The sequence below is a fragment of the Ranitomeya imitator genome, chromosome 3 (assembly GCF_032444005.1).
Source record: "Ranitomeya imitator isolate aRanImi1 chromosome 3, aRanImi1.pri, whole genome shotgun sequence".
NCBI classification, from domain to species: Eukaryota; Metazoa; Chordata; class Amphibia; order Anura; family Dendrobatidae; genus Ranitomeya; species Ranitomeya imitator.
The window spans coordinates 812171254-812459611 of NC_091284.1; the positions used below are offsets into that span (position 1 = coordinate 812171254).

The following is a 288358-nucleotide window of genomic DNA, read 5'->3' on the forward strand; positions in this document are numbered from 1 at the left end:
TGGAGCAAAGTCATGGAAAAAGTTTCCAACACAAATGTGAGGCATAAAATATCTTGTGAGGTTACAGCAGTGGAGGTTGGTTACCGCCTACAAATATATCAAGCTGGAGGTGTAACTTAACCCTTCTTGGCCCCAATGTAAAACTGTAAGAATCTGTAACTCTCCTACTGTAAGCAGGTTACTTGGATGCACCAGTGCAGACAATGAGACAGTGGAACTTAACCAACACTATTTATTCAACTAACACAAAAAGTAAAATATATTTCAAAAGTGTATGTATGTACAAGTAAGCACTATATTGCCGGTAACAGGGTCAATATAGTATATTATAACACAGCAATACAATATCTATGTAGCGTTCTACTACATTCATCGTTGTAGTTATCTAACAGTTAAGCGACTGTTAATGCCTTTATATCTCAACTTCATGGGCGACACTCTCAGCATTGGCCCGTCCCCATCATAGTCTCTATAAACATCTATGATTGTTACACTGGCTTTAGCAATGGTCACCATTATTTCACGCTAAGCTGCAAGTCCTAGATATGTGAGTCACTGGGTATACAGTGTGCTTGCTGAGCGCCTGCATTCCCTGAGGCACGGCCCGGGCCCACACCCTCTACCATGGGTCTATGCGGGAAGTAAAGTCCCATCGGAATGGTCCTCTGCTACAGCCGGATCGTTTCCCGAGCCTGGTTTGGATCGCATCATGGTTTCTACTAGTGCTGCTTACGGATCTTCTATTGGTGTGGATAACAAATCTTCCTCACAGCTCAGGCCTTCTCTGGTTTGTGACCGCTCTAGGACCCTTCTGTGGCGATGGTGGCTGTAAGCCCACCTAGCAGCCACATGAGCTATCCGGCCAGGACTTTTATAATTAGTAACTGCGACACAGATGTCACCTGACCTGGTGTCATCTTCATAACTCTTCCTATCTGAAAATAGGTTCCCACTATTAGGTTCCTACTACTGTAATTCTTCCATTACTTTTACCTTTGACCAGCAGATGGCGGTGTTCACTTGCAGTTACTCAGCTAGGCACCAATTGTATTCATCTTCTCTCTTGTCCACTTCTTTACACCATCTTGTGCCATTTATAGTATGGATGTTTTTTTGAACAGAGGGTCCTTTGGGTCCCTGTTGTGAATTCCGCTCTTGGGCTCCCTCCGGTGGTTGTAAGTGGCACTTTTGTGAGTTCTGCTCTTGGGCTCCCTCTTGTGGTTTCTAGTGGTATGGCTGCTCCTTGGAGTTAGCTGTCATCAGCTGCCTCCACTTATCGTCTCTTCTGCTCGGCTATTTAAGTCTGGCTCTTTCTTCAGCCTGTGCCACTTGTCAATGTTTCCTGGCTGGATTCACATCTCTGCTTGGATTCTCCTGGTTTCCTGACCAGTTCTGCAAAGATAAGTTCTGGCTTTGCTCATTTCAGTCCACATGTTGTGGACTTATTGTTCTGTGCATTCTATATTTGTCCAGCTTGTCAGTATGGATTATTTCTGTTAGCTGGAAGCTCTGGGAAGCAGATTCACCCTCCACACCTTTAGTCAGGTGTGGAGATTTTTGTAAACTCTGTGTGGATTGTTTTGTAGTTTTTATACTGACCGCACAGTATCCTTTCCTGTCCTATCTATCAAGCTAGACTGGCCTCCTATGCTAAAATCTGATTTCATTTCTGCGTATGCTATTTTCCCCTCCTCTCACCGTCAATATTTGTGGGGGGCTATCTTTCCTTTGGATATTTTCTCTGAGGCAAGATAGGTTTCCTGTTTCCATCTTTAGGGGAAGTTAGATCTTAGGCTGTGCCGGGTACCCCCCACGGCTATTTTTAGTTGCGCTGCTAGGTTCAGGGTTTGCGGTCAGTACAGATACCACCTCCTTCAGAGCTTGTCTCATGTTGTTCCTAAACCACCAGATCATACTGGTGAACTCCCTGCTGCCTCTATTTATGACCCTTGCCGGGGGGAGGATAACAGCATAGTGTTGCTGTCTAACATCCTTAGTAAGGGTATATGCACGCAATGCTTTTTTTTAGGAGAGTTTGTCCCAAAATCTGGCTGAAAAAACGATGCCTACAGTATATGTTTTAAACAATGAACATACACATATCTACGACTCGCTATTGTAGGGATTCACGCTTTCGGGTAGGCATTAGGCAGCATTCACACAGGCAATGCGGTTTGGTCCAAACAGATGTATTTTTATTGCTTTCATAAAACTCCAAGGGATTCAAAACCAAAACAGCCTCTTCTGGGCACAAAGGTATCACAGCAAATAAACAGTTCATTTAGCAGGCACAAATATGTCCAAGTAGTCCATTCTCCTGGAGCAAACTTCATAAACAGAAGAGTCCTGATTAGTGTTGAGCATTCCGATACCGCAAGTATCGGGTATCGGCCGATACTTGCGGTATCGGAATTCCGATACCGAGATCCGATATTTTTGTGATATCGGGTATCGGTATCGGAAGTGTAAAATAAAGAATTAAAATAAAAAATATTGTTATATTCACCTCTCCGGCGGCCCCTGGACATCAGCGGGAGGATCCGGCGTCCGGCACGGCTTCTTTCTTCAAAATGCGCGCCTTCAGGACCTGTGGAATGACGTCCCGGCTTCTGATTGGTCGCGTGCCGCCCATGTGACCGCCACGCGACCAATCAGAAGCCGCGACGTCATTCCTCAGCTAAAGTCCTAGAATGAGCGCCTTCTAGGACCTGAGGAATGACGTCGCGGCTTCTGATTGGTCGCGTGGCGGTCACATGGGCGGCACGCGACCAATCAGAAGCCGGGACGTCATTCCACAGGTCCTGAAGGCGCGCATTTTGAAGAAAGAAGCCGTGCCGGACGCCGGATCCTCCCGCTGATGTCCAGGGGCCGCCGGAGAGGTGAATATAACAATATTTTTTATTTTAATTCTTTATTTTACACTTTAATATGGATCCCAGGGCCTGAAGGAGAGTTTCCTCTCCTTCAGACCCTGGGATCCATGAGGATACATTCCGATACTTGATGTCCCATTGACTTGTATTGGTATCGGATATCGGTATCGGCGATATCCGATATTTTTCGGGTATCGGCCGATACTATCCGATACCGATACTTTCAAGTATCGGACGGTATCGCTCAACACTAGTCCTGATCCCACCAGTCTCAGTATCCTCTTCTGCCTGAGCTCCAGTAGGTTCCAGCGCCAAACCGAAGTGTTCAACTCCGTGCTCAGTTCGCACTGAATAGTCTGCAGCTTCCACACATTTCCCTGTAGCGCCAACTCACAGGCTGCTCAACTTTCCAATCTGATCCATGTAGTCTCTATTCAAAGAGAGACTTTAGCATGTCTCTCTCTCAGCTGCAGCTCACATTTTGGCTGGTCACTCTCCAGCTTCAGCATAATTGACTTTGCTTCATTCAGCAAACTGACACAACAAAGTGAACCCATTTCCTAGTTCTTAGTCAAAACTAGTCAGATGCATCTAATCAAGACCTGCAGTGTAAAGAGTTAACTCTAGCCTACCTGGCTTTGCTACACTGCTCATATGTTCAGTCTTTGGAGCATCTTTTAACCATTTCAATTTTCCAAAGATACCAAGTGAGTGAAAAGAGTGAGAGGAACATTCTTCAGGTGTTTTCAGCTCTGAAGATGCTCTATATTTTATAATAGAAGTCAATGGGAAGGATCGAAAAATATCAGGTTGTCTTTGTGTTTTCTCAGTGTTTTTGCTTGAAAAATTGATTGACGTTTCTTTACTGTTGAATAGCATTTAAAAAAAAAAAGTTTGGAAAACCCCAGTAAAAAGTGGCCACTAAAATGCTGAAAAAAAAAATTCTCAAGAAATGCTCATGGTCAAAAATGTAGAATGAGTGCCCATTAAATGACACCCCAAAAAACGTTAAAAAAGACACTTAATGTTTAAAAAATGCCAGAAAAAATATAGTTTCAAACAGTACAGGATAAGGCTAGGGTCACATTGCATTAGTGCAATCCGTTTAGCGCTAGCGCTAGCAGATTGCGCTAACGCAATGTTTTTACCAGGGCCGCGTTCTGGGGTCGCGGTAACGTCCCCGCTCTCACAGATCCCCGATCTGTGAGAGCGGGGAACGGACCGCGGGTGCGCCTCGGACGCTGCAAGCAGCGTCCACGGCGCGCCACAAAACACTGGCGCGTCGCTAGCGCGTGCCGAACATGGCACGCGCTAGTGCTGCGCGTTCCCATTGCCGTGAATGGACGCGCTAACGGACGCGTTGCACGGCGTTAATTTCGCCGTGCAACGCTGTCCGTTAGCGCGTTCCCATTAACGCAATGGGAACCTAGCCTTAGTAATGTAATGTACAGTCATGGCTGAAAGTGCTGGCACCCTTGAAATTGTATTTCTCGCAGAAAATGATTGCAATTATACATGTCTATTTCCTTTGTGTGTACTTGAACAACACAAAAAAAAAAAAAAAGAGGAAAAAAGCAAATTGGACATAATTTCACACAAAACCCCCAAAAACGGGGTAAAGGGGATAAAATAGTTGGCATCCTCAAATTAATATTTGGTTGCACACCCTTTGGAATAAATAACTGCAATCAATCACTTCCTATAACCATCAACAAGCTTCTTCCACCTCTCAACTGGAATTCTGGAGCACTTTTCTTTCACAAACTGCTCCAGGTCTCTCATATGTGAAGGCGTCTTCTCCCAACAGCAATTTAAAGATCTTTCCACAGGTGATCAATGAGATTTAGATCCGGACTCATTGCTGGCCACTTCAGAACTCTCCAGGGCTTTGTTTCCATCCATTTCTGGGGGCTTTTTGAAGTATGTTTTGAATCATTGTCCTGCTCGAATACACATGACCGAGGACTCAATCCCAGCTTTCTGACTCTGGGCACTATATTGCGAACAATATCCTTTGGTAATTTTCAGATTTAATGATGCCTTGCACACAGTCAAGGCACCCAGTGCCACAGGCAGCAAAACAAGCCAAAACATCTTTGAACCTCTATCATATTTGACTGTACGTACTGTGTTTTTTTCTTTGTAATCCTCATTCTGTTTTCGTTAAACAGTAGAATGATTTGCTTTACCAAAAAGCTCTATTGTGGTCTCATCTGTCCACAAGACACTTTCCCAGAAGGATTTTGGCTTACTCACATACATTTTGGCAAATTGCAGTCTAGCTTTTTATGTCTCTGTGTCAGCAATGGGGTCCTCCTGGGTCTCCTGCCATAGCGTTTTATTTGATTGAAATGTCAACAAATATTTCTCGCAAACAATGATGCACCCTGAGCCTGAAGAACAGCTTGAATTTCTTTGGAACTTGATTGGGGCTGCTTATCCGCCATCTGTACTAACCTGCGTTTCAACCTATTATCAATTTTTTTCTGTCATCCACGTCCAGGGAGATTATCTACAGTGCCATGGGTTATAAACTTCTTGATTATATTGCACAGTGTGGACAAAGATCTCAGGTGTGATGCAGCGGTAGGACCATATACAGTGAAACGGCAGTGACCCAGGCAAGTTCAAACAAAACGTTCTTTTATTGTGTTACTTCACACAGTCAATATAGTATACAGCTTCTTCATACAGTCCATTAATAATGCATGGCTATATGACGCAGTCAATACACAGGCCAAACTTCCTTCTGTCCAGTTTCCCTGGGTGACCGCACGCTGGTAACAAGTCTCTGTACTCACTCAGCGCACTGCACTCTTTATCCTCTGGAGTGCAGCCGGGTACACATAAGACAGCCCAAGACGCAGGGTGTCAGTCTCTCTGGTTCCTTTAGCCTCTGTGCTGCTCCACACAGAGAGAGCTCTGCAGACAACTGCCCTGTCTGCTTCCAAGAACACACTGACACACCTCCCCCAGTACTACAGGGCTTTTTAATCAGTCACTGCTTCACTATTCTAATTACAGCCACGCCTGTGTCTATAGTATGCCCTTGTGATGCCCAGGAGACCGGGGTACCCAACACCGGACCAATGGGGTCTGTCTCTTTTGGGGAATGTCACGGGTGGCTTGACCCGGTGCTGTGGTCTCAGGCAATGCACAGTGTAAGGGGTATCGTGAGGGAACAGGCACTTACTTGATCAGCAGCAGGTTCTCCCAGCGGTGATGATCCTGATCCTGGATAGATGGCTATTGTCCAAATGAAAGACTGAGGCACTGAAACGTTTAACCAGTTTACTTCAACATAAAGGGATTTACAACCAGTCCTGTCACTGAAGTCTGTATGGGAACTCTGAGTTACTTTGACCCTGCCGGGGTCTTCGCCTCTTATTGTACGCAGTTTCTATGTGGCCCTGCTGCTGTATGTGAACTGGCTACCGGCCCAATCTGTCCCCTCCGGGTCCTGGTTCGACGGGCAACCCGAGTCCTTTTATCGGCTTACCCCCTCCGGGAGTACCACTGAACTCTGTATCTGTTGCTGCGTCCGGCCCTAGTGGAGCTGATATCACCTCACGTTTTCCGGTTGCTGTATTATATATAATGAATACAGCCACGGATCCGATATCCGTCTTTGCGCCTGTTCTGGGTAGTGGTTAATGCTACCCGGTTCTCACAATGTCCTTTTTCTCTGTCCCTCTTCTCCTCAGGCCGGTGATTTGGGCCTGGAAATCGTCATAGGGCTGTTAGAAATTCAGCTGTATGACCTCTCACTTTCAGCTCCTTAGCCCAACTGCCAGTTTTTCTCTCAGACCAGAATGGATCAAGGGGAGTCTCTGGAGCTCCCCCTTCTGGCCGGAGGTGGTAGTGCAGTTTTGCTATCTTAGTACTTGTATTTAGTGTCAGTAACTATTTTTGTGGCAAATACCCCTAGGGGTGCCACACCCTCATGGCCTCACTATGCTTCCTTGCACATTCTGGAGAGCACATACAGCGCCCCCTAGCTGTAACAGGGGTCACTGCCTCACACAGGTGACTGACTTGTAACCTTGATGTTGATATTTTTCAACAAGTTTGGTTCTGAAGTCTTCAAACAATTATCTTCTCTCTCTCTCTCTCTGTTCTCCATGCTTAGTGTGGCACACACAGACACACAATGTAAAAATTGAATCACCTTCTCCCCTTTTTATCTGGCTTCAGATGTGATTTTCATATTGCCCACACCTGTTACTTGCCACATATGTGTTTGAATGAGAATCACATGCTCAAAACAAAGTTATTTACCCAGGTAAAGGTAGCAATAATTTTGTCCAGCCATTTTTGGGGGTTTTGAGTGAAATTATGTCCAATTTGTCTTTTTTTCTCTTTTCTTTTTGTATTGTTCCAACGGACACAAAGGAAGTAAACAAGTCTATAACAAAATGTGTAATTGCAATAATTGTTTGTGCCAGCAGAATAGTGAGTGCAGCTCTGGTGTTTAATACAGGGTGTAACTCAGGATCAGTACAGGATCTCATGAAATGCTCACTCTGAAATAATAGTTATATCTATATAATAAGAAAACAGCTCACTGAGTGATCACATTATAGCTGTCTATACAAGTCTATGGAGAGTGGAGAAGAAAGTAACTGCAGAGAGAGAAAGAGGCATAAAGACACACTGCTGCTGACTACTGATTTCTACTGTTTATTTCATCCCCAGTGCTGGATTCCCAGCTACACTGCTCAGTAATGCTGTATAATGTCCTCAATGCTGCTTTTTACTAAGCATTTTGTATCTTACACCAGTGTTGTATTCTGATACACACAGCTAGTACTGAAGTATAATGCCCTCCATATTTCAGCTACTTCTGATCATAAGCTACATAGATACAGGGGTGTAGGAATCCCTCATGTCTCTTTGTGCTAGGTATGGGAGACATCTTAGTATTACCCACCTGTTCTGGCTCCAGTGCTGGGCTCTGGGATCTGTTCATCTATGCAAGTTGGATTTCCATGGTCACCCTTCTAGGACACTTTTATTATTCTCAGGTGGTGGCTGACTGCCTAAGTATCTATACTGCTACTTCACTGCTGAGCTCTGCTACTTGATTCCAGTATTCCTCTTGTCATCCCTGTCTCTGCTGTTTTTCTGGACATTGCTATTTTGCTCCAAGGTGCTTTCCAGCAAATGTTGCTGTGCCATTCCATGTTGCTCCAATGTGCCATCCTTTATATTCAGTTTTGTTGTTCCATGTTGCTCCAATGTGCCATCCTTCATATTCGGCCTTGTTGTTCCAGGATGCTCCAAGGAGGTGCCGTCCAGTATACCCAATTCAGCTATTCCTCGATGTTGAAAGGTACCACTTGACTTTTTGACTTTGCCATTTCACTCCACTCTGCTACTTTGTGGAGCTTTCTGATTTAGCTTTGCTGCATGACTGAGTCTCTTTTTTCTATCCTATGAGCTAGTACTGCTCCACTTCCTTGCTGCGCCAATGCCTCCAGTCTGTGCTGCACATGTGTAAGGAGAAGGACCGGACCTCGGGTACCTGCATGCCGGGTCCAAAAATAGAAAGGCTGCATCCTCTGTTCCTGGGGGGGAAGCCTGAGTGGGGCGGACCTTCCCCTGCTGTCTGGAGGAGGCCTGAACAAAGAGGACCTTCCTGCCGGGAAGGAGAAGGGCGGAGAGAGCCAGAAAAGGGCGCGCAGCTGCAGAGGCATAAAAGGAATAAGCGCGCGAAGTGGAGCAGGTTGGTGCCAGGGCAGAGCAGCGCGCAGAGCGGTGAGTGGTGCACTTCTGCCTCCCCTTCCCTCAGAGTACCAGCACTGTGGCAGGCTGCATAGACAGGGCCCCGTCGCCTGCAGAGTCAAGCGTGCCCAGCAGTAATCTGGAGAGAGGAACCACTGCAGAGCAGAGGAGAACTGCGCAGAGCCAAGACGAATATACAGAGCTGTGCAGTGCACACCGAGTAGAGCTGAGCCAGCCGTGCAACAGCCAGGGAGAGAAGTGCCATGCCCTGAGAGCACCCGCAGTGTGCAAGCTAGTGCCTGTTGTCGCCCGCCGCCAACAGCGGGAACCAAAGAGAGAAAGAGATGTGCAGCGTGAGTCCAGTTACTGCCAGAAAGCCAGGCACAGAACGCTCTGTGTCCGTGAGTACTACACACGTGCCCCATAAGAGTGACCGCGGACAGTACAGACCTTCGCACCCTGACTGGGCCATTAAACACCTACCGAGCCACGCTGGGCTCGCACAAGACTGTGACCCATATCACCATCAACCACTTTGGGCCCGTATGACCGAGACTATCAGGAGAGTAGTACAGGAGACTCGTCGGGCTTAGACAGTACCGTCTAACCTGTTAACCCTTGCTCTGCCTCCCGTTCGTTACTGCATCCTACGCACCTGCTTAGTATCTTACACATGCAGACCTACAGCGTAGATAATCCACCTTGCCAGGTGGACACATAACAGCAGCTAGTTTCCCCTCACTTGCTCAACTGAAAATTAGAGATAGAGCCTGCAGAGGGGAAAACCGTTGCAGAATGCAGGATAGGAGTCATATAACGGCCAGAAATAGTGTTATTCCTCCTCATGACCAGAAATAGTGTTATTCCTCATGTACATGTGAGCAGGGTCGGGATGCAGTGACAGATAGGAGGCAGAGCAAGGGTTAACAATTTTTTACCATTTTTATTGAACAGGGGGTTAACTCCTCGTAGGGAGATGAAGGGTTAAACAAGGGAATAAACAGTCAAATTGCAAAGGATATGCAGAGTTAATGAACAAGGTAACGGAAGTTCTTTTTGTACACTTATTGTGTCAGAAGTTCCTCAGACTGCAGATACTACTTGGGGGTTAGTAGCACAGTTGGCACGGTGCATGTCCAAACACTTTCTGTTGGTAACGGCTGTCCATCTTCTGGCGGCAGCGGTCGGTCTCCGGCACCTTCCGCTGAGCCCCTAGTCCATACGTATAGGCGGCTGGAACAAACAAGGCCGCAGCACTATCAGGGTCCAACATGAGCTGGCAGGTACATACTGGCAAGGTGGGCCGCAAACGTCTGTCCAGTACCCGGTTTTCTCTATGCGGCATGTGCACTGTACTCACGGTCACGAAGCGTACGGCACCTCGCTCTCTGCCAGCTACCGAGCACACTGTACTTCTCTCTCTGGAATCCCCGCTGGTGACGGCTGGAGTACATGGACACGGGCCGGCACAGTTCCCGCTGCTCTAGGGACCGAGCACTTCTCTCTCTGTTCCTGCCAAGACTGATTGCAGCCGCGTGCGCTGTGGTTTCAGCCGCTTAGACACACACCCAGCTTCCAACTGCAAAGATCTGTCCGGTCTCCTACTCTTTCCCCTGGACAACAGAAGAGACAGACAGGCCTGACAGTTCTGGACCCGACACAGTACAGGTAAGCACGGCCCGGTTCTCCTCCTTACACTCCCCCTCTCGGTTAGCTTGCCATTCCATGGGCGAGAGTTCTTGTAGTAAACGTTGACACTCCTCCATCTCTTGGATGATTAGCTGCCAAATAAATTGGTCTTGTTCATAACAGTTGGGTGGTATTCCTGCTGTTGTTTGTTCTGTGCGGCATAAATCAGGTTGAGTAGCCGAGTCAAGTTGAGTAGTGTAGTCAGGTTGAGTGGGCGAGGGCGGGGACACTCCCATATTCAATAGAGCAGCCATCTCGAGAGTTTCAGGCTCCTGTGCCTCTTCTGGGTCGATAAGAGGCGGGCCGGAAAATTCTTCTTCACAGTCGAAAGCTGTAGAAGGGAGTGTTTCAGGGATTTGTGCTCTCTCCAAGTGGTCTGGGTCTCGTGACAAACAAGGACGTAGCATGTTTCGATGGACTACTTGAGTGGGGGCGTCTTCTTTCCCTTCAGGTTGAATCTCATAGGACCTTCGGATCCAATCCAGCGTTTCACCCGGTACTGGGTTTTTTCCCACCGATACTCCAAGTTTCCCCAAGGTCACTTGTCTCGAACCAGTACTCAGTCTCCGGCCTTGGGAGCTGTTCCTTGCAGGGGCATCATCTCATGATGTTCTAGCTCCCGAAACTTGGTCTGTACCAATCGATGCAGAGTCTGTAAATGATGTCGATGTTCACGAACCCAGGTGGACACCCCAGTCCGCAGGTACTCCTACTCTGGGTCCAATTCCAGCTCAGAGATCTCTCACCCTTTTCGAACGAACAGTACGGTGTATGGCATGTATCCAGTTGTGGTGTGCACCTGATTGTTGTACACCCAAACTAATTCAGCCACCTACTCTGGCCAACGGACTTTCTTGTCCTCTTCCAGCGTTCTCAGCATCTGAATTGGCGTACGATTGAAACACTCACAGGCTCCATTTCTTTGTGAATGGTAGGGCGTCGTTCTGGACTTCTCAATCTGATACAGGCCATGCAGTTCTTCCATCACTCGTCCTTGGAAACAGGCGCCTTGGTCAGAGTGGATTCTCTTCGGACAACCGTATACCCGGATGAAGTCTCTGCAAATGGCCTGTGCCTCTGATTCGTGTTATGGACCTGGTGGTTAGGAGCACCAGGAATGACCTGATGGTTAAACTCACACAAGACAAGCTCTGGGAAGTGGGAACTCTGCTGACCGCAACCCCTAATCCTATCACAGAACTAGAAATAGCCGTGGAGCGTACCTAACACGGCCTAGACGCCTCTTCACAGCCTAAGAGCTAACTAGCCTCAGAAATAGAAAATAAAGCCTACCTTGCCTCAGAGAAATTCCCCAAAGGAAAAGGCAGCCCCCCACATATATTGACTGTGAGTAAAGATGAAAGTCACAAACACAGAAATGAAACAGGTTTCAGCAAAGAGAGGCCCGACTTACTAAACAGACTGAGGATAGGAAAGGTATCTTTGCAATCAGCACAAAAAACTACAAAAAGACCACGCAGAGTGTGCAAAAAGACCTCCGCACCGACTAACGGTGCGGAGATGCCACTCTGCATCCCAGAGCCTCCAGCTAGCAAAACAAAATCATGATAGCAAGCTGGATCAGAAAACAATGAACAAATAATAACTAGCAGGGACTTAGCTTCTGTTGGAGTAGACAGGTCACCAGAAAGATCCAAGAGCGAACTGAACCAGTACAAGAACATTGACAGCTGGCATGGCGTAACGATCTGAGTGGAGTTAAATAGAGAAGCCAGCCAACGAATAAACTCCGTCACCTGTGGAAGGAACCTCAGAAGCAGCAGCACCACTCACAGCCACCAGAGGGAATCCATGGACAGAACTCGCCGAAGTACCATTCATGACCACAGGAGGGAGTTCGATAACAGAATTCACAACAGTACCCCCCATCCTTGAGGAGGGGTCACCAAACCCTCACCAGAGCCCCCAGGCCGATCAGGACGAGCCAAATGAAAGGCACGAACTAGATCGGCAGCATGAACATCAGAGGCAAAAACCCAGGAATTATCTTCCTGACCATAACCCTTCCACTTGACCAGGTACTGGAGCTTCCGTCTCGAAATACGAGAATCCAAAATCTTCTCCACCACATACTTCAACTCCCCCTCGACCATCACCGGGGCAGGAGGATCAACGGAGAGAACCATAGGCGCCACGTATCTCCGCAATAACGACCTATGGAACACATTATGGATGGCAAAAGAAGCTGGAAGGGCCAAACGAAATGACACAGGATTGAGAACTTCAGAAATCTTATATGGACCAATGAAACGAGGCTTAAACTTAGGAGAGGAAACCTTCATAGGAACATGACGAGACGACAACCAAACCAAATCCCCAACACGAAGTCGGGGACCAACACAGCGCCGGCGGTTAGCGAAACGTTGAGCCTTCTCCTGGGACAATGTCAAATTGTCCACCACATGAGTCCAAATCTGCTGCAACCTGTCCACCACAGTATCCACACCAGGACAGTCCGAAGACTCAACCTGCCCTGAAGGGAAACAAGGATGGAAACCAGAATTACAGAAAAAGGGCGAAACCAAAGTAGCCGAGCTGGCCCGATTATTAAGGGCTAACTCAGCCAAAGGCAAGAAGGACACCCAATCATCCTGATCAGCAGAAACAAAGAATCTCAGATATGTTTCCAAAGTCTGATTAGTTCATTCGGTTTGGCCATTTGTCTGAGGATGGAAAGCCGAAGAAAAAGACAAATCAATGCCCATCTTAGCACAAAAGGACCGCCAAAACCTCCCATCCCAGAGCTTCCAGCTAGCAAAACAAAATCATGATAGCAAGCCGGACCAGAAAACAATGAACAAATAATAACTAGCAGGGACTTAGCTTCTGCTGGAGTAGACAGGTCACCAGAAAGATCCAAGAGCGAACTGAACCAGTACAAGAACATTGACAGCTGGCATGGAGTAACGATCTGAGTGGAGTTAAATAGAGCAGCCAGCCAACGAATAAACTCCGTCACCTGTGGAAGGAACCTCAGAAGCAGCAGCACCACTCACAGCCACCAGAGGGAGTCCATGGACAGAACTCGCCGAAGTACCATTCATGACCACAGGAGGGAGTTCGATAACAGAATTCACAACAGATTCGGCAGTCTGATCCTGGGTCGGAGTTACCACAGCAAATATGGTAAAATGATCAGTCATCACCTGACAGTGTTCATATCCAAGATGAGCTGGACCCACAGTCAAGTAGTCGATCATCAATACCTCTAGGGGAGCAGAAGTCACGATGGTCTGCATAGGGGACCTCTTTTCCGGAGGCTTGGCTATTTCGCAGTTACTGCATCTGTGACAAGCTTCATCTACTGCAGTCTTTAGCCGAGGATGGTAGACCAATTTCTGAAACCACTGGAACGTCTTCTCCAGGCCAAAGTGGGCCCCTCTCTTATGAGCTTCAGTGGCCACCTCACTGATCAGCTTTTCAGGGAGCGTCACTTGCCAGGTGACTCCCAGCTCTCGTGGTAACAGCACATTCCGATACAACAAGCCATCTTTCAATTGGAGCCTCTCCCACTGCCAGAGGATCTGCAGTGTTCCCAGGGACAGTGCCTCTCTCTCCCTTCGGCTGAGAAGTTGCTTCAAAGCCACCAATTGCCTCCACTGAGCGAGTTCCCTATCCTCCTGCTGAAGCTGTACCCAGTCATCACAGGGTCGTCCCAAGGTGTTTTCTCCGTATGCCTCCCCGATCTGTCCCTGCGTGGCCGACAACATCCTGGCGGGGTTCTGACACCCAGGGATCTCTTTGGCCTCCAGCTCTTTTTCCCGGTTATGTCCAGGTCATTCATGAATCACTCTGGATAGAGCATCGGCATGTGTATTCTCAGCTCTTCTCCGATATGCGATCTTATATCGGTACTTTGCCATACGTGCCATCCATCTCTGCTCTAGGGCCCCCAGTTTTGCATTTTCTAGGTTGGCCTGTTGTGAATTCTGTGGCAGAGCTCCCTCCTGTGGTCACAAGTGGTACTGCGGCTTCTAAGTTTCCTTCCTCAGGTGATGTGGTGAAGTCGTTAGGTGCTGCTCTATTTAACTCCACCTAGTGCTTTGCTCCTGGCCTCCAGTCAATGTTCTAGTGTTGGTCTTGCTTCCTCCTGGATCGTTCCTGTGGCCTGTCTTCCTGCATAAGCTAAGTTTTGCTTGTGTTATTTTTGTTTGCTATTTTTTCTGTCCAGCTTGCTTAATTGGTTTTTCTTGCTTGCTGGAAGCACTGGGACGCAGAGGGAGCACCTCCATACCGTTAGTCGGTGCGGAGGGTCTTTTTGCCCCTCTGCGTGGTTGTTTGTAGGGTTTTGTGTTGACCGCAAAGCAATCTTTTCTATCCTCGGTCTGTTCAGTAAGTTGGGCCTCACTTTGCTAAATCTATTTAGTAACATAGTAACATAGTTAGTAAGGCCGAAAAAAGACATTAGTCCATCCAGTTCAGCCTATATTCCATCATAATAAATACCCAGATCTACGTCCTTCTACAGAACCTAATAATTGTATGATACAATATTGTTCTGCTCCAGGAAGACATCCAGGCCTCTCTTGAACCCCTCGACTGAGTTCGCCATCACCACCTCCTCAGGCAAGCAATTCCAGATTCTCACTGCCCTAACAGTAAAGAATCCTCTTCTATGTTGGTGGAAAAACCTTCTCTCCTCCAGACGCAAAGAATGCCCCCTTGTGCCCGTCACCTTCCTTGGTATAAACAGATCCCCAGCGAGATATTTGTATTGTCCCCTTATATACTTATACATGGTTATTAGATCGCCCCTCAGTCGTCTTTTTTCTAGACTAAATAATCCTAATTTCGCTAATCTATCTGGGTATTGTAGTTCTCCCATCCCCTTTATTAATTTTGTTGCCCTCCTTTGTACTCTCTCTAGTTCCATTATATCCTTCCTGAGCACCGGTGCCCAAAACTGGACACAGTACTCCATGTGCGGTCTAACTAGGGATTTGTACAGAGGCAGTATAATGCTCTCATCATGTGTATCCAGACCTCTTTTAATGCACCCCATGATCCTGTTTGCCTTGGCAGCTGCTGCCTGGCACTGGCTGCTCCAGGTAAGTTTATCATTAACTAGGATCCCCAAGTCCTTCTCCCTGTCAGATTTACCCAGTGGTTTCCCGTTCAGTGTGTAATGGTGATATTGATTCCCTCTTCCCATGTGTATAACCTTACATTTATCATTGTTAAACCTCATCTGCCACCTTTCAGCCCAAGTTTCCAACTTATCCAGATCCATCTGTAGCAGAATACTATCTTCTCTTGTATTAACTGCTTTACATAGTTTTGTATCATCTGCAAATATCGATATTTTACTGTGTAAACCTTCTACCAGATCATTAATGAATATGTTGAAGAGAACAGGTCCCAATACTGACCCCTGCGGTACCCCACTGGTCACAGCGACCCAGTTAGAGACTATACCATTTATAACCACCCTCTGCTTTCTATCACTAAGCCAGTTACTAACCCATTTACACACATTTTCCCCCAGACCAAGCATTCTCATTTTGTGTACCAACCTCTTGTGCGGCACGGTATCAAACGCTTTGGAAAAATCGAGATATACCACGTCCAATGACTCACCGTGGTCCAGCCTATAGCTTACCTCTTCATAAAAACTGATTAGATTGGTTTGACAGGAGCGATTTCTCATAAACCCATGCTGATATGGAGTTAAACAGTTATTCTCATTGAGATAATCCAGAATAACATCCCTCAGAAACCCTTCAAATATTTTACCAACAATAGAGGTTAGACTTACTGGCCTATAATTTCCAGGTTCACTTTTAGAGCCCTTTTTGAATATTGGCACCACATTTGCTATGCGCCAGTCCTGCGGAACAGACCCTGTCGCTATAGAGTCACTAAAAATAAGAAATAATGGTTTATCTATTACATTACTTAGTTCTCTTAGTACTCGTGGGTGTATGCCATCCGGACCCGGAGATTTATCTATTTTAATCTTATTTAGCCGGTTTCGCACCTCTTCTTGGGTTAGATTGGTGACCCTTAATATAGGGTTTTCATTGTTTCTTGGGGTTTCACCTAGCATTTCATTTTCCACCGTGAATACCGTGGAGAAGAAGGTGTTTAATATGTTAGCTTTTTCCTCGTCATCTACAACCATTCTTTCCTCACTATTTTTTAAGGGGCCTACATTTTCAGTTTTTATTCTTTTACTATTGATATAGTTGAAGAACAGTTTGGGATTAGTTTTACTCTCCTTAGCAATGTGCTTCTCTGTTTCCTTTTTGGCAGCTTTAATTAGTTTTTTAGATAAAGTATTTTTCTCCCTATAGTTTTTTAGAGCTTCAATGGTGCCATCCTGCTTTAGTAGTGCAAATGCTTTCTTTTTACTGTTAATTGCCTGTCTTACTTCCTTGTTTAGCCACATTGGGTTTTTCCTATTTCTAGTCCTTTTATTCCCACAAGGTATAAACCGCTTACACTGCCTATTTAGGATGTTCTTAAACATTTCCCATTTATTATCTGTATTCTTATTTCTGAGGATATTGTCCCAGTCTACCAGATTAAGGGCATCTCTAAGCTGTTCAAACTTTGCCTTCCTAAAGTTCAGTGTTTTTGTGACTCCCTGACAAGTCCCCCTAGTGAAAGACAGGTGAAACTGCACAATATTGTGGTCGCTATTTCCTAAATGCCCGACCACCTGCAGATTTGTTATTCTGTCAGGTCTATTAGATAGTATTAGGTCTAAAAGTGCTGCTCCTCTGGTTGGATTCTGCACCAATTGTGAAAGATAATTTTTCTTGGTTATTAGCAGAAACCTGTTGCCTTTATGGGTTTCACAGGTTTCTGTTTCCCAGTTAATATCCGGGTAGTTAAAGTCCCCCATAACCAGGACCTCATTATGGGTTGCAGCTTCATCTATCTGCTTTAGAAGTAGACTTTCCATGCTTTCTGTTATATTTGGGGGTTTGTAACAGACCCCAATGAGAATTTTGTTACCATTTTTCCCTCCATGAATTTCAACCCATATGGACTCGACATCCTCATTCCCTTCGCTAATATCCTCCCTTAAAGTGGACTTTAGACAAGACTTTACATAGAGACAAACCCCTCCTCCTCTCCGATTTTTACGATCCTTTCTAAACAGACTGTAACCCTGTAAGTTAACTGCCCAGTCATAGCTTTCATCTAACCATGTCTCGGTTATTCCCACTATGTCAAAGTTACCTGTAGATATTTCTGCTTCTAGTTCTTCCATCTTGTTTGTCAGGCTTCTGGCGTTTGCGAGCATGCAGTTTAGAGGATTTTGTTTTGTTCCAATCTCCTCACTGTGGATTGTTTTAGAAATGTTCTTACCTCCCTTCAGAGTATGTTTTCCTGGGTCGTCTTTGTTCGAGTCTAATGTTTTTCTTCCCGTCCCCTCTTCTTCTAGTTTAACGCCCTCCTGATGAGTGTAGCGAGTCTTCTGGCGAATGTGTGTTTCCCAGGTTTGTTGAGGTGTAGTCCGTCTCTGGCGAGGAGTCCATCATACCAGTAATTCACACCGTGGTCCAGGAATCCAAATCCTTGTTGTCTGCACCATCGTCTTAGCCAGTTGTTTGCATCAAGGATCCTGTTCCATCTCCTGGTGCCATGCCCGTCTACTGGAAGGATAGAAGAAAAAACTACCTGTGCATCCAGTTCCTTTACTTTCTTCCCCAACTCTTCAAAGTCCTTGCAGATTGTTGGTAGGTCCTTCCTTGCCGTGTCATTGGTGCCAACATGTATCAGAAGAAATGGGTGGACGTCCTTGGAGCTGAAGAGCTTTGGTATCCTATCGGTCACATCCTTGATCATCGCACCTGGAAGGCAGCATACTTCTCTTGCAGTTATGTCCGGTCTGCAGATGGCTGCTTCTGTGCCTCTCAGTAGTGAGTCTCCCACCACCACCACTCTTCGTTGCTTCTTGGCTGTACTTTTTGCTGTCATCTCTGCGTTTGTATTTTCATCTCAACTCACAGTCATTATATGTGGGGGGCTGCCTTTTCCTTTGGGGTATTTCTCTGAGGCAAGGTAGGCTTATTTTTCCTTCTTAGGCCTAGCTAGTTTCTCAGGCTGTGCCGAGTTGCATAGGGAGCGTTAGGCGCAATCCACGGCTGCCTCTAGTGTGGTTGGATAGGATTAGGAATTGCGGTCAGCAGAGTTCCCACGTCTCAGAGCTCGTCCTATGTCTTTTGGTTATTGTCAGGTCACTTTGTGTGCTCTGAACTTCAAGGTCCATTGTGGTTCTGAATTACCTATTCATAACATTGGCCAGAGGATTGTTATCGGTATGTACCAAGACTTCACACCCGGACCGGTACTCAGGGAATTTCTCGGTCATTGACCACACTAATGCCAGCAGTTCGAGCTTGAAAGAGCTGTAATTATCGGGATTTCGTTCAGAGTCGTGGAGAGACTGGCTCACATAAGCAATCACTCTCTCTTTTCCGTCCTGCATCTGTGACAATACAGCTCCTAGTCCTTGTAGCTTTCCATCGGTATGGAGAAGGATAGGTTGAGAAAAGTCTACATAGGCCAGTACGGGTGCTTCAGTCAAGGACATTTTCTGGGCTTGGATAGCTTCTTCCTGGCTTATCTCCCCACTGGATGGCCCAATTCTTTGCACCGGACGGGACTCCCTTCAACAATTCCAGCAGCTTATTAGCAATACTTGTGAATTTTTTTACAAATTGTCGGTAGTATCCGGTAAGTCCCAGAAAGGCCCAGACATCCTTCACGGTCTTCGAAGTGGGCCTGTCCTGCACTGCTGCTACCTTCTCATGGGCTGGTCTCACCCCTTCAGTGGATACGACATGTCCTAGATATTCAAACTGCTCGCAGAAGAGATGACACTTCCGAGGTTTCACTTTCAGGCAGGTACAGTTAGGTCCATATATATTTGGACAGAGAAAACATTTTTCTAATTTTGGTTCTAGACATTACCACAATGAATTTTAAACAACACAATTCAGATGCAGTTGAAGTTCAGACTTTCAGCTTTCATTTGAGGGTATCCACATTAAAATTGGATGAAGGGTTTAGGAGTTTCAGCTCCTTAACACGTGCCGCCCTGTTTTTAAAGGGACCGAAAGTAATTGGACAATTGACTCCAAGGCTATTTCATGGAAAGGTGTGGGCAATCCCTTCGTTTTGTCATTCTTAATTAAGCAGATAAAAGGCCTGGAGTTGATTTGAGGTGTGGTGCTTGCATTTGGAAGGTTTTGCTGTGAAGTAAACATGCAGTCAGAGGAGCTCTCCATGCAGGTGAAATAAGCCATCCTTAAGCTGCGAAAACAGAGAAAACCCATCCGAGAAATTGCTACAATATTAGGAGTGGCAAAATCTACAGTTTGGTACATCCTGAGAAAGAAAGAAAGCACTGGTGAACTCATCAATGCAAAAAGACCTGGGCGCCCACGGAAGATAACAGTGGTGGATGATCGCAGAATAATCTCCATGGTGAAGAGAAATCCCTTCACAACAGCCAACCAAGTGAACAACACTCTCCAGGAGGTCGGCGTATCAATATCCAAATCTACCATAAAGAGAAGACTGCATGAAAGTAAATACAGAGGGTTCACTGCACGGTGCAAGCCACTCATAAGCATCAAGAAGAAAAAGGCTAGACTGGGCTTTAATAAAAAACATCTAAAAAAGCCGCACAGTTCTGGAAGAACATTCTTTGGACAGATGAAACTAAGATCAACCTCTACCAGAATGATGGAAAGAGAAAAGTATGGTGAAGGCGAGGTACAGCTCATGATGCAAAGCATACCACATCATCTGTAACACACGGCGGAGGCAGTGTGATGGCTTGGGCATGCATGGCTGCCAGTGGCACTGGGTCACTAGTGTTTATTGATGATGTGACACAGGACAGAAGCAGCCGAATGAATTCTGAGGTATTCAGAGATATACTGTGTGCTCAGATCCAGCCAAATGCAGCCAAACTGATTGTCCATTTGTAGTATGAAACGACGACCAATGACCCAAAACAGAAAGCCAAAGCAACCCAGGAGTTTATTAAAGCAAAGAAGTGGAATATTCTGGAATGGCCAAGTCAGTCACCTGATCTCAACCCAATTGAGCAGCATTTCACTTGTTAAAGACTAAACTTCAGACAGAAAGGCCCACAAACAAACAGCAACTGAAAACCACCGCAGTGAAGGCCTGGCAGAGCATCAAAACGGAGGAAACACAGCGTCTGGTGATGTCCATGAGTTCAATACTTCAGGCAGTCATTGCCAACAAAGGGTTTTCAACCAAGTACTAAAAATGAACATTTTATTTAAAATTATTGAATCTGTCCAATTACTTTTGGCCCCTTTAAAAACAGGGTGGCACATGTTAAGGAGCTGAAACTTCTAAACCCTTCATCCAATTTTACTGTGAATACCCTCAAATGAAAGCTGAAAGTCTAAACTTCAAATGCATCTGAATTGTTTTGCTTAAAATTTATTGTGGTAAGGACTATAACCAAAATTAGAAAAATTATGTCTCTGTCCAAATATATATGGACCTAACTGTATATACTGGCAAGGTGGGCCGCAAGCGTCTGTCCAGTATCTGGTTTTCTCTATGTGGCACGTGCGCTGTACTCATGGTCACAAAGCGCACGGCACCTCGCTCTCTGCCAAGTACCAGGTGCGCTGCACTTCTCTCTCTGGAATCCACGCTGGTGATGGCAGGAGTACACGGACACAGGCCGGCGCAGTCCCGCTGCTCCAGGGACCGAGCACTTCTCTCTTTGTGCTGTGCGCTGCCTGTTCCTGCCAAGACTGACTGCATCCGTAGGCGCTGTGGCTTCAGCCGCTTAACCACACCTCCAGCTTCCGAGTGCAAACATCTGTCCGGTCTCCTACTCTTTCCCCCGGACAACAGAGGAGACAGCCCCGATAGATCCGGACCCGGCACAGGACAGGTACCTACAGCCTGGTTCTCCTCCTTACATACACAAAATGGCTTATTCTGAGAAGTCATCTGAAATGGCCGGAACAATTTTTACCTGCGTGGCTTATCCTCACCTGTGCAACAATGCTTCCCTAAGGCTGCCTTCACACTAGCGTACGGGGGCTTTGCGGACAGCTCTGCCCATTTCCACACTTCTGCCGTTTAGATCCGCCTACTTCTGCATGTGTCCTGCGTACCTATCTTTAACATTGGGTAGGCAGAACATGTGGATGTATGCGCATGTGTCCGCATGCGGCGAGTTGAGGTGTGCGGTGACTGCACGGGAACGCAAAAGCCCCCATACGCAAGTGTGAGCCCGGCCTTACCGAGGAGCTTTTCCCTGGTGTTATTTTCTTAAATATTGCCTAATTAAGATGTTTCCAACTGTCAATTCAAGAAACACATTTTCCATTCTATCGTCTTCCTGACAGAGGGAATGATGGAATCGGTTGCCAACATTTCGCATTAATGCTTCATTGTCAGTCTCCTAACTAATAAGGATTAATTACAAGGGTCCCGCAGCAGAGTGAGGGCAAAGGATTGTACCAGATGCCGCTTGTCCCACAGGGATTAGCGGAATCTACTCTCTATTAACCTTGTAACGAACCTTTATAAAACCTCTTGTCACCTCCTTCTTATTATCCCAATACCATCAACCAGTGGAGTCCTCTAAGTAATTGTATAGGAATGGGATGTCACTGGATATTTATGCAATGTGCACGTTGCAGATTTCCTGCGGATCCGCAGCGTTTTTTACCGTGCAGAAACGCTGCAGATCCGCAAGTGATTTACAGTACAATGTAAATCAATGGAAAAAAAAATGCTGTGCTAATGGTGCGGAAAACTCCGCACTGAAAACGCTGTGGGATAAAAGAAGGAGCATGTCATTTATTTGTGCGGATCTGCAGCGTTTCTGCACCCATTGACTTGCATTACATAGTAACATACATACATACATAGTTAGTAAGGCCGAAAAAAGACATTTGTCCATCCAGTTCAGCCTATATTCCATCATAATAAATCCCCAGATCTACGTCCTTCTACAGAACCTAATAATTGTATGATACAATATTGTTCTGCTCCAGGAAGACATCCAGGCCTCTCTTGAACCCCTCGACTGAGTTCGCCATCACCACCTCCTCAGGCAAGCAATTCCAGATTCTCACTGCCCTAACAGTAAAGAATCCTCTTCTATGTTGGTGGAAAAACCTTCTCTCCTCCAGACGCAAAGAATGCCCCCTTGTGCCCGTCACCTTCCTTGGTATAAACAGATCCTCAGCGAGATATTTGTATTGCCCCCTTATATACTTATACATGGTTATTAGATCGCCCCTCAGTCGTCTTTTTTCTAGACTAAATAATCCTAATTTCGCTAATCTATCTGGGTATTGTAGTTCTCCCATCCCCTTTATGAATTTTGTTGCCCTCCTTTGTACTCTCTCTAGTTCCATTATATCCTTCCTGAGCACCGGTGCCCAAAACTGGACACAGTACTCCATGTGCGGTCTAACTAGGGATTTGCACAGAGGCAGTATAATGCTCTCATCATGTGTATCCAGACCTCTTTTAATGCACCCCATGATCCTGTTTGCCTTGGCAGCTGCTGCCTGGCACTGGCTGCTCCAGGTAAGTTTATCATTAACTAGGATCCCCAAGTCCTTCTCCCTGTCAGATTTACCCAGTGGTTTCCCATTCAGTGTGTAATGGTGATATTGATTCCTTCTTCCCATGTGTATAACCTTACATTTATCATTGTTAAACCTCATCTGCCACCTTTCAGCCCAAGTTTCCAACTTATCCAGATCCATCTGTAGCAGAATACTATCTTCTCTTGTATTAACTGCTTTACATAGTTTTGTATCATCTGCAAATATCGATATTTTACTGTGTAAACCTTCTACCAGATCATTAATGAATATGTTGAAGAGAACAGGTCCCAATACTGACCCCTGCAGTACCCCACTGGTCACAGCGACCCAGTTAGAGACTATACCATTTATAACCACCCTCTGCTTTCTATCACTAAGCCAGTTACTAACCCATTTACACACATTTTCCCCCAGACCAAGCATTCTCATTTTGTGTACCAACCTCTTGTGCGGCACGGTATCAAACGCTTTGGAAAAATCGAGATATACCACGTCCAATGACTCACCGTGGTCCAGTCTATAGCTTACCTCTTCATAAAAACTGATTAGATTGGTTTGACAGGAGCGATTTCTCATAAACCCATGCTGATATGGAGTTAAACAGTTATTCTCATTGAGATAATCCAGAATAACATCCCTCAGAAACCCTTCAAATATTTTACCAACAATAGACGTTAGACTTACTGGCCTATAATTTCCAGGTTCACTTTTAGAGCCCTTTTTGAATATTGGCACCACATTTGCTATGCGCCAGTCCTGCGGAACAGATCCTGTCGCTATAGAGTCACTAAAAATAAGAAATAATGGTTTATCTATTACATTACTTAGTTCTCTTAGTACTCGTGGGTGTATGCCATCCGGACCCGGAGATTTATCTATTTTAATCTTATTTAGCCGGTTTCGCACCTCTTCTTGGGTTAGATTGGTGACCCTTAATATAGGGTTTTCATTGTTTCTTGGGATTTCACCTAGCATTTCATTTTCCACCGTGAATACCGTGGAGAAGAAGGTGTTTAATATGTTAGCTTTTTCCTCGTCATCTACAACCATTCTTTCCTCACTATTTTTTAAGGGGCCTACATTTTCAGTTTTTATTCTTTTACTATTGATATAGTTGAAGAACAGTTTGGGATTAGTTTTACTCTCCTTAGCAATGTGCTTCTCTGTTTCCTTTTTGGCAGCTTTAATTAGTTTTTTAGATAAAGTATTTTTCTCCCTATAGTTTTTTAGAGCTTCAATGGTGCCATCCTGCTTTAGTAGTGCAAATGCTTTCTTTTTACTGTTAATTGCCTGTCTTACTTCTTTGTTTAGCCACATTGGGTTTTTCTTATTTCTAGTCCTTTTATTCCCACAAGGTATAAACCGCTTACACTGCCTATTTAGGATGTTCTTAAACATTTCCCATTTATTATCTGTATTCTCATTTCTGAGGATATTGTCCCAGTCTACCAGATTAAGGGCATCTCTAAGCTGGTCAAACTTTGCCTTCCTAAAGTTCAGTGTTTTTTGTGACTCCCTGACAAGTCCCCCTAGTGAAAGACAGGTGAAACTGCACAATATTGTGGTCGCTATTTCCTAAATGCCCAACCACCTGCAGATTTGTTATTCTGTCAGGTCTATTAGATAGTATTAGGTCTAAAAGTGCTGCTCCTCTGGTTGGATTCTGCACCAATTGTGAAAGATAATTTTTCTTGGTTATTAGCAGAAACCTGTTGCCTTTATGGGTTTCACAGGTTTCTGTTTCCCAGTTAATATCCGGGTAGTTAAAGTCCCCCATAACCAGGACCTCATTATGGGTTGCAGCTTCATCTATCTGCTTTAGAAGTAGACTTTCCATGCTTTCTGTTATATTTGGGGGTTTGCAACAGACCCCAAAGAGAATTTTGTTACCATTTTTCCCTCCATGAATTTCGACCCATATGGACTCGACATCCTCATTTCCTTCGCTAATATCCTCCCTTAAAGTGGACTTTAGACAAGACTTTACATTGAGTCTGGCACATCCGCAGCAAAACCGCAGATCTAAAAAAGATCTGCGATTTTGCTGTGAGAAACGCTGCAGATCGGGAGGGGGGGAAGAGTGTGTGGGCGGAGACTGTGTCTGTGGGCGGAGACTGTGTGTGTGCGGGGAAGATGTGCGTGTCTGTGTGTGGGTGTTTGTGTGTGTCTGCGACGATTGCGAAGGTCTGCGGGGATCGCGGGACTGTTGGGCATCTGTGCGGGGCTGCTGGGGGTCTGCAGCAGGCTGTCAGGGGTCTGCGGCGGGCTGTCGGAGGTCTGTGCGGGGCTGCTGGGGGTCTGCGGCGGGCTGTCGAGAGTCTGCGGAGGGTGGTTGGGGGCCTGTGCGGGGCTGCTGGGGGTCTGCGGAGGGCTGTCGGGGGTCTGTGGTGGGCTGTCGGGGGTCTGCGCCGGGCTGTCGGGGGTCTCCGTTGGGCTGCCGGGGGTCTGCGGTGGGCTGTCGGGGGTCTGCGGCGAGCTGTTGGGGTTCTGCGGCGGGATGTGGGGGGTCTGTGCCGGGCTGTTGGGGGTCTGTGCCAGGCTGTGGGGGGTATGCAGTGGGCTGTCGGGGGTCTGCGCCTGGCTGTGGGGGATCTGTGCCGGGCTGTGGGGGGTCTGTGCCAGGCTGTGGGGGGTCTGGGGCGGGCTGTCGGGGGTCTGCGGCGGGCTGTCGGGGGTCTGCGGTGGGCTGTTGGGGGTCTGTGCCAGGCTGTCGGGGGTCTGTGCCAGGGTGTCAGGGGTCTGCGCCGGGCTGGGGGGGTCTGTGCCGGGCTGTGGGGGGTCCTTGGGGGTGTGTGCGCATGGAGGCATCGTCCGATGGGACTACAAGTCCCATCGGGCTATGCCTGCCACAGTGACCGTGATTGACACATTAGCCAATGATGGGACAGTAGTAGTCCCATCATCCGGCTAATGTGTTGAATGTAAAAAAAAAAAAAAAAAAACACGAACATACATACTACATACATACAGCATACAACAGTACATACAACATATAACATATGACAGAACATACAACATTCGACAGAACATACAACATATGACAGAACATACAACATATGACAGAACATACAACATATGACAGAACATACAACATATAACATACATACATAGAGACATACAATAATACATACAGTACATTCATACATACTCCATACAGTACATACATGACATACAGTACATTAAACATAGAGTCCATACTCACCATCACTTGTCACTTTGATCCCCAAAGCTAGTGTCACCTGTAAAAAATATTAAAATAACAAACAAACAATATACTCCCTGATCCGCAGAAATCCACGAGTGTCCCATGCTCCTGTGGAGAGCAGCATCATCAGCTGATGTGACCGCTCTCTAGGGGCTCCAGGAATACAATGACGGTAGGGAGGTATCCTTCCGCACTGTATTCCTCCTCCGCTGTAAAAAAAATAGTCCCTAGTCTCACTTTTGGGACTGCTGTATGAGAAAGTTCCCATTCAGCAATGGCATAAAGTGAGACCAGTGAACTACAGTAACCTCTCAGTGATGCACTGCAGGAGCCATTGTCTCCTGTCAGTGTGTCACTGAGGGTCCTATAGAGCCCGATGTCACTGTTCTATAGGGGAGATCATCGTGGGACACTTGATATTAATTGGACTACGGCGGACAGGTAGTATATGGTTTATTATTTTACGTTTTTTGCAGGCGCTGAAGTATGGTAAGTATGGTTAAATTAAGAATAATAAAATACTTTTTTTCTGGCTGTGTCTTTATTTTGTTTTTAACTCTTTCACTACTCTAGGATTAATAATAGATAGGGGTCTTATTGACACCTCTCCATTATCAATCGGGCTTAATGTCACCTTACATTAGCAAGGTGACATTAACCCCTTATTACCCCTTATTACCCCATATCCCACCGCTACACGGAAGTGGGAAAAGAGGTGCTAAGTGCCGGAATTGGCGCATCTTATAGATGCGCCATTTATGGGGCAGCTGCGGACTGGTATTTGTAGCCGGGGGGGAGGGAGGGGGGGCAGCCGGGCAGCCCCTCTCTAGGCTATGAATATCAGCCCGCAGCTGTCTGTGTAGCCTTTCTGGCTATAAAATATAGGGGGACCCCACATCATTTTTTGGGGGGTCCGGCGAAAAACGTATGAAACTGAGATGTGAAATGATGAATACGGCCTCCAAATCCATTTTTTTTCATGCATGTTTCCATTCAAATCATGCACATTTTCCGTTCGCTCTCTTTTTTTAAAAAAAAAAAACGGATCAGTTGCATCAGTTTTTCACTATTTGCAACGGATCCGTTTTTTCAAAAATTTGCCGGATCCTGCCTGACGGAAACAAACTGATGTGTGAAAGTAGCCTAACTATCCATATATCTATCTACATCTATCCATCTCATTCCTTCTAGCTATCTATTTATCTATCTAAGGCCGGCCTCACACTTGGTGTAGGAAAATACGGTCCATTTTTTACAGGCGCAATACGCAGAAATGTTCCCAAAACAGTGTTCTGTATATAATTTTTTGCGCAATACGCTGACAAACGCAGCATGCTGCGATTTTCTACGGCCATAAAATGCGGCTGTGAAATATACGGCAGATAAGAGCTGCCCCATAGAGAATCATTAGTCCGTGTGCAGTGCGTTGTTTTTGCGCCTCTCATACATCCATAAAGCTCTCTAGTGTGACGTTGCCCTCATTCCTTCTATCTATCTATCTATCTATCTATCTATCTATCTATCTATCTATCTATCTATCTATCTATCTATTATCTATCTATCTATTATCTATCATCTATCTATCTATCTATCTATCTATCTATCTATCTATCTATCTATCTATCTATCTATCCATCTCATTCTTTCAATCTATCTGTCTGTCTATCTGTGTGTAATGGAGTGTGGGTTGACAAATGTAAAAGAGGAGGTTTTGTCAATAATAGATCTTTATTTAGCTTTCAAAAACGCATACAAATCCGCATGGAAAAAACGCAGCAAAAACTCAACAAAACCACACCTGCGTTTTCTGGCAAGAGAGGGAAGAATCTGCAGCAGAAATTCCTAAGGCTAATCCGTAACATGTGCACATACCCTAAAAGAGGTCGGGTTGTTTCAATCTTTCCAGGGCCAAGGTAGTAAATTAGCTAATATTTACTTCTCATGGGGGTTAGGATAGTAAATGGGGTTAATGATAACACCCCTGGCAAGTTAGGGTATTAAATTAGTTAATTCTAGCATCCCTGGTGGGCTAGAGTAGGGAATGGGCTAGTAGCATCTGTCGTGGGCTACTGTAGTAAAAAAAAATATATAGCTTCGCTGGTGGCCTAGGGTAGTAAATAAGGGATTTATAACATACCTAGAGGGCTAGAGTAGGAAAGGGTAGGGTAGAAAATGGACTAATAACAACTCTTGTCAGTTAGAGTAGTTAATGAAGGGGGGTTAACTACCTGAACTGGAAGATGCAAGACCACTCCTTCTTGATGCAAGACCCCTCCTTCTTGATTCAAGACTACTCCTTCTTGATTCAAGACCCCTCCTTCTTTTTTCAAGATCCCTCCTTCTTAATGCAATACCCCTCCTTCTTGATTCAAGACCCCTCCTTCTTGATTCAAGACCCCTCCTTGATTCAAGACCTCTCCTTCTTGATTCAAGACCCCTCCTTCTTGATTCAAGACCCCTCCTTCTTGATGCAAGACCCCTCCTTCTTGATTCAAGACCCCTCCTTGATGCAAGACCCCTCCTTCTTGATTCAAGACCCCTCCTTCTTGATTCAAGACCCCTCCTTCTTGATGCAAGACCCCTCCTTCTAGATTCAAGACCCCTCCTTCTTGATGCAAGACCCCTCCTTCTTGATGCAAGACCACTCCTTCTTGATGCAAGACCCCTCCTTCTTGATTCAAGACCACTCCTTCTTGATGCAAGACCCCTCCTTCTTGATGCAAGACCCCTCCTTCTTGATTCAAGACCCCTCCTTCTTGATGCAAGACCCCTCCTTCTTGATTCAAGACCCCTCCTTCTTGATTCAAGACCCCTCCTTCTTGATGCAAGACCCCTCCTTCTAGATTCAAGACCCCTCCTTCTTGATTCAAGACCCCTCCTTCTTGATGCAAGACCCCTCCTTCTTGATTCAAGACCACTCCTTCTTGATTCAAGACCCCTCCTTGATTCAAGACCCCCCCTTCTTTATTCAAGATCCCTCCTTCTTAATGCAATACAATCCTTCTTGATTCAAGACCCCTCCTTCTTGATTCAAGACCCCTCCTTGATTCAAGACCCCTCCTTCTTGATTCAAGACCCCTCCTTCTTGATTCAAGACCCCTCCTTCTTGATGCAACACCCCTCCTTCTTGATACAAGACCCCTCCTTCTTGATTCAAGACCCCCCCTTCTTTATTCAAGATCCCTCCTTCTTAATGCAATACAATCCTTCTTGATTCAAGACCCCTCCTTCTTGATTCAAGACCCCTCCTTGATTCAAGACCCCTCCTTCTTGATTCAAGACCCCTCCTTCTTGATTCAAGACCCCTCCTTCTTGATGCAATACCCCTCCTTCTTGATTCAAGACCCCTCCTTCTTGATTCAAGACCCCTCCTTCTTGATGCAAGACCCCTCCTTCTTGATTCAAGACCACTCCTTCTTGATGCAAGACCCCTCCTTCGTGATGCAAGACCCCTCCTTCTTGATTCAAGACCCCTCCTTCTTGATGCAAGACCCCTCCTTCTTGATTCAAGATCCCTCCTTCTTGATTCAAGACCCCTCTTTCTTGATTCAAGACCCCTCCTTCTTGATTCAAGACCCCTCCTTCTTGATTCAAGACCCCTCCTTCTTGATGCAAGACCCTTCCTTCTTGATGCAAGACCCCTCCTTCTTGATGCAAGACCCCTCCTTCTTGCTGTTGCTTCTATCAGCCAATTAGAGAGCAGCTCAGACAATCAGAGTCTCTGTGATTGGTTGACTGGTATGACGTCTGTGTGAGAAGTGGTGGTGCCAGGTCGTCCCTACAGTCCGTTCACATGTTCACGATTTGACAATGGGTTTTGGATCCTGTGCTGAAATCTGATGCAATTCACAGCCGAAAATTGAAAAAAAGCATTGTAAAATTCAAAAGCTGCATCTGATATTTGGTCCTGCAATTTTTCCCAAGAAAACCTGGAAAAACAGCCTTGGAAAACCTATGCTGATTTCCTGTAAGGTTGCCTTTAGTTATTTTCGTTTGGCTTGTATGAGAAGGCTTTTCTTTTTTTTTTTCACCCCAAAATTTTTTGTTAAAAAATAAAATAAAAAATACAGTGGAAAAAACACAGCTCTCATCTGGGAGAGTCGGGCCATTTACAGTAAGCCCAGTCTGATCAGAGTGTTTTCACAGTGTGATCCAATTCTTTCGGATGTGGAGAAAATGGAAAAAAAATGTCTCCATCTTCTCCATTGTGTCAGTCAGACTGCACTTAGACGTCATCCGAGTGCAGTCCGATGTTTTCCACGGACTCATTGACTTGCATGGTCGACTGCGATCCGAATATCAGATGCAAATCGCGCATGCTGCAATATTTTTCCTTGATCCGGCTCTGTCCAAGGAAGAATCAAACATGGGCACAACCCCATAGACTAACAAGCACCATTTTTTCATCATGCTTTTGTGCCTGTTTTTTTACATTTTTAGCACTGCAGTTTTTGTCTCTTTTTGGTTTATGTTATGTTTTAACTAAAGCTGCTTCTGATACTTTCTAGTTTTTGGCTTTGACAAACTTTTATTGATGCAACCCTGTGTGGATTACCTGCGGATTTTACCTGCAGATTTTCTGCGCTCATTAAGTAAAATAAATTACTTGCTTTTAAAAAAATAAATAAATAAAAAAATCACAGCATAAAATTCCCCAAAAGCTCATTGTGGGAATGAGACCTAAGTTGTTTGTTTTTTTCACAGCAAATATACGCTGCATAAAAAAGTCACCAAAAACTCACTGTGGGAACGTAACCGAACGGCGCAGTCAGACCGCCATATAACACGACGACGATCGCTTCCCAATGCCCAGACTGGCTGGCGGCTCTCCTGACTGCATGTATCTCTATGCAGCTGTAACGCTCGGGTCAGGAGAGCCGCTAGCCAGTCCGGACGTTGCAATGCTTTTGTCGCCAGTGTTATATGGCTAGACTGGCCGGCAGATCTCCTGACTACATGTATCTCTATGCAGCTGTAACACTGGGATCAGGAGAGCCACCGGCCAGTCCGGGCGTTGCAATGCTTTCGTCACCAGTGTTATATACCCAGACTGGTCGGCGGCTCTCCTGACTGCATGCATCTCTATGCAGCTGTAACACTGGGGTCAGGAGAGCCACCGGCCAGTCCGGGCGTTGCGATGTTTTCGTCGCCAGTGTTATATGGCTGGACTGGCCGGCGGCTCTCCTGACTGCATGTATTTTTATGCAGCTGTCACGCTCGGGTCAGTAGAACCACCGGCCAGTCCGGGCGTTGCGATGCTTTCGTCGTTGTGTTATATGCCCGGACTGGCCGGCGGCTCTCCTGACTGCATGTATTTCAATGCAGCTGTCACGCTTGGGTCAGTAGAACCGCCGGCCAGTCTGGGCATTGCGATGCTTTCGTCGTTGTGTTATATGCCCGGACTGGTCGGCGGCTCTCCTGACTGCATGTATTTTTATGCAGCTGTCACGCTCGGGTCAGTAGAACCACCGGCCAGTCTGGGCGTTGCGATGCTTTTGTCGTTGTGTTATATGCCCGGACTGGCCGGCGGCTCTCCTGACTGCATGTATTTTTATGCAGCTGTCACGCTCGGGTCAGTAGAACCACCGGCCAGTCCGGGCGTTGCGATGCATTCGTCGTTGTGTTATATGCCCGGACTGGCCGGCGGCTCTCCTGACTGCATGTATTTCAATGCAGCTGTCACGCTCGGGTCAGTAGAACCGCCGGCCAGTCTGGGCATTGCGATGCATTTGTCGTTGTGTTATATGCCCGGACTGGTCGGCGGCTCTCCTGACTGCATGTATTTCTATGCAGCTGTCACGCTCGGGTCAGTAGAACCGCCAGCCAGTCTGGGCATTGCGATGCTTTCGTCGTCCGTGTTATATGGTCAGAGGCTCTCCTGACTGCATGTATTTCTATGCAGCTGTCACGTTCGGGTCAGTAGAACCGCCAGCCAGTCCGGGTATTGCGATGCTTTCGTCGTCCATGTTATGTGGTCGGAGGCTCTCCTGACTGCATGTATTTCTACGCAGCTGTCACGTTTGGGTCAGGAGAACAGCCGGCCAGTCCGGGTATTGCGATGCTTTCGTCGTCCATGTTATGTGGTCGGAGGCTCTCCTGACTGCATGTATTTCTACGCAGCTGTCACGTTTGGGTCAGGAGAACAGCCGGCCAGTCCGGGTATTGCGATGCTTTCGTCGTCCATGTTATGTGGTCGGAGGCTCTCCTGACTGCATGTATTTCTACGCAGCTGTCACGTTCGGGTCAGGAGAACAGCCGGCCAGTCCGGGCATTGCGATGCTTTCGTCGTCGTGTTATATGGCTGTCTGACTAGGGGAAAAATCTGTAGGATCTGGAGAGCGTACAATCCATAGCCAATGTCATCGAAAACCACAGAGGCTGGGCTTTGTAGTTCTACAATAGCCATCCAGCATGCCATAGTGTCAGCAAGTCTAACCAGTAGAGCAGCCCCATCATCCTGCCATGTGTATGCCCTGCATTCCTGGCTGCAGTTTTCCGCAAGGTGCAGGGCAGCGGTGGCCAGGTATGTGACCGCCTGGGGGTAAGGGGCAGGGACAGGAGCAGGGTGGGTATGTGCAGAGGTGCTGCTGCAGGGATTATCCTCTTGTTATTAGTCATTGCTGGCCCTGGGGCAGGCAGCGCTTCTTATTGGTACATAGTTTTATATGCCTTGCCTCCCCTCCCATTCTCTCTGCTGAGCAGCTTTCAGGACACCAGACAGGAATTGTCTGCACTGCAAGACTCCTGGAGGGATCACAGCCCAATTATAGAAAATTAACTAATTGACCAACATCTGAAGAGGCTTAACTCCAAGTGGAGGCCAAGCTGGAGGCTGGGAGTGAGGAGTCCAGGAGCTGCAGTGAGTATGAGCCATGCTGTGCACTGCTGGCCTCTGGGGGGAGAGGCAGACATTGGGTGTGTTGTTAGGGGTCTCCTCTAATCGTCAGCTCTTGGGGCTACATGTATTGTGATGTGGGGGGCGCAGGGTTTCTGAGTTTGATACTGTTTCTAGATGCCAAATATATTAGGTTGGAAATGAAGTTTGCAACATTGTATCTAATTGTTGCAAAACTAATCCAAATATTTGGATTTCTGGCTCCAAATACCGATGGGTGTGAAAGCGACCGGCGTGCAACCTGTTTTTATTTATTTAGTCAAACTTCTGCTCTGAACTAGTCGCGCCGTACACGGTGTGATATAATTTTATTGACGTTTTGATCACCTATAAATTGCAGGAAAAAAAAGTTGCAAAGTTCCTGCAGCCTCAGTATCTTCCTATGGGGGAGGAGGCACAATTTGCAGAATTCTGGCAACTCTCTGGCAACTTTTTTTTCCACTGGGAGTATCTGCTTTATATTTGGTTGCTAGAACCCCAGTGATTGACTATTGGGGGTTTCTCGGACCCCACCGCCTCCCCCTTTGTTTGATAAATTAATCAGGTCTGGATCTCTTCTACTGAAGTGAATGTTGCAGGCGGCTTTTCCAATGTTACCGATCACCCTTATTAAAGCCCTATAACCGTTCTTATCTCTCCCTTTTACCGCGGTAAACCATTTATTTCTGTGGCGACTCCTCTGATATAATTTCCCCTGTCTGGGGCCTTCAGACCCTGCACACTTCGCCCCCTGAGCTTTTTGAGTCCGTTGTGAGAAGAGTGCAATACAAATGTTTGTTTCTGCTGCCGTTTTCATATTGCGCGATATTATGTTTTTGCATGGGACTGCAGATGACTTCTCATCACTCTTTTGGCTCTGCTATTTATGTATCTGCTGGTCTCTTCCTGTTGGTTGATCAGATGTGAGATTGTGGACTGATACTTTCTCGAGTCTTTGTTGCCTCGTATTCTGCTACTTTGTTCCTCCCCGCAGTGTCGTGCTAACTTCGGCGTATCGATACCTGGCTGACGATGGAGTATATATTATCTGCAGGGCTGTGTTTGCACTAGGTAATGTGAGTGAATACACCCTTAGCAAGTAACTGTCCCTCCCCAGATCGCTCTTCTTCACTACTCGCTGAATATACGCTCATCTGACTTGGATTTTCTATCCTTTTCAATACATTTCTCTGTTGATCCCAAATGCGAGAAGGTGCCGTGCAATAAGATTTACCTATAAAACATCTAATCGCATAAAAAACCCCATACAAGGAAGTATTTTCTGGAAACAGCGCCACTCGAGTCCATAGGCTGCGTCTGGTATTGCAGCTCAGCCCCATTCCAGGGAATGCAATACCAGATATGCCAAGCTAGACGTTGCCCTTTGTAGAAGAGTGGCACTTGTTTTTTTATTTAAAAAAAAAAAAAAAACGAAGGAAACCCATTATGTAAACTTCTTAAAGGAATTGTCCACTTTAGACAGCCCTATTTGGAAAAATGGAAATAAGTGGGAGTCCATAAAGTTGAGTTCAAATCCTATGCACTACCAGTGGGGTAATGGGCTACAATGTGGCCCCCAAATATTGCAAGTCTTTAATGATCATGGTATTTTCATATAGGCCAAAGGGACTTTGTGGGCCCCTCACGCTCCAGGGCTCGGGTGCGATTGCAGACCCTGTGTGCTATGAATTTTGCCTAGAAATTTTCAAAGATTTGAGGGTGGATTTCACTTTGCAAAACCTGTGACGGTGATACAGCGTGCCATAAATTCTACATGTATTTCATCTGCAAAATTTTCTAGACAGGAGAAAAAAAAATTGAAGCTTTTTCAGACTAATCTTAACTTCTTAACGACCGTAACTGGTGCGATCCCCCCCTATGATGTTGCAGTGACCCAAAATAAAAAGTAGTCTAGAATTTGGGGTGTTTCCTTGTATCCCCGGCCTTGTTGGGTATGGTACAGAACTATGATACCACCATGAACTTACTCTGGTCATCTTCTGCTCTTACGTATGAGGTTTGTAAACTTCATATAATTTGTCGTTTTTAGTATTCCCCCTTCCCCCCCCCCAATAACACTATGTTGATAAACTTTTTGGAAGAGGTTTTTATCGATCATCCAATGGTTTTATTCTAGAAGTCCTATGCTTCCAAGACCAGTGGCCTGACTTTCAATGTGAAAAACGTTTGGGGATGGTTGAAAAACCCTAACACTACTTCAACTTTTTTTTCGGAGTTATGTCCCCCCCCTATACATACCCTCATCTTTAGTTAATGCTTTAACTACTTGCCCAATACATACAGTTCCTGGAGAGAAAGAGCCCAAGTCAGATGGACTCTTACACCATCGATGGTTTCCACCAATGTTGAACATCTGTCCTACCTAGACACCATGGTTCTGGCATTCAGAAAGCTGCCATCTTTTTCTCAGACATGGTAGGTTTGGGAACAAGTATGAGGCTGCTTGACTTCCAAGTGTTGGTAGGAGCAGTAGCCAGGGTGTCATACTGTCCTCCACAAGATGGTTGGTTGTAACTACTTTTCCAGGAATCCATGTGTCAGAGGATGAAAATTTTACATAACCAGCTGTGGGATCTACGTAAGGACTTGGCCCCCCACAGCTGGGACTTGCGTAAGTAGCTGGCCCTTTCTTCAGGTCATCTGCTTCCCGCGGGGTTTATGGAGAGGGTGGAGTGAATTCTTCAGAGGTTTACGTGCGCCTCGGGCTAGGACAGTTCTGGAATCCTTAGAACAATGCTCACAATGCCAGTTATGTCAAAAACAATATTTTCATAGTTTATTTTTTTTTTTTTATGTCAAGGTTTCGGTATGGATTGACATAAGAAGTTTTTGTAAAATCTGTTTTTCTAGAGCAGGTTGAACGGCATTTTCCTGCATCTTCACTGGTGTCATCTCATGAGACTGTGGTGGAGTTTTGTGGAGCTTCTTCGCGTCCTACCAAAACTTTGGTCTTCTCACGTTGTCACAGCCAGACATTTTCATAGGGTCAAAGAAGGTCACGTAAAACTCATGGGCACAGGCTATAATGGGTCCCCTCATCTACCATGCGCCATTTTTACTATTGATGATTGCCTATGTGGTTTGGGGGCCCCCTAAATTCACCGGACCAACTGCTACATCAACACCCATGCACTGGGATAAATTTTAGTTTGGCAGTATGTAAATGAAGAATAAAGGTGTTTGCTCATCGTCCACCGCTACCTCTCTAAAATGGGAATTTGCATTCAGCCACTCAGTGGTGTAACTACATTCCTATGGGCTCCAATGCAAAATTTTATTTCTTTAAAATTGCACCTTTTTTTGCTAATGTGAATATGGTTTGTGTTTTGTAGGTTTTTTTAATTTTAAAAGGTTTTTTTGCACAAATGTAAGTTGTTTGAACCATTATCTTGTGACTTTTTTGTTGTTGTTGCTCTAAAAAGTGTATATATATATATATATATATATATATATATATATATATATATATATATATATATATATATATATATATATATATACATTTATTATACATACATATATATTAGGGCACAAATAATGTTGTGCCATTTTTAATAAAATTTGGCTTAAAATAAATCACAAATGATGAACCTGGGCCAAAGTGTATAATAAAAAAAATAAAAATATAATAAAAAAAAAAAAAAAAAAAAAAGTATCATTAAAAGGGGTTGTTGCAGTGATTGCACGGTCCTCCAGTGTCCGTAGGACGAAGTTGTAGTACAACATTCTCGATCTGGAGATGGAGAAGTCATACATATTTCATACATTCTGATCACCCATTGAGAAGGATTTCAAGATTTTCTGGTCAGATCTAGATTTTTTTTATTTTTTTTTCCCCCTTTAATCTGTACAAAGGTAAAGAATTTAAATGACCTTTTTATGATAATTGGAACAGGGCTAGGAAATGGGTTCCCTGCCTCCTCCCATCATCGCCAGCTCGGCACACATATAGGTTGTCTTGGCTTTTCTAGCCACTGCCTAGTTGTGCAAATACATTTTGCTGCCCCTATGTTTCTAAGCAGATTTAGCAAGACAAGTCAATAAAGTCTCAACCACCTTTCAAAGAGATGGATCAAGCCAGTGGAATTTTTATTTTTTTGCACGTGGCACCACCTTGGTCTTTTTGCCTCTTGGCACCACATTCAATTGTACTTATGTTTCCCCCCTCTGCTAAAATATTCTAAGATACCCCTGGAAATGAAAATGTAAAATTGTAAGATTGGTTTGGGAACTACCGATGTCTCTTGTTCTCTCTTGGCCACAAGACCGCAGCCAGAAGCTGGTGGATACCAAAAAATCCTCATGCCACTTTACAATTAGGGACCTAATCTAAAAATTTGGGCAAACTTGATATGAATTGTAGAGGAAATGCATGGATTCGAGCTATGGTCTCAGGCCGGGGTCACACTTGTGAGTGCAATGCGAGAAACTCGCAGGAGTCCCGTGCATCAATACCCGGCACTGCCGCCGGCACTCAGGACCGGAGCGTGTGGCTGCAGGTGTTTCTATGTAGGTGGACGCTCCGGTCCCGAATGCTGGTGGTAGTGCCGGGTATTGATGCACGGGACTCCTGCGAGTTTCTCGCATTGTACTCACAAGTGTGACCCCGGCCTCGTTGTATAAAATGGAGAGCAATTCCTCTGGGGTGCATGCATGGGCCTTCCAAAAAGGAAGCTTGTTCGGAGCAGCAGGTTGACTTGTGAAATGTTTGTCTTTGTTAAGTCAAACTGAAATCTATTGAGCTTAATGCCCAACAATTGTAAATTGCATAATTATGTAGACTAATATTTGCAAAAATTTGTCTAAACTTTTTTTTTTTTTGTCATTTTAAAAATACAAAAAAAAAAATAAACCTTTATTGGAAAAACAATGACCCCAATTCATCAAGCAGTTTACGTAAATTTTTGTGGTGTAAAATTGTTTGAAAAGTTGCAAGTGACTTTCGGCATTATCATGTCAGTTTTGGATAGCTTTTAGAAAACTGGGCAGGATTTAGAGGGAGAGAGTGGGGCCGAGCGTACCCAACAAATTCCTAATCTATACCAGAAAAGTGGCATAAATTATGACAGAAATGTACGCCAGTCACCACCTGCGGAACATTTCTTGTGGTGGCGTTCATTGGCTGAACGATGAACCAAATCCATTGAGGGTCACACTGTTACTGATTTTTGGAGCGTCTTAGTCCTGTGTTTCCTTCGTTAGGTCGTCGTTAGTAATGAGCGAGTATACTCGTTGCTTGGGTTTTCCCGAGCACGCTCGGGTGATCTCCGAGTATTTGTGATTGCTCAGAGATTTAGTTTTTTTGGCCGCAGCTGGATGATTTGCGACTGTTAAGACAGCCTGAGTACATGTGGGGATTCCCTAGCAACCAGGCAACCCCCACATGTGCTCAGGCTGGCTAGTAGCCATAAATCATTCAGCTGCGTCAACAAAAACTAAATCTCCGAGCACTAACAAATACTCGGAGACCACCCGAGCGTGCTCGGGGAAAACCCAAGCAACGAGTACACTCGCTCATCACTAGTCGTCGTACAATACATGAGCCTTGATGAATTGGAGCCAATAAATGTTGGTGCTAATGAAATGGAACCTCTATGATACACCCTATAATAAAGTAATCCCGCGATGGTCGTGTAGCTGTACTGCACGTGCTCAGAGGCCTATAAAAATTCCAGTTCACAGTCAGCTGTAGATTTTTGAAGAGGGAGCAATGGTTCCAAAGTCCAGGGGCGGAAACTTTATTAGTGCAAAACCAACAGCAGTGTGTCACATACTCGCAGTTATAAGAGAAGTGAGAGACTTATTACCTGTCACGTCAAGAATCTCACACTTGCTGCTTTAATAGTTCTTAAGAATAAATACTGGTAGAACCTGTTGGACATGGAAGAATCTTATGTCCAGAGGGATGAGATATAAGGAAGGACAAGATGATCCAGTAAATAGTTGAGTGCTTTGACCCAGGAACATGGCAATCTTGGGTGGGTTGTGCTGAATATAGGTCAGAGTGAGATTCTTCTACGACTTGTGGACATCAGATAATTGGTGAAAGGTACATGGACAGCCAATCCTACAAGTGATAACCAGAATGTTTCATAGTATTATAGTAGTTATATTCTTGTACATAGGGGCAGTATTATAGTAGTTATATTATTGTACATAGGGGCAGTATTATAGTAGTTATATTCTTGTACATAGGAGCAGTATTATAGTACTTATATTCTTGTACATAGGAGCAGTATTATAGTAGTTATATTCTTGTACATAGGAGCAGTATTATAGTAGTTATATTCTTGTACATAGGAGCAGTATTAGGATGCGTGTCCACGGTCCATAATGACGGCGCTTTTGACGGAGCAGAATACCCGCTCTGCCCAAAGTGCCGCCCCCTTCTGTATGCGCGATGATTCCGGATGTGTTCAGTGAACATGCAGCGCCCCAGAGTCATGGTCGTTGCAGTAATGTCGCTCTGCCACTAAGGGGAGTGATGTTATGTCTGATTGCACTAAAGGAGTTCATCTGACCAAGTATCACAAGCACACATTACACTTCACACTCCGGCCACTAGGGGGAGCAAAAGGCACTATGTATTAGGCCACTCCTCACACTGGTAAAACTGGGGGTCGGATAGGAAGTTAGGACAGAACGCAGCCTGGGAGATCTCCAGGGAGGACCTGTCAGGGGTGGGTTCCTGACAGGGGCCTAGCAGAAAGAGTAGAAAGTGACAGAACCGTGCCTGCACTACCTTGCGGCGGTATCCCAAGAAAGGACAAGAAGAGAAGGATTTTGTGGAAAAGTGAGAAACAAGATCAAAGCACAAAGGAGAGCCAGCAGGAGTCGTGCCCCGAGAACGGCAACATCCTACTAAGGCGCGTAGCCGGTGACCGGAACACCGAGGGAGTAGCTGACTTCAAGCATTACTTCGAATACCGCAGGACAGTTGATTATAGGTCGGCTGTCTACCATACCTCACCTACGAAGACATAGGGGGCAAGCGTGGAGAGGGGCGTCTCTAGGGTCCCAGAATAGCTCCGAGTCTTCCCGTCATACGGGTGCGTCCTATCCAGATAAACTTGGGAGACGGAGAGAGAGAGAAAGAACTGATACGAGAGTTGTGAGGACTATCCCGAATGCTCAGCAGGGAAGGACTACAACACACAGGCGCTAGTGGTAGGCACTGATTTCCACCTGCAAAGGGAACTCTGGATGTGCCTTCGGACCGGCCGGTCTCAGACAGCCCTGTTGGCAGTGCTTTGGATTGAGGATCCCGAAGTCTCCAGTAAAAGGTAAAGAGACTGCAACCCTGTGTCCTCGTTATTAACCGCGCCTCACATCACCACCTACACTACTGGGAAGCCCTGGGGAAGCACTTCACCTGTGGGAAGGTATACCATCTAGCTACCATAACAACACCCAGTGGGCCCCAAGCAGCGTCGGTCATCCTGACCGAATACCACAGGTGGCGTCACGAACCCTTAGCCGACTTTCATCACCCCTTTTATTGGACGCCCCTTAGCAGGCTCACGGACCGGGTCCAGCCACCGTGACAACCCTAGAACTGAGCCAGAGAGGACCGGTACCGAGTAACCTGTGGCTCTGTGTCTGGGGGCGCTCCAAACACATCCGTAATGGCTGCACCCCATACATGGGGCCCTGTGAATTACCTTGTGGCGATGGAGCGTCGCCGCAAGGTAAATAGACATGCTGCGTTCTAAAAAGACGCGCCACATGTCCGTTAACATCGGGCCGATGGATGCGTGTTCGCATGCATAGTGGAGACAGGATTTCATAAAATCCCCTCCACTATGCTGTAACATCTGGACACTGCGGGTTGAACGCTGTGGCTGTACGCAGCATTCAATCCGCTGCTAATCCGGATGTAATACTGAACGTGGACACATACCCTTATAGTAGTTATATTCTTGTACATAGGAACAGTATTATAGTAGTTATATTCTTGTATGTAGGGGGCAGTATTATAGTAGTTATATTCTTGTACTTATGAGCAGTATTATAGTAGTTATATTCTTGTACATAGGGGCAGTATTATAGTAGTTATATTCTTGTACATAGGAGCAGTATTATAGTAGTTATATTCTTGTACATAGGAGCAGTATTATAGTAGTTATATTCTTGTATATAGGAGCAGTATTATAGTAGTTATATTCTTGTACATAGGAGCAGTATTATAGTGGTTATATTCTTGTACATAGGAGCAGTATTATAGTAATTATATTCTTGTATGTAGGGGGCAGTATTATAGTAGTTATATTCTTGTATGTAGGGGGCAGTATTATAGTAATTATATTCTTGTATGTAGGGGGCAGTATTATAATTGTGCGTAAATGTCAATACCAGGGCATATTTAAGTGCCATTCACACTATGGGGAATTATGTCTGTGTAGGTACATTCCTGTTTTGACTGCAGCTGCTGTTTTAGGGATAACTTCTAAAACACTAATCAGCAGTGTGTCACAATGTTTTCCAGTTCAGGGCTGACAATTCAGTGACTCAGTATAACTCAGCAGCAAATTACCAGCTGGTATGAATCTGCCAGGTAAGCGTTGCATGCCAAAACTTGTAAGAACAACACCCTGCCTTATTAGAAAGTGTTAAAGTACGGTACTTTAGAAAAGTGAAAACAATTGCAGATTTACAGCAGTGCTCTGTTATGACCTGTATGTTAAGACTAGTACTGCTCATATGAATGGCATTTATAGAGAACAGAACTCCCTCAGTTATTATATATACATCTCAAGTTATTTACTGCTAGCACAATTAAAATTCTCCAATCTGATGCTTATTCTTTTATGTGGGAGCAGTATCATAGTGGTTATATTCTTGTACATAGGGGCAGTATTTATAGTAGTTATTAGTGATGAGTAGTGTTGAGCATTCCGATACCGCAAGTATCGGAATTCCGATACCGAGATCCGATACTTTTGTGATATCGGGTATCGGTATCGGATCAATAGGGATGTGTAAAATAAAGAATTAAAATAAAAAATATTGATATGCTCACCTCTCCGGCGGCCCCTGGACATCACGCTGCTAACCGGGAGGCTTCTTTGTTTAAAATTCGCGCCTTTGGGACCTGCGAATGACATCCCGGCTTCTGATTGGTCGCGTGCCGCCCATGTGACCGGCACGCGACCAATCAGAAGCCGCGACGTCCTTCGCAGGTCCTCAATTCCTAGAATTAGGAGTTTTGTGAATGAGAATGACGTCGCGGCTTCTGATTGGTCGCGTGCCGGTCACATGGGCGGCACGCGACCAATCAGAAGCCGCGACGTCATTCGCAGGTCCTAAAGGCGCGCATTTTAAACAAAGAAGCCTCCCGGTTAGCAGCGTGATGTCCAGGGGCCGCCGGAGAGGTGAGCATATCAATATTTTTTATTTTAATTCTTTATTTTACACATCCCTATGGATCCCAGGGCCTAAAGGAGAGTTTCCTCTCCTTCAGACCCTGGGAACCATGAGAATACCTTCCGATACTTGATGTCCCATTGAATTGTATTGGTATCGGATATCGGTATCGGCGATATCCGATATTTTTCGGGTATCGGCCGATACTATCCGATACCGATACTTTCAAGTATCGGACGGTATCGCTCAACACTAGTGATGAGCGAATATACTCGGTACTTGAGATTTCCCGAGCATGCTCGGGTGTCCTCTGAGTATTTGTAAGTACTCGGAGAATTAGTTTTGAGTGCCGGAGCTGAATGATTTACATCTACTAGCCACCATAAATATATGCGGGGGTTGCCTTGTTGCTAGGGAATCCCCACATGTACTTATGTTGGCTAACAGATGTAAATCATTCAGCTGCGGCACTGAAAACTAATTCTCTGAGTACTTACAAATACTCGGAGGACCAACGAGCGTGCTCGGGAAATCTCAAGTACCGAGTATATTCGCTCATCACTAGTAGTTATATTCTTGTACATAGGAGCAGTATTATAGTCGTTATATTCTTGTACATAGGGGCAGTATTATAGTAGTTATATTCTTGTACATAGGGGCAGTATTATAGTAGTTATATTCTTGTACATAGGAGCAGTATTATAGTAGTTATATTCTTGTACATAGGAGCAGTATTATAGTAGTTATATTCTTGTACATAGGGGCAGTATTATAGTAGTTATATTCTTGTACATAGGAGCAGTATTATAGTCGTTATATTCTTGTACATAGGGGCAGTATTATAGTAGTTATATTCTTGTACATAGGAGCAGTATTATAGTAGTTATATTCTTGTACATAGGGGCAGTATTATAGTAGTTATATTCTTGTACATAGGGGCAGTATTATAGTAGTTATATTCTTGTACATAGGAGCAGTATTATAGTAGTTATATTCTTGTACATAGGGGCAGTATTATAGTAGTTATATTCTTGTACATAGGGGCAGTATTATAGTAGTTATATTCTTGTACATAGGGGCAGTATTATAGTAGTTATATTCTTGTACATAGGAGCAGTATTATAGTAGTTATATTCTTGTACATAGGAGCAGTATTATAGTAGTTATATTCTTGTACATAGGGGCAGTATTATAGTAGTTATATTCTTGTACATAGGGGCAGTATTATAGTAGTTATATTCTTGTACATAGGGGCAGTATTATAGTAGTTATATTCTTGTACATAGGGGCAGTATTATAGTAGTTATATTCTTGTACATAGGGGCAGTATTATAGTAGTTATATTCTTGTACATAGGGGCAGTAGTATAGTAGTTATATTCTTGTACATAGGGGCAGTAGTATAGTAGTTATATTCTTGTACATAGGGGCAGTAGTATAGTAGTTATATTCTTGTACATAGGGGCAGTAGTATAGTAGTTATATTCTTGTACATAGGGGCAGTAGTATAGTAGTTATATTCTTGTACACAGGGGCAGTAGTATAGTAGTTATATTCTTGTACATAGGGGCAGTAGTATAGTAGTTATATTCTTGTACATAGGGGGCAGTAGTTTACTTGTTATATTCTTGTACATAGGGGGCAGTAGTTTACTTGTTATATTTTTGTACATGGGAGAGTGACAGTAGAAAGGTTACTGGCAATATACTGTAGCCTGTTGCACAAGTACTAAAAACAATGGTAATAACGGCTTTTATTTTTCCTCCATTGCTATTTATGCTATGAACTTAATATAACGGTATGCCAGTTGCATAATTTCATATGTGACTGTTGCCTTGTGCTCTAGCAGGCAGAGCAATATGCTGACCCTGTGCACAATGCACACTGTCAGGATGCAGCAAACTGTAATCAGTGATTGCGGAAATTTAGCAGAAGCCCCCAAAAACTCAAATGAAAGTCTGCTTGCAGCCGATACTGTGCACACAGATTTTACCATTCAGTTCCATAAGTCCCCCCCCCCCCCCTTCAAAAAAATTAACACTAACAAATTAACAAGTATTAATGCATGAATTGCATTAATTTAGTATAACCATCATAACATAGTACAATACTGGCATGCACTTTGTGCAACGTGGTCAACAACAAAAAAGTGTGTATATACAGTATGTATAAATGTGTGTAAGAGAGAGAAATAAATATATATATATATATATATATATATATATATATATATATATATATATATATATATATATATATTTTATTACTAGTGTCCCTCACAATAAAATTAATAATTTAGATGCTAAATTGATCCCAATAATAAACGTATAGAAACATTACATAAAAGACAGTATATTGCAGTATTGATTCATAAATAAGTTAGTAATTCCAGAATGTCAAGAAAAAAAAGAAATCCGAGACTTTTTTTTTTTTTTTATATCCCGAATGCTAAAATTGTCTTAAGGGGATAGGGCCCTGCCCAATGGTTAAATATTCATCATTTTAGATATTGATCAATAATGTAAACAAAAGTAGAGGCGCCGCCGCCCACAAGAGCTTACAATCTAAAGATGAGGCAGGAGTTTGGGTTTTGGGTATGGTTTGTGAAAACCTCATGAGCTTTGGAGGCAAAATGACTGGGAAGCCGCTTCTTAGCCTGGGAGCTTAGTGGTCAGTGATAATCCCGCTCCACCCTCACACGTAACAGCTTAGGTGCCCACTCATGGCAGCTGGCAGTGGAGGGTTCCCTAGTTCCAGCTGCCCCTTGACGAGCTGCATTCAGCAGACATCTAGGTGGCATCACTAGTTCAGGTACAGTACAGTAGTAATCTCTGAGGCCCCGGCTGCTCCTGAATTCACCTACTATTGCATTGCTGCAAATCTATGGAATGGCTTCACTTTCCTAGGTCCCCTCATCTCTGAGAAGTGATAGAGCGTATTCTTCTCCAGTCCTACAGCTCCTGTTGGTTCAGTGGACACGTCTGGGCGAACTATTTACAGAAGGGTTAACTCCCTATTTAATCATGTATGACTCACTATCATTACCTGATTGTGGTAACACAACTTTGAATGTTGGGAATAATCCTTTTAAGTAATCATCTACATAGGACAAGTGATTACGAAGCGATGGACAGGAGTGGCGGAGTCCATCCTGTGGCGTAACTAGATTCCCATGTGCATCGGTGCAAAATTTGGACCTGAGCCCCCAACCAACTAAATGTTGGTCAGATGTATGGGACTTTGTATTTTTCTACATCCTATAGAACATATGTGTTTGTCCAACATACCTGTATGTTCCCCCCCCCCTCCCCCCGTCCTGGTAGAACGTAGTTGCCCCCCGTCCTGGTAGAACGTAGTTGTCCCCCCCCTTCCCTGTCCTGGTATAACGTCCTTCCCATGCTCTATTCCAAAAACAAAAAGCACAAAAGGAGGAAAAAACCTCCACTATTCTAGAGAAAACATGCCAGTGTCATCTGCAGGCTATAGAAGAGGACGCTGCACATCATGGAAGCGGAAGTAGGCAAGTAAAATCCTATTTTGTGTGTTTGGAGTAAAGAAAACACCGGAAAAAAACATAGTAACATAGTTAGTAAGGCCGAAAAAAGACATTTGTCCATCCAGTTCAGCCTATATTCCATCATAATAAATCCCCAGATCTACGTCCTTCTACAGAACCTAATAATTGTATATAGTAACATAGTTAGTAAGGCCGAAAAAAGACATTTGAAACAAACAAACCAAAAAAAAAAAACAGGCAAAGATGCTTACATGTCAAGGCCTCAAATCAAATGCACTATCATGGTGCAGAGGGCCCAAGTAAAGATGGCGACTGCTCAGGTGCGGTAATACCAAATGAGACAGCCAGCCTACAATCAGGGATTAGCCGCTTGGCACACCAGAAATAATCTGCATGTGGCAGTGTTCACACAGAGAATGCAAAGCATCTGGATCGTAGCCTATTAGTAACACCCTGTGGCTGCCCAGTGCTAACTGTACTGCGTCCTGTGCAAACAGAGGCCACAACTTACAAAGTCATCTGGGTCCAACTGCACCTCAAAAAATAAAGTGTACAAGAATATATCAAAATATGTAAGGTATTGGTTAATATTATGGCCACAACACGTGGTGTGCAAAACGGCCAATCCCTGATTGTAGGCTGACTGTCTCATTTGGTATTACCGCACCAGAGCAGTCGCCATCTTTACTTGGGCCCTCTGCACCATCATAATGAATTTGATTTGAGGCCTAGACATGCAAGCATCTTTGCCTGTTTTTTTTTGGTGTTTTCTCTATTCCAAACACACAAAATAGGATTTCACTTGCCTACCTCCGCTTCCATGACGTGCAGCGTCCTCTTCTATATCCTGCAGCTGACTTTGGCATGCCATAGGTGGCGCATAATGTCACAGCCATGCGTCGTTTGTGACTGGCACACAGTCAGCTAGGTTGGCAGCATAAATTGCAGTGCAGGGGGCCCTCAGTCTCTGCGCCGCAATCCGTGACGCACTGGGGTGCCGAGGGTTAACCAGTAACCAACTCCAGGGCCCCACTTATCAGCTACATACAAATGTGACATTATCCCCAATCACAGATTTATATAACAATTACCTGGGTAGATTGTTACATGAATAAGATGCCGGCTTTGTCTGTACACAGTGATCCAAGTATATTGTGCCAAGTACTACTCATATAAGCGGGTGATGGCCCACTCTAGCACAGAGGCCCACCGGAGGATTCTCCTGTTCTCCTGTGAGCCAGTCCAAGCCTGGGCGCAAGCCTAGCTGCAATACACTTCAGCTGAATGTACATCCTCAGACGCAGATCCAGCTGAAATAGCTCCTGGCAACGGCAGGTTCACCTCCAGCAGTGGTCTAGTTGCTGTCGCACCCTCTGTGACCACAATGGTTACGCCACTGGGTCTGACCACTGAGAATGTGGCTATAACATTCCCCAACAAAATGGAGAGGTGGCAGCACATGTGCACCATCGCTATATTCATTCACATGAGACTGTCGGTGATGGATGAGTATAGAGCTCAGCTTTTCTGGATGTACCATAGTCGGTGAATGCATTGACAGACGTGCTGTTTTCAAGGTCCCAATGTAAGGAGCTACAGAAACTAGTCCACGCTCTACCCTCCCCCCTCCCCTCCCCCTTAAAGTAGAGCATAACGTATTTACTGTTGAGATATAAATACATCCATCCATCCATCCATCCATCCATCCTTGCGAAAGTATTCGGCACCCTTGAACTTTTCAACCTTTTCCCGCTTATTATTATTTATTGTTATAGCGCCATTTATTCCATGGCGCTTTACATGTGAGAAGGGGCATACATACTAAAAACAAGTACAATAATCTTAAACAATACAAGTCATAACTGGTACAGGAGGAGAGCGGACCCTGCCCGCGAAGGCTCACAATCTACAAGGGATGGGTGAGGATACAGTAGGTAGGGTAGAGCTGGTCATGCAGTGGTTTGGTCGATAGGTGGTTGCTGCAGGTTATAGGCTTTTCGGAAGAGGTGGGTCTTCAGGCTCTTTTTGAAGGTTTCGATGGTAGGTGAGAGTCTGATATGTTGTGGTAGAGAGTTCCAGAGTATTATTATTATTATTATTATTATTATTATTATTATTATTATACATTTTTATAGCGCCATTTATTCCATGGCGCTTTACATGTGAATACGGGGCAAATATAGACAAATACATTAAACATGAGCAGATAACAAGGCACACGAGTACATAAGGAGGGAGGACCCTGCCCGCGAGGGCTCACAGTCTGCAGGGGGTGGGTGAGGATACACTAGGAGAGGGTAGGGCAGGTTGCGCGGCTGTTCAGTAGGTTGAGGATCACTGCAGGCTGTAGGCTTGTCGGAAGAGGTGGGTCTTCAGGTTCTTTTTGAAGGTTTCTATGTTAGGCGAGAGTCTGATGTGTTGGGGTAGAGAGTTCCAGAGTATGGGGGAAGCACGGGAGAAGTCTTGGATGCGGTTATGGGAAGAAGAGATGAGAGGGGAGTAGAGAAGGAGGTCTTGGGAGGATCGGAGGTCGCGTGTAGGTAGGTACCGGGAGACCATGTCACAGATGTATGGAGGAGACAGGTTGTGGATGGCTTTGTATGTCAGTGTGAGGGTTTTGAACTGGAGTCTCTGGGCGATAGGAAGCCAGTGAAGGGCTTGACACAGGGGAGAGGCTGGGGAATAGCGGGGGGACAGGTGGATTAGTCGGGCAGCAGAGTGTAGGATGGATTGGAGGGGTGCCAGAGTGCTAGAGGGGAGTCCAGAGAGTAGGAGGTTGCAGTAGTCGAGGCGGGAGATGATAAGGGCATGCACTAGCGTTTTTGCAGTGTTGCGGTCAAGGAAAGCACGGATCCGGGAAATATTTTTGAGTTTGAGACGACAGGAGGAGGCAAGGGCTTGGATATGTGGCTTGAAAGAGAGGGCAGAGTCGAGGATCACCCCGAGGCACCGGGCGTGTGGGACTGGGGATAGTGAGCAGCCATTGACATTGATGGATAGGTCTGGTGGAGGGGTAGAGTGAGATGGGGGAAAGATGATGAATTCTGTTTTGTCCATGTTCAGTTGTAGAAAGCGAGCAGAAAAGAAGGCTGAAATGGCAGACAGACAGTGCGGGATAGAGTTGATACTCGAGAGAAATCTTGTATGCGATTGTGGGAAGAGGAGATAAGAGGAGAGTAAAGAAGGAGATCTTGTGAGGATCGGAGGTTGCGTGCAGGAAAGTACCGGGAGACGAGGTCACAGATGTATGGAGGAGACAGGTTGTGGATGGCTTTGTATGTCATGGTTAGGGTTTGTACTGGAGTTTCTGGGCAATGGGGAGCCAGTGAAGGGATTGACAGAGGGGAGAAGCTGGGGAATAGCGGGGGGACTGGTGGATTAGTCGGGCAGCAGAGTTTAGAATAGATTGGAGGGGTGCGAGAGTGTTCGAGGGGAGGCCACCGAGCAGGAGGTTGCAGTAGTCAAGGCGAGAGATGATGAGGGCATGGACTAGGGTTTTTGCAGATTCTTGGTTTAGGAATGAACGGATTCGTGAAATATTTTTGAGTTGAAGTCGTCAGGAAGTGGAAAGGACTTGAATATGTGGTTTGAAGGAGAGATCAGCATCAAGGATTACCCCGAGGCAGCGAGCTTGTGGGACTGGGGAGACTGGGCAGCCATTTACTGTAATGGATAGGTTCATTGGGGGGGTCACGTGAGATGGGGGAAAGATGATGAATTCTGTTTTGTCCATGTTAAGTTTGAGGGATTCTAGTTAGTAGGGAGGTGATATCTGGTCCAGAGATGTAGATCTGTGTCATCAGCATAGAGGTGATACTGAAAGCCATGAGATTCTATGAGCTGTCCCAGGCCAAAGGTATAAATGGAGAAGAGCAGGGGCCCTAGGACTGAACCTTGTGGGACTCCGAAAGATAGGGGGCGAGGTGAGGAGGTGGTGTGGGAGATGCTGAATGTCCGGTCTGTTAGGTATGATGAGATCCAGGATATGGCCAAGTCTGTGATGCCAAGGAATGAGAGGGTCTGTAATAGGGAATGGTCCACTGTGTCAAAGGCAGCCGACAGGTCCAGGAGGAGGAGGACAGAGTAGTGTCGCTTGCTCTTGGCAGTTAATAGGTCATTGGTGACCTTAGTAAGGGCAGTTTCAGTGGAGTGGGGTGACCGGAAGCCCGATTGTAAGTGGTCAAAGAGGGAGCAATAAGAGAGATGGGAGGACAGTTCAAGGTAGACGTGTTGTTCCAGTAGCTTGGAGGCATAGGGGAGAAGTGATATAGGGCGATAGCTAGATACAGAGGATGGGTCAAGAGAGGGATTTTTGAGGATAGGTGTGATGGAGGCATGTTTAAAGCTTGAGGGGAAAACACCAGTTGTTAGTGATAGGTTGAAGAGATGGGTTAGGGTTGGGATGAAGACTGTGGCGAGGTTTGGGATGAAGTGGGAAAGGATCGGGTCAAGTGCACAGGTGGTGAGATGTGATCTTGAGAGTAGAGTGGAGAGTTGATCTTCTGTAATGGTGAAGAAGTTGGTTTTGGAGGTGGAGGGCTGGGAAGTCGGGAGCAAGGGCTCTGGGGGTTGTTGACCAAAACTGTCTCTGATGTTCTCAATCTTCTGCTTGAAAAATGAGGCAAAGTCTTCAGCTGAGATGAGTGGGGAGGGAGGAGGTGCTGGGAGAGAATTGAAGGTGTTGAATAACTGTTTAGGGTTGTGAGACAGGGAGGATATGAGAGATGAGAAGTAGGTTTGTTTAGCTGTGGCGAGTGTGGTCTTGAAAGTAGTAAGGGACTGTTTGAATGCGATGAAGTGCTCGTTGGAGTGGGATCTTTTCCATCTGCGCTCAGCAGCCCTGGAAGCTTGCCTCAGTTCTTTGGTCAGGCTGGTGTGCCAGGGCTGTCTGTTGATTTTGCGAGCTTTGGTATGTGTAAGTTGGGCAGCAGATTCCAAAGCTGCAGCTATTGTGGTGTTATATAGAGCGGCAGTGTCATCCGCATTGTGTAAGGAACTTATATCTGTGAGAGGGAGGAGGGATTCAGAGAGTGAGTGTAGGTCAAGGTGTTTAAGATTTCTGCGAGGGTGTGAAAGTTTGTGGGGTGGGGATTGTAGACCTGGAGTGGAGAGGGAAGTGTTGTGAATTCTGTGGCTGAATTCACTCCTGTGGTCACAAGTGGTACTGCAGCTTCTGAGCTTCTTCCCTCAGGTGTTCTGGTGAGCTCGTTAACTGCTTCGTTACTTAACTCCGCCTGATGCTGCTATCCCTGCTCCTTGTCAATGTTCCAGTGTTGGATCTGAGCTTCTACTGCTTGTTCCTGTGACCTGCTGCTCTGTATAGCTAAGTGCTTTTTTGCTATTTTGTTGCTTTTTTTCTGTCCAGCTTGTCTTTTGTTTTGCTGGTAGCTCTGAGAAGCAAAGGGTGTACCGCCGTGCCGTTAGTTCGGCACGGTGGGTCTTTTTTGCCCCTTTGCGTGGTTTTTGCTTTAGGGTTTTTTGTAGACTGCAAAGTTCGCTTTACTATCCTCGCTCTGTCTAAGATTATCGGGCCCCACTTTGCTGAATCTATTTCATCCCTACGTTTTGTCTTTTCATCTTACTCACAGTCATTATATGTGGGGGGCTGCCTTTTCCTTTGGGGCATTTCTCTGGGGGCAAGTCAGGCCTATTTTTCTATCTTCAGGCTAGCTAGTTTCTTAGGCTGTGCCGAGTTGCATGGGTAGTTGCTAGGCGCAATCCACAGCCGCTTTTAGTTGTGTTTAGGATAGGTAGGTGTGCAGTCTACAGAGTTTCCACGTCTCAGAGCTCGTTCTTTGTTTTTGGGTATTTGTCAGATCACTGTGTGCGCTCTGATTGCTAGGCACACTGTGTCTCTGGATTGCCTTCATAACACCTGTCATTAGCAGACATAACAGTACAAGGAGCCTACTAATGATTCTCAATAGAGGGAAAGAAAAAGTTCTGACATCATTTTTTTTTTTTTTTTTTTCCTCTGCTCTGTGTTCATTTTTTTTTTTTTTTCCCCTAGACATTTGGGTGATTCTGGACACAGGTGTGGACATGGATATTCAGGGTCTGTGCTCTTCAATGGATAATCTCGTTTTAAATGTACAGAAGATTCAAGATGCTATTGATCGGAAATCTATGTTAGAACCAAGAATTCCTATTCCTGATTTGTTTTTTGGAGATAGAACTAAGTTTCTAAGTTTCAAAAATAATTGTAAGCTATTTCTGGCCTTGAAACCTCATTCTTCTGGTAATCCTATTCAACAGGTTTTGATTATTATTTCTTTTTTGCGCGGCGACCCTCAAGACTGGGCATTTTCTCTTGCGCCAGGAGACCCTGCATTGAGTAATGTCGATGCGTTTTTCCTGGCGCTCGGATTGCTGTACGATGAGCCTAATTCAGTGGATCAGGCTGAGAGAAATTTGCTGGATTTGTGCCAGGGTCAGGATGATATAGAAGTATATTGTCAGAAATTTAGGAAATGGTCAGTACTCACTCAGTGGAATGAATCTGCGCTGGCAGCTTTGTTCAGAAAGGGTCTCTCTGAGGCTCTTAAGGATGTCATGGTGGGTTTTCCTATGCCTGCTGGTTTGAGTGAGTCTTTGTCTTTGGCCATTCAAATCGGTCGACGCTTGCGCGAGCGTAAATCTGTGCACCATTTGGCGGTATTGCCTGAGGTTAAACCTGAGCCTATGCAGTGCGATAGGACTATGACCAGAGTTGAACGGCAGGAATACAGACGTCTGAATGGGCTGTGTTTCTACTGTGGTGATTCCACTCATGCTATTTCTGATTGTCCTAAGCGCACTAAGCGGTCCGCTAGGTCTGCCGTCATTGGTTCTGTACAGTCCAAATTCCTTCTGTCCATTACCTTGATATGCTCTTTGTCGTCGTTTTCTGTCATGGCGTTTGTGGATTCAGGCGCTGCCCTGAATCTGATGGATTTGGATTATGCTAAACGTTGTGGGTTTTTCTTGGAGCCTTTGCGGTGTCCCATTCCATTGAGAGGAATTGATGCTACACCTTTGGCCAAGAATAAACCTCAGTACTGGGCCCAGCTGACCATGTGCATGGCTCCTGCACATCAGGAAGTTATTCGCTTTCTGGTGCTACATAATCTGCATGATGTGGTCGTGTTGGGGTTGCCATGGCTACAAACCCATAATCCAGTATTGGATTGGAATTCCATGTCGGTATCCAGCTGGGGTTGTCAGGGGGTACATGGTGATGTTCCATTTCTGTCAATTTCGTCATCCACCCCTTCTGAGGTCCCAGAGTTCTTGTCTGATTATCAGGATGTATTTGAAGAGCCCAAGTCCGATGCCCTACCTCCGCATAGGGATTGTGATTGTGCTATCAATTTGATTCCTGGTAGTAAATTCCCTAAAGGTCGATTATTTAATTTATCCGTGCCCGAACACGCCGCTATGCGCAGTTATGTGAAGGAATCACTGGAGAAGGGACATATTCGCCCATCATCATCACCACTGGGAGCAGGGTTCTTCTTTGTAGCCAAGAAGGATGGTTCGCTGAGACCGTGTATTGATTACCGCCTTCTTAATAAGATCACTGTTAAATTTCAGTATCCCTTGCCATTGTTATCTGACTTGTTTGCTCGGATTAAGGGGGCTAGTTGGTTCACTAAGATAGATCTTCGTGGTGCGTATAATCTGGTGAGAATCAGGCAAGGAGATGAATGGAAAACTGCATTCAATACGCCCGAGGGTCATTTTGAGTATCTAGTGATGCCGTTCGGACTTGCCAATGCTCCATCTGTGTTTCAGTCTTTTATGCATGACATCTTCCGTGAGTATCTGGATAAATTCCTGATTGTTTACTTGGATGACATTTTGATCTTCTCAGATGATTGGGAGTCTCATGTGAAGCAGGTCAGAATGGTTTTTCAGGTCCTGCGTGCTAATTCTTTGTTTGTGAAGGGATCTAAGTGTCTCTTCGGTGTGCAGAAAGTTTCATTTTTGGGGTTCATCTTTACCCCTTCTACTATCGAGATGGATCCTGTTAAGGTCCAAGCCATCCAGGATTGGATTCAGCCGACATCTCTGAAAAGTCTGCAAAAGTTCCTGGGCTTTGCTAATTTTTATCGTCGCTTCATCTGTAATTTTTCTAGCATTGCCAAACCATTGACCGATTTGACCAAGAAGGGTGCTGATTTGGTTAATTGGTCTTCTGCTGCTGTGGAAGCTTTTCAGGAATTGAAGCGTCGTTTTTGTTCTGCCCCTGTGTTGTGTCAGCCAGATGTTTCTCTTCCGTTCCAGGTCGAGGTTGATGCTTCTGAGATTGGAGCAGGGGCGGTTTTGTCACAGAGAGGTTCTGATTGCTCAGTGATGAAACCATGTGCTTTCTTTTCCAGGAAGTTTTCGCCCGCTGAGCGTAATTATGATGTGGGCAACCGAGAGTTGCTGGCCATGAAGTGGGCATTCGAGGAATGGCGCCATTGGCTTGAAGGAGCTAAGCATCGCGTGGTGGTATTGACTGATCATAAGAACTTGACTTATCTCGAGTCTGCCAAGCGCTTGAATCCTAGACAGGCCCGTTGGTCGTTATTTTTTGCCCGCTTCGACTTTGTGATTTCGTACCTTCCGGGCTCTAAAAATGTGAAGGCGGATGCTCTGTCTAGGAGTTTTGTGCCCGACTCTCCGGGTTTATCTGAGCCAGCGGGTATCCTCAAGGAAGGAGTCATTGTGTCTGCCATCTCCCCTGATTTGCGGCGGGTGCTGCAAAAATTTCAGGCGAATAAACCTGATCGTTGTCCAGCAGAGAAACTGTTCGTCCCTGATAGGTGGACTAATAAACTTATCTCTGAACTTCATTGTTCGGTGTTGGCTGGTCATCCTGGAATCTTTGGTACCAGAGAGTTAGTGGCTAGATCCTTCTGGTGGCCATCTCTGTCACGGGATGTACGTACTTTTGTGCAGTCCTGTGGGATTTGTGCTAGGGCTAAGCCCTGCTGTTCTCGTGCCAGTGGGTTGCTTTTGCCCTTGCCGGTCCCAAAGAGGCCTTGGACACATATTTCGATGGATTTCATTTCTGACCTTCCCGTTTCTCAAAAGATGTCAGTCATTTGGGTGGTCTGTGATCGCTTTTCTAAAATGGTCCATCTGGTGCCCTTGGCTAAATTGCCTTCCTCCTCTGATTTGGTACCTTTGTTCTTTCAGCATCTGGTTCGGTTGCATGGCATTCCTGAGAATATTGTTTCTGACAGAGGTTCCCAGTTTGTTTCAAGGTTTTGGCGAGCCTTTTGTGGTAGGATGGGCATTGACCTATCCTTTTCCTCGGCTTTCCATCCTCAAACTAATGGCCAGACCGAACGAACCAATCAGACCTTGGAAACATATCTGAGATGTTTTGTTTCTGCTGACCAGGATGATTGGGTGTCCTTTTTGCCGTTGGCTGAGTTCGCCCTTAATAATCGGGCCAGCTCGGCTACCTTGGTTTCTCCATTTTTTTGCAATTCTGGGTTCCATCCTCGTTTCTCTTCAGGACAGGTTGAGTCTTCGGACTGTCCTGGTGTGGATTCTGTGGTGGACAGGTTGCAGCAGATCTGGACTCAGGTAGTGGACAATTTGACCTTGTCCCAGGAGAAGGCTCAACTTTTCGCTAATCGCAGACGCCGTGTGGGTCCCCGACTTCGTGTTGGGGATCTGGTTTGGTTATCTTCTCGTCATATTCCTATGAAGGTTTCCTCTCCTAAATTTAAACCTCGTTTTATTGGTCCGTATAGGATTTCTGAGGTTCTCAATCCTGTGTCTTTTCGTTTGACCCTCCCAGACTCCTTTTCCATACATAATGTATTCCATAGGTCGTTGTTGCGGAGATACGTGGCACCTATGGTTCCATCTGTTGAGCCTCCTGCCCCGGTTTTGGTGGAGGGGGAATTGGAGTATATTGTGGAGAAGATTTTGGATTCTCGTGTTTCTAGACGGAAACTCCAGTATCTGGTTAAATGGAAGGGTTATGCTCAGGAAGATAATTCCTGGGTTTTTGCCTCTGATGTTCATGCTCCCGATCTTGTTCGTGCCTTTCATGCGGCTCATCCTGGTCGGCCTGGGGGCTCTGGTGAGGGTTCGGTGACCCCTCCTCAAGGGGGGGGTACTGTTGTGAATTCTGTGGCTGAATTCACTCCTGTGGTCACAAGTGGTACTGCAGCTTCTGAGCTTCTTCCCTCAGGTGTTCTGGTGAGCTCGTTAACTGCTTCGTTACTTAACTCCGCCTGATGCTGCTATCCCTGCTCCTTGTCAATGTTCCAGTGTTGGATCTGAGCTTCTACTGCTTGTTCCTGTGACCTGCTGCTCTGTATAGCTAAGTGCTTTTTTGCTATTTTGTTGCTTTTTTTCTGTCCAGCTTGTCTTTTGTTTTGCTGGTAGCTCTGAGAAGCAAAGGGTGTACCGCCGTGCCGTTAGTTCGGCACGGTGGGTCTTTTTTGCCCCTTTGCGTGGTTTTTGCTTTAGGGTTTTTTGTAGACTGCAAAGTTCGCTTTACTATCCTCGCTCTGTCTAAGATTATCGGGCCCCACTTTGCTGAATCTATTTCATCCCTACGTTTTGTCTTTTCATCTTACTCACAGTCATTATATGTGGGGGGCTGCCTTTTCCTTTGGGGTATTTCTCTGGGGGCAAGTCAGGCCTATTTTTCTATCTTCAGGCTAGCTAGTTTCTTAGGCTGTGCCGAGTTGCATGGGTAGTTGCTAGGCGCAATCCACAGCCGCTTTTAGTTGTGTTTAGGATAGGTAGGTGTGCAGTCTACAGAGTTTCCACGTCTCAGAGCTCGTTCTTTGTTTTTGGGTATTTGTCAGGTCACTGTGTGCGCTCTGATTGCTAGGCACACTGTGTCTCTGGATTGCCTTCATAACACCTGTCATTAGCAGACATAACAGGGAAGAGAATGTGAGAAGGTTGTTGTCAGAGAGAGGAAGAGGTGAGTTAGAGAGGTTAGATAGGGAGCAGAGGCGGGTGAAGATGAGGTCCAGTGTGGCCATCTTTGTGGGTGGCTGTAGAAGACCATTGAGTGAGGCCGAAGGAGGAAGTGAGAGATAGAAGTTTAGTGGCAGCTGAGAGGGAAGTGTAAATGGGGATGTTGAAGTCGCCCATGATAGTAGGGGTGTCCACAGAAAGGAAATGAAGTAGCCAGGTGGTGAAGTGGTCAAAGAAGGTGGTGGCTGGCCCTGGGGGTGGTAAATGACAGCCAGTTGGAGGGGGAATAGATGCGCACAGAGTGCACCTCAAAGGAAGGGAGGGTGGCAGTGGGATTGGGGTGAAGGAGCAGGTATCTGACAAGAGAAAACGAACTCCTCCACCATGTTTGCTGCTGGGGTGGGGGGTGTGAGAAAGGTGGAAGCCACCATAGGAAGTACAGCAGGAGAGGCTGTGGCAGAAGGGGTGAGCCAGGTTTCGGTGATGGCGAGGAAGGAAAGTTTGGTAGTAACAAAAAGATCATGGATGTAGGAAGGCTTGTTGCAGACAGAGCGAGCGTTCCACAGATCTCCTGTTATTGGGACTGGGGAAGCATATCATGCTTCAAACATAAAAATACCAAATGTAAATTTTTGGTGAAGAATCAACAACAAGTGGAACACAATTGTGAAGTTGAACGAAATTTATTGGTTATTTTGAATGTTTGTGGAAATTCAAAAACTGAAAAGTGGGGCGTGCAGTATTATTCGGCCCCTTTAACTTAATACTTTGTTGCGCCACCTTTTCCTGTGATTACAGCTGCAAGTCACTCGGGGTATGTCTATATCAGTTTTGTACATCGAGAGACTGAAATTTTTGCTCATTCTTCCTTGCAAACAGCTCGAGCTCAGTGAGGTTTGATGGAGATCGTTTGTGAACAGCAGATTTCAGCTCTTTCCACAGATTCTCGATTGGATTGAGGTCTGGACTGTGACTTGGCCATTCTAACACCTGGATACGTTTATTTGTGAAGCATTCCATTGTAGATTTTACTTTGTTTGGGATCATTGTTGGAAGACAAATCTACGTCCCAGTCTCAAGTCATTTGCAGACTCCAACAGGTTTTCTTCCAGAATGGTCCTGTATTTTGCTCCATCCATCTTCCCATCAATTTTAACAATCTTCCCTGTCCCTGCTGAAGAAAAGCAGGCCCAAAGCATGATGCTGCCACCACTATGTTTGACAGTGGGGATGGTGTGGTCAGGGTGATGAGCTGTGTTGCCTTTACGCCAAACATACCGTTTGGCATTGTTGCCAAAAAGTTTGATTTTGGTTTCATCTGACCAGAGCACCTTCTTCCACATGTTTTTGTGTCTCCCAGGTGCCTTGTTGCAAACTATAAACAACGCTTTTTATGGATATCTTTGAGAAATTTCATTAGGCATTTAGGACAACATTGGATCATTCAGAGATACACAATGAACTTCTGGAGTGAGTTTGCTGCACTGAAAGTAAAGAGGAGAATAATATTGCATGCCCCTCTTCTCAGTTTTTGAATTTCCACAAAAATTTTAAATAACCAATAAATTTCATTCAACTTCACAATTGTGTTCCACTTGTTGTTGATTCTTCACCAAAAATTTACATTTGGTATCTTTGCTTGAAGCATGATATGTGGGAAAAGGTTGAAAAGTTCAAGGGGGGCCGAATACTTTCGCAAGACTGTATGTATGTATTTATATAATATTAGTTGGGAGTGTAGTTAACTTACAGGCCCACTAGAGGGAGCAGCTTTATAGTTGGCAGCCAGTACCCTGTACATGGGTAATATAGGAGGGGCCACTGTGGGATAAGAGAGAAAGCATTTCCTGTTTTTGGGGCGAGGAGCTTGGGAGCTGAACAGCTCAGCGGGGCCTTAGTGCCCAGACAGTCCCGGCTGGCTAAATGCCCGGGACCGCATAGTGACCACAAAACATTCCAATGAAAGTTCCCAACTATCCAGGGTCAGCAGGCCAGATCAGCAACAGCAGTGAAAGCATTAGTAAGAATTGGAGCTGCAGGAGAAGGCACCGCAGCAACGAAGGGCAGGTCGCTCACCATGTGGCAGATCATCGCATGGGCTGAGGGAACCCCCAAGCGCAGTCTCTGAACAGGGAGGATGCTGAGGAACTGTATGATACGGTCTGTCCCGGGCACGTGCTGTGTGATGAGGAGAGTACAGGGAAAGAAGAAGAATTGCGTAATGTGGAATCTGTTGTTGATACTGTAATAAAAATGGATGTGCTGCGAAAACATGAAAGTAAAGTTTTTCCCTTGCAGTTTAAAACTGACTTTTACATTCTGAAGCTGAAGGCCCATTTAGTTGCAATTGTGTGAGCGTGAAAAGTCCTTTTTGTAAGGCCTAGTTCGAACACAAAGTTTTGGGTTTATACGGGTCTTCAGCCCCTGGATATAAATCGGAACATTTTTATTCACCAAGAGCAAGAAGAGTTGTTGATTTAATAGCAGAATACTAAAACACACAGTGTAGAAAAGGGCTGTCCAAGATAAAAGCTGCAGACACTATTGTAATGGTCACATACTTAAGCTGCTTGTAAGTGTACTGTAAGGACATAGACAAGTTAGGCATTAACTGTGTGCATCTTCTAACAGAGTGAACACTGCCATCTGTTAGTCAAATACGATATTGAGAGCAGAGAGAATTGCATTAGTAGGAACTCGAGAGTGAATTGCATGTTCCCTTAGGGGGAAGAGACTGGAGAAGACACCAGGTCAGGTTAGAGATGTGGCACAGTTTGTATTCATGAAAATACTGATGGCAGTGAAGGGGAGGAGTTGGCACCCAAGTCTGTAGCAGGATGGATGTGTGAAACAGCGAGCTGGCTTATAGCCACCATTACGAGAGACCAAGCTCTCGAGAGCCTGGTCTGTCATAGCTGAGGAACGTTCATGTGAGCCATCGTTTCCAGTGTAGGCGTGCAGTACAAAGTGGCGAACAGGGCCATGCTTCATGGAACAAAGGTGTCAATTAACTCGTCAACCTGGTACTTGCGGCCTAGCAGGTAGTATCATCGACTCCCTTTAGGACCTTTGTGTTGTCTAGAGAATGACTGTGACGGGCCCAGTGATGCCAGTTTTCTAATGGTAATAGAACGATAGTGTGTAAATGTTGATATCCTGTTCATCTGAATTACTTTATTCTTCTTGTAACAGAACTTGTTTCACCTCCACCTTTTGCGCTATCCCCTGATATTGTGCCGATGGCACCCCTTGAACTGTTAATTGAATAAATAGTTGTTGGTTTACGTACCACTGTCTCCTCATTGTTTGTAGTGTTGCATCCGTGTACCTGTTAACATAAGACTAGAGGCGCCTCCACAAACAGTGACGGGATTCGTCCGTAACCAAAGATCTCCCAAAACCTGCTGAGCGACTCGGCGAAGAGGACGAGCGACTCTTCTGTTATACCACATTAGCCATTATGTAAAGGCCGAGGCAAACGAGGAAGACACTATTTTTTGCAATCTGCTCATTAGTGATTACGGTCAATGAGGGAAATCTTGAAAGTTTTATTAAATATTGACATTTTTGTCCCCCCATAGATGCATCCACTCTTGTCTTTATAAAATATAGGCTGTATATACATTGACACAATAATAACTCTGGTGGCTGCAGGCAAATTAGATTTTATAATTCTACTAAGTTGTCCACATAAAGGATTAGGAGCTTGGTATCCGCGAACAAAAACCTCAATGTGACTATGCAAAGTATGAATAGTTCCTTCTTCTTTTTCCGATGACAGAGGAAGTATTGAATGAGGTGGGTGCCATTGTATTCTCAGCCGCATCATGCAAAGTTCCACATACTGTGAATATACGATACGTGGTCTGATGAGATATTCCTTATCAATCAACCTATACCTTAATCATTGGATGGGGAATAAACAGTTGATCGTTGGAGACCTGACGGCTGGGAATTTTTAACTCTACTCTTAACAGCCATTAAGTAATACAGGATAGGCTTGTTTTGCCGATATGGGTGCCCTCAAGGAATGTTTATAAAAAGAAAATGAAGCAGTTGGAACATTAATAAAAACAAAATCAATATTTCTATCCTATAGACTGACCTCAAATTAAAGAGCCTATAATTACATAATGAGTCACTTTAAATCAGCTTGACCATCACCGAGACCAAGTCTCCAGTTCTTCTATGCAACCGTCAAAACCTCTTGATAAAGTCCTAGATGCAATGTGAAGAGTTTCCAGATTTGACCTGATTGTATAGTCCATAAATGTCCTATATCCAGCGCTGGGACCAGCCCATATCTCGACAACAGGAGCTCTGAGCTGCCAGGTATGGATAGGTTGTTACTAGTGATGAGTAGTGATGAGCGAGTATACTCGTTGCTCGGGTGGTCTCCGAGTATTTGTGACTGCTCGGAGATTTAGTTTTCCTTGCCGCAGCTACATGATTTGCGGCTACTAGACAGCTTGATTACATGTGGGGATTCCCAGGCAACCCCCACATGTACTCAGGCTGGCTAGCAGCTGTAAATCATGCAGCTGAGTCAACAAAACCTAAATCTCTGAGCAGTCATAAATACTCGGGAGACCACCCGAGCAACGAGTATACTCGCTCATCACTAGCGATGAGCGAACGTGCTCCGATATCATGTTATCCGCCATGCTCGAGTGCTAGCCAAGTGTCTTCAGCGTGCTCAAATGTTTGCGTTACTGCAGCTGTTAGACCGCCTGAACACATGCAGGGATTGCCTAACTGAGATGCACGCAGGAACTCAAACTTATTATTCGAGCACGCCCAAGACCCTCAGATAACACCATATCCAAGCACGTGCGCTCGTCACCACTTGTTACACATGCACAACTCTCTCCACTCAATTATTTAAGCATCCATTTTGAGAATTTAACTTTTGAGCTTTCAAATTCTTTTTTCTTAACCTTCCCTTGTTCCAAGAGCCATAACGTTTAATTTTTTTTTTCTTTTTTTTTTGCTGACAACCGTATGTTGCTTATTTTTGTGTTACAAGCTCTAGTTTTGAATAACACTATTAACCCCTTAGTAACCAGGCCAAATTTTTTTTTTTTTTTTTTTAATCCTGCCAGATGTCACGTTATGTATTAATAACTCTGGAATGCTTCAACAAATCCCAGTGAATATTTTTTTTTTTCGTGGCACATTATAATTTATGATAATGGTAAATTTAGGTTGATTTGTTTTTTGTGTTTATTGAAAAAAAAAAAACACACAGAAATTTTACAATGTAAAAACAAATTTGCAATTTTCAAACTTTGATTATTTCTTTAACCCCTTCCCGACCCATGACGCCACGTAGGCGTCATGAAAGTCGGTGCCAATCCGATGGAAAGATCACGTCCCTGCAGATCGGGTGAAAGGGTTAACTCCCATTTCACCCGATCTGCAGGGACAGGGGGAGTTGTACTTTTGCCCAGGGGGGGGTGGCTTCACCCCCCCGAGGCTACGATCGCTCTGATTGGCTGTTGAAAGTGAAACTGCCAATCAGAGCGATTTGTAATATTTCACCTATTAAAACTGGTGAAATATTACAATCCAGCCATGGCCGATGCTGCAATATCATCGGCCATGGCTGGAAATACTAATGCAACGTGACGCCCGCAGACCATTCCATCAAAGTCTACATTTCAAAACGTCACTACTTCACTTCCGAGCCCCGGCATGTGCCCAAACAGTGGTTTACCCCCACATATGGGGTATCCGCGTACTCAGGAGAAACTGGACAACAACTTTTGGGGTCAAATTTCTCCTTTTACCCTTGGGAAAATAAAAAAATGCAGGTTAAAAGATCATTTTTGAGAATTTTTTTTTTTTTTTTTTTTCATGGCTCTGCGTTATAAACTTCTGTGAAGCACTTGGGGGTTCAAAGTCCTCACCACACATCTAGATTAGTTCCTTTGGGGGTCTAGTTTCCAAAATGTGGTCACTTGTGGGGGATCTCCAATGTTTAAGCACACAGGGTCTCTCCAAACGCGACATGGTGTCCGCTAACAATTGGAGCTAATTTTCCATTCAAAAAGTCAAATGGCGCGCCTTCCCTTCCGAGCCCTGCCGTGTGCCCAAACAGTGGTTTACCCCCACATGTGAGGTATCAGTGTACTCGGGAGAAATTGCCCAACAAATTTTATGATCCATTTTATCCTATTGCCCATGTGAAAATAAAAAATTGAGGCGAAAATAATTTTTTTGTGAAAAAAAAAAAAAAGTACTTTTTCATTTTTACAGATCAATTTGTGATGCACCTGAGGGTTTAAAGTGCTCACTATGCATCTAGATAAGTTCCTTGGGACGTCTAGTTTCCAAAATGGGGTCACTTGTGGGGGAGCTCCAATTTTTAGGCACACGGGGGCTCTCCAAACGTGACATGGTGTCCGCTAAAGAGTGGAGCCAATTTTTCATTCAAAAAGTCAAATGGCGCTCCTTCCCTTCCAAGCCCTGCCGTGCGCTTAAACAGTGGTTTACCCCCACATATGAGGTATCAGCGTACTCAGGACAAATTGGACAACAACTTTTGTGGTTCAGTTTCTCCTTTTCCCATTGGGAAAATAAAGAAATTGTTGCTAAAAGATAATTTTTGTGACTAAAAAGTTAAATGTTCATTTTTTCCTTCCATGTTGCTTTTGCTGTTGTGAAGCACCTGAAGGGTTAATAGACTTCTTGAATGTGGTTTTGAGTACCTTGAGGGGTGCAGTTTTTAGAATGGTGTCACTTTTGGGTATTTTCAGCCATATAGACCCCTCAAACTGACTTCAAATGTGAGGTGGTCCCTAAAAAAAAATGGTTTTGTAAATTTCGTTGTAAAAATGAGAAATCGCTGGTCAAATTTTAACCCTTATAACTTCCTAGCAAAAAAAAAATTTTGTTTCCAAAATTGTGCTGATGTAAAGTATATATGTGGGAAATGTTATTTATTAACTATATTGTGTCACATAACTCTCTGGTTTAACAGAATAAAAATTCAAAATGTGAAAATTGCGTTTTTATCACAAATAAACGCAGAATTTATTGACCTAAATTTACCACTAACATGAAGCCCAATATGTCACGAAAAAACAATCTCAGAACCGCTAGGATCCGTTGAAGCGTTCCTGAGTTATTACCTCATAAAGGGACATTGGTCAGAATTGCAAAAAACGGCCAGGTCTTTAAGGTCAAAATAGGCTGGGTCATGAAGGGGTTAATCCAGATCCTACCACAGAAAAGCATTGATAAGTAACATTTCCCTCATGTTGGCTTTACATCAGCACCACTTGTAAAATGTTAATTTATTTTGTTAGCCTTTTTAGAAGGTTTAAAAATGTAGCATTATTTTTTTTTTTTCAAGGAAATTTACAAAATGTATTTTTTTGAGGGACCTATCCAGGTTTGAAGTGACTTTGAGGGGCCTATGTATTGCAACCCTCCCCCCCCCCAAAAAAAAAAAGTGATAACATTTAGGAAACCGGACACTATGACATTGAAAACTGTGGTCAGGTAGTATTTTTTTTTTTTTTTTTTTTTTTTTTACAAATTTCCCCCAAAAATTTTTCTGGGGAAAAAAATTTAATTTTTTTAACCACTAATTTTTGTTTAATCTTTTTACATGGCCAACTAAAGGGCGAGGTCTCACTCCATACAAGTATATATAACTCGGACATACTCTCTGGTCTCTGCTCATAAATCGATGAATGCCTGCAGCCCACAGTGCGTACAGTGGGGGGATTCTTAAGTCCCGTGTCACAGACCGACTGTAGACTTATCAGTTTGGACCGGGCAACCCCTTTTAAGAGTTAAAGGCATTGTCCAGCATTAGGAGACAGGGGGATTTATAAACCAGCAGCCATAACTACTAGGGATTATTTAAAGCATAGAAAACCTGTCGGACTTCTTCAGAACATGATCTGCAAGGGTTTTTGGCCAGAGAGAACCTGATGGAGAATTTTTTTTTTTTTATAATCTTTTAAAAATATAACAATGTGATATAATGCCCCGGCTTGTCTAAAGAACATTTGAGCTTTCCACATCTTGGTGCTGACTTTCCCTTTATACAAATACTTGTTAAATAAATACAAAAGTTCTTTCCGTCTTAATTGGCCATTTCTAACATAGACCTCCTTTGAATTTCTTACCTCTGCCAAGACTAAGGACTGTTTGACTACTCCCTTACTGGTGGTGGATTTGGCCATGGATCTTAGAGGTGTAGCTAGAAAACGCCCAAATGGGGTAGATTGTATAAAAGTCAAAACAAAAGGTCAAGAGTAAGTACATCTGAGATGTCAATCAAAATAAATGCCCCCCGCTCTAGTCAGTCACGAAGCTCAAGGGCTGTGCCGATATTGATGGCAATGTTTTCGTAAAGAATCCCAACGAAAGGATCAATTATCGTTTCAATTGCCTGAAAATGTCCGTCAAAGCCTAAACTTTTAAAATGATCGGGAGCGATCAACTGATCCTTACCCCCTGCAGGGGCACGGCACTGTAGAATTACATGGCCACTCTTCAGGTGAATACACAATCATGGATGGCTTCAGTCAACCTGAAAGAGATGCTGCTCATGGAGTGTATGGATAACGATTGTTATGGGACAATCCCTTTTAATTTGTCTGTATTCAAGTTTAAAGCCCAGTCCAGATATCTTCTAAAATATTCTGATTCAACCCAAACTTAGAGTTGGCCCCCTACTGGAACTCCTACCAATCCATGGATCGAGGGTCCGATATCTTCTATTTGAATAAGGTGGTGGTACACAACCAGTTCATCTTTTTATTTTTTAGTGTCTGGGATTGATGGCGACAGCCAAGTACAGTGCAATGAATGGCATGATAATGCACACTTGTGACCGACTCTCTTCAAATGAGGCAAAAGGACCCCCCATTGCTTTGACCGGTGACGTCCCATTGACCGTACATTTCTTACCTCTTCTATGAATCCAGAAATTTTTTCAGAATACTTTTGACTCTTGTAAGACGGGTGCAAAAGCTAAAGCCTTTTTGTTCCAGAGTGTTAAAGGTTTTCAATTTGCAGTGAAGTCTAACCTCTGTCCTCTGCATACATAAAATAACTTTTCTGGGCCATGTCAAGCCTGTTTCTCGGGTTTCTCATGGCTAACCTGTATTGGCACAAAAGAGCGGTCTGTGTCACGGCATTCAGACCAAACAGATCACCGCAAAATAGTCAAACAATTTTCCCATTTGCGTGACTTTAAGACAACCACCAATGTCTAAGTACACAGATGGCTGCGTACAGTGATTCCTTTATCGGGACTGTCATAACAGAAATGCAGAGCTGTAACTCTCCTAGAATAACTTAATGTAGCACTTGCTTTGTCTCTGTACTGTGGCACAATTAAAGGTTTCCTCTACTACTTTTATACCGATGACCTCTAACTAGGATACGACACTAGACGCCTCCACAGATCAACTGTTTTTGGTGCAGGCACAAAACCAGCTTCTTCATCTAGTTAGTGACCACTGGTTGGAACTGCAGACCTGCCCCTATACAAATAAGTAGCAGTGGATCTGCAGCACCCGGCAGTGGCCACTACAGTTGATGGTGTTGTGCCGAAGCCGGCATGGAGAACAGCTGGTCGGTGGAGGTGTTGGGTGTTTATCGCCCACCGATCTAACGTTGATGACCCATAATAAGGATTGGTTGTCAATATAAAAGTAGTGGAACAACTCTTTAAATACTTTTCACAGCATTAAATTATATATTAATCTAAAGCAATTACCATGACTTCTTCCTATAATTTACACCGATGCCTTATACATTCATCAGACTGTATAATGCCACTAGATACACTGCAGGAAAAAAAAAAGTGGAACATGTAAGTCGCACAACAGAAACCTAAACAATCACCCAGAGAATATAATTGCAGCAACTGCCGATGTGATTTGGTATGTGTATGGTGCCCACATACCGCAAATGTCTGGGCTCTTGATGAGATGGTGAATGGTGTCTTGGGGGATCTCCTTTCAGACCTGGATTAGGGCATCAGTGTCTTCTGGACAGATTGTGGTGCATAATGGCTGTGCCAGCTATACCAATAAAGGTTTCGATCTGGGGATGATCGATTGGCATCAATGCCTTCATCATCCAGGAGATACATACAAACTCTGGCCACAGGAGAATGAGTTTTGTCCTGCACCAGAAGGAACCCAGGGACCACTGCACCAGGTCGGCTCGTTGTCTATATCGCTGCAGCGTTGCTGAGTGTGACGGTACCTTAAGGATATGTCTCTCCAGACCATCATAGACAACAGCCACCTAAATCGTCATGCTCGATTGTTACAGGCTGCATAATGTTAACCACAACATACAGTATCCAGATTCTTTCATGTCTGTAAGATGTTTTTGGTGTGAACTTGTTCTCATCTGACAAGGGGCCAGTGGTGGACTTGACAATGCTGATGTTCTGTGATGAGTTCCAAAGACCTGCACAATGCTGGACTGAGATCAAAAGTCCCATTACAGGACGTTGGGCTCTCATGCCACAATTGTGGTGTTTTTCTGACCGCTTGGTGACCACTGGAGGTCATGTAGGGTTTTGGCAGTGCTCCTCTTGCATGTTCTCTTGCAACCTTCTTGCTGCAGTACATATAGATGTGCAAACTTGGACGAGCGGGACTGCCAGCGCTATCTGAGTCTGCTGCAGGTACCACCTCATACTACCAGTAGTGACTACCAGTAGAGACAAGAACACTCGGAAAGCTGGAGAAGGATCACCCAGGATAAGAGAATTGGCCATCAGCTGCACTCGGGGTTGGACTGGCTCAAGAGAACAGGAGAATCCTCCGGTGGGCCCTGGCTACTCCTTCTGGAGAGTTCATAGTGCAAACCTTGCAGTTGCTATGGGGTTCTTGAGTGGGAGTGAAAGGTGGGCCCTAAACATCAAATCCTCCCGTGGGCCCAATGTTCTTCAGTCTGACCCTGCCTGCACTGTTCCCTTTTTTGAGGTTGTCTTGTTCTTTGTTTCCTTTTCGGTTGCACCAAATATCTAAAACTGATTTCTAATTGCTTCTGCTTCCTAGCTGCGGTGCTTTGCAATTCTGCCTTCTATGTGATGGGATAATGTTCCCTTATTTCTTTAAATTGCACTAATTATGTGATCTATTAGGTGGAGGGTAGAGACCATCTGAGCGCGTCTATATCCAATTCCTTATTTGGAAACATTTTTTCATTGATTGCTCATTCTTAACTATTTTAAGATGCTGCTTCCAGTATTCTGAGTCTCCCTACATTGTTACAGTTTAGTTAAAGGAGCAGTTGTAGATGATGATCGGGTGTTTCCTGCTGCACTGATGTGATGTTTAACTGTTTCCCATGTTCATTCTACTAGAGGCAAGGAAACTGATGGTTTGCATCTGACCTCCAGATGTTTCTCTTCTGTTTTCCCACCAATATAACCAATCCTCCTGGGTCTCTTTAGTTTAATTGCTGTTGTGTAAGGGCCAAGAACCTGATGTGCCCAGTATGGACACAGACTAATATTTACAAAATATAACTACAATAATACTGCCCCCTATGTACCAGAATATAACTACTATAATACTGCCCTTGTGTACAAGAATATAACTACTATAATGCTGAATCTATTATTTGTTATAGCGCCATTTATTCCATGGCGCTTTTACATGTGAGGAAGGGTATACATAATAAAAACAAGTATAATAATCTTAAACAATACAAGTCATAACTGGTACAGGAGGAGAGAGGACCCTGCCCGCGAGGGCTCACAATCTACAATATGTACAAGAATATAACTACTATAATACTGCCTCCTATGTACAAGAATATAACTACTATAATACTGCTCCTATGTACAAGAATATATCTACTATAATACTGCCCCCTATGTACAAGAATATATCTACTATAATACTGCCACTATGTACAAGAATATAACTACTATAATACTGCCCCTATGTACAAGAATATAACTACTATAATACTGCTCCTATGTACAAGAATATAACTACTATAATACTGCTCCTATGTACAAGAATATAACTACTATAATACTGCTCCTATGTACAAGAATATAACTACTATAATACTGCCCCCTATGTACAAGAATATAACTACTATAATACTGCCCCTATGTACAAGAATATAACTACTATAATACTGACCCCTATGTACAAGAATATATCTACTATAATACTGCCCATATGTACAGGAATATAACTACTATAATACTGCCCCCTATGTACAAGAATATAACTACTATAATACTGCCCCTATGTACAAGGATATAACTACTATAATACTGCCCCTATGTACAAGAATATAACTACTATAATACTGCTCCTATGTACAAGAATATAACTACTATAATACTGCTCCTATGTACAAGAATATAGCTACTATAATACTGCTCCTATGTACAAGAATATAACTACTCTAATACTGCCCGCTATGTACAAGAATATAACTACTAGATGGTGGCCCGATTCTAATGCATCGGGTATTCTAGAATATGCATGTCCACGTAGTATATTGCCCAGTCACGTATGTCACAGGTTAAAAAATAAACATATACTCCCCTTCCGAGGGCCCCTTGTAGTTCGGTCACATGACCATGACGTCATGGCAGGTCCTTCTCCCATACCATCCTTGGCACGGAACCTGCCGCTGGCATGGAGCGGTCACCGGAGCGTCGCAAAAGGTGAGTATATAATGATTTTTATTTTTTTTAATCATTTTTAACATTAGATGTTTTTACTATTGACGCTGCATAGGCAGCATCAATAGTAAAAACTTGGTCACACAGGGTTAATAGCGGCGGTAACGGAGTGAGTTACCTGCGGCATAACATGGTCTGTTACTGCTGGCATTAACCCTGTGTGAGCAGTGACTGCGGGGAGTATGGACCGGGCGCTGACTGCAGGGGAGGGACTAATTGGACTGGGGCCGTCGCTGATTGGTCGCGTCAGCCATGACAGGCAGCTGGCGAGACCAATCAGCAACTTGGATTCCATGACAGACAGCGGCCGCGACCAATGAATATCCGTGACAAAGACAGACAGAAGGACAGAAAGACAGAACTGACCCTTAGACAATTATATAGTAGATAATACTGCTTCTATGTACAAGAATATAGCTACTATAATACTGCCCCTATGTACAAGAATATAACTACTATAATACTGCCTCCTATGTACAAGAATATAACTACTATAATACTGCCCCCTATGTACAAGAATATAACTACCGGTACTATAATACTGCCCCTATGTACAAGAATATAACTACTATAATACTGCCCCCTATGTACAAGAATATAACTACTATAATACTGCCTCCTATGTACAAGAATATAACTACTATAATACTGCCCCCTATGTACAAGAATATAACTACTGGTACTATAATACTGCCTCCTATGTACAAGAATATAACTACTATAATACTGCCCCTATGTACAAGAATATAACTACTATAGTACTGCCCCTATGTACAAGAATATAACTACTATAATACTGCTCCTATGTACAAGAATATAACTGCTATAATACTGCCCCTATGTACAAGAATATAACTGCTATAATACTGCTCCTATGTACAAGAATATAACTGCTATAATACTGCCCCTATGTACAAGAATATAACTGCTATAATACTGCCCCTATGTACAAGAATATAACTACTATAATACTGCCCCTATGTACAAGAATATAACTGCTATAATACTGCTCCTATGTACAAGAATATAACTACTATAATACTGCCCCTATGTACAGGAATATAACTACTATAATACTGCTCCTATGTACAAGAATATAACTACTATAATACTGCCCCTATGTACAAGAATATAACTACTATAATACTGCCCCTATGTACAAGAATATAACTGCTATAATACTTTCCTCCTTCCTTATCACAATATAAACATCTCTTCAGCCTATAATAAGCCAGTAATATTCCGATGGGAGCATGGTGTCTGCTCGGCAGCAGTGGGAATCCTCCAGTGAGTTGGCACATTGGTGGATGCAGTAATCCTCTTGTAAAGTGATATACATGGAATGCCTGTGTGTTTTCTACTCACATTCCAGATCAATAAAGCAAGACCAAGAAGCCGCTCTCCTCCTAAGGACTTCACTTGCCTCACCGAGATGCATTTTTCTTCTCTCAGAGCGAGTGTTTGTCCTTCGTTATTTTCAGTTGTTAAAATTTTATTCTCAAATTATGTTGTAGCTTAGAATGAACAAACCTGTAATATGGCACTATGTCCTCCATCCATGTCTAAGGAATTGAGGTCGCACAGTGCTACCTGCCTTAGGCTAGGTTCACATTGCGTTAGCGCAATCCGTTAGTGCAATCCGTTTAGCGGATACGCTAACGCAATGTCCAAGAAGGAATTGCGATTGGCAATCCCGCTAGCGCAGATGCGTGATCTGCGCTAGCGAAGAACGGACCCTGAACGCTGCAAGCAGCTTTCGAGGTCCGTCCGAAACTAACGGCACATCGCTGACGCATGCCGAAAAAGGCATACGTTTAGCGATGCGTTACGATCCGTTAGCACATTGCAGTCAATGGGTGCGCTAACGGATCCGTTACATAGCGTTAATTGCGCCAATTTCGCCATGTAATGGATTCCGTTAGCGGACACCCACTAACGCAATGTGAACCTAGCCTTAGTGTAATAAGTCTTATAATATATGTCTGTTATTTCTGTTTTACCTTCCTGGTGAGCAGCAGACTGTGCAGTAACAATGTTTAAATATGTTGACTGGTTCTGTCTGTGGTTGCCAATCTTGCACAGTTGGCAGATAACATGGACACTGCCCAATTACGGAATTTGGAGATAATTTACAATGGAGTGAAATCTTCCTGTTATTGGCTGCTATACAATAATGTTTTATTCATCCATGGGGAAGCTAAGGTTCTTTGTCCATCAGTGTCTGTTGGTTTGGGCAGTGTCAAAGACATGTTCGGAGGGACACAATATTGCTCTGCATCACTGGCGCCTGCCAGGAGGGTAGCCATTTTTGTTGTGCCTGGCGGGAGAATGGCCTATTATGTTTTACTAGATGGTGGCCCGATTCTAACGCATCGGGTATTCTAGAATACAGTATGTATGTAGTTTAGTTTATTTATGAAGTTTTCAGAATAATGCAATTTATACACAGGATTCGGCGGGCCGCGACAAATTAGAGAAGCGTGGTTCAAATTCCGCGCCAATTCGCGGGTGGATTGCGCCTGTCGCTGATTGTTCGTGGCCGGCCGCGAACAATCAGTGAAGCCAGGGCCGGCTCCAGGTTTTTGAGGGCCCAGGTGAAAGTCTGTGGGCCCCCCTCTTAAAAAAATAAAAAATACCATGATTCATGATGCAGATACAGCAGAGAAATATACCACAGCCAAGTAGTGTATAACACAGCCCATGTAGTATATAACACAGCCCATGTAGTATATAACACAGCCCACGTAGTATATAACACAGCCCAAGTAGTGTATAACACAGCCAAGTAGTATATAACACAGCCCATGTAGTATATAACACAGCCCACGTAGTATATAACACAGCCCACGTAGTGTATTGCCCAGCCAGGTAGGGTATAGCTCAGCCACGTAGTATATAGCCCAGCCCACGTAGTATATAGCAATGTGGGCACTATATCCCTGTTAAAAAAAGAATTAAAATAAAAAAGTTTTATACTCGCCCTCCATTGGCCCCCCCCGGATCCAGGCGAGGCGTTTACCGATGCTCCTCGCGACGCTCCCAAGAGTGCATTGCGGTCTCGCGAGATGATGTGGCTGTCTCGCGAGACCGCAATGCATGGACCGGTCACCGGAGCGTCGCAGGAGCGGGAAAGGCCTGGGTTGGATCCAGGGGGCCGACGGAAGGTAAGTATATAATGATTTTTTAATTTTTTTAAAATTATTTTTAACATTAAATCTTTTTACTATTGATGATGCATAGGCAGCATCAATAGTAAACAGTTTGTTACACAGGGTTAATAGCAGCGTTATCGGAGTGCATTACACCGCGACATAACGCAGTCCGTTAACGCTGCCATTAACTGTGTGAGCGCTGACTGGAGGGGAGTATGAAGCGGGCACTGACGGCAGGGGAGTAGGGAGCTGCCATTTTGCCGCCGGACTGTGCCCGTTGCTGATTGGTTACGGCAAAAATCAGCGACTTGGGATTTCCATGACAGACAGACAGACAGACGTAAGTGACCCTTAGATGATTATATAGTAGATCTTTGAGCCCTATATTTTTTTAATGGCTGGTTTAAAAGGGAGCAATAGGTTTTTACCTAAAATAAGAAAAATTACAAGAATGTGGCCATGGCTTTCAGCAATTCATCATTTGCCACTTGTCAAAATGTTTATGTATAACTACACTGCTCCTAAAAATAAAGGGAACACTTAAACAGAATATAACTCCAAGTGAATCAAACTTCTGTGAAATCAAACTGTCCACTTAGGAAGCAACATTGTTTGACAATCGATTGCACAACAGCATGTGAAAATGGAATAGACAACAGATGGAAATTATTGGCAATTATCAAGACACCCTCAATAAAGGAGTGGTTCTGCAGGTGGGGACCACAGACCACATCTCAGTACCAATACTTTCTGGCTGATGTTTTGGTCTCTTTTGAATGCTGGTTGTGCTTTCATACTCGTGGTAGCATGAGACGGACTCTACAACCCACACAAGTGGCTCAGGTAGTGCAGCTCATCCAGGATGGCACATCAATGCGAGCTGTGGCAAGACGGTTTGCTGTGTCTGTCAGCGTAGTGTACAGAGGCTGGAGGCGCTACCAGGAGACAGGCCAGTACACAGGAGATGTAGAGTGGGCCGTAGGAGGGCAACAACCCAGCAGCAGGACCCCTACCTCCGCCTTTGTGCAAGGAGGAACAGGAGGAGCACTGCCAGAGCCCTGCAAAATGACCTCCAGCAGGCCACAAATGTGCATGTGTCTGCACAAATGGTTAGAAACCGACTCCATGAGGATGGTCTGAGTTCCCGACGTCCACAGATGGGGGTTGTGCTCACAGCTCAACACCGTGCAGGACGCTTGGCATTTGCCACAGAACACCAAGATTGGCAAATTCGCTACTAGCGCCCTGTGCTCTTCACAGATGAAAACGGGTTCACACGGAGCACATGTGACAGACGTGACAGAGTCTGGAGACGGCGTGGAGCGCGATCTGTGCCTGCTACATCCTTCAGCATGACCGGTTTGGCAGTGGGTCAGTAATGGTGTGGGGAGGCATTTCTTTGGAGGGCCGCACAGCCCTCCATGTGCTCACCAGAGGTAGCCTGATTGCCACTAGGTACCGAGATGAGATCCTCAGACCCCTTGTGAGACCATATGCTGGTGCAGTTGACCCTGGGTTCCTCCTAATACATGACAATGCCAGACCTCATGTGGCTGGAGTGTCAGCAGTTCCTGAACGATGAAGGCATTGAAGCTATGGACCTGGCACGCCCGTTCCTCAGACCTGAATCCGATTGAACACATCGGAGACATCATGTCTCGCACCATCCACCAACCTCACGTTGCACCACAGACTTTAGTCCAGGTCTGGGAGATCCCTCAGGAGACCATCCGCCGCCTCATCAGGAGCATGCCCAGGCATTGTAGGGAGAGAGATCATACAGGCACATAGAGGCCACACACACTACTGAGCATCATTCCCTTGTCTTGAGGCATTTCCACTGAAGTTGGATCAGCCTGTAACTTCATTTTCCACTTTGATTTTGAGCACCATTCCAACTCCAGATATTCTCAACACATTCCACTATGTAATGAATAAAGATTTACAACTGGAATATTTCATTCACTGATATCTAGGATGTGTTTTTTTTGTGTTCCCCTTAGTTTTTTGAGATAGAGATGTATATAAAAAATCTCTTTTGCGCAGTTGAAGACTAATGAGCGACAGTTTAGCTAATTAAAGGGGTCATGCAACACTTTACGCTAGATGGTGCAGAAAAATTTTTTTTTACGACACACTGTGCACTATGTCAAATTCATCAATCAAAGAAAAACAAGAAAGAAAAAATGGCGTTCACTGGAGTAAGATGGCCAAATACACAAAAACAAAAAATACACCTTTCAAATGGGTTTGGTGCATCTTTTGGCTACCCGTGTGCCAGTCAGCAGAAATGTACTGAAGTCAATGATGTGAGTACGCTTTTTTCGGATTTTCAAGTCCCTTTTGTGGTGTAAACCCCTGGGTGATTTTTTTTTTTTTTACTTTTTTTTTTTTTACTCCCTTTCTTCTATTTTTCCATACACACAGCTGTATAAGGGCTTGTTTTTTTTTTTTTTGTGAGACGTGTTGTGCCTTTTGAATGACACAATTAATTTTATAATGGGGGTAAAAAGTGTTTGACTTCACTTTGACCCCCATGTTAAGTTCATTGTTTCTTTAATTGACATTTGTAGATGAAACTATCAAGGAAAAGAATCTCCAAGCTATAACTGCGTCATGTATAATATCACGGTACAGAATGTATCGGGCCCTTTACATGGAGGTGACGGCATCTCCAAGGAATGGCTTAAAGCCACAGGCAGACCATTTGACTTCTCTCACCTGTTTTCTCTAGAGGAACCGCACAGCTACAAAGTAGAGTTAATGAATGTTGTAAAACCGGAACAGGCAGAGTCAGTTCTTGCCCGTATGGTTTTTTTTTTTTCTCCAGAAACGTCCCAAATGTTTAATTCCAGCCTCCGATCCCTACCATGAGCGTCTGCCCGTGCCCGTTCTGTAAGTGTCTCTGGCGTTACCCCACCTCTGCTGATGCCTCTTGCCCATTATTTAACATTCTACCTTTCTTTTGTATTGTCTTTTTATGCTCTTTACTTTTGTTTCCTGCTTTTTCTGGCAGAGAGACCTGTGGACATTATAACAATGGTTCATTACTACTTTTTTTTTTTTTTTTATTATTATTTACTGCATTCTTTCATCAGAATTTAATGCTACGGCACTTGTCAATTGTTTTTTTATTAAATTTAAAGGGAACCTGTCACTTGCCGTATGCGTATTTTTTATTTTCCCTTGGTGTAAATGCCGCTGGTCTCCTGAATTTTGTGCTGTATTTCCTTTTTTTCTTGCACCTCTCCGTTCCTGAGATGCAGACCTTTTTTTGTTACGTGTAAAGATCAATCTAATCTTCTTGGCCAACTGGGTGTGATACTGAAGATTACCACGAAGAGGATCACACCCACTTGGCTAAAATGACTAGATTTGTATAAAAGGAAGATAAGGGCATATCTCGGGAGTGGTGAGGAGCAGAAACAAAAGAAACACCATGCCGAATTCGGGAGAAGAGCAGCTTTACACAAAGTATAAAAAAACAAACAAACACATATTTATAGCAAGTGACAAATTGTCTTAAAAGGTGATCACTACTTGAACTTTTATCTAACTCTAATTGGTGCAGATGTGCAGTTACTTGCTGCTCAATGGAAACCATTACAGAGGGATTTCTGGGTCTGCTATTGTTGTGGGTCGGTTTCTCCACAAACAATGCCATATTTATCTACAGGTCATATCTGGTTCAACACTAATTGACTTTTTTTTTTTCTCGAAAGATCTTATTTTGCTAACCAAATTGGAAGTTTAAAGAAAGGATAGTAAAGATATCTCTAGTCCAATACTACTGGCTTAGGACGTTGTACAGATGATAGAAGACATTGTGGGCAATCATCCATCAGTCGATTGCGAACTGGGACACAGTGGGTGGAAGTTTTTCTTTTCTTTGTTTTTTGTTTTTTTTTTGTTTTTTTATTTAGTTTTTTATTTCCAGCTATTGCATTTTGTAGGCATTGTTGGGAATATGGTCTAGAAGCTTATTTCCTTTTGGTACCTGCATGGAATACGATGGTACATTAGAAGATCTTTTCCAAACAGCCTTGTGGCTCAGACTTTATTCTTTTCTGGTATCCATAAAAACACACTTGCCAACTTTCAGGGTTCACGGTGTTGTGCCACTCGCTTGACCCTTTTTTTTTTTTTTGCTCCGTTGTACACTTTCATGAAGATCTTGCGTCCAGGAGGCTTCAGCAGTGCCCACAAGACTTGACCACCATTCCAGGAAACTCCCGGGATGTTTTTGGAGGGTTGGCAGGTGTAATATTAGCATATTAGTACGCTCGTGTTAAATGAGCCTAAAAGTTTTCAAATTCATCCATATGTGAACTTCTATATTCCCATCAAGCGCTGCAAATGGAGATGCCAAGTGGGAGTTATGGTGCTAGCACACGTATTCTAGAAGATGGTATTATACCGTGTGCTATTTCTTTAACTTTTTTAATTAAAAAAAAAAAAAAGTGGGTTGCAATCACTGGGAACCCAAACAAACGAGCGCTGTTTATCTGGGTACAGCGATTTAGAAAAAACAATTTTTTTATTTTTTTTTTTGTCTTATGTCTGTAATATTATACACAACTTTTTTTGTATCCTAAATATCACCGTCAAACAGTACCCACATATTAAATTGGCTATAATAGCGTTTAAGGAATGTGTATATTCTTGTAGCTTGTTACGTTTCTCCAATGCATCTAAAATATTCTTTGGTGAAAAATTTATATACAATGGTACGTAATATTTTGGGCACCCCTGGTCAAAATTACTGTTGTTGTGAACAGTTGGGCAAGTTAATGGTGAAATGATCTCTAAAAGGCCTAAAGTTAAAGATGACACATTTTCCTATGTATTTTAGGGAAAATTAAATATATAGTACTAGATGGTGGCCCGATTCTAACGCATCGGGTATTCTAGAATATGTATGTATATAGCAGCCACATAGTATATAGCACAGGCCACAACATATTCTTGAATACCTGATGCGTTATAACAGTGGCCACGCAGTATATAACACAGCCCACGCAGTATATAACATTGCCCACATAGTATATAACACTGCCCATGTTGTATATAGAAGCCACGCAGCCCACGTAGAAAATAACGCAGCCCACGCCGTATATAACGCAGCCCACGCAGTATATACGGTAGCAGCCATCTATATATATATATATAATTGTCTAAGGGGTACTTCCGTCTTTCTGTCATCAACTTCTGTAACGGAAATCCCGCGCCTGTCATGGCTGCCGCGACTAATCAGCGACGGGCACAGTCCAATTAGTCCCTCCCTACTCCCCTGCAGTCAGTGCCCGGCGCCCGCTCCATAATCGGGTATTCTAGAATATGCATGTCCACGTAGTATATTGCCCGTCCACGTAGTATTTTGCCCGTCCACGTAGTATATTGCCCAGCCACGTAGTATATTGCACAGCGACGGAGTGTACAGCACAGAGCCACGTAGTGTACAGACTTAAAATAAAAAATAAACATATACTCACCTTCCGAACGCCCGTTGAAGTCCTGCTATACTCACCATCCGCCGCCTTTCCCGCTCCTCGTGACGCTCCGGTCACCGCTCCATTGCAAGCGGCAGCTTCCGGTCCCAGGGCTGGTATGAGCCCAGGACCTGTGATGACGTCGTGGTCACATGACCGTGACATCATGGCAGGTCCTTGTCGCATACAATCCTTGCCACCGGAACCTGCTGCTTGCATGGAGCGGTCATCGGAGCGTCGCGAGGAGCGGGAAAGGCGGCGGATGGTGAGTATAGCAGGTTTTTTGTTTTTTTTTAAATTATTTTTAACATGACATATTTTTACTATTGATGCTGCATAGCCAGAAAGTCATTCATTTCTTGTTTGAGGGATTTTCATCCATTCTTCCCGTTCTGTGAGATTCCTGGGTCGTCTTGCTTCCTCTGCTATTTTGAGGTCTAGCCACAGATTATCAATGATATTCAGATCAGAGGACTGTGAGGGCCATTGTAAAACCTTCAGCTTGCGCCTTTAAGGTCGTCTGTTGTGGATTGTGACAGGTGTTGAGGATCATTATCCATTTGTAGAAGCCATCTTCTTTTCAGTTTATGGTGTTATGTTTGCATCAAGAATTTGTTGATCTTTCATTCAATCCATTCTTCCTTCAACCCGTGTAATGTTCCCCATATCATTGGCTGCAACACAACCCCAAAGCATGATTAATCCACCCTGATGCTTAATGGTTGGCGCGATTTTATTTTCCTGAAATTCTGTGCCCTTTTTTTCTCCACACATTCCTGTGTTCATTGTGACCAAAGACTTCTATTTTAACCTCATCGGTCCACAGGACTTGTTTCCAAGTCTTCTGCTTCTCACAAAATTAGAATATCATCAAATAGTAAATTTGTTTCAGTTCTTCAATACAAAGGTGAAACTCGTATATTATATAGTCATTACACAGTGATCTATTTCACATGTTTCACAAGGAGTGGACTGCTGCTGGAGTCACCACACACAGACGTATCCAGCGCCAGAGCTTGCATTTCACATGCTAGACACGGACGTGTTTCTCGCATGTGTGATCCCGGCCTAACAGTCCAGCTCTTTCTCCTTGGCCCAGGTAAGACTCTTCTGGCGTTGTCTATTGGTCATGAGTGGCCTGACACAAGGAATGTGACACTTGTAGCCCATGTCCTGGATACGTCTGTGTGTGGCGGCTCTTGAAGCAATGACTCCAGCAGCAGTCCACTCCTTGTGAATCTCCACCAAATATTTGAATGGCCTTTTATTAACAATCCTTTCAAGGCTGCGGTTATCCCGGTTGCTTGTGCACCTTGATCTACCACTTTTTCCTTCCACTCAACTTTCCATTAATATGCTTGAATACAGCACTCTGTGAGCAGACAGCTTCTTTAGCAAAGAACTTTTGTGGCTTCCCCTCCTTGTGGAGTGTGTCAATGACGGCTTTCTGGACATCTGACAGGTCAGCAGTCTTCCCCATGATTGTGGTGCCTACTGAAAAAGACTAAAAGACCTTTTTAAACACTTAGGAAGCCTTTGCAGGTGTTTTTTGTTAATTGTTCTAATTTACTGAGATAATGACTTTTGGGTTTTCATTGGCTGTAAGCCATAATCATGAACAGAAATAAACACTTGAAATAGATCACTGTTTGAAATGACTCTATATAATGCGTTTCATTTTTTGCATGAAGAACTGAAATTAATTAACTTTTTGATTATCTAATTTTGTGATAAGCACCTGTACATCAGGCTCGTATAGATGTTCTTTTGCATAGTTGTGATGCTGAATTTTATGGTAAGGATGCAGGAGAGGTTTTCTTCTGATGACTCTTCCATGAAGGCTCTATTTGTGCAGGTGTCTCTGAACAGTAGAACAATGTACCACAACTCCAGAGTATTTTTAAATCTTTCTGAAGGTCTTATGCAGTCAAGCGAGAGTTCTGATTTGCCTCTCTAGCAATCCTACAAGCAGCTCACTGAAATGTTGCTTGGTCTTCCAGACCTTGTCTTGACCTCAACTGTTCCTGTTAACTGACATTTCTTAATTACATTTGAACTGACGAAATGACAAAGCGTTTTCAAGCTGCCATCCTCTTATAGCCTTCCCCTGCTTTGTGGGCCTCCACCATTTTCATTTTTAGAGTGCTAGGCAGCTGCTTAGATGAACCCATGGCTGCTGGTTTGTAGCACAAGGAGCTGGGTTTTTAGAATGCTTTGAAATTAGCATCACCTGGCATTTCCTAACAATGATGGTGAACAAGCCATAACTCTACCGGGCTTAGGTCTGAAACCTTGGTCAAAGTTATCTAAGCACACATCTCCAAGGGTGCCCAAACTTTTGCCCATTTTTCCTTTTTTTTTTTTTTTCTAAATGTAAAAATTTTTTTTTGTCTAAAATACAAGTGAAATATGTCATGTGTAACTCTAGTGTGAAGAAATGCAAGAGCGCATTAGGGTCTTATCCATGTTAAAGGGTTGGTATTAATTAGTAGTATTTAGAAGTAGATATAAATAGCAGAATAGGAAGTATTTCTGCGCTCTCCGGAACACGACACAAATATAGGTAATAGAATGGGAAGTTGTCAACGCGTTTCAGAGTACACTGACTACTTCTGGACAACCATACATCTTGGTTATGTGTACATACATACATACATACAGACAGACAGACAGACAGACAGACAGTTAGGTCCATATATATTTGGACAGAGACAACATTTTTCTAATTTTGGTTACAGACGTTGCCACAATGAATTTTAAGCAAAACAATTCAGATGCAGTTGAAGTTCAGACTTTCAGCTTTCATTTGAGGGTATCAACATTAAAATTGGATGAAGGGTTTAGGAGTTTCAGCTCCTTAACATGTGCCACCCTGTTTTTAGAGGGACCAAAAGTAATTGGACAATTGATTCCAGGGCTATTTCATGGACAGGTGTGGGCAATCCCTTCATTATATCATTCTCAATTAAGCAGATAAAAGGCCTGGAGTTGATTTGAGGTGTGTTGCGTTTGCATTTGGAAGGTTTTGCTGTGAAGTAAACATGCGGTTAAAGGAGCTCTCCATGCAGGTGAAACAAGTCATCCTTAAGCTGCGAAAACAGAAAAAACCCATCCGAGAAATTGCTATAATATTAGGAGTGGCAAAATCTACAGTTTGGTACATCCTGAGAAAGAAAGAAAGCACTGGTGAACTCGTCAATGCAAAAAGACCTGGGCGCCCACGGAAGACAACAGTGGTGGATGATCACAGAATAATCTCCATGGTGAAGAGAAACCCCTTCACAACAGCCGACCAAGTGACCAACACTCTCCAGGAGGTCGGCGTATCAATATCCAAATCTACCATAAAGAGAAGACTGCATGAAAGTAAATACAGAGGGTTCACTGCACGGTGCAGCCACTCATAAGCATCAAGAATAACAAGGCTAGACTGGACTTTGCTAAAAAACATCTAAAAAAGCCAGCACAGTTCTGGAAGAACATTCTTTGGACAAATGAAACCAAGATCAACCTCCACCAGAATGATGGAAAGAGAAAAGTATGGTGAAGGCGTGGTACAGCTCATGGTCCAAACCATACCACATCATCTGTAAAACACGGCGGAGGCAGTGTGATGGCGCGGGCATGCATGGCTGCCAGTGACACTGGGTCACTAGTGTTTATTGATGATGTGACACAGGACAGAAGCAGCCGAATGAATTCTGAGGTCTTCAGAACCGCCATACTGTGTGCTCAGATCCAGCCAAATGCAGCCAAACTGATTGGTCGTCGTTTCATACTACAGATGGACAATGACCCAAAACATAAAGCCAAAGCAACCCAGGAGTTTATTAAAGCAAAGAAGTGGAATATTCTTGAATGGCCAAGTCAGTCACCTGATCTCAACCCAATTGAGCAGCATTTCACTTGTTAAAGACTAAACTTCAGACAGAAAGGCCACAAACAAACAACAACTGAAAACCACCGCAGTGAAGGCCTGGCATAGCATCAAAAAGGAGGAAACACAGCGTCTGGTGATGTCCATGAGCTCAAGACTTCAGGCAGTCATTGCCAACAAAGGGTTTTCAACCAAGTACTAGAAATTGAACATTTTATTTAAAATTATTTAATCTGTCCAATTACTTTTGGTCTCTTTAAAAACAGGGTGGCACATGTTAAGGAGCTGAAACTCCTAAACCCTTCATCCTATTTTAATGTGGATACCCTCAAATGAAAGCTGAAAGTCTGAACTTCAACTGCATCTGAATTGTTTTGCTTAAAATTCATTGTGGTAATGTCTATAACAAAAATTAGAAAAATGTCTCTGTCCAAATATATATGGACCTAACTGTACGTACATACATACATACATACATACATACATACATACATACATACATACATACATACATACATACATACATACATACATGTGTTTGTAGTCTAAACATTGTGTCCTCATGGTTACAAACAGGAGGTGTATACAGAAACCAAAAAAATAAATAGAAAAAATGTAACCTTCATATGCAAAGGCCCTGGGGGAGAGACTGAGTTACTAGAACAAGGAAATTAAAAAACATGGGGGGAAGAATGAGTAACTTGCTAAGCAGATCTGTGCAAGCTGGTAGATTTGAGTTATAATCTATAGCTCCCAGCATTACCAGTCGCCACCTCATGTGTCTCCACAATGGAATCCGTAGAGTGTGTAAACCTGTTCATCTAAAACGTATGTACTTGACTCATGGTGTAATCATGTGCAGTGTTGGGGCTAAGTGACTAATGGTGCCAGTCATTCCATGTACTATTCATTTCCTGGAGATGCTGCTCCACGTACCGCTGATACAGAAAGACCAAATACTGTACAAGATCTGAACAAAGCATCGAACACTCGACTAAAGTAGTGCTATACTTCATATAGTCACACTGTATATGTAAATGGTGAGCTAAGAGTGCTCCTCCATAGTGCTCAGCAGTTCCCTTCTTACAGGTAGGAGTCAGTATTATAGTAGTTATATTCTTGTACATAGGGGCAGTATTATAGTAGTTATATTCTTGTACATAGGGGCAGTATTATAGTATTTATATTCTTGTACATAGGGGCAGTATTATGGTAGTTATATTCTTGTACATAGGAGCAGTATTATAGTAGTTATATTCTTGTACATAGGGGCAGTATTATAGTGGTTATATTCTTGTACATAGGAGCAGTATTATGGTAGTTATATTCTTGTACATAGGGGCAGTATTATAGCAGTTATATTCTTGTACATAGGGGCAGTATTATAGTAGTTATATTCTTGTACATAGGAGCAGTATTATAGTAGTTATATTCTTGTACATAGGGGCAGTATTATGGTAGTTATATTCTTGTACATAGGAGCAGTATTATAGTAGTTATATTCTTGTACATAGGGGCAGTATTATAGTGGTTATATTCTTGTACATAGGAGCAGTATTATGGTAGTTATATTCTTGTACATAGGGGCAGTATTATAGTGGTTATATTCTTGTACATAGGAGCAGTATTATAGTAGTTATATTCTTGTACATAGGGGCAGTATTATAGTGGTTATATTCTTGTACATAGGAGCAGTATTATAGTAGTTATATTCTTGTACATAGGGGCAGTATTATAATGGTTATATTCTTGTACATAGGAGCAGTATTATGGTAGTTATATTCTTGTACATAGGGGCAGTATTATAGTGGTTATATTCTTGTACATAGGAGCAGTATTATAGTAGTTATATTCTTGTACATAGGGGCAGTATTATAGTGGTTATATTCTTGTACATATGAGCAGTATTATGGTAGTTATATTCTTGTACATAGGAGCAGTATTATAGTGGTTATATTCTTGTACATAGGGAGCAGTATTATAGTAGTTATATTCTTGTACATAGGGGCAGTATTATAGTAGTTATATTCTTGTACATAGGAGCAGTATTATAGTAGTTATATTCTTGTACATAGGAGCAGTATTATAGTGGTTATATTCTTGTACATAGGGAGCAGTATTATAGTAGTTATATTCTTGTACATAGGAGCAGTATTATAGTAGTTATATTCTTGTACATAGGAGCAGTATTATAGTAGTTATATTCTTGTACATAGGAGCAGTATTATAGTGGTTATATTCTTGTACATAGGGAGCAGTATTATAGTAGTTATATTCTTGTACATAGGGGCAGTATTATAGTAGTTATATTCTTGTGCATAGGGAGCAGTATTATAGTAGTTATATTCTTGTACATAGGGGCAGTATTATAGTAGTTATATTCTTGTACATAGAGGCAGTATTATAGTAGTAATATTCTTGTATATAGGGGCAGTATTATAGTAGTGATATTCTTGTACATAGGGGGCAGTATTATAGTAGTTATATTCTTGTACATAGGGGGAAGTATTGTAGTGGTGATGGTATATTCCTTTTCGTAAATGTTAGTAATTTTTGGAAATACTGTAGTAAACCTTTCATTTATTATACATTGTTTTATGGCAGTAATTTTTATATATGGTCACATTATCCTTCTCTCCTCAGGTGATGTTGGTGCTCATCGTTGCTTCCTTCTGAATCCGGCCCGGTCTGACACCTGACTGCGGAGACGGGGAGCATGTGAACTGTGTAACCAGGAATGTGGATCCATCCCAAGAATCTCTTGACCAAAAGTAATGATCAGTAATTCTACTAACAAGCCCCAAGTCTGGACGGCACCAGAGCGGTGTGTGCGGCACTAAATCCTCCTTCTCCGTGAGATCCGGTCTTCTGGACGACTCCGCTGTGCTCTTGGTTTTTTATAGTTTCCCCGTTATTGATTTTTGAAAGACAAAATGATTGATCTGAGCTTTCTAACGGATGCTGAGAAGGAGGCCATCCTGAAAGTCCTGAACAGAGACTCTGAGCTCAAGAAGGCAGAGGAGCAGCGGATCCGGTAAGTCACATTATAGGTGTATCGCAGGGCTGGTAACATTAGGCTGGTTTTCTGTAAAACAGAGGGTGAATCTACCACTTCATAGCTCTGCTATAAATGATCAACTCTGCTACCTCTGCTACATCTCCTGACAGTACACAACTGAATTCTTCTGCTGTTCTAAATTTACTTCTATCTATCATCTTTCTATTGTCTATCTATTTTTTATCTATATATTATGTATCTATCATCTATCTATCTATTATCCATCTATCTCAAGGCAGCAGTCCCATTTAAAGAAAAAAAGAAAAGTGAAGAAGTATTATTTATTCCAAGCCCTTGTTCTCTATTTGCATTGCACTTTGATTGCTGCTTTCTTATTGGAATGGTATCTGTAAAAAACAAAAAAAAAAAACCTCTTCCTATGCAGACAGGGATGCAAAACCCCCAACGGTTGTCACCAAAATCGCTTGCATACAACAACTCCCCCAAAAAAGGGGCAGCACTCCAAAGTCAGATGATGAAATTATGAAATATTGGCTATTAATCAGACAGTGCTGATTTAAAAATCCATTTATTTTTTGAGCCTTATTCTATCTATCTATCTATCTATCTATCTATCTATCTATCTATCTATCTATCTATCTATCATCTCTGCCTCAAATCCGTCTATTCTCTCCTACGTTGGTAGGAAAAGACGTGTCATTTCTGATGATGTCGGGACTTGATTTTTGCTGTTTGCGGCATTTTAGCTGTGGCTTTTGCTAGATGATCACTACTTCTTTCCACTTGTTCCTGAAGCAAAACACTAAAATGATAAATATATATTCTAATAATACAATTCAAACAAATAACTGGAAATCTATAGTGACTGCCAGTAATAACGAAGAGCTCAGCTTTCCTTCACCGTGGGGCAAAGAATCCATTCTCTGTGCGGAGGTTACAAACCTTGGGTGGATTTATTAATGCTGACTAGTGAGGATCGACTGTGCTCTGATAAGGCGTTATCTCGGCATGCTTGGGTGCTAAGTGAGTGTTTTCGGCGTGCTCGAATAATAGGTTTGAGTCCCCGCAGCTGTATGTCTCGCAGCTGTTCGAGAGCCAGCACACATGCGGGGATTGCCTGTTAGACATGCAGCCACGGGGACTGGAACATATTATTACTCTGTTAGCACCCAAGCATGCCGAGATAACGCCTTATCAGAGCACATTCGCTCATGACTAATACTGACGTTTCATGTATGTACAAAAAAAGCCTGTTAAGGTAAACCTGTGAAGAATCTATTAGGCCATGCCTCATAAAATGCTTGCCCGGTACTATGATATTGAGGATTGGTGTAAATTTTTATTTTCTGGTGCCCGGAAAGAACAATATACTTGGTGCAGCTTTTACTCCAATCTGCATACGAAATGTCAATCCCTCTTTTGTGTTTATCATTACTTGTAAAATCTCTGCTTACTGTTGGTGAATAGAAACATTCTTATTTGCAACCAGAGGGTGAAAAGATCTAAACCTTTACCGACCTGATATTTCTCAAATAATCCTCCAATACATCCTCAGCACCAATGTCTCCTGTCCTTTGCTACAGTGAATGAGTGCAAGTGATCGGGCCGGAGTCCAAAGTGTTTAGCTTAGAAAGGGCTGTCTAGACTGGAGACAATTATAGCAAAGTCTCGGCTGTGAGAACATCCTTTCTTGTACAGACCCGATTCTTCCCGGTCGGTCACTGACGGCAAGAAGGGATCATAATAATGTGGAGGAGATTCGGGATGTGTTCACACTCTCCGCACTTGTACTGTAAGTAGCTGCGCAAATCTGCATTAAGTGACGCCTTTTTTGTTTTCATTTATTTTACTCCCTTTATATAGCTCCATCCTATTCCACAGCACTTTATAGACATCATCCTCATCACTGTCCCCATTGGGGCTCTCCATTTACATCCCCTATCAGTCTTTGGAGGGTGGAGGAAACCGGAGAACCCGGAAGAAACCCACGTAAATCCGGGGAGGACGTACAAACTCCTTGACGGTGGGATTTGATTCCAGGACCCCCGGTAGTGCTAAGCACTGAGCCACCATGTGCATCGCTTGACCCCGTTCCATGGTCCAGGTTGGACATCTCCTCCCGCGGACAGGAGTTGTGAGAATTTCCTTACCCTCTGGGATCCCAGGCTTGGCTTCTAATTAGCCGGGCCGGCGAGACCTCAACTGAGAGTAACATGCCGCAAAGATGTCTGCCAGCCCGGCTAATCAGAAGCTGAGCCTGGGATCCCAGAGGGTAAGGAAATTTGCGTAGATCCTGTCCGCGGCCAGAGAGCATGGACAGGAAGGATTCACTCCTCACTGACACATAGCGTCATTGATCCATCAATGCGTCTGTCTAAAAAAACAAATCCATTTGTCTGATCATAAGATTGGAAGAAAGTTGTTTCCGTTTTGCGGATCAGACTCTGCCATTAAAGTCTTCGGAGATGAAAAAGGGGGAGAGATATTTTGTATTTTTCAGCGCAGTCATCAATGAATTTACATTAATCAGATTTTTTTTATTTTTTTTATTTCATTTCATAACTTCTGATTGAACAAATTGCAACTTTTAAAATCAGGAAATAAAACTTCTCCAAGCCGCTTTCGCACCAACGATCCAACCCTGATTGTCCGCTGGTAAAGCAGACTTTGCTCTAGATGATGATGATGATGATGATGTCTGCTCCTTTTCTGAATAGGTGATTGATAACACGGGGATGATCTCATTGGATCGTTACATGTAATATTTCCTTTAAGGAACTGCAGACTAATAATACAGTGATTAATTGTTCACTTAATGCCTCTTAATGGCGGCGCAGTCGCTTCCGTACTTCTCTGCAGCTTTTAATGTTCACCCCTTCTGCCCTTGATATCTGCCCTTGAGTCTTTCTGGTTCCTGTTCCTTCACTCAGAAAATATATTGATCCCACTAATGTATATTTGCTTTGTATAGGGATCTGTGACATGACCGATTATTCTGGGTGTTTGTCCTGAATATAGTGACTGCAACGTGGGGGGGGGGGAGAAGGTAGCGGTATTGGGGTTTTAGACCAAATATCTGCATTTCTTCCCTACACTCCATGTACACACTCTTGTTTTTTTTTCAGTGGGGAGAGAACAATCTGCAGCCAGACCCATCTAGAGGCTCATGTCCTGTTATCATAGAGGGAGCGGGGATAATGAGACCCCAATATTCCTGTTTTCTGTGCCACAAATCCGTGTTTCTCTGAAAATTTAGAAGGGGTCTTTGATATTTTTTTGCTTCGAAAGATGTGTTGGGTTTGAGGAAAATAAAGATCTATTATATGTAGGTGCAGTTAGCCCTTCTGAAGCATGACAATGCTAGGCCTCATGAAGCTGAAGTGTCAGCCGTTCCTGCATGATGAAGGCATTGAAACTATGGACTGGCCCGCCCGTTCCCCAGACCTGAATCTGATCGAACACATCTGGGACATCATGTCTTGTTCCATCCACCAACGTCACGTTGCACCACAGACTGTCCAGATTACTTATTCTATCAGGTGTGAGAGGAGATCCCTCAGGAGACCATCCACCTCCTCATCAGGAGCATGCCCAGGCGTTGTAGGGAGGTCATACAGGCACGTGATGTCTAGAATGTGGTATTTTAGTGTTCTCTTTATTCTTTTGAGCAGTCTGTGTGTGATGAATGGACGGGTCCTTGCGGGGAGATATGTATCATTGAAGTTGGTAGCTTCGGTGATCTAAGCCTGGGAAAGCGGGCTTCAGCATGTAAAGTGCTGAGAGAGTTCATGGGGTGTATCAGAGATGGGTGGGATGGATTGCTCACATATCCCACCCTGGGGCCTAGTATGGCGAATAAAATGGAGACCAAGTGTCTCATTCATGGTCTGTGACTGGAGGTGTGGATGCATCCAGTCTGTTTGCTGAAGGACACTGACCTGAGCAGGCAACCCACTCTACTCAATGGACTGTTTACTTTTCTGTTTTGTTTTTTCCCTTTGTGCCTGAAAAAAGGCTGTCTTTTGTTTGCTTAAGCTGAGCGGGTTATGAAGTTCTAATAAACCAGAATGGACGTTTTAATGAAACCGCTCCCTGTGCCTACATGAACAGCAGCTGAGTAAGTGCAAAACTCTACAATTGGTGCTGGAAGCACAGGCATGAATCCCGAGGGGCAGTGTGACTGCTGCAGAGATACCGTATGTCCTGAGTGAAAGCGACTGCAGCAGCAAAAGTCAACATGGAGTTGATAAAGCAACTGGTGCAGACTGATGTCCGCAGCAGATGGAACTCCTAGCTGAGGCGATCTGTGGCAGGGCAACTGCTTCACTCCCAAGTCCAGGTGATTACTCTCACATGAGGAAGACTGTAAGGAGAACCTTATAAAAGATGACCCTGGGTGATGACGTTGAGGCAATCCTGGCAATTTTTGAAAGGGTGGCGGAATGGGAGAGATTGTCTCCAGTGGGCAGAGGTTCTGGCGCCATATTTAACAGGGGAACTACAGAAGGCTTATTATGGGCCACCATTCCTCATCGGCTGATCCCTGGGAAGATGGAGGGCGTCTGCTGTATCCATGGCGACGCTAAGAACTGCAGTGTGGTCCGAGTGGTCATAGACACCAACTGTGGCACTGAGCACCATGAGTAGTCAAGGACTTTGAATTGTTTTGGGATTTGTGGGGGAAAGGGGAAGACGTCTGGTTGGCTGGACGACAGCCAGGTCACTCCTAAAGATACCTCGTTACAGACCACAGCCGACAGGTTTCCCTTTTGTGTGCAAGTTGGCAGCACCCTCGGAGGCCAATATCCATGAGCTGGGGGTGTCCAGGGGAAACTTTGGAAGAGCGAAACTCAGGGACTTAACTCTAAAAAGGCATTTTATAATGTGTCTGTACTTTAATGGTGTCGCTCAAGAGCCGGGGGTTGACCCCAGATGCCCATAGTTTGCCGTGAATGGGTAGTTACTATATCGGGTCACCAAGCTGAGAGGGGAGGTAATTGAGCAGTTACTGGTGCTAGGGCCATACAAATGTTGGACATGGCCAATGCTCATGTTAGGGTTTCCTCTGGGGTAGAAAAAACCCAGGAACCGATCCCACAGAGGTTCTATGGGCCTGAGTTGTCACAGAGAAATCATGAATTATTGTAGATCCTGTCCCACTTGCCAGCTGATCTCCCTGGTGGCTTAGGCAATGGCATGATCGCTGAAGTGCCATTTGACCACATAGCCATGGATCTAGTGGGACCCCTGGTCTAGTCCACAAGAGGGCATCAGTATATCTTGGTGATACTGGACTATGCTATATGGTACCCGGAGGCCATACTACAAAACTGCTTTGCCAAGTGTATAGCCCGAGAGTTGGTCCATATGTTTTCTAGCACAGGGTTGCTTTAGGAGATCCTAGCGGACCAAGAGACCCAATTTATGTCAAAGGTGATGAAGGAGTTGTGCAAATCCCTGACAATCGCACCACTCTGGACCTCAGTCTACCATCTATATCTGGACGGCTTGGTGCAAAGGTTTAATAAAACCTTAAAGGCCATGTTGAAGAAGGTGGTAGAGAAGGACCAGAGAGACTGGCTACTGACATATCTTCTTTTCTCCATCTGAGAAGTCCCACAGGACTCTACAGGATATTCCCCTTTTGAACTGTTGTATGGACTCCTGGAACGTAGAAATGGTGACCTGATAGGCAGAGTCTACAGCCTACAGGTACCGTCACACTAAGCGACGCTGCAGCGATACCGACAACGATCCGGATCGCTGCAGCGTCGCTGTTTGGTCGCTGGAGAGCTGTCACACAGACAGCTCTCCAGCGACCAACGATGCCGGTAACCAGGGTAAACATCGGGTTACTAAGCGCAGGGCCGCGCTTAGTAACCCGATGTTTACCCTGGTTACCATCGTTAAAGTAAAAAAAAAACAACCACTACATACTTACCTACCGCTGTCTGTCCCCGGCGCTCTGCTTTCCTCTGCACTGTCAGCGCCGGGCAGCCGGAAAGCAGAGCGGTGACATCACCGCTCTGCTTTCCGGCCACTGGCCACAGCCAGTGCAGGAGGAGTGCAGAGAAGCTGAGCGCCGGGGACAGACAGCGGTAGGTAAGTATGTAGTGTTTTTTTTTTTACTTTAACGATGGTAACCAGGGTAAACATCGGGTTACTAAGCGCGTCACTGCGCTTAGTAACCCGATGTTTACCCTGGTTACCAGCGAAGACATCGCTGAATCGGCGTCACACACGCCGATTCAGCGATGTCAGCGGGAGATCCAGCGACGAAACAAAGTTCTGGACTTTCTTCCCCGACCAGCGATATCACAGCAGGGGCCTGATCGCTGCTGCCTGTCACACTGGACGATATCGCTAGCCAGGACGCTGCAACGTCACGGATCGCTAGCGATATCGTCTAGTGTGAAGGTACCTTACAGGAGTGTAATCAAACATGTGGCCCAGATGGAAGAGATAATTGCCGAGGTGATGCCCATTGTGGATGACCACCTCTTCAAAGCACAAGAGGCAGAGTCAAGGGTGTACAATAGATCGGTGAGGGTGAGACACTTGAACCGTGAGGATCGGGAACTAGTACCTACCAAATTCATGGACAAGTGGCAGGACTCCTATGAAGTAGTTGAAAAGATTGGTGACGTCCACTATAAAGTCAGCTGTACCAAGTCAACCTGATTAAGCCATGGCGAGATAGGAAGCCCCGTATTTGGAGGCAAGTCTGAAACTGATGTTTCAGGGGATGGGAGAACTACAATACCTAGATAGATTAGCAAAATTAGGATTATTTAGTGTAGAAAAAAGACGGCTGAGGGGCGATCTAATAACCATGTATAAGTATATAAGTGGACAATACAAATATCTCGCTGAGGATTTGTTTATACCAAGGAAGGTGACGGGCACAAGGGGGCATTCTTTGCGTCTGGAGGAGAGAAGGTTTTTCCACCAACATAGAAGAGGATTCTTTACTGTTAGGGCAGTGAGAATCTGGAATTGCTTGCCTGAGGAGGTGGTGATGGCGAACTCAGTCGAGGGGTTCAAGAGAGGCCTGGATGTCTTCCTGGAGCAGAACAATATTGTATCATACAATTATTAGGTTCTGTAGAAGGACGTAAATCTGGGGATTTATTATGATGGTATATAGGCTGAACTGGATGGACAAATGTCTTTTTTCGGCCTTACTAACTATGTTACTATGATGTGAAAGAGGTAAAGGTGTCTGTCGTTGTCACGTGCCCAAAAGCAACAGTGCCGAGAGTTGTTCTGATAACTACAAGGTAGTACTCGGATAATAGAGCATAAGGTTCTGATGGAGCCTCATGTCCGGATAAACTTGAAGCTGGATCTGATTCCCAAAGCGCACCGAGAGGTGATCTCGAAAGAGGTGAAGCAGATGCTGAACCTGGGAGTCATTGAAGAGTCAGTCCAGTCCCATAGTCTTGGTGCCGAAACCAAATGGAGAATGGCGGTTTTGCAATGACTAAAGGAAGCTGAAGTTCAATACGTACTTAATGCCCCAGGTCAATGGATTCATTGAAAGGCTAGGGCCTGCCCAGTACATTACCTCCGTTGACCTCACAAAAGGATATTGGCAAACTCCCATGTCCCAAGGAGCAGACTGCCTTCTAAACGCCAGATGGATGCTTCCGGTGCACAAGGATGCCATTTGGGTTGCAAGGAGCTTCAACTACCTTTCAGAGAGCCATGGACCAGATCCTAATTCCCCACAAGAGGTATGCAGCAGCCTACCTGGATCACGTGATCTTCAGCCAGAATTTTGAAAGCCGTCTGAACAAACTGCAGGCAATACTTGATGCTCCACAGAATAAGAGGTTTTCCATAAACTCTAATAAATGTGCCATGGGAATGGAGGAAGCTAAATACTTGGCTATGTTGTGGGCAGGGGTGAAATAAAGCCACAACTAAAGTTGACGCTATCCAAAGTTGGCCACAACCTCTGCCTATGAACACTCTGACCTGCTTCTTTGAAATTGTGGGCTACTACCAACAGTTTATCCCTAACTTCACCATGATACCGGCCCCTCTAATGGACCTCCTTAAAGGGAAGAAGTCTGCTACGGCAAAGTGGTCTCCAGAAGCTGAGATGGTGTTCTAGGAACCAAAGCTAACCCTGTGCAAACAGCCAGTGTTGGTGGCACTGGATTTCTTTAAGGAGTTTGTGGTCCAGATGGATGCTTCAGATATCAAGATGGGTGCTGTCTTATCACAAGAGCTGAACGGGGAAGAGCAACCCATAAACTGTCCAAGTCGGAGACTGACATCCTGGGAGAAGAATTAGTCCGTAGTGGAGAAAAAATGTTTGGCCGTCAAGTGGGCATTGAACCACTGTTAAGATACTAGCTCTTAGGCAGGAAATTCAGGTCATGCACCACTGAGGCGAATGAACAAGAAGGTGAACAATGTAGTTCCTAGTACTTCAGGATTTTGGCTTCCATGTGGAGCATAGGCCGGGGAAACTGCATGGCAATGTTGACTGTCGAGAGTCCACTGTTTGGCAGAAGGTGTCAAGCCCCCCAGCTTTGGGCAGATGGTGGGGGGGAACAGGTTGAGCAGAGATATGCATCATCGAGGGTGGTAGGTTTGGTGATGTAAGCCCAGGAAAGCGGGCTCCAGCACGTATATTGCTGAGCGAGTTAATAGGGTGTATCGGGGTCGGGTTTTATGAGCAGTCATGGATGAGTGGGACTAACTGCTCACATGTCAACACCCTGGGGGCGTGGTTTGGCAGGTAAAATGAATATCAAGTGTCTCATTCAGTGTCTGTGACTGGAGATGCAGAGGACACTGAGCAGGAGAACCCACACTACTAAATGGACTGTTTACTTATTGTTTTTTTAACTTTGTGCTGGAAAAAGCTGTCTAGAGAGTTAGTGAAGTATTGAAACCAAGAAGATTCTCTTTAAGACTACCTAGCAGATGTTTAAATTGCTAGGATAATGAGGCTAATTTAATGGATTAATTTAAAGTTTATTACATAAAATGTAATAATATATAATGATGCACAATATGAGATAAGCGAGGATGGCTAAAAATATGTACGGACTACGGAGTACTCCCCTCCAATTGAGGAAAGTCAACATCTCCCTAAAACATAGGCATAACAAACCCTATAGCTGTGCTCCAATAAAAAAAAATACATTTACACCTAAACAGTGTGAAAATATTATGTTAATACATTAATTGCTGCAAATTTGAACAATTCAAAAAGTACTGAAATTAAGGCAGCAACAAACTGCATGAGCATTAATGAATGAACATTACCTAGCTAAACATCCATAGGCACAATAATGAATATGCAGATAAGACCTCATAGCCAAAAGAATAGTAATTGGTCCAAAGCATGAATAGAAGTGATAACTGTCATAAATGAACCATACCTTGAGACCTGTTCAGGCAATCTGGCCAGGCGAAAGAGGCGCGCAGGAACCTCAACGCGCGTTTCACCCCACTGGGCTTTGCCAGGGGTAGTCAACTTTATTCATTACTTTTGTTGGGAGACTACTTTGTAGGTGTGTATGTATATATAATCACATGTATACATACTGTACATATTATACATGTATACATACAATATAAATACAAACCTGTTTCCTCTTCAGCTCTAGACTCCTACAGTTAAGAGACCTTTTGGTGAATTCACAGTCATGGAACCATGATGTCACCAAAGTCCTTAAAGTTTGGCTGGGGCTTGGTACTGCACATGCACCTCATATTAAAATCAATAGGAAGCTGATGTGCAGAATCCTGTAACTACCACTACAATTAGACTGAGCGTATCAGCAACTGATTACTTCCAGCCGGTGATTGCCGACACTGATAAGTTGATCGCTGGAAACGCCCAGTGTCGGACCCCACTGATCAGACACTGATTACCTATCGTAAGGATAGGCCATCAATGTAAAAGTAGTGGACAACCTCTTTAAGCAGTCTTAACCTCAGAATAGATATTTTGGGGCCTCGTGTGATTGCCCATTCTCCCCACCTCTCCTCATGCTGGTACTTGCTGTAACTAGGGCATATTTTTGGAGTAGGGCTTATATTCCAAGCCAACTCAGGTTTTCCAGGTATGTCTTACTTTCAGGGAAACACTGTAGCAGAGCTAAAATGTTGAGCCCTGTACTTTGTAAATCCACCCGCAACTCATTGGCACCTTCTTGTGTACAATGTATAGTGACAAAGTTGCTAAGTGGTGGTCGTGTGGTTAGACCAGGAGGCACGAGACACCTAGTCCTGTTGTGATAATCTCCTGCTGATAAAACACTGTACTGAAACAAAAACCGAACAGCCTAGTGACACATGAATCTGGGTCTCTGCCCATACATCATGCAGCTCTGATTACATAGCAAAAACCTATTGACAGATTCCCTTCTAATAGTTTAAGCAAAGTGGATGGATTTGACTTCATGAAACTCGTGCACGCTATGCATTTGACTGTTGACCTGTGCATTTTTTTTTTCTTTGTTTATGGACTTTTATTATACTTTTTTTTTTTTTTTTTATAGCACCATTTATTTCATGGAGCTTTAACATGTGAAAAGGGGGGGGGGGTAAATATAGACAAATACAATAACCATGAGCAAAAAACAATGCACTAAAAGGTACATAAGGAGGACCCTTCCTGCGAGGGCTCAGTCTGCAGGGGATGGGTGAGTATGGGGGAAGCACGGCAGAAGTCTTGGATGTGGTTTTGGGAAGAAGAGATGAGAGGGGAGTAGAGTAGGAGGTCTTGAGGATCGAATTTTGTGTGTAGGTAAGTCCCGGGAGACCATGTCACAGATGTATGGAGGAGACAGGTTGTGGATGGCTTTGTATGTCATAGTAAAGGCTTTAATCTGGAGTCTCTGGATGATAAGAAGCCAGTGAAGGGCTTGGCATAGGGGAGAGGCTGGGAAATAGCGGGGAGACGTGTAGATTAGTCGGGCAGCAGAGTGTAGGATGGATTGGAGTGGTGCCAGAGTGCTAGTGGGGAGGCCAGTGAGTAGGAGGTTGCAGTAGTCAAGGCGGGAGATAACGGCGAGCACTAGTGTTTTTGTGGTTTCGTAGTCAAGGAATGCTCAGATCCGGGAAATATTTTTGAGTTTGAGATGCCAGGAGGAGGCAAGGGCTTGGATATGTGGCTTGAAAGAGAGGGCATAGTCGAGGATCACCCCGAGGCACCGAGCATGCGGGACTGGGGAAAGTGAGCAGCCACTGATATTGATGGGTAGGTCTGGTGGAGGGGTAGAGTGAGATGGGGGGAAAGATGATGAATTCTGTTTTGTCCATGCTCAGTTTTAGAAAGCGGGCAGAAAAGGCTGAGATAGCAGACTCGGTGTGTTTTTTTGGTGAGTAAGGAGGTGAGGTCAGGTACGGATAGGTAGATCTGCGTGTCATCGGTGTAGAGATGATACTGCATACCGTGGGATTCTATGAGCTGTCCCAGGCTGAAGGTGTAGATGGAGAAGAGCAGGGGTCCTAGAACAGAGCTTTGAGGAACACCGACAGACAAGGGGCGAGGTGAGGAGGTGGTGTGGGAGAGGGAGACACTGAATGTTCGGTCTGTCAGATATGATGAGATCCAGGATAGGGCCAAGTCTGTGATGCCAAGAGATGGTAGAATCTGTAGCAGGAGGGAGTGGTCCACAGTGTCAAAGGCAGAAGACAGGTCCAGGAGAAGGAGGACAGAGTAGTGTCACTTGCTCTTGGCTGCTAATAGGTCATTGGTGACTTTAGTTAGGGCAGTGTCAGTTGAGTGATAAGGGTCGGAAGCCAGATTGTAACTGGTCAAAGAGAGAGCAGGAGGAGAGGTGGGAAGACAGTTCAAGATGGACATGCTGTTCCAGTAGTTTTGAGGCATAAGGATGAATAGATATCGGGCAATAGCTAGACACATAGGATGGGTCAAGGGAGGGCTTTTTGAGGATGGGTGTGATCTTGGCATGTTTGAAGGATGAGTGGAAGACACCTGTTGTGAGAGGTTGAAGAGGTGCGTTAAGGTACCGTCACACTTAGCGACGCCGCAGCGATACCGACAACGATCCGGATCGCTGCAGCGTCGCTGTTTGGTCGCTGGAGAGCTGTCACACAGACCGCTCTCCAGCGACCAACGATGCCGGTAACCAGCGATGTCTTCACTGGTAACCAGGGTAAACATCGGGTAACTAAGCGCAGGGCCGCGCTTAGTAACCCGATGTTTACCCTGGTTACCATCCTAAAAGTAAAAAAAACAAACACTACATACTTGCCTACAGCCGTCTGTCCTCCAGCGCTGTGCTCTGCACTCCTCCTGTACTGTCTGTGTGAGCACAGCGGCCGGAAAGCAGAGCGGTGACGTCACCGCTCTGCTTTCCGGCTGACCGACGCTCACAGCCAGTACAGGAGGAGTGCAGAGCACAGCGCTGGAGGACAGACGGCTGTAGGTAAGTATGTACTGTTTGTTTTTTTACTTTTAGGATGGTAACCAGGGTAAACATCGGGTTACTAAGCGCGGCCCTGCGCTTAGTTACCCGATGTTTACCCTGGTTACCAGTGAAGACATCGCTGAATCGGTGTCACACACGCCGATTCAGCGATGTCTGCGGGGAGTCCAGCGACCAAATAAAGTTCTGGACTTTCTTCCCCGACCAGCGACAGCACAGCAGGGGCCTGATCGCTGCTGCCTGTCACACTGGACGATATCGCTAGCGAGGATGCTGCAACGTCACGGATCGCTAGCGATATCGTCTAGTGTGACGGTACCTTTAGGGTTGGGATGAAGACACTGGCGAGGTTAAGGATGAGGTGGAACGGGAGCTGATCAAGCGTGCAAGTGGGGAGATGTGATCTAGACAGGAGGGTGGGGAGCTGATCTTCTGTCATGGTCGAGAAGCTGGTTTTGGAGGAACAGTTTTGAGCAGCTAAGAGGGGCATTGGGTGCTGTAGGCCAAAGCTTTCTCTGATCATATCAAACTTCTGTTTAAGGAAAGAGGGAAAGTCTTCAGCAGAAATGAGAGGGGAGGGAGGGGGTGCAGGGGGACGGAGTAGAGAATTGAAAGTGTTGAAAAGCTGTTTAGGGTTGTGAGACAGGGAGGATATGAGAGATGAGAAGTAAGTTTGTTTTGAGGTAGTGAGCATGGACTTGAAGCTGACTAGAGACTGCGATGAAGTGGTCGGCAGAGCGGGATCTCTTCCATCGCTGCTCAGCAACCCTGGAAAACAGTCTCAGTTCTTTGGTCAGGCTGGTCAGCCAGGGCAACCTGTTGATTGTATGAGTTTTGCTATGCATGAGGGGGCGGCTGAATCGAGTGTTGCTGTTATTGTGGCATTATAAAAAGTGGCAGCAGCATCTGTCATGAAGGGAAGCTATGTCTGTAAGAGGGAGAAGGGACTCGGAGTGATTGTAAATTGAGGTGTTTGATATTTCTGCGAGGGTGAGTGAGTTTGCGGGATGGGGATTGCGCACTAGGAGAGGGAAGAGAATGTCAGTAGGTTGCGGTCAGACAGGGGGAGGGGTGAGTTAGTGAGATTACGTATTGCTTACGGACTTGTATGGGAAGTCTGAAAACTTTCATTTAAAACCACTTGGCGAAATCTTTGCTTTAAAAAAAAAAAAAAAAAAAAAAATTTTTTTAAAAAAGCATCAAAACACATGGCAGTCTGCTGTGAAAACTGTGGACATGGGGAAAAAAAACACTAATTATACACTTTATCATGAATGTTGGTGTAAGCACCAGTAGTAAAAGCGTTTTCGCACATGAAAACGTGGAATTCATCATGGCAGTATACAAGTGCAAAAAGGACTAGGCTGTTTGTAGGGTGGTAGCGACACGGATGGTGAAAGTATGGACCAGCACCAGCAGGGGGCACAATCCTTTTCTCCCCTTTTTCATTTATTCGTCTTTAATAACTTTCTTTTCTTTTTATACTTTACACTTTTTTTTTCCCCATATATTTGTCTCTCTGATTTTTGAACTTTGTATTTCTCAAAGAATAGGAAAATTTTCATGGCACGCTGGCTGCGTCAAAAGTGAACTAGGCCTGTGCTCCCACCTCTTTATCGTATCTTCTAGCTGCTGTCGTCAGGTGTCGTGCAGGTTGCGAGCGATTAGTTTGTAAGCCTCACAGCATGTGTCTTTAATGGAACGAGCCATTATTGTAAGCACTTAATTCTCGCGGCTCCTTAAAGCTGCCAGCGCATTCCTCCGTATTACCTTTATCATGTGAGCTAAGAAGTCACTTGACGTGCAGATTGCCTCGGCTGATCCGCTCAAATCTTCTTATTGCCGGGATTTTGCTTCTGCTCTTAAACTTCCCAGATTGTTGGATGCACAGGTTCAGCATTGTGACACCGTGAAAAGCTAAACCTGAGGGGAAAAGCGCATTGAGCCGTACGGGTCACTGCACGGTTTAGATCTAAAGCTGCAAAATGGTATGTATGTAGTGTTCTGTGCGGCGGCGTCTGGTGAGAACTTATTACGTTGTGACACTGGTTTTGGTCTGGGGTGTGTGTGAATGATCCTGAACTCTCATTGCCACACAGTAAGAGAGAGAAGAATGGATCTACCTGTGGCAATACATTATTGTCTCCCTGATCACAGCAACATGGACATGAGATTACTTGTATTAAAGGGTAATTTCAAATCTCAGAGAGACAGAAGAGTCTGGGAATATAAACTGATGACGACCTTTGACAATCAGTGCAGGAACGAATGTGTCACTTGGACTTTTATCAATTAAGGAATTTGCTCCTCAGACCTTGTGGGGTCATCATAACAGAACCAGACCCCCCAATCAGAAGACGACAAAACATTCACACTCCTTATCTATGAACTGTTCCAATATTTATGGGCACAACTGTTTATCACTCTCACATAGTGGTAGTTCTGCTTCACGTCACTTGTCTTATCTTTAGCATTATTTCTGGGCTGTATTGTGCATAAATATGTGATTCTTCAGAATTTGTATTAGTCTATGCCACATGAAGGGACCTGTGTAGTCTCGAAAGCTTGCAATTTGTTACCATCTTTTCAGTTAGCCATTAAAAGGTATCAACCACTGAGGATTCTAAATATTTTTATTATGGCCCAGAAATTAGCGTTTAGTAAATCTCCTTGTACTCGCGGAACATGAAAACCAATTATATGGCAAGCGGTACAATATATATTTTTTTACTTTAAACAAATGTAATATCCTGTATAAAAAGACAATAATACATGGCTACTAGTGATGAGCGAACGTGCTGGGATAAGGTGTTATTGGAGCGTGCTCTGGTACTAACAGAGTGTCTTCGGCGTTCTCGAATAGCATGCAGCTGCATGTGTTGGGGTTGTTATAATCAGTGGGGCTACCCAATTAAGAATAGGAGGGTTGCAATGTAATACCCTTTACAGATAGCTTGTTGAGAGAAATAGTTGTCCATCATGTATAATGAAGGCAGGGATGGTCCTGGTGGGACAACCCAACTACGATTGAGATGGACGTCACAAAAATGGCCCTTTTGAGACTTATTCCTCTTAATCTTAGTGGAGTTTTCCCACCAAGAAAAGTCAACCCTAGTGTCTTGAGTGAGCTGACCCATTAGCTTTCTGTAAACTCTGCTGTGGTTGTTAGCTTTCTGTAGACTCTGCTGTGGTTGTTCAGGTGGAACAACCCAATTACCAATGAGATGGGTGACACTAATAAATGGCCCTCTTGAGACTTATTCCTCTTAATCTTAGTGGAGTTGTCCCACCAAGAAAACGCAACCCTAGTCTATTGAGTGAGCTGACCCACTAGCTTTCTGTAAACTCTGCTGTGGTTGTTCAGGTGGAACAACCCAATTACCAATGAGATGGGTGACACTAATAAATGGCCCTTTTGAGACTTATTCCTCTTAATCTTAGTGGAGTTGTCCCACCAAGAAAACGCAACCCTAGTCTATTGAGTGAGCTGACCCACTAGCTTTCTGTAAACTCTGCTGTGGTTGTTCTGGTGGAACAACCCAACTACCAATGAGATGGGTGACACTAATAAATGGCCCTCTTGAGACCTATTCCTCTTAATCTTAGTGGAGTTGTCCCACCAAGAAAACACAACCCTAGTCTATTGAGTGAGCTGACCCACTATCTTTTTGTAGACTCTGCTGTGGTGGAAGAACCCAACTACAAATGAGATGGGTGACCCTAATAAATGGCCCTCTTGAAACTCAAAACGCCGTTAAAAAAGGCTGAAAATGGGCATGAAACTTCAGAGCATCACCTGCTATAACATGAGGGTTACAGGATGCATAGATGCTATTATTACACCCGGATCTACAATAATTGAGGGTGACTGCTTTAATTGTCCATTTTACCCTTGGACTCTGAGGATTCCTATTAGCCATTTACTTGGCATTAATCAAGGATGTCACCACCCTTTGTCCTTTACTTCACCTTTTTGAATCTTGCACCCAGACAAGTCACTCAGCCAAACCTATATACTGTATATATGTTTACATTTGCTGATTGCTGCGAGGTAAGATTTCACTGCCTGGGGATAGCAGAGCAGGTGTTGGAATTTTAAGCTTCGTTTTCAGAAGTGTCCATTGCTTTGCAATATCCTACAAATGTGGGAAAAAAACAGAATCCACCTGAATTTGATAGTTTTTCAGAAAAATGCCAAAAAAAAAAAAGCAAGCCCCCAAACAAATGGAAAACTTGGCATCTTTATCAAACGGGCGTGTTTTCTGCGCAATCTGAAACTGGAGCAATCAATGAGGGGAATGGTAACCCTATGTTGCTAATATATTCATATGCTTGGAGGAGGGCTAACAGGATGACAACATGCAAGTGTGCACATATTTCCAGGAGGAGAGGAAAAAATTAAAAATAGACCTTTTTAGGAGAGCTGGTTTCTGTTTTTTGTTTTTTTTATTTCGACATCTAAGTGTTTTGATTTTTTTTTTTTTTTTTTTTCTTTGCTGACTTTGTTTCCCATATTGAATGTGTCCCTTTTTGGTTTAGTCATCTACAGGATGAAGTCAATGATGAGAACGAGTTAAAGTATAAAAGTGGCCAATGGTTTTATGAGGCCAAATCAAGAAGACACCGAGATAAAATACATGGAGCTGACCTAGTCAGAGCCTCAATTAGGAAACGGAAAAACCCAGCAACTATAGGTAAGTGATATATGTAATGTATATTTCCGTATCGTGCAATTACGCTTGACCAATGGTTCTTTCAAGGTCACTCAGCTGTATAACTAATACATTCTCCATGCACAACAATATAACCACTAATAATGCACCTATATACAAGAATATAACTACTATAATACTGTCCCTATGTACAAGAATATAACTACTATAATACTGTCCCTATGTACAAGAATATAACTACTATAATACTGCACCTAAATACAGGAATATAACTACTATAATACTGCCCCTATGTACAAGAATATAACTACTATAATACTGCTCCTATGTACAAGAATATAACTACTATAATACTGCTTCTATGTACAAGAATATAACTACAATAATACTGCGCCTATGTACAAGAATATAACTACTATAATACTGCACCTAAATACAGGAATATAACTACTATAATACTGCCCCTATGTACAAGAATATAACTACTATAATACTGCCCCTATGTACAAGAATATAACTACTATAATACTGCCCTTATGTACAAGAATATAGTTACTATAATACTACTCCTATGTACACGAATATAACTACTATAATACTGCCCTTATGTACAAGAATATAGTTACTATAATACTGCCTCCTATGTACAAGAATATAACTACTATAATACTGCCCTTATGTACAAGAATATAACTACTATAATACTGCCCCTATGTACAAGAATATAACTACTATAATACTGCCTCCTATGAACAAGAATATAACTACTATAATACTGCTCCTATGTACAAGAATATATCTACTATAATACTGCCCCTATGTACAAGAATATAACTACTATAATACTGCCCCTATGTACAAGAATATAACTACTACAATACTGCTCTCATGTACAAGAATATAACTACCATAATACTGCCCCTATGTACAAGAATATAACTACTATAAGACTGCGCCTATGTACAAGAATATAACTACTATAATACTGCGCCTATGTACAAGAATATAACTACTATAATACTGCCCCCTATGTACAAGAATATAACTACTATAATACTGCCCCTATGTATAATCATATAACTAGTATAATACTGTTCCTATGTACAAGAATATATCTACTATAATACTGCTCCTATGTACAAGAATATAACTACTATAATACTGCCTCCTATGAACAAGAATATAACTACTATAATACTGCTCCTATGTACAAGAATATATCTACTATAATACTGCCCCTATGTACAAGAATATAACTACTATAATACTGCCCCTATGTACAAGAATATAACTACTACAATACTGCTCTCATGTACAAGAATATAACTACCATAATACTGCCCCTATGTACAAGAATATAACTACTATAAGACTGCGCCTATGTACAAGAATATAACTACTATAATACTGCGCCTATGTACAAGAATATAACTACTATAATACTGCCCCCTATGTACAAGAATATAACTACTATAATACTGCCCCTATGTATAATCATATAACTAGTATAATACTGTTCCTATGTACAAGAATATATCTACTATAATACTGCTCCTATGTACAAGAATATAACTACTATAATACTGCCCCTATGTACAAGAATATAACTATTATACTGACTTCTGAAGAGGAATCTGCATCAAGTTGTGGAGTATATAGATTTGACTGTGCAGGTGTATGACTTTGTCCATGCACTTCTATGTAAGTTATGAAAAAAATCAAGCTTGCGTAAATTAAGAAAATTGGGAACAAGTAAAGACTCTTCTCTGCCTGGACATGACAGCTGGAGGCCCCTATCCTGAAGATGACACTGGGTCCCAGAGGTCGGCATCTATTACGATTATGGTCTGTAGTTTTGTCATAATTTGTTTTAAGGTGGGAATACCCCTTTTAATTACAATGTTCATCAGATGTTAATCTAATCTAATAACTTGAATTTTCATATGTTTTTCTACAATACGCTGTGATCCCCAAATGACTACGTATGTGAATACAGTACCCAGTGTTTCCCCCACACATCGTCTAGAAATAATGGTGACTTTTTATATTTTAGCCGAGCTAAGTCAGAGCAGTAAGGACAAATCACAGAGACGCTGGGTGAACAGTGTCAACCAAGACCTTTTTATTCCTCCAGAGCTGTACGGTGTAATGGAGCCACCAGATGAAGCGGAAGAAGACCGAATGCCTTCCAATGTTAAGTCCATCCAGAGGTACAAAAACTCTACTGATGGCATAAATATCATCTGTGTAGGTTTTATATTGATATGTGTTGTGGTTTTTGTTGCATAGGCCAGAATCTGACAAAAAAATGAATGTATATGGATAGATATAGAGGCTTGGGTCTATAGACATGTCATCAACATAAAGCTATAAAATAACAAATCTGAATTCGCCAAATAAGCAAGTGTCTGTCTTAATCTACGTTATATTGCTTATCCTGTACTGATCCTGAGTTACATCCTGTATTATCCTCCAGAGCTGCACTCACTATTCTGCTGGTGCAGTCACTGTGTACATACATTACTGATCCTGAGTTACATCCTGTATTATCCTCCAGAGCTGCACTCACTATTCTGCTGGTGCAGTCACTGTGTACATACATTACTGATCCTGAGTTACATCCTGTATTATCCTCCAGAGCTGCACTCACTATTCTGCTGGTGCAGTTACTGTGTACATACATTACATTACTGATCCTGAGTTACATCCTGTATTATCCTCCAGAGCTGCACTCACTATTCTGCTGGTGCAGTCACTGTGTACATACATTACATTACTGATCCTGAGTTACATCCTGTATTATACCCCAGAGCTGCACTCACTATTCTGCTGGTGCAGTCACTGTGTACATACATTACATTACTGATTCTGAGTTACATCCTGTGTTAAACTCCAGAGCTGCACTCACTATTCTGCTGGTGCAGTCACTGTGTACATACATTACATTACTGATTCTGAGTTGCATCCTGTGTTATACTCCAGAGCTGCACTCACTATTCTGCTGGTGCAGTCACTGTGTACATACATTACATTACTGATCCTGAGTTACATCCTGTATTATACCCCAGAGCTGCACTCACTATTCTGCTGGTGCAGTCACTGTGTACATACATTACATTACTGATCCTGAGTTACATCCTGTATTATACCCCAGAGCTGCACTCACTATTCTGCTGGTGCTGTCACTGTGTACATACATTACATTACTGATCCTGAGTTACATCCTGTATTATCCTCCAGAGCTGCACTCACTATTCTGCTGGTGCAGTCACTGTGTACATACATTACATTACTGATCCTGAGTTACATCCTGTATTATCCTCCAGAGCTGCACTCACTATTCTGCTGGTGCAGTCACTGTGTACATACATTACATTACTGATCCTGAGTTACATCCTGTATTATACCCCAGAGCTGCACTCACTATTCTGCTGGTGCAGTCACTGTGTACATACATTACATTACTGATCCTGAGTTACATCCTGTATTATACCCCAGAGCTGCACTCACTATTCTGCTGGTACAGTCACTGTGTACATACATTACATTACTGATCCTGTACTGATCCTGTGTTATACCCCAGAGCTGCACTCACTATTCTGCTGGTGCAGTCACTGTGTACATACATTACATTACTGATCCTGAGTTACATCCTGTATTATCCTCCAGAGCTGCACTCACTATTCTGCTGGTGCAGTCACTGTGTACATACATTACATTACTGATCCTGAGTTACATCCTGTATTATCCTCCAGAGCTGCACTCACTATTCTGCTGGTGCAGTCACTGTGTACATACATTACATTACTGATCCTGAGTTACATCCTGTATTATACACCAATGCTGCACTCACTATTCTGCTGGTGCAGTCACTGTGTACATACATTACATTACTGATCCTGAGTTACATCCTGTATTATCCTCCAGAGCTGCACTCACTATTCTGCTGGTGCAGTCACTGTGTACATACATTACATTACTGATCCTGAGTTACATCCTGTATTATACACCAATGCTGCACTCACTATTCTGCTGGTGCAGTCACTGTGTACATACATTACATTACATTACTGATCCTGAGTTACATCCTGTATTATCCAGAGCTGCATTCACTAAGTTGCAAGTCTAAAGGCCCCTTCACACTTAGCGACGCTGCAGCGATACCGACAACGATCCGGATCGCTGCAGCGTCGCTGTTTGGTCGCTGGAGAGCTGTCACACAGACCGCTCTCCAGCGACCAACTATGCCGGTAACCAGGGTAAACATCGGGTAACTAAGCGCAGGGCCGCGCTTAGTAACCCGATATTTACCCTGGTTACCATGCTAAAAGTAAAAAAAAACAAACACTAGATACTTACCTACCGCTGTCTGTCCTCCAGCGCTGCGCTCTGCTTCTCTGCTCTCCTCCTGTACTGGCTGTGAGCCGGAAAGCAGAGCGGTGACGTCACCGCTCTGCTTTCCGGCTCACAGCCAGTACAGGAGGAGAGCAGAGAAGCAGAGCACAGCGCTGGAGGACAGACGGCTGTAGGTAAGTATGTAGTGTTTGTTTTTTTTACTTTTAGGATGGTAACCAGGGTAAACATCGGGTTACTAAGCGCGGCCCTGCGCTTAGTTACCCGATGTTTACCCTGGTTACCAGTGAAGACATCGCTGGATCGGTGTCACACACGCCGATCCAGCGATGTCAGCAGGAGTCCAGCGACGAAATAAAGTTCTGGACTTTATTCAGCGACCAACGATCTCCCAGCAGGGGCCTGATCGTTGGTCGCTGTCACACATAACGATTTCATTAACGATATCGTTGCTACGTCACAAATAGCAACGATATCGTTAACAATATCGTTATGTGTGAAGGTACCTTAAGAGCTGAGATTCTTCACAGAAGGTACTAAGAGTAGTGTTTGTAATGACACATTTAACTGTCTCAAGTGACAACCAACAATGTAATGTATGTATGCAGTGACTGCACCAGCAGAATAGTGAGTGCAGCTCTGGGGTATAATACAGGATGTAACTCAGGATCAGTAATGTAATGTATGTACAGTGACTGCACCAGCAGAATAGTGAGTGCAGCTCTGGGGTATAATACAGGATGTAACTCAGGATCAGTAATGTAATGTATGTACAGTGACTGCACCAGCAGAATAGTGAGTGCAGCTCTGGAGTATAATACAGGATGTAGCTCAGGTTCAGTAATGTATGTACAGTATATGTGAGTGCAGCTCTGGAGGATAATACAGGATGTAACTCAGGATCAGTAATGTAATGTATGTACACAGTGACTGCACCAGCAGAATAGTTAGTGCAGCTCTGGAGGATAATACAGGATGTAACCCAGGATCAGTAATGTAATGTATGTACACAGTGACTGCACCAGCAGAATAGTGAGTGCAGTTCTGGAGTATAATACAGGATGTAACTCAGGATCAGTAATGTAATGTATGTACACAGTGACTGCACCAGCAGAATAGTGAGTGTAGCTCTGGAGTATAATACAGGATGTAACTTAGGAGCAGTAATGTAATGCATGTACACAGTGACTGCACCAGCAGAATAGTGAGTGTAGCTCTGGAGTATAATACAGGATGTAACTCAGGATCACTAATGTAATGTATGTACACAGTGACTGCACCAGCAGAATAGTGAGTGCAGCTCTGGAGTATAATACAGGATGTAACTCAGGATCAGTAATGTAATGTATGTACACAGTGACTGCACCAGCAGAATAGTGAGTGTAGCTCTGGAGTATAATACAGGATGTAACTTAGGAGCAGTAATGTAATGCATGTACACAGTGACTGCACCAGCAGAATAGTGAGTGTAGCTCTGGAGTATAATACAGGATGTAACTCAGGATCAGTAATGTAATGTGTGTACACAGTGACTGCACCAGCAGAATAGTGAGTGCAGCTCTGGAGTATAATACAGGATGTAACTCAGGATCAGTAATGTAATGTATGTACACAGTGACTGTACCAGCAGAATAGTGAGTGCAGCTCTGGAGTATAATACAGGATGTAACTCCAGATTAGAGATGAGCAAACAATCGTCGGCTCCCTCCTTATTCGGCAAGCTATAGTGCTTACCAAAGAAGCTGCATCGGGAACCCTGACACCTGGAGCGCTCCCGATCAGCTGTTCGGCGCCGCTGCATGTGTCGCGGCTGTGCGATAAGCACAGCACACAGGTTCTCCATGCCGAACAAGGAGGGAGCTGACGATGTTAACAAATCTCTACTCAGGATCAGTACATTATACATTTGTTTTTTTTTTTTCAGTTTATTAATCGCCACAATATTTGTATTCTATAATCAGTGCATGACCATTGGGGCTGCAATTGTTCCTGAACTTCTATTAACAGAATTTAGATCTATGCTGTACAGTTGTCACGTGGAATGAGAAGCCTGTAGCCTGAGATGATTGGCTTCTTTTTTTGCGAGAGTGTTGTACACAATCTGTACAGAGCGACAAGCTCTTATTTTGCTTTGTGCTCAAAGTTAAAATTGCAAGACTTCTGATCTTTTTTTTTTCCAATATGTATTGATAGTGACTTTAATTAAACAATGGCTCATTTCGTTGCCTCATTCCCTTTTTTCAAAGATCATCTTAATGTAGCTGGTCATCAAATAGAGAACATACCAGGACAAGGGTGTTCTTTCAAAGAAACCACAGCATTGTAGCATTTTGGGTTGTTCTCTGGATCTGACTTATCCCATGTTGACACTTTGAAGCACTGATAAATACTTTGCTCACATTATCCTCCCAAAAATAAACTTTGCACACCTAGCAAACCAAAGATAAGTATCGAATGACTCTTAAATGGTAATGTTTGTTAAAAGGACTTCATGAAACTGCTGCAGCGGCCATAATCCATGTCTATAGTGAGGTTTCTTTCAGGTTGTACTGACCTTGCTGTTTTGAAATATGGATATTTGGCTCGTAAATCTCGATCAGCTTCCCCTGTAATGGCTTGAGAGCAATAATGTTGCTGTGAAATGTGATGACGAGGAGCCAAATAATGTGCAAAAATTCTTCTATAAGAAGCAAATTCTGGTTCCTATTTAAAATACATTTTGTAATATGAAACTTTTTGCTTTTATCAGCACAATAGACAGAAAGATCATGAATGGAACCGCTTCCCCTGCAAAGGTAACTATTGTCTATTTCAATGTTTGTCTTCATGGTTTTTCTTTTTACTATGATTTTCCTCTTTTTTAATATCGTATTCCCCAAAAAATATAGCTTCATAAATTTTGCTCTTGAATGGCAGAAAAATAAGTATGCGTACCTATGGAAAAACAAAAGTAGGGAAAGTAGACGACTCAATGTAAATTTGCACCAGTAAAAGCTACTTTAATGCTTCTATCTTAAGTTAGTGCGTGCATCCTTTTCCAAACTATACTCCTTGATGTACTAGTTTTACAGATGATGAACCTAGATTAACATTTTATTCAAATTTCCGTGTTGGTTTTGGTGACTAAAAATCTAGATAGACCCCCCCATTATTGATCTAGTGATGGGGATTAACCCTGCTGTTCTGTTGGTCAAAAATGACCGACTTTGAACTTCAATATTCTTTAAAATATTCAAGATGCGGCTCTGAAACCTGTGGCCGACCGACCCATCCTCATTTAAGTCAATCAACCACAAGTTTCAGAACCGCATCTTGAACACCCCAAAAAATACCAAAGTTCAAAATAGGTCTCCCCAGACCGAACAGAACAGCAGGGTTAAGATGAACAAAATTTAAAATGCATGGGGTTCAACAAGACCCCATTACTGTCCTAAGTGGAAATGGCCGAAATGACAGGACTGATGGGAGTAGGAATTATCAAAATGACGGCAGTAAAAGCAAACAAAATTAGAATGTATAAAGTTCAGCCATATCCCCTTACCTGTATTAATATTGTAAAACTAAAATGTATGGGGTCTAGCAAGACCCCTTTGTTGTTCTTCTGTCAAATTCAGGTCAGGAAAACTGTATAGTATATAGTATTTGGACCTGTATAGTTGTCCAAGTATAAACCATGTTTGAAACATGAATGTGTAAAACTGGCCTAGAGTTACAGTTTAAATTTTATAGAGTTTAGCAAGATTGACCAGTAAAAGTGACCAATTGCCAAATATTTCTTCTTTATAAAAAGAGATTTTGTTGCAAAAAAGTCAAACACAAATACAGTGGGGCAAAAAAGTATTTAGTCAGTCAGCAATAGTGCAAGTTCCACCACTTAAAAAGATGAGAGGCGTCTGTAATTTACATCATAGGTAGACCTCAACTATGGGAGACAAACCGTAAAAAAAAAAAATCCAGAAAATCACATTGTCTGTTTTTTAACATTTTATTTGCCTATTATGGTGGAAATTAAGTATTTGGTCAGAAACAAAATATCATCTCAATACTTTGTAATATATCCTTTGTTGGCAATGACAGAGGTCAAACGTTTTCTGTAAGTCTTCACAAGGTTGCCACACACTGTTGTTGGTATGTTGGCCCATTCCTCCATGCAGATCTCCTCTAGAGCAGTGATGTTTTTGGCTTTTCGCTTGGCAACACGGACTTTCAACTCCCTCCAAAGGTTTTCTATAGGATTGAGATCTGGAGACTGGCTAGGCCACTCCAGGACCTTGAAATGCTTGTTACGAAGCCACTCCTTCGTTGCCCTGGCGGTGTGCTTTGGATCATTGTCATGTTGAAAGACCCAGCCACGTTTCATCTTCAATGCCCTTGCTGATGGAAGGAGGTTTGCACTCAAAATCTCACGATACATGGCCCCATTCATTCCTTCATGTACCCGGATCAGTCATCCTGGCCCCTTTGCAGAGAAACAGCCCCAAAGCATGATGTTTCCACCACCATGCTTTACAGTAGGTATGGTGTTTGATGGATGCAACTCAGTATTCTTTTTCCTGAAACACGACAAGTTGTGTTTCTACCAAACAGTTCCAGTTTGGTTTCATCAGACCATAGGACATTCTCGCAAAACTCCTCTGGAACATCCAAATGCTCTCTAGCAAACTTCAGACGGGCCCGGACATGTACTGGCTTAAGCAGTGGGACACGTCTGGCACTGCAGGATCTGAGTCCATGGTGGCGTAGTGTGTGTTACTTATGGTAGGCCTTGTTACATTGGTCCCAGCTCTCTGCAGTTCATTCACTAGGTCCCCCCGCGTGGTTCTGGGATTTTTGCTCACCGTTCTTGTGATCATTCTGACCCCACGGGGTGGGATTTTGCGTGGAGCCCCAGATCGAGGGAGATTATCAGTGGTCTTGTATGTCTTCCATTTTCTAATTATTGCTCCCACTGTTGATTTCTTCACTCCAAGCTGGTTGGCTATTGCAGATTCAGTCTTCCCAGCCTGGTGCAGGGCTACAATTTTGTTTCTGGTGTCCTTTGACAGCTCTTTGGTCTTCACCATAGTGGAGTTTGGAGTCAGACTGTTTGAGGGTGTGCACAGGTGTCTTTTTGTACTGATAACAAGTTTAAACAGGTGCCATTACTGTAATGAGTGGAGGAAAGAGGAGACTCTTAAAGAAGAAGTTACAGGTCTGTGAGAGCCAGAAATCTTGATTGTTTGTTTCTGACCAAATACTTATTTTCCACCATAATATGCAAATAAAATGTTAAAAAAACAGACAATGTGATTTTCTGGATTTTTTTGTTCTCAGTTTGTCTCCCATAGTTGAGGTCTACCTATGATGTAAATTACAGACGCCTCTCATCTTTTTAAGTGGTGGAACTTGCACTATTGCTGACTGACTAAATACTTTTTTGCCCCACTGTACATTCTTAGGGTGCCAATACACCATAGATAAGCATTGCCAAAAATACATTATTTGGGACCAAACCCTGTGTCCCAAGTCTCCTCTGACTGCAGATGCCAGTGTCCACAGGAGGTAAGCCACTGCCAGAGGAGTTAAATAGCAGCTCCTTCCCCTATTCTCAGAATATATTTGGCTACATGCCCCCATACACAGTAGAACCTGTGGATATAGGTGGAATTGGCTGATAATCAATGTGTATTGAGCCCTCTTGACTCTTCTCTGAGAGAATTTTTTTCTTCCAGGAAATAATCCATAGATGTTGGGGCAGACTGCTGAGAGCCGATTGATTCGTGTCTATTGTGTATGGGCGGCTTAAACCTAAATGCTTGGAGGAAATCGCAAGGAATAGCTTTCCCAGGCCACCTTAAGAATAATTTCCTTAGATCCTATTATTGCCTTAGCTAAACAGATCTTTCACATGATGTTTGCATAGCATACAGAAGTTTGATAAAAGTAGGTGTCATTGAGGCATCTCACCATAGTTAGGTGATGAAGGCTTTAGTGGTCCTGAATGAGGATTTTTTTTTCATGTTTGGGAGCTCATAGTGCAGCCTGATATCTCAAGATTTTTCTCAAGTTGTTTCATAAAAGTGCTTTAACTGGGAATTGAGTGATGAGCAACGATGACAATCTGTACTTTATCACATCTGTAATAATCTGTGTTTTCAGCAACGAAAAAATCCGTTCAACTTAGAAGGTGCAGTAGATGAAATGGACCTCCATAATGAGATGTCTAAACCGACTCCCGAGCCTGGCCTAGTGAATGGGCAATTAGGAAAGAAAAGTGGTAAGTTAGCTCTTCAATCTTTTCTGCCTGTTATCTGGATTAATTATGCTTTAGTTCTTGTCAGATTTTTTTTTTTTAAAAACTTGGCATAGAGGTCACATGATTTGGACTACCCCCATTAACTAAACCTGGGAGAATGCAACTTTGCCTACTGTAAACGAAGTATGACCTCAATCAGGCTAATTATTGTGCTCTTATTAGACTGACATACCTTAAGCACAAACATGCATGTAAAAAAACAAAAAACAAACTTCAGGCGCTAATAATACTGTGGAAGTCCAAATGCATGTTCTGAGGGGGTGGAACATGGCACAGGGATTGTACCACCCACTAGGAGCCTACAATAGTCACAGCAGAGTACATCATATTAGCATGGAGTGCTCATTTATTTGCATATAGAAAAAGATTACATTTAATTTGTGGATGTGAATTAAGCAATTTCTAATGAATGAGCTAAAATACAGATATGTAGTGAGTGTTGGGTATAGAAATGTAAGGCAAAGTAACATTTTTCTGTAATTTGTAATGGTTTTTTTTTTTTTTTCCTTAAACTTTTGATTTTGGACTTTAATCTGTGAAATGTTCGGTCTGCTAAAACCGGTTCTGTAAATTTAAAGCGTTCGTGTATAACATTTGTCGCAGATAAATCATCCGACATGAAGTACTGGCTGATCAGCTAAATTATTTCATGAGCCTAATTTTATAATTGTGTGTGATTCTAATGATTATGGAACTTTAAATTTATATTTTGTGATTTGACATGTTAAAATGAAACTTATCTGAAATCATGATGTAAATAATCGTAAAGTAATTAGTAAGGCGCATCCATGTTCTTTTCATAAACTGCACCATTGGCTGCACCTCGTATTGCAGTTAAGTCCCATTAAAATAAATGGGGTTAAGGTGCAATACTAAATTAAGGCTACGTTCACATTTGCGTTGTGCGATGTTGCGTCGGCGACGCAACGCACAACGCAAACGCATAGTTTTGCGACGCATGCGTCCGAATTTTGGACGCAAAAAAAATGCATCTTGCTGCGTCCTCTGCGCCCTAACGCTTGCGGCAAAAAAAACGCATGCATAGCTAAAACGCATGCAAAAGCATGTCCATGCGCCCCCATATTAAATATAGGGGCGCATGCGTCGCCGCGGCTGCGCCCGACGCAGCCCGGCAGAACGCAAATGTGAACGTAGCCAAAGCCAATGGTTATGCTGTTTTTGGAAAAGTTCACGGTCTCAATCCCCCCCCCTACAAGCCCTATTAAATGTCGCTAGTCACATGGAGCCGCTATGGTCACAGACATGGCTTACTGGAGAGGGGGGAATCTCGTCTTGTTTTTTGGAGAGCAGCAGTATTAGAACTGTAATACCAGGGCAACTTTGCTAAAAATGTCACTCCTATTTAAAACAAAAAAAATAATTAAAAATTGGTGCACATGGGGCTTTCTTCAATTTAGACAATGAAATCTACACATGCTAAGAGCAGTTATAAATTTTTATCAAAATTTTGTGCATTTTTCTGGCTTCAGGCTTAACTTGTTTTCACCCAACAGCCCCTTTTATCACCTATCCTGGGGACAGGCGATAATGTTATTGACTGTTATTGAACGTATGACTGTCAGAACACTGAAGCAGACACACTAAAGTGTTTTTACCTTCATTAAAGTGCAGTGGCAGCTCACATTCTCGAATGTCTCTGCATTCATTCCTTATCGGGCTGCGCTTGGTTTTTTCCGGCAGCCCCATAGAGAATGAATGGAGTGGCGGTCGAGAATCTGACCTGATGCTAAATTTTGTAACATGGATAAAAGTGCCCCAATAAACGTTTTCCTGTTCAGGTGATTTGGCGCAGGGCCCAGAAATCAGACCCCCACGGATTAAAGCTATGCCGTGGATGGAGGAGAACTTATTTTTACTGGCAATCCCTTTTAATCTGTGTAGAAGCTGTTCACTATATAAGTATATAAGGGGACAATACAAATATCTCGCTGAGGATCTGTTTATACCAAGGAAGGTGACGGGCACAAGGGGGCATTCTTTGCGTCTGGAGGAGAGAAGGTTTTTCCACCAACATAGAAGAGGATTCTTTACTGTTAGGGCAGTGAGAATCTGGAATTGCTTGCCTGAGGAGGTGGTGATGGCGAACTCAGTCGAGGGGTTCAAGAGAGGCCTGGATGTCTTCCTGGAGCAGAACAATATTGTATCATACAATTATTAGGTTCTGTAGAAGGACGTAGATCTGGGGATTTATTATGATGGAATATAGGCTGAACTGGATGGACAAATGTCTTTTTTCGGCCTTACTAACTATGTTACTATGCATCCTCGCACATGAAAAGTTATCTCTTTATTGCTTTGTTCTTATGGTAAAAAGCTGGATTTCATCAACAGATAAAATTTAGATATGAGTAAAAGCTTGATTTCTGCCTGGCGAGCAGTAGTTTTCATTGTTAATATTTTCGAGTACATTGAATGTTGTTATAGCCTTTTTCATTGCATTTTTAAAGGGTAATTAATATTATTATTAATAATAATAATAATAATAATAATAATAATAATAATAATAATAATAATAATAATAATAATAATAATAATAATCTTTATATAGCGCCAACATATTCTGCAGCGCTTTACAGTTTAACAGTTTCAAACACAAACAGTAACAACGTTAACAATACAATAAAGTGAAATAAGACGACCCTGCTCATGAGAGCTTACAATCTACAATGAGGTGGGGGAGATACAAAGCACAGGTGTGTAGTTACAATGATGTATTTACAATGATGGTCCAGCCATCTTCAGGGAGTGGGGGATAGATGGAAGTAGTGAATGGGCCACACACACACAAACATAAAATTACTTTGATTAGTGAACAAATGTGTTTTGAGCGAGCGCCTAAAACTATGCAAATTGTGGATGGTTCTAATATCTTGGGGTAGAGCATTCCAGAGGATTGGCGCAGCACGGGAGAAGTCTTGGAGTCGGGAGTGGGAGGTACGGATTAGTGCAGAGGTTAGTCGAAAGTCGTTTGCAGAGCGCAGTGGTCTGTTAGGCTGATAGACAGAAATGAGGGAGGAGATGTAAGGGGGTGCCGCACTGTGGAGAGCTTTGTGGGTGAGAACAAGTACTTTCAATTGTATCCTGTAATGAATGGGCAGTCAGTGTAATGACTGGCAAAGAGCGGATGCATCTGAGTAATGACTAGCCAGATGGACAACCCTGGCTGCCGCATTAAGGATAGACTGGAGAGGGGAAAGTCGAGTGAGGGGGAGGCCAATTAATAGAGAATTGCAGTAGTCCAGGCGGGAGTGGATTAGGGCGACAGTAAGGGTTTTTGTTGTCTCCATGGTGAGAAAAGGGCGGATTCTAGAGATGTTCTTTAGGTGTAAGCGGCACAAGCGGGCAAGAGATTGTATGTGGGAGGTGAAGGAGAGATTGGAGTCAAACATAACCCCCACCAGAAACCAGTTCTGGTGTTTTGATCTTTATATCTTTTGTCTTTGGTGTTCGTCTTCACCATTTAAAAAATAAATAAATAAAATTGAGTGTCCTGCAATATCAATTGGGTTTATTTTTGTTCTGCTCTGAACGGTGCTTTCCAAGGACCACACGCCTTAAGTGTTGCTGTGAGAGATTGAAAGCAGCATTTAAGGTGTTGGCAGCGATCAGAGCTCGGCTCCTACTACTGCTATTACACTCAGATGCCGACTGCATAAACACAGCCGCCACCTGTCTTGTGTAGTACAGGATCAGTTCCAGAGCCCGATTCATACAACTGTATATCACACACTGGAGTTCAGGTACATCTGTTACGGTACGCAGCTAGGTTCACATAGGGGCGGAACAGGTCTGGTGAATACTTTAGAACTCTGGGGGAACCATTACTCAGGGCGACCATGCACTGCAGCTTCTTCAGGCACAAGATGGATCCACTTGCTCACACAGATACAGTTGATAAAGTACTCATGAACAGTGTAGTTTAATATGACAGCATATTCCGTACAATTCAAGACTCTTCACTTAGGCACAGTAGTACTCCTATTCCTTCTAGCACAGTGAGATGGAGGAGGAAGGGGGCTTTGGTGAGGGAGATGATCTCTGTGACACAATTTCTTCCTGCTCCTGATAGACTTTCTCCACTAGCAGTACAGGGGGTTAGCCCAACTCCACTAATGGAATCCTGTGTCCCTATGGTTCACTTGCCTGAACTTTTGTGAGACAGATCACAAACACACCACTCATCCCTTGGCTGCTGACACCATAGTAAACACTTTCCCACATTCCCTGGGGCTCTGCTAACCACTCCCTGTCTCCTGTGACTGTTAACCCCTCTAGTTGCTGGATGCTTTTGAAGCTCCAGCAGTTTGCACTACTTCTGCATGTCACACATCACATGTCAGAAAGGGGATAAAGAGGACAAATCATCTCTCCAGCTCTGCTAGTATTTAATAAAAACAGACATTCTTTAGAAAAAAAAAAAAGTTATGGATCCTCTTTTCTTAAAACACTGTTGTACTGTTTCATCTCTTGGAAAATTTATGTAAATTGACAATTGGGTCTTACCAGTTGAGGGAGTGTCTCTATATTCTGACACTGTCCAATAGGTGCTGAATATGGTAAGGACACACCCTGTTAACAAGAGGATTGGTAAAACTAAGGTATCAATTTGTTAATAAAATTTCCACTAAGAATAAGAGGAATTTCAGAATGCAAAGTTGTGAGAAAACTACAGAATTGATATTTAATGGTGAATACAAGTATTTATTTCAACACACACAAAATGTTCCCTATTTTAAAAACCCTAACAGTCAGAGGCTCATTTTCATTATATTCTCCTGTCATCACACTGAACATATAAACCATTGGCCTCCCCTCACCTCTCTTGGCCTAGTATAGCTATAGTAGCTTACAAAGGTATTCACCCTCCTCTCCTTGGCAGTAAACTACAAACAGGAGAAACTTTCAGTGTGCATAACTTTTCACACACACACCGAAAGTCAGTACTTTGTAGAGCCTCCATTTGCGGCAACTACAGCTGCAAGTCTCTGAGCCATCCACATCTTGCCACTGGGAATTTTACCCAAGGCAACACTACTCCAGTTACTTCACGTTTGTTGTTCACCACAGGAAACCATGTATAATAATAATAATAGTAATAATAATAATTTTATTTATATAGCGCCAATATATTCCTAAGCGCTTTACAAATTATAGAGGGGATTTATCTTCAGGTCTGACCATATATTCTCCATTAGATTAAGGTCTGGGCTTTGACTAGGCCACTCTAAAACATGTTTCCCCTTTAAACTCTAGTGTTGCTTTAGCAGTATGCTTTGGGTCATTGTCTTTTTGGATGGTGAACCTCCGTCCCAGTCTCAAATCACTACCAGACTGAAACAGGTTTTGCTAAACAATATCCTTGTATTTTGCATGATCAATCCTCCCCCTCAAATCGGACCATTTTCGCTGTCCCTGCTGCTGAAAAATCTTCCCTGATGCTGCCACTGCCATGTTTCACTGTGGGGATGGTGTTTTTGGGGTGATGAGCTGTGTGAGTTTGGCGCCAGACCTAGCGCTCACCTTGGTGGCCAAAAAGTTAAATTTTGGTCTCATCTGGCCACAGCACCTTCCTCCATACATTTGTAGACTTCCTCCGCATGGCTTTTGGCTAACTGAAAATGAGCCTTACAATTTCAGTGTGTAAATAATGGCTATTTTCTGCCCACTATTCCATAAAGGGAGATTTTAGCGTGCACTCAGTCTGCTAGAGGCGAGGTGCTGGTGTAATGGACCAAAGGGTCCTAAATAATAGTAAATTTTATAATTCACCGCACACTCTAATTAGATTCTATACAATGGATTCATGCAGATAAAAGTGTGGATTTATTTATATTTAAATCCACACTTTTATCTGCATGAATCCATTGTATAGAATCTAATTAGAGTGTGCGGTGAATTATAAAATTTACCACTATTCCATAAAGGCCACCTCTATGGAGTGTACGGCTAATTGTGGTTGTATGGACAGATACTCCAGTCTCTTCTTGGAAACTCTGCAGCTCAATCAGGGTTACCTTTGTTCTGTGTTGCCCCTGATTAGTGCCCTCCTTGCCTGGGCTTAGTTTTGGCAGGCGCTCTCTCTTGGCAAATTTGTTGTGGTACCATGGACTCTCCATTTGATGAAGATGGATTTGATGGTGTTCCTGGGGATCATCAGGGATATATACAGTGGGGCAAAAAAGTATTTAGTCAGTCAGCAATAGTGCAAGTTCCACCACTTAAAAAGATGAGAGGCGTCTGTAATTTACATCATAGGTAGACCTCAACTATGGGAGACAAACTGAGAAATAAAAATCCAGAAAATCACATTGTCTGTTTTTTTAACAATTTATTTGCATATTATGGTGGAAAATAAGTATTTGGTCAGAAACAAACAATCAAGATTTCTGGCTCTCACAGACCTGTAACTTCTTCTTTAAGAGTCTCCTCTTTCCTCCACTCATTACCTGTAGTAATGACACCTGTTTAAACTTGTTATCAGTATAAAAAGACACCTGTGCACACCCTCAAACAGTCGGACTCCAAACTCCACTATGGTGAAGACCAAAGAGCTGTCAAAGGACACCAGAAACAAAATTGTAGCCCTGCACCAGGCTGGGAAGACTGAATCTGCAATAGCCAACCAGCTTGGAGTGAAGAAATCAACAGTAGGAGCAATAATTAGAAAATGGAAGACATACAAGACCACTGATAATCTCCCTCGATCTGGGGCTCCACGCAAAATCCCACCCCGTGAGGTCAGAATGATCACAAGAACGGTGAGCAAAAATCCCGGAACCACGCGGGGGGACCTAGTGAATGAACTGCAGAGAGCTGGGACCAATGTAACAAGGCCTACCATAAGTAACACACTACGCCACCATGGACTCAGATCCTGCAGTGCCAGACGTGTCCCAATGCTTAAGCCAGTACATGTCCGGGCCCGTCTGAAGTTTGCTAGAGAGCATTTGGATGATCCAGAGGAGTTTTGGGAGAATGTCCTATGGTCTGATGAAACCAAACTGGAACTGTTTGGTAGAAACACAACTTGTCGTGTTTGGAGGAAAAAGAATACTGAGTTGCATCCATCAAACACCATACCTACTGTAAAGCATGGTGGTGGAAACATCATGCTTTGGGGCTGTTTCTCTGCAAAGGGGCCAGGACGACTGATCTGGGTACATGAAAGAATGAATGGGGCCATGTATCGTGAGATTTTGAGTGCAAACCTCCTTCCATCAGCAAGGGCATTGAAGATGAAACGTGGCTGGGTCTTTCAACATGACAATGATCCAAAGCACACCGCCAGGGCAACGAAGGAATAGCTTCGTAAGAAGCATTTCAAGGTCCTGGAGTGGCCTAGCCAGTCTCCAGATCTCAACCCTATAGAAAACCTTTGGAGGGAGTTGAAAGTCCGTGTTGCCAAGCGAAAAGCCAAAAACATCACTGCTCTAGAGGAGATCTGCATGGAGGAATGGGCCAACATACCAACAACAGTGTGTGGCAACCTTGTGAAGACTTACAGTAAACGTTTGACCTCTGTCATTGCCAACAAAGGATATATTACAAAGTATTGAGATGAAATTTTGTTTCTGACCAAATACTTTTTTTCCACCATAAAATGTAAATAAAATGTTAAAAAACTGACAATGTGATTTTCTGGATTTTTATTTCTCAGTTTGTCTCCCATAGTTGAGGTCTACCTATGATGTAAATTACAGACGCCTCTCATCTTTTTAAGTGGTGTAACTTGCACTATTGCTGACTGACTAAATACTTTTTTGCCCCACTGTATATATATATATATATATATATATATATATATATATATATATATATATATATATATATATATATATATATATATATATATATATATATATATATATAATATTTTTTTTAATAAGCCAACCCTGGCTTGTGTTTATCAACAACTTTGTCCATGACTCGTTTGGAGATCTACTTGGTCTTCATAGTGGTGTTTAGTCAGTGGTCCCTCTTGTTATTGGTGTTGTGGCCTCTTGGAAAAGGTAAAGTGTATATACTGACAGACATGTGATACTTGGTGAAAGGAAGTCCACCTGAGTGCAATCTAAGCATGGGACTTATGAAGGAAATTGTTGCACCAGAAATTTTTAAGGGCTTCATAGCAAAAGGGGTGAATACATATGCACATGCCAATTTTTAGTTATTTGATCCCATAAATGTAATTTAAGCCTATATTTTTCTCAATTCACTTCACCAAGTAAGACCTATTTAGTCCTGATGTATATAATATAACAACATATATAAAAAGACAAAGGGGGTGAATACCTTCGCAAGCCACTGTAGATGGTATTTTGTTTCCAGTGGATTATTCTGTAATGATATCTTAATTTTTACAAAATTTCCCTCCCAATTTTTTTTAAGCTTATTTTTTTGTTTTGGCCAAAATTCCTTTCAATACTGGGTTTCCATTTTTTTAACTGCTGCCTTCCATACAACAATTTAAATTATTTATATTTTGTGATTGTCCTATGAGAAAATCAAATTATTATACCTGGAATGAACATGCGTAATTGCTTTGCTACTTTGTGTACCATCTGTATTTTCCACCTGTATTTTGCCAGTTTCAGCTCTCCATCAGTTTACGTGTGCTTCTATGTGTATAATCAATTATATATATAAAAAAAAACAAAAAAACCACAAAACAATAAAAGCTGAAAACACAATCCTGTCCGTCTGAAATTATTGGTGATTTGTTTCCCTTTCCTTTTTTTTTAATGCTTCATCAATGCATTGCTTTTAAGTTATGCATGCAGTCTATTGTTTCATTCTTGCCCTTATTTACATGTTTTTTGCAGACATCATGTCATCCATAATTAAATACGGTGTGAAATTACCTTATCCATCGCCTATCGGTGACAGAAAAACTACACAGGAGACTGAAGAAAACACTTCACCGAAACTACCTCCAGTGCCAAAACCTAGGAAACTGTTGATAAATGGAAAGCCTCCAGAACGCTCAAACTCTTCGCTCCAGAGAGAGGACTCTATTAACAAACGTAAAGGAATTTTGAAACGTAGGTCAAGTTCCAGCTCAACGGACTCGGAAAGCATAAGGATTCTTCCGAATGTCGAAGCGCTCAAATTGGTTTTACCAACGTCCCCTATTCTGGAAGCTGAGCAGACTCATTTATTCGATGACCAAATGACCTCATCAGAAAACTCACCAGATAGACAAAAACAAGTGAGGTTTTCTGAGTACGTTCTCCAGAAGCCTCCTACTCCAAATCCTGAATCTTATCACGCTCGGGAAATTGGTGAATTTGGAATCCTTGACCCTAGCTCTTACCACCATGATTTAGACAATAAATTTCTGGATCACCATCCTTACGAAGAGCCCAGACCAACATACTCTGATGTAGATTACACCAACACAATGGAGGATCTGGATCTCAAAGAGAACCCAGAAGTTTCCTCAACACTTCATGCTCCTTCAAACTCCTCTCTTATCTTGGACGCTGAAAAGAAATTAGAAGACCAAAGCCAAGAGCTAAATTATAACAAATTATACGAAATTCCAGGTGAAATCTATCCCGAGATAGACATTGACTCTGCTGGTAAGGGGCTTCGTATGGAATGATGTGCATCACAAATCGGCTATGTAACACTTGTGCATGAATACATTTTACTGAATATATGCCAACAAGCATTTCACTGCTGCTCTGTCTAAACCAAGCAACAACTGCACTGGGATACAAGCATGCTTTAACACTACATGATTAATAGTAATAACATTACTGTTACTCTTGATCATAAGGACATTGTGTGCAATAATATACTTAATCACCACATTTAATTTTTGGGCTGGATGAGGGACAATCATGTTTGTTTTTGTTATCTCTGCTTTTTACTAGATTATGTGAGGGTCCAGATGGGTTTTGACATTTCCCTGCCCTGAATTGGAGTCTACGTGGTCAGACTCTAAAATACTAATCATAAAATGATTGATGCACTTTACAGAAGATATCAGAGACTTTTAGAAAAAAAAGGTACGTAGTTTCTAACGGAGGCAACTACCCGCTTGTTGTAGCCAGCGCCGGTCATGATCCACTCTTGCCAGAGATTCAGCTACTCCCTGTCAACAGTGCAGCAGTTTCTCTTCCTGTTGACAGGGCATGACTACTGGTGTCATGCTGATTGACAGCTGGCTTCCCCCAATTAGGCAGCGGAAGCTGGCAGTCAATCAGCATAACAGTAGTCCTGCCCTGTCAACAGGAAGAGAAACTGCTGCTCTGTTGACGGGGAGTAGCTGAATCTCCGGCAGGAATGGTCAGTGACCAGCACTTGGTACAACAGGCAGGTAGCTGCCTCTGTTAGAAACTACCTGCCTTTTTTTTCTAAAAGTCTCTGATATCCTGTGTAACGTGCATCAATCATTTTATGGTACCTTGCGCTGGTCGCTGACCGCTCCTGCCAAAGATTCAGCTACTCCCTGTCAAAAGAGCAGCAATTTCTCTTCCTGTTGACAGGGCAGGCCTACTGGTGTCATGCTGACTGACTGCCGGCTTTTGCTGCCTAGATGGGGGAAGCCGGCTGTCAATCAGTATGACACCAGTAGTCATGCCCTGTCAACAGGAAGAAAAACTGCTGCACTGTTGACAGGGAGTAGATGAATCTCTGGCAAGAGCGGATCATGACCGGCGCTGGCTACAACACGCAGGTAGTTGCCTCCGTTTGCAACTACATGCCTTCTCTCCCCAAGTCCCGGATATCCCCTTTAAGGAACCCCTCTTAAATCTGCTCATGGTAGATTGTTCCAAGGCTTTGAGATGGGAGGTGGGTAGTGAAAGGTCTGCAGTGTTATTTCTGCTTGTAAAATGACAATTGACAACCAATGGAACAGTTTATTTTTGGAGGCCATTGAGGAATTAACTTTCATGCCTATATGTTGTACAATATACACTTCTACTGTACTTGTCTATTTTAGATATTATTGTTCCAAGCTCTATTAATGCAGGCACTGTACTAAATAAGGAGGCTGTCTCTGAGTGCCATGCCCCTCTCCCCGTTATTGCTCAAGGGATTCTATTGGCGCCGTCCTGCCCACCCCTATAGTCAAAGTGGTGATAGTATGTCACCTGTTTGGCCAATGAAAAATTGGAATGGCTAGTACAGCCTCTCCCCGGTAGCTTAAGTCAGCACTAAGCCTGGCTCCTTCTCTTCACCCTGTTCGGATCCTGGAGGCGCTCGTCAGTGCTGTCATGAGTCGTGTCAGATCCACTAACAGAGGTCCTGCAAGCCAGAGCGACACTGGAAGGTAAGCACTGGCAGCAAGCCCTCCTCTCCTTGTGAACGTCTCCGAGCCCTGCTGTCCCAGCGGGCACTCAACATCCATTTATCAGCTGGGGTGCAGCCAGGAGGCATTCCCAACCTCCATTTTTGTCTGAGAGCTCCCCTGCTCCGCCCAGAAGCTCTCGCTGGGAACGTTTTCCCGCCCACTCTATTCCCACTCGTAGCATAATACAACTACAATGGAGAGCGGCACCAATTTTCAAATTTCGGCACCAAGGGTACTCTCCGTGCTTCATTTATATATCACAGGAGATGCTATGTGTAGCTGACTGGTGGGGATTGGTAACTGAGACCTCTGGGTATCGGTGAAAACACTTTTTTGAAGTGAGCAGCCTCCTGTGCAAGCTGCATGCCTGCCTGGCTGGGTGTATGGGCTCAATAGTATGTCTAGGGGTATAGCCTTCCTTACTGTTGAGCTAGTACACTGATCTCTACAGGCAGCTGATGTAGGTGCTATGTACTTCAGAGATGTTTTGACCTATCTGTGGAGGACTCCCACCAGTTGGTTGCTCATAAACATACCCTATGATATTTAAATGCTTTTTTAAATTGTAGGTACTTTTTTTGTTTTTGTTTCATAGAGTAGAAAGGGGTTACTTGTGCAGCTACAACAAGCAAATCGTACTCTGGAAGACTTGCCGTGTCCATGTGATTTATATAGAAATTCACTGATTTCAATAAGCGTGTAATGCCTTAATCTACCTATGATGGTGCTGCAGGAAAACGAGACTTCATCTGAGCGGGACAAAATCTGATTGTTTAATGAGCCGTAATTACTGTAATATATGGCTTATTTATTGAGTAATGGAAGAAAAAAAGCATTACAGCAACCAATCTGGTTTAAAAACGAAAAATCTGATTTCTTTTTCTCTTTTAATTTAATCTTAAAGTGGATTTGCCACCGGATTTTATGCAAAAAGCCTAAATTACATTTACCTGATGTGGCTGGTGAACTTACTTTGAAAATCCATCTCAGAATTGCTGTATAATATTTTGAAAATAAGTTTCCCTGCCGATTAGAGGTGGAAAAAAAACAATTTTATGACTCCAGTTAGTATGCACTCTATTTAATTTTTATTTCAGGATTATAGCCATTCTGACATTGACTTTTCAAAGTAAGTACTCCAGTTCAATCAAGTTCGAGATTATTTATTTATTTTTTTTTAATAACCTCTGAAGTTTGTATTGTGAAATCTGGTGAAGAATCCACTTTAATCCACATAGTAGCTCCCTCCATTCATAAACCACTGGTTCTGTCTTGCAGGTACAGAAGCTTTGTATGCGGTCGTGAAGAAACCTTTCAAATCTTCTTCTCCGGATCAAGAAAAAGGTAGACTAATCTATTCGATCAAATGTTTTGACAAAGCATAGTGATCCCGGTTTATCTGAACCAGCCCTTTAAGCGTACATGTAGGGTAGCCTTTCCAAAAGCCATGAGGCGGACCCTTAATATAGGATTCCATATAACTGCCTCCAATCCTGTACAATGCTCTGCATGTGACCTTCATAGTAGGTGCCTCCTACTTATTTGGCATAAGGAGTATCTGATAAATTTTAGAATATTTTTGGGGTGTTGCAAGAGACTGGGAAAAGGGTCTCGTGTTTGGAGCCCCATATTTTATATATGCACCGTTGTGTTCAAGTTTTGGGAGTCTTGGTGATTATGGGAAGGAGCGGATGGACAGAAAAGGGGAACTGTGCAGAACAATATATGGGCCCTTTTGCACTTCAATGGCTCCTCATTGGACCCGGTTACCTCTTGGGCCCCTGGTTGCACCAGTGATATGTCCACGCCTAATAATGGGACCAGATACACATATCAACCCTAAATAGGGCATGTGGTCCATTAATCATCCAAGGTTCCCGGGAGTCTTCAATGGCTGTCGATTTCAGCTGAAAGCTATCTTTTCCAATGCGGTGATGTGTTAAAGCCACTGCCGGACACAACTGGCGTTGGCATATCTACTACCCTGACAGCAAAAGGATCGGGAGTGGAAACTGAACCGATCTGATCTTTCCTTCACCCGACTGCTGCTAAGGAAGAGTAGGGAGACTTTGCTCTAATGTGTACGGCTACCTTTAACTCCTTTACGACATGTGACGTGGGGTAAAAACAACTCCCAAACAATAACAGAATTGCATTATTTATTTTTTCTTCCCCCTCCCCCTACACCTCCCCCAGTTTTGCAGTATAGTATATAGTAAACAATAATTACTAGTCCCACAAACACTAGTATGGCTATGTTAGCGTAAAAGAAGTTATGGGTCTTGGACTTAAAATGAAGGCACAAAATGTCTTTGGGATTTGATTACAGGATCATTCAATTGTAACTTTTAACCTTGTCTTAATGATTTGACTAATAACTCGATAATCAAAATAATTGATGTATAGATCAGATTTTAAGTTTTTTAATTTTATTAAGGCTCCTGGCTTCAGGAAGTCCTATATTCTGCAACATTTTAATATTTGTATAGTCTGATGATCCGGTGTCTCGACTACTTTGCTTTCAAACATACTTGACCCAATGGTATTTTGTAATTATCTGAATTTTGTTGTATATCTATCTTAATCAGGGTTTATGTCTGTTTTGGGTTGTCGTCATGGTTCACAAATCTAATTTACTTTACTTTAATTTAATCTAGACTTTAATTCTGTCTTGCTGTTTTTAATAATGGCCTCTGGAAAAAAACAGTTAATGTTGGTTTTCCCACAGACTTCGAGATGGAGCCTAGATTCCTTGGCCAAAGAGGGAAGATTGAAAATGCTTACCAAATTGAAAAAACACTGGAATTTGGAAAAAGTTATGGTGGAGACGGTAAAATAAACTTTGGAGACCGTTATACCAGTATCCAACCTGGTAAAGTGTTCGGTTCCACCAATGAAGACTTCTTGGCTCCTGAAAGGTCTAGACAAGTGCAGTCATCTTATCATGATGAGCCAAAGCCTAGTGACTATGTCCCAAAGTGGAGACGACCACTTAGTCTAGATGAAGAAGATTCATTGGCACAGCCAACAGTGCATAAGTCTCCAGATTTCGGAGATGCAGACACATTTGTTAAACCATACTCCGAAAATAGGACAGATTATAAGTATTCTCCAGTAGAATCCAATAAGGATTCTCAATATAGGTCCATTTTTCTTAGAAATACACCAGACATTGAAATAATAAAATCATCCAATTCTCCAGTATCCCAAAATTTGCATTCATCACCTAGACTAGTGAGTGAAGGTTTCCACACGCATGATATATTTTTACATGATAATAGAGAAAGAAGAGACTTGCCAAAATCTGCCAACTTTAAAGTAATGTCAATGAAAGAGAGGATTCATGATACGCCAAGAGAACAGATGTCCAACCCATCTCAGTTTCAGAACTTAAAGCATTTCTGGAATGTAGAAGACAAAAATCAGTCTAAGGGGGATGTAGATACTTCATCAAACAGAATCCTAACAGATGTCTTGAAGAGAAACAAGCCCACCCGAGCCGACCTTAGACAAAGAAATTCTAAAGAGATTCCCACAGATGACCTCAGTCTCCCCAACTCATTTGATAGCAGCCTATCTGAGGAGGAACAGACTTCTCATAAAGTGGCTTCTTGGCTAGCACATACTCCTCCTGTTTATGGGGCTGAGCAAGTGGATGCTAGTGAAGAGCTAGTCCATCCTCGTGAAGAATTTATGGAAGACATCAATAAGACACTGGTAGATAGGAACTACCAAACTAAAGATTTTTCATCTGCACTTCAGAAACTAACAGAAGACGCTTTAGAAGCTCCTAATATTTCAAAGTCTGAACATCAAAGGAGTGAGGAAATTTTAAATTCTCCTTTTAAGAAGCCTTACTTGCTGGATGAGAGAAAAAAAATGACTACGATTTTGGTGAACTCTGCAGAAAAGACACATCCAACTTCAGGGTTCTATGATCGAGTGGTACAAGTTAGCAGCAAACAATCCCCTGAGAAAGAAACTAAAATTGCTGTAGATATTCCAGCAGTAACCTGGAAGCAATATCCTAAAGAAAAAATTGAAGAAAGTGTAGAAAGAAGTGTTGCACCTACAAAAACAGAAAATGAATTAAAAATAGTTTTTCAGAAGCTGACGGGTGACTATGAATCCAACGAATCGAATAATGAACCTCAAGTAGAAGAATCAAGTCGTCCAAATGAGGATCAACAATTGGTTGAAACGAAAGAAGTTATAGAGAGGTCCTCTATTCCCAAAGGGAATGACCATCAAGAATTTAGATCTGCACTGAATAGACTGGAAATTGAAGCCTCAACACCACCTGCCATTGAAGAGGAGTATGAGCAACCCGAAAAAGTGTTGACTTTGAACACAGGGAGTCCTGTCAAATCTTCATTTAAAATTGGCTTTGAACATATGATGCCGACCGAACATGATACTCTTGAGACTCCTCAGAAAAACAATATAGCTTACTCAGTCCAGTCATATCCACCCTATTTTGATGAAGTGGTGGAGAAAACCACAGCTCCAAGTAGAAAAGATGAAGATGATCTCCGTGCTTCACTGAAGAAACTAGAGCAAGAAGCAGCTCTCCCTGATCCTAGTGGGGCGCTAGAAGACTCTTATGAAAATACTCAACCATTAAAAAGCACAGGGAACATTACAACTGTACATAGTTTCACAATTCCAAGTTTTGATGCACAAAAAATGCCTTCTCCATCTCGCTCTCTGGAAGATAAATCTAATTTAGATGATCTCTATGCAAACAGAACCAAAAAGTCTACGGAGAACGTTGTGATCGCTTATGTGGACAAGGCAAAAGAGAAGACAAAATATACTTTCCAAGAAAAGCTTCCAGTGGAAGAAGAACCCTTACAAAAGACCATTGTAACAACAGAGGAGAGCAGGGCTGACTACAGGAACCGAATAATGCGTTTAGAGGAGGAAGCGGCAGCTTCTGTCCCAGCAGAACCAGAAGATCTGTCAGAGGGTGAGACGTTCCATGTTTCACCGGCTCCAATGAAAGACGTATTTATTTCAAAGAAAGTGTTTTCTAACAATGAATCCATGCCAACTGAGCTGCCTCTTCCGCAACCATATGCCTATGATAAAATGGCAAACTCTCCTCAGTCTCCATCTGATCAAACTGGCTCCTTCACAGGAAGCGCAGAAAATGTGCTATGTGAGATTTTTACTATTTATCTATTATCATTATTCTTAGTATTAGTTTTAAGAGGTTCGCCACCAAAAACTTTTTTTTTTAACATGTGTTGATGTGTGCCTCTTCCAAAAAGAGTGTATATCCATATTCCCTATTGGGGCATATGGATCTCATTAAGGAAGACTGTCAATGAGTCAATTATGAAATTAAACATTGGGGTGTAAAGCAGGTGGACTCATCATGCATTACATTTTGAATGACCACATGTAATCCCATATGTCAAACATGGTGGTTGAGTGAAGGAAAATGTATAGTGAAATGCAAACCATTCCAGCAAAATCAGATTTGGCCAGGGGTGTGATAAATTGGTGCAGAGAGGGGATCATTGATGGATGGATTGTAGGGCTGGTATTGTGAGGTCCTACAGGTGTGGGGTTGTTCTCAAACATCTTGCGTAGTTGTCTGTCAACACATTTATCATAAAGAAAAAAAGGTTTTGGTGTCGAACCTTTTTATGTATAAAACATTTAAAGTTTGTTTTTTTAGTTTTTATTTAATTTTATCTTTTTCCTACAAAAACTAGATCATTTCAACTTTCCCTCAGGCCATGTTTCCATGTGTTAAAAAAAAAAAAAGTGTATGATGCAGATTCAAAGCGGAGTTTGTGTCTTAATGCAGGAATCCTGGGATTCTACACTTAAAGGGAATGTGTCAGCCAGATTTCACCCCCTCCCCTCCAAACTGTTTATATGCACATGTATTTCTTTCAGACAAGTCCAGCAATACCTTTACATGGCCATCCATTGCTCCATTACTGAGAAATCTGACTTTGAATTGATAAGCAAATGAGGCTGAAAAACTATGGTAGATGTAAAGCATGTCACTCCCCTCTATTCCCCACCTAGCGCCCACTGCCTCCTGCTTAATGGACTTCTTTTGACTGAAGTCACACAACATAGAGGCTTCTAAGTCAAGCAGGAGGCGGAGGTACTGGGCGAGGAATAGGGCTGAAATGAAGCCTCAGATCTACCATATTTCTTCAGCTCAATTTGCATATAAATTCTTATGCTGATTTTTCAGTAATGAAGACTTACTGGACTTGTTTTTTTGAAAGCTAACTAAATTGTTTTGGGGGAGAGATCCTGCTGACTCATATTAAAACCAACTTTTACAGAAGTGTGTTTTTTGTAAGCTCCCTATATGGAACAAATGCACAGTTCAACAGTGTCCTTTTGCATGAGTTTTTATTAAATCGCATTCCCTTTGCTTGATCTATTGAAAGCGGCAGATCTGCAGATTCTGTCACGTGGGAACATGGCCACAAATTGGAGAAATGTATTGTTTCGCACAAATCGTGTTTTAAGAAAATTATAGGAACGCTCCAAGAAAAGTGATATGCTGAGTTGGATGAATGTGACAAATGTGAACTCCTATTTTTGCTTGATTGTGAGAATTGTTTTCCCCTATTTACAATGCTTTGTATGTGATACCGGCAGTTGTACACTGTTGGTCTCCAATATAAGGTTGTATATAAAAGCTAGTGAAGAGTGGAAACATCATTTCAGCATATGGAAGACAGTAGGTGTAAAATGGTTATCTAGGCTCGATTGGTTAACTTTTGTATGTTACACTTTTTTATTTTGCGGTTTTATCATTTTTAAGATCTAACATTTTAAAAGTTCTATAAAAGTATACTTATTGGAATTGCATTTTTGTTAAAGTTACTGAAAGGCTAATGGGATACACAGTATTATATTTGATAAATGTACAAGATTATATCCAATGCCATTGTTTCTTTATCTGCTGTCTGGCTGCATCAGGAGTTTTTGTTTCTGTTTTTTCTTTTTAAGATGCAAAATCCATAGATGTATTTGTGACCTAACCATTTGTTTTTCCTAAACACAAACCTTTTAAAGGGAATCTGACAGCTGCCCGATCCACAGGCAGCATGTATCGGACACTGGTTGCAAGATTTCAGCCAGGTATGGTTAACCCAGAAACGCTGTGGCGTTTCCAAAGAAAATTATAGTCTAAAAGATGCCAAGGACCAAGCCGATCAAGAGCCTAGTTATACATGCAAGTTCTGGTGGCTTATCCCCACCCGCTGCCCTCCCAGCGAACATGTATAGAGAGAGGCCTATCATTCGAGGGCTGTGGACAGGAAGAAGCCGCAAGTCCAACTATTCTTTCTGTTTCTGTCCCTGGTGGCTGATACATGATGTCCGTGGATCGGGCAGCATGTATCCGCTGTCGCGTTCCCTTTAGTTTGTGGTCTTTAATCCTTAACTGCTTTAAGAGTTGTCCAGTATTGTGTAAAGAGACTTAAAAGAACAGAACAGGAAAAACTTAGACTTTCATGTGCCAATGCTCGAAGGGACTGTGTAGCTCTTATGAACATAATCAATTTATCCGGCTTTTAAAGGGTTTGTCCACTACTCGGGCAACCCCTTCTCAATCTGTATTTTTCCCCCTTTTAAAATGACACACATACTGGCCTCCGGTGTTGGTACTGTTTCTCTCGGTTATCTTGTCTGTGTGAAGTCGCGTGAACCCCGCAACCAAGCAGCGGCCACTTCCCTCTCCCCGACTTTTGACAAATCTTACATCTGGATAAAGTGAGGGCTGCTGCTCTTTTCCTGCAGATGTATGTGATACGTCTGAAGGAGGGGAGAATGAAGCAGTCATTGATTGGCTGCAGAGTTTGCGTGACGTCACACTGTTAAGCGATCGCTGGGAGAGACAGTGCTGATGCTGCCAGATCGACGCTTGAACTTGAAGTAAGTTTAAGTAGTGTTTCAAAAGTGGGAAACATGCAGATTAAGAAGGGGGTTGTCAGTTGTTGACGACCCCCTTTTTTTTTATGAAGTTTTGTCAAATTGAAGCTTCAAGAGCGCACCACTTTCCTGCGTGTGCTCCTGAATATTGACCGGACCAGCTTCATAGTTGTGCCGCTGGTTCAAACTATTTTCTCTCCCAAGCTCTTGGCACAGGGAGATTTGCCTCTGCAGTACAGGAGAAGCACGGACACTGGCATGACCCAGCAATCCGGCCAGCTTCAGAGCTTGCTTGCACCATGCGTTACTGGACATGCTCGAGACTGCAGGGTGGCTGGTAACAGACAACAAGCTGTAAACTATAAAATGTAAAAATTCCTTCATTTTTGAGAATGGAGAGGACTTTTAATAAGTTGCCCTTTTTTTTATGAAGCACTTAGTAATTTTACACTTACAAACTTGAGCCAACCCTCAGTCTATAAAATAAAAAGTTCTGCAACTTTCTAAGTGAACTGATCAATTGTATGCTTTAGCTTGGCTGCCATACATCTTACTATTTTGTGTCTACAGTTTGTAAACATACCTATGTGTCTCCATAGCAACAGACTACAAACACACCCTGTAGTCTGATTTTATACTCGCTTTTCTCAATTTGCTCCCATCTGACTATATTTTTGCAAGAATTATGGGACTGATAAAAGTAGGGCCACAGGATCAAACTGCAGGGTTTGTTTTCAGCTTATAACAGTGGAGACACAAAGAGCTGTAAAGGAGCTGAATACATAAAACAGTAGAAGATTATTAAATGAAGACCATTTAGGAAGCTGCTTTATTTTTAATTTGATGCACTGGAGAAAAATATCAAATGGTTGTCTACATAACCTTTTTTAATTTTATCATTTTAACATAGTATTAAAATGTGCCTTACTGTATTAAGTGTTCTAAACACCTTTTTATTAAAGTAGCATATTACAATTAAACAGTAATTTGAAATTATTTCAGATGGCAAAAAATATATATATTTATATTAATAGATTATAATTTTATTTTAAAACCTTGTTAAGCAGGCTAGTGCACAATTTTTAACTGCATTCATTTAGTACTGATTTTTGGATGATTGTTCCCATTTAAGAAACTAAAGAAACTACAATTCGGGTAGAAAATAAATCCATTTATGTCCAAATTATAGAAAGGCATTTGTTTTTGTTTTTCTATATTGCAGATAAGAAGCCAGACACTCCTTCTGAAAAATCAAACACAAAGAAAGGTAAGCCAGCTCTTCCAGGCAGCGCAAGTGACTCCTCCGCTTCATCCAAACATGATAAATATACACTTGAGGGTATGAAGGCACAGGATGAGTCCATAAGTAAAGTTCTAGATTGGTTTAGTAGACGTTCTGATTCGTTTGACCAATTGCCATCTATAGGTTTGTTGGAGAGGTCAAAAACTAGTCCCCAACAGATTACCTATGGTGACAAACTGGAAGATGATGCCTTTGAACCTGAAGTCAATGAGAATGATGACTCATGGAAGATGAAATTAATTCCCCAAACTGGAATTTCTGAATCAAACGAAGACCAGAAGTCCATTGCTCCTGACCAGCCTAGTCCCCAAAAGATTATCACATATACTGACAAAATAGAAGATAACTCTGAACCTAAAGTCGATGAAAATGAGGCCTCAAAGAAATCCATTCCCAAAATGACTGGAATTTTTGACTCTGGAGAGGACCTGAAGACCATTAATCATGACCAACCTAGTCCCCAAAAGATTATCACTTATACTGATAAAATGGAAGATGATGTCTCACAGAATATTAAATCTAATCCTCTCATGGCTGGTACTTCGGAATCAAAAGAGGACTTGAATACTGTTGATCCTGACCAGCCAGGAGTTCAGAATATGTTACATTCTTCCCCTATAGAAAATGAAACCATTACACCTAAAAAATTGCCGTTAACAGAAGTCTTGGAGTTTGGAACAGCTGGAAGTGGATGTGGAAAAGTTCAGAGTAGCCTAATCAATGAGGTCTCTCAAAATTACCCAGAACCTCCTGAAGGTGAAGTATTGGATAAAGACGGAGATCTTGACAAAAATATGACCACTTTTGTAACTTTAGAACATGAAGCCTGTCCAGATGAAGCCTCTCCAACTCAACAGTCACCTTTAACAGAAGTCTTGGAGTTTGGAACAGCTGGAAGTGGATGTGGAAAAATTCAGAGTAGCCTAATCGATGAGGTCTCTCAAAATTACCCAGAACTTCCTGAAGGTGAAGTATTGGATAAAGACGGAGATCTTGACAAAAATATGACCACTTTTGTAACTTTAGAACATGAAGCCTGTCCAGATGAAGCCTCTCCAACTCAACAGTCACCTTTAACAGAAGTCTTGGAGTTTGGAACAGCTGGAAGTGGATGTGGAAAAGTTCAGAGTAGCCTAATCAATGAGGTCTCTCAAAATTACCCAGAACCTCCTGAAGGTGAAGTATTGGATAAAGACGGAGATCTTGACAAAAATATGACCACTTTTGTAACTTTAGAACATGAAGCCTGTCCAGATGAAGCCTCTCCAACTCCACAGTCTCCTTTAACAGAAGTCTTGGAGTTTGGAACAAGTGGAAGTGGATGTGGAAAAATTCAGAGTAGCTCAATCAATGATGATCCCTCTCAAACATATCCACAGTTTCTAATGGATGGAGAGATCGAAAAGGACAAAGAAAGTTTGGAAAATGAAAAAGAGCATAGCGTATTGAAAGAAAAGATTGCTTCTTTGGATGTGGAAGATACAGGAGAACTGCTTGTTGATGAGAGAAAAGACCAAAATGAGGTTTTGATTTCTGCTTTAGAAAAAAGTGAACATCCAAGTTCCAAAAAGTCAGATGAAGATAAATCAGTCATGCAACAAAGGAGAGTTGGTGATATTAAACTCTTGTGGGAAGGAGTTGGGGCTTCTCCAGATGCAGCCAAACAGCCAGTCTTGAGCAATACCAAACATACTTTCAGCCCAGTTGATTTATTGGTTACTCCAAAAAGCAGTTCTTTAGATGTCAAAGACCAGAACGTCACAAGCCTTGTGACTTTTAAAAAAGTGATAGTAGAGGATGAGGAAGATCCCATGTACCCTGTCAATCAACTGAAATCCTTTTGGGAAAATGAGAAGAACAAAAACACAATGAAGGATAAGCCTGATAGAGAATCTATGATTAATGAAGGTCGGAGTGATGACAAAGGGGCAACTTCGGAGGATCCTAGATCAAAGTTCAAAAAATGGCACACTATTCATAATTTTTTTAATGAAGATAAATCTATTGATCTCATTAGGAAAATTCCTGGAAGAAGTATTTCACTTGGTGACAGTGCAAACGAAAGTCTAAAAGACCACATAAAACCTGCATCCTTCCAAAATTTAAAACATTTCTGGACTACATCAAGTAAGCTAGACAATAAAAAAAATAATCAAGCCCTTCCTGAAAATACAAAGAACCAGTTTGGTTCCAATCCTGACATAAGAAGTAAAGAATCCTTTGTATCGAGAGCTAAAGGTAGACTAGCAGCAAAGAGTTTGCAGGACATCCGAGAAGATCCCTCATCTGTTAATCAATATTACATGTATAATGCAGAACCTTTCACCAGAAAATTTATCAAAGGAAATGGTCAAAACGAATATACCCAGAATGCAGTTAATGGAATTAAAACTGAAAAAAATTCTAGTAGCGTTATTGGAGGAAACTATAAACTTGGGAAACCAATAAGTTCAATAAATGTAATAGCTCAAGAAAGTTCATTACCCTCTAACCATTCAAAAACCGATACAATTCCTGATAATTGTGAAAGCAAACAAGATCCTGGGATAGCTGAAGAAAAACAAAAGGCGTTAACAGATATTGAAAAATCAGTTGCTCCAAAAAAAAGTGAAATTAGCTTAAAGTTAAAAACCTTACAGCATGAGGAACAGTCTACAAATTTTAATATGCCAGATAAAGGGCCGCAAGCCACAATTTTTGAAAATTATCCGAAAGATAACACTGTTTACAGAGATGAAGAAAATGGGGAAATAAATGAAAAGGGCCGAAAAATGTTTCTTGTCAAACAAAATGGATTTGATTCTTGCTCGCCTGCGTTTTCTAATGTATCTGGTTCTCCGCGACAAAATGAGGAAAACCTTTCAGAAAAAGAGCCTATTGGAAATGAACAAATATCTGACTCGAGTGAGGTGGTTAATGAGCATATTGAAAAAACAGCCATTCCACTCAACAGGGACCTATGTGACTTTGATAAAAAATTACAAAATCTATACAATGAATCTTTGAATTTGGATGACTCGCAAACTGGATATCTGACGGAGCCAAAATATATGTATATAAATGAGCCTGATGAAAATTTTAGCAAAGTCCTGGCAATTTCTTCAGACAAAAATATCCAAAGTTATGGAGGAGAAAAAAGCCACCAACCTATAATAGTCAATATTTCATCAACAAAAACAGAGATCGGTAACGAGGCCTTATCCAAGTCAGAGCCAGATAGTCCCACAGAAACTAGTTTGATTAAGAGTTCACCTTCTGCTGAAATCCCCATGGAACTTGGTCATTTAAAGCAAAAAGTTGATGTAAGTCCCAGTGAAGCCACAAATACAACTTCTGAAGAACCTACATCTGAACTCATGGGTTCTTTAGCCAGAGACCCTGAGGTAGAAGAGTTCTCATCAGAACCAAATTATTCCAAGGTTACGGCTTCTCAACCAGAAAAGATAAATAAAAAAGAGATAACTGAAATAATTGAGATGCCAGTTATTCTACATAGAACGCATTCTAATTATTTTGACGAGAAACTAAAACAATTGTATGAAGAATCTCAAAATTCTGAGAGTAATCTTAAGGAGACCACAGATTGTGATGCTGTTGCCAAGAATAATGAGAATGTTGGAGAACCAAATAAAGACAATGTTTATTTGTATTCCACTGAGCCAAAGAAAACCTTTCTTGAATCGTCTAATAGAATCCTGAAGTCTTCTCAGACTGTATTATCTGATCGAGAAACACTGACTGATGAAAGTGCTCCTTCTAGGTCTCAAGCTCTGGATATTTTGGTGCCCACAGTGAATGAAACCATTGAGAAAACCATAGCACCAACAAGAATATCAGCTGTTAAAGGCTTTGAAGAACATAAAAAAGAGGTCCTAAATGAGGAAGAAGGGGGACTCGTAGGAAATGTCACTTCTGATCACGTGGCAATTAATAAGTCGCCTTCCAAGCTAAGTGATCTAGCATTGGAGAAATATAGTGTTTCTGAAGGCTTTCCAAGAGAAAAAGACACTGCGCAAGAAGCGACTGAAGCTCCCAGATATGAAGAACATCAAGAAGTACCTTCAGAAACTAGCATAACCTTCATGTCTGATAGGCAGAGCACACCTGTGAAAGACAAAAATGGCTCCTTACGGAGAAGTACATTGGAACTCTATCTTGAGACTCCGTATCGAAGAGAAATATCAAAAAGTATAGATGTTGACTTTTCTGGATATGTTCCTTCAGAGGTCAACAAATGTAGGTTTGATGTAGCATAATTATTTGATTTGGTAAAGTTCTGTTTGTCTAGTTGTAACTTTGCAATTTTTTTCAGATTTTCTGGTAGGGTTGATATTTTATTTACCGTTTTCATGCCCTTTATCAACTATTTGTTTACAACAAGTAATTACTTGTAATAATGACCATTGTTGTGTGCATTTTCAGACATTTTGATATGACCGATTTCAAACCATTTAGAAAATGTTGCACTGGTTTATCAATTAATCATAAATTTCCTTACGATAATTCACTGAGCTTTAGGGAAGAGTCAGATGGCCATTTAACTCGGACGGGGATCGCAATGCAATGCTTTGACTGGCCGGTGGCTCTCCCGACCTGAGTAATGGCATGTATTTTTATGCAGCCATCACACTCTGGTAGGAAGAGCCGCTGCTCAGTCCAGGCACTGTGTTGTGATCCCCGTCTGAGTTATACGGTCGTCTGACTCCTTCCATTAATGATGTGTGTTCTGTTTTTATTCCCTTTTTTTTTTGCCGACAAAGGTATACAAACCATAGGGAAACCATGCCATAACAAGAAGCAAAATATCTACTCTACTCATTGGATTATCTACTCTACTCATTGGATAATCTACTGTAAAGGGTTTTGTTCTTATTTTTTGGTGCCTTAAAAAAAATAAAAAATACTTAAGGTTGCTAAAGGGTGTAAACTAACAAATTATTTTTTTCTTTCCGCGTGACTGCCATTTTTTTCAGAATTCTCTCTTGTTAAGAGTATATTGGATATTTTCTGTTGGATATTGGAACTTTTTTTTGTACAGTGCTCACGTACTTTGTTTTATAACAGGTATGGATGAATCGCACCCCATTTTGAACGCATTGAAAAGGAGCGCAGCTAAAACGCTTAACTCCAAAGCTGTACAGGAAGTTTCCCCCACAAGTACAAGTGAGGATGTAGCATGTCCGCTGCCTCTTAAGGCCAAATTAAACCAGCTAACATGCTCTATATCCGTTACACTAACCGCTTTGTGGAAGTCCAGGATTCTCATGAGGTCATTCCTTGTTGAGCCTCCTGACCTCTACACTTTGATGTCACCAGAGATTTTGGCAATGAAAATTAGTCACACAAGTATACAAAGGATATACATTATCTAGTATTGCCTTATAGCCATTACCTCTGATCACATTTGTAAAAACTGCTTAAATTTTGCATGTTGGAAGTTAAAACTTTACGGAAAAACATTTTGACATTTTCTCAATGAGTTGCCAACATGGACAACGGTGTCTATAGGAAAAGGTTAATTAATGTGCATATGGGTGCAAAGAGATACCATTAAAAATGGGGGATCTCTACTTATGATGGTTCATGCCCCTTGCTATTTGCCCTATTCAATTCTTAAATCGCCCTTCCTACACTCGTTTGGAGTGACGGGCTTTTTGAACTAGGCCATCTCCCTTTCCTTTCTTGTTAGTGAATATAGATTTGTTAATTACCTTTTATTTATTTTCTTCTACACTGTCTGTTAGCCAAATTCACAAATAACCCTCATATATTTTTCCTATTTACATTTTTAATTTGCTGACTTGCTAAGCCACAACTGTGATTCTCTCACAAATTAATTGTAAAATACAAAGTTTGGGTTTCACAATTTACATTTTTAAATTTTTGTTAATTCCTTGTCCAAAAAGTTTATCAAGGGTGCGATTTGTTGAGAAAATGTCTAATGACTTATTTTGGACCTGCATGACTACTACCTTGTGAAAAACTAACCTTTTGTTCCACTTTCATTTATGTATTTTTATTTTTTGCAAGACTTAAGGTATAATAACAATATGAGCTGTATATTTGAGCATGAAATTTGTTTCTGTCCCAAATGTTAGTTTGACAGAAATCTGCCATTCTAACGGACCTCTTCAAACCAGGGCATTGGTATAATAGACTAAGATAAGTAAGAGTGTAAGGTTCTTTTTAAAGGTTACCTAAACTTTTGATTTGTTATATCTATGGTTTGGATTAATCTGTGTGGGCCTGAGTACTGACACCTCCCACAATTGATCGCTGAAACAAAGGGGCAGAGGTGTGCAGCTGATCAACAGAATATGAGTAGCATGCGTACTAATCATTTTGAAAGTTACTTGCTATAGCTGATCACAATTTTCTTTTCCTTAAGTTTAGCTGCTCTTTCAGGGACTTTTCGCTCTCATAAATGTATTCATCTGTGGTCCCGAACGCTAGGCTAACGTATTGGCACTCCTTGATTTGCTGACTTCAAAGTGTTCTGCCCCCCAAAACAATGGCGTAACTTGAAGCTTGTGGACTCCCAACTATGGGACTTGTAATAGTATTGGTGTTCTTCTACAAGCTAAAGTAAACTTTTGAGCTCCTCGAGACTCTAGGACCTTGTGCACTCCAACTCCTAACTGTCCCAGTCATATACAGTCCAGTCCTCGAGAACATGTGCACGAGTGGAAAGGTCACTGTGTCTAATCTATAATACTATATGCAACTGCAGAGGAAAGATGACGACCTTTCAATGATCTATCCTTGTCTATTGTCTAAAAACTTGTCATATACAACTATATCCTCATGATGGACATCATCCAGCATGAACACGCAGGATTGGCACATTCTACTTCTGAGATACTGTGCTAATGGGATGACCCTGGTCCTTCCTGTGATCTTTCCCTTTTGTTTTTCCTTCCTGTACATTACATGAATTGACAAGTCACTGCCTCTCAAAAGATCAACACGCTCCTCTTCTGCTGCTTTCATCTTTCCATCATGTTATTGGCTATATGTTAAGTTCTCCATACACATTAGACTAGGTTCGCCCAACTGTTTAATGTGTATGGAAGTGCCGGCCAACTCACCTGAAGAAATGTTGATTGGGCAGGTCCGATTTTGGACTGCCCATCGCATTATTCACTCAGATAAAAGCTGCTAGCTTTGTCATAGAGAACACAGGAGCACTTGGCTGAGTGAGCGCTCCTGTGTATGGGAATGTAGGCTGAGATGGCTGCCGGATGAACGATCAGCCAAAGCCTCATTCGGCTGGCAGCCATCTAATGTGTATGGCCTGCTTTATACTATCCCTGCCCATGCTATGATGTAGTCCAATTCTCATCAAAATATTAGTCTTTGGCCAAAAGTCACAATCTCTCACATAAGCAATACCCCCTCTTCCTGCTGAAGTGATCAATTCCATTATATATTTAAATATGGTTTTTATCCTTGTCTGCTTCAAGCCTTGTCTTGGTAACACTTGCATAAGCTGCCAGACCTTTCCTATGATTTGATGAGAACTGAAGAACATCTTTTATCTAAACTGATGACAATCCTGACAATTAAGTCCACCTCTGTCTCCAAACAATATATTTGCTTGTTGGATCACTGTCTGGCACAAGATCAACATACTTTCTTCCTACTGTTGTCGTCATTCCCATGATCTGATTGGGTATGGAAGAATATCCTGCATCCTATCGATGATCACCCTTATGTGAAAATCTGTCATTATCTGGTCCGGTCACTACCTTGACAAGTTCAACATACTCCTCTCCTGCTGTTATCATTCCTATGATGTTCTTGGATACAGGATATTCTTCCGTACCCAATTGATGATCACCCTCTTGTACACATCTATCCTCCCTAAAAAGAGTTTGGTCGGTCAGGTCACTGCTTAATGACTGCAGCAGAAGAGCAGTATGCTGACTTTATTCAAGTCCCATTATCTGATTGGATACAGCATGTTCATCCATACCGAATTGTTCATGAAAACGCTTATGTGCATTCCTATCTTCCCTAACGAAATGGCTTATCAAGGAAATTTATCTCATACAAGGTCAGCACACTCCCTTTCTGGGATAATCTCTCATCAGCTGCCCCTAGTAGGTTGGACATGGGCAAAACCAGTGTCAATAATAGAAAACTAAACATTGCAAAGACTAGCCTATAACACCACTAATTAAGTCTACTGCAAATATCACTGAACTCCTTAAATAGTCTCTCATGTTGTTGACAGAGATGTTACCTTGAGGGGATGGAGTGCTACAAAAAAATACTTATTCAATTCGGGTTTTCTTCCACTTTTGCTCCACCTCATCATGCATTTAGTGCTAATATTGGAGAAAGAATGATAGTCTGAGCACTGAGGAAGAGGAAGTTGTGAGATAATCTTGGTAAATCCATTAGAGGGTTAGAGACTAGAGAGCAAGGTGGCGATATACATATAGGAGATGGGAAAAGTTGAAAAACAGAGTGGCATTTGAGAGCATGGAGCAAGCTAGACCAGCTGAGGGTATAAAGGGCTCAAAATGTACATTGTAGATGGCTGCCAGTATCGCTTATACGGTAGAGTGGATATGAAGAGGATCGACTGGTACAACAATGCAGAACAGCTGGCACTGCAGACTAGGCAGAAGCCGCTACAATGTTTGTGGATATACTGGTCTGGTGGAAGGTAGCAAGCTGGAAGTTGACCTGGTATATAATATTTGACAACGAGCTGGATAAGTGTAACAGGGGCAGGCTGTGTGTACTGACCAGAGGCATATGGCTTGTTGGTGTGCATCTTGGATGGAGAATAAAGGGGGTATGCAGGACAAAGATAGCCAATATGGGTATTTGGCAGAAATGGTGTACTCATCAGAGGCGACTTAAAAGGTTGATCGAGACTCGGCAAATTGGTCAACGGTCTAGACTGGCTGGATTGGTAAATTTGGTAGAGGCAGACTACATGTTGATGAGCATATAGTGGTGGGAGTATGACTGTCTAAGTACACTGGGCAAAAGCAACTGATGGCTTGAATGGGATGAGTTTAATCAATCAATAGGCTGGTTGGGCATATACAGGTCAAGATTGGCTTGTTTGCGATACCAGTGAGGACTGAAGCAAAACTGACTGGGTATACTGGAAAAAGGATCAATGAGAACAGCTTGGTTTGGCATTGATAGGTCACACAATGCACTGTGCTTTATCTACATCACATTCTTCATCCTGAAGGTAATGAACCATGAGTATTCTTGATGTCTTCTAGTCTTTCTATTCCAGGTGGTCGAGGTACAGTAAGTTCCCAATCATCAGTTCTTGCCAATATCACGATCGAACCTTTCAGTAAGACTAGACCACAGTAGACTTTCTAGTCTTTCTGTTGGGAAGCCCACGATACATCAGCCTCATGTAATGAATCCTTAATTTTGTTAAGTGATACTAACATTGAGGTTATTTGTTCGTTATGGATCTTATTCTAACATTGTCCCTTTTGGTAACGGATTAGATTTCATTATAGTTGCTCGTACATTTCTTATTCTTTTGCTCTTTCCTGGACAGATGAAGACAAACTAGAAAACCCAAAAGAAGACACACTAGGTAAAGTAATACTAGGTGTATGATTGATTGATTCTTTTTCTTTTAGAAAACCCCGTTTTCATTTATTAGTCATTGCAGGGAGCATTTAGAAAGAACTCTCACTCTGGAGGACCCATCATGTCCTACATTCATTGCCCTGAATGAGCACAGTGTAATTCTTAATTTCTCCTATGGAGGCACAGCAGGAAAATTAAACTACGAACAGGATTTCCCACAGATCATAGCTAATTACTGGGAGCTCCAGTAGGGAGACACTTTGTGATCAGCCTTTCATTAGACTGATCTAACAACTAGTGATTGTCCAAAGGGATATTCCCAGAATGGAACGTTATCCCCACTTACTGATAACTTGAGGTTTGAGTACATAACTTGGATGTTTCCTACAGTCCCATAGACTAAGTAGAGGTTGAGCACATGTACAATTCAAGATGGGATCCTGGTTCTTGAAATTCATCTGTGACTAGGAGGTTTTGGGGTTTGCCTATTGATGTGGTTAATTAGATAGAAACTTGGAGGGTTTACTAAAAAAACAACCCTAATATCTTTAACATGTATGTTATGGTTATTTATTATATACCTGGAACAATATTGTGACTTTTTCAGCTCCTTTAGAGAACTCTTTCCCAGAAAATGCTGAGAAATTCAAGCGGATGAGTCAGTCTGTGCCCACTTTTCTTCAAGACGATGTAAGTGATATTCTAGTATACAATTTCTGCAGCTAGTCTGGACATTATCATATATTTAATAGAGTATCTTATCAACAACCGTTATCACCTATCAAAATAAAGTAGATTCTCTCAAGAATTGGTATCCTAAAGACCCGTAGAGGGTAAATGACTACCGCTTTATTTACTCTATACGGGAGCGTTGGTCGCACATGCGTAGTCATGTGTGTGCACCAGCCTTAAATTCCCGTACACCGTTTTGGACTATTATTCTCTGGATCAATGGCGGTCTTGTTGTTCCGAACCCTTCACCAATCTTACATTGATCACATATCCACAGAAAACTTGGGCTCCTGAGAATAGGGACCCCAAAGGCCTATGTGAATGAAGCAGTTGTGTGCATGCGTGGCTACCCTTTTTTTCTTTTTTCACACCGTGCAAGAGTGTAGGTTACACATCCGCACTTGAAGTAAATGGAGGGGTAGTCATGCATGTGCACTACTCTTCCGTTCCCGCAGGACTCTTTATTCCCCCCCCCACACCCTTAATCTGGCTCAATGGAGATCTCACCAGGCAGACCTCACCAATTATTAATTTATCACATCCCCTGTGGTTAGCTAATGTTACTCATGGGATTAATTAGCGACCACACAACGACTTACCGACGATCACGGCCAGATCGTATCGCTGGTCGTGATCGTTGGTAAGTCGTTTAGTGTAACGGTATTATATAGTAAAGCCTGCAGAAATATCCTGTCTGGCATACAGAGGAGTGAGAGCCATATCATATTGTCCTAGCAAAAAAAAAATGAAATCCACCCCTCAATATTAGGAAAGCCGCTTATATTCTAAATGGTATAAAGCCAAACCAAATAGAACACTCTCAATATTCTGCAGCCCATGAATTGCGTCTATATAGCCCTCATATAGGCAATCTACCGTCCGATGGACACTCCTAATAGCACTATATAACCAGAATAACAAATGGAGTACTCAGTCCAAAACTTTTTTTTAAAAACGTGTACAGTACTTTATTAAATTATTTATTAATACAATAATAACAAAGAATTTTTCACATAGACAGGGTAAGGGTAGTCACAGGTAACCCGGCAAGTAACATCAAGCCATAAAGTGCATAGTGCCCATGGTTTTACTAGGAAGCTTACCCCCAACACATATCCAGTTTAACAGTGTCACGCCGCCACCGACGCGCGTTTCGCTGCGAAACGCGCGTCAGTGGCGGCGTGACACTGGTCCGGCTCCCTGCTACATTATGGGTAAGCTCCCCAAATGAGTACTTTGACTCTGTTATATATTGGTATGCCGCAACTTTGTGAGAACCTCTGATGTTAAACTGGATATGTGTTGGGGGTAAGCTTCCTAGTAAAACCATGGGCACTATGCACTTTATGGCTTGATGTTACTTGCCGGGTTACCTGTGACTACCCTTACCCTGTCTATGTGAAAAATTCTTTATTAAATTATTTATTAATTAATACAATGATAACAAAGTACTGTACACGTTTTTAAAAAAAGTTTTGGACTGAGTACTTCATTTGTTATTCTGGTTATATATTATATTCATTATATATATTTATTAATGATTGACTTGCTGATCATATGGTGATACTGTGTAGACAGTCGGATTGCCTATATAGCCGTATTATCCTCCCCTTTTATGTTTTGTACTTCAGTCTGTGTTGTCACATTACTAAATGAAGGGCTAACACCTGTCCAGGAATCCTCCATTGTTTCCACATCTGTCTGCGCATGTAATGCATGTCTTGCAAAAACCTATTTTACCGAAACGTAATGGCAAGATTATACTAACTGTTAAACCTCAGCCTAAAAGGGCCTCATATAGGACTATTAGGCTTACGTTTAGTGCACTTTGTCTGGTAGTAGTCTCCTGTGTCTCCTGTGTCTGTAATAGACATGTATTTTAACATCCATATTACGGCAGTGAGATCTAGTTAAACTCCCCCACTCTGGGTACTGCGAAGGACCTGGTCTTGCTGCCATAAAATAAATGCTAAAATGTGGTCATATTGCAGCAAATGAAACAAACCTTAGGCTGGGGCGATCGGGCAACTTTTTTGCGTGGCCAAAAATCGCTCTGTGCTTCATAGTTCATTTCAGTTGGTCTCATTGCAACCCAAAAGCTACCACTACAAGTAATCTGCTAAAAATCCCACTGGTTTTGTCTTTTGAGACTTGCTTGTTGAGGTTGCTTATGGGTCACCCCCTTTCACTTGCACTATGCTGTGATGTTGCAGCCCCAGCTTTAGGCTTACATTCAGAGGCTAAAAAAAGTCTCCTGTTACACTGTAACAAGCCCCGCATCTGTGGCTTCTCAGATTTGTGATCTGAAGTGACCCTTCTGCTTGGGACTGAAAAGAGAAAATACTTGCCTAGTCCTCTTTCCGCTGCCTGCGGTGCTCAGGTTGGCAATCCTTTTCGTCCTGCTTCCAAGATGGCCACCACAGTTGGTTATGGGGAGTGCAGTGGTATTCCCTGTGCTGTGGGATAAGAAAAATAGGAAGAAGTGTATTTTGGACTTGCCACTATGCTCCCCATGCCATTGGCCAACTTGGAAACAGGAGGAAAGGAATGCTGATCTGAGCGAAGGACGCAGTGGCAAGAAAACCGAGGCCATCAGACCGTTTTGATTTATACATAAGAAAATATAGTCACGTTTCAGTTCGCTTTAGTGTTTCCATTCAAGGAAGTAGAGTACAGGCCAAAACTTGTGGATAAGATGAACGGCGTAATGCCAAGCCGTTTGGTTATCCATCTCAATCAGTCCCATACATTTTGAATGGAGTGGCACTGAACATGTTCGACCTCCATTCTAGGCTGGGTTTCCATTCTTGTGATCTCTAAAGGCCCCAGTAGTGAGACCCCCAGAGCTCAGGCACATCACCATTTTTGTAAGTAGGCGACACTGATCTGGCTCGTACACAGAATACAGACTGCAATAAATGACCCTGTATTCTGAGAAAAAGTTCTGCCGAGAAATAGGGAATATTGTAACTGGAAATTGATCTCTAAATTTACTAAGGAAGTAGTGGTGCATTTTTTGTTTATGCTTTAGTGACTAGCCCTTTTTAGGAAATTGTGTCCGCATGACTCCCACAATGTCACCTTTTATAACCTGTTGTCTTGTTTTTGAATATGTCCAGTGACTGTCTCTAATGTGATGTCTTCTAGACTGATGGCAGAGAGACAGACTCCGCATCAGAAAGCAGTTTTCAGATTGGCAGACACAAGAAGAGCCCAAGCTCTCTAACCAATCTTAGTGGCTCGTCTGGCATGGCGTCAATGTCTTCTGTATGTAAAGCGTAACTCTGTGCTTCCACTAATCAATGTCTCTGTGCTTCTGGAATGAATTGTTACCAATAATTAATAATCCATTAATTGCAGACAAGGGGTGGAGGGTTGGACTTTGAGATTGTATTACACTATTACATCTAACATGTTGCTGATTTATCAATTATATTGTGATAAGAGGAGATATATATTTAATAATATATTGTTCAGCTATTCAGAAGTAACCAGTGATCATTTTTGGCAATTAAAGGGGGAGAAAGCTAATTTCTTTAGGTACTATTTAGTGGGTGAAATTTGAAATCCCCTTCATAAACTAAATTTTGTCTGCCTGCAGCCATCACCAGGGGGAGTTTGATAGCATACGAAGTAATGTGGAATAGGGCCACGTTTCTCGCTGCTGTCGGTGGAGAAGTGGTCAAAAGTTCCATACAAATTAATGAGAATTCCGACCACCTTACCCACTGACGGCGACGCGCGTTAGGGCCCTGTTCTTAAGAAAGTTGTGAAATCCACATCTAATATACTTGGTGGTGTTCCCATCTCCAAGATCCTGTCACAATATGTAGGAGGTATAGTGGTAATATTAGCATATACCTCCAATTAGAAATGCGATGTCTCTTTTCTCATGTGCGGGCATTGCAGGAACTTGGGTACCCAAGGTTCTGGCCACTGATAAAATGAGTTGGCTAGTTGCTAGTGGTCGTAAACATGGATATCTAAGGTCCTGCAATACTGAACAAGAGGAAAGACACATAGCGAATCAGAAAATCTATACTACATTTCTAATTGGAGGTATTTGCTGATCTTATTATTCTTACACCTACTACATATTCGGATAAGATCTTGGAGATGAGACTACCCCTTTTAAGGCATGTCTTATGTATATACCATAATTGAAAGCATTGAGTAACCCATTAAACTCCAAAGCTTCCCTGGCGGCTGCAGGTTATCAGACATTATAATCTTGGAGTTTTATCGTCATCATGAACAAGAAAAAAAATTGCAAAGTGCATGTAAAAACAAATAACTTATTTATTATTTATTAAAAATACTGTCCAGTCTCGAGTGGAATTTTTAACTTTATAGTTTACAGCTTATTGCCTAGATTACCAGCCACCATCCGCAGTCTGTGGTGGCAGATCTTCTAGGCAAGGAGTGCAGCGGTTGCAAGGTCCTTTGGAAAGCGCTTGTAAGTAATAATGCGTGAACGTGCTTGGATAAGATGTTGTTCGCGCATGCTCGTGTGCTAACAGGGTCTTCGGTGTGCTCGAAAAATAGGTTTGTTTCCCTCCGGCAGTTCGACAGCCACAGCACATGTATAGATTACCTGTTTGTTAGGCAATCCCTGCAAGTGTTGCTGCTGTCGAACAGCCATAAGGCTTGAAGCTGCGGGGACTTGAACATATTTTTCGAGCACGCCAAAGATGCTCTGTTAAAACACGGGCATGTCCAGATAACACCTTATTGCAACCCTCACACCTGCCGAGACTTGTTCTCCATCACCAGGTATTGTGCATGTGTCCTGTCCTAACACACTTTTGGCACAATTCATGCTGATCATGCAGGTTGGAATGTCATCAACGCTGTTCACTTCTGATGTGGGAATCTCTGGGTAACCCCTTTTGATGAAATTTATGGGAAGGTGATGGTGGACACACAAGTATCGGGTGGGGTGTATTGCTGCCTTTCTGTGGTATATAATTGCTACTGATGTTCATGTTTCCAGGTTAGTGGAAGTGTCATGAGTGTCTACAGCGGTGACTTTGGCAATGTGGACATTAAGGGAAACATTGAATATTCCATTGAATATGTGGAGCAGTTGAAGGAGTTCCTCATCTATATCTACCAATGTAAAGACCTGGCAGCAGCAGACGTCAAGAAGCAGCGTTCTGACCCGTGAGTGCAACTAATAGAACTGATGGGGGGATATCTACGACCAACAAAATATCTCCGCAATTGTCCCTTCGTTGTCCATTGAATTCTATCTGAAGATCTGAGACAAACTGGCTGCTATGGAAGCACAATATCTGAAAAGCATGTTGAAAACACCCTGGTAAAAGGGCAATATATCCTTAAAGGTTAGGGCATGGGCACACAACGTCATTTATGCTCAGGTGAATCCGAGTTTTTCAAGCAGAAGACTATTCATGAATATGTTGGACCTTCACTCAGCAGAATGGGGAACTTTCATTCCCAGAATGAAGCATCAGTGCGCATGCTTGCCCGCCGCTCCATTCATTCTCTATGGCCTGCTTTCATTTGGCGGCCCTACAGGGGAGGAATGGAGTTGCACATGCTCACTGCTACTTCAGGGATAACAGTGGCCCGCTCTGCCAATCAGTCAGATCCCCACTGATTTTTAAGTTATCACCTATCCTGTGGACATAGTGACGTCTGGAATTTGAGGGAGTCTACTACATGAAAATTGACATGTTTGCGTGAGTAGAGGATTAGGCTGTGGATCAATTAATTCATGTTTTCAGAATCCTTGATCATTGAGGGGTTTTTTGTAGCTGAAAAATCTCCATCAATTTCAATAGTCGGCAAGAACTGGCCATGAGACTTTCCTCTCGGCATACGGAGTAATATAGAAAACCACATTGTGTTTGCTGTCTATTGCAGGTATGTCAAGGCTTATTTGCTTCCAGAGAAGGCAAAGATGGGAAAAAGGAAAACTGCAGTAAAAAAGAAAACCTTGAATCCTGTGTATAATGAAATACTGAGGGTAAGACACCATTATGGAGGCAGGTCCTTTGTTATAACTTTATTCCACACTGGCGGACATCCATGATGATGATTTGGTTTCATTACTTTCTAATATCGCTGGTTTACTGACATTTGTAGCCAGGATTTCCTTCACCAGAGGTAAAGATTAAATTATCTGGCATTTACTCTCAATCCAGATACTCCGACCAATGTAGTTTGTTGGCCTCTACTTGGCGCCCATAGGCCCCAGGTAGCCATGCATTGGGGTCTACACTAGGCATAAAAAGTGACGACGCCATAATGCTGTGTCTTTTTTCTGAGATCTCTTCTCTTTGGTTTAGTATAAGATCCCAAAAGAATCCCTTCAAGCTCAAACATTGAACTTATCCGTGTGGCACCGTGATGTCCTTGGCCGGAACAGTTTCCTGGGAGAAGTCAACCAGGATTTAGCTAATTGGGAATGGGAAAATAAACAGAAGAACTGGTACCCACTTGAGCCACGGGTAAGTCGCAGTCTCTACTCGTCTCATGCAGAATAGTTTATATGTAATGATATTTTCTGTGTAAGCTGATGCTAAACTGAAGGAATAAAGTGACTCCAAAGACTATCTTACTTGAGGTCCGTGCACACAACTGATCTTCCTGTATGATTGTTATTCATGGTTTTCACATTTAGCACTTGTATCTATGGTATTCTTTGGGGGTTGCACACATGTCCGACTTCTTCTCTTCCCCATCGGATCGCGTCCACTGCAGAAAAAAATCAGATATGTCCAATTCTGATACTAGTGTTGGCTCAATCGGCAATGAATAGTCTATAGATCTGTCTATAGTCTATAGATCTGTGATCCGAAAAATGCAACAGCTCTGATTTTTTAACGGACTGACTGGAGAATGGAGTTTTTTTTTTTTTCTCCACGTCTGTCAACGTTTTTCTTTTATGTGGACAAAATGGTCATGTGCCAAAAACCCTTGAGCGGATATTGTTTGCCCAGGCAGTATGGAGACGGCACGTTGACTTGTGTGATGACCGTGTAAAGGTATGTACAAACGTTTAGTATTTGCAGTAGATTTTTCTGCAGAAAAATGCAGAGTTAGCAGGAAAAGCACCGAGTTCTTAATGCTTTAGGGTTTTTTGTGTGCGTTTTTTTTTTCCCATTCAGTTGAATGGGTCACAAATGCTGCGCCAATCAGCGTGTCAATTCAGCTTAAGATTTGAAAAAAGCTGTTTGGTTCAAATCTACAAGGAAAAAATATGATTTCAGAAATCTCACTTTGCTGGTACGGTTTCGTGTTTTTGCCTTCAGAAGGGGGGAAAAAATCAGTGTGAACGACCCCTAATACGGTACTCATTTTTACCTTTGGGGCACTGTAGAGAATCGCGCAAGCTGATCACTGGTGATTCGATCGGTGGAGCACCCTGTGATCAGCCTTCTTATTAGCCCTTATTCTAACAAATTTGTCCAAGGCGCAGAATACAATCCAGCATGCTTTCCACTGAATGGTAATTACTAAATTAATGTGGAACAGATTTTGTATTGCATACCAAAATGGGGGACTTGTGTTCTCTGTACTCGCCTGATTGTTTCTAGACCACAAGACTGAGATAAAAAAGTTGAAAGGACTCAAAGGATGAGCATGGGCCCCAACAAAGGTACACATGCTTTGTAAGCTGGTGTGATGTGCCCATCTATAGCATCAGGTACCCACAGAATGGCGAAATGTGTAGTGCCCATCCAGTATATGTAGGTGCCCAAATGATGGCAAAGGCTATCTTCAGACAAAACCATGCGAGTCTGAATAAGAATTGAGAAAACAACCTTTCTGCTCAAGCCTTCTTTTAGTAGCGCTGTACATCACTGCTTTCCTGTGCATTACTTGTCTTTCCTAGACCCTGGCGTCCAGTATTGGGTTGGAGAACAGAGGAGAGATGAAGCTGTCTCTTCAGTACATTCCCGTGTCTCCGTCTGGTAGGTGCTGTTGCTGTAATACCATGACCCATCTACTCGCGCTTCTGAGATAATACTTAATAATAATCATATTGTTCCAAATCCCAGAGGTTGGTAAAAAGCCGAACACAACTGGAGAGGTGCACATCTGGATCCGGGAGTGTATCCAGCTGCCGATGCTTCGCGAAAACAAGATCAACTCCTTTGTAAAATGGTAATTATCTGGCGCCTCCATTTCGTGTTTGATGTCGGCTCGAATATTCTTTCATTTTTTTAGACAAGTCAAAATATTAAGCCCAAAGTATGTTAATTGGCAGAACTGTCACAATATCTGATACATTCATCGCTAATTTTTGGGCTGTCCTGTTCCAAAATGTAGGGATGTACTTAAGGAATTTTTATTTTTTTTTAACACTGTCATTATATTTTTTTAATCTTTTCTGAAATTTGTTTTCATTGATAATTTAGGCTTTTACAAGTTCTTTGCTTCTCTGCATATCGCTGGCTGCAGAATGGGTTGACTTAGAAGCATCAAAGAATGTAACTCTTATTGATCCTCTTGCGAGATCTATGACCACATCAACGTTCAGCTCAACTATGATGTGGTCTGAAGACATAAAATCTGCACAGAGATGAGAAAAAAAATCAGAAGCAAAGTCACCAACTCCCCATCAGAATAAGTTCACTGGATTCTTGGTCAATACATTCTCCAGCCAGCAGTATGCAAAGGAACAAGCCACTCTCGGCATCGCCCTTTTTCTATTCGGGCACATTCAGTGCAATGCAGCCTGACGTAAGCGTGACAGTCGTGCTCTGCTCAGGAGATCCACTGCCAGTCCGATCTTGGACCGGGACGTCGGAATGTGCCGTTACAGGAATGCTTTTATAAGGAGTCATTCATTAGTTTTGTCTTTTGTGTGATGCAACTTCCATAGTGTACAGTTCCACTTGGTGTAATGTCAGTTTTATCACTGACCTATTTCCTCATGTATACAGTACGATACTGCCGGACACAAGTAGGAAGAGTCGTCAGAAAACGCGAACAGTGGACAAGACGCCGAATCCCATTTTTAACCACACAATGGTTTATGATGGGTTCAAGGAAGATGATCTGAGAGAAGCCTGCGTGGAGCTGACAGTGTGGGACCACAATAAACTGACTAATCACTTCTTGGGTGGTATAAGAATCGGACAGGGAACAGGTAAGATCAGGAGCACCAGATTTACGATGATAGAAGCCGTACGTCTTAGAGCAGCTTACTGCACCCAGTGTACACTGTATTTAGAAAAAGTGACAACTGCATTTTATCCCCTTCCCAAGAAGGTCATATTTAGTTTTTACACTTTTTTTTTCCCCCATCCCCCTTCTCACAAGAGCCATTTATATTTCTTTTATCCATTAACATAGGACTTGATTTGAATAGTGCCATTAAATTTTGTGTATTTAACAAAAACAAATTCTGCCATTTGTTTTTTTTTCACTGCATTAATTTTTTTGGTAAAAATGACCTGGCAACAGAATTCTCCAGGTTTGCACGATTTACAGAAATACCAAACGTTGTTTGTTTCACTATTTTCTGAGACCCGTCCGTTTTTTTGTTTTTTTTTTTCCATGGACTGAGCTGCGTGGAGGCTTGCTGGTTTTTTGCTGTTTTTTTTGCTTTTCTTGTGGTGAGTTGTCCTATTTATTGGTATTATTTTGGGATACATAGAGATGTTTTGATCACCTTTTTATTGGCTTTTCCTTGCGGAGGTGTGCCGATCTAAAAACTGCAATCCTGGCGCTTCAATACTGTTTTTTAATTTATGGGGTTTACTGTAAGAGTTTAAACTAAAAAGTTATAGAAAGATGTATCTATAGCTGACCTTTTTTTGAGAACCTGTCCATAACAAATGTTGTGTTTTTTTTTTTGTCTTTATATTGGAAAAATAAGGTGAATCAAACAAACATTTTGAGAATGTATTCTACAGAAAGATTGTGCCTGACAGAATAAAAGACGCCCTTTCGATCGACGTCTTTCCTATTAGGATATCCTGGTTTTACTTCTATATTCCCCAGTATAGCATATGGAAAAGGGGTTTTAATGGGGCAACCTCTTTAAACAGATGTCAGAGACTTGTAGTTGGTTCCTTCCTTTGCCTATCCTAAAATTCTGCTCTAAACCTTTACATTAGTGGAGAAATGTGGTCTGTCGTTAAACCAATTATTTGGGTTTATCAACAGGAGAGGGTTCGGATGTCTTAACACTTGAAATTGACTGTTTTACTTACTTCCATCCCCTAGGGAAGAGCTATGGGACTCCAGTAGACTGGATGGACTCAAGTCCTGAAGAATCAACCATGTGGCAAAAAATGATCGCCTCGCCCAACACTTGGATTGATGGGATGCTGCCACTACGCATGTTCAAGATGGCCAAGCTGGCTAAATAAACGAAGAAAAAAATTTGTCTAACCCTCTGTACCATCTGGGCACTTTAATCTCTTTCCAAGAATATTAGTCCTGTGACCTTCTCTCATGGTTTCTGAAGATAAAAATGATGTCCTGTCCCAAATTGTCCACATTTAATATGGTGGACTTGCTTAAGCACAGAATATACTAAGACGATTGACCAATGTCCATGTAAATTGGCGCATAGTACTGCCCGTCCATAGCTTACTGTACAGCCATGTATTGCCAACTCTTACACCAAGTTATGGTATAGATCTGAGGGAACCTGACTTTAAAGAATTGTCAACTATAATTGATATTCTACTTTAAGTTGTCTTCTGATGCAAATTTAGAGTTTGGATCCCCCCCAAAAAATGCTCTGAAAGCTTAAGTTTGTAGGCTGCAATCTCCAAGATATTGCAGTTGGATTTTTTTCAGAAACTGTATTAGGCATCTGTGTCCTTGATGTGATTATTGGATGCCATGTTTGACACCTAAAAGGCATCTTGGCTTGAATCTGCATCATATCTGAATTCTTCTTGGAAGTATCTAGAATTAGAGATGAAGGATCTCCACAAATGTTGCCTTCTGGTATATCTTGGTCGATATTTGTTTTTGTATCTCCCTACATATACGCTGCTATCATAAAATAGCTCAGACTTCATTTCTGTCGTGAACGGGTGTTGACTCGAAACCAAAGCTTTTTTTTTATCACTTGGTTCTGTAAGTTTCTTCTACTGTTTGGGAGCTCTTTACAAAGAACAATGTGGGCAAATGGTGTAAAATATGGATCTCTATAAATATATTTAAGTCTTACTGTCTTGTGGGTAAGTTGGAGTATCCGGGTAGGAACAGTTGAACTACTCCAACTTTCACCATGGTATAAGATTTTTTTTTTTTGTCTGTACTTTTTAAATGTTAAACGTAAACCTCAACAATGTATGTACTTGTGTTTTATTGGTTTTGTACAAAATAAAGTGTAAAAAAAAAAAAGTAATTTAGAATGTAAATGTATATATGTAATTATTTCAATAAAATGATTGAATTCCACACCAAATATTTCTTCATTTTTGTTGGGAAAAATGTTATAGATGACACTAAAGAGATATTCTCAATAATGCAGATATTGGCTATCTCTGTCCCACAGACAATGAATGAAGCCAATGCGTGTGTGCAAGCGTGACCGCCACTAAATTGTAGCCTTTTTTTTTTTTTTTTTTAAAGTTCGAGTCCTGCTCTATAAATCAGTAGGGCGTTCTAGCAGTCGAGAGCCCAGCGAGGGACAAGTTAATGCTTTTGCTGCAGATGTATTATCACTTATTTGGGTTTTCCAAATGGGCAAGATATGCATTATGAAATTCATGAGAGATTTTCTTTTAAGGAGCAAGTTCTGTAAATGAGATTTCACTCTGCGAGATTGTAAATTTACCGCACAGGGTTAAGGCTTTTGCAATATATCAAGAGCAGGGTTGAGTGCCCAGCGATGACACAGCTGTGGACTCTGGGGAGAAGACAGAAGTGGTTTATTAGAGTTTCTGTCTTCTATTTCGCCAGCTACATGGGATTCAATGAGTGCCAAGTACAGTTGCATCGACATGGGTGATCTGCAGGAATAGCGGAGCTGCTAGCAGACACAGATCCGCTCTACCAGTGACTTGTGACACTGTAGTGGACTGTTTTCCCTGTAAGTGTATGTGCAAGCGACATCTTTTTAGACTTATTTTTCTCTGAAGCGTCTTTAGAGACCTCTTTTGTGGTGTCATAACAGTCAGTGTCTTCAATGTGGAAGATGCCGCCAGAACGGACTGCTGACTTATTTTTTTCACGACTTTGAAAACCCTGTAAAGGTAAAAAGAAGCCTAAAATCACTAAACGGCGCCTTTTCAGACGTATCCCAGGCGGAATATACCTGGAAAAAGAAGTCATATGATAATACCCTAGCTGCGGCTCTCATGGATGTCCCAGTTAATTTGTAAAAAAGTATGTGGTAACAAATTATGTGGAAAAAATAAAATTAATGTCATGGATTAAGAAAACTGTCATATTTGTGCCCTGCACAGTAACAGCAACTCCTTTTAGTTCACCCCTCATTGACCGTACTACTAAAAATAAAATGTTGTAAACCCTCATTACAAAAACGTCCCCGTGTGGCCTTTATACAGTACTAATGAATGTCTTCCTATATGGCCCCCCGAACACTAGTAAAAGTCCCCATACGGTAGCAGTCTGTCTATAATGCAGGTAACGAGTTGATTAGGAGTGTTTATCTGATCTGTAGGAGCCAGAACTCCTAATGGTTGGTAGGGGATCAAATACTTATTTCTCGCTGCAAAATGTAAATAAATTTATATAATTTATACAATGTGATTTTTCTGGATTTTATTTTTGATATTCTATATCTTAATGTTAAAATTAACATAGTAACATAGTAACATAGTTAGTAAGGCCGAAAAAAGACATTTGTCCATCCAGTTCAGCCTATATTCCATCATAATAAATCCCCAGATCTACGTCCTTCTACAGAACCTAATAATTGTATGATGCAATATTGTTCTGCTCCAGGAAGACATCCAGGCCTCTCTTGAACCCCTCGACTGAGTTCGCCATCACCACCTCCTCAGGCAAGCAATTCCAGATTCTCACTGCCCTAACAGTAAAGAATCCTCTTCTATGTTGGTGGAAAAACCTTCTCTCCTCCAGACGCAAAGAATGCCCCCTTGTGCCCGTCACCTTCCTTGGTATAAACAGATCCTCAGCGAGATATTTGTATTGTCCCCTTATATACTTATACATGGTTATTAGATCGCCCCTCAGTCGTCTTTTTTCTAGACTAAATAATCCTAATTTCGCTAATCTATCTGGGTATTGTAGTTCTCCCATCCCCTTTATTAATTTTGTTGCCCTCCTTTGTACTCTCTCTAGTTCCATTATATCCTTCCTGAGCACCGGTGCCCAAAACTGGACACAGTACTCCATGTGCGGTCTAACTAGGGATTTGTACAGAGGCAGTATAATGCTCTCATCATGTGTATCCAGACCTCTTTTAATGCACCCCATGATCCTGTTTGCCTTGGCAGCTGCTGCCTGGCACTGGCTGCTCCAGGTAAGTTTATCATTAACTAGGATCCCCAAGTCCTTCTCCCTGTCAGATTTACCCAGTGGTTTCCCGTTCAGTGTGTAATGGTGATATTGATTCCCTCTTCCCATGTGTATAACCTTACATTTATCATTGTTAAACCTCATCTGCCACCTTTCAGCCCAAGTTTCCAACTTATCCAGATCCATCTGTAGCAGAATACTATCTTCTCTTGTATTAACTGCTTTACATAGTTTTGTATCATCTGCAAATATCGATATTTTACTGTGTAAACCTTCTACCAGATCATTAATGAATATGTTGAAGAGAACAGGTCCCAATACTGACCCCTGTGGTACCCCACTGGTCACAGCGACCCAGTTAGAGACTATACCATTTATAACCACCCTCTGCTTTCTATCACTAAGCCAGTTACTAACCCATTTACACACATTTTCCCCCAGACCAAGCATTCTCATTTTCAACCTACCCTTAAAATTATAGACTGTTCATGTCTTTGTCAGTGGGCAAACTTACAAAATCAGCAAGGGATCAAATACTTATTTCCCCCACTGTATATGCCCTAATACAGTTGTAACATCCCCCATTTTGGCCCTCAAGGTATGGGGGGGGCGCGCTATAATTTGGGGCATTAAAAAATACTATAGGCCCACATGTATAGTGCCACAATGGAAGATATTATTAATGCCCCGCTTGCTCGTCCCATACGTTAATGTCATCCATTGTGGCTCTTTACATTAATGGTGTCTCCCACTGTGAACCCATACGTTATTTTTCCCACTGTTAGGCTACGTTCACATTAGCGTCTTTGGGCGCAGCGTCGACGCAACCGAAAACGCATGTCAAACCGCATACACAACGCGTTTTTTGACGCATGCGTTCTCCTAAAATGTTGTTATTCTTGACACAATTGAAGATAAAAAAAAAACCGCCCAAAAAAGTGTCTACACATTATAAAGAGAGAGACCACCAATGGAATTTGAGTATATATACCCTTGCGGAGATGAATTCCTCCCATTTTGCCTGTGTTTCCAGCATCAAGATGGAGCGTCCCATGGAGAGTCTCTACATGGATATGGAGTTGGATTTTGCCTTGGCTAATGTTTATGCTCTTGCCACGGTCTAGACACTTCATCACTTGTTTTTTACTCAAAAGGCGCATGCGTCGAATGCAGGCACCTGCGCCCTATGCGTTTTACATAGACACTAATGTGTTTTTTTGGCGCATTTACGACGCAAGTGCGTTGCATACCGGAAATTTGGCGCAGGAAAATGCAACATGTAGCGTCGGCCGCGCCCTGTCTGCTGCGCACAAATGACGCATGCGTCGTACAACGCTTGACAATGCATACCGGTGCATGTCCATGCGCCTCCCATGTTAAAGATAGGGGCGCATGACGCATGCGTCGGTATCCGTCGATGATGCTGCGCCCAAAGACACTAATGTGAACATGGCCTTAAATACACTAATAATGTCGCCCAATTCTGGTCCCCATACACTTACTGTATAATGTCCCCTGTAGAGGTGTTTTTTACTCTTACCTGTCTCCACTCTCATGATGAGCATCTTCTCCTTTCAGCTGGCACAATACAGTGATGTCATTGAGCCACCAGTGACTTCTACTACTCGGACAACCTCTTTTCCATTACAGAATTTTTTCGTGTAGAATTAAAACGCCACACGTTTATTATTTGCAGCAGATTTTCTAGAGTGCTGGCAAGAAAAAAGCTATGTAAAATGTACATGTTTTTGATGCATTTATTTTTTTCTAGCTCCATTCACTTGGGCTAGAAACACAGAATGAATTGACCATGCTGTAGATATAAAGCTCCTACAAATTCGCAAGGAAAAAAGTAAGCTGCATGAGATTTGAGAAATTTTATTCACTTTGCTCGTGCATTAAAATGCTGTTTTGTTTTTTCTTTTTGGTAGTGTAAAACGCAGCAAAAACCCCCTCAATATGTGAACATAGCCTTATACTCCTCTCCCTGGAAACATTTGGGGGTCGGTAACAGACCGCTTAAATTTTCGCTTCCTTTGGACGTAAGGGACATCAAGAAGAGGCAAGAGCTGATGACTTCCTCCAGATGTCTATTACGTCCGAAGGAAGTGAGAAAGCAGCGACCCGTTACTGTGTGCTGATTGGCTGCAGGGCTCACGTATCATAACGTCATGCGAGAAAATAATTAGACTTTGGCATGAAATAGACATTTACGATATATGGATAGAATAGGATCAATTTGTGTTTTGGATTACCCCTTTAAGTATGCAGCTACTTTGGGCTTTGAGGAAACAGCATTTTTTTGTTTTATTGGTTTTCATTTATCTGTTGCTCTTGAGCCGTTTCATTCTTCAGTCAACATAGCTATATAAGAACTTTATTTTTTGCAGGACAAGCTGACACTTTGCTGTGTATTGGGTCTGTGGCAGAATTTAACCCCTTCACGCCGCAGCCCTTTTTTGTTTTTGATTTTGTTTTTCACTTCCCTCCTTCCCAGAGCCATAACGTTCTTATTTTTCCATCAATATGGCCATGTGTAGGCTTGTCTTTTACAAGATGAGTTGTACTTTTGAACGACAACATTGGTTCTAAAACTGGAAACAAAATTCCAAGTGCGGTGAAATTGCAAAAAAAAGTGCAATTCCACAACAGTTTTATGGATATTTTTTTTTAACCCCTTACCGGCATCGGACGTACTATACCGTCCGATGCCGGCTCCCCTGCTTTGATGCAGGGCTCCGCGGTGAGCCCGCACCAAAGCCGGGACATGTCAGCTGTTTTGAACAGCTGACATGTGCCCGTAATAGGCGCGGGCAGAATCGCGATCTGCCCGCACCTATTAACTAGTTAAATGCCGCTGTCAAACGTAGACAGCGGCATTTAACTACCGCTTCCGGCCGGGCGGCCGGAAATGACGTCATCGCCGACCCCCGTCACATGATCGGGGGTCGGCGATGCTTGTGAATGGTAACCATAGAGGTCCTTGAGACCTCTATGGTTACTGATTGCCCGTCGCTGTGAGCGCCACCCTGTGGTCGGCGCTCACAGCACACGTACAATTCTGCTACATAGCAGCGATCAGCAGATCGCTGCTATGTAGCAGAGCCGATCGGGTTGTGACTGCTTCTAGCCTCTCATGGAGGCTATTGAAGCATGGCAAAAGTTAAAAAAAAAAAAAAAGTTTTAAAAAATGTGAAAAAATTAAAAAAAACATAAAAGTTTAAATCACCCCCATTTCGCCCCAATCAAAATAAATCAATAAAAAAATATCAAATCTACGCATATTTGGTATCGCCGCGCTCAGAATCGCCCGATCTATCAATTAAAAAAAAGTATTAACCTGATTGCTAAACAGCGTAGCGGGAAAAAAACTCGAAACGCCAGAATTACGTTTTTTTGGTCGCCGCGACATTGCATTAAAGTGCAATAACGGGCGATCAAAAGAACGTATCTGCACCGAAATGCTATCATTAAAAACATCATTTCGGCACGCAAAAAATAAGCCCTCAACCGACCCCAGATCACGAAAAATGGAGACGCTACGGGTATCGGAAAATGGCGCAATTTATTTATTTATTTTTTTAAGCAAAGTTTGGAATTTTTTTTCACCACTTAGATAAAAAATAACCTAGTCATGTTTGGTGTCTATGAACTCGTACTGACCTGGAGAATCATAATGGCAGGTTAGTTTTAGCATTTAGTGAACCTAGCAAAAAAGCCAAACAAAAAACCAATGTGGGATTGCACTTTTTTTGCAATTTCACCGCACTTGGAATTTTTTTCCCGTTTTCTAGTACACGACATGCTAAAACCAATGATGTTGTTCAAAAGTACAACTCGTCCCGCAAAAAATAAGCCCTCACATGGCCAAATTGACGGAAAAATAAAAAAGTTATGGCTCTGGGAAGGAGGGGAGCGAAAAACGAACACGGAAAAACGAAAAATCCCCCGGTCATGAAGGGGTTAACCATGTCCACCAAATGCTAAAACTGACCTGCAATTATGATTCTCCGGGTCATTACGAGTTTGTAGATACCAAACATATATAGATTTTTTCTTTTTTAATCTAAGTGGTTAAAACCCCCCTCCCCCCCCCCCCAAATAAATATGGCATAATTTTCCAAGACCCGTAGCGTCTCCATTTTTTCATGATCTGGGGATGAGTGAGGGCTTACTCTTCGCATGCCAACCAGACATTTTTAATTATGCCATTTTTGGTGTGGATATGATCTTTTGATCGCCCGTTATTGCATTTTAACCCCTTCATGACCGTGGGATTTTTCGTTTTTCCATGTTCGTTTTTCACTCCCCTCCTTCCCAGAGCCATAACTTTTTTCTTTTTCCGTCAATTTGGCCATGTGAGGGCTTATTTTTTGCGGGACGAGATGTACTTTTGAACGACATCATTGGTTTTACCATGTCGTGTACTAGAAAACGGGAAAAAAAATTCCAAGTGCGGTGAAATTGCAAAAAGTGCAATCCCACACTTGTTTTTTGCTTGGCTTTTTTGCTAGGTTCACTAAATGCTAAAACTGACCTGCTATTATGATTCTCCAGGTCATTACGAGTTCATAGACACCTAAAATGACTAGGTTATTTTTTACCTTAGTGGTGAAAAAAAATTCCAAACTTTGCTAAAAAAAAAAAATTGCGCCATTTTCCGATACTCGTAGCGTCTCCATTTTTCATGATCTGGGGTCGGTTGAGGGCTTATTTTTTGCGTGCCGAGCTGGTGTTTTTAATTATTCCACTTCGGTGCAGATACGTTCTTTTGATCGCCCGTTATTGCATTTTAATGCAATGTCGCGGCAACCAAAAAAACGTAATTCTGGCGTTTCGATTTTTTTTCTCATTACGCCATTTAGCGATCAGGTTAATGCTTTATTTTATTGATCGTGCGATTCTGAACGTGGCGATACCAAATGTGTAGATTTGATTTTTTTTTATTGATTTATTTTGATTGGGGCGAAAGGGGGGTGATTTAAACTTTTATTTTTGTTTATTTTTTTCACATTTTTTTTTAAACTTTTTTTTTTAACTTTTGCCATGCTTCAATAGCCTCCATGGGAGGCTAGAAGCAGGCACAACTCGATCGCCTCTGCTACATAGCAGCGATCTGCTGATCGCTTCTATGTAGCAGAAATGGAGGTGTGCTGTGAGCGCCGACCACAGGGTGGCGCTCACAGCCACCGGTGATCAGTAACCATACAGGTCTCTAGGACCTCTATGGTTACCATCCTGACGCATCGCCGACCCCTGATCATGTGACGGGGGTCGGCGATTACGTAATTTCCGGCCGCCCGGCCGGATGCGGTAGTTAAATGCCGCTGTCTGCGTTTGACAGCGGCATTTAACTAGTTAATAGCGGCGGGTGAATCGCGATTTCACCCGCTGCTATTGCGGGCACATGTCAGCTGTTCAAAACAGCTGACATGTCCTGGCTTTGATGCGGGCTCACCGCGGAGCCCTGCATCAAAGCAGGGGAGCTGACATCGGACGTACTATACCGTCCGATGTCAGTAAGGGGTTAATGTTGCGGCGACCAAAAAACCTCATTATGACTTTTTGACTTTTTTTTTTTTTTGTTGCTACGCTGTTTACTGATCAGATTCTTTTTACAGCTTGATAGATCGGGTGATTCTGAACGTAGCCATACCAAATATGTGTAAATGTTTATTTTTTTTAATAGTTTTATTTTGAATGGGGGTGATTTGAAGTTTTTATATATTTAAAAAAAAACAAACAAAAAAAAAAACCTTTTTTACTTTTAACTTGCTTCAACAGTCTCTATGGGAGACTAGAAGCTGTGATAACCCAATCGCCTCTGCTACACACAGGTGATGATCAGATCGCCTGTATGTAGCAGAAATGCTCACTTGCTATGAGCGCCGACCACCGGGTGGTGCTCATAGCAATCTGGCTATGACAACCATAGAGGACTGCTGGAGAAATCTCATTGTCATGCTGACCCATTGGTGACCTGTGATCATGTGAAAGGGTCACTGATGGGCGGGATTAGTGACGCGCTTTTGGCGAATCACATTAAATGCCGCTGTCAGAGATTGACAGCAGCATTTAACAGATTAGAGGCCGCAGATGGATCGCGACTCCACCCACAGCTGCTTAGGGGCACATGTCAGCTGTCCAAAACAGTTGACATGTGCCGGTAATGATATGGGCTCAGCGGAGCCCAAATCAAAGGGAGGGACACGACACGTGCTGTACATGTACGGCACAGGTGTTAATAAGGTACAAATGTGAAAATCAAGAGGGTCATTGCTAAGTTCTAGAGTTTTTGAAAATTCAGTTCGGATTACGATCGGCAGCGAATATTGAATTTGCAATATTCGCCGAACGTCAATGGGAGTTGAAATGACCGAATATGTTTGGACCTGATCTTCAATCATAAATTTGGCACGAATAGGGTACGAATATGGCAAATTCAGATTCGGCGATCATTTCCGAACAAATTCGCTCATCTTTATTCGGTATTCCCGAACATTAAGTCATCCAAAAGGTTAAACTACAGAGCAGGAGCTCTGCTATCGGTATTACCCATCATGAAGCACTAATTAAAAAGCCTTGGCGCGCGTTCAGACGAGCGTATTAAACATCCATGTGCAAAACCGTTTGCAATTTTCAGCGTGCAGGCCGTATGAGATGTAGTAGTTCAAATTTTGCACAAGGACTGATGATCTGCACGTAAAAAAAAATTGCAGCATTTACCATTTTGATCCATATTCCAGACTCGCCCATCATAAGTTAATGGCAGAGCAAAAAACTGATCATGTAGGTGTTTACATCCATACAGTATGTCATGCGTTTTCACATACAATTCTTAGCATCGACTGTATTTGGCCTATTAACCCATTAGTGATGGAGCCAATTTTAATGACCAGGCCGAATTTTTTAAAAATTTGACCAGTGTCACGTTGTGTGGTAATAACTCTGGAACGCTTCTGAGTCGCCCACCAGGGCAAGGTACTCTGTGCCGGGTCCGGTCGGCTATTAAAGGGGATGTCACGGTGGCTGCGACCCGGTCCGTGGCCCTGGGACTCACTGTAAAAGGGGAACGGTCTTTTAAGGGAAAAATGTTTATAAGTCTGTCGTGATGCCACCTGTGGTGTTCAGTCAATAGTGGGACCGACGCTGCGTTAAAGGGGTCCTCTGGGGATGTTATTGCAGCACTGATGGTACACTTCCCACAAGGAAAGCAGGGTCCCCAGCGTTGATGGTATGTGCCGGTGAATAAAGATAGGACAAAAGGTTGTAAGTCGAATTGCTTGCCTGAGGAGGTGGTGATGGCGAACTCAGTCGAGGGGTTCAAGAGAGGCCTGGATGTCTTCCTGGAGCAGAACAATATTGTATCATACAATTATTAGGTTCTGTAGAAGGACGTAGATCTGGGGATTTATTATGATGGAATATAGGCTGAACTGGATGGACAAATGTCTTTTTTCGGCCTTACTAACTATGTTACTATGTTACCTGGTTTACTGCAGTTGGCAGGCCACAGTCCAGGGCACCAGCAACAGGTACTTAGGAGTCCAGGCAGCCCAGAAACAAGCGGAATCCCCTTGGCAAGTCAGGTTGGGAGCCTTCCACACTGCGCTTGCTAAAGTACCTTGCTGCCTGAAGTGTTCCAAACAAGGTCCTAATTCTTCCTCCTGTCCTGGGACAGGTACCTGTATGCAGGGCCGGTTTTAGGCAAAGTGGGGACCTAGGCAAAGTTTAAAATAGGGCCCCAAATGCTAACATATTGCACATCACACAGAAGCATTTCGGTTGTATTTACATGCACTGATCTGAGGCCGCTAAACGAGTGTGATCGACAATACTGAAGTCGTTGGACGCTTGTTTCCCAGCCTCTTTCCACCGTATGAGAAAGAATGATGGGGACAGAAGCATCACTAATAGATCACTAACAGATCACCATACAGTATCATGTTATCAGCAGCACATCTACTGTTTACACCGGCGATGTGCTGCTGAGAACAAGGATTTTTATTCCGGCATAAACAATCCAATCACCCAATAAATATGCTGCATTTTGCTTGTTTGGTAAAATACACCCCATACTCCTCCATATATTATAATGTGCACCACAGTCCTCCATATTGTAAAATGTATAATACACTCCTCATAATCCTCCATATAGTATTATACACTTCCCATAGTCCTCCATATAGTATAATACACTCCTCATAGTCCTCCAGATATTAAAATATACTCCTCAGTCCTCCATATAGCATAATACACTCCTCACAGTGCTCCATAAAGTATAATGCACCGCCATAGTCATCCATGTAGTACAATTCACTTCCCATAGTATAATGCACCCCATAGTTCTTCATATAGTATAACGTATTCCCCATAGTCCTCGATACAGTATAATGCAGCCCACATATAGTATAATGCAGCCACCACCCTACAGAATATAATGCAGCCCCGCCAGAGTATAATGTAACCTCCCTATAGAATATAATGCAGCCCCCCCATTTAGTATAATGTAGCCCCCTCAGAGTATGATGCAATCACCCCTCATAGAATATAAATATAATACAGCCCCCCCATAGAATATAATGTAGCCCCGAACAGGATATAATACAGCCCACCTCCCTATAGAATATAATATAGCCCCATCAAAGGGTATGATGCAATCATCCCTCATAAAATCTAATAAAGCCCCACACAGAATCTAATGCAGCCCCCTCCATAGAATATAATGTACCCCCCAAATATATAACACAGCCACATAGTATATAACACAGCCTCCCCCATAGAATATAATATACCCTCATAGTATATAGCACAGCCCATATAGTAGTATATAGCACAGCCACGTAGTATATAGCACAGCCCACAGTAGTATATAGCACAGCCCACAGTAGTATACAGCACTGCCCACAGTAGTATACAGCATAGCCCACAGTAGTATACAGCATAGCCCACAGTAGTATACAGCAGAGCCCACAGTAGTATACAGCACTGCCCACAGTAGTATACAGCAGAGCCCACAGTAGTATACAGCACTGCCCACAGTAGTATACAGCAGAGCCCACAGTAGTATACAGCAGAGCACACAGGAGTATACAGCACAGCTCACATCCCCCCTTCCCTCCACGCCTCTCTCCTCCCGAGAAAGGCCGCACAGTCCAGTAAAAAAACTAAAAAAACACAAGCTCCTTACCTCTCCCCGAGCCTGTGCTGCTCCCTGCTCCTGTGTCGGCGGCTGCCGCCGCACTGCCTGGGTCACAGTTAGTGCGTGCGCACCCGCTGTGTCAGAGGCAGAGCGGGGAATGATGGGAGAGGGAGCGTCAGGTGATGCTCTCTCCTCCATCATTGCTTTGAACTGTACCGGCAGACGCCGGTATAGTTCAAGGCGGCGGGGGAGTCAGCGCTGCCTCACAGGGGCCCCATAGCGGCTGCGTGACTTGCCGCTAGCTGGGGGCCCCTGGGGGAGAGGGGGCCCCAGGCAGCTGCCTGGTCTGCCTGCCCCTAAAGCCGGCCCTGCCTGTATGGTAGGCAGCTTTAGCCGTGCCTGCTGGGGTCTTTACACAGTGACTCCAGGCTCCAAGATGCTGCTGTACAATAGGTGTAAATTTGGGCAGTGTCTGTATGCTCTTATGCCCTCCGGTTCTGCTAAGTGTCTTGTAGTTCCACTCTAGCCTCAGGCTCCTGGTTCCCGGTCTCTGCGCACTGACTCCTCAGAGGCCTATTCTCAGCCTCCTTGAGCCCTGAATCTCTCCTCTGCTCCTTTCCTGTCTGTACAAACTGAACTAGCTCCTCCTTCAAACCAGGATCTTTATCCAGGAAAGCTTCCCTAAGGGTATGTGCACACGTTGCGGATTCTCTGCGGATCCGCAGCGTTTTTTGCAGTACAGAAATGCTGCAGATCCGCAATTGATTTACAGTACAATGTAAATCAATGAGAAAAAAAATAATGTGCACACTTTGCGGAAAATCCGCTGCGGATTAAAAGAAGTAGCATGTCACTTCTTTTTTGTGAATCTGCAGCGTTTTTGTACTCATTCCATTATAGAAAACCACAGGGGTAAAAAAACGCAGCAAATCCGCAAGAAAACCACTGCGAAACCGCACAAAGAACGCGACAAATCCGCAGGTGCGTTTTCTGCCAGGAGAGGCAGAATCCGCACCAGAAATGCCTAGGCCTAATTCGCAACGTGTGCACATAGCCTTAAACAGGGTTTTGAGCTCCCCCTCCTGGTCTGGATTTGGAAGGTGTTGTGTGTGATAACCTGCCAAAGGGAATCTCACTTGTCTCCAGGCATAGCACTACCCTCCCCGAGAGGAAGGCAGCACGACTGTGGTACCAGAACTCCTGGATCTCACCAATTCTGAGACTGTTTTTTCGCATTACACTTCATGACTGGTAAAATTTGTTCGATATGACTAGCGTTTATTTGTGAAAATATCGGAAATTTGGTGAAAATTTCACAATTTTTAAATTTTTAATTCTTATGACCTTTAAACCATAGAATTATGTCACACCAAATAGTTCATAAATAACATTCCCCACATGTCTACTTTACATCTGTATAATTTTTTTAAACTTTTTTTTTTTTGGTTAGGAAGATAGAAAGGTTAAAAGTTGACCAGGAATTTTTCCAACAAAATTTACAAAACCATTTTTCTAGAGATCACCTCACATTTGAAGTGACTCTTGGGGGGTGGGGTACATAACACGAAATACCCAAATGTGAAACCATTCAAAAAACTGCACCCCTCAAAACCACATTCAAGAAGTTTATTAACCCTTCAGGTGCTTCACAGAAACTAAAGCAATGTGGATCGAAAAAATGAACATTTTACACTTTTTCATGTAAATTTTACTTTAGCCCCCAATGTTTTTTTTTTTTTTACAAGGATAACAGGAGAAAATGGATTCATTGTACAATTTCTCCTGAGAATGCCAATTCCCTATATCTGGGGGTAAAACTACTGTTTGGACTCAGGGCAGGGCTTGGAAAGGAAGGAACGATGTTAGGTAATTCAGACTTTGATGAAATAATCTGCGGGCGTCATGTCTAGAGTTGAGCAAATTTCTTCGGGTCCCCGATTATTTGGCAAGCTATAGTGCATACCGAATAAGCTGAAGAAGGGAACCTGGATACATGGAGCGCGCCAGCTAATCGGCGTCGCAGCTGCATGGGTTGCAGCTCTATCACTGTCACAACACATGCATGGACAGCCCAAAACACAGGCCCCTCACAAGTTACCCCATTTTGAGACTATACCCCTCAAGGAATTCATCTACCGGTGTACTGAGCATTTTTAACCTACAGGTGATTTACAAAAGTTAATAACATTTACATGTACAGAAAAAATATACATTTTTTTCCACTAAAATACTGTTTTTTTTGCACCAAATTTATAATTTACACTAGGGGTAAAGGGAGAAATTGGACCCCATAATTTATGTAATTTCTCCCGAATGTTGCAGTACCCCATATGTGGTTGTACACTACTGTTTGAGGACATGTCGGAGATCGAATGGGAAGGAGTGCTACTTGGCTTTTAGTACGCAGATTTCATTTGAATAGATTGTGGGCTCCATTAAAGGGAACCTGACACCCCCAAAACTAAAGATGAGCTAAGCCCACCGGCATCAGGGGCTTATCTACATTCTGGAATGCCGTAGATAAGCCCCCGATGTATCCTGAAAGATGAGAAAAAGAGGTTAGATTATACTCACGCGGGCGGTCTGACCCGATGGGCGTCGCGGTCCGGGGCCTCCTATCTTCTTACGATGATGTCCTCTTCTTGTATTCACGCTGCGGCTTCGGCATACTTTGTCTGCCCTGTTGAGGGCAGAGCAAAGTACTGCAGTGCGCAGGCGCCGGGGAAAGGTCAGAGAGGCCCGGCGCCTGCGCACTGCAGTACTTTGCTATGCCCTCAACAGGGCAGACAAAGTACGCCTGCGCCGGAGCCACAGCGTGAAGAGAAGAAGAGGACATCATCCTATGAAGATAGGAAGCCCCGGACCGTGACGCCCATCAGACCGGACTGCAGCGGGAACGCCCCTGGGTGAGTATAATATACCGTATATACTCGAGTAATTATTTATGTGTATACTATTTGATTATCTGCCATATTTGATGCATGTGTTCCACTACTATATGGAAGTATTGTGTATTGGGCAGTGTTGGGCACAGGTATATGGAGGGAGTTTTGTGTGTATGGTTTTGTTTTTATGTTACCAATAAAGCTTGTTTGACTTATTATAACTTTGGGTGGTGTGCATACATTATAGTGGCTTTTCTTTTCTTGTTTATTACCTGAGGTCATTAGTGGAGCGGAGGGCACAGGTAGGGTGGTAGACTGAGACCAGAGAGGAGATGTAGGGTGGTGCTGAGCCATGGAGTGCTCTGTGGATGAGGGTAGTAGTTTTATACTGGATTCTTGAGTGGATGGATAACCAGTGTAATGACTGGCACAAGGTAGAGGCATCGGTGTAACGGTTGGTGAGGAATATGATCCTGGCTGCAGCATTCAGGACAGATTGGAGCAGGGAGATTTTGGTAAGAGGGAGGCCGATTAGTAGAGAGTTACAATAGTCCAGACGAGAATGAATAATTGAAACAGTTAAGAGTTTTTGCAGAGTCGAAAGTAAGAAAAGGGCGAATTCTAGAAAGGTTTTTGAGATGCAGATAAGAGCGAGCCAGTGATCGGATGTGGGGGGTGAATGAAAGCTCGGAATCAAGTATGACCCCAAGGCAGCGGGCAAGGTAAGAGTAAAGTTTTTTTTTTTATCTTTTCTGCTGGGGCCATGGATACCAGGACTGAGATGGGGCCAATCATACCAGCAAGGGGATAGGGCCAATCAATCATACCACGAACTGGATGTGGCCAATCAATCATACCAGGAACTGGATGTGGCCAATCAATCATACCAGGAACGGGATGGGGACAATCAACCATACCAGGAACGGGATAGGGCCAATCAATCATACCAGGAACAGGATGGGGCCAATCAATCATATCAGAATAAGGATGGATCCATGCATACCACGATGGGAATAAGGGCCATGCATACCAGGATGGGGATGAGGGCCATGCATACCAGGATAGGGATAAGGGGGCCATATTTACCAGGATAGGTGATCTTAAGTACAGAATTGACAACATTTTTTCCCTAATTTCCCCCTCTAAAACCTAGGTGCGTCTTATAGTCCTAAAAATACGGTAACGTCATCTGCCTCTTGAGTGGATCCTTTGGGGATTTTGTCTGATCTGTGGTTTTGGGGAATTTACACGGAAACCCTGATGTAAGCGCACGGCGGAGAATGCAGGATGTGAGCCGAGCCTTGTTCTGATTTTTGGGAAGTAGAATAGTAACATAGTAACATAGTTAGTAAGGCCGAAAAAAGACATTTGTCCATCCAGTTCAGCCTATATTCCATCATAATAAATACCCAGATCTACGTCCTTCTACAGAACCTAATGAATGAACAAGTAGATAGCAGTATAACAATAGTTCTTATTTTCATTATTCGGTTCACCATGCGGTACAAGTGATAAGGTGGATTTATTCTTCGGGTCAGTGCGATTACAGCGATAGCAGATTTATATTGGGATTTTTATGTTTTTCTGCTATCATACAGTAAATTATTTTTTTTATAAAAAGTACTTTTTTTCATTGCCATATTCTGAGAGCTAGAACTTTTTTTTATTTGAGCTGTATGAGGGCTTATTTTAGTTGCAGATTTTTTGGGTACAGTTTGGGGTACATAATATTTTTTGATTGCTTTTTATTCAGATTTTTCAAAAAAATTAGCAAAAGCCAGCAATTCAGTTATTTTTTGCACCATTCACAGTGCCATAAAAGTCATAAGATTGATTTGTTTGCCGGGTCGGTACGATTACAGCATTTTGGGGCAGGTACAATGTTTTGATCGATTTTTAATGCATATTTTGCAGTGTTGCAGCTACCAAAAAAAACCAAATTCTCGAGTTTTGATTTTTTTTTTCAATTACGGAGTTTACCGATGGGTTAATTAATTTTAGATTTTGATAATTTAGTGGATATACGTGTTTATAATTTTATTTTTAATTGGAGATGAGAGGGTTGATTCAAAAATTTTTTTACGATATTTAAAAAATACATTTTTCAACATTTTGTAGTCCTCTTAGGAGACTTGATCCTTCAATCGGTCAATACCTTGTACTATATACATTAACACCACGGTATGTACCAAAAATCACAGGCTTTTATGAATGCCGGCTGCGACTACAGTCATCACAGATACAGAAGGTGATCAATGAGTGGAACAGGCTGCCACGAGAGGTGGTAAGTTCTCCTCCAATGGAAGTCTTCAAACAGAGGCTAGACAGACATCTTTATGGACTGATTTAGTGAATCCTGCTTTGAGTACGGGATTGGACCAGATGACCCAGGAAGTCCCTACCAACTCTACCATTCTAGGTTTAAACAAGTCAGGGACAAAGTTGTTGAGATCTCTGATTATCCCCTGCAGCATCATCATATTCATTATCATCAAATGGAAAAAACATGGTACCACAAGCAACCTGCCAAGAGAGGGCTGCCCACCAAAACGCTCAGCCTGGGCAAGGAGGACATTAATCAGAGAGGCAGCACAGAGACCAAAGGTAACCCTTCAGAGTTCCCAAACACAGAATGGAGTATCTGTCTATACGTCCACAATAAGCCGTGCACTCCATACACGTGGCTTTTATGGAACAGTAGGAAAAAAAGTATTTTCTTACACACAAAAACTGTAAGGTTTGTTTTGAGTTCAAAACACATGTGGAAACTCCACAAATGTATGGAAGAAGGTGCTGTGGTCAGATGAGATCAAAATTCAACTTTTTGGGCACCAAGATAACTGTTATGAAAGGTAATTCAGTACCACAATGGACATAGAGGTCAGCGCACATACAGTGACCTGGCAATAACCCAAAAAACAAGAACGAGCTCTGAGACGTGGGAACTCTGTTGACCGCAATCCCTAATCCTCTCCAACCACACTAAAGGCAGCCGTGGATTGCGCCTAACGCTCCCTATGCAACTCGGCACGGCCTGAGAAACTAGCTAGCCTGAAGATAGAAAATAAGCCTACCTTGCCTCAGAGAAATACCCCAAAGGAAAAGGCAGCCCCCACATATAATGACTGTGAGTTAAGATGAAAAGACAAATGTAGAGATGAAATAGATTTAGCAAAGTGAGGCCCAACTTTCTCAACAGAGCGAGGATAGGAAAGGTAACTTTGCGGTCAACACAAAACCCTACAAAAACCACGCAAAGGGGGCAAAAAGACCCTCCGTACCGAACTAACGGCACGGAGGTACACCCTCTGCGTCCCAGAGCTTCCAGCAAGCAGAAAAAAACAAATTGACAAGCTGGACAGAAAAAACAGCAAACAAATAGCAAAGAGGAACTTAGCTATGCAGAGCAGCAGGCCACAGGAACGATCCAGGAGGAAACAGGTCCAATACTAGAACATTGACTGGAGGCCAGGATCAAAGCACTAGGTGGAGTTAAATAGAGCAGCACCTAACGACTTCACCACATCACCTGAGGAAGGAAACTCAGAAGCCGCAGTACCACTTGTGACCACAGGAGGGAGCTCTGCCACAGAATTCACAACAGTACCCCCCCCTTGAGGAGGGGTCACCGAACCCTCACCAGAGCTCCCAGGACGACCAGGATGAGCCATATGAAAGGCACGAACAAGATCGGGAGCATGGACATCAGAGGCAAAGACCCAGGAATTATCTTCCTGAGCATAACCCTTCCACTTAACCAGATACTGGAGTTTCCGCCTTGAAACACGAGAATCCAAAATCTTCTCCACAATATACTCCAACTCCCCCTCCACCAAAACCGGGGCAGGAGGATCAACAGATGGAACCATAGGTGCCACGTATCTCCGCAACAATGACCTATGGAATACGTTATGTATGGAAAAAGAATCTGGAAGGGTCAGACGAAAAGACACAGGATTAAAAACCTCAGAAATCCTATACGGACCAATAAAACGAGGTTTAAACTTAGGAGAGGAAACCTTCATAGGAATATGACGAGAAGATAACCAAACCAAGTCCCCAACCCGAAGTCGGGGACCCACACAGCGTCTGCGATTAGCGAAACGTTGAGCCTTCTCCTGGGACAAAGTCAAATTGTCCACTACATGAGTCCAAATCTGCTGCAACCTGTCCACCACAGTATCCACACCAGGACAGTCCGAAGACTCAACCTGCCCTGAAGAGAAACGAGGATGGAACCCAGAGTTGCAGAAAAACGGTGAAACCAAGGTAGCCGAGCTGGCCCGATTATTAAGGGCGAACTCAGCCAAAGGCAAAAAGGACACCCAGTCATCCTGATCAGCAGAAACAAAGCATCTCAGATATGTTTCCAAGGTCTGATTGGTTCGTTCGGTCTGGCCATTAGTCTGAGGATGGAAAGCCGAGGAAAAAGACAAGTCAATGCCCATCCTACCACAAAAGGCTCGCCAAAACCTCGAAACAAACTGGGAACCTCTGTCAGAAACGATATTCTCTGGAATGCCATGTAAACGAACCACATGCTGGAAAAACAATGGCACCAAATCAGAGGAGGAAGGCAATTTAGACAAGGGTACCAAATGGACCATCTTAGAGAAGCGATCACAGACCACCCAAATGACTGACATCTTTTGAGAGACGGGAAGATCTGAAATAAAATCCATAGAGATATGTGTCCAAGGCCTCTTCGGGACCGGCAAGGGCAAAAGCAACCCACTGGCACAAGAACAGCAGGGCTTAGCCCGAGCACAAATCCCACAGGACTGCACAAAAGTACGCACATCCCGCGACAGAGATGGCCACCAAAAGGATCTAGCCACTAACTCTCTGGTACCAAAGATTCCAGGATGACCAGCCAACACCGAACAATGAACCTCAGAGATAACTTTATTCGTCCACCTATCAGGGACAAACAGTTTCTCCGCTGGGCAACAATCAGGTTTATTAGCCTGAAATTTTTGCAGCACCCGCCGCAAATCAGGAGAGATGGCAGACACAATTACTCCCTCTTTGAGGATACCCGCTGGCTCAGATACACCCGGAGAGTCGGGCACAAAACTCCTAGTCAGAGCATCCGCCTTCACATTTTTAGAGCCCGGAAGGTATGAAATCACAAAGTCAAAACGGGCAAAAAACAACGACCAACGAGCTTGTCTAGGATTCAACCGCTTGGCGGACTCGAGATAAGTCGAGTTCTTATAATCAGTCAAGACCACCACGCGATGCTTAGCTCCTTCAAGCCAATGACGCCACTCCTCGAATGCCCACTTCATGGCCAGCAACTCTCGATTGCCCACATCATAATTTCGCTCAGCAGGCGAAAACTTCCTGGAAAAGAAGGCGCATGGTTTCATCACCGAGCAATCAGAACTTCTCTGCGACAAAACAGCCCCTGCTCCAATCTCAGAAGCATCAACCTCGACCTGGAACGGAAGCGAAACATCTGGTTGACACAACACAGGGGCAGAAGAAAAACGACGCTTCAACTCTTGAAAAGCTTCCACCGCAGCAGAAGACCAATTGACCAAATCAGCACCTTTCTTGGTCAAATCGGTCAATGGTTTAGCAATACTAGAAAAATTGCAGATGAAGCGACGATAAAAATTAGCAAAGCCCAGGAACTTTTGCAGACTTTTCAGAGATGTCGGCTGAGTCCAATTATGGATGGCTTGGACCTTAACAGGGTCCATCTCGATAGTAGAAGGGGAAAAGATGAACCCCAAAAATGAAACCTTCTGAACACCAAAGAGACACTTTGATCCCTTCACAAACAAAGAATTAGCACGCAGGACCTGAAACACCGTTCTGACCTGCTTCACATGAGACTCCCAATCATCCAAGAAGATCAAAATGTCATCTAAGTACACAATCAGGAATTTATCCAGGTACTCTCGGAAGATGTCATGCATAAAGGACTGAAACACTGATGGAGCATTGGCAAGTCCGAATGGCATTACTAGATACTCAAAATGGCCCTCGGGCGTATTAAATGCAGTTTTCCACTCATCGCCTCGCTTAATACGCACAAGATTATACGCACCACGAAGATCTATCTTGGTGAACCAACTAGCCCCCTTAATCCGAGCAAACAAATCAGATAACAATGGCAAGGGGTACTGAAATTTAACCGTGATCTTATTTAGAAGGCGGTAATCTATACAAGGTCTCAGTGAACCATCCTTCTTGGCTACAAAAAAGAACCCTGCTCCTAATGGCGATGATGACGGGCGAATATGCCCCTTCTCCAAAGACTCCTTCACATAACTCCGCATAGCGGCGTGCTCAGGCACAGATAAATTAAACAGTCGACCTTTTGGGAATTTACTACCAGGAATCAAATCGATAGCACAATCACAATCCCTATGCGGAGGTAGGGTATCGGACTTGGGCTCATCAAATAAATCCCGGTAATCAGACAAGAACTCAGGAACCTCAGAAGGGGTGGATGACGAAATAGTCAGAAATGGGACATCACCATGTACCCCCTGACAATCCCAGCTGGACACAGACATGGATTTCCAATCTAAAACTGGATTATGGACTTGTAGCCATGGCAACCCCAACACGACCACATCATGCAGATTATGCAACACCAGAAAGCGAATAACCTCCTGATGTGCAGGAGCCATGCACATGGTCAGCTGGGTCCAGTACTGAGGCTTATTCTTGGCCAAAGGTGTAGCATCAATTCCTCTCAATGGAATAGGACACTGCAAGGGCTCCAAGAAAAACCCACAACGCCTAGCATACTCCAAGTCCATCAAATTCAGAGCAGCGCCTGAGTCCACAAATGTCATGACAGAATACGATGACAAAGAGCAGATCAAGGTAACAGACAGAAGAAATTTTGACTGTACCGTACCAATGGTGGCAGACCTAGCGAACCGCTTAGTGCGCTTAGGACAATCAGAGATAGCATGAGTGGAATCACCACAGTAGAAACACAGCCCATTCAGACGTCTGTGTTCTTGCCGTTCAACTCTGGTCAAAGTCCTATCGCACTGCATAGGCTCAGGTTTAAGCTCAGGTAATACCGCCAAATGGTGCACAGATTTACGCTCGCGCAAGCGTCGACCGATCTGAATGGCCAAAGACATAGACTCATTCAGACCAGCAGGCATAGGAAATCCCACCATGACATCCTTAAGGGCTTCAGAGAGACCTTTTCTGAAAATAGCTGCGAGCGCACCTTCATTCCACTGAGTGAGTACGGACCACTTTCTAAATTTCTGACAATATACCTCTATTTCATCCTGACCCTGACACAGAGCCAGCAAATTCTTCTCTGCCTGATCCACAGAATTAGGCTCATCGTACAGCAATCCGAGCGCCAGGAAAAATGCATCGATATTACTTAATGCAGGATCTCCTTACGCAAGAGAAAATGCCCAGTCCTGAGGGTCGCCACGCAAAAAAGAAATAATGATCCTAACTTGTTGAACTGGGTCACCAGAGGAGCGAGGTTTCAAAGCCAGAAATAGTTTACAATTATTTTTGAAAATCAGAAATTTAGTTCTATCTCCAAAAAACAAATCAGGAATAGGAATTCTCGGTTCTAACATAGAATTCTGAACCACAAGGTCTTGAATACTTTGTACTCTTGCCGTGAGCTGATCCACACATGAAGACAGACCTTTAATGTCCATTGCTACACCTGTGTCCTGAACCACCCAAATGTCTAGGGGAAAAAAAAGGCAAAACACAGTGCAAAGAAAAAAAAAATGGTCTCAGAACTTCTTTTTTCCCTCTATTGGGAATCATTAGTACTTTTGGCCTCCAGTACTGTTATGAAAGGTAATTCAGTACCACAATGGACATAGAGGTCAGCGCACATACAGTGACCTGGCAATAACCCAAAAAAACAAGAACGAGCTCTGAGACGTGGGAACTCTGTTGACCGCAATCCCTAATCCTCTCCAACCACACTAAAGGCAGCTGTGGATTGCGCCTAACGCTCCCTATGCAACTCGGCACGGCCTGAGAAACTAGCTAGCCTGAAGATAGAAAATAAGCCTACCTTGCCTCAGAGAAATACCCCAAAGGAAAAGGCAGCCCCCACATATAATGACTGTGAGTTAAGATGAAAAGACAAACGTAGAGATGAAATAGATTTAGCAAAGTGAGGCCCAACTTTCTGAACAGAGCGAGGATAGGAAAGGTAACTTTGCGGTCAACACAAAACCCTACAAAAACCACGCAAAGGGGGCAAAAAGACCCTCCGTACCGAACTAACGGCACGGAGGTACACCCTCTGCGTCCCAGAGCTTCCAGCAAGCAGAAAAAAACAAATTGACAAGCTGGACAGAAAAAACAGCAAACAAATAGCAAAGAGGAACTTAGCTATGCAGAGCAGCAGGCCACAGGAACGATCCAGGAGGAAACAGGTCCAATACTAGAACATTGACTGGAGGCCAGGATCAAAGCACTAGGTGGAGTTAAATAGAGCAGCACCTAACGACTTCACCACATCACCTGAGGAAGGAAACTCAGAAGCCGCAGTACCACTTGTGACCACAGGAGGGAGCTCTGCCACAGAATTCACAACAGATAACACTATGTTTGGCGCCAAACCAACACAGCACATCACTCCAAGAACACCATCCCCACAGTGAAACATGGTGGTGGCAGCATCATACTTTGGTGATATTTTTCAGGACAGAGAAATTCTTGAGCAAAACCTGTTTCAATCTGTCAGTGATTTGAGACTGGGACAAAGGTTCACCTTCCAACAAGTCAATGACCCAAAGCATAATGCTAAAGCAGCACTCGAGTGCTTTAAGGGGAAAGGTGTAAACGTTTTGGAGTGGCCTAGTCAAAGCCCAGACCTTAATCCAATTGAAAATCTGTGGTCAGAAGACGATTGCTGTTCACCAGAGGAAACCATGTAACTTCGAATCATAGAATGGTAGAGTTGGAAGGGACCTCCTGGGTCATCTGGTCCAACCCCCTGCTCAAAGCAGGATTCACTAAATCATCCCAGATGTCTGTCCTGCCTTCAAAGGAGCTGCAGTAGTTTTGCCTTGAAGACGTGGCAAGTTCCCTTTACCAGGTGGAGTTAAAATCCTTCCTCTAGCGCGGTGGTGTTATAAACCTATAAATTCAAAAGAGCATCATGCCCCAAAACAAATACATATAATGCACGAGATTACCATAAAAAGTCAATAAATTTTATTAAACACAAATCAATAGAACATACATACAAAATATGAGGATAAGGTGTACGATAAAAAAACAGAACACATACAAAGGGATATGCACATACATAGAGGCACAAGGTAAAGTGCCTTCCAAAACAGTAAATGCAAACAAGCAAATCATGGGCGATACAGCACACTCGTGTGTGCAACTCTGCTAGGTAGAATACAACAGTGGCAGGGAGACTACACAAACGTAGCCTAAAATATAGGGAAGGCTATATAGAGCCTAACAACTACCCATACTAGTACACAAAAAACTACTATATATATGTACTGGACATCAGTGCCAAAGAGCAGGATGAAGACCCGTAAATCCCAGTTTTGGTGTTAATGCCTCCCCTACCGGCACCTATCTGTGTACCACCAACCCAAATAAAGAAACCGCCGTGAGAATGAACCCACCGTATAACTACCACTTACCCATGGTGTGCAACTGCCCGATGTAAAGTGTCCGCCCGAAAGCCCCGACGCGTTTCGCGTATTATGTTGCTTCCTCGGGGGGCTGTGTGGTTGTTCAAACGTTCCCAGTTCTTATGCTGTTAACACAGCTGAAGCCGATTAGCCGCGGCGACATGCGGCGCATGCGGGTGGGAGCGGCTGCAAACGCAGCGCCCCTTCCGGCCTTCCCAGCGGGGCCGAGCATAGAGGGAAATACCTCATGACGTCAGTAAATCTCGGCGCCGCTGTACGGAAGCCTTCGGGAGCGCGAGTTACCTCAGCTCCACCACGCATGCGCTCCGCCACGGGAGCCATGATGAAAATGGGCAAAGACTACTGGCAATAACTATCACAGGTACAAGGGGCCGGATCCAATAATGACAGATGATTAATGGCGTAAACATCACAAACACCCCAAATAAATAGAGATAACCCTGACACAAATAGCCAATCTTTTCCAAATTGGGTGTTCCTGATGCTGTATCTTTAACTCTTCAACATCCGCGCTATTCATATCGGGAAGCGCTAGATGGATACAGTATGCTCCAAGGCCTCCAGGTGTTCCAGCCAGTAGGCAAAATCGAACGACAGCTGACTGTTCCAGCCTCACATCCTGTTCCTGATGCTGTATCTTTAACTCTTCAGCATCCGCGCTATTCATATCGGGAAGCGCTAGATGGATACAGTATGCTCCAAGGCCTCCAGGTGTTTCAGCCAGTAGCCAAAATCGACCGACAGCTGACTGTTCCAGCCTCACATCCAAAAAGTAGCATCAGTATACACGAAACAGTTAAAAATAAAAAACACTAGAGAAACATAAAAAGACAAAATAATTAAAACCGAGAAGATAAAACCATGAGAACAGAGGAAATAGCCCCCACGCCTATAGAAAAGGAACGAAAGAGAGCTGCTCGTTGAGACCATTCGGGACCATGGTGCCCAATGTAACTATCCATCGGCACTCCATTTGTGCCAGGATACGTTTAAGGTCCCCTCCTCTACTACCAGCATGTACCCTATCAATCCCGCGCACTTTGAATGATGCCGGGTTGCAAGCATGATGAAGCCTGAAGTGTCTCGGAATGGTGTTCAATTCCAACACCTCAGGCGCATCTTTAGCCGCTATGATCCCCCTAACGTGTTCCCGGACCCTGACACAAAGCTCCCGTGATGTGAGGCCAATATACTCTTTCAGCAACTGCAGAGAAGAAATTAAATGATGAATTGGAGGGGGAGTTTCAGAAGTGGAAGAAGGATATTGTGGCGTTTAAAACGAAGAAGTACCAGAGGGACGTCCTTGATTATAAAAATAATCATGTGTACAAATGGAAAAAGAGACAGTCCATACAATCTAAACCGTCCCAACGGGGCTCTTTTTCATCAGCATCCTCTATGGATGAAGAGCAAGCTGCTAGTAGTCATCTTAACAACACATTTAATGATAGACTGGGACTGGGCAAAATGGGAAACCGTAGAGGAAAGAACAAACGCCGCTTTACTCCTCCACAGTCCCTCGAGAAAAAGGCCAAGCCTACTAATCGTTTAGAGGTAATGAATTTGTCTGACCGTGTACTGTCTGAGGATCAGCTGAGTGTCCTAGGCTTAGGACTAACTTTTGTCCCTACTAATTGTTTTAATTATTTCACAGCCATGAAGGATACGCAGCTGTTCCTCAGGAAGGTCATGTTACGTAAATTGCATTTTAAACCTCAGGATAATTATACACCTGATACAATTTTGGAACAAGAGGCATTGGCTGCACTCGAGGAACTGGCGGAGGAGGCGGATCTACCCGCTACAGGTACTTTTCCTACCTCGGCTACACGTAAATGTACCATGTTCCCCCCCTTCTCACTCTGTCCCCAAATTGACATCTTCAATAGATTGGTGTTGGAGGACCTGAAGAAAATTCCGAGTGATAAGAGGGGTAATAATCTAACGCCTGCACAGTGTAGGGCTATAAAAGAACTTAAAGCTATGCATGATGTAGTAATAAAACCTGCGGATAAGGGGGGGAACGTGGTCATTTGGCCAAAGGCCAAATATGAAAAGGAGGCTTTTCGCCAGTTAAGAGATCGTGAGGCCTATACTCCTCTGACGAATAATCCTTTATCCAGGTTCTCGGGAGAGCTATTTGAGATTTTAGACCGGGCCCTGACACGGGGTATTATCCCAAAAAAAGTGTTTGAGGGTTTGTTAGTTGAACATCCGACGGTCCCTACCTTCTACCTCCTGCCGAAGGTTCACAAAGTTCCAGTTACACCCCCGGGACGTCCGATTGTCTCGGGCATAGGGGGGCTATGCGACTCGGTTTGTAAATTTATTGAACACTATCTGCAACCTTTGGTTGAGTCGCTCCCCTCCTATGTCCGGGACACGACGGACGTCCTGAGGAAAATGGACGGCCTGACTTTGGATCCAGATATGGTCTTTGCCACTGTCGATGTAGAATCTCTCTACACCAGCATTCAACATGAGGATGGTCTGGAGGCAGTTGAACTATTCCTGGGTATGAGCAATCTGGACCCTTTGATGCAGGCCCTGATCCTGGAACTATTACAGTTTGTTCTAACACATAATTTTTTTCTTTTCAAGGATCGTTTCTTTTTGCAGAAGCGCGGCACTGCCATGAGGGCGGCGTGCGCGCCCTCGTACGCTAACCTCTTTCTCGGACTTTGGGAGAGGGAGGTTTTTGGCGGGGGCGTGGGCGCGGCCTCCCATGTGCAGTGCTGGTATCGTTATATAGATGATGTGTTGATGATCTGGCAGGGTCCCGAGGGGGCGCTTGTCGACTTCATCCGCGATCTTAATTTGAATAATCGTAATATCAGACTGACCCACAGGATAGCAAGGAATATTGACTTTTTGGACATTAAAATCATGAGATGTGCGGATGGGGAGATACAGACCGATGTCTTCCGAAAGGAGACGTCGGTCAATGCTCTCTTACACTCCACCTCGACACACACTAGGTCCACCATACGTGCTATACCTGTGGGTCAGTTCCTTAGAATGAAGAGAATTTGTTCTGCGGATGAGGTCTTCGAGAGACAGGCTCGGGACCTTGCCGGACGGTTCCAGGATCGGGGCTATAGCAACAGAGTCATCAAAAAGGGTTACTTAAGGGCCAGAGCATCACCCAGGAATCAACTGCTTTGTAGGCCTCCAAGATCTCATGAGTCTAAAAATCCCCAGCCGGTGAGATTCATCTCCACCTATAATAACAGGTGGGAGGCTATTAGAGAGGTTCTGCAGAGACATTGGCCGATACTTAGAACGGAACCAACTCTTAATAAAATTCTACCTGATCGTCCCCTCCTCACTGCAAGAAGAGGGAAGAGTCTAAAGGATCAGTTGGTTAGGAGCCACTATGTTCCTATTACCCCTGGCATTTTTGGATCCGGACCACCAAGATGGGGGTGTTACCCCTGCGGGTCGTGTAAAGCCTGTCTCAACATCATTAGAGCTACGAACTTTACGGCGGCAGGTGAGGGTAGGGACTTTCGTATTACGAGTTATATATCTTGTAGCACCACTTTCGTGGTTTATTATGCCACATGTGCGTGTAATTTAATTTATATTGGCCTCACATCACGGGAGCTTCGTGTCAGGGTCCGGGAACACGTTAGGGGGATCATAGCGGCTAAAGATGCGCCTGAGGTGTCGGAATTGAACACCATTCCGAGACACTTCAGGCTTCATCATGCTTGCAACCCGGCATCATTCAAAGTGCGCGGGATTGATAGGGTACATGCTGGTAGTAGAGGAGGGGACCTTAAACGTATCCTGGCACAAATGGAGTGCCGATGGATAGTTACATTGGGCACCATAGTCCCCAATGGTCTCAACGAGCAGCTCTCTTTCGTTCCTTTTCTATAGGCGTGGGGGCTATTTCCTCTGTTCTCATGGTTTTATCTTCTCGGTTTTAATTATTTTGTCTTTTTATGTTTCTCTAGTGTTTTTTATTTTTAACTGTTTCGTGTATACTGATGCTACTTTTTGGATGTGAGGCTGGAACAGTCAGCTGTCGGTCGATTTTGGCTACTGGCTGAAACACCTGGAGGCCTTGGAGCATACTGTATCCATCTAGCGCTTCCCGATATGAATAGCGCGGATGCTGAAGAGTTATATAGCATCAGGAACAGGATGTGAGGCTGGAACAGTCAGCTGTCGTTCGATTTTGCCTACTGGCTGGAACACCTGGAGGCCTTGGAGCATACTGTATCCATCTAGCGCTTCCCGATATGAATAGCGCGGATGCTGAAGAGTTAAAGATACAGCATCAGGAACACCCAATTTGGAAAAGATTGGCTATTTGTGTCAGGGTTATCTCTATTTATTTGGGGTGTTTGTGATGTTTACGCCATTAATCATCTGTCATTATTGGATCCGGCCCCTTGTACCTGTGATAGTTATTGCCAGTAGTCTTTGCCCATTTTCATCATGGCTCCCGCGGCGGAGCGCATGCGTGGTGGAGCTGAGGTAACTCGCGCTCCCGAAGGCTTCCGTACAGCGGCGCCGAGATTTACTGACGTCATGAGGTATTTCCCTCTATGCTCGGCCCCGCTGGGAAGGCCGGAAGGGGCGCTGCGTTTGCAGCCGCTCCCACCCGCATGCGCCGCATGTCGCCGCGGCTAATCGGCTTCAGCTGTGTTAACAGCATAAGAACTGGGAACGTTTGAACAACCACACAGCCCCCCGAGGAAGCAACATAATACGCGAAACGCGTCGGGGCTTTCGGGCGGACACTTTACATCGGGCAGTTGCACACCATGGGTAAGTGGTAGTTATACGGTGGGTTCATTCTCACGGCGGTTTCTTTATTTGGGTTGGTGGTACACAGATAGGTGCCGGTAGGGGAGGCATTAACACCAAAACTGGGATTTACGGGTCTTCATCCTGCTCTTTGGCACTGATGTCCAGTACATATATATAGTAGTTTTTTGTGTACTAGTATGGGTAGTTGTTAGGCTCTATATAGCCTCCCCTATATTTTAGGCTACGTTTGTGTAGTCTCCCTGCCACTGTTGTATTCTACCTAGCAGAGTTGCACACACGAGTGTGCTGTATCGCCCATGATTTGCTTGTTTGCATTTACTGTTTTGGAAGGCACTTTACCTTGTGCCTCTATGTATGTGCATATCCCTTTGTATGTGTTCTGTTTTTTTATCGTACACCTTATCCTCATATTTTGTATGTATGTTCTATTGATTTGTGTTTAATAAAATTTATTGACTTTTTATGGTAATCTCGTGCATTATATGTATTTGTTTTGGGGCATGATGCTCTTTTGAATTTATAGGTTTATATTATTGGGGAGTCTTTGCCCCTTAGTATCCCCGGTGGAATGCAATGGGCATGTCCTGTAGAAGGGATTTATTTACTATTCACCACGTCCTTAGTGTTGGTTTTTGTTTTGATACCCTAGCGCGGTGGTGTTGTAGTCCCTTACTGTCTATGGCTTCAGATAAGGTCCTCACAGTTCTTCTCTCTGTCTCCTCTATAGGATAGGACAATACCTGCATGACAGGTAACTCGAGCCTTTTTACAGGGACTCTAGCACGCCCCGGGCTCTATGTGTTACTGTGTCTCAGGTGTGTGTGGCGGACAGGTAACTTGCAGTTTAGCTGTCCTGCCGGTCTCTGATGTAAGTCGTCGAGTTTCTTACAACCTCGGTGGTCCGGCTACCGGTTATCTGCGCTTCAGAAGGAGGCAACTTGTTCTTAGCTGGTCTCCCCTGATGTTACTCTCCTGCACACTCACTGAACAATGTTCGGCTTTCTGTATGTCTCTTTTCAGGAGCTGTAGTGCTTCGAACTATACGGCCCCCTTCAGACCTTCTGACCATCTAGGTCGATCTGCTCCTTTCTGTCTCTCTGATCTCTCTTTCCCTCCAAACCACAATCTATATATAGGGGAGTCACCTAGTAAATAGGATCAAAAGCTCCCCCTTGAGGCCTGGAGTGTGAACATGTTGTGTGTATGGTGATTACCTGATCAAAGATATCCTTAATCGCTTCCAAACGTAACATCACTCTCCCTGTGAGGAAAGCAATGCTACGGTGATGACCACGACCCTGGGGCGCCACATTAATATGGCGGGTGAAGGTGCAGAAACCATCTTGTCACTGCTCTGAAGTGTAAATATGGTGGGTGACGGTGCAGAAACCATCTTGTCACTGCTCTGAAGTGTAAATATGGCGGGTGACGGTGCAGAAACCATCTTGTCACTGCTCTGAAGCGTTACTATGGCGGGTGACGGTGCAGAAGCCATTTTTTCACTGCTCTGAAGTGTGAATATGGCGGGTGACGGTGCAGAAACTATCTTGTCACTGCTCTGAAGCGTTAATATGGCGGGTGATGGTGCAGAAACCATTTTGTCACTGCTGTGAAGAAACCATCTTGTCACTGCTGTGAAGTGTAAATATGGCAGGTGACGGTGCAGAAACCATCTTGTCACTGCTGTGAAGTGTAAATATGGCAGGTGACGGTGCAGAAACCATCTTGTCACTGCTGTGAAGTGTAAATATGGCAGGTGACGGTGCAGAAACCATCTTGTCACTGCTGTGAAGTGTAAATATGGCAGGTGACAGTGCAGAAACCATCTTGTCACTGCTGTGAAGTGTAAAATATGGCAGGTGACGGTGCAGAAACCATCTTGTCACTGCTGTGAAGTGTAAATATGGCAGGTGACGGTGCAGAAACCATCTTGTCACTGCTGTGAAGTGTAAATATGGCAGGTGACGGTGCAGAAACCATCTTGTCACTGCTGTGAAGTGTAAATATGGCAGGTGATGGTGCAGAAACCATCTAGTCACTGCTGTGAAGTGTAAATATGGCAGGTGACGGTGCAGAAACCATCTTGTCACTGCTGTTAAGTGCAAATCTGGCGGGTGACGGTGCAGAAACCATCTTGTCACTGCTGTTAAGTGTAAATATGGCAGGTGACGGTGCAGAAACCATCTTGTCACTGCTGTTAAGTGCAAATCTGGCGGGTGACGGTGCAGAAACCATCTTGTCACTGCTGTGAAGTGTAAATATGGCAGGTGACGGTGCAGAAACCATCTTGTCACTGCTGTGAAGTGTAAATATGGCAGGTGACGGTGCAGAAACCATCTTGTCACTGCTGTGAAGTGTAAATATGGCAGGTGACGGTGCAGAAACCATCTTGTCACTGCTGTGAAGTGTAAAATATGGCAGGTGACGGTGCAGAAACCATCTTGTCACTGCTGTGAAGTTTAAATATGGCAGGTGACGGTGCAGAAACCATCTTGTCACTGCTGTGAAGTGTAAATATGGCAGGTGACGGTGCAGAAACCATCTTGTCACTGCTGTTAAGTGCAAATCTGGCGGGTGACGGTGCAGAAACCATCTTGTCACTGCTGTGAAGTGTAAATATGGCAGGTGACGGTGCAGAAACCATCTTGTCACTGCTGTGAAGTGTAAATATGGCAGGTGACGGTGCAGAAACCATCTTGTCACTGCTGTGAAGTGTAAATATGGCAGGTGACGGTGCAGAAACCATCTTGTCACTGCTGTGAAGTGTAAAATATGGCAGGTGACGGTGCAGAAACCATCTTGTCACTGCTGTGAAGTTTAAATATGGCAGGTGACAGTGCAGAAACCATCTTGTCACTGCTGTGAAGTGTAAATATGGCAGGTGACGGTGCAGAAACCATCTTGTCACTGCTGTGAAGTGTAAATATGGCAGGTGACGGTGCAGAAACCATCTTGTCACTGCTGTGAAGTGTAAATATGGCAGGTGACGGTGCAGAAACCATCTTGTCACTGCTGTGAAGTGTAAAATATGGCAGGTGACGGTGCAGAAACCATCTTGTCACTGCTGTGAAGTGTAAATATGGCAGGTGACGGTGCAGAAACCATCTTGTCACTGCTGTGAAGTGTAAATATGGCAGGTGACGGTGCAGAAACCATCTTGTCACTGCTGTGAAGTGTAAATATGGCAGGTGATGGTGCAGAAACCATCTAGTCACTGCTGTGAAGTGTAAATATGGCAGGTGACGGTGCAGAAACCATCTTGTCACTGCTGTGAAGTGTAAATATGGCAGGTGACGGTGCAGAAACCATCTTGTCACTGCTGTGAAGTGTAAATATGGCAGGTGACGGTGCAGAAACCATCTTGTCACTGCTGTGAAGTGTAAATATGGCAGGTGACGGTGCAGAAACCATCTTGTCACTGCTGTGAAGTGTAAATCTGGCGGGTGATGGTGCAGAAACCATCTAGTCACTGCTGTGAAGTGTAAATATGGCAGGTGACGGTGCAGAAACCATCTTGTCACTGCTGTTAAGTGCAAATCTGGCGGGTGACGGTGCAGAAACCATCTTGTCACTGCTGTTAAGTGTAAATATGGCAGGTGACGGTGCAGAAACCATCTTGTCACTGCTGTGAAGTGTAAATCTGGCGGGTGACAGTGCAGAAACCATCTTGTCACTGCTGTGAAGTGTAAATATGGCAGGTGACGGTGCAGAAACCATCTTGTCACTGCTGTGAAGTGTAAATATGGCAGGTGACAGTGCAGAAACCATCTTGTCACTGCTGTGAAGTGTAAATATGGCGGGTGACAGTGCAGAAACCATCTTGTCACTGCTGTGAAGTGTAAATATGGCAGGTGACGGTGCAGAAACCATCTTGTCACTGCTGTTAAGTGTAAATCTGGCGGGTGACAGTGCAGAAACCATCTTGTCACTGCTGTTAAGTGTAAATATGGCAGGTGACAGTGCAGAAACCATCTTGTCACTGCTGTGAAGTGTAAATATGGCAGGTGACAGTGCAGAAACCATCTTGTCACTGCTGTGAAGTGTAAATATGGCAGGTGACGGTGCAGAAACCATCTTGTCACTGCTGTGAAGTGTAAATATGGCAGGTGACAGTGCAGAAACCATCTTGTCACTGCTGTGAAGTGTAAATATGGCAGGTGACGGTGCAGAAACCATCTTGTCACTGCTGTGAAGTGTAAATCTGGCGGGTGACGGTGCAGAAACCATCTTGTCACTGCTGTGAAGTGTAAATATGGCGGGTGACGGTGCAGAAACCATCTTGTCACTGCTGTTAAGTGTAAATATGGCGGGTGACGGTGCAGAAACCATCTTGTCACTTCTTTGAAGTGAATGGTAAAAAAAAAAAATTACCTCAACGAGGCCTTTTATAAGAGTCGTCTCTGTTGCCTCACGCAACAGGATTTTGATTCGCTGGCCCGGGTCACATGACTTTTGCCCGCCAAAAAATGAAGGGCGTGGCTTTGACTAACTCCATATAAGGAGTGCTCCGTGACGTAAGGCATCACGTGGTCCATCTCTTCCTACTTCCGCCTCATACAGACGCCATTACGACGTTCGCACACAGGGAGTGAGTCGGCAGCATGAAGCACCGGCTGAGGGAGCGTCCGAAGGCCGCGGCCGCCAGTGCTCGTACCCGGAGGAGGGAGAAGAGGAGCCGTGTGGTGGAGACTACCGGAGAGTGTGACGGAGCTGCGCTGTCGGAGCTGGACGAGCTGCTTTCCGTGCAGGAGGCCGCGCCATGGTGGAAGGAGGCCGACCCTTCCCTCACTGAGCTTCTGGAGCAGCTAGTCGGCGCTGACGACTCTCCCTACGCCCCGCACGTCCCGGAAGAAGCCGCGTCCTCCGCTCCGAGCCCCGAGGCGTGTGACGCGCTACACCCGATGGCCACCAGGGGGCGCGGCGCCGGCAATAAGAACGCAGTGGCCGCTCGCCTGAACCGCCTGCGCAAGAAGGAGTACGTGAGCGGCCTGGAGCGCACGGTGGCCCGGCTCTCCGAGGAGAACGTCCGGCTGGAGCAGGAGCGGAGGGGCCTGGGAGTGCGCGTCCGGGAGCTGGAGTCCGAGGCGCGCTACCTGCGGGCCGTGCTGGCCAATGACAGCGCCCTGTCCCAGCTCCTCAGCCGCCTCACCGGACTGGGCGGAGTCAAGCTGTCTACGTCACTCTTCCGCGACCCTTCTGCGAAGCCTGCTGACCACGACTACGCGCTGCCAGGACTTGCTGCCAGCACTGTGCTCCAGGAGGAGGAAGAGGAGGTGGCGCCCTCTGCTGGAGTCTGCCTGCATGTGGACAAGGAGAAGGTGTCAGTGGAGTTCTGCCCGGCCTGTGCCAGGAGCGCGGCCTCTTCAGCCAAAATGTAGGGTCAAGTAACAAACTTTATGTACTGGACGGATCCTGCGGACAGATAATGTGGGGGGTGATGCAGCGCTGCTGTGATAGAGGGGGCTTCTGCAAGATTTGGGCTGCATGCAGAGAGCAATGTATATAATGTGCTGCCGTCGCCCTGCTGGGTGATCAGTAATGAGCCCTAACATTAAGCAGTTCTGGAGAATTCCCCTCTATGATCTATTGATAGAACTGGACAGCCAAAGTTTAGCCCGAGTCGGGCGTAATGATTTATTTTCTGTTTATATGCTCTCACATGGCTATGTCGGACTGTGATCGGGGGCGTGCATGTATCTGACTCTGCTGTCATGATGTAATACTAGTAAACCTCTCTTTGACAGTTTCTCTTTTAGGTGAACTGTCGGCTTGCTCCATTGCAGGAGTGTTTAAAGAGCAAGACCTATACGTCTCGCAAGCTGGTAAGGATCCAAGTCACTAATTAATGCTGACACAAAGTGCTAGGCGAGGTGCACTCGTTACTGTTCTACACTCAAATGTCTCCCCCCGAAGAGTGATTCCTATCTTCATAGTGTAAATACAGGCCATTTACTAACTAAAAACTTAAGCCGTTCTTGGTTTATTAACTCTTTTCTTCACAGATCGTTACCTTGGAGACAGACCACCGCTGCTAGATCATAAACATGCTCAGCGCTTACAAGCTGATTTGTATGAAAACTGTCCAGGATCGCCGTAGAGTGCTGCTACTTCCTGGCACCAGTCAGCAGCGGAGGTCGGTCTCCTAGGCGAAGAGCTGTAAATAAGTGTTTAATACCAAGATCGGCAGTAACTTACCTGTTTTTACCAGCCGAAGATAGGAATAACTTTGTATTTTTAAGGGTAGATGGAGACTGCAATTTCATTCAGTTCACTTCTTGTATCGTTTGATTCTTTATGATCAGAAGGTGCCTTTTGTTTGTGGATGGGGTTTAACGATGGGGTCTGCAACCTAGGGCACAACAGATGATGCAAAAAAAAGTAGTTGCTAACCCTAGTACTAGTACATATGTCTGCTTGTTAACAAATGCATCATTTAAAACAAAGAAATTAATAACTACATAGGCAGCCAAGATCTGAACTCAGACAGCATCACATCAAATGAGGGCCCTTATTGACGGCTCACACAGGAGAGTGGTGGCAGTTACCATTTCTTGAAGCAGTGACGCCCTGAAGCACCCACATACGTGGTGGTGTTACCCTAATGCCAAAGTAATACTACCAGCACATCCCGATGGCTGTGTGAGGTCTGGGGAATGCCAGGACTCGTAGGTTTTGAGGCGCAGGTTGGAGAACACGGACTTACTGTCACATGAGTACAACCTCATTCAAATGAACAGCAGCAGAGATGTATAGTTTCTGCAAAGAAATCTGTGTGAACTGTTCCCATATCAGAAACTAAACACATGAGGACAAGGGAAGGGCAGAGCAACACGCTAATTTTTGCTTTAAAGGCAACCTGTCACCTGAATTTGGCGGGATCGGTTTTCGGACATATGGGCGGAGTTTTCAATATTGGATTGAAGTTCATTCTCTGTCCTCCGTAGTACACGCCTGCAATCTTGCCTTGCGCAAGCGTGTACTACGGAGGACAGAGAATAAACTTTAATATTGCGGACAGCATGCAGCCAGCGGGTAAGGAAAGGGTGAATCAAACACCTGAAAACTCCGCCCATATGACCAAAAACTGGTCCTGCCAAATTCAGGTGACAGGTTCCCTTTAAGGGTGTATGAAGGGGACAGGCCACTTTTACATCATTACTAGTGACGAGTGAATATACTCGTTACTCGAGATTTCCTGAGCACGCTCGGGTGACCGAGTATTTTTTAGTGCTCTGAGATTGTTTTCCTCATCTTAGCTGAATGATTTACAGCTACTAGCCAGCTTGATTACATGTGGGGATTCCCTAGCAACCAGGCAACCCCCATATGTACTTATAATGGCTAACAGACGTAAATCATTCAGCTGCAGCGCTGAAAACTAAATCTCCGAGCACTAAAAAACTACTCTGAGGTCACCCGAGCGTGCTCAGGGAAATCTCGAGTAACGAGTATATTCGCTCATTACTATCCCAGGTCATGAGGTACTGCTGGAATACCTTAAGGGTGCAGTGAGATGGCCGTATAAATCCGGACCGCAATGTTCCGACTGTTCGGCTGCCAATATGATGCAGTCATGCTCTGGTCGGGAGAACTGCCAGCCTGAGCATTGCATTTCCATCTCGGTCCGATGTATATAGCCCTAATATTTGTAAGAATAGCACTACAAAAATGGTTCAGGACCTGGGGATAGACTCAGTGGTAGAAAAGATCTGCCACTACTCAGTTTATGGTGCCGTCCTTGTTTTGTACACTATACAATTGGCGGCGACTAAATGGCGAGGTTGTTGTACCCCTGCCAATCTCGGCCTTGGCCAAATAGACCCCTTATGGCTGCCCCCTTATGCAACTCTAAAGTAGTTGAATAAGGGTTGCGTTAATGTTTCTGTTACGGGGAATTGAAAATTAATGCGTGAAAAAAAAAAAATCTGTTTTTTGCTTCAGCCCAGGAGGGAGATGAGAGCAGGTTTTGGGTTTGGGATGTTTCTTGTAACATTAATGTTCTTTGTAAAGTGAGATTTCAAAAGGTATCATTACTGAACCATTAATCTTTGATCCCAGTGATGAACGAGCAGGCTGCGATAATGTGTTATGAGTATCTTGGGCATGCTCGGATAATATATTGGAGTCCCTGCGGCTGCATGTTTTGTGGCGGTAGATATCAGAGTATCTCTGGCGTGCTCGGATAAAATAACACCTAACTATGCTCGGATAACACGTTATCAGAGCACGGTCGCTCATCACTAGATCCCAGAATTACTGTCGCTATATCCTGGCCCTAGCAATGAGTGGTGAAATGATATGAGCCACTACTTCCACAACTATCCCCATCATTGTATGCGTTACTGTAATGTGCATTAGTGGGATATTTCATGGACTCTGAAACCTTTTGAAATCTCGCTTCTCTCCATTGAGCTTTGTGTATTTAGCATCCTTGTTTTCTTTTATGCTAAAGTGGAGTCAGCTGTATGGGGCGGAAGATTCGGGACCCGCTGCTCTCACCGCACATGTCCTGCTTTGTAATAAAAGGTTGTATGGTACAGGAGGAGACGAGGTAACCACAGGGCTTTCTTATTTCTTATTGTTTGTATATTTTATAATGTGGGTAATTGCCAGAAATAATTCATTTGTGGGGGGGAACAGGATATAAGAGCAGACACTTGTCTGGTACCCCAGGAAAAAGTAATAATCGCAAGACTCTGCCCAATCTGCAAGTAACCTTACTATAAAATATATAAGGTGTTTATCTTCAAATTGACACCATGTCTCTCTTTATAAAATAATGCCCCATAGTAATGGCTTCTTCACACAACAGCATAGTTGTGGTATTAGATGTAATCCCCCACCTGAGCTCGGGTCTCCTGAGCTATATACCCATAGATGTAATCCCCCACCTGAGCTCGGGTCTCCTGAGCTATATACCCATAAGTGGCTCAGAGATTAGTTCAGTGAACGAGCTGTTAAAACTATATTTGCCATGTAGTGTAATACACTTGAGGTCCATCCATATTCCCGCTAATCTTTCTAGGAGGATAGAGAGTGTAGTATGCGACATCCAGTGGTACAATTCATTTTGAGACTACCAGAGCAAAACATAATATAGTTTGGATTGGGGGGGGGGTGTATTAAAAAACTCTCTTTTTAAAGGATGTTTTTTAAAAAAAAAAAAAAAATCAGCCTTAATACCGTCATTTTTATAGATCCTGAAAGTAGCGTGATGTAGTGGCAGAGACCCTTATTCCAGTGATGTGTCACTTACTGGACTGATCGGTGCAGGTAATAAAAGGCTGTATTCTGCTGGGGATCTAGCGGTTCTCTGAATGCTGAGGTCTGTATAACCCTGCCCATGGCACTGATTATTTGCTTTCTGTGTACACTGCATAGGCAGAAAGTCAGTGGGTGGGGGTTATACAGGGCTCCTGAATATGGAGGACTACGTGGCAGCAGGTTTACTAGTCCTCTAGTAATTATAATTGCTGATTTAAAATAGATTTTTAGCAAAAATGCAGCACGCAACCTAGTAAGTGACACATTGCTGAAATCTGATTTTTCTGCCTTTATTTAATGCTGCTCTCAATTAGGTGGTAAATTCCCTTTACAAGGTAAATCCAGCTCCTTTCACATCTGGAGGTGAGCAGGGCTGCCGCTGTCTCGTCTAGATACCTCGTGTAAGATTGGCGGAGACCTTGTTATGAATAGATGGGGTGCACCAGACCAGTATCTGACGGAGACATCGCCAGCCCTGATCACCTCTCCATGTGTCAGATCACCCCTTTAATATCTGTAGGTTTAGATGAGAACGTTTCCCGTTGATTGCATGGACCAAGCAGATCTTGTGTTTATTACATAGTGGTGGTATTATGGGCCTCTTAATGCAGCAAGAGCCATCCCCGGGGCCCTGCCGGACCAAAGAGGGGATCACTGTCGAGTCCTAATGGGACAGAATATAATATCAGTCTGCTTCTAGATCAGGCGGAGGGGAGGCTGCATTTCTGTGAAGTCACGATGTATAATTTCATGTTTATTCTGGTAATGAATGCCGCTGTGTGTGATTACACCTGTTCATTTCTGTATATATCTGTGTATTGGAGACTTGATTTTTTTGTTTTGGAAAAGCGGGCAGCAATGGAAGAAATGTATCTGCAGCACAGAATCTAATTGTTCCTGTGTATAACGATGTAGTGTAAGATGTAATAAACCAATGGCTGCACATTGTGTGGTATATTTATTCTATCTCCCTAGTAATGAGATCCTGATAAATTAATATCTCCTCTTTGTTTCAAACAGCTTCGTCCACGTCTAATACATGGAGGTGGAGAGTTCGTGTCTGCAGCAGACGGTGCATTACCCAACTAATGCAAAAAACCCTCAAACCAGGGTTTGACACGGGGGTAAAACCTCCCGGGTTTAAAGTGTATTATGGTTTGTTACACAGTCAGTCCTATGCATGGCTTACAGAGGCTAACATGGGGTTATTTCAAGGGGATATACAAACCGTGTGTAATATTCATTATGTAAACCAGGGGCAGGTCAGTTTGGGATCAGTGACCTGTGAGCGGGCTTCAGTATGAATCAGTGCCCCACGTAAGGCTATGTGCACATGTTGCGGATTGGCTTGGGGAATTTTCTGCACAGAATCTGCATCTCTTGGCAGAAAACGCAGGTCAAAATGCTTGCGGAATTGATGCAGATCGTCATGCGTTTTTTGATGTGCGGATTTGCCTTACTCAAAGTATAGTCAATGGGTGCAGAAACGCTGCGTTTCCGCACAAGGAATTGACATGCTGTGGAAAAAGCACAGCGAATCCATGTGGATTTTTCTGCAGCATGTGCACAGCAATTATAATAATTTTATATAGCGCCAACATATTCCCATTGACTATCAGTTACTGTACTACACTGCAGATTTAATGTGCGTCCAAAAACGCTGTGGAAACGCATCCAAATCGGCAACGTGCGCACACAGCCTAAAGCCCTGGTCACAGGCTGCCCTGGAGCACGACCATATCATTAACTCAAAACTGAAAATAACAACAAAAAAACGGATTTCATCACCAGGTTTCACTCTAATCAGTCTATGTATCAGGCGCCAACCTGACACTGTAGGTTACTGTACACAATCCTGACAGGTTCCCTTTAAGGCCGGGGTCACACTTGGAGTGTAATGCGAGATACTTGCGCATCAATACCCGGCACTGCCATCGGGACCAGAGTGTGCAGCTGCATAGAAATAGATGCAGCCGCACACTGCGGTCCCGAGTGACTGGTATTGATGTGAGAAACTCTCACAAGTCTCTTGCAAGTGTGACCCTGGCCTTATATAAAATTATTTGTTTTCCTTTCAGTACCTGCCTGTTGTGTTCTTCGTGAATACTTGCACCCCTGTAAAAATAACTTGGAATCATGAGATACTGATACTTGTAGGTTTACACATTAATGTTTGAGGTTTGACCGTAGAGCAGCTTGCGGGGTCTCCTGACGGAAGCTCTACAAACTCCTAGTCATACAGAGATTATGGGGTAGGAGACCTGAAAGCTGGATGTGTGAAGCTAGGCAACACTCGGGTCCCTTACCACAGTTTCTTTCATTGCCAGCACCACACCACTCTTTATCACTGGTCAGTACTGGTGCAACTTGCCCTGCTACAATATTTCAGTGAGATGCTGTGATGTTAGTGATAGAAGCAGAGTGCTGGTGCTGCGCTCACCTCTCCCACGACTTATCACCCAGGACATCTGCCTACAGTGATGATGAAATTACATAAAGTTTCTTGCAATGCTGCCCCCTGATGTCACCCTGTTTTAGGCGGGGTGGTGGACTTTGCAGGGAGTGACTGCAGCCCCATCATCCTGTGATGTCATGTTTGAAAATAATGTGGCAGCTTAAAATACATGCGTTGCATCATATAATAACCTATTCCTCCATATCATGCTGCTTCTAGGAGGGCATATTGTATATTTAAAGGTACTTGGCGGTGTGAAAGGGGCCTCAGTCCATCGCTGGATTTTGTTTCTGGGTAGATAAGTGGATATATTCCCTGGACGCTGGTGTAGTGGCCAGATCAGTATTTTTGCATCCCGGGCAGGAGCCCAGTGCACCGTCTGCTAGCTGCCGGCAGCCCCAGCTCCACTGTTGTTGCTTAGGCTTACCATGCCGTGCCTGCAAGAATAACCTGAAAAATGAAGGGAAGGGATGCCGGCAGGGAGGAGATGGTCTGCAGGGCTCTGAGCCAGCAACCACAAATTACACAAGTGGCAGCTGGAGCAGGGCTTTGTGAAATTTATTTGATTTGCTAGCTGTGAGGATTTAGTTAGGCTACGTTCACATTGGCGTTCCGCCAATGTGCGTCGCTGTTGCGCCGGCGACGCAGCGGCGACGCGCCCCTATGTTTAACATAGGGGACGCGTGCGTAGTTTTGGTGGCGTTTTTCGCCACGTGCGTCGTTTCCGACGCTGGCGTCGGACGCAAGGAAACGCTACATGTAGCATTTTCTGTGCGTCCGATTTTCGTCGGAAAACGACGCACGCGTCGCAAAACGCGCGCGTTTGCGTGCGTTTTAGCGTGCGTTGCGTCGCCGACGCACGGTGGCGCAACGCTAATGTGAACGTAGCCTTAAAAAAACTTTATTTAACTCTCTTAGGCTATGTGCCCACGTTGCAGAATTTTCCTCATCAAAACAGGACTCCCTTTCCAGGAAATCTGCTTGCGGTTTTCTATCGTTCTTTTGCATTTTTATCGCGTATTTGTCATGTTTGTTTTTCACGCTTTTTTTTTTTTTTTTCTTCCATGCGTCCAAATACAATTCTACAGCGGCAAAATTGCTGATTTTCTGCAAAATTAATGGGCACAACAATTGCGGAATGCCATTAAAAATGGGATGCTTTATGTAAGCGTTTAAGCAGCGGAAAAACACCGCAAAAATGCTTAAACGCTAAAAAACGCAACATGGGCACATAGCCTTATTTAGCACCATTAACTGCTCAATGCTTTCCAGACATAATCATTAGTGATGAATTAGTATACTCGTTGCTCAGGTTTTCCGGAGCACGCTCGAGTGATCTCCGAGTATTTGTTATTGCTCGGGGATATAGTTTTCATCGCCTCAGTTGCATGATTTAGGGCTTCCAGATACGCTGAGTACATGTGGGAATTCCCTAACAAGCAGGCATTCCTCACCTGTATTCAGCTTATCTGGAAGCTGTAATTCATGCAACTGAGGCGATGAAAACTATCTCCGAGCAATAACAAGTACTCGGAGGTCACCCGAGCGTGCTCCGGAAAACCCAAGCAACAAGTATACTCGCTCATCACTAATAGTCATCACTGTCCCCATTGCGGCTCACAATCTGTTTCCCATCAGTCTCTGGAGTGAGGGAGGAAAGCCACGCAAACATGGGGAGCACATACAAACTCCCTACAGTACTAACCACTGAGCCACCATGCTGCCGTACAGGTACAGCTGAATTGTTAAGCTAGTAAAAAAAAAGATTGTTTGTCGGCCCAACAATTGATGTGTAGACAATCTGAATAAGCGCTTGTGAATCTAGAGATTATTTCTCTCCCAACTTCTCTCCAGTGAAGTCAGATGGCCAACAGTTATTTTCATTCCCACAGTCTTGTCTATTTGCCCATTAATAGAAAGCTTTACCATTTTCAAAAGCACGAGTAGTGGGTGCAGCTCTGGAGTATAGTACAGGATCAGTAATGTATGTACACAGTGACTGCACCAGCAGAATAGTGAGTGCAGCTCTGGAGCATAAGGGTATGTGCACACGTTGTGGATTTCCTGCGGATCTGCAGCGTTTTTTGCGGTGCAGAAACGCTGTAGATCCGCAAGTGATTTACTTTACAGTACAATGTAAATCAATGTGAAAAAAAAAAAGCTGTGCTGATGGTGCGGAAAATTCTGTGTGGAAACGCTGTGGATTATAAGAAGTAGCATGTCACTACTTTTTTGCGGATCTGCTGCGTTTTTGTACCCATTCCATTATAGAAATCCGCAGGGGTAAACGCAGTAAATCGACAAATTCGCACCTGTGTTTACTGCCAAGAGATGCAGAATCCGCACCAGAAATTCCTAAGCCGCAACGTGTGCACATAGCGTTCTACAGGATGTAACTCAGGATCAGTAATGTATGTACACAGTGATTGCACCAGCAGAATAGTGAGTGCAGCTCTGGGGTATAATACAGGATGTAACTCAGGATCAGTAATGTATGTACACAGTGACTGCACCAGCAGAATAGTGAGCGCAGCTCTGGGATATAATACAGGATGTAACTAAATTGTGTTTAAAAATGAAAAAACTATCCTTGTACTATGATAGAAAAATACCACTTTCTCTGATCTGGGCAGTCAATCAAAATTTCTCATTTACCAAAGTGGATGAAGATATTTTTTTTGTTGTTATTTTGGGTAAGAAAACTGAACTCTTTTTTTTTAAATAAAATGATAATGTGTCTTGTCCATTACAATGCTGGGGGCTAGTGGCAGTGGAGAAGGGGGGTCACAGGAGGCAGGGTCGCTGCTTCAGAAGGCCAGTGGCAGGAGTGGGGCAATGCTGTGGGTCCTGGGCTGGAGGGAGGAGGTATCCAGGCCCTGCGCAAATATCTTTGTCTCTCAAGATATCAGTCTGCACATGCGCTGCCTCTGGTGGCCATTTTAACGAAGCTCAGTGCAGGGAAAGCAATGGGTAAGGGGACTCCGCTCACCAACACCCACATATTATGAGAGCCTGGGGTCCATGGCATTACTCCAGTCCGTTTCTGTTTGCCTCTTGAAGCAGTGACCCTGCTCCACCGCAGCTGCCCTCTTCCCCTATTTTCCTCCCAAATTTTTTGGAGAAAAGGGCATTTTATAATCCCAAAAATATGGTAAGTTACATTACTTGGTGCTTCTTGTGTTAAGTCACTGAATGGCCTTAGGCTGGATGAGCTACCATCAGTCCTAAGGATGACTTTTAAAAAAAAATCTCAAATTTGTGCAAATTATAGCGCAAGTCTATGCTGCGTTGAGTAGGTGTAGATTTTAATTTCCATCACGAGAACTGCCTAAAATGTGCTAAATTTATAAACAGGTGTGCTGTCCTCAGAGCGCACCCATCTTTCCTATGTAGAGAGGCAAGATGTCTGATTTTAGTTCCATGGATCATCCACAAGTACTGGACTCTGCGAGCGATACAGATTATATCCGGCAATCACTAAGGACGTACACAAGAATCTTTTGAAAAAAAAATCTGGAATTTAATAAACAAAAACTGATCACAGGATTTCGGGAGAGACCCCATCTTACAAGCACAAGGTACATTTGGATAAACTCTGAAATGGTAGTAAATCTGGGCTGAAGAGACGAGGAGACAGACAGGGTTATAGATGGTGTTGGTACCAATTGATTCGCACATATCATTGTGTCCTGCCTCTTCCCTGCTGACGGCCATGGATTGTAGCCGGTTCGGCACGACATGTGATGCAGATGTGACGCCCCGCGGTGATCGGCAGGAAACAGGCAGCACTCCCTCTACCAGGAGCGCTCATGTTCACTTGTGTACACTGTTGTCAATCAGAAGGATGGAACATGGCAACTGAGGCATGTGGCCCACACCGAGGGGGGCATCAATGACCCTAATCTGTATATATGTATTAGAGGGGAAGGCAAGTTGGGGCGGACAGATTCCTAATGGGTTTGTGCAGCTGCAGGATGAGATGGTCGCTTTATGTCAGATTGGGGAAGGACAAATCCCTCAAGATATGGCCTTGTCCGATTGGTGAAGGTCCTGCTTCCAGGACCCCCTCCTGCTGGAGTGTGGGGGAACTAATCAGTAATGTGAGGAGAAAAGGGGGGAGGTGGCAATGACGTACTCGAGCGCTATCGTTTTTTCTTTTGCTATAGCATAAATATTTGATTGGAACGATTTCTCCAAGTATTCAGGAAATTTAATTTCACATCTTACAAAAAGATTTTGAGCTCCATTCATTATTGCATGTCCTTTTTTTTTTCCCCCCAAAGTATAATTATCTTTTTTTTAAATTTCATTATTGAGGAGCAGGTTTTGCAGATTATTTTCAGCGGATTCAAGGCTTGTTCGGAAACGTGCTCTGTCATTGAACCTGCACCTGAAACTTTATGGCAGATTCTGTGACATTATAGCAGACTATGTGCCTTTTTTTTGTTTGGGGGGGGGGGGGGGAGGAGAGGAGTGTTGCATCTAAAAGTCAAAAAACTAAACCTGTGTGTGTGTATATATATATATATATATATATATATATACACATACATACATACACAGTGTTCCAAATTATTATGCAAATTGGATTTACGTGTCAAAGATTTGATTGTTTAGCTTTTCAAATAAACTCGTGGATGGTATTGTGTCTCAGGGCTCAATGGATCACTGAAATCAATCTTAAACATGTGATAATTAGTTTTTCAGGTGATTCTAATTAAAGGAAAACTACTTAAACATTATGTCCCACATTATTAAGCAGGCCACAGGTTTCAAGTAATATGGGAACTAAAAGGATCTCTTTTCTGCTGAAAACCATTAAATAGTGCAATGCCTTGGACAAGGTATGAAAACATTAGATATTCCACGAAAACTTAAGAGTGGTCATCGTACTGTGAAGAGATTTGTGACTGAAACAGAGCACAGACAGAGTTCATGCAGATAAAGGCATAATGAGGAAGGTTTCTGCCAGACAAATTCATGGGATTAAGGGAGCAGCTGCCAAAATACCATTGCAAAGCAGCAAACAGTTATTTGAAGCTGCTGGTGCCTCCGGAGTCCCTCGAACCTCAAGGTGTAGGATCCTTCCAAGGCTTGCTGTGGTGCATAAACCTGCTATTCGGCCACCCCCAAACAGTGTTCACAAGCAGAAACTGTTGCAGTGGGCCCAGACATACATGAAGACTAATTTCCAAATAGTCTTGTTTACTGATGTGTCAAGCAACCCTGGATGGTCCACATGGATGGAGTAGTGGATGGTTGGAGGATGGCCACCATGTCCCAACAAGGCTGCGACATCAGCAAGGAGGTGGAGGAGTCATGTTTTGGGCCAGAATCATGGGGAAACAGCTGGTAGGGCCCTTTAAGGTTCCTGAAGGTGTGAAAATGACCTCTGCAAAGTATTTAGAGTTTCTGACTGACAACTTTCTTCCATGGTATATAAAGCAGAAACGTGCCTTCAGGAGCAAAATCATCATCATGCTGACAATGCCCCATCTCATGCTGCAAAGAAACCTCTGAGTGATTGGCTGCTATGGGCATAAAAGGAGATAAACTCATGGTGCGGCCACCAGCTTCACCTGACCTCAACCCTATAGAGAACCTTTGGAGGATCATCCAGCACAAAATCTATGAGGGTAGGAGACCGTTCACATCAAAGCAGCGGCTCTGGGAGGGAAGAAATACAAGCAGAAACTCTCCAGAAACTCAAGAATGCAAGAATTGTGAAGGTGATATCAAAGAAGGCTCCTATGTTACCATGTAACTTGGCCTGTTAGGAGGTTTTGGAGTTAAATAGCTTTTTTGTTCAGTGAATGTGACCTCCTAATACTGCAAATTCCACAAATGAGCATTTTCAGTTCTTTAAAACATCAAATGTATAGAAATTCTACTGTGCCTAATAATTTGGAACAGCGCATTGTGAGTTTTTATTTATTTTGGAGATTATACTGTTATCATTGGGAGGTTTCTTCAATAAAATCCGATGTATAATCTAACGGGTGATGACTTATTAGACTGACTGTCATTTGCACCGACCATAGAGGAAAATCCGAGAAAAATATCATTTGCATAATAATTTGGAATACTGTGTGTGTGTGTGTATATCTATCTATGTGTGTGTGTGTATATATATATATATATATATACACACATGCCCCTGTATGCGAGAAATGCCTTATCGTGGCTACAAGGTACACATAAATTGGCCAATTTATGCACTAAACTCTCAATTTTTCATATTTCTAGTATGCTGCCTTTATTTGATTGATTATATATTTAATGTTGCTTAAAACTTCAGAATTAAGGACTGACTGCATATTGGAAGAATTTGGGGCAAAACCCATCAGAGAATACAACAAAATAAAAGTGCCGTAAAAACAAAAATAAAGTTCGGATTACAATCTGACTGCGGCATTTACTTCTGCGCCTCTTCCGGCTGGGGAGGGATCATCAGCATCTTCTCATACACGACGTAATAACGAGCGCTGATCGCCATGCAGAAAATGGTTTGAAAAAGAAAAAAATACTTCAGTTTCAGGAGAGCGGGTTTGTAGAGGGTAATGCAGAAGCGGAAGACGTTATTTGGTAATGGCCTCTTGTCGTACCTGTGTAAAAGGGAAAAAGAGGAATTTATCAATATCTGAATGGCTTCTGTCCCAGCTTTGTTTTTTTGTAGAAAAGCTGCATTTCACAGTACAATCAAAAGCTATGAGGGTTCAGACATCTCGTGCACACGCTTGTTTTTGTGTTAAATCTGCATGTCAATTCTTTCAGTATTTTTTTTTTTCACCCATAGAAAGCTATGTATTTGGTGAATAAAACTACATTCATTAACCCTCCGTCACATACAACTGATCTGACAGGCGCTTCTCTTTTACTTTCATTTCTCCTTCCTCACCAGATTGTGAGGAAACCCCCTCCCTCCAGGTAGTCTCCTGTCTCTTGAAGGTCTGTGAAACCTGATATCACAGTTGGATTTCAGAGCTTCAGGGGAGAGGATATAGCTGCACAGATCTCTCAGGCTCATTGTATGTGAATACGTCACATTCAGTAAGGTTAGTATTTTATGTTTTTATTCATCACAATAGTTTATTTAGCTTGTTTTATGAATGTATAGCACAAAATGTGAGGATATTTCATAGAAATAAGGGAGATTTTATAAAAGAAAGTGTGCTGCTCAGGCATATACAGTAGTTCCCTAACATATTCCTTCTCTTGCTTCAGATTATCTGCTGAAATGGAGAGGAAAATGTACAATTTATCCAAACAACTTGATGTTGAGGAAGTAACAAACATGCTGTTAGATGATAGAGACCTCACACTGAATGAGGATTTAGGAGAGGAAAGTGAGATTGATTCTCATGATGAGGTGGAAGAATGTGTCCTGGATTCTGAAACAGAGCAAGATGGTGACAGTGGTGAGGATGAAGAAGTTGGATCATATTATATTGGAAAAGATAAAAATACTAAATGGAACAAGAAGCCATTCCAGAAAAAACGTAGGGAACCTTTAAACATTATTACTCACCTTCCTGCAGTAATAGGAACTGCACGTAATGCAAAAACTGCAGTTGAATGCTGGAACAGTATATTTACAGATGACATTCTGTACTCTATTGTCACATATACCAACCAATATATAGACATAAAGGACAAGTACATCTGCAACAGAACCATCAAGCCCACAGATGAAATAGAACTGCGTGCTTTTTTTGGATTACTGTACCTTGCAGGAGCTTATAGGGCAAATAGACAAAGTTTGGAGGAACTTTGGGGTAAAGATGGGGATGGAGTTGAAAAATTTAGCCTTGTTATGTCCATAAACAGATTCAAGATTCTAATTCGTTGCCTTCGGTTTGACGACAGAACTACCCGAACCGAACGCAAAACACATGACCGACTTGCTCCAATTCGTGATATATTTCAAAGATTTGTGTAAATTGTAAACAAAGTTATTACCCTGGAGAGAATCTCACTATTGACGAAATGCTCCCTGGTTTTCGTGGTAGATGTGCCTTTCGTCAATATATTCCATCAAAGCCAAACAAATATGGAATAAAAATTTATGCCCTTGTTGATGCCAGTAAGACCTACACTTACAACCTGGAAGTTTATGCAGGAAAACAACCAGAAGGTCCTTACTGTGTGAGCAACAAACCCATTGATGTTGTAAAAAGACTGGCTGAACCCTTATTTGGATCGGGTCGCAATATTACAGCTGACAATTGGTTTACAAGTTGTGATCTGATTGATTATCTGAAAATTCAGAAGCTGTCATATGTGGGAACTGTAAGAAAAAACAAAAGGGAATTGCCGCCACAGTTTGTAAGTGTGAAAGAGAGACAACAGCACAGCAGTATGTTTGCATTCCATAATGGAAAGGCTTTAGTTTCCTATGTACCACATGCCAAAAAAATCGTACTTCTTCTATCAACACTTCATGATGATGCTGCCATCGATCCTGGGACTGGGGCAGAAAAAACCCCGGAGATAATTACATTTTACAATGCCACCAAAGGGGGTGTGGATACAGCAGATCAGATGTGCTCCACTTTCAACGTCAGCAGAAACATCAAACGCTGGCCAATGGTCATATTTTTTGCTATGTTGAATTTGGGTGGTATAAATTCACAAGTAATTTATCTTGAAAACAAGCTTGAACCACTCCGTAGACGATTGTATCTGAAAAAATTGGCCCATGAACTAGTACTTGGAGAGCTACGCAGGAGAAGCGTGAAAACAATCGGTATCCCCTCTCGCCTTCAAGTTCAGCTCAAAAGGTTCCGCCCAGAAGATGATGGTGAAAAGTCACCATCTGCACCACCTCACAAAAGAAGGAGATGCACCACCTGCCAAACGGAAAGCGGAACCAGAAGGCTTTCAAATTATGAATGTCTCAAATGTCATAAAGCAATTTGCCTGACACATGCAAAAATGGTGTGTAATTCTTGCTATTTGCTCTGCAAGTGTGACTTTTCTGGGGAAACCTCAGCATCTACTTCTGATTGAATATGTTTTTAATAGTACTTAAGGTACCTTAAAATTAAGTTTGTGTTCAAAAATTTTCTTTGTACATTTTTTTGAGAGAGTCGAACTGGGGACTATTTGGCGGGAGTTTTGAAAAGTTTGTATTTCATAGTTATTAGTTTTATGTTAAGTAAATGTTTTTTTTTGCAACTGATTATGTGTAGTCTCTTTTATTACATCCTTATGAAGGTCACTGATCACTTTTAGAGCACTGAAATTGCAAACATTAGATATTATAGGTATTTTTCCAGCAGGCGCCTGACAGGCACATTGTATGTGAACTCGTTAGTCCGAATATTGTATGTGACGGAGGGTTAAACATGTATTATCGGCAAATCACATGTCATTCGCTTCCAAAGCACAATAAAACCTGTGTTTCTCGCTGCCAAAAGAGCGGTGTTGGATACAGAAAAAAAAAAAATTGATCAAAAAATTAAGAATTCCTGTTTTTTTTTTTTTGTTTTGTTTTTTTGGCCACGGCCCTTTCCCAGAACATGCAATAAAACGCGATCAAACTACTGTATGTAAACAGCGAGCCAGTACACAGCTTTGGCAATATCTAAAAATGAAGGGCTCAGAAAATTGCGGAATTTATTTTTTTTTTTTAAAGAAAGTTCAGAATTTTTTTTTTTTAACTACAAAGAAAATCTATATCAAAATGTAACATTTCAGTCAATCCTACTGACCTGGAGAATCACACTGCCAGCTCAATTATACCACATAATGAAAGCCACAAAAACGTAAAAAACAATGGGGTGAATTGTATTTTTTTTCCCCCACAGTTTTCAGTACACTATGTCAGAGGTCCCCAACTCCAGTCCTCAAGGCCCACCAACAGGTCATGTTTTCAGGATTTCCTTTGCATTGCACAGGTGATGCAATTATTACCTGGGCAAGACTAAGGAAATCCTGAAAACATGACCTGTTGGTGGGCCTTGAGGACTGGAGTTGGGGACCTCTGCATTATGTGGTAAAGTGAATATCAGACAATAGAGCCACAGCGGAAGCTTAAATGCCAATAAAAACTAAATATTATTAATAGTACAGTTAAGAGTCCAATAACAGTCAGTGGAAATACATGAGACAGAATTATACTGTCTGCTTAGGAAAATACATATAATACCTAACAGGAATCAAATGATCCCAAATAAATACATATAAAGCCCACAGAAATCAATGAGGCATGAGTATTACATAGTACATCTTTATATAAGGACCATAAGTGTGCCATAAAATAAGAGATGCCTAAGGAATATGGGCTTAGTTAATATGCCTAAGAGAGCAATGACTGATGAGTAATGTCACAGATACCAAGGGTTAAATCAAGTGTATGTTGGCAGACAAAGCTAGCCTAACAGATAAGGTATATGAACCTAAGGGTACCGTCACACAGTGGCACTTTGGTCGCTACGACGGCACGATCCGTGACGCTCCAGCATCGTAGACTGCTGTCACACTTTGCAATGTACGACGCTGGAGCGATAATTTCATGACGTATGTGCGATGTAGAAGCCGTTGGTTACTATGCGCACATCGTATACAATATCGTGCACACCTTTGTTACACCATGCGATCATGCCGCCACAGCGGGACACTAGACGACGAAAGAAAGTTTCAAACGATCTGCTACGACGTACGATTCTCAGCGGGGTCCCTGATCGCAGGAGCGTGTCAGACACAGTGAGATCGTAAGGATATCGCTGGAACGTCACGGATCGTGCCGTCGTAGCGATCAAAATGCCACTGTGTGACGGTACCCTAATAAGGGATCCCTGGGTGATAAAGCTGTATCTATTCACATAGTAGCCAAAAAAGTGCATGCTGTGCTAAAGTGCAAAGGCATAGATGGAGGTAGGAATGTATTTACCTAAAGCAGAAGACCAGTAGATGGACCGCGACGCGCGTTTCGCGGTCAAGCTTCGTCCAGGGGGATAGTCTCAACAACAGTGGCCAATGCGGGGGTTTATATAGCGGCTAAATGACAGTGGTGGCAGCGGTTTGTAATGGCGCTTGCACAGACAACGCCGGCTCGAACGTCACTTCCGCTCAGCGTCACAAGGAGCTCATCCACTCCCCTACCCGACGCGTCAGAGCAGGGGGGCGGAGTAAGCCACAGGAGAGACGCGTTGCCTCAGCAACCTGATGCCAGGAGTCTATGCAAGCGCTCACCGCCGGAGTAGAAAAGGAACGCAGGTGGGACCTAAGAAAGCATCGCCAGTGTGTATGGAGCGGCGTAAGAATGTGTGTGTAAAAAGGTGACCAGCAAGTATGTCGACCCTGCATGTGCAGTATATAAAAAATAAAAGCCAAAAGGGGAATATGAATGAGTAATAGTGGTTACAAATATATAGGGCGCTAAGGTAATGCGAATATATGTCAGAAAAAGATATATACATATATATATAGTGAAAGATTGTATATGCTGCAAATATATTACATAGGAATAAGGATAACAATGCATAATGCAATGATGTTTAGAGGGATAGTGTATATATATACATAAATGCATGCAAATTAGCATGGTCTCCAGAAGAAGCAGCATATTTAAAAATATAAAAAAATATTTATAAAAAAAAATTTACACAAAAAAATTATTATAATAGCTAATAAAGTGATACATATATTACAGACAGAGACATTAATAATGCATCCAGTTATATATAAGTCAATATGTTCTCATAGAGAGTGTAAAAAATGGGCATCCAATACCACTCACAACGTTCAATAGTGCATAGTGTAAATACATATAAGACGATTCAAAGATTGGCAATCTTGATAGAGGTGTCATCCCAGCTTCAGAATAAAAACGGACTAAAGAAGGTTGGCCATACACTGCAAACGATAACATCTGATGTAGAGGACTAATCAGGAGCTAAAAAACTCATTAAGGGTGAACTGCAAGAAATCCTGGAGAGAGCCTTTCAGGAAGGAGTAATTACCAAAGAGCTCAGAACCCATCTAATTCCTGCCTACCCGAAAACGGCATGCATCTATTTCACACCAAAAATCCATTTTTTACACACTCTATATTTTATAAATATTTTTAAATATGCTGCTTCTTCTGGAGACCATGCTAATTTGCATGCATTTATGTATATATATACAGTGGGGCAAAAAAGTATTTAGTCAGTCAGCAATAGTGCAAGTTCCACCACTTAAAAAGATGAGAGGCGTCTGTAATTTACATCATAGGTAGACCTCAACTATGGGAGACAAACTGAGAAAAAAAAATCCAGAAAATCACATTGTCTGTTTTTTTAACATTTTATTTGCATATTATGGTGGAAAATAAGTATTTGGTCAGAAATTAAATTTCATCTCAATACTTTGTAATATATCCTTTGTTGGTAATGACAGAGGTCAAACGTTTTCTGTAAGTCTTCACAAGGTTGCCACACACTGTTGTTGGTATGTTGGCCCATTCCTCCATGCAGATCTCCTCTAGAGCAGTGATGTTTTTGGCTTTTCGCTTGGCAACACGGACTTTCAACTCCCTCCAAAGGTTTTCTATAGGGTTGAGATCTGGAGACTGGCTAGGCCACTCCAGGACCTTGAAATGCTTCTTACGAAGCCACTCCTTCGTTGCCCTGGCAGTGTGCTTTGGATCATTGTCATGTTGAAAGACCCAGCCACGTTTCATCTTCAATGCCCTTGCTGATGGAAGGAGGTTTGCACTCAAAATCTCACGATACATGGCCCCATTCATTCTTTCATGTACCCGGATCAGTCGTCCTGGCCCCTTTGCAGAGAAACAGCCCCAAAGCATGATGTTTCCACCACCATGCTTTACAGTAGGTATGGTGTTTGATGGATGCAACTCAGTATTCTTTTTCCTCCAAACACGACAAGTTGTGTTTCTACCAAACAGTTCCAGTTTGGTTTCATCAGACCATAGGACATTCTCCCAAAACTCCTCTGGATCATCCAAATGCTCTCTAGCAAACTTCAGACGGGCCCGGACATGTAATGGCTTAAGCAGTGGGACACATCTGGCACTGCAGGATCTGAGTCCATGGTGGCGTAGTGTGTTACTTATGGTAGGCCTTGTTACATTGGTCCCAGCTCTCTGCAGTTCATTCACTAGGTCCCCCCGCGTGGTTCTGGGATTTTTGCTCACCGTTCTTGTGATCATTCTGACCCCACGGGGTGGGATTTTGCATGGAGCCCCAGATCGAGGGAGATAATCAGCGGTCTTGTATGTCTTCCATTTTCTAATTATTGCTCCCACTGTTGATTTCTTCACTCCAAGCTGGTTGGCTATTGCAGATTCAGTCTTCCCAGCCTGGTGCAGGGCTACAATTTTGTTTCTGGTGTCCTTTGACAGCTCTTTGGTCTTCACCATAGTGGAGTTTGGAGTCAGACTGTTTGAGGGTGTGCACAGGTGTCTTTTTATACTGATAACAAGTTTAAACAGGTGCCATTACTACAGGTAATGAGTGGAGGAAAGAGGAGACTCTTAAAGAAGAAGTTACAGGTCTGTGAGAGCCAGAAATCTTGATTGTTTGTTTCTGACCAAATACTTATTTTCCACCATAATATGCAAATAAATTGTTAAAAAAAACAGACAATGTGATTTTCTGGATTTTTTTTTCTCAGTTTGTCTCCCATAGTTGAGGTCTACCTATGATGTAAATTACAGACGCCTCTCATCTTTTTAAGTGGTGGAACTTGCACTATTGCTGACTGACTAAATACTTTTTTGCCCCACTGTATACACTATCCCTCTAAACATCATTGCATTATGCATTGTTATCCTTATTCCTATGTAATATATTTGCAGCATATACAATCTTTCACTATATATATATGTATATATCTTTTTCTGACATATATTCGCATTACCTTAGCGCCCTATATATTTGTAACCACTATTACTCATTCATATTCCCCTTTTGGCTTTTATTTTTTATATACTGCACATGCAGGGTCGACATACTTGCTGGTCACCTTTTTACACACACATTCTTACGCCGCTCCATACACACTGGCGATGCTTTCTTAGGTCCCACCTGCGTTCCTTTTCTACTCCGGCGGTGAGCGCTTGCATAGACTCCTGGCATCAGGTTGCTGAGGCAACGCGTCTCTCCTGTGGCTTACTCCGCCCCCCTGCTCTGACGCGTCGGGTAGGGGAGTGGATGAGCTCCTTGTGACGCTGAGCGGAAGTGACGTTCGAGCCGGCGTTGTCTGTGCAAGCGCCATTACAAACCGCTGCCACCACTGTCATTTAGCCGCTATATAAACCCCCGCATTGGCCACTGTTGTTGAGACTATCCCCCTGGACGAAGCTTAACTGCGAAACGCGCGTCGGGGTCCATCTACTGGTCTGCTGCTATAGGTAAATACATTCCTACCTCCATCTATGCCTTTGCACTTTAGCACAGCATGCACTTTTTTGACTACTATGTGAATAGATACAGCTTTATCACCCAGGGATCCCTTAGGTTCATATACCTTATCTGTTAGGCTAGCTTTGTCTGCCAACATACACTTGATTTAACCCTTGGTATCCTGTGACATTACTCATCAGTCATTGCTCTCAGGCATATTAACTAAGCCCATATTCCTTAGGCATCTCTTATTTTATGGCACACTTATGGTCCTTATATAAAGATGTACTATGTAATACTCATGCCTCATTGTTTTCTGTGGGCTTTATATGTATTTATTTGGGATCATTTGATTCCTGTTAGGTATTATATGTATTTTCCTCAGCAGACAGTATAATTCTGTCTCATGTATTTCCACTGACTGTTATTGGACTCTTAACTGTACTATTAATAAAATTTAGTTTTTATTGGCATTTAAGCTTCCGCTGTGGCTCTATTGTCTGATATTTGTTTAATTTGGAAGTGCCTTATTTTAGGCTATTGTTTTGGATATATGTGGTATCGGCAAAAACTACAACTTGTCCTAAAAAAAAAAAAAAAGAAACATCAACAACCCTCTGACTACAGATCCCATCTTTCCTTGTCGTCAAAGACCTCGCCCTCTCCTGTATCTACTAATCTCTCTCTAACTGCACATTTAGCGTCCTCCGCTCCCACACTACCGGCCCTCGCTGTTCATGTACCTCAAGACTCTGTCCTAGGACCCCTGCTCTTCTCCATTTATACTTAACTCAAAGTCCCATGGCTTCCAGTACCACCTACAGTTAGGGCCAGAAATATTTGGACAGTGACACAAGTTTTGTTATTTTAGCTGTTTACAAAAACATGTTCAGAAATACAATTATATATATAATATGGGCTGAAAGTGCACACTCCCAGCTGCAATATGATAGTTTCCACATCCAAATCGGAGAAAGGGTTTAGGAATCATAGCTCTGTAATGCATAGCGTCCTCTTTTTCAAGGGACCAAAAGTAATTGGACAATGGACTCTAAGGGCTGCAATTAACTCTGAAGGCGTCTCCCTCGTTAACCTGTAATCAATGAAGTAGTTAAAAGGTCAGGGGTGGATTCCAGGTGTGTGGTTTTGCATTTGGAAGCTGTTGCTGTGAGCAGACAACATGCGGTCAAAGGAACTCTCAATTGAGGTGAAGCAGAACATCCTGAGGCTGAAAAAAAAGAAAAAATCCATCAGAGAGATAGCAGACATGCTTGGAGTAGCAAAATCAACAGTTGGGTACATTCTGAGAAAAAAGGAATTGACTGGTGAGCTTGGGAACTCAAAAAGGCCTGGGCGTCCACGGATGACAACAGTGGTGGATGATCGCCGCATACTTAATTTGGTGAAGAAGAACCCGTTCACAACATCAACTGAAGTCCAGAACACTCTCAGTGAAGTAAGTGTATCTGTCTCTAAGTCAACAGTAAAGAGAAGACTCCATGACAGTAAATACAAAGGGTTCACATCTAGATGCAAACCATTCATCAATACCAAAAATAGACAGGCCAGAGTTAAATTTGCAGAAAAACACCTCAAGAAGCCAGCTCAGTTCTGGAAAAGTATTCTATGGACAGATGAGACAAAGATCAACCTGTACCAGAATGATGGGAAGAAAAAAGTTTGGAGAAGAAAGGGAACGGCACATGATCCAAGGCACACCACATCCTCTGTAAAACATGGTGGAGGCAACGTGATGGCATGGGCATGCATGGCTTTCAATGGCACTGGGTCACTTGTGTTTATTGATGACATAAGAGCAGACAAGAGTAGCCGGATGAATTCTGAAGTGTACCGGGATATACTTTCAGCCCAGATTCAGCCAAATGCTGCAAAGTTGATTGGACGGCGCTTCATAGTACAGATGGACAATGACCCCAAGCATACAGCCAAAGCTACCCAGGAGTTCATGAGTGCCAAAAAGTGGCACATTCTGCAATGGCCAAGTCAATCTCCAGATCTAAACCCAATTGAGCATGCATTTCACTTGCTCAAATCCAGACTTAAGACGGAAAGACCCACAAACAAGCAAGACCTGAAGGCTGCGGCTGTAAAGGCCTGGCAAAGCATTAAGAAGGAGGAAACCCAGCGTTTGGTGATGTCCATGGGTTCCAGACTTAAGGCAGTGATTGCCTCCAAAGGATTTGCAACAAAATATTGAAAATAAAAATATTTTGTTTGGGTTATGTTTATTTGTCCAATTACTTTTGACCTCCTAAAATGTGGAGTGTTTGTAAAGAAATGTGTACAATTCCTACATTTTCTATCAGATATTTTTGTTCAACCCTTCAAATTAAACGTTACAATCTGCACTTGAATTCTGTTGTAGAGGTTTCATTTCAAATCCAATGTGGTGATAAAATATAGTACACCGCACACTCTATGTGTATATTTGCAAGGTGATGGAAAGTTTATTAACAAGTATAATTATAGTACAAGGAAAGCGACCAGAAGTAACTATGACGTTTCGGCCCAACCAGGGCCTTAATCATATAATCGCTAAAGAAAAATAAAACAAAAAAACAAAATAAACATAAGATATATACAATAAATCATATTGCAAAACAAAACAAAAAAACCAATAATGTTCCCAGCCTGGAAAAAAGAGACATTGGAATGCATAAATAGGAGAATGGGTAAACTCCAAATGGAGAAAATTACAATAGCAGTGACATAGCATGTTACATGCATATATAGAAACACCACATATGTTCCCCAAACAGAAAGGGGAAGAGAAAGCTTTTTCACAAGGCTAGACTAAGGTATCCGGAAACCAGACCTTATGACAATCAATATCGAGGGTACAGAGTAAAAAAACATTACCTTTACTATGTTTATAGTAGGGGAGGAGAAGGTCCTTGTGGACGAAGCTACACACTGCAGGAAAAAGGATATAGACACATGAGATAGGGGAGGTACATAGAGGATAAGGTGTGTGAGAGGATATGAGATGTACCTGGAATGCCAGATAGTGGTGCGTGTAATAACGCAATATCAGCCCTTGGGTGGATGCTATGGAGACACAGGAGATGGGCATGTGTAAGGGACATAAATCTATTATAGTTGAAGTAATATAGCAGTGCCGGTTGGCAATGTATAGAGGTGTAGGTTACCTGGTGTATAGTGGTATTAAGCGGCGCTCCCGCGCCCTGCTGCCGGTATGTAGCGTGGCCGGCGCTGTAATGATTTATAAGCGCAAACCGGAAGTAGGACCTGCGGCACCGGAAGTGACGCGGGCGGTCCGGGAGTGCAACTGCGCATGCGCAGCCGGCGATTCAGTGAGAATCCGGTTGCTAAGAGACCAGAGCGCCTTACATGTCAGCGGCTGCTGCGGGGTATCTGTGTCCATGTGGGCAACCAGGGGTGGGGGTAAATACTGTCTAAAGTGCCAGAAAAAAGCCAGGGGGGGGCATGTTGGCGAATATAATATGGAAGATAACAGGGTAATGTGTTATAGGTGTATAACGTCATATTAAAGATGTTAGGGTGCTAATTTAATGCGTGTCAGTGGCTGTTGACAAAATAAGGCGGCGTATATTAATAAAAAGAATACTGAGGCTGTCTGAGAAGGCATGGGAAGTACGGGTGGGGAAAGGGCTAATGTAGGGAAACCTTGAGATGTAGCCTAGAGGGAGCTAGGTGGTAGACTGACTCTGGTTAAAGTAGCCATAGGAGAAAAGAAGGGGCTGGGGAGAGGATACCACTGTAGGTGATGTGTGTGGTGTAGGTATTAAGAAATTAATGGGTAGTGTACCTCTAAGGAACTCGCCTGGAGACTCAACGGATCTGTAAGGAAAAGGAAGAAATTAGAGAACTAGATTAAACCGACCAATCTATTTCCCTATTTAAGCCCCTAGGTGCAAGGGTGTCCAACGTGTATATCCACCAGGTTTCCCTGGATTTTAGACATTTGATGTGGTTACCGCCTCGTCTAGGACGGGGTACATGTTCAAGAACCTGAAATTTAAGTTGAGCCACTGTGTGTCTGGCTTTCATAAAGTGGTCAGGCAGGGGGAGCCAGATTTTATTGCACCTGATGGTAGACTTGTGGCTTGCGATTCTATCCCGTATGTGCTGTGTGGTCTCGCCGACGTAAAGTAGTCCGCAGGGGCACTTAATGACATAGATAACAAAATTAGAGCTGCACGTAAAAAAGCCACGAATGGGGTAGGATTTCCCTGTCCTTGGGTGTGTTACATTATCCGATTTTATCACATTGGAGCAGGCGGCACAATTCAAGCATGGGAAAGTTCCATTGCGGCGTGAGCTTAAAAATTGCTGAGTTGGTACACGAAGTGTGCTACCCATATCTGCCCTGACTATTTGGTCACGAATATTGGGAGGTCTCCTCATGCTCATGAGTGCTGGTGCTCTGAAGGATGGGATTTCTGGATGGGCTCTGCCAAGGAGGGGCCAGTGCTTTTTTATTACAGAGTACACCTGTAGTTCCTGTCGCTGAACAGAGTTCAGCGACAGGAACTACCCCTCGACCCTCTTAACACAAGAGCTTAATAGGTCCTCCAGTCCGCCCACGAGTCCTACACCACGTCAATCCCTGGAAAGGATACCGTTTGTACACACTCATCATCCTTTCATGACCAAGGTGTACTCTGTAATAAAAAAGCACTGGCCCCTCCTTGGCAGAGCCCATCCAGAAATCCCATCCTTCAGAGCACCAGCACTCATGAGCATGAGGAGACCTCCCAATATTCGTGACCAAATAGTCAGGGCAGATATGGGTAGCACACTTCGTGTACCAACTCAGCAATTTTTAAGCTCACGCCGCAATGGAACTTTCCCATGCTTGAATTGTGCCGCCTGCTCCAATGTGATAAAATCGGATAATGTAACACACCCAAGGACAGGGAAATCCTACCCCATTCGTGGCTTTTTTACGTGCAGCTCTAATTTTGTTATCTATGTCATTAAGTGCCCCTGCGGACTACTTTACGTCGGCGAGACCACACAGCACATACGGGATAGAATCGCAAGCCACAAGTCTACCATCAGGTGCAATAAAATCTGGCTCCCCCTGCCTGACCACTTTATGAAAGCCAGACACACAGTGGCTCAACTTAAATTTCAGGTTCTTGAACATGTACCCCGTCCTAGACGAGGCGGTAACCACATCAAATGTCTAAAATCCAGGGAAACCTGGTGGATATACACGTTGGACACCCTTGCACCTAGGGGCTTAAATAGGGAAATAGATTGGTCGGTTTAATCTAGTTCTCTAATTTCTTCCTTTTCCTTACAGATCCGTTGAGTCTCCAGGCGAGTTCCTTAGAGGTACACTACCCATTAATTTCTTAATACCTACACCACACACATCACCTACAGTGGTATCCTCTCCCCAGCCCCTTCTTTTCTCCTATGGCTACTTTAACCAGAGTCAGTCTACCACCTAGCTCCCTCTAGGCTACATCTCAAGGTTTCCCTACATTAGCCCTTTCCCCACCCGTACTTCCCATGCCTTCTCAGACAGCCTCAGTATTCTTTTTATTAATATACGCCGCCTTATTTTGTCAACAGCCACTGACACGCATTAAATTAGCACCCTAACATCTTTAATATGACGTTATACACCTATAACACATTACCCTGTTATCTTCCATATTATATTCGCCAACATGCCCCCCCCTGGCTTTTTTCTGGCACTTTAGACAGTATTTACCCCCACCCCTGGTTGCCCACATGGACACAGATACCCCGCAGCAGCCGCTGACATGTAAGGCGCTCTGGTCTCTTAGCAACCGGATTCTCACTGAATCGCCGGCTGCGCATGCGCAGTTGCACTCCCGGACCGCCCGCGTCACTTCCGGTGCCGCAGGTCCTACTTCCGGTTTGCGCTTATAAATCATTACAGCGCCGGCCACGCTACATACCGGCAGCAGGGCGCGGGAGCGCCGCTTAATACCACTATACACCAGGTAACCTACACCCCTATACATTGCCAACCGGCACTGCTATATTACTTCAACTATAATAGATTTATGTCCCTTACACATGCCCATCTCCTGTGTCTCCATAGCATCCACCCAAGGGCTGATATTGCGTTATTACACGCACCACTATCTGGCATTCCAGGTACATCTCATATCCTCTCACACACCTTATCCTCTATGTACCTCCCCTATCTCATGTGTCTATATCCTTTTTCCTGCAGTGTGTAGCTTCGTCCACAAGGACCTTCTCCTCCCCTACTATAAACATAGTAAAGGTAATGTTTTTTTACTCTGTACCCTCGATATTGATTGTCATAAGGTCTGGTTTCCGGATACCTTAGTCTAGCCTTGTGAAAAAGCTTTCTCTTCCCCTTTCTGTTTGGGGAACATATGTGGTGTTTCTATATATGCATGTAACATGCTATGTCACTGCTATTGTAATTTTCTCCATTTGGAGTTTACCCATTCTCCTATTTATGCATTCCAATGTCTCTTTTTTCCAGGCTGGGAACATTATTGGTTTTTTTGTTTTGTTTTGCAATATGATTTATTGTATATATCTTATGTTTATTTTGTTTTTTTGTTTTATTTTTCTTTAGCGATTATATGATTAAGGCCCTGGTTGGGCCGAAACGTCATAGTTACTTCTGGTCGCTTTCCTTGTACTATAATTATACTTGTTAATAAACTTTCCATCACCTTGCAAATATACACATAGAGTGTGCGGTGTACTATATTTTATCATATACGTAGGGCTTACACAGCCCACTATACCAGCACCTCGCTCCCCCATTAAACCGAGTTTTTGTTTATAAATCCAATGTGGTGGCATGCAGAGCCCAACTCGTGAAAATTGTGTCACTGTCCAAATATTTCTGGCCCTAACTGTATATAGGCTGAGGACTATCAGATCTTCCTCTCTGCTGTCCAGAATCCTAGAGTGTCTATCGGCCTTGTCCTCATCACACTTCCTAAAGCTCAATGTGGACAAAACTGAACTCATCTTTCTTCCATCTCCTCTAATCTCCTACCTGAGCTATCACTTTCCGCTGTACCGGAAATCTGTTCCCTCTGCATCACACACATACAAGCTCTACTTTCAACTCAAAAATATTTCCAGAATTCGCCATTTCCTCAACCCTGAATATACTAAAATACTAGTTCATTCTCTCATCATCTCCCGCCTTGACTACTGCAATGACCTCTGTGGCCTCCCTGCTAACACTGGCACCTCTCCAGCCCATCCTCCACTCCGCTGGACAACTAATCAACCTCTATCCTCACCACCCTTCCATGTCTTCACTCTACAAATCCCTAGTATCTAGTTCAAACTACTAACGACCTACAAAGCCGTCCATAATATGTGTGGTCCGTATATCTCCGAACTACTCTCGACAGCTTCCAACACGTAATCTCCGGTCCTCCCAAGACCTCCTACTCTCCTCCACACTCATGTTCCTCACCCAACCGCCTCCAAGACTTCTCCCGAGTGTCCCTCATCCTCTGGGATTATGTGCCCCAACACGTCCGACTATCCACCACATTCGGATCATTCAGACAGAACTTGAAAACCCATGTTTTCAAGAAAGCTATAGCATGCAATAACCCCACTGCCACCCGACTATTACCAGCTCACCACCACCGGAGCTGCCACCTTACGTCCGAATATCCACCACATTCAGGTCCTTCACACAGAACTTGAAAACCCACCTCTTCAGGAAAGCCTATAGCCTGCAATAACCCAACTGCCACCTCACCACTACCAGAGCCGCAACCTCACCACCACCGGAGCTGCCATCTCAAGTCCGATTACCCACCACATTCGGGTCGTTTAGATAGAACTTTAAAACCCATGTTTTCAAGAAAGCTACAGGCTGCAATAACCCCACTGCCACCTCACCACCACCGGAGACGCCTCCTCACCACCATCAAAGCTGCTACAACCCCCCGACCTACAGTCTCCTTCCCCCATTAGACTGTAAGCCCACAAGGGCAGGGTCATTTCCCCTCTGTACCCATCTGTCACTATTTGCTCACTGTAATTTCTTTGTGTTTTCTATATAACCCCCTCTCGTGTACAGCACCGTGGAATCAATGGTGCTCTAAAAATATTACTGTGTGAACGCCAAAAACAATGCAGATCTCAGAAGAAAGGAAGGAAAAAAAAAACCTGAAAGAAGAAATGAAAATAAAATTGCCAACTTGTGAAAGTATTAAGGGAAACATGGAGAAGGATTTCTTTATTGGAATATCCACCTGATGTGCCCGATGCCGGTGCGATGAAACCGCTCTACCGTCTGTAAGATTGCATGGATCACTACGAGAGGATCCAGGGGGGTGGGACTGAGCTACTGACCACCAGCAATGTACTCATCAGGTGGACTGATTAGTATGAAAAGAACAGCAGGGGGCGCTATACCTTATATTTATCAATAATCACTAGACAGGCGCAATAAATCTCATTGTTTTGCCTGATCTAATGAACTCCAGGTGGCGCCATTTGGTATATCATGGGATGCACAGAACTACATGATCCGCTCTCGGAATACCGGAATGCAAGACGACATTACAGAGGTCAGCTTGTGCTAATCACTTACTTGAGAAAGTACGCTGTGCTGAGAAATGCAGCTAAGGACGCTGAACCCAGACCCCCAACAATGGCGCCGATGCAGGTACCCCGGATAGTGTTACATAGAGAACAGTTCATCCTACCTGTAGGGGGAAAAAACCGCAAACATTAAAATGCAGAATACTGAACCCCTAGGGGTGCAACCACACATGACTACTGAGCAGTTGGGGGTGCGTTGCATTTTACCTGCAGGGCCATAACTAGTTGGACTTAAGCCATTCGTGCCACCCGGCCAAGCACTGGCTCCGACTATTGGAGATACTGAAAATTGCTGCACAGAGACAATGTCCAGATCATCCGCAACAAGTGTACGCGATATATCAGAGCCGACACTACTACAGCTTCCAATCACGGCTCTTTTATCCATTAGACGCCGCAGTGACTATTGACCACAGCTTGTAGGTGGTTTAACAGAGGGAGAAATTTCCCTCTGTCACCAGACTGGTGTCCCAGCAATGCAACTGTGAGGTACCAATGTATTTCCTTGGCAGCTGGGGGGTCTATTAAGGGCCCCATGTTTGTACTCCAATTTGACTCTGGCAGAGTGGTCACACGTCCTGTTTAATTTTAGGACTAAAGTTAAAAAAAAAGACAAAAATGTAAAAAAATACATACTTTAAAAAGAAAAATACCATCATTACATACAGTGGGGCAAAAAAGTATTTAGTCAGTCAGCAATAGTGCAAGTTCCACCACTTAAAAAGATGAGAGGCGTCTGTAATTTACATCATAGGTAGACCTCAACTATGGGAGACAAACTGAGAAAAAAAAATCCAGAAAATCACATTGTCTGTTTTTTTAACATTTTATTTCCATATTATGGTGGAAAATAAGTATTTGGTCAGAAACAAAATTTCATCTCAATACTTTGTAATATATCCTTTGTTGGCAATGACAGAGTTCAAACGTTTTCTGTAAGTCTTCACAAGGTTGCCACACACTGTTGTTGGTCTGTTGGCCCATTCCTCCATGCAGATCTCCTCTAGAGCAGTGATGTTTTTGGCTTTTCGCTTGGCAACACGGACTTTCAAATCCCTCCAAAGGTTTTCTATAGGGTTGAGATCTGGAGACTGGCTAGGCCACTCCAGGACCTTGAAATGCTTCTTACGAAGCCACTCCTTCGTTGCCCTGGCGGTGTGCTTTGGATCATTGTCATGTTGAAAGACCCAGCCACATTTCATCTTCAATGCCCTTGCTGATGGAAGGAGGTTTGCACTCAAAATCTCACGATACATGGCCCCATTCATTCTTTCATGTACCCGGATCAGTCGTCCTGGCCCCTTTGCAGAGAAACAGCCTCAAAGCATGATGTTTCCACCACCATGCTTTACAGTAGGTATGGTGTTTGATGGATGCAACTCAGTATTCTTTTTCCTCCAAACACGACAAGTTGTGTTTCTACGAAACAGTTCCAGTTTGGTTTCATCAGACCATAGGACATTCTCCCAAAACTCCTCTGGATCATCCAAATGCTCTCTAGCAAACTTCAGACGGGCCCGGACATGTACTGGCATAAGCAGTGGGACACGTCTGGCACTGCAGGATCTGAGTCCATGGTGGCGTAGTGTGTTACTTATGGTAGGCCTTGTTACATTGGCCCCAGCTCTCTGCAGTTCATTCACTAGGTCCCCCCGCGTGGTTCTGGGATTTTTGCTCACCGTTCTTGTGATCATTCTGACCCCACGGGGTGGGATTTTGCATGGAGCCCCAGATCGAGGGAGATTATCAGTGATCTTGTATGTCTTCCATTTTCTAATTATTGCTCCCACTGTTGATTTCTTCACTCCAAGCTGGTTGGCTATTGCAGATTCAGTCTTCCCAGCCTGGTGCAGGGCTACAATTTTGTTTCTGGTGTCCTTTGACAGCTCTTTGGTCTTCACCATAGTGGATTTTGGAGTCAGAGTGTTTGAGGGTGTGCACAGGTGTCTTTTTATACTGATAACAAGTTTAAACAGGTGCCATTACTACAGGTAATGAGTGGAGGAAAGAGGAGACTCTTAAAGAAGAAGTTACAGGTCTGTGAGAGCCAGAAATCTTGATTGTTTGTTTCTGACCAAATACTTATTTTCCACCATAAAATGCAAAAAAAATGATAAAAAAAAACAGACAATGTGATTTTCTGGATTTTTTTTTCTCAGTTTGTCTCCCATAGTTGAGGTCTACCAATGATGTAAATTACAGACGCCTCTCATCTTTTTAAGTGGTGGAACTTGCACTATTGCTGACTGACTAAATACTTTTTTGCCCCACTGTAAATATATTAAAAAAAATTATGTTTTGTAAGGGGCTTCATACACATCAGTCCGACGGTCTAATGTGTATAGGGGGCCTCCAACTATTTCCTAACAGATGACGTTGGGGAAGACATTAGGCTACTTTCACACTTGCGTCGGTATGGGCCCGTCGCTATGCATCGGGCCGACGTACCGACGCACGTTATGAAAGAAATGCACAACGGGGGCAGCCGATGTTTTTCAACGCATCCGCTGCCCCATTGTAATGTCCGGGGAGGAGGGGGCGGAGTTTCGGCCGCGCATGCGCGGTCGAAAATGGCGGACGCGGCACACAAAAAAAAGTTACATGTAACTTTTTGTACCGACGGTCTGCCAAAACATGACGCATCCGTGTGGGCATGCGTCGCTAATGTAACTCTATGGAGAAAAAATGCATCCTGTGGGCAACTTTGCAGGATGCGTTTTTTTCCCCAAAACGACGCATTGCGACGTATGTCACACAACCCAAGTATGAAAGTAGCTTTATCCGGCACAACTTTTCTTTTTGGATTCTGGGCGATAAGCTGCCAGCAGAGCGCTCAGTTGTTCCTGTATATGGAGGGGTTACTGCCATGAGTCAAACAAGACAGGTTAAGTGTTCGACGCCTTAAAAAAAAATAATATATATATACAGTGGGGCAAAAAAGTATTTAGTCAGTCAGCAATAGTGCAAGTTTCACCACTTAAAAAGATGAGAGGCGTCTGTAATTTACATCATAGGTAGACCTCAACTATGGGAGACAAACTGAGAAAAAAAATCCAGAAAATCACATTGTCTGTTTTTTTAACATTTTATTTGCATATTATGGTGGAAAATAAGTATTTGGTCAGAAACAAAATTTCATCTCAATACTTTGTAATATATCCTTTGTTGGCAATGGCAGAGGTCAAACGTTTTCTGTAAGTCTTCACAAGGTTGCCACACACTGTTGTTGGTATGTTGGCCCATTCCTCCATGCAGATCTCCTCTAGAGCAGTGATGTTTTTGGCTTTTTGCTTGGCAACACGGACTTTCAACTCCCTCCAAAGGTTTTCTATAGGGTTGAGATCTGGAGACTGGCTAGGCCACTCCAGGACCTTGAAATGCTTCTTACGAAGCCACTCCTTCGTTGCCCTGGCGGTGTGCTTTGGATCATTGTCATGTTGAAAGACCCAGCCACGTTTCATCTTCAATGCCCTTGCTGATGGAAGGAGGTTTGCACTCAAAATCTCACAATACATGGCCCCATTCATTCTTTCATGTACCCGGATCAGTCGTCCTGGCCCCTTTGCAGAGAAACAGCCCCAAAGCATGATGTTTCCACCACCATGCTTTACAGTAGGTATGGTGTTTGATGGATGCAACTCAATATTCTTTTTCCTCCAAACACAACAAGTTGTGTTTCTACCAAACAGTTCCAGTTTGGTTTCATCAGACCATAGGACATTCTCCCAAAACTCCTCTGGATCATCCAAATGCTCTCTAGCAAACTTCAGACGGGCCCGGACATGTAATGGCTTAAGCAGTGGGACACGTCTGGCACTGCAGGATCTGAGTCCATGGTGGCGTAGTGTGTTACTTATGGTAGGCCTTGTTACATTGGTCCCAGCTCTCTGCAGTTCATTCACTAGGTCCCCCCGCGTGGTTCTGGGATTTTTGCTCACCGTTCTTGTGATCATTCTGACCCCACGGGGTGGGATTTTGCGTGGAGCCCCAGATCGAGGGAGATTATCAGTGGTCTTGTATGTCTTCCATTTTCTAATTATTGCTCCCACTGTTGATTTCTTCACTCCAAGCTGGTTGGCTATTGCAGATTCAGTCTTCCCAGCCTGGTGCAGGGCTACAATTTTGTTTCTGGTGTCCTTTGACAGCTCTTTGGTCTTCACCATAGTGGAGTTTGGAGTCAGACTGTTTGAGGGTGTGCACAGGTGTCTTTTTATACTGATAACAAGTTTAAACAGGTGCCATTACTACAGGTAATGAGTGGAGGAAAGAGGAGACTCTTAAAGAAGAAGTTACAGGTCTGTGAGAGCCAGAAATCTTGATTGTTTGTTTCTGACCAAATACTTATTTTCCACCATAATATGCAAATAAAATGTTAAAAAAACAGACAATGTGATTTTCTGGATTTTTTTTTCTCAGTTTGTCTCCCATAGTTGAGGTCTACCTATGATGTAAATTACAGACGCCTCTCATCTTTTTAAGTGGTGGAACTTGCACTATTGCTGACTGACTAAATACTTTTTTGCCCCAGTGTGTGTGTATTATATATATATATATATATATATATATATATATATATATATATATATATATATATATATACACACACACACACACAAACACACATACACACATGCAGTACAGACCGAAAGTTTGGACACACCTTCTCATTTAAATATTTTTCTGTATTTTCAGGACTATTAAAATTGTACATTCACCCTGAAGGCATCAAAACTATGAATTAACACATGTGGAATTATAAACTTAACAAAAGAGTGTGAAACAACTAAAATTATGTCTTATATTCTAGGTTCTTCAAAGTAGCCACCTTTTGCTTTGATGACTGCTTCGCACACTCTTGGCATTCTCTTGATGAGCTTCAAGAGGTAGTCACCGGGAATGGTTTTCACTTCATAGGTGTGCCCTGTCAGGTTTAATAAGTGGGATTTCTTGCGGGTTTTTTTTGCGCGGATTTCACATGCGGTTTTACACCTGAGGATTCCTATTATGTAGCAGATGTAAACCACTGCGGAATCCGCACAAAGAATGAACATGCTGCGGAATAAACAACGCAGTGCTTCCGCACGTTTTTTTCCGCAGCATGTGCACTGCGGATTTTGTTTTCCATGTATTTGCATGGTACTGTAAACTCATGGAAAACAGCTGCAGACCAAAAAACCCAGAAACTGTGGCCCTATTGCAACTTTATAAGTGGAGGGAACAATAGGAACTAGCCCATTATTAACCCCGTTAAGACCAGGCCTAATTTGTCTTTAAAAAAGGGGGTATTCCCAGAATTGAACCTTATTGCATATCCACCTACTGATCGCCAGGAGGCTGACCCCTCTGCAGATCCCTATCCCACGTCGGCTCCAACAAGTTCAGTCCGCGCCTCTAAACTTAACCTAAAATCTCATTCGGTAATTTCTTTCCTTTTTACCTCCCTTTCCCCTCCCAGTGCACTAGCTCAGATTTTCATCAGTTTTAGAAAACCATTCGCTCAAAAGCTTATTTCCTTATAGAAAAATAAGCCAATCGGTTGAAAAATATAAATTCTTTACTGATTATACCAATCGATTATCGACAAATATTGATACATAAATAACACAAAAGACAAAATAAACCCCAAAAAACGTGGAGAGAGGCGATGGGGCAGTGGAAACAAAACAGGCAACTGCCCCAATATAATAAATACATTTAAATGGCTCTGGGTGCATTTCACAACGTGCTTCATCGGGGAGTGATGAGCCCTGATGAAGCACGTCACGAAACACACATTGGACTGGGAGGTGGAGAAGAAGTGAAATTTCTAACCATAAATTTAGGTCTGTATAATTCCAAAATGTGTTTGTAAAAGGTTATACAATGGCCTTGATTCTAATTGGGCGATTTACTGATATAATAAAAATATCGAGCTGTTAAAGACATGTCTATGATCAGGATCATTTTTGCCTATACCTTATTAGAGTATTACAGTCCTTAAAGGGAAGGTACCGCGTTTGTAGATCATTAATAAATCACTGTAATGTAGCATAACATGCTGCTATAACCAAGCTTTAAATGCATGTGAAACAGATTACGTGTGTAATATGAGTTTAAAGAAGGCACTGGGGGCTGACATCTTGGTTTCACAGGAGTTCACGACACTATCCGTGTCATTTTACGGCACCCCATAGACATAGGAGATAATAGACCGGCGCTGACCCTATCTCTAACATTATAGCTGCCTTAGCAGTGAGCTGGGCACGCCTCTGTGGGCTGCACAATTCACTGCTGTAGGTGTGACTGGCCTCCATTTTATTATAGCCCAGTGCTATCTGCGGAGCTCCACTTACTTTCTATGGCAGGAGAGAAGCACTCACTGGAACCGGAGGATGGGGAGTGCGGGTGATTTATCTCCATGCTCCTCTGTACTCCAGGCACTGCACTGCATGTCCTGGGCATACATCCTCTGCTCTCACACACTGCCCTCCCTGTGTGCTTCTCCTGCTCTGTCTCCGCCTCCTCACACACAGTCCCTGTGATCTCTGGTAAGCTGCATTCACAGCCTGCCTCTCTCTCTCTGCCATACAATGTATCTCTCCCCTCCCTCCACAATGCCTGGCCATTCTCTGCAGACCTGGATCTCCTCCTCCTTATCTTACTGAGGGATGAGTCACAGACAGCTCTGCTCAGATAATGCTGCTCCATACATAAACACCACGTCTTCACTTTTCCTCCAGTCCACCATGCTGCCGAGCCCACTGTGTTCTGCTTTTTTGTAAACTCTGTAGCTGTGGCTCTGCCCTGTGATGCTGCTCTTCATTCTGCCCAAGGGATATTAGACCACCCAAAAGGGGAGGGAAATGGTGATGTCGGCAGTTACTGCCCCAATTTTCCAGCTAAGGCTACTTTCACACTAGCGGTTTGTTTTTTTTATACGTCGCAATGCGTCGTTTAGGGGAAAAAACGCATCCTGCAAAGTTGTTTGCAGGATGCGTTTTTGCCCCATAGAGTAACATTACCAACGCATTGCGACGTATTGACATGTCGCAACCGTCGTGCGACGGTTGCGTCGTGTTGTGGCAGACCGCCGGGAGCAAAAAACGTTGAATGTAACTTTTTTGCTGTCGATGGACCACTTTTTCCGACCGCGCATGCGCGGCCGGAACTCCGCCCCCACCTCCCTGCACCTCACAATGGGGAAGCGGATGCGCCGGAGAACTGCATCCGCTGCACCCGTTGTGCGGCGCATCAAACGCTAGCGTCGGAATCTGTAGTACATGCCTGCACAAGGCAATCTTGCCTTGCGCAGGCATGTATTACGGAGGACAGAGAATGAACTTCAATCCAATATTGCAGCCAGCATGCAGCCAGCGGGTAAGGAAAGCGTGAATCAAACACCCGAAAACTCCGTCCATATGACCCAAAACCAGTCTCGCCAAATTCAGGTGACAGGTTCACTTTAAATGTACTTCTCATATGAGGACTAGCGTTTATATTTTGTTTGTACCAACATGTTTTATAAGCTTTTTAATTGTATTTTGGGTGTCTTTTTTTAATCAATTTTTGTCAATCAATAAACAATTTATATTTTCTGTATAACTGTTTTTTTTTCCCCATAGTTTCAATACGCTAATTTTTAGACTTTAACCCCTTCATGATCGGGGGATTTTTCGTTTTTCCGTGTTCGTTTTTCGCTCCCCTCCTTCCCAGAGCCATAACTTTTTTATTTTTCCGTCAATTTGGCCATGTGAGGGCTTATTTTTTGCGGGACGAGTTGTACTTTTGAACGACATCATTGGTTTTAGCATGTCGTGTACTAGAAAACGGGAAAAAAATTCCAAGTGCGGTGAAATTGCAAAAAAAGTGCAATCCCACATTGGTTTTTTGTTTGGCTTTTTTGCTAGGTTCACTAAATGCTAAAAATGACCTGCCATTATGATTCTCCAGGTCAGTACGAGTTCATAGACACCTAATATGACTAGGTTATTTTTTATCTAAGTGGTGAAAAAAAATTCCAAACTTTGCTAAAAAAAAAAAAAAAAAAAAAAAATTGCGCCATTTTCCGATACTCGTAGCGTCTCCATTTTTCACGATCTGGGGTCGGTTGAGGGCTTATTTTTTGCGTGCCGAGATGACGTTTTTAATGATAGCATTTTGGTGCAGATACGTTCTTTTGATCGCCCGTTATTGCATTTTAATGCAATGTCGCGGCGACCAAAAAAACGTAATTCTGGCGTTTCGAATTTTTTTCCCGCTACGCTGTTTAGCGATCAGGTTAATACTTTTTTTTAATTGATAGATCAGGCGATTCTGAGCGCGGCAATACCAAATATGCGTAGATTTGATATTTTTTTTATTGATTTATTTTGATTGGGGCGAAAGGGGGGTGATTTAAACTTTTATGTTTTTTTTATTTTTTTCACATTTTTTTAAACTTTTTTTCTTAACTTTTGCCATGCTTCAATAGCCTCCATGGGAGGCTAGAAGCAGGCATAACTCGATCACCTCTGCTACATAGCAGCGATCTGCTGATCGCTGCTATGTAGCAGAAATGGAGGTGTGCTGTGAGCGCCGACCACAGGGTGGCGCTCACAGCCACCGCTCATCAGTAACCATAGAGGTCTCTGGGACCTCTATGGCTACAATATACAAGCATCGCCGACCCCCGATCATGTGATGGGGGTCGGCGATGACGTCATTTCCGGCCGCCCGGCCGGAAGCGGTAGTTAAATGCCGCTGTCTGCATTTGACAGCGGCATTTAACTAGTTAATAGGTGCGGGCAGATCGCGATTCTGCCCGCACCTATTGCGGGCACATGTCAGCTGTTCAAAACAGCTGACATGTCCCGGCTTTGATGCGGGCTCACCGCGGAGCCCTGCATCAAAGCAGGGGAGCCGGCATCGGACGGTATAGTACGTCCGATGCCGGTAAGGGGTTAAGGCATCGTGGGGCCGGTGTTTTACTAGAATACAGTCATGGCTGAAAGTGTTGGCACCCTTGAAATTGTTCCAGAAAATGAAGTACCGTATATACTCGAGTATAAGCCGAGATTTTCAGCCCAAAATTTTGGGCTGAAAGTGCCCCTCTCGGCTTATACTTGAGTCACGGTGGGCGGCAGGGTCGGCGGGTGAGGGGGAGAGGGTGCTGAGGCATACTCACCTAGTCCCGGCGCTCCCCCTGCCCATCACACAGTCATCGGTGCTGCAGCTTCTTCCCCTGTACAGCGGTCACGTGGGACCGCTCATTAGAGAAATGAATACGTGGCTCCACCTCCCATAGGGGTGGAGCCGCATATTCATTTGTCTAATCAACGGTGCCGGTGACCGCTGATAGAGGAAGAGGCTGCGGCACCGAAGACCGTGGGACGGGCAGAGGGAGCAGGACGCCGGGAGCAGGTAAGTATCTCATATTCACCTGTCCGCGTTCCACACGCCGGGCGCCGCTCCATCTTCCCGGCGTCTCTCCGCTCTGACTGTGCAGTCAGTGCGGAGAGACGCCGGGACGAGACGCCAGGAGCTGCAAGTAGCGAGGTGAGTATGGCATTTTTTTTTTATTGCAGCATCAGCAGCAATGGCACAGCTTTCTATGGCACAGCTATGGGGCAATACTGAATGGTGCAGAGCACTATATGGCAGCTATGGGGCAATACTGAACGGTGCAGAGCACTATATGGCAGCTATGGGGCAATACTGAACGGTGCAGAGCACTATATGGCAGCTATGGGGCAATACTGAACGGTGCAGAGCACTATATGGCAGCTATGGGGCAATACTGAACGGTGCAGAGCACTATATGGCAGCTATGGGGCAATACTGAACGGTGCAGAGCACTATATGGCACAGCTATGGGGCAATAATGAACGGCGCAGAGCACTATATGGCAGCTATGGGGCAATAATGAACGGCGCAGAGCACTATATGGCACAGCTATGGGGCAATACTGAACGGCGCAGAGCACCATATGGCACAGCTATGGGGCAATACTGAACGGCGCAGAGCACTATATGGCACAGCTATGGGGCAATAATGAACGGCGCAGAGCACTATATGGCAGCTATGGGGCAATAATGAATGGCGCAGAGCACTATATGGCACAGCTATGGGGCAATAATGAACGGTGCAGAGTACTATATGGCACAGCTATGGGGGCAATAATGAACGGTGCAGAGCACTATATGGCACAGCTATGGGGAAATATGAACGGTGCAGAGCACTATATGGCACAGCTATGGGGCAATAATGAACGGTGCAGAGCACTATATGGCAGCTATGGGGCAATACTGAACGACGCAGAGCACTATATGGCACAGCTATGGGGCAATAATGAACGGCGAAGAGCACTATATGGCAGCTATGGGGCAATAATGAACGGTGCAGAGCACTTTATGGCACAGCTATGGGGCAATAATGAACGGTGCAGAGCCATATATGGCACAGCTATGGGGCAATAATGAACGGTGCAGAGCACTATATGGCACAGCTATGGGGCAATAATGAACAGCGCAGAGCACTATATGGCACAGCTATGGGGCAATAATGAACGGTGCAGAGCACTATATGGCACAGCTATGGGGCAATAATGAATGGTGCAGAGCACTATATGGCACAGCTATGGGGCAATAATGAACGGCGCAGAGCACTATATGGCACATCTATGGGGCAATGATGAACGGTGCAGAGCACTATATGGCACAGCTTTATATGGCACATCTATGGGGCAATAATGAACAGTATGGAGCATTATATGTGGCACAGCTTTATATGGAACATCTTATGGGGCAATAATGAACGGTATGGAGCATCTATTTTTATTTTTGAAATTCACCGGTAGCTGCTGCATTTCCCACCCTAGGCTTATACTCGAGTCAATAAGTTTTCCCAGTTTTTTGTGGCAATATTAGGGGGGTCGGCTTATACTCGAGTATATACAGTATTTCTCCCAGAAAATCACTGCAATTACACATGTTTTGCTACACACATTTATTGTGTACTGGAATAACACAAAAAAACCAAGAAGAATTAAAGGCAAATTGATCATAATTTCACACAAAACCCCAAAATTAGCAGGACAAAATTTTTGGTGGCACCCTCAACTTAAAGGGAGTCTGTCACCCCAAAAATCGTATATGAGCTGCGGCCACCAGCATCAGGGGCTTATCTACAGCAAAAAAATTATTATTCCAATAAATACATTTCTTTATATAAATAAAAACAAACAATAAAAGTTCACATATTTAGTATCGCCGCTCCGTAATGACCCCACCTAGCCCCCTGACGAAGGCTCCGCTGAAACGCACGTCGGGGTGACGTGGATGGTGTAGACGGCTTCCCCTTGTGTTACGGCGGTGATCCATCTTAGACAATCTGGTATGAGATTTTACTAACCATGTGTGGTTTTTCCATCTTCTTTCTCTGCTGATTACTGATCGTGTAGTACCCTAGTCCTTTACATGGTCAGGGTTACTCTCTTGGGTCTCCCCCGCAGTATGCTTTTTATAGTCTCATTTCATGAACTATACTATTTACCTTATAATTAGTAACACGTGGTGGTTATATTTGTATATTTGTTTTTTTAGAAACCCACTTTATCCAATTTTTTCTATGCCGCTATCTATTCATGTCCCATGTTCTCTTCATTGTTGGATGTTATGTGTGTCCTGTGGGTTCACCCACTGTTATTTCCTGTTTTATTATATTCAATAAAGTTTTCTAATTTTTTAATACATTCTTTGCCCTTGGTTGATCGCTTGTTTTTTTTTTTTTGTTTCTTTTCCTTGGTTTTGCGATTGGCATATGATATCCCTTGCAGCCATCATTATGCTTAATTATTTATTGTTTTGATATTAATCTGATATTTATTTGATGTAATGCTGCTTATGTGTTCATTAAGACTATTTCTTAGATAAGCGTATACCGTAGAATGTAATTCCGCAAGGACAGGGTCCTCTCCCCTCTGTACCAGTCTGTCATCGTAAATTTGTGTACTGTAAATGATATCTATAACTCTGTATGTAACCCTTTTCTCATGTACAGCACCATGGAATTAATGGTGCTATATAAATAAATAATAATAATAATAAACCCCTGATGCCGGGTAGCCTTAGCTCATATACGATTTTTGGGGTGACCGATTCCCTTTAATATTTATTCCCTTTGGAATAAATAACTGCAATCAATCGCTTCCTATAACCATCCACAAGCTTCTTACTCCTCTCAGCTGGAGTTTTGGTTCGCTCTTCATTTGTAAACTGCTCCAGGTCTCATGTGAAGGCGTCTTCTCCCAACAGCAATTTTAACACCTTTCTGACATCCGACGTACTATCCCGTCCATGTGACCTGGGCTCGTATGACCATCGACAGGATAGTACGTCATATGCGATCAGCCGCGCTCACGGGGGGAGAGCGGCTGAGTGTCAGCTGATTATCACAGCTGACATCCAGCACTATGTGCCAGGAGCGGCCACGGACCGCTCCTGGCACTTTAAACCCCGAAACACTGATCAAACAAGATCGCAGTGTTCCGACGGCATAGGGAAGCATCGCGCATTGAGGGGGCTCCCTGCGTGCTTCGCTGAGACCCTCGGAGCAACGCGATGCGATTGCGTTGTTCCGAGGGTCTCCTCCGTCCTCCTCCCTGCCGGCCACCGGATCCAAGATGGCCACGAGGTCCTGCAGGGAGGTGGCTTGCCGGCGCCTGATGAGAGCAAGCGCTGGCAAGCCTCCTGCACTGCCTGCCAGATCGCTGATCTGACACAGTGCTTTGCAAAGAGTCAGATCAGCAATCTGACACTATACTGTGATGTCCCACGCTGGGACTAAGTAAAAAGAAAAAAAATTACACTGTGTAAACATATTAAAAAAAATTCCTAAATGAAAAAAAAAAATTATTATTCCAATAAATACATTTCTTTATATAAATAAAAACAAACAATAAAAGTTCACATATTTAGTATCGCCGCGTCCGTAATGACCCCACCTATAAACTGTCACACTAGTTAACCCCTTCAGTGAACACCGTAAAAAAAATAAAAAACGAGGCAAAAAACAACGCTTTATTATCATACCGCCGAACAAAAAGTGGAATAACATGCGATCAAAAAGATGGATATAAATAAACATGGTACCGCTGAAAGCGTCATCTTGTCACGCAAAAAAACAAGCCGCCAAACAGCATCATCAGCGAAAAAATGAAAAAAAGTCATAGCTCTCAGAATAAAGCGATGCAAAAACAAATATTTTCTTTATGTAAAATAGTTTTTATTGTACAAAAGCGCCAAAACATAAAAAAATGATATAAGTGAGGAATCGCTGTAATCGTACTGACCCGAAGAATAAAACTGCTTTATCAATTTTACCAAACGCAGAACGGTATAAACGCCTCCCCCAAAGAAATTCATGAATTGATGGTTTTGGTCACTGCCAAAAACAAAACCGGAATAAAAAGCGATCAAAAAATGTCACGTGCCCGAAAATGTTACCAATAAAAACGTCAACTCGTCCCGCAAAAAACAAGACCTCAGATGACTCTGTGGACCAAAATATGGAAAAATTATAGCTCTCAAAATGTGGTAACGCAAAAAATATTTTTTGCAATGAAAAGCGTCTTTTAGTGTGTGACGGCTGCCAATCATAAAAATCCGATATAAATAGTAAACCAAACCCCCATTTATCACTCCCTTAGTTAGGGAAAAATAATAAAATAAAAAAAATGTATTTCCATTTTCCATTATGGTTAGGGTTGGCGCTAAAGTTAGGGCTAGGGTTTGGATTACGTTTACGGTTGGGTTAGGGGCATGATTAGGGGTGTATTCGGGTTAGGGGTGTGGTTAGGGTTATCGTTAAGGTTGGGATTAGGGTTAGGGTTGTAGTTAGAATTGGGGGTTTCCATTGTTTAGGCATATCAGGAGCTCTCCAAACGCGACATGGAGTCCGATCTCAATTCCAGCCAATTCTGCGTTGAAAAAGTAAAACAGTGCTACTTCCCTTCCGAGCTCTGCCATGCGCCCAAACAGTGGTTTACCCCCACACATGGGGGATCAGCGTACTCAGGACAAATTGGACAACAACTTTTGCGGTCCAATTTCTCCCGTCACCCTTGGGAAAATAAAAATTTGGGGGATAAAAAATTATTTTTGAGGTAAAAGTGATTTTTTATTTTCACGGCTCTGCGCTATACTTCTTGGATAACGGTCAGACTCCTCTCTCTCAGCCAAACGAGATCTCCGCTTTGCACTGACGAGGGGCAGTACTCCGAAACACAGTGTCTGCAAACTGAGATTCTGGTTTTGGCTATTATCCTAAGTCATGTGACAAGGCTCGTTAGAGGGTCAACATTGACTTGTAGGATTTCTACCTTCCAATAGGTGGCACTAGAGTTCTAGCTCTCTTCCTCTCTGAAGAGACAATTTGCATAATTAGCATATTTCCCAGAGGAGCATTGCGGCTTTAAGTCTCATCTCGGCATGCTTAGCATGTAGATCTCCGCAAGGAGAAACGATATTTCTTGGAGAAACTTTAGTGAAACACTTGGGGGTTCAAAGTTCTCACAACACATCTAGATAAGTTCCTTGGGGGTCTAGCTTCCAAAATGGGGTCACTTGTTGGGGTTTCCACTGTTTAGGTACATCCGGAGCTCTGCAAACGCAACATGACGCCCGCAGACCATTCCATCTAAGTCTGTATTCCAAAACGCCACTTCTTCCCTTCCGAGCTCTGCCGTGCACCCAAACAGTGGTTTACCCCCACATATGGGGGATCACCATACTCAGGACAAATTGGACAACAACTTTTGGGGTCCAATTTTTTCTGTTACCCTTGGGAAAATACAAAATTGGGGGCAAAAAAATAATTTTTGGCGCAACTGTCAGGGCGCAGAGGACGCTGCATGATGCAGTTTTTTCTGCGCCAAAAATCATGCAAAAAATGAACGCATGCGTCACAAAACGCTGTGTTGTGCATGCGTTATGTCGCCGACGCTGCGCCGCACAAAAACTTATCCGAGCATCTGGGCGTGCTTATATATTATGTTCAAGTCCCTGCGGCTGTCAGACAGTCTCAACACTCGAGAATGGTCAGATAAGAAGTTATCTGAGCACGTTCGCACATCATTATTCTCTTCTCCCCTTTCTGTTCTCCATGCTTAGTGTGACACACACAGACATACAATGCAAAGATTGAGTCAACTTCTCCGCTTTTTATCTGGTTTCACGTGTGATTTTTATATTGCCCACACCTGTTACTTGCTACAGGCGAGTTTGAACGAGCATCACATGATTGAAAAAAAAAAAAAGTTATTTACCCACAATTTTGGAAAGGTGCCAACAGTTTATTTTGTCAGGCCCATTTTGGGGGGTTTGTGTGAAATTATGTCCAGTTTGCCTTTTTTTCCACTGTTATTTTTATGTTGTTACAATACACACAAATAACTGCAATAATTGTCTGGGAGAAATACTTCATTTTCTGGAACAATTTCAAGGGTGCCAACACTTTCGGCCATGACTGTATATACTTTTTATAAATGGTATTTCCTGTCTAGTACATTTTTATCTGGATAGACAGATATAAAGTTTGTGGTCTGTGTAGCATCCAATTTTTCTTGTTTTATTTTTTTTTCCTCTATACAACTGCTTAAGGTTACAAAAGTTTCTAGAAAACAGTGGAAAGCACTAGGATGCAGCTCGGACAGTGTCAGTGTGCTATTTTTTTTTTTTTCCCGCAGACCCATTTACTTGAACGGTCAAGTTTGGTCTGCAAGTCGCACCCAAAACATGATGTCTCCATTTTTTTTATTTTTAATGTAAATCATCTGTCAAAAAAAAAAAAAACAACCTCTGACATGTGAATAGCAAAAAAAGGAGGATATGCCAATAAGGTAAGCAATAGCTCAACAGAACATAATGCGTCTGCGTCAAAAACCGTCTGAATCCTCACAGCACACACTGTACGCTGTCAGGATATTCTGGTGTCGGCAGCGAGAACTGATATTCACCTGAAAGGCTAGTGTGCGATTTGCCTACTCCCGGCCACATATCGACAGGTGCTAGGGCTCTGTTCAATAAAAGTGAATTGATCAAGTCTGGGCACGTCTAGTTGGAATGTGACCGGAAGTATGCAAATCGCTTACAAGCAATCATATCACCGCCCGCTCTCACCACCGACACTGGAGAATCCTGACAGCGTGTGGTGTTAAAGCTGCCAGGATTCAGAAGATTGCGGTCACATAGAGCGTCGTCTGCGGCCACGTAGAGCGCCCTCCGCAGTCACAGAGCGACCTCCGCAGTCACAGAGCGCCCTCCGCAGTCACATAGAGCGACCTCCGCAGTCACATAGAGCGCCGGCCGCAGTCACATAGAGCGCCGGCCGCAGTCACATAGAGCGACCTCCGCAGTCACATAGAGCGACCTCCGCAGTCACATAGAGCGACCTCCGCAGTCACATAGAGCGACCTCCGCAGTCACATAGAGCGACCTCCGCAGTCACATAGAGAGACCTCCGCAGTCACATAGAGCGACCTCCGCAGTCACAGCGCGCCGGCCGCAGTCACATGGAGCGCCGGCCGCAGTCACATAGAGCGCCGGCCGCAGTCACATAGAGCGCCGGCCGCAGTCACATAGAGCGACCTCCGCAGTCACATAGAGCGACCTCCGCAGTCACATAGAGCGACCTCCGCAGTCACATAGAGCGACCTCCGCAGTCACATAGAGCGACCTCCGCAGTCACATAGAGCGACCTCCGCAGTGACAGCGCGCCGGCCGCAGTCACATGGAGCGCCGGCCGCAGTCACATGGAGCGCCGGCCGCAGTCACATGGAGCGCCGGCCGCAGTCACATGGAGCGCCGGCCGCAGTCACATAGAGAGAGCTCCGCAGTCACATAGAGCGACCTCCGCAGTCACATAGAGCAACCTCCGCAGTCACAGTGCGCCGGCCGCAGTCACATGGAGCGCCGGCCGCAGTCACATAGAGCGCCAGCCGCAGTCACATGGAGCGCCAGCCGCAGTCACATAGAGCGCCGGCCGCAGTCACATAGAGAGACGTCCGCAGTCAGATAGAGCAACCTCCGCAGTCACAGTGCGCCGGCCGCAGTCACATGGAGCGCCGGCCGCAGTCACATGGAGCGCCGGCCGCAGTCACATGGAGCGCCGGCCGCAGTCACATAGAGAGACCTCCGCAGTCACATAGAGCAACCTCCGCAGTCACATGGAGCGCCGGCCGCAGTCACATGGAGCGCCGGCCGCAGTCACATGGAGCGCCAGCCGCAGTCACATAGAGCGCCAGCCGCAGTCACATGGAGCGCCAGCCGCAGTCACATAGAGCGCCGGCCGCAGTCACATAGAGAGACGTCCGCAGTCAGATAGAGCAACCTCCGCAGTCACAGTGCGCCGGCCGCAGTCACATGGAGCGCCGGCCGCAGTCACATGGAGCGCCGGCCGCAGTCACATGGAGCGCCGGCCGCAGTCACATAGAGAGACCTCCGCAGTCACATAGAGCAACCTCCGCAGTCACATGGAGCGCCGGCCGCAGTCACATGGAGCGCCGGCCGCAGTCACATGGAGCGCCAGCCGCAGTCACATAGAGCGCCGGCCGCAGTCACATGGAGCGCCAGCCGCAGTCACATAGAGCGCCGGCCGCAGTCACATAGAGAGACCTCCGCAGTCACATAGAGCGACCTCCGCAGTCACAGTGCGCCGGCCGCAGTCACATGGAGCGCCGGCCGCAGTCACATAGAGCGCCAGCCGCAGTCACATGGAGCGCCAGCCGCAGTCACATAGAGCGCCAGCCGCAGTCACATAGAGCGCCAGCCGCAGTCACATGGAGCGCCAGCCGCAGTCACATAGAGCGCCGGCCGCAGTCACATAGAGAGACGTCCGCAGTCAGATAGAGCAACCTCCGCAGTCACAGTGCGCCGGCCGCAGTCACATGGAGCGCCGGCCGCAGTCACATGGAGCGCCGGCCGCAGTCACATGGAGCGCCAGCCGCAGTCACATAGAGAGACCTCCGCAGTCACATAGAGCAACCTCCGCAGTCACATGGAGCGCCGGCCGCAGTCACATGGAGCGCCGGCCGCAGTCACATAGAGAGACCTCCGCAGTCACATAGAGCAACCTCCGCAGTCACATGGAGCGCCGGCCGCAGTCACATGGAGCGCCGGCCGCAGTCACATGGAGCGCCAGCCGCAGTCACATGGAGCGCCGGCCGCAGTCACATGGAGCGCCAGCCGCAGTCACATAGAGCGCCGGCCGCAGTCACATAGAGAGACCTCCGCAGTCACATAGAGCGACCTCCGCAGTCACAGTGCGCCGGCCGCAGTCACATGGAGCGCCGGCCGCAGTCACATGGAGCGCCGGCCGCAGTCACATGGAGCGCCGGCCGCAGTCACATAGAGAGACCTCCGCAGTCACATAGAGCAACCTCCGCAGTCACATGGAGCGCCGGCCGCAGTCACATGGAGCGCCGGCCGCAGTCACATGGAGCGCCAGCCGCAGTCACATAGAGCGCCAGCCGCAGTCACATGGAGCGCCAGCCGCAGTCACATAGAGCGCCGGCCGCAGTCACATGGAGCGCCAGCCGCAGTCACATAGAGCGCCGGCCGCAGTCACATGGAGCGCCAGCCGCAGTCACATAGAGCGCCGGCCGCAGTCACATAGAGAGACCTCCGCAGTCACATAGAGCGACCTCCGCAGTCACAGTGCGCCGGCCGCAGTCACATGGAGCGCCGGCCGCAGTCACATAGAGCAACCTCCGCAGTCACATAGAGAGACCTCCGCAGTCACATAGAGCAACCTCCGCAGTCACATGGAGCGCCGGCCGCAGTCACATGGAGCGCCAGCCGCAGTCACATAGAGCGCCGGCCGCAGTCACATAGAGAGACCTCCGCAGTCAGATAGAGCAACCTCCGCAGTCACAGTGCGCCGGCCGCAGTCACATGGAGCGCCGGCCGCAGTCACATAGAGCGCCGGCCGCAGTCACATAGAGAGACCTCCGGAGTCACATAGAGAGACCTCCGCAGTCACATAGAGCGCCGGCCGCAGTCACATAGAGCGACCTCCGCAGTCACAGTGCGCCAGCTGCAGTCACATGGAGCGCCGTCCGCAGTCACATAGAGCGCCGGCCGCAGTCACATAGAGCGCCGGCCGCAGTCACATAGAGCGCCGGCCGCAGTCACATAGAGCGCCGGCCGCAGTCACATAGAGCGCCGGCCGCAGTCACATGGAGCGCCGACCGCAGTCACATAGAGCGCCGGCCGCAGTCACATGGAGCGCCGACCGCAGTCACATAGAGCGCCGACCGCAGTCACATAGAGCGCCGGCCGCAGTCACATGGAGCGCCGGCCGCAGTCACATGGAGCGCCAGCCGCAGTCACATAGAGAGACCTCCGCAGTCACATAGAGCAACCTCCGCAGTCACATGGAGCGCCGGCCGCAGTCACATGGAGCGCCAGCCGCAGTCACATAGAGCGCCGGCCGCAGTCACATGGAGCGCCGGCCGCAGTCACATAGAGCGCCAGCCGCAGTCACATGGAGCGCCAGCCGCAGTCACATAGAGCGCCGGCCGCAGTCACATAGAGAGACCTCCGCAGTCAGATAGAGCAACCTCCGCAGTCACAGTGCGCCGGCCGCAGTCACATGGAGCGCCGGCCGCAGTCACATAGAGCGCCAGCCGCAGTCACATGGAGCGCCAGCCGCAGTCACATAGAGAGACCTCCGCAGTCAGATAGAGCAACCTCCGCAGTCACAGTGCGCCGGCCGCAGTCACATGGAGCGCCGGCCGCAGTCACATAGAGCGCCAGCCGCAGTCACATGGAGCGCCAGCCGCAGTCACATAGAGCGCCGGCCGCAGTCACATAGAGACCTCCGCAGTCAGATAGAGCAACCTCCGCAGTCACAGTGCGCCGGCCGCAGTCACATGGAGCGCCGGCCGCAGTCACATAGAGCGCCAGCCGCAGTCACATGGAGCGCCAGCCGCAGTCACATAGAGAGACCTCCGCAGTCAGATAGAGCAACCTCCGCAGTCACAGTGCGCCGGCCGCAGTCACATGGAGCGCCGGCCGCAGTCACATAGAGCGACCTCCGCAGTCACAGTGCGCCAGCTGCAGTCACATGGAGCGCCGGCCGCAGTCACATAGAGCGCCGGCCGCAGTCACATAGAGCGCCGGCCGCAGTCACATAGAGCGCCGGCCGCAGTCACATAGAGCGCCGGCCGCAGTCACATAGAGCGCCGGCCGCAGTCACATAGAGAGACCTCTGGAGTCACATAGAGAGACCTCCGCAGTCACATAGAGCGCCGGCCGCAGTCACATAGAGCGACCTCCGCAGTCACAGTGCGCCAGCTGCAGTCACATGGAGCGCCGTCCGCAGTCACATAGAGCGCCGGCCGCAGTCACATAGAGCGCCGGCCGCAGTCACATAGAGCGCCGGCCGCAGTCACATAGAGAGACCTCCGGAGTCACATAGAGAGACCTCCGCAGTCACATAGAGCGCCGGCCGCAGTCACATAGAGCGACCTCCGCAGTCACAGTGCGCCAGCTGCAGTCACATGGAGCGCCGTCCGCAGTCACATAGAGCGCCGGCCGCAGTCACATAGAGCGCCGGCCGCAGTCACATAGAGCGCCGGCCGCAGTCACATAGAGCGCCGGCCGCAGTCACATGGAGCGCCGACCGCAGTCACATAGAGCGCCGGCCGCAGTCACATGGAGCGCCGACCGCAGTCACATAGAGCGCCGACCGCAGTCACATAGAGCGCCGGCCGCAGTCACATAGAGCGACCTCCGCAGTCACATGGAGCGCCGACCGCAGTCACATAGAGCGCCGACCGCAGTCACATAGAGCGCCGGCCGCAGTCACATGGAGCGCCGACCGCAGTCACATAGAGCGCCGACCGCAGTCACATAGAGCGACCTCCGCAGTCACATAGAGCGACCTCCGCAGTCACATGGAGCGCCGACCGCAGTCACATAGAGCGACCTCCGCAGTCACATGGAGCGCCGGCCGCAGTCACATAGAGCGCCGGCCGCAGTCACATGGAGCGCCGGCCGCAGTCACATGGAGCGCCGGCCGCAGTCACATGGAGCGCCGGCCGCAGTCACATAGAGCGCCGGCCGCAGTCACATGGAGCGCCGGCCGCAGTCACATAGAGCGCCGGCCGCAGTCACATAGAGCGCCTGCAGAATTCTAACAAAAGACCAGATGACCCCTTTAAAGCCTCATTCAAGACATCAGTTTTTTGTCTTTGTTTTTATCCCTTTTCGGTCCACGTGTCCTTTTTACTATCAATGTGACATATGTAGAAAAATATAGAAATGCATTTTCCAAGCGTCTCCAACCCATCAGAAAGCACCCGGGTGCCAATTATATAGTTTTGGTAACACCATAACAGTACTGACCCGTGGAACAAAGTTACTCTGCCCTTTTGTACCACAAAGTGAACGTCGTAAAAAAAAAAAAAAAAATCCAAAAGGCAAAATTGCTATTTTATTTTCCAATTTTCCCACATTTGGATTTTTTTCCCCCTTTTTCAGTACGTTATATGGTAAAATTAATTTAAAACTACAACAAATAAAAAAAACCATGCCCTCGTACGGCTAGGGGAAAAAAATTGTGGCTCTTCGAAGATGGGAGAGAAAACGAAAGCACTGATAAAAAAAATGTCCCGCGTCTTAAAGGGGTTAAAGAGCCGAATTGCAGGTGAATTTCTGCACTCGCATCCACTTTGCTGTTATGTTCTGTGGATTATCTGACTGCAAATGTCGACAGAAAATCTGTCAAGTATCCACATGCATCTCCGCAGCAGAAAACCGCGCATCCCCAAATCCCGAGCTGTGACGCCCCCGGTACATAGTCACGTGTGGGGTAACTATTCCTTACCAGACATGATGGTATTGGGTATAGCAAGCTGATATATGAACGTGGTCTGGAACAGGGGGAGGCTGGTCACGATGAATGAGGATATGAGGAAGCCACGTCTGACCTTCATGGTTTGTCTGAATACCTGGCTGCTCAGAAATCCAGAAGTCGCGGCGCTTAAACCGATCAGCAAGCTTCCATACTTGAAATATTTCCTATGAGACAGGAGAGAAAAGAGTAAAGAAAAAAAAAAAAACCCTACATCTTACAAAGGGAAACTGGCCCTTTAATAGACAATATAAATATTAATCAATTCTGGTGGAACCAATGACAATGCCGACGTGATGACAGCCGCTCACTTTCCTTCATTATTGACACTGCTGGAGCGGCGCTGATGCGCGTCGGGAGGCGATGATAAGCCAAACATTTAGTTCAAGAAGGTGTTGACAACCCCTTTAATATGTGTGTTTCCTTTGTACTTAGTCAGCCAGCTCACTGAGAGATCAGATTACGTCAGAGGGAAGGAACAAAATCACAGAACAGAAAGAGGAAGGACACAGATTATGCTGCTGCTTCTAGTGTATATATCACCCCGGAGCTGGATTCACAGCTATCCTGCTCAATAATGTGCTCCATGCGTCTGCTCATTAGTGTTTTATGTTACCCCATTGCTTATTTCACAGCTTCACTGTTCAATACTGCAATGTAATATCATCCATGCAGCTTCTGTACATGTGCTACAGAGAGGCAGGAGAACAGTGATCCATCTGGTCTGTGTGTGCCGTCTATGGGAAGCAGATTACATCTGCCTATTGAAGGCTGCAGGGAAGGAAGGAGCAAAGTCACAGAACAGACAGAGGAAAACACATTATGTTCTCGCTGTTAGTGTTAATCTCACCATGGAGCTGGATTCACAGCTATACTGCTCAGTACTGCTGTAAAGTCCTCAATGCTACTTCTGTACACGTGCTACATAGAGACATGAGAGTCGTGATCCCTCTTATCTGTGTGTGCTGTATATGGGAAGTAGATTACATCTGCCTATTGAAGTCTCCAGGGAAGGGAAGAACAAAGTCAAAGAACAGAGAGAAACACATATTGTGCTTCTGCTTCTACTGTTAACCTCATCCCATAGCTGGGTTCACAGTTACACCGCTCAGTGCTACAATATAATGTTCTCCAAGCTTTGACTTCTTAGTATGTTACATCACACCAGGCTCAGTTCTGCAATATAATATCCTCCTTGCTACCGTAGCTTCTAAACATGTGCTACATAGAGACAAAAGAGCAGTGACCCCTCTTTTCTCTTTGTGCTGTGTATGGCGATTTGATTATATCTGTATATTGAAGTCTGCAGGGAGGAAAGGAGCAAAGTCACAGAACAAACAGCGGGAGACACAGATTGTGCTGCTGCTTGCAATGATTATCTCACCCTGAAGCTGGATTCACAACCACACTGCTCAGTATTGCTGCATAATGTCCTCCATGCTGCTGCTTTTGAATATGTTTTACATGGAGACAAGAGAGCAGGAATCCCTCATGTCTTTGTGTACTGTGTATGGGAGACATCATAGTACCTAGTGTCCACAAAAACAACTGAAAATATACAGAGCCTGCACAGGGGAAAATGGTGGAAAATGCAGGATTCAAGTCATATAATGGCCAGAAATTGTTTCATTCATCATGTACACACACAATACAGCTTATTCTGGAAAGTCACAGGTATAGTTTATTTTGCAATACTTGAAATCACTTCTGTGTTTTATGTGGACAAGGCCAATTCCCGGAGAAAACCTCGGCTACTTTCTCATATACTTTGCTTTAACCCCTTCCCGACCTTTGACGCCACGTAGGCGTCATGAAAGTCGGTGCCAATCCGACCCATGACGCCTATGTGGCGTCATGGAAAGATCGCGTCCCTGCAGATCCGGTGAAAGGGTTAACTCCCATTTCACCCGATCTGCAGGGACAGGGGGAGTGGTAGTTTAGCCCGGGGGGGTGGCTTCACCCCCCCGTGGCTACGATCGCTCTGATTGGCTGTTGAAAGTGAAACTGCCAATCAGAGCGATTTATAATATTTCACCTATTATAACTGGTGAAATATTACAATCCAGCCATGGCCGATGCTGCAATATCATCGGCCATGGCTGGAAACACTAATGTGCCCCCACCCCACCCCACCGATCGCCCCCCCCAAGCCACCGATCTGTCCGGTACACTGCTCTGGCTCCCCTCCGTCCAGTGCTCCGCTCCCCCCGTGCTCCAATCACCCCCCCTGCACTCAGATCCACCCCCCGTGCTCCGTTCCACCCCCCCGTGCTCCATTCCACCCCTCCCGCACTCCGATCCACCCCCCCATGCTCCGATCCCCCCCCCCCATCATACTTACCGATCCTGCCGGGGTCCGTCCGTCTTCTCCCTGGGCGCCGCTATCTTCCAAAATGCCGGCCGGCAGATTCGTTCCAAAGTGCATTTTGATCACTGAGATATAATCTATCCCAGTGATCAAAATAAAAAAAATAATAAATGACCCCCCCCCCCCCTTTGTCACCCCCATAGGTAGGGACAATAAAAAAATAAAGAATTTTTTTTTTCCACTAATGTTAGAATAGGGTTAGGGGTAGGGTTAGGGCTAGGGTTAGGGGTAGGGTTAGGGTTAGGGCTAGGGTTAGGGTTTCGGTATGTGCACACGTATTCTGGTCCTCTGCGGATTTTTCCGCTGCAGATTTGATAAATCCGCAGTGCTAAACCGCTGCGGATTTATGGCGGATTTACCGCGTTTTTTCTGCGCATTTCACTGTGGTTTTACAACTGCGATTTTCTATTTGAGCAGTTGTAAAACCGCTGCGGAATCCGCAGAAAGAAGTGACATGCTGCGGAATGTAAACCGCTGCGTTTCCGTGCAGTTTTTCCGCAGCATGTGTACAGCGATTTTTGTTTCCCATAGGTTTACATTGAACTGTAAACTCATGGGAAACTGCTGCGGATCTGCAGCGTTTTCCGCAGCGTGTGCACATACCTTTAGAATTAGGCTATGTGCACACGGTGCGGATTTGGCTGCGGATTGGCCGCTGCGGATTCGCAGCAGTGTTCCATCAGGTTTACAGTACCATGTAAACATATGAAAAACCAAATCCGCTGTGCCCATGGTGCGGAAAATACCGCGCGGAAACGCTGCGTTGTATTTTCCGCAGCATGTCAATTCTTTGTGCGGATTCCGCAGCGTTTTACACCTGTTCCTCAATAGGAATCCGCAGGTGAAATCCGCACAAAAAACACTGGCAATCCGCGGTAAATCCGCAGGTAAAACGCAGTGCCTTTTACCCGCGGATTTTTCAAAAATGATGCTGAAAAATCTCACACGAATCCGCAATGTGGGCACATAGTCTTAGGAATAGGGTTGGAATTAGGGTTGTGGTTAGGGTTGTGATTAGGTTATGGCTACAGTTGGGATTAGGGGTGTGTTGGGGTTAGTGTTGGAGGTAGAATTGAGGGGTTTCCACTGTTTAGGCACATCAGGGGTCTCCAAACGCAACATGGCGCCACCATTGATTCCAGCCAATCTTGTATTCAAAAAGTCAAATGGTGCTCCCTCAATTCCGAGCCCCGACGTGTGCCCAAACAGTGGTTTACCCCCACATATGGGGTACCGGCATACTCAGGACAAACTGCGCAACAATTACTGGGGTCCAATTTCTCCTGTTACCCTTGGGAAAATTAAAAAATGCTTGCTAAAACATAATTTTTGAGGAAAGAAAAATGATTTTTTATTTTCACGGCTCTGCGTTGTAAACGTCTGTGAAGCACTTGGGGGTTCAAAGTGCTCACCACATATCTAGATAAGTTCCTTGGGGGGTCTAGTTTCTAAAATGGGGTCACTTGTGGGGGGTTTCTGCATTTCAAAAGTCACTACTTCCCTTCTGAGCCCCCACGTGTGCCCAAACAGTGGTTTACCCCCACACATGGGGTATCAGCGTACTCAGGAGAAACTGGACAACAAATATTGGGGTCAAATTTCTCTGTTACCCTTGGGAAAATAAAAAATTCTGGGCTAAATAATTATTTTTGAGGAAAGAAAACGTATTTATTATTTTCACGGCTCTGCATTATAAACTTCTGTGAAGCACTTGGGGGTTCAAAGTGCTCACCACACATCTAGATAAGTTCCTTTCGGGGTCTAGTTTCCAAAATGGGGTCACTTGTGGGGGGTTTCTACTGTTTAGCCACATCAGGGGCTCTGCAAACGCAACGTGACGCCCGCAGAGCATTCCATCAAAGTCTGCATTTCAAAGCGTCACTACTTCAATTCCGAGCCCCGGCATGTGCCCAAACAGTAGTTTACCCCCACATATGGGGTATCAGCGTACTCAGGAGAAACTGGACAACAACTTTTGGGGTCAAATTTCTCCTGTTACCCTTGGGAAAATAAAAAATTGCAGGCTGAAAGATCATTTTTGAGAAAATAATTATTTTTTTTTATTTTCATGGCTCTGCGTTATAAACTTCTGTGAAGCACTTGGGGGTTCAAAGTCCTCACCACACATCTAGATTAGTTCCTTTGGGGGTCTAGTTTCTAAAATGGGGTCATTTCTGGGGGATCTCCAATGTTTAGGCACACAGGGGCTCTCCAAACGTGACATGGTGTCCGCTAATGATTGGAGCTAATTTTCCATTTAAAAAGCCAAATGGCATGCCTTCCCTTCCGAGCCCTGCCGTGTAGGGGTATCAGCGTACTCAGGACAAACTGGACAACAACTTTTGGGGTCCAATTTCTCCTATTACCCTTGGCAAAATAGGAAATTCCAGGCTAAAAAATCATTTTTGAGGAAAGAAAAATTATTTTTTATTTTCATGGCTCTGCGTTATAAACTTCTGTGAAGCACCTGGGGGTTTGAAGTGCTCAATATGCATCTAGATAAGTTCCTTTGGGGGTCTAGTTTCCAAAATGGGGTCACTTGTGGGGGAGCTCCAATGTTTAGGCCCACAGGGGCTCTCCAAACGCGACATGGTGTCCGCTAACAATTGGAGCTAATTTTCCATTCAAAAAGTCAAATGGCGCTCCTTCCCTTCCGAGCCTTACCATGTGCCCAAACAGTGGTTTACCCCCACATGTGAGGTATTGGTGTATTCAGGAGAAATTGCCCAACAAATTTTAGGATCCATTTTATCCTGTTGCCCATATGAAAATGAAAAAATTGAGGCTAAAAGAATTTTTTTGTGAAAAAAAAGTACTTTTTCATTTTTACGGATCAATTTGTGAAGCACCTGGGGGTTCAAAGTGCTCACTATGCATCTAGATAAGTTCCTTGGGGCGTCTAGTTTCCAAAATGGGGTCACTTGTGGGGGAGCTCCAGTTTGTAGGCACACGGGGGCTCTCCAAACGTGACATGGTGTCCGCTAAAGAGTGGAGCCAATTTTTCATTCAAAAAGTCAAATGGCGTGCCTTCCCTTCCAAGCCCTGCCGTGCGCCCAAACAGTGGTTTACCCCCACATGTGAGGTATCAGCGTACTCAGAGCAAATTGGACAACAACTTTCGTGGTTCAGTTTCTCCTTTTACCATTGGGAAAATAAAAAAAAATTGTTGCTAAAAGATAATTTTTGTGACTAAAAAGTTAAATGTTCATTTTTTCCTTCCATGTTGCTGCTGCGAAGCACATGAAGGGTTAATAAACTTCTTGAATGTGGTTTTGAGTACCTTGAGGGGTGCCGTTTTTAGAATGGTGTCACTTTTGGGTATTTTCAGCCATACAGACCCCTCAAACTGACTTCAAATGTGAGGTGGTCCCTAAAAAAAATGGTTTTGTAAATTTCGTTGTAAAAATGAGAAATCGCTGGTCAAATTTTAACCCTTATAACTTCCTAGCAAAAAAAAATTTTGTTTCCAAAATTGTGCTGATGTAAAGTATACATGTGGGAAATGTTATTTATTAACTATTTTGTGTCACATAACTCTCTGGTTTAACAGAATAAAAATTCAAAATGTGAAAATTGCGAAATTTTCAAAAGTTTTGCCAAATTTCCATTTTTATCACAAATAAACGCAGAATTTATTGACCTAAATTTACCACTAACATGAAGCCCAATATGTCACGAAAAAACAGTCTCAGAACCGCTAGGATCCGTTGAAGCGTTCCTGAGTTATTACCTCATAAAGGGACACTGGTCAGAATTGCAAAAAACGGCAAGGTCTTTAAGGTCAAAATAGGCTGGGTCATGAAGGGGTTAATGCCTTCTCAACATGCTTAGGACTTCTGTTTCACGTATACACCATGAAAAGCTCCAGACATGAACGTTAATAGTATAAAGTTACATCAGAAAGCCATAGGGTTCTAAAAAAAAAACGTACACCAAGCGGTAAACTTGTTTTTTCTTATTTTTAATTTTACATTTATCAGCTAGATCAAGGCCAAAAGGACATTTAACCTTGAGGACCCATTTACCATGCATGTCGGGGGCTTTTCTTACACACTAAACATACATGACCTTGAGCTCCATGATTGGCTGCAGCGCTGTCAATGTCACGTCAGTGCTGCAGGCAATTACAGACACCAGGAGCAGCGGCGTAGACTCAGTGCAGGATCCCGGTAGGGCGACCAAAGCACAGATCGTTATTTTTTTTAATAAACTGCAGGGGGTTTGTAAAAACAGAAAAACCCTTTACCAACTTTGGCACCCAAGGAGGGAAGCGCCTGTGTAGTAGGTCAGCATGGCAGTCATGAGCCTGGCACAGGTCCCAGGTTTTTTATTTTTTTTTTAGGAATATGCCACTAAGTGTGATATTGACACGCAATATTACAAACGGGATCACAGCTTCAAATTTTACAATAAAAATATTGGGTTTTTTTAATAAGTAGGCCACTCATATTTATGATGGTGAAGAATGCATGAGCAGAAGACGCAGAGCGCGTCGAGGACTGCGCATGCTAAAATGACCGGCTGCTGTAGAAAAAAAAAAAACAGTCATCTGGAGTAGTAACGCGGCTCCGTTACATGGCGATACTCACCGGTCAACTGCAGGGAGTTCACTCAATCTTACGTCTAGGAACTTTGAAAACTCGCTCTGCGGACTCTCCGGATGCCCCATCGTGGCTCGATTATGTCCAAATGACTCTCGTGCTGTAAACCTGTAACATACAAGACAGGAGATGAAATAACATAGTGGAGACCAATAGTGGCCAACCGCTGCGTCGCTGAGAAAGTACAATTTCCAGAACCCTGGCAGCGCACGCTGGGAGCCATAGTGTCTCACATGATTAAAAGGGGGTGGTTGTAAGATTAGAATAAACGGGAGGCAAAAACCGCTGGGTGCCATGTCTGCTGGGTGCCAAGTCTAGCTGGTGCAGCACAGCAACAATAGAAGGAAAAAAAAGAGGTAGAGGGGCACTTGCAGCGGCTGGAAGTGCCGCTCTCCATCTTTTTTCCATCTCATGTGATTGACATGCTAAAGGGAGGTCCGAAGTCACCAGAATAACTCCTAAAATCCGGCCTCGCTCGGTAAAGCTTGCTTTGGCTTTATCTGAGCACTGTGTATGCGCTGGGAGGAAGCGGCACAAAGCGGCGCTGCGGTACTGTAATTCCTGGCTTCCACTCGCAAAGATGGATATTGTCGGATAGCATTGGTAAAAACAAGCACTTTTGCAAGTTACTGCTTATTAAAATTTCCAGTCGTTCTTGAGATATTATACCTTTTCTTATGTTTATAGCTCGTTGCCTAGGAAACCTACCACCGTTGCGGTCTAGGTTTCAAGCACTGCAATGAATCTGCACTTGATTAGGAGGTACCAGCGCTCTCCAGTGATCCCGGCCAGCTTAAAAACAGAACTTAAAAGGCACTGTAGAAATGAGCTTGTAAGCGCTGAGAATGTTCTGCTGTCTTGCAGCGGTGGTCGGTCACCAAAGGAACGAGATGTAAACAAAAGGAAAGTGTTAATATCTCAAGACCGACTGAAAAATTTAAAAAGCAGTAAAAAGCAAAATTGCTTGTATCTACAAGATCTATCCAACAACAGTGATTTGTGAAAATGGGAATAATCCTTTGAGCTGGCAGACAATTTTGTTTGAGTCCCTCATACAAATGAACATTCGGCTTGGCAGGCCATTGATGTATTTCTGAGAAGAGAGGAGAAAGCCGCTGTCAGCGAGCTATGGCAGTGCCTTATCTCCCTCAGGAAAAAAGGGCTAATCTCACAAGAGCAATGCAAGTCTATGGGTCCTTAAAAAAAAACAAAAAAAAAAACAGACAGCACTTGGATGGCCTCCGAGTATGGTCCGATTTTCATGGAGTGTTACATAGGAGAAGAATAGAGAATTTTTTTTTCCCCCACTTTTAATGTACAAGAAATCTAATGACACTTGGACCAAACTCTGGTCAAACTTGGTCAGTATTTCTTGTACTTGAAAAAACAGACATCTGAATAAAGCTTTAGGCAGATTTGTAAAATGCGACTTTTACCAACTGTTGCATTTTTTTTTTGTATATCTCACTCCAGTCCTTGATTAGAATAAGGTTTCTGGAGAGGTCGTCAACTTGAATGATTAAAAAAGTAATTTGTCATGATCCAGGTCGGGGTTTCTTCTTGCTTTTCTTTCCCCGGCCTGGTTATGGTGGGGTTAACCTTTCTTGCCTCTCTTTGGTTCGTGGGTGGCTATTTATTGGTGCCACTCCTGGTAGCATTTGTCAGTAAGGCCGGGATCACACATGCGAGAAACACGTCCGTGTCTCGCATGTGAAATCCAAGCTCTGCCGCCGGCACTCCAGAGCGGAGCGTGCGGCCGCATAGCAACACATGGAGCCGCACGCTCCGCTCCACAGTGCCAGCGCCAGAGCTTGGATTTCACATGCGAGACACGGACGTGTTTCTCGCATGTGTGATCCCGGCCTAATACTTGCAGTCCCTGGCTTGAGCAGCTGATCCGTATACCCTTGTGATCCTTCTGCCTCTGATTACCCGTGACTGTGCCTGACCCGTTCCCTGACTTGGTGTGTGTTTGGTGGTTCCCTACAGTGTATGACCCGGCTTGTATTTTGAACTCTCCCTCCTGCTTTCCGTCTCTGTTACTACGTTTCCCGTCTGGCTTCGACTCTCTGGCTCGCACCCCGACTACGTCTTTTGTCTCACGTTTTGGATCCCGCGCTCCCCTGTCTGGTTCTGGCTTGTCTCTGACCTCGTGCATTGCTGTGACCTCTGGTACTTTGTCTTCCTGTTTGTTGCTGACCGGCCTGTCTGACTACTCGGCCGCCTCCTGGTGGTGCTCCTCACTTTGCACCTTTTCCCCTTACCTGAGTTCCCTGGTGGTGGTTGCGCGCAACTGCCTTGCAGTTGTATTACAGACTTCAAGAAATTGGGTCCTTGGTCTATAATACATTAACCCCTTCCCAACCATAGAACATGAAACGTCATTTGTGGATGTACGGTGCAGGGTCTGGAGCTGTGTTATATGCCCAGTATCTGCCTCCAAGGCCTCCTTCACACGTCTGTGCTTAAACACCTGAAAAAAACAGTACTGGTGCCATCCGTGTGTCATCCATGTTTGCCATCAGTGTATATTCCATTTGTCATCACTGTGTCATCCGTGTTTAGTCCGTGTGTCATCAGTGTTGATCATCAGGGTTTTTCCAGTATGGATTAATAGATACGATACGATACGATACGATACACTTTATTGATCCCGTGGGAAATTATGGTATCACAGCAGCACAACTTAAATCATAAAAATCATAAAGGAATTCCATAGTTGACATGACAGTTTGTTGACAGAAGAACATTATACATTAGAATAGGTCATACACAACGAGTGAACTGAATGTAGAGAAATAAGTAGACATTCACCTTGGTGGTTTAACCCTAATGTTATTGTTGTACATTCCCATGGCAGTTGGCACAAACGATTTCCTATATTTTTCCTTCTTACACCTCAGAAGTATTAGCCGGTTGCTGAAGGTGCTCTTCTGTCTCATGAATAGCTCATATAGTGGATGTGCATTATTGTTCATAATTGCCATACACTTTTTCAGAGTTCTTCTCTCCACTACCTCCCCAAAAGAGTCCAGCTTGCAGCCCACAGCAGAACTTGCCTTCTTAATAATCTTATTCAGCTTATTAGCATCAGAGGCCCGCACACTACTACCCCAGCACGTGATTGCAAAAAAGATGGCACTTGCCACCACAGATTGGTAGAACATTTCTAACATTTTGCTACACACATTAAAAGACCTCAGTTTCCTTAGGAAATACAGTCTGCTCATCCCCTTCTTGTAGACAAACTCTGAGTGGCATCTCCAGTCCAGTTTGCTATCCAAATGGACCCCCAAATATTTGTAACTCTCCACCTGCTCGACCTCCTGACCAGCAATAGTGATCGGTAAGCATTCCAACTTTCTCCTGCTATAGTTGGCCACCAACTCCTTAGTTTTCTTAACATTTAGCTGCAGATAGTTACCATTGCACCAATCCACGAAATTCGACACCACCCTTCTATATTCCTCATCCCCCTGATCTCCCCTAATGCATCCCACAACCACAGAGTCATCCGAAAATTTTTGAAGATGGCAAAGTTCAGATTTATACTGAAAGTCTGAAGTATACAGTGTGAATAGAAAGGGCGCAAGCACCGTTCCCTGGGGGGCACCTACACTGCTCAATAATCTGCTGGACACCACTGCTCCCATCTGTACAAACAGATAAATGACAGAGTCTCTATACCTTGTATTGTTACACACATACAGCAGACAGTTGTCACCCATGTGCTGTATGTATTTTTCATGGACCCGTTGACTTGTGCGGTTACTTGTCATCCGTTCACGTGAGCAGCAGCGTAGGTGATAATGGGTGTCGGATCTGTGAATAAAACCGATACCACGCGGACCTGCGTAAGAGGCCTAACAGCAGGGACCGGAGGCCGCTCAGATCGCTGCTGGTTAACCCTTCACATTCCGCTGTCACTCTGATTAAATTGCTGTGACCAGTGCGGACCTCCCTCCAGCTGCCCATCGCCCACACTCCCGGTCACCTCCTTCAACTTACTGTTACGACGCCCCTCCGCAGGACTACCCCTGAGGAAGGTAGTCTCCGAAACGCGCGTCGGGGTGGACAGGAACGGCGTGCATGCGTGCTGTTACCTCCCACTGTGGTATGTATATGGATCTTAATTATATTTGTAATTAGGTCACATTAGTCTACTATGATGATATACCTGTATAATGCAGTTACATGCCGAATATGGGTCTTTGGACAATGTATAAAAGATAGTCACATGCACCCTGACCTGTCCTTTTGTATGTGCTGGGTTTGACGGAGGGGATTTTCCCATTTGCTATGTTTTATGCCTGTTGATATATAATAAAGTTTTGCACATTTGTATACTCTTGGACTTTTTGACTGCTCCTCTTTTTCGAATATATTCTATGTATTTTTCATGGACCCGATGACTTGTGCTGTTACTTGTCATCCGTTCACGTGATCAGCAGCGTAGGTGATAATGGGTGTCGGATCTGTGAATAAAACCGATACCACGCGGACCTGCCTAAGAGGCCTAACAGCAGTGACCGGAGGCTCCTCAGATCGCTGCTGGTTAACCCTTCACATCCCGCTGTGACCAGTGCGGACCTCCCTCCGGCTGCCCGTCGCCTCCGTCCGCTTACTCTTACGACGCCCCTCCGCGGGTGACCATTTCATAGTATATAGCACGATGAAACAACTGCAGGTTCGAGTCCACAAAACGGTGTAAAAAGTAGTTCAAAATTAAAAATAAATATAAGAAAATTACTTCCAATGCCAAAAATAATGATAAAACAATAATCCAATCTATCAAAAAATGAAAAGCACGAAATAAGAGCATTGGTGATTGTCAGAAGCCACGGGGATGTAATAAGGGCACAGAAGACATCCACCTTCTCCCCCACACCGGCCGCCAGAAACCCGTCCGTCCTCACCTACACGGCGGCCCGACGGTAGTCCTCCTCCGCTCTTCACCTTCACCCCCGTGCTGCCTGCATGGGCGCAGCCATCTTGGCCGTCACGTGACGCGGCGGCGGAGTCATGTGACCACGCAGACGCCTGGACCAGCCCCAGCTGCAGCCTGGGCTCCGGTGGGTGAGCGCACCTGACATGACCTGAGGCGGGAGATCGGCAGCAGGGAGATCGGCAGCAGCGCCCCCTGCAGCCATGTGTCGTCCTACCCTCTGGCCCGGCAGCTGGGATGGCCTCCCCTGCCTCCTGTCTCTGCCTGGCGACCCGAGACCCCTGTAACAAGCCCCCCTCAGCAGCTGCCACCTCTGGGAGAGCCCCACACACAGCAGTGAGGGCTGGGGCTGCTGCCAGTTGTCGCATCCTCACTGCCCCCTATTCACACCAAGTGTTACCGCAGCCCAGATGCCATTATGCATTTTTTTTTTTTACTATGCATATTTCATTTTCCTAGTAAAACTAAAATGACCTCTGATGGGGGTTTCATTTAATATTTCATTTAATTTTACCTTTATATTTTTATTAAATTTTAATTGCAAAATTTGCATGAACGATTGTATTTTTTTTTTTAAAATATTATTTGTATTCATTTTTTATTTTTGGGGGGCTGAAAGGATTAAAAACAAATTAATATATGTTATCACATCTGCAGTAATTTTTACCTTGGACTTCTGCTCCTGATTGTGAGGATTTCACTTATTTTTTCATTTATAAATATATCAACCAGGGAGAATGCCAGTGAAGAAGAAAGGTGGGCATATTATTATTATTATTATTATTATTATTATTATTTATGACATTATTATTATTATGACATTATTATTTAGTCATTATTTTATTATGTTATTTTATTATATAATGTTCATTTTGAAATTGTATTATTGACCCATAATTATAATAATTAATGATGCAAGTCTACAAAAATTGTATCAATCATAATATTACTATTCTATATTAATCATAATTTCAACTATATCTTCTACAATGTTCATAGTACGCGTATTTTATAGTAGCATTATATTTATATAGTGTTTATGCTACTAGTATTATATTAAATGTTAATATATATTTTATTAAAAATAAATACTAATATATATTAATAAATAACATAATTTCAATGTATTACCATTTATAGTATAGTTATCATTATGTCATATTTCAAAATACAATTTCATTGTATTAATTATATTACAATTTAGTATTATTGTTATTCATTATTAGTATACATTTTTAACATTATTTCATCGTATTAGTATTTTTTATTATAATTTACTATTTAGCATTATTATTTACACTCATTTTTAATGTATTTTTTTGTGTTATTTGCTTAGTTTTTTTTATTATCATTTGTATTATATTGACGTTTGAAATGATGCCTTTGTATTGTTGTTTCTATTATAATCTATGATCATTACTAGTATTATGTTTACTTTTTTTTTATTATATATATATATTTTTTTTAAATTATGCAATAACAAATTTAGACTGGCTAAGATCCCACAATGAGCTTTTGGTGCGTTTTGACGCGGAGATTTTTGCTTCATCAAAAACACAATAATGTTAAAAAAAGACGCTCAAAAACAGACGGAAGAAAAGCGAGTAACCTCATTTAAATAATTGGTGCCGAAATTATGCAACTTCCAAAACTCAAAAAGCTCATCATAGGAATGTAAAAAAAAAAAAAGAAATATTACTGTGGACACCTAAAAGAAACAGGAAGCATCTTGTGGGCGATGGGGGGGTTTGACTTTGGGGTTTCTGTCACTAGGGGAACGTTCGCTGAACCCTTCTGAGTCAGTAGGCCGGCCAGTGTTGGGGAAAGCTGCGTTTGGCTCCTGTGTTTTTTTTTTTTTTTAACAAGTTTTTTAATCTTTTGCCTATCTGATGGCTAATGCACACGAAGCATGCGGCTATGAAGCTTTGGGGGGAAAAAGCATCAGAAACAGCTGTAACTAAGGGGATTTTTGCTGCGACTCATTACATTTGTTTCGTGGAATATGTAAAATATTTCTTCCAATTTTTTGTTGAGTGATTTTAGGTTTATTAAATGTAATTAAATAAGAAATGTACTTTTTTTGTCGTAAGTAAATGTCCATTTTCATCCCCTCCTTCACTGTCATTGTCATTTATTCTGAGTGTGAATTTACATATACTGTATGTATACATCCATATTGGAGCTGTGCCATAAAATGTATGTGTACCAGCCAAACTCCCATTTGTATAAGTTTGGTTAATGGTACTGCAATCTTTGGGCTTGTCTGCCACTCAGTGACGACCACCCCCCAAAAAAACTAAATATATATATATATCTCTGTATCGCTTAAAATTGAAATTGCAACATTGAGAGAGAAAAGTCTTGGAATGATGGAAATCACGGGATGGAAAGAAAAGTTACTGATCTGCAAATATTGGCAAAATGGAAAAAAAAATTCAAATGTATTAAGTTTGAAGTATCAGCGCCTAAAAATCCTTGCATTTACGTTCCTTGGCAGCTATCAATGAGGTTGAGGATTTTCTGCCACCCTGAATGCACATGGGCAAACCATCAGGATTGGCTGCTGGCTCCTCCCTGTGATATGGCCAACCAATGATGTCCCAGATGTGCTGGCTGGGAGACAAGTCCGGAGACGCTGCAGGCCGTGGTAGCATATTTAGGTCTTGCAGGCTGCTCACAGTAGCACACGACATTTAGGACATTTTGCAGAAATGGCCGTACCACTGGTTCCACCACCAGATCAATCTAAAGCTGAACTGTTAATATATCTGGAAATAAGACTAAAGGGGTCTGGCTATCGAACATTATACCACCCCACGCCATAATCTTTGGAGTACACCCGGTGTGACGTTCCCTCATGAAGGCCTGCTCATGACGTTACCCAAGTGGCCTCCAGATGGAGAATAGAATGGAGGTCCCGCGATGAATCCCGCTTTTTTCTTGGTCACAGTGATAGCCGGAGATTAGTGAGGAGACCACGTGATCAACGCCATAAAGAGTTCTTCATGAGGAAACGTCACACCACTCTTATTCCCTGGATTATGGGAGCTTCACACCGGTCCTACTGTAGGGATTATGGTGGGAGGTGACATAATGTACGGTAGATGGACACCTTTAGTCTTCATCCCACCACAGCTTGGTGTTACATTGATTTGGTGGAACCATGAAGCCATGTATCCAAAGTCCTAGGAGCCATTTTCCATGATGACACCATTGGGCCACGTCTTGCTCTCGTTATTGTAAGCAGCAGCTGAATGTCCCACCACCATGGTCTGCAGCGTCTCCGGACTTTGTTCACATCAAGCACATCGTTGGTCAGTGATTTCACGGGAGCTGCCAGCAGTGATCATTAGAAGATCAATATCATCTCCATCATGTGATTTCCATAATTCCATTGTTATATATACTCTCTTTGTGATGTTTTATTTTGTTTTTTATACTGGACACCACTGCTGAGATATTCCGTACCGCCAAGACAACAGGGCAGAATCATGAAACTGTTTTCAACAGAATTCATGCAGCAAAACTGTTTCAAATATTCCATTGTGCAACTTTCGCCATTTTCTTGCCAATCCAGGCCAACTTTTCGAAAAGTGTCTGGAGCTTCACCAGAAGGGAGCATCGAATTCGCTGTAATTTACACCACAAAACAGATGCACATTTCTACAATAATCTGCACTAGTCCTTGACATTTTTTGCTCTTGACCGCTGTGCCAAAATCACGCCTCTTAATGAATTTGGCAGTTCTTACTTCAGTGCACTCTTCATCAAGTTTGGTGTCCAAATTACCATTTTTGATTAATTGGGGACGATGGCTTACCTCTAAACTAAACCCAAATTACCTTCTGACCAGTGAATGAAGGGCGTCTATAGATCCGTTTATTGTATTCCCCTGTTCTTAAAATAAGTGTAAAAAAAACCCCTAAGGTCTTACTCAGACCTCCATTTTTTTTATATACAGTCATGGCTGAGAGTATTGGCACCCTTGAAATTGTTTCAAAAAACGAAGTATTTCTCCCAGAAAATTATTGCAATTACTCGTTTTGTTATGCTTGTTTATTTTTTTGTGTATGTATCAGAACAACACAAAAAAAAACAGAGGGAAAAAAGGCAAATTGGACATAGTTTCACACAAAATCCCCAAAAATGATCCGGACAAAATTGTTGGCACCCTCAGGTTAACATTTGGTTGCGCACCCTTTGGAATAAATAACTGCAATCAGTCTCTTCCCATAACCATCCAGAAGCTTCTTAGGCTACGTTCACATTTGCGTTGTTGTGTGTTGCGTCGGCGGCGCAACGCACAACACATGCAAAAACGCATTGTTTTGTGACGCATGCGTCCATTTTTGGCTTGATTTTGGACGCAAAAAAATGCAACTTGCTGCGTCCTCTGCGCCCTGACGCTTGCGCCAAAAATGACACATGCGTCACAAAATGCAACACAACACATGTCCATGCGCCCCCATGTTAAATATAGGGGCGCATGACGCATGCGTCGCCGCGGCTGCGCCCGACGCAACGCTAATGTGAACGTAGCCTTACACCTCTGAGCTGGAGTTTGGAGCAGCACTCTTCTTCCGTAAACTGCTCCAGGTCTTCTCGTATGTGACGGCGCCATCTCCCAACAGCAATTTTATGATTTCTCCACAGGTGATCGATGGGATTTAGATCCAGATTCATTGTTGTCGCTTCAGAACTCTCCAGCGCTTTTCTTTCCAACCATTTCTGGAGCCTTCTTGAAGTACGGTGAAGAAAGTCGGCCAGCTCACCTGATGAAGGTTCATTTGAAGAGCATGGAAATCATCCTGAGCAGACAGGGAAAAAAAGGATTGCATCCAGCTCCTGGTAAAACCAATGCGTTTATTTAGAAAAAATTCTTAAAATATTACTTCCACGGAGGAGGGGGGTATGTGAAGGGGTCGACAGGTAAAGCAAAGCGTTTCGAACACAACTCCGGCATTCTTTGTCACAGTTCTCATGTCCTAATACTGGCTGTAATTACGGTACATGCGGGTGTTTCAGCCCAGTCATATGGGGTAGGATATGTGCTCGCAATCTGAAACGAAAAACTCAGATACATATGCAATTCCAGTGTATACAAGGAAAATGAAAACACACACTAAACAGGAAAAAAAAACTGATTTACAATATAAAAACTGATTAACAATCTCATTCATATTATTTTTAATTTTTTTCTTATTCATAGTAGCCATCCTGAACATACGATTCATTCCATCTAAGTTGGAGTGTTCAGTAAAGCTACGTTCACATTTGCGGTGCGTCGGGCGCAACCGCGGTGACGCATGCGTCATGCGCCCCTATATTTAACATGGGGGTGCGTTTTGTGATGCATGCGTCTTTTTTGGCACATCAGGGCGCAGAGGATGCAGCAAGTTGCATTTTTTTTGCGTCCAAAATCGGCCTAAAATGGACGCATGCGTCACAAAACAATGCGTTTTTGCATGCGTTGTGCGTTGCGTCGCCGACGCAACACACAACAACGCAAATGTGAACGTAGCCTAAGATTGTAAGAAATTGCAGTAACCCAAACAACTTGGATAGGCAAATTAGCGATTAGATTGGAAAAAAAGGGGGTTTTCCCTCCTGGTCCCTAAACAGGGCTGCCAACATTATTCAAATGAAAAATACATGTGATCTCATCAATAAAAAAAATAAAAATCAATGATTGTTAACCCCTTAACCCCCAAGGGTGGTTTGCACATTAATGACCGGGCCAATTTTTACAATTCTGACCCCTGTCCCTTTATGAGGTTATAACTCTGGAACGCTTCAACAGATCCTGATGATTCTGACAATGTTTCCTCGTGACATATTGTACTTCATGATAGTGGTAAAATTTCTTCGATAAGTCTTGCGTTTATTTGTGAAAAAAATGGAAATTTGGCGAAAATTTAGAAAATTTTGCAATTTTCCAACTTTGAATTTTTATGCCCTTAAATCACAGAGCTATGTCACACAAAATACTTAATAATTAACATTTCCCACATGTCTACTTTACATCAGCACAATTTTGGAACCCAAATTTTTTTTTTGTTAGGGAGTTATAAGGGTTAAAAGTTAACAAGCAATTTCTCATTTCTACAACACCATTTTTTTTTTAGGGACCACATCTCATTTGAAGTCATTTTGAGGGGTCTATATGATAGAAAATAATGAAGTGTGACACCATTCTAAAAACTGCACCCCTCAAAGTGCTCAAAACCACATTCAAGAAGTTTATTAACCCTTCAGGTGTTTCACAGGAATTTTTTTAGAATGTTTAAATAAAAATGAACATTTAACTTTTCACACAAAATTAATTCAGCTCCAATTTGATTTATTTTACCAAGGGTAACAGGAGAAAATGGACCTCAAAAGTTGTTGTACAATTTGTCCTGAGTACACCGATACCCCATATGTGGGGGTAAACCACTGTTTGGGCGCATGACAGAGCTCGGAAGCGAAGGAGCGCCATTTGACTTTTCAATGCAAAATTGACTGGAATTGAGATTGGACGCCATGTTGCATTTGGAGAGCCACTGATGTGCCTAAACATTGAAATCCCCCAATTCTAACTGAAACCCAAGTGACACCATTTTGGAAAGTAGACCCCCTAAGGAACTTATCTAGAGGTGTGGTGAGCACTTTGACCCACCAAGTGCTTTACAGAAGTTTATAATGCAGAGCTGTAAAAATAAAAAAATAATATTTTTGCATAAAAATGATCTTTTTGCCCACAATTTTGTATTTTCCCAAGGGTAAGAGAAGAAATTGGACCCAAAAAGTTGTTGTACAATTTGTCCTGAGTACGATGATACCCCATATGTGGGGGTAAACCACTGTTTGGGCGCATGGGAGAGCTCGGAAGGGAAGGAGCGCCGTTTGACTTTTCAATGCAAAATTGACAGGAATTGAGATGGGATGCCATGTTGCGTTTGGAGAGCCCCTGATGTGCCTAAACATTGAAACCCCCCAATTCTAACTGAAACCCTAATCCAAACACACCCCTAACGCTAATCGCAACCCTAACTCTAGCCCTAATCCTAACCCTAATGGGAAAATGGAAATAAATACATTTTTTTTTATTTTATTATTTTTCCCTAACTAAGGGGGTGATGAAGGGGGTTTGATTTACTTTTATAGTGGGTTTTTTAGCGGATTTTTATGATTGGCAGCTGTCACACACTAAAAGACACTTTTTATTGCAAAAAATAGTTTTTGCGTCTCCACATTTTGAGAGCTATAATTTTTCCATATTTTGGTCCACAGAGTCATGTGAGGTCTTGTTTTTTGCAGGACGAGTTGACGTTTTTATTGGTAACATTTTCGGGCACGTGACAGTTTTTGATCGCTTTTTATTCCAATTTTTGTGAGGCAGAATGACCAAAAACGAGCTATTCATGAATTTCTTTTTGGGGGAGGCGTTTATACCGTTCCACATTTGGTAAAATGGATAAAGCAGTTTTATTCTTCGGGTCAGTACGATTACAGCAATATCTCATTTATATCATTTTTTAATGTTTTTGCGCTTTTATACGATGAAAACTATTTTATAGAAAAAATAATTATTTTTGCTTCGCTTTATTCTGAGGACTATAACTTTTTTCTTTTATGTTACTGTATGGTGGCTCGTTTTTTGCGGGACAAGATGACGTTTTCAGCGGTACCATGGTTATTTATATCTGTCTTTTTGATCACGTGTTATTCCACTTTTTGTTCGGCGGTATGATAATAAAGCGTTTTTTGCCTCGTTTTTTTTTTTGCTTTTTTTTTACCGCGTTCACTGAAGGGGTTAACTAGCAGGACAGTTTTATAGGTCGGGTCGTTACGGACGCAGCGATACTAAATATGTGTACTTTTATTGCTTTTTATTATTTAGATAAAGAAATGTATTTATGGGAACTATATATATATCTTTTTATCTCTCTCTCTCTCTCTATATATCTTTTTTTTTATTTTTTTTTTTATTTAGGAATTTATTTTTTTTTACACATGAGAATATTTTCTTATTTTATAACATTGCCTCAGGGGGGGACATCATGTTATAGGGTCAGATCGCTGATCTGACACTTTGCACAGCACTGTGTCAGATCAGTGATCTGACATGCAGGGCTGCAGGCTAACCAGTGCCTGCTCTGAGCAGGCGCTGGTAAGCCGCCTCCCTGCAGGACCCGGATGTAGCCCCACGGCCATTTTGGATTCAGGGCCTGCAAGGAGAAGGAGGTTGGAGACCCTTGGAGCAAGGCGATCACATCGCGTTGCTCCGAGGATCTCGGGGAAGCCAGCAGGGAGCCCCCTCCCTGCGCGATGCTTCCCTATGCTGCCGGAACACTGCGATCATGTTTGATCGCAGTGTAGCGGAGTAAATGGACCAGGGACGGTCCGTGACCGCTCCTGGCACATAGTGCCAGATGTCAGCTGTGATAGTCAGCTGACACTCGGACGCACTCCCCCTGTGAGCGCGGCCGATCGCATATGACATACTATCCCATCACTGGGAATTAAGTCCCAGGTCACCTTGACGGGATAGTACGTCATATGGGATTAAGGGGTTCAACCCACACTGTCCATAATGTGAGACATCATGTGCGCACCAGGGAAGCTTTTTTGATCTATAATTTAGACCCCTGTGTCCCTTTTGGTTTAAATATTCACAGAGAAATTATATTTCACTATTAATTAATTATTCCTCTCACTTGGACAGGATTAGTTTTTAATTGTAAATCAGATATTTTTATTCCTGTTTTGTATGTATTTTCATTTTTCTTGCATATGTCTTCTTCGTTTCCGATTGTGAGCACATATCCTACACCACATGACTGGGCTGAAACACCTGTAATTACAGCCAGCAATTAGTGTTTGCTCGCACCCTGACATGAGAGCTGAGACAAAGAACACCGGACGCGTTGCATTACCTGCCTACCCCACCCCCTCCGTGGATGTAATATTTTAAGAATATTCTCTAGATAAACGCATTGGGAGCTGGATACAATACTTTTTTTTGCTAAATATCTTCTTGAAGGATGTTTGAGGTCATTGTCCTGCTGGAAGACCGATGATCTAGGACTCACTCGCAGCTTTCTGCCACTGTGCACTACATTGCAATCCAAAACATTCAGATTTCATGATGCTTTGAACACAATCAAGGCACCTAGTGCCAGAGGCAGCAAAACAACCCAAAACATCCTCCTCCATAGTTGACTGTAGGTACTGTGTTCTATTCTTTGTAGGCCTCTTTGTGTTTTCGGTAAACAATAGAATGATGTGCTTTACCAAAAAACTCTATCTTGGCCTCATATGTCCATAAGATGCTTTCCCAGAATGATTTTGGCTTACGTATATCTTGGCAAACTGCAGTCTAACTTTTTTATGCATCTGTGTCAGTAGTGGGGTCCTCCTGGGTCTCCTGCCGTAGCGTTTAATTGAAATGTCGATGGATAGTTCACACTGACACTGATGCACCCTGAGCCTGCAGGACAGCTTGAATTTCTTTGGAGCTTGATTGAGGTTGCTGATCCACCATCTGGACTTTCCTTTTTTGCAACCTTTCATCATTTTTTCTCTGCCATCAACATCAAGGGAGATTAGCTACAGGGCATGGGTTGTAAACCTCTTGATTATGTTCCGCACCATGGACAAAAGAACGTCAAGATTTTTGAAGATGGACTTGTAACCTTAAGATTGTTGATATAGTCCTTACATCGTTCTCTTCTCCCTTTTGTTCTCCATGCTTAGTGTGGTACACTCAATGCTAACATTTAATCAACTTTTTGATTTTCATATTGCCCACACCTGTTGCTTGCCACAGGTGAGTTTGAACGGACATCACATGCGTGAAACAAAGTTGTTTACCCACACTTTTGGAAAAGTGGCAACAATTTTGTCTGGCTCATTTTTGGGGTTTTGTGTGAAATTATGTCTAATTTGTTTGTTTTTTCTATTTTTCTGTTTTTTTTCCAATACACAGAAATGAAATAAACATGTGTAAGTACAGTAATATTTTGGGAGAAATACTTCATTTTCTGGAACAATTTCAAGGGTGCTAACACTTTCGGCCATGACTGTATAGAGCACTGTTCACATGTTTGAATTTGTTCGTGAATCAAGTGTCAGATCAAACTCTCCAACTCAAGTCGATGGGTCTGTCGTCGCCACATAATGTGGGACATTCTGAGATGTTGTGCCTGTTCCAAATTAAATTGTAAAATTGAAATACGTGCACGGAAGAGCCACGCTGATACATTAAGCATCAAAGCAGATCTCCATTATTATCTCATAACTCATAATATCATCATTAATCATCTTATATAGGTTATTAGTATTCATACATTGTAACAATATAATCGGCTCATCTTATCTCTTAGTATGTGCTGGCATTAGCATACATACATCTCATTGGTAAAGGTGATTGTCTACACCCAGCTGAATAGTTTAGGTGTGTTTCTCACTTAGTTTTGTTTTCTCTCACTTTCCTATGTTTTCTCTAAGGGTACCGTCACACTATAACATTTCGATCGCTACGACGGTACGATTCGTGACGTTCCAGCGATATCGTTACGATATCGCTGTGTCTGACACGCAGCAGCGATCAGGGATCCTGCTGAGAATCGTACGTCGTAGCAGATCGTATGGAACTTTCTTTCGTCGCTGGATCTCCCGCTGTCATCGCTAGATCGGTGTGTATGACACCGATCTAGCGATCTAGCGATGCGATCCAGCGATGCGTTCGCTTGTAACCAGGGTAAACATCGGGTAACTAAGCGCAGGACCGCGCTTAGTTACCCGATGTTTACCCTGGTTACAAGCGTTAAACTAAAAAAAAACAAACAGCACATACTTACATCTGGTGTCCGTCACGTCCCTTGCCGTCTCTGCTTCCCGCACTGTGACTGCCGGCCGTAAAGTGAAAGCAGAGCACAGCGCTGTGCTTTCACTTTCACTTTACGGCCAGCAGTCACTGAGTGCGGGAAGCAGACGGCAAGGGACGTGACGGACACCAGATGTAAGTATGTGCTGTTTTTTTTTTTTAGTTTAACGCTTGTAACCAGGGTAAACATCGGGTAACTAAGCGCGGTCCTGCGCTTAGTTACCCGATGTTTACCCTGGTTACCCAGGGACCTCGGCATCCTTGGTCGCTGGAGAGCTGTCTGTGTGACAGCTCCCCAGCGACCACACTACGATTTACCTACGATCACGGCCAGGTCATATCGCTGGTCATGATCGTAGGTAAATCGTATAGTGTGACGGTACCCTAAGTCTGGTCTGTTAGACAAAAACATTCCGGAGACCTCATTATCTGATCTGATCATAGACTCCATCTCCCAAGGAAAGAGAGAATATATGTAGAATATCCACAATAGAGTCAGGATAGATAAATACACTGCTCAAAAAAATAAAGGGAACACTTAAACAACAGAATATAACTCCAAGTAAATCAAACTTCTGTGAAATCAAACTGTCCACTTAGGAAGCAACACTGATTGGTAATCAATCTCACATGCTGTTGTGCAAATGGAATAGACAATAGATGGAAATTATTGGCAATTATCAAGACACCCTCAACAAAGGAGTGGTTCTGCAGGTGGGGACCACAGACATCTCAGTACCAATGCTTTTTGGCTCATGTTTTGGTCACTTTTGAATGTTGGTTGTGCTTTCACCCTCGTGGTAGCATGAGACGGACTCTACAACCCACACAAGTGGCTCATGTATTGCAGCTCATCCAGGATGGCACATCAATGCAAGATGTGCCAAGAAGGTTTGCTGTGTCTGTCAGCGTAGTGTCAGGAGGCTGGAGGCGCTACCAGGAGACAGGCCAGTACACCAGAAGACGTGGAGGGGGCCATAGGAGGGCAAAAACCCAGCAACAGGACCGCTACCTGAGCCTTTGTGCAAGGAGGAACAGGAGGAGCACTGCCACAGCCCTGCAAAATGACCCAGCAGGTTACAAATGTGCATGTGTCTACACATACGGTTAGAAAACGATTCCATGAGGATGGTCTGAGTGCACGACGTCCATAGATAGGGGTTCTGCTCACAGCCCAACACCATGCAGGATGCTTGGCATTTGCCACAGAACACCAGGATTGGCAAATTCACCACTGGCGCACTGTGCTCTTCACGGATGAAAGGTTCACACTGAGCACGTGACAGACCTGACAAAGTCTGGAGTCGCCGTGGAGAGCGATCTGCTGCCTGCAACATCCTTCAGCATGAACGGTTTGGCAGCGGGTCAGTAATGGTGTGGGGTGGCATATCTTTGGAGGGCCGCACAGCCCTCCTTGTGCTCGCCAGAGGTAGCCTGACTGCCATTAGGTACCGAAATGAGATCATCAGACCCCTTGTGAGACCATATGCTGGTGTGGTTGGCCCTGAGGTCCGCCTAATGCAGGACAATGTCAGATCTGATGTGGGTGGAGTGTGTCAGCAGTTCCTGCAAGATGAAGGCATTGAAGCTATGGACTGGCCCGCCCGTTCCCCAGACCTGAGTCCGATTGAACACCTGGGACATCATGTCTCGCTCCATCCACCAACGTCACGTTGCACCACAGATTGTCCTGGAGTTGGCGGATCCTTTAGTCCAGGTCTGGGAGGAGATCCCTCAAGAGACCATCCACTGCCTCATCAGCAGCATACCCAGGCATCATACAGGCAAGTTCGGGCCACACACACTACTCACCATCATTTCCTTGTCTTGAGACATTTCCACTGAAGTTGGATCAGTCTGTAACTTCATTTTCCACTTTGATTTTGAGCATCATTCCAACTCCAAACCTTCGTGGGATATTAGTTGTGATTTACGTTGATCATTTTTAGGTTTTATTCTCAACACATTCCACTATGTAATGAAAAAAGATTTACAACTGGAATATTTCATTCAGTGATACCTAGGATGTGGGATTTTAGTGTTCTCTTTATATTTTTTTGAGCAGTGTATAAATCCTGCTGTTGTAGGTTCATGAACAAAAATGGACAATACCCGGATGCCATATGTATTTAATTTTCTAGTTTTATTTTACTGTTTAACCCCTTTCTGATATCTGACATACTATCCTGTAGAGGTGGTATGGGCCCGTATGACAACTGACGGGATAGTACATCTAACGCAAAGTGTCAGATCAGTGATCCGACACTATAACATGATGTCCCACACTAGGACAAAGTAAAAAAAATATATATATTTACATGTGTAAATTTTTTTTTTTTTAATTTTTTTTAAAAAATTACCGGTACTAAATAAATTAAATAAATTGTTCCAATAAATACATTTCTTTATATAAATAAAAAACAATAAAAGTACACATATTTAGTATCGTCGCGTCCGTAATGACCCGACCTATAAAACTGTCCCACTAAACAATGCTTTATCATCATACCGCCGAACAAAAAGTGGAACAACACCTGATCAAAAAGACGGATGTAAATAAACATTGTAACACCAAAAACGTCATATTGTCCCACAAAAAATGAGCCGCCATACAGCATCATCAGCGAAAAAATAAAAGTTATAGCCCTCAGAATAAAGCGATGCAAAAATAATTATTTTTTCTATAAAATAGTTTTTATTGTATAAAAACGCCAAAACATAAAAAGTGATATAAATGAGGTATTGCTGTGATCGTACTGACCCGAAGAATAAAACTGCTTTATCAATTTTACCAAACGTGGAACGGTATAAACGCCCCCAAAACAAAATTCATGAATTGCTGGTTTTTGCTCATTCTGCCTAACAAAAATCGGAATAAAAAGCGATAAAAAAATGTCATGTGCCCGAAAATTGTACCAATAAAAACGTCAACTCGTCCCGCAAAAAACAAGTCCTCACATGACTCTGTGGACCAAAATATGGAAAAATTATATCTCTCAGAATGTGGTAATGCAAAAAATATTTTTTGCAATAAAAAGCGTGTGTGACAGCTGCCAAACACAAAAACCCGCTAAAAAAACAGCTATAAATAGTAAATCATACCCCCCATTTTCACCGCCTTAGTTAGGGAAAAATAACATAAAAAAATGTTAGGGTTGAGGTTAGGGTTTGGATTACGTTTACGGTTGGGTTAGGGGTGTGTCAGGGTTAGGGGTATGATTATGGTTGGGATTAAGGTTAGGGGTGTGTTGGGGTTAGTGTTTGAGTTAGAATTGGGAGGTTTCCACTGTTTAGGCACATCAGGGGCTCTTCAAACGCAACGTGACGCCCACAGACCATTCCATCAAAGTCTGCATTCCAAAATGCCACTTCTTCCCCTCCGAGCTCTGGCATGCACCCAAACAGTAGTTTTCGCCCACATGGGGTATCAGAGTACTCAGGACAAATTGCACAGGAACGTTTGGGGTCCGCAGACAATTCCATCAAAGTCTGCATTCCAAGTGGTATGTGTGGAGAAAACCAGGCACTGCTCATCACCTGCACAATACAATCCCAACAGTGAAACGTGGTGGCAACATCATGCTATGGGGGTGTTTTTCAGCTGCAGGGACAGGACGACTTGTTGCCATTGCAGGAAACATGAATGCGACCAAGTACAGAGCTATCCTAGATGAAAACCTTTTCCAGAAGTGCTCTGGACCTCAGACTTGGCCGAAGGTTCACCTTCCAACAAGACAGCGACCCTAAGCACACAGCTAAAATAACAAAGGAGCGGCTTCAGAACAACTCTGTGACCATTGTTGACCGGCCCAGCCAGAGCCCTGACCTAAACACAATTGGGCATCTCTGGAGAGACCTGAAAATGGCTGTAAACCAATGTTCACCATCCAACCTGATGGAACTGGAGAGGATCTGCAAGGAAGAATGGCCGAGGATCCCCAAATCCAGGGGGGAAAAACTTGTTACATCATCCCCAAGAAGACTCATGGCTGTACTAGCTCAAAAGGGGCTTCTACTCAGTACTGAGCAAAGGGTCTGAATACTTATGACCATGTGATATTTAATTTTTTCTTTTTTAATAAATTTGCAAACATTTTTACATTTCTGTTTTTTTCAGTCAAGATGAGGTACAAAGTGTACATTATTGAGAAAAAAAGAACTTTTTTGAATTTACCAAATGCCTGCAATGAAACTGTTACGGATCTGCAACACGGGACTAAGGTAGAAGGGGGAAAACTGACCCTGCACTATGACTAGTCTGAAACCCTAAGATGGAGTGGGCGACCCATTCCTTGTGAATAGACCCACTGACGATCCTAGGTTAATCTCAAGTGAAGACCTATAGATAAGGGGAAGGGGTTCCCTAAAAGAACTAAGGACTGGGTACAAAAACGGGTCACCTCCTAGTGGAAAACAAAGAGAAGGCTGCAGAAACCAATAGAAAACAGAAACTAAGGCTAGCAGAACTAGAAGTACCAGCACTGCAAAAATAACACACACAGAAGACAAAGCAAAGCACCAAGCTAGAGCTCAAGCAGATTAACGCTGTTGTCCAGCAAGGACTGGGAGGCAGGTGCTGGTTAATAAAGAGTGAAACAAACCCCTGACCCAAGACAAACTCCACAAGAAAATGGTTGATAGTCACAAACTAAACAGATTCTAACAGAAACAAAGAGTGAAAAATATAAAGGGGTCTGAATACTTTGCGTACCTACTGTACATCCCCTACTTCAGATCCATCCCCCAACTTTCGCTCCATCCCCGACTTCAGCTACATCCTCTACTTCAGCTGTGTCCTCTACTTTAGTTACATCCCCATACTTCAGCTGCGTCGCCTATTTCAGCTGCATCCCCTACTTCAGCTGCGTCCCCTACTTCAGCTGCGTCCCCTACTTCAGCTGCGTCCCCTACTTCAGCTGCGTCCCCTATTTCAGCTGCATCCCCTACTTCAGCTGCGTCCCCTACTTCAGCTGCGTCCCCTACTTCAGCTGTGTCCCCTACTTCAGCTGCGTCCCCTACTTCAGCTGCGTCCCCTACTTCAGCTGCGTCCCCTACTTCAGCTGCGTCCCCTACTTCAGCTGCGGTCCCCGACTTCAGCTACATCTCCTACTTCAGCTACATCCCCCTACTTCAGCTACATCTTCGTACTACAGCTACATCTTCCTACTACAGCTACATCCCCCTATTTCAGTTGCATCTCTCTACTTCCGCTACATCCCCTACATCAGCAACATCTATTACTTCAGCTACATCCCCCCGACTTCAGTTACATCCCCCTATTTCAGCTACATGCCCTACTTCAGCTACATCCCCCTACCTCAGCTACATCCCCCTACTTCAGCTTTGTCCCCTACTTCAGCAACATCTCCTACTTCAGCTCCATCCGTCGAATTCAGCTTCATCACTTGACTTCAGATACATCCCCCGACTTCAGCTACATCTACTTCAGCTACATCCCGCGACTTCAGCTACATCTCCTACTTCAGCTACATCCCCCGACTTCAGCTACATCTTCTACTTCCGCTGCATCCCCTACAAAGCGCTCTATAAGTTTGTCAGGGACACGATCATATACCTGCACAAAACTGGAATGGGCTACAAAACCATAAGGAAGACCCTGGGTGAGGAGACAAATGTTGGTGCAATAGCAAGAAAATGGAAGAAGGGCCCCTGCTTCTGAAGGGGTTATCTCCGGCGTGTGGAATTCCACTAAACTTTGGCTGGTGCAACTGCTGTGGGCGCGATTGGAAAGCTTGACAGGGAGAGAGTAGGAAAACCAGTGTTGTACTCGTGCCTCATTTCCTCATCACTGTTCAATAAAAAGTTATTTTCCCTGTTGGACAATGGCCGCCTTCCATATTCTTATTCGTCTGGACCGCTGTGACCAGGAGAAGGTAATTTATGGGGAAAGAACTGTGCAGGTCCCATTTGTGTGCAATGGACCGGGGGTGTTCGCTGATAGTGTGCTCAGTGGACTCTGTTGGTGAACTGTGCCTTTAAATAGCTTGGCCACAACTACCCCCCATGGCAATCTTGTTACAGTCAGATGAGACAAAAATTGATCTCTTTGGCATTAACTCAACTCGCCGAGTTTGGAGGAAGAGCAATGCTGACTATGACCTAAAGAACACCATCCCCACTGTCAAGCATGAAGGTAGAAACATTATGTTTTAGAGGACTTTCTCTGCTAAGGGCACAGGACTACTTCACCTCAAGAAATGGGAGATCACCTCCTTCCCTCCGCCAGGACATTAAAAATGGGTCCTGGCTGGGTCTTCCAGCAAGACAATGACCCAAAACATACAGCCAAGTCAACAAAATAGTGGCTCAAAAAGAAGCACATTAAGGTCATGGAGTGGCCTAGCCAGTCTCGACTTTAATCCCATAGAAAATTTATGGAGGGAGTTGAAGCTCCGAGTTGCCAAGCTGATGATCTGCAAAGAGGAGTGGACCAAAGTTCCTCCTGACATGTGCGCAAACCTCAGCATCAACTACAAAAAACGTCTGACTGCTGTGCTTGCCAACAAGGGTTTTGCCACCAAGTATTAAGTCTTGTTTGCCAGAGGGATCAAATACCTATTTCTCACTGCAAAATGCAAATATAAGTGTATATAATTTATACAATGTGATTTTCTGGATTTTATTTTTGATATTCTATCTCTGAATGTTAAAATTAACCTACCCTTAAAGTTATAGTCTGTTCATGTCTTTGTCAGTGGGCAAACTTACAAAATCAGCAAGGGATCAAATAATTATTTGCTTCATTATACATCCCCCTACTTCAGCTGCATCCCCGACTTCCCTACTTTTGACCTCATAATAACCTTCTATTTCTTAAATTGGTCTTTAGTTTTTTTTATGTAGCTCATATTTCCATCTCTGTTCATATGTTTCGTGGTTGAGATGTCCGACTAGGACTATTCCTTGTGTGGCAATCGGCTTGTCACACGGAAGTAAAATCAACAGGAGGCTGATTGTACCTTTGAATATGTTGCAAAATCCATCTATGCATCTATGACATATCTATCTAATATCCATCTTTCTCTCAATCATCCCCATACACTGTACACACAATTATCTGTAAACTGATGGGACATCTTTGCCATCGTTGCAGATAATCTGGCTAATTGGCTCCACATTTAGGCTGTAAATCCTTGTGCTGGGTTTGTTCCGTAATCTCTTTGTTCATTACATAACTAGTCATCTGGAACATGAATCTAAAATGATGTAAATCGCTAGAGTAGAAAAAGCCAACGAGGGCAATGAAAAGGAGAGCGCAGGATTAATGTAGCACGGAGATCATAATGTGTCTGCTGTATCTGAGCATTAGAGCTCTGCGGATGGTGCGGCTGATCTAGTCTGTAGAAGAAATATCAGCAACCAGATTATCCTGTGCTCTCTGCACCAGATGGGGGAATTACAGAACCACCAGTGCCACAAACACTGGCACTTGCTATTAAAGGATTCTTTTTTTAAAAAAAAAAATATTCTACCAAATCAGTCTGGTATCACTTTTAGGAGGGGGTGCACAATTAAAAATCTAATAGCTGCCAGTAATGTTCCCAGAAAAAATGTGGGTTCTGACCCTATGAGACAAACAAAAAATGCAGGAGTATACAAATGCAGATCAAAAAATTATTGCACCTGTACCATTATTCAGCACGGAGCAAAATCGATAACCTCTAACAGTACAGGAAATAAATTTATGATAAAGCCACATTTAACCTGTGAAAGCGCTTTTGTGATTTATGTAATCATCTTTTTGTGCGGCCTACAATATGTCGGCCGAACGACCCAAACGCTACGTGTTAGAATGAATGAGCATCGCCACAACGCTAAAGTCGGCTTAGTCCAACACAGCTTATCTAGACACTTGTTAATTAAACACCCAAAAAAGTTTAATATTAATGGCGATTCCTGTAGAACATGTTCCTGAAAAATATAACAAATCGGAACCAAGTTCTAAACAGGAAAGAATCTTTCTGGATTTATCAGCTCCAAGCTTTGTTTCCCAATGGTTTGAATGATGTGGTAGAGGAAGTCTGAATAATATTGTAGAAGGGACAGTATAATGGGTTTGATATCGATTGAATACCTCTTTTTATGATTATTTTGTTATTATGAATATTTGATTGTTATTGAGAAATTGAAAGGAGAGAGAAAAGGGAAAGAAAGAAAAAGAGAAAAGTAAAGATAAAGAAGGGAGGAGTGAAAGAAAGGAAAAAATTTTTTTGGGGGGGGATTTAAAAAAAAGATAAAAAAATTTTTTTAGAAAATGTTTTTGGGGGGCTTTTTATTTTTATGGTATTTTATATGGTAGTTTCTTATACATAGTGTATATATATAGATACAAGTAAATTAGGGCATTAATGAGAACCTGTCCTGGGAGGATTTGTCTCTTTGGAATAGGGTGTTTTTTTTCGTTTATCTGGGTGGGGCTTTAGATCTTCTATAGTACTCCGCCCTATTTGATCCTTTGGAAGTTGAATGTATAAAAAGAGAGTGTAGCTTATCTTTTCATATTTTTTATTTTTTAATGACCTGAAGAAGACTCCAGGATGTAGAAGTCGAAACACGTTGTCCTGCAATTTTTTATTACCTCAATAAAGCAGATATTTATATATAACATCTATGAGAATCTCTATACGGAAGCGCCGGCTACATACTGGGATTTTCCTTGACATCAAGAATTCAAGGTGTAATATTTCTGTTGGGCTGGAATCCCACCTTGACCAGTCTGGGTATGAGTGAGGGCCCCTGATTTCACTGTTGTGCAGGAGGATTGGAGCGATGATGGCTTTGAAGATTTTTAGGCAAACTCTCACTGGCGGCTTCAGGTGATAGTTTCCTTCAGATGACATAGAAGGTTTCGCCCTTTGTCCTTCAGAGTCTCTTTGGATTGTTTGAAGTTCCCTGACTGGTGAATTTACAGGCTCATGGAGGTGTATCTAACTGTTCATGTAAGAGTACAATAGTTTAGCACAAATAAAGGGGGCTGTTCCGATCTTGGCTTTCTCCTCTGGAACCCCATGATGTTGGTTTTCTTTGGGTTGATGGGTAGTGCCCATGTGGAGCTGAATTTCTCCAAGATTTTCAGGTTGTCTTGGAGGCCTTTCTCAGTTGGTGACAGCAGCAGTAGGTCATCAGCATACAACAAGAGTTTCACCTGGGCATAATGGAATGTGAAACCTGGTGCGCCGAAGGGTTCCAGAGCAGTGGCCAGCTCATTGATGTAAAAGTTGAAGAGCGTTGGGCTTAGGGTGCAGCCCTGTCTGACTCCACAGCTCTGTTGAAAATCAGCCATTCTTCTACTGTTCCCACTCATGCTGCGGCGGTTCTCGGTGTAGGAGCTTTTGATTACATCATAGGTCTTTCCTCCTATTCCGCTCCTAAGCTGTTTCAAAAATCGACCCGGGTGCCAGACCGATGCAAAGGCCTTCTTGAAGTCTACAAAACAGGCATATATATTCCCGTGCTTCATGTTGTGGACATTGCTCTGAATGAGGCTGTGCAGGGTGTAGATGTGGTCGGTGGTGCGGCAACCCTGTTTGGCTTTTGATGAGGATGTTGTGCTTGGTGAGGAAACTGAGGATCCTCTGGCTCAGGATATTGCTGAACAGTTCTCCCATGTTGCTGCTGACACATTGACACTGTAAGATGGCACTTACTGCGTGTCTTGGGGGACACTCGCTTGGCAACGGGATAAACGCACACAAGGACGCTTTTTCACATAAACAGTCTTATTTCAGTTTATTATAACATCAGCATAAACCGCACCTCAGGAACTGGTTAGCGTGCAACAGCCTGTACGCTGTCCATTACACATTCGGCTCTATAGTGGAACCACAGTCTCTCTCTCTCTGACCCCGGTCAGTATAACACGGATCCCTATCAGTAACTGTTGGTGTCGGCCACACAGGTTCCCGGATGCCTCTTATCCTCAGAGGTATCCCACAGATGTCTCTCACTGAATCCGGTCAGTATCACTCACGGTTATCAGACCGTCCACTCCGGAGATATCTCACATGCCTCCTTGCTCTGGCTCAGACTAGCCAGCACTCGCTCCCATATGCCAAACACACCTCCATTACATATCCCTAACCACTCTCAGGTACCTATCACATGGCCAGTCAGGTGGTCGTGACATCACCGCAGGTCCTCAAACACAAAACCATCTTAGGTGTTCAGACACACCCCTTTGGGTGGGTTTGTAGGTGACTGGACCCACCCATCTCTCCAAGTCACCTGGAAGCCTTCCCAATGTAAAACAAATCCCTCAGCAGTAGATCTGCTGAGCTAAACACGCCCAGGCTTCCATCACAGGGCCACCTACCTCTGTTTATGATACATACCGTCCATTAATCACATGACCAGTCGCATTCCACAACACATATGGCTTTGTAGTTGGCAGGGTCATACCTGTCCCCACTCTTGTGGATGGGTGTGATGAGGCCTTGGTTCCAGGTATGAGGGAAGTAGCCAGTACAATATTGAACAGTTTAACCACTGATGCCTGTATTTCTTCTGGTGGGCTCTACTTCAGCATTTCTGGTGGGATTCTGTTCAGGCCACTGGCTTTTCTACACCTTATGGAAGAGATTCTCTCTCTAACTTCCAGTAATGCTTTTTCCTCCATTGCCTTTAGTTTTGCCATCATGTTTTTCTGTTCTTGGCTTAGTCCTTCCTTCGGGATGTCTTTATAGACACCAGGAATTTCAGGGCCCCATACTGACAACATATCCGGGCCTCCTTGAGACTCTGCCCAGGCTCCACTCCGCCTCCACCACTTGAACCTTCCACAGTACCACCAGTGGAAAAGCTCCACTTCTGCACCACATCCTCACCAATCACACATTTGCAGTTCCCATCGAACAAATACCGCCACACCATGACCACGTTACATATTACCGCTCCATAGTGACCGAATACTACAATACTGATCATTAATTTAAAAAAAAAAGTAATATCATAAGTACCATTATACACAGGAGCTCTGTACATATAATACAATCTATACTGTCAGAGTACAGGTGATAAAAAAAGCCAAGAAGCCAGCGCTGTCTATGGTCATCACGCAATACATAAAGTGCATATGCACATATTAATTTCTAACTGTTTAAACTGAGACTTCTAGCAAACAATCAATTCTTTGAGCTACCCCGCCATGTCACGGCATTCTCAGATAGTGGCAGTCCTACTCTACGTTTTTTTTTTATACGCTTTGCCATTACGGCTTCCTAAATGTATTAAAAGCCAGACTCTATTAAATACAAACATACCTGAAGCATTTCTGAAACACTCCCATGGCGCCAAAAGGGCAAGCGCAGATAAAGTTCGACCATGTCCGCATAAGATGTCCGGACATTTCAGATCTGACCTCCACACTGCCAGACCAGCAACTATAGATGAAGGGTGAAACAGGCCCAGACACAGATGCATACTCAAGTAGAGCCTATGAGAGAGGGTAGGGCTGCTGCAAGTGTGTACCACAACCTAGGTCAATCACGATAAAGACAGATAAAATTGCGTGCATAACCAAGCGCGCACAGCCAAAGTGGTGGTCAGCCACAAACCAATATGAAAAAAAAAGCCAAGAAGCCAGCGCTGCCTAGTACAGGTGATACAGTGATCACCAGTGGCTTTATACACAGGAGCTCTGTATATAGTGTACCGGTAATGCAGAGATCACCAGTGACATTATACACAGGAGCTCTGTATATAGTGTACAGCTAATACAGTGATCACCAGAGACATTACACACAGGAGCTCTGTGTATAGGCAATACAGTGATTACCACTGACATACACAGGAGCTCTGTATGTAGTGTCAGTGTACAGATATTACAGTGATCACCAGTGGCATTACATACAGGAACTCTGTATATACTATATAGTGTATAGGTAACACACTGACTCACCAGTGACATCTCTATTTGAAGTCCTTCAACTTAGTTTTTCTTCATCATCCAGCTCAGACCACCATCACTTCTTCCAACCAGGACTTATTTCTGCAGAAAATAAGTTGTCTAGAGCACTGCTTGCACCCATCTGTCCCATGATCCTGCCCAATCTGTCCCATGATCCCACCCCACCTGTCCCTTGATCCTGACCAATCTGTCACATTATCGTGCCCCATCTGTCCCATGATCCTGCACCATCTCTCCCATGATCCTGACTTATCTGCCCCATGTGTCCCATGATTCTGCCCCATGTGTCCCATGATGCTGCTGCCCCATCTGTCTCCATCCTGCCCCATAGATCTCCATCCTGCTCTATGTGTCCCATGATCTTGCCCAATTTGTCTTCTTATTGTGGCTTGCCGCTTTCACTAAAACAAAAACAAACAAAAAAAACCTTTCTCCTTACGTGGCCGTGGTCAAGTGTGGTCATCTCCTCCTTCCAACGTCAGCTGCCGGCCTGTGATTGACTGGCAGCTTGTTACTATTGCCATGCGGGCCCGCACAGTAATAGATTTTAACTGACCATGCGTTCAGTTACTGAACGGGCAGACTCCTCCTGCCCCTGGGACCCGGTGAGTACAGTGGGGCCCTGTCTGGACCCTCTCTGCTCACTGGGCCCCATATGCCAATAAGGGCATTACTGCCCTGATGGCGGCCCTGCCCTAAAGTACTGGAGCCGGATATTGCCTTTTTGGATATGGATGTTGTTTTTCTTGCTTTTTGTGCCCATGTGGTTCCATAGTTCCCAGAAGGAGTTATTTTTGGTGGGCTAATGTTGGTAGAGATGTAACTCTGCACCTTCCACCTGAGGATTGTTTTGTATTGCCTTTATATGTTGTCATAGGCATACCATGGACCCGAGTGGTTTAGGTCACCCATGTCCAGCAACATGCACCCCCTCTCCCCCGCAGAAACCTTGCACACCTAGACACCCACACACTCTCTGACTCCATCCTACCACTGGCATCCATATCCTCACTCCACGACACAGACAGTGCCGCTGTTTTCTACAATGCCACATCAGTGCCTCGCATCAGCTATTGACACGGTTGCCCCTCTCGTCCATGGCAGAGTGCAACGTATCAATAGACAACCTTGGCACAATAACACCACTAAAAAGCACCGGCAAATGTCCAGGGTTGCAGAGCGGCGTTGGAAGAAAACACACTAGCAAGATGACTTCACTGTATTGAAACAAGCAACACTTGCTTTTAAATCTGCTCTCACCTCTGCTAAACAGGCCTACTTGACGACCCTCAGTGATGTCACTGAAGCTGCGCTCCCAGCAGCTCATTCACCAGTGGTTCTCAGCCTGGACGGTCACATCTTGGCACCGTCCTAGTTGAAAACTAATTATCCCCCAGACTTGGATTAAGGCGTGGGACAGAACGACAGGCATGGTATATTGTTGTTTTTTATTTTACTTTTATTACAGGAGATCGAGGGCTCCGGTGGAATTAGGTGAGGTCATAAGTATGGTTTAATTAAGAATATCAAAGGAGTCTGTGTCTTTCTTTCAATTAAAGGACTTTTTTCTGGGTGTCTGTGTTTTCTTACAATGTGACTATGGGGTTAGTAATGGGGGTGTTTTATTGACGCCTCTCCATTACTAACCTCGGGGCTTGACACGGTGACATCAACCCCCCAACTATTACCCCACTTGCCACCGCTACAAGGCAAGTGGGAAGAGAGAGTCTAAGTAACAGATTGGTGCATCTTAGAGATGTGCCTTTTCTGGGGAGTTGAGTGATGATGTTTTTAACTAGGGGGGGCAATATCCATGGCCCCTTCCTAGGCTATTAATACCAGCTGTCTCTATAGTCTTTGCTGGTTATTAATTATGGAGGGACCCCACGTCATTGTTTTTTGGATCTCCCATTTTAATAACCAGCAAAGGCTATGCAGACAGCTGCGGGCTGATATTAATAGCTCCATGGGTATTACCCCCGTCCCCTCGTATCTTCCCTATCCTACAACCCCAAACACTTATTCAAAACCTTTAACTCCCTCCTCTGTCCCCCACTGCCCCCTCCAACCTCCCTCATCTCTGCTGAGGACTTTGCCACACTTTAAAAATAAGATCGACCAGACAAGGCAAGTCTTCATTGATCAACCACCACAACCCCTTTGTATACTAGACCAATGCCCAAACCCCATAACCTCCCTATCCAACATCACTGAAGGGGGGCTTTATTGTGTCCTCTCCAAATCGCATCTCACCACCTGTGTGCTCGACCCCATCCCATCCCACCTAATCCCCAACCTCACCACCACTCTTATCCCATCCCTAACCCACCTCTTCAACCTATCACTAACTTCTGGCACCTTCCCTTCTGCTTTCAAACATGCCACAATCACGCCTATCCTTAAAAAGCCAACCCTCGATCCAACTGCTATGTCCAGCTATCGCCTAATATCGCTGCTCCCATTCGCTTCCGAACTCCTGGAGCAGCACGTCCATGCTGAACTCTCCTCCCACCTCTCATCTAACTTGCTCTTTGACAATCTACAATCTGGTTTCCACCCCATCACTCAACTGAGACAGCCCTGACCAAAATCACTAATGACCTACTTACCACCAAAGCAAACGGATAATACTCTGTACTCCTCCTCCTAGACCTGTCCTCTGCTTTCGACACAGTTGACCACTGTCTCCTACTACAGATCCTCTCCTCCTTTGGCATCAAAGATCTCGACCTATCTTGGATCTCCTCGTACCTTTCCAACCGCACATTCGGCGTCTCCCACTCCCACACTACCTCCTCATCCCACCCTCTCTCTGTTGGAGTTCCCCAAGGCTCTGTTCTAGGACCCCTACTCTTCTCAATCTATACACTTGGCCTGGGACAACTCATAAAGTCCCATGGATTCCAGTACCACCTCTATGCTGATGACACTCAGATCTACCTCTCTGGCCCAGACGTCACCGTTTGGCTGTCCAGAATCCCAGAGTGTCTGTCAGCCATATCCTCCTTCTTCTCCTCTCACTTCCTCAAACTCAATGTGGACAAATCTGAACTCATCATCTTTCCTCCATCCCATAGATCTTCCTTACCTGACCTATCTATCGCAATCAATGACATCATGCTTTCCCCCATACCAGAAGTCCACTGCCTCGGAGTAACCTTTGACTCTGCCCTGTCCTTCAAACATCCAAGCTCTGTCCACCTCCTGTCGCCTCCACCTCAAAAATATCTCCAGAATCCATCCTTTCCTCAACCGTCAATCTACTAAAATGCTTGTGCATGCCCTCATCATCTCCCGCCTTGACTACTGCAACATCCTTTTCTGTGGCCTCCCTGCTAACACCCTTGCACCTCTCCAGTCCATCCTTAACTCTGCTGCCCGACTAATTCATCTCTCTCCTTGCTATTCCTCTGCTTCCCCCCTCTGCAAATATCTTCACTGGCTCCCATTCCCTCAGCGTATCCAGTTCAAATTACTAACACTGACCTACAAACCATCCACAACCTGTCTCCTCCATATACAGTATCTCTGAACTAATCTCCCGATATCTTCCCTCACATAATCTCCGGTCCTCCCAAGACCTCCTTCTCTCCTCCACACTTATTTGCGCCTTATCCAATCGCCTCCAAGACTTCTCCCGAATATCCCCCATCCTCTGGAACTCTCTGCCCCAACACGTCCGACTAGCAACCACATTCGGATCTTTCAGACGGAAAACCCATCTCTTCAGGAAAGCCTACAGCCTGCACTGACCCCGCTGCCTTCTCACCACTACTGAAGCTACCGCCTCACCAACACCGGAGCTACCGCCTCACCAACATCGGAGCTCCTGCAATCCTCAACCTACTGTCTCCTTCCCCATAATCCTGTAGAATGTAAGCCCGCAAGGGCAGGGTCCTCGCCCCTCTGTATCAGTCTGTCATTGTTAGTTTGTTTACTGTAAGTGATATCTGTAACTTGTATGTAACCCCTTCTCATGTACAGCACCATGGAATCAATGGTGCTATATAATTAAATAATAATAATATATATATTATCTACTTATCTATCTATTATCTATCTATCATCTATTATCCATTTATTAATAAATATATAGATCAATAGAGATGGATAATAAACAATAGATAGATAATAGATAAATAATAGATAATAGATAAATGATTCCTAGATAGATAATAGATAGATAGATAATAGATCAATAGGTATCTATTGCCTATCTAGGAATAATTTTTTTTAATCTATCTATCTATCTATCTATCTATCTATCTATCTATCTCATATTTATTAACTCTTTAGCTTTCTGTCTATCTCATCTCTACCCATTCATCAATTGCATATCTTTTCAGATTATGTATGGGAAGGATGATAATGGACTCAGATGGAAAATGGGATTAAAGGGGGAGACGTTAAACTTTTTTGTATCCTTTGATTGTTGTTAAGTTTTCTTCCTTTTTCCTTACAGACACTGAGCGAGCGCTGTCACTCCTGGAGGGATATTGCCGCCGGTTGCAGAAGCCCGAGGAGAGGCAGCTCCGGCAGGCGATACAGAAGGTCGTCCGTATGTTCAGAAGTAACTTGTTCCAAGCATTAATAGGTAAGTGGCCGTACAGGGCTCATGGGTGAGGCTGATGATGCCCTGATGCCCACCAAGAGCCGCAGGTGCTGGGTAAAGCGCGTATAATTGCACTGAAGAAAAATGTAGCTGCTGGGAGCAGTGCATATAAATAATTATAAGGGTATGTATGTGGTGGCTGACTAGGCGGGATACTTCTAGGATGCAATGTTGGTATATTGATAGCCTGGATGGTGGTATGCTAGTTGGCATATTGCTATAGTAGCAGACATGCATAAGTGGCGTCATGTTTCTATGAGGGCACATATTGGTACATTTTAGTAATATCGCATATTTATTGGTTAATTGGGCAATAATATTTAGTTGGCATATTACTAGGATTTGGTGGTATACCTGATTGCATAATAATTGGATGGCAAAGTTAAAGTGCTATATTCAGTGACCCGTTTCTAGGTTGGCATATAGAGTGGCCTACATGGGGGTATTATGCTACGATGGCATATAGAGTGGCTTACATGGGGGCATTATGCTACGATGGCGTGTATAGTGGCCTACATGGAGGTATTATGCTACGATAGCGTACAGAGTGGCCTACATGAGGATATTATACTTTGATGGCCTATTTGGTGATATAACAGATTGCATTCACGGTAAGATACCTGGATGGCACACTTAATGGTGGCATACTACTACTCCCCCTATTCATGATTATGGTGGTATGGCTGGTGGCCTATGCCTAAGATGGCGTATGTGGCATATGATGATATTGAAATAGACAGTAACTTGTTTCCAGGGTGGCATATAAGGTGGCTTATTACTTAGATGGCATACATCGGGACTTCTTTCTACTATGGCATATTATATTGTTACTAGATGGTGGCCCGATTCTAATGCATCGGGTATTCTAGAATATGTATTTATGTATGTATATAGCAGCCACATAGTATATAGCACAGACCACGTAGTGTATAGGAGCCATGTAGTATATAGTGTGACGCCCAGGAGACCGGGATACCCAGCACCGGACCAATGGAGTCTGTCTCATGAGGGGGATGTCACGGGTGGCTTGACCCGCTGCTGTGGCCTCAGGCAATGCACAGTGTAAGGGGTATCGTGAGGGGACAGGCACTTACTTGATCAGCAGCAGGTTCTCCCAGCGGTGACGATCTCGATCCTGGATAGATGGCTATTGTCCAAATGAAAGACTGAGGCACTGAAACGTTTAACCAGTTTACTTTAACATAAAGGGATTTACAACCAGTCCTGTCACCGGAGTCTGTATGGGAACTCTGAGTTACTTTGACCCTGCCGGGGTCTTCGCCTCTTATTGTGCGCAATTTCTGTGTGGCCCTGCTGCTGTATGTGAACTGGCTGCCGGCCCAATCTGTCCCCTCCGGGTCCTGGTTCGACGGGCAACCCGAGTCCTTTTATCGGTTTACCCCCTCTGGGAGTACCGCTGAACTCTGTATCTGTTGCTGCGTCCGGCCCTAGTGAAGCTGATATCACCTCACGTTTTTCCGGTTGCTGTATTATATATAATGAATACAGCCACGGATCCGGTATCCGTCTTTGCGCCTGTTCTGGGTAGTGATTAATGCTACCCTGTTCTCACAATGTCCTTTTTCTCTATCCCTCTTCTCCTCAGGCCGGTGATTTAGGCCTGGTAACAGTCACAGGGCTGTTAGAGATTCAGCTGTATGACCTCTCACTTTCAGCTCCTTGGCCCAACTGCCATTTCTTCTCTCAGACCAGAATGGATCAAGGGGAGTCTCTGAGGCTCCCCCTTCTGGCCGGAGGTGGTAGTGCAGTCTTGCTATTTTAGTATTTGTATTTTACTGTCAGTAACTATTTTTGTGGCAAATACCCCTAGGGGTGCCACATTCCCCCTTAGTTAAGAACAGTACTCCGGGACTGTGGGACAATAACATTTTGAAATAACAATTAATATGTACAGAGTCTTAAAAATGAAAAGTTACAAAAACCACTCAAGGAAACAAAAATAGAGTTCTGTAAAAAGAGTCACTTCAAATAGCGTCCATTAATACAGTTCTATCCTTGAAGGTATTAGGAAAGGCACTGTACTTAGTGTCCAGGAATTTAGTTCCATTTTTCCAACGGAGTTATCAATATAAAGTCTAAAGAAAGTTCAAAAAGAGCAAAAAGCAAAGTTCAAAAAGCAGTCTTTCCGGAGCTTTGATTTAGTGCCTCCGGGCTGATAAAAAGTTCAAGAATATGCAAGAAGTTCATACAGACAAGTCTCTGTAGGCACTGGGCTTAAACGTTGCAGACTGATAACAATGACTATACTACATTTTCTGTTTAACTATATACGGCATAACATATATACAATTCACATTATGAGCTTTATAGTTGGTAATCTGCATACCTGGCCGGTAATTGACCCTGGGTACTACGCTGTGATCTACGTAATAGCGGTGTCTCTTCATGTGGTGTACTACTGTCTACTGCGGATGTAGTATCTGCCCGCTCTGCTAAAGATAATTCCACGACTATGGAGTTGGCAAGTCCACCGTGAATGGGATTACTCTGACCAGGAATCTGTTCTTCCTGGCCTGGAACCTCCCGTAGTACGGGGTCAGCCTCTTCCTGTCTTGGGACTTCTGGTATTGGGTTCGGTGTTGGGTAAAAGGCCACCATGGGAACCACTACTGCACCATGGTATGTTAGTAGGGTTTTGGGAAAGTCTCCTATACAGGTGTGATACACTTCCTCTTCTTTTTCCTTTATTGGTTGAACCTGTATGGGTTGAATAACTTCTGGTTCTGGCTGGACAACGTCTGGCTCTTTCAATGCTTCCGGACATAATTTAAGATTGTCTCTTGACACTAGTACAGATGTTAAGCCTCCGTTTTTGCTAATGAGACACATTTTAGGATTATCCACTCTTGTTGGTAAAACTGTGTAGGGTACAGCTTCCCACTGATTGTCCAGTTTATTGGTTCGACGATTTCTCTTGAGTACTTGGTCACCCGGTCTTAATGGGGTCGCTAGAACATTCTGGTTGAAAGTTCGCTCTTGTCTTTCTCTAGTTTGCTGAAGGCTTCTTTCCACACTCTCTTGCACTTGGCGATACTGCTTTTGCCGTATGATATCCCAATTGGAGTCTTGAACTTCTGCGTCTGGTTTCAGAATTCCCATTTCTAGATCGATTGGTAATTGGCCGGGTCTTGCACGCATAAGATAAGCTGGGGTGCAGTTGGTGGAACTCACCGGGACATGATTATACAGATCCACCAAGTCAGGCAATTTCTCTGGCCATTGATTCCTTTCTGTCTCAGGTAAAGTCTTTAGTAGGTCTATTACAATATGGTTCATCTTCTCGCATAAGCCGTTTGTTTGTGGATGATAGGCCGTCGTCCTGATCTTTTTGCAACCATACATATTACAGAATTCTCTGAAGATCTCTGATTCAAAGGCTGTACCTTGGTCGGTGAGAACCTGTTCCGGATATCCATGGGGTCTACAAAAGTACGTTTGGAACGCTTTGGCTGCTGTTTTTGCTGTCAGATCTTTTACGGGTACTACTACCAAGAAGCGTGAATAATGGTCCACGATGGTCAAGGCATAGACATAGCCGGACCGGCTTGGTATTAACTTCACGTGGTCTATGGCTACAAGTTCAAGTGGTTGTTTGGTGATTATGGGCTGCAGTGGTGCTCTTTGGTTCTTTTGATCGTTTCTTCTGAGGTTGCACGGGCCACAATTTCTGCACCACTGTTCGATTGATTTTCTCATCCCGACCCAATAAAATCTTTCTCTTAGAAGTACTTCTAACTTTTTCCAACCAAAGTGACCAGCACCATTATGGTAAGCTTCGAGGACCATCTTGACATCTTGTTTAGGCACGATAATCTGCCAAACCAATTCATGTGTTTTCGGATTGGTGTACCTTCTACAGAGCTTCCCTTGATACAGGAACATTTTGCCTCTCTCTTTCCAGAGTTGATGCGTCTCTTCTGGGGCATCCTCATCGGGATATGCACTTTGCTCAGTTAACAGTTCCTTCACCAACTTCACAGCCGGATTGCTATCTTGGGTGTCAGCCCATCTATGGTGTGCTAACGGATTTAAATTCACCTCTTGTTGTTTCTGATAGGTACTTGACTGATGATGTTTTGCCTTGGGATGATGGAAGGCTGGTAGTTCAATTTCTTCAAGCTCCCCCGTTTCTTCTTCTACATGTCTCAAGTGTGGCATCCGGGATAGGGCATCGGCATTTCCATTCTTGCGACCTGCTCGATACTTGATCTTGAAGTTGTAATTAGATAACCGGGCTATCCATCGCTGTTCTAACGCACCTAATTTGGCTGTGTCCAGGTGGGTCAACGGATTGTTGTCAGTATAGACAATAAATTCTGCAGCGGCCAGATAGTGTTTGAAACGCTCCGTCACAGCCCAAACTACTGCCAGTAGTTCCAATTTGAAGGAGCTATAATTTTCTGGATTTCTTTCAGTAGGCCGGAGCTTTCTACTTGCAAAGGCGATGACTTTCTCCCGACCTTCTTGCTTTTGTGACAGCACCGCTCCTAGTCCCACATTACTGGCATCGGTGTAGAGGATGAAAGGTTGATGGTAATCTGGGTATGCCAGAACCTCTTCCCCGGTTAGTGCCTTCTTTAGTTGTTCAAAGGAGTCTTCCCTTTCGTCGTTCCACTGGAAAGGAGGGTTTCGGTTTGAAGGTTTCTTCGTCTGCCCTACCAAGGCGTCTTGCAAGGGTGCTGCCAACTTGGTAAATCCTTTTATAAATCTGCGATAGTAACCCACCAATCCCAGGAATTGCCTCACTTCTTTTGCCCTGGTAGGTCTCGGCCAATCCCTTATGGCGGTTATTTTCTCGGGATCCGGTGCTACTCCCTCCGAACTCACGATGTGTCCCAGGTACTGTACCTTTGGCTTGAGAAGGTGACATTTGGATGGCTTGATTTTCATGCCATACCTGGATAAGGCTTCGAACACTTCTGCCAAGTCTTTTAAGTGTTGTTCGTAAGTCTTTGAGTAGACGATCACATCATCTAGGTACAGGAGGACGGTCTCGAAGTTCTTGTGTCCGAGGCAGCATTCCATCAGCCGCTGGAAGGTACCGGATGCATTGCAGAGTCCGAACGGCATGCGATTAAATTCACTTAGACCCATTGGTGTGGTGAATGCCGTCTTTTCCTTATCTCTCTCAGCCACAGGGACTTGCCAATACCCGCTTGTTAAGTCTAAGGTGGAAAAATAATTAGCAGATTTCAAAGCAGTCAAGGACTCTTCTATCCTAGGCAAGGGGTAGGCATCTTTATGGGTGATGTTATTAATCTGCCGGTAGTCTACGCACATTCTCATAGTTCCATCTTTTTTTTTGACAATCACTAGAGGGGCCGCCCAGGGGCTACAGCTGTCTCTTATTACCCCGGCCTGTTTCATTTCCCTCAGCATATCTTTTGCACATTGATAGTGAGCGGGCGGTATGGGTCTATATCTTTCTTTTATTGGGGGATGGTCACCTGTGGGGATTGTGTGTTCTACCCCTTCTATCCGTCCGAAGTCCAATGGGTGTTTACTGAAGACTTGTTCATATTCCGTCACTAGCCTATACACCCCTTGTTTTTGATGGGTAGTTGTTGAATTTATGCCCACGTGTAGCTGTTGGCACCAATCCTCCAATTCTCCGTCTGAGCCGTTGCCTTCCACCTGACAGGTTGGTTCTAAGGGCTCAATGGTTGTGATGGCATTGTTGTCAACAGTATATAGCTTTGCCATTGTAGCATACCTTGGCAAAGTGACCTCTTCCTCTCCACAGTTCAAAAGTCGTACCGGCACTCGTCCCCGGTGTACCTCGACTATCCCTCGTGCTGTGAGTATAGTGGGCCTGCTGTCGGTGTACACTGGTTCTATTAAGGCTTGATAATCTCGTCCCTTAGTACCAATGGCTGCTCTACACCATACCAGCATTTCTGTTTTTGGTGGGATTACAATAGACGTTGGATCACTTACCCTCACACTGCCGATTTCTCCACCTGCAACTTCTACCTGTTGCCTTAACATCAATACTTTTATTTCCCTCCGGAGAACTCTCTGCTGGCAGGATTGGGCAGTTTCAGCAATTTGCTGTAAGACAGAAATGACTTCGGAAAAGCAGTTCTCTAACACATTCATTCCTATCAATACAGTTGGTTCACAGTTCCGCCGGTCAACATCAACATTTATACCCTGTTTCTTCAATTCTACTTTACCAATCTTTATGGTCATCTCCCTGAATTCTAGTTTCGGTACCAACTTACCATTACTGGCCCATATATCTAGTTCAACATCAGAGGGCCCTTTATCAATATCTGCATCAGCCCAGTACCTCTTATAAAGGATATACGGTATAGATGAAATCTGGGAACCTGTGTCCAGCAAAGCATTGAGGGGCATTCCGTCCAGCACGATAGGGATAATGGGTCGTCCTCCGATGTACCTGTCGTGCCAGGGTGTTGGGCCTTGAAAGTTCATTCCTGCGAAGCGGCCCGCATTCCCAGGGGATTCCCATTTAAATCACAATCTCGTGCAAAGTGGCCTGGCTGCTGGCAACGGCGGCAAATGGGCTGTCCATACGGTTGGGTGCGGTCGCGGGGTCGTCCTCTCCATGTCGGGTAATTCCGGGGTCTCATCCATGGAACATCATCTCTACGGTTTGACAACTCCATCTTAGGTCCTCTCATCTCCTGCATGGTTTTAGCCATTGAAGCAACAACATCAGCTAAAGAGTCAAGCTTTTGTTGAAGAGCCTCATTAGTACTGGGCCCCAGGGGCTTAGCAATGGCCCCGGACATAGCTGATGTCACTGGTACTCCATGTTGTTGAGGAGCCTCTGCCATGAGTTGCGCAGGATCCTGATCCCGAGGTGCCTCTGCCAGCTGGAGACGTATAACGCTCTCTTTTAATTGGGCAAATGTCAATTCAGGGTTCTTAAAAACAAGCATGCTCACATGCCCCCGGTGAGAAGGGATGTAGAGTCCCTCAATAAATTGATCTCTTAGCAGTTTATCCGCTCCGGTGTTAAAAATGGGTTCAGCCAGTGTAAGTGATTTAAGGGCTTCCTGCAGGTTTAAGGCAAAGTCTCTCACGCCCTCATTAACTTTTTGTTTGCAATTAAAGAATCGTACTTTAGCTTTGCTGCTGGCAGTGGTTTCAAATGTAGCTTTTAATCCAGCAAATATGCGTTCAACAGTGCCTTTTAGATCAGCTGCCCATGCTGTGACTTCTCGCTTAGCATGGCCACTTAACTGCATCATCAGGAGACTAACACGCTGAACTTCACCCACGGGGAACATGTCAAAATGGGCCAGCATCTTTTCTCTGAAATCGTCAAGGGTATTAGGCTCACCTTCATACATTGGAAGCCACGGGCCAACCGGGGTATATGGCATCAGCACCGGCATGATGGGCGCCACTCCTTGCACCGCTGCGCTACCGGACTCTCTATCGACACTCTGTCTTTCAGCTGCATTAGCGTCGCCGGGTGCTGCGGCGTCTCCGTGCTGCGACATACTGTGCCCCCTTAGTTAATCCGGACCCTTCCGGTCCTCTGCTTCCGTCGGGATAGTGTAGATTCGTTCCGCTGTGCAGCAGGATTGGTTTTCCCCTTGCTCTGACGTCAGAGCGCTCAGCTTGGTGCCGCCCACAATGACACGCCCCCTGCTGCTCCCACCCACCGCGCTCTGTAATGGCGGATTCTGAAGTTTTTCAGTTAGACTGGGGCTCAGGTGATGGCGTAGCTCAATTAACAGTCTCGTGCCTAACGGTTATGAAGTGATTACCTCAGGGGATAGCGGCCATCTTTACTCCATTATAACCAATGGGGAAAAGTCACTTTCAATAGTTTTCAATGGGATATGGAATTTTCTTTAATAAAGTCAATTTTCAAGATTGTTCATCCAAGTTTTCACAATTTTGGACTCCAATCATGGCACACAATACCCGGTATACGGGCTGGCTGAATCCTGTTCGTGATGCCAATTGTGACGCCCAGGAGACCGGGATACCCAGCACCGGACCAATGGAGTCTGTCTCTTGAGGGGGATGTCACGGGTGGCTTGACCCGCTGCTGTGGCCTCAGGCAATGCACAGTGTAAGGGGTATCATGAGGGGACAGGCACTTACTTGATCAGCAGCAGGTTCTCCCAGCGGTGACGATCCCGATCCTGGATAGATGGCTATTGTCCAAATGAAAGACTGAGGCACTGAAACGTTTAACCAGTTTACTTTAACATAAAAGGATTTACAACCAGTCCTGTCACCGGAGTCTGTATGGGAACTCTGAGTTACTTTGACCCTGCCGGGGTCTTCGCCTCTTATTGTGCGCAATTTCTGTGTGGCCCTGCTGCTGTATGTGAACTGGCTGCCGGCCCAATCTGTCCCCTCCGGGTCCTGGTTCGACGGGCAACCCGAGTCCTTTTATCGGTTTACCCCCTCTGGGAGTACCGCTGAACTCTGTGTCTGTTGCTGCGTCCGGCCCTAGTGAAGCTGATATCACCTCACGTTTTTCCGGTTGCTGTATTATATATAATGAATATAGCCACGGATCCGGTATCTGTCTTTGCGCCTGTTCTGGGTAGTGATTAATGCTACCCTGTTCTCACAATGTCCTTTTTCTCTATCCCTCTTCTCCTCAGGCCGGTGATTTAGGCCTGGAAACCGTCATAGGGCTGTTAGAGATTCAGCTGTATGACCTCTCACTATCAGCTCCTTGGCCCAACTGCCATTTCTTCTCTCAGACCAGAATGGATCAAGGGGAGTCTCTGGAGCTCCCCCTTCTGGCCGGAGGTGGTAGTGCAGTCTTGCTATTTTAGTATTTGTATTTACTGTCAGTAACTATTTTTGTGGCAAATACCCCTAGGGGTGCCACAATAGCAAACAAATACTATGTGGGTTGTGCTATATACTATGTGGCTGCTATATACATACATACATATTGTAGAATACCCGATGCGTTAATACAGGCCATGTACTAT

General features: G+C 43.8%; 4 protein-coding genes across 32 annotated transcripts in view; 3 read left to right on the forward strand and 1 right to left on the reverse strand.

Moving 5' to 3' along the window:
* The first annotated feature begins 32705 nt into the window (after positions 1-32705).
* Positions 32706-155015, forward strand: SYTL2 (synaptotagmin like 2). Of its 26 annotated transcripts, none has more exons than XM_069759302.1 (21): positions 32782-32952; positions 84646-85036; positions 101983-102137; positions 104170-104326; positions 109219-109264; positions 112608-112725; positions 121608-122366; positions 125366-125431; positions 126816-129248; positions 133224-133268; positions 138369-138467; positions 142849-142887; positions 143491-143573; positions 146763-146882; positions 148609-148778; positions 149505-149607; positions 149930-150091; positions 151480-151558; positions 151646-151751; positions 152534-152739; positions 153822-155015. In XM_069759302.1, exons 2-21 carry the CDS (start codon positions 84936-84938, stop codon positions 153965-153967), a joined length of 5193 nt encoding a protein of 1730 aa, XP_069615403.1. In that variant the 5' UTR covers positions 32782-32952; positions 84646-84935; the 3' UTR covers positions 153968-155015. The 26 variants fall into 26 exon arrangements, with proteins under 26 accessions (XP_069615419.1, XP_069615411.1, XP_069615420.1 ...); XM_069759303.1 differs by having other exon boundaries at positions 32818-32952; positions 104251-104326; XM_069759310.1 differs by lacking the exon at positions 121608-122366 and having other exon boundaries at positions 32780-32952; positions 104251-104326.
* A 33047-nt stretch (positions 155016-188062) lies between these two features.
* CREBZF (CREB/ATF bZIP transcription factor) lies at positions 188063-196008 on the forward strand. 2 transcript variants are annotated; one of them, XM_069759325.1, is made up of 4 exons: positions 188063-188897; positions 189268-189345; positions 191976-192074; positions 193808-196008. In XM_069759325.1, exons 1-2 carry the CDS (start codon positions 188125-188127, stop codon positions 189281-189283), a joined length of 789 nt encoding a protein of 262 aa, XP_069615426.1. In that variant the 5' UTR covers positions 188063-188124; the 3' UTR covers positions 189284-189345; positions 191976-192074; positions 193808-196008. The 2 variants fall into 2 exon arrangements, with proteins under 2 accessions (XP_069615426.1, XP_069615425.1); XM_069759324.1 differs by lacking the exon at positions 193808-196008 and having other exon boundaries at positions 191976-192637.
* A 3689-nt stretch (positions 196009-199697) lies between these two features.
* Positions 199698-252054, reverse strand: TMEM126A (transmembrane protein 126A). Of its 2 annotated transcripts, none has more exons than XM_069759333.1 (5): positions 251962-252054; positions 247034-247153; positions 240050-240243; positions 218196-218310; positions 199698-201847 (listed from the first exon to the last, which is right to left on the reverse strand). In XM_069759333.1, the coding sequence occupies exons 2-5, from the start codon at positions 247111-247113 to the stop codon at positions 201658-201660; spliced, it is 579 nt and encodes a 192-aa protein (XP_069615434.1). In that variant the 5' UTR covers positions 247114-247153; positions 251962-252054; the 3' UTR covers positions 199698-201657. The 2 variants fall into 2 exon arrangements, with proteins under 2 accessions (XP_069615434.1, XP_069615435.1); XM_069759334.1 differs by lacking the exon at positions 199698-201847 and adding an exon at positions 210695-210824.
* A 1-nt stretch (position 252055) lies between these two features.
* Positions 252056-288358, forward strand: part of DLG2 (discs large MAGUK scaffold protein 2) — a 1534662-nt gene continuing 1498359 nt past the window's right edge. For both annotated transcript variants that reach the window (XM_069759326.1, XM_069759327.1), the window contains exons 1-2: positions 252056-252746; positions 279249-279380. In XM_069759326.1, the coding sequence (XP_069615427.1) occupies positions 252728-252746; positions 279249-279380 (151 nt within the window). In that variant the 5' untranslated portion in view covers positions 252056-252727. The remainder of the gene's footprint in view (positions 252747-279248; positions 279381-288358) is intronic.

What these genes read in the sequence shown, in the direction of transcription:
- SYTL2 (XM_069759296.1), top strand. Translation starts at nt 133,535, where the DNA reads ATGAAATTAATTCCCCAAACTGGAATTTCTGAATCAAACGAAGACCAG. An exon ending in CCACTTTTCTTCAAGACGAT is followed by an intron (nt 143,574 to 146,762) that starts GTAAGTGATATT and finishes GATGTCTTCTAG; the next exon opens with ACTGATGGCAGAGAGACAGA. An exon ending in ATCAACTCCTTTGTAAAATG is followed by an intron (nt 151,752 to 152,533) that starts GTAATTATCTGG and finishes TCATGTATACAG; the next exon opens with TACGATACTGCCGGACACAA.
- CREBZF (XM_069759325.1), top strand. Translation starts at nt 188,125, where the DNA reads ATGAAGCACCGGCTGAGGGAGCGTCCGAAGGCCGCGGCCGCCAGTGCT.
- TMEM126A (XM_069759333.1), bottom strand. Translation starts at nt 247,113, where the DNA reads ATGGGGCATCCGGAGAGTCCGCAGAGCGAGTTTTCAAAGTTCCTAGAC. An exon ending in GAACTCCCTGCAGTTGACCG is followed by an intron (nt 240,244 to 247,033) that starts GTGAGTATCGCC and finishes CCTGTCTCATAG; the next exon opens with GAAATATTTCAAGTATGGAA. An exon ending in ACCCAATACCATCATGTCTG is followed by an intron (nt 218,311 to 240,049) that starts GTAAGGAATAGT and finishes TTCCCCCTACAG; the next exon opens with GTAGGATGAACTGTTCTCTA.